Source organism: Vipera berus, assembly GCF_964194415.1.
Source record: "Vipera berus genome assembly, chromosome: 3".
Taxonomy (NCBI): Eukaryota; Metazoa; Chordata; class Lepidosauria; order Squamata; family Viperidae; genus Vipera; species Vipera berus.
Window position 1 is genome coordinate 114,887,041 of NC_138204.1, and position 250,500 is coordinate 115,137,540.

General features: G+C 41.3%; 4 protein-coding genes across 13 annotated transcripts; 3 read left to right on the forward strand and 1 right to left on the reverse strand.

Annotated features, from left to right (window-relative positions):
• The first annotated feature begins 15,256 nt into the window (after positions 1–15,256).
• Positions 15,257–56,448, forward strand: LOC308665057 (P-selectin-like). 5 transcript variants are annotated; one of them, XM_081322675.1, is made up of 19 exons: positions 15,258–15,348; positions 15,985–16,054; positions 18,407–18,790; positions 22,153–22,260; positions 23,383–23,571; positions 24,513–24,698; positions 25,648–25,833; positions 27,310–27,495; positions 32,426–32,611; positions 36,483–36,668; positions 36,912–37,097; positions 37,580–37,765; positions 40,581–40,766; positions 43,524–43,709; positions 44,643–44,828; positions 45,664–45,786; positions 46,722–46,752; positions 49,431–49,486; positions 55,984–56,448. In XM_081322675.1, exons 1-18 carry the CDS (start codon positions 15,340–15,342, stop codon positions 49,483–49,485), a joined length of 2,829 nt encoding a protein of 942 aa, XP_081178801.1. In that variant the 5' UTR covers positions 15,258–15,339; the 3' UTR covers position 49,486; positions 55,984–56,448. The 5 variants fall into 5 exon arrangements, with proteins under 5 accessions (XP_081178803.1, XP_081178801.1, XP_081178802.1 ...); XM_081322677.1 differs by lacking the exon at positions 37,580–37,765 and having other exon boundaries at positions 15,257–15,348; XM_081322676.1 differs by lacking the exon at positions 36,483–36,668 and having other exon boundaries at positions 15,259–15,348.
• A 13,075-nt stretch (positions 56,449–69,523) lies between these two features.
• ATF6 (activating transcription factor 6) lies at positions 69,524–162,797 on the forward strand. Of its 5 annotated transcripts, none has more exons than XM_081322683.1 (16): positions 69,524–69,650; positions 73,664–73,740; positions 74,557–74,644; positions 80,203–80,291; positions 81,280–81,406; positions 82,461–82,661; positions 84,390–84,610; positions 88,169–88,354; positions 90,195–90,286; positions 95,872–95,988; positions 106,721–106,834; positions 108,481–108,583; positions 109,289–109,347; positions 110,131–110,245; positions 128,675–128,759; positions 159,305–162,797. In XM_081322683.1, the coding sequence occupies exons 1-16, from the start codon at positions 69,587–69,589 to the stop codon at positions 159,511–159,513; spliced, it is 1,947 nt and encodes a 648-aa protein (XP_081178809.1). In that variant the 5' UTR covers positions 69,524–69,586; the 3' UTR covers positions 159,514–162,797. The 5 variants fall into 5 exon arrangements, with proteins under 5 accessions (XP_081178809.1, XP_081178808.1, XP_081178810.1 ...); XM_081322682.1 differs by having other exon boundaries at positions 80,197–80,291; positions 159,305–162,796; XM_081322684.1 differs by lacking the exon at positions 159,305–162,797 and adding an exon at positions 131,638–131,834 and having other exon boundaries at positions 80,197–80,291.
• A 5,289-nt stretch (positions 162,798–168,086) lies between these two features.
• OLFML2B (olfactomedin like 2B) lies at positions 168,087–205,170 on the reverse strand. Of its 2 annotated transcripts, none has more exons than XM_081322681.1 (8): positions 204,932–205,170; positions 202,004–202,267; positions 192,816–192,923; positions 184,645–184,809; positions 180,175–180,400; positions 177,207–177,812; positions 172,696–172,872; positions 168,087–169,036 (listed from the first exon to the last, which is right to left on the reverse strand). In XM_081322681.1, the coding sequence occupies exons 1-8, from the start codon at positions 205,076–205,078 to the stop codon at positions 168,435–168,437; spliced, it is 2,295 nt and encodes a 764-aa protein (XP_081178807.1). In that variant the 5' UTR covers positions 205,079–205,170; the 3' UTR covers positions 168,087–168,434. The 2 variants fall into 2 exon arrangements, with proteins under 2 accessions (XP_081178807.1, XP_081178806.1); XM_081322680.1 differs by having other exon boundaries at positions 177,207–177,815.
• A 32,306-nt stretch (positions 205,171–237,476) lies between these two features.
• On the forward strand, positions 237,477–243,074 carry CCDC190 (coiled-coil domain containing 190). Its single transcript, XM_081322810.1, has 3 exons — positions 237,477–238,019; positions 240,225–240,342; positions 241,161–243,074. Exons 1-3 carry the CDS (start codon positions 237,845–237,847, stop codon positions 241,753–241,755), a joined length of 888 nt encoding a protein of 295 aa, XP_081178936.1. The 5' UTR covers positions 237,477–237,844; the 3' UTR covers positions 241,756–243,074.
• Positions 243,075–250,500: the final 7,426 nt, after the last annotated feature.

Consider the following 250,500-nt stretch of genomic DNA (forward strand, 5'->3'; position numbering starts at 1 on the left):
AGCATAAGCAAATAAAAGCATACTAATAAATTGCATAGAAGCACTATGTGGGTGGGAGAAGCAAGCAGTGGTGTGCAGTTGCTGGACTTTTCTTCACCACTAGATGGCAAAGAAGAGACAACATCACTCATGCTTCATTTAGAGAACTTGTGCTAAAGATAGAGACAAAAACAGGATCCTCATCTACAATGTGAAATGAACTTCCTTCCAGCTTGTAAAGAGAATGGTGCAAACTGTATTAATAAAAGAAATGCTAGATCTGCCCTTAGCTACATCTCTCTCCCCATGGCTTAGTTGCCACTTTTCCTCTAACAAACCAAAGGTACCACATATACGGTACATTGAGTGTTCATGCATTGCTTACTGAAAGCTTTTTGGATGGCTTCTATAAAATCCACTAACTGCTCCAGAGATTTCAGCCCAGGTTAAAGGGACCACAAGATTGAGTTGCTACCATGTATGTAATCTTCTTTCACAATTTAACTTGCACAACACTTTCCCATTTTCAGTCCCCCAAGAGTACATTTAGATGTTCTTCCAAATCGTGCCATTCTTGTGAAAGTGTTACACCCGCCTTTTCGCTTACAGTATTCTAATTCTGTTCTGCGATTCTGCAGTACACAGTGATCACTGTGCTATCTAAGTATATTATACCCATAGAATTTCCTTAGTCCACTATTTTTCTAAGGAGACAAAGTCCATTTCACTAATGTTTATGGTGAACTCTTCACTCTTTCAGAATTCTCCCAGTAGTCTACAATATGCAGTTCCCAGGCTGCTAGCTTGATCCAATGAGACAAAGTCTAACTACATCTGATGGGATGAAGTCTTCTTTTTTGTTTGCAGTGAGCATCTCTTCACATGCCAAGAATAAACATACCCTCTGGTAATAACCAGATGCTTGCAGTGAGGCCTTGCAGCTGGAATATCAGTACTGGTCCCTTCAAAAACAAAAACAACAACAAAAAAAAAAGACAGGGGCTCTCAAGGTGCACAACACCGTACTGGAAGCTAATCCTTAGATTCCCTGACATTGTTCTTGCCTGTTTCTGGCCAACAGATCTCTCTAACCAAATGAAACAAATCAAATGGTTCAAAGGAATGGGAAAGAAATAGGCAACACTGGCCCATAGTAGAGCCAGGGAAGTGCTAGAAAATGTGATAAGAAATGATCATAGAAGCTTTAGTCCATTTTGAGCTAAACACACAATTATGCTAAGAATTTATGCCGGAAAATAGAAAAGAAAAATTGTATCCAGAGAATTTATAGGCTTTGAAAGATGGAATGAAAAGGATTGGCCAGGCAAGAGCAACCCCCTTATTCTGTTTGGAGAACTGAAAGGAAAATCTTAGTTTATTCGATAAGCTGGAAGTGGACTTATTTCAGAACTGGTTTGTTTTTCTGGATGTGGCCTTGGATGGACCGGAAAAGTTGCAGTCCTTTAAGGGTAGCCATCCAGGTGGTGAAAGTCTGGCATTCCAGTAATTGTCAAGGGTGGGGTGGTGGGGTATGCAGTTGGCTTTTTTTTTACTTTTTAAAACCAGTTTGATGTAGCGGCTAAGGTGCTAAACTAGAAACTGCGAGATCTTGAGTTCTAGTCCTCCCTTAGGTAAGAAAGCCAGCTGAGTGACTTTGGGCCATTTCCTCTCTCTCAGAAAGGTCCATCTCATCTGGTGGTGGTGGTGGTGGTGGGAAAAATAGGAGCTGGGAGCATTATGCATTGAGTTGGCCAAAAACAATGCTGGGGTAAAAATCAAACAGATAGCTGTAGTGAATGGAGGGCACACAGAACCTAAAATGAGGAACCGTGTAAGTCGATGGATACAATGGCTGGAACTCTGGTAGTCCAAGCACTTCTGGTAGATTTCAAGTTGAGGGAGGCTGGCATAAATAATGAGGCCCTGGCTCCTACATTCCTGCCCAGTGTAATGAATGCATCTAGGAGATGACCAAGCCTCTGGTTCTGCAAATATTTCCAGAATAAAACAATGTCTTACAGCAAGGTGTCATAGTGGGAAATGCAAGGCTTAATTGTAGACAAAAAGAGTTAACACCTCAGTGCACAGAGATACTGCTTCCTTGACAAAGCTGTTCATTGCAATAATAAAGCCAAGGATCTTGCTGCTAAGGCAGAGTTGTGCAAATATGCATTGGGTTCTAATATAGAAAAAAAAGTGCAGTAGTGATGCAATTATAGTAATGCAGCAAAGACTTTAGCAGAAAAGAAATATAGGTATTGGGTTATGAGAAAATAACTTTATGAACTCTTGTTTTCAGTTTCCCACAAGCCTTGCACAATTACTAAGCCAGGGTGACTGGATTCCTGTGTGGTTTGCTACACCCCGTTATGCCTTGCTTTGCTGTATGGCATATGTTTCGTTTCCTCCTTTTTGCAGGATCCTTCCATTTCTATTAGCCCAGGACCGCTATTTCACCATGCTTAAGTTCTCCTAGAATAATCAAGGAGAGAAGCAACCTGGAATTTAGGAGAAACTTCCTAACAGTGAGGACAATTAACCAGTGGAACAGCTTGCCTTCAGAAGGTGCTTCATCACTGGAGGTTTTTAAGAAAAGTCTGGACAGTCACTTGTCTGAAATGGTCTCCTGCTTGATCAGGGGGTTGGACTAGAAACATTACAGAAACATGGTGGGACGAAACCCACAAATGGAACACACAGCTAGAGGGATTTAAATTATTTAAAAGAAATAGACTAAACAAAAGAGGAGGTGGAGTTGCTCTATATAAAAGAAATAACTTTATCTCTACAGAAATAGAGCACTACAATGATGAAAACTGTAAACTTGAATGTATTTGGGTCAATATAAAAGGGGAAAAAATGACATTGCCATAGGTGTATACTATAGGCCGCCCAACCAAACAGAGGAAATAGATGAACTTTTTGCTAGTCAGTTAACTAAGGAAGTGTTTTTCAAGCTTGGCAGGTTGAAGATGTGTGGACTTTAACTCCCAGAATTCTCCAACCAGCATGGCTAGCGCGGGGAATTCTGGGAATTGAAGTCTATACATCTTCAAGTTGTCAAGGTTGGGAAACACTGAACTAAGGTATGTAGGAAGCGCATCACAATAGTAATGGGGGACTTTAATTACCCTGATATCCACTGGGAGACAAATTCTGCACCAAGTGGAAGATCTAACAGATTCCTGACAAACCTAGCAGACAACTTTCTCTCCCAAAAAGTAGAGAAGGGAACTAGGGGATTAGCCATATTGGATTTAATTCTCACTAACAGAAATGAAATGATAGAAAGTGTCAAAGCCACAGGGACCTTGGGGGGAAGTGATCATGCAATATTGGAATTCAACATTATGGAAGCACAAGCAATAGAATACAGCCAAACTAGAATCTTGGACTTTAAAAGAGCTAATTTCAATAAACTTAGAGATAACTTGGGAAGAATTCCATGGATGAGAATCCTAAAGGGGAAAACAACTCAAGAAGCTTGGGAAATTTTGAAAAGTGAGATAATAAAGGCCCAGTCTAGCACAATACCAACAAAGAAGAAAAATAACAGCTTTCAAAAGAAACCAGCATGGCTGCATAAAGAACTCTCTGATAAACTGAAAGATAAAAAGGACAAGTATAAGAAGTGGAAAGAGGGGCACATAACTAAGGCAGAATATCAGCAAACAGCCCGTGCCTGCAAAGATGAAGTGAGGGAAGCTAAGGCTCAAAATGAACTAAGGCTTGCGACCAAAGTCAAAAATAACAAAAAAAGCTTCTTTCAACATATAAGAAACAAGAAAAACGTTAAGGAAATGATTGGTCCATTAGTGGGGGAAAGTGGCAAGAAGGTGACAAGCAACAGGGAGAAAGCAGAACTTTTTAACTCGTTTTTTGCATCTGTCTTTACACAAAGGGGAAAAACAGTCCAACCTACCAAAACCAGTGCCATAAAAAACAGAATAGAAACGCAAGTTAAGATAGGCAAGAAAATGGTAAGTGAGCACCTGTCCAGCCTAGACGAGTTCAAATCACCAGGACCAGATGGATTACACCCCAAGGTTCTCAAGGAACTGGCAGACGTGATCTCAGAACCACTGAACTATATTTTTCAAAGATCCTGGAGCACTGGGGAACTACCAGAGGACTGGAAGAGAGCTGATGTAGTTCCCATCTTCAAAAAAGGGAAAAAAATAGATCCAGGAAACTACAGACCTATCAGCCTGACCTCAATACCTGGGAAGATTCTGGAAAAGATAATCAAACAACAAATCATCGAACACCTTGATGCGAACAAAGTTATCACTAAAAGCCAACATGGGTTTGTCAAAAACAGCTGTGCCAGACAAACCTTATTGCATTCTTTGACCAAGTGACAAAACTAGTGGACCAGAGGAATGCTGTAGATATAATTTACTTGGATTTCAGTCGGGCATTTGATAAAGTAGATCACAACCTACTACTTGATAAGATAGAAAAATGTGGGTTAGATAGCATCACCACCAGATGGATTCGTAGCTGGCTGACAGGCCGTACTCAGTGTGTGGTCCTCAATGGAACTGCATCTACATGGAAGGAAGTGTGTAGTGGGGTGACCCAGGGCTCTGTTCTGGGCCCAGTGCTCTTCAACATCTTCATCAACGATTTGGATGAGGGGATAGATGGGGAACTCATCAAATTTGCAGATGACACCAAGCTGGCAGGAATAGCCAATACTCCAGAAGATAGGCTTAAGATACAGGAGGATCTGGACAGACTCGAACACTGGGCACCATCTAACAAAATGAAATTCAATTGTGAAAAAAGTAAGGTTCTGCATTTAGGCAGGAAAAATCAAATGCACAGGTATAGTATAGGTGGTACCTTGCTCGATAGTAGTAACTGTGAGAGGGATCTCGGAGTCCTAGTGGACAATCACTTAAATATGAGCCAGCAGTGTGCTGCAGCTGCCAAAAAAGCCAACACAGTGCTAGGCTGCATTAACAGAGGGATAGAATCAAGATCACGTGAAGTACTAATACCACTTTACAATGCCTTGGTAAGGCCACACCTGGAATACTGCATCCAGTTTTGGTCACCACGATGTAAAAAAGATGTTGAGACTCTAGAAAGGGTACAGAGAAGAGCAACAAAGATGATTGGGGGACTGGAGGCTAAAACATATAGGGAACGGTTGCTGGAATTGGGTATGTGTAGTTTAACGAAGAGAAGGGTGAGGGGTGACATGATAGCAGTGTTCCAATATCTCAGGGGCTGCCACAAAGAAGAGGGAGTCAAGCTATTCTCCAAAGCACCTGAAAGCAGGACAAGAAGCAACGGATGGAAATTAGTCAAGGAGAGAAGCAACCTAGAACTAAGGAGAAATTTCCTGACAGTTAGAACAATTAATCAGTGGAACAACCTGCCTCCAGAAGTGGTGAATGCTCCAACACTGGAAGTTTTTAAGAAGAGACTGGCCAGCCATTTGTCTGAAATGGTATAGGGTTTCCTGCCTTAGCAGGGGGTTGGACTAGATGACCTCCAAGGTTCCTTCCAAATTATTATTATTATTATTATTATTATTATTATTATTATTATTATTATTATTATTATTATTATTATTATTATTATTATTATTATTATTATTATTATTATTATTATTATTATTATTATTATTATTATTATAGAAGACCTTCAAGGTCCCTTCCAGCTCTATTCTGATTGAAGGAGGAGGAGGAGGAGGAGGAGGAGGAAGAAGAAGAAAAAGAAGAAGAAGAAGAAGAAGAAGAAGAAGAAGAAGAAGAAGAAGAAGAAGAAGAAGAAGAAGAAGAAGAAGAAGAAGAAGAAGAAGAAGAGCTTTCAAGATCTAAAACTACAAGACCAAATAGATCACATTATACCAAACAAATTTTCAGCACTATTCAAAAAAGTGCTCCTTTCTTCTCCTGCTCTTTTCTGCAGGACCATGTGAGAAGTTTTTGCCCTGAATTTCTCTTGATAATGCAGATATGTAGACAATGTTTTCCGAGATGGAGCCACATGTAGATAGACATGTTTTTCTCTTGCTTTGGCTACCAGTCTCTTTTGCCAAAGCCCCTCTCTTAGGTAATTCTTAATTCTTCCACTCTTGCAGCTGGAATTTGAAACTGAAAGAACATCTTTTGGGTAAAAAACAGATATATTTACATTTTTTTCCTGAGCTGGCTTGAATTTTCTGAGTTTTCTTCAAACCTAAAGCAGGCTTCAATTCAACCCTTTAAAACAGTTTACATACTTTTCAATGTCAAAACTTACAAAACAAAAAGCAAAACATAAAGCAGAGAATGGAGCAAATATATTCATAATCATTTGACATTTCAGGTGACTCTATTTATGGGGTTGCTAATAGTGAAAAATGGTTTGATGACAATCAATCAATCAATCAATCAATCAATCAATCAATCAATCAATCAATCAATCAATCAATCCATGGGACATAGCTGGGACCTGTAACTCTTTTGCATCTTGTGAAAAAGTGCAGCCTGAGTTTTGAGACCTTCATTCCCAATACATTACATTTTTATCACAAAAATGTCTTGACCCTTGGAGGAATACAGAGTCTCATACCTGCCATATAGTTGTGTTATTGTACTTAGTTCTACTGTAGATGGGCCTTTATTAGGGCTCTTTTCAGCCACCTTGGAGAGCAGATTTCCCCCCCCCCAAAAAAAAATCTAGTATTACGGAGGCAATGCCCATGTGGAACATATCATGTATGACTGAACCCTTGGAATGTGATCTTTAAAATGTGTCCTTTACTCTTATTTGAGCCAATGGCTACGGCAGCCTTTATTAGAGAATTTTGGCATTATACTTTTACACGAGTGACCTTATATCTGATAGAAATCTGAATGTTACTTAGTTTGTGGCAATATTTGTTGGGAAATTGCTGTGTGTGATTTCAAGTTGCATAACCTGTAGTTGAGTGAGCACATGCCCAATCACTCCTTATATCCAGATCAGAGCAAGCGCACATGCTTCTCATTTCAGCCAGCAAAAATGTAGCTTAATGCCTATTTATTACAGATCAGCAAACATCCAACAGTTAACTGGCAAAATGGGACAAAAGGCAAACAAAACCAGTGAGGGAAAGAGAAATTAATGCCAAGCAACAATTTACATTTGTATGCAATTTACTATATCAAAAGGCTTACTGGGACCACTGCAAACAATAATTGGCATGGAGAATCGTAAAGTGGTAAAATTACACGATGCCTTAAGGGTTTGAAGAAAGACATAGATAAAATGAGGGGTGATGGGGACTTTTATAATATCTAAGAGGGAGGTGGGACTATTACATTGTAACTGTTGAAAAGAAGGTCAGAAGTCATATTTCTTAACTTTAATTTATTTTCTTTTGATTTGTCTGTAGGCTTTTTAAATAGGGACGCGGTGGCTCAGTGGGTTAGGACGCTGAGTTTGTCGATCAGAAGGTCGGCAGTTTGGCGGGTCGAATCCCGAGTGCTGCATAACAGAGTTGAGCGCCTGTTACTCGTCCCAGCTTCTGCCAACCTAGCAGTTCGAAAGCAAGTAGAAAAATAGGGACCACTACGGTGGGAAGGTAACAGCGTTCCATGCGCCTTTGGCGTCCAGTCATGCCGGCCACATGACCACGGAGATGTCCTCGGACAAGTGCTGGCTCTTCGGCTTTGAAACGGAGATGAGCACTGGCCCCTAGAGTCAGAAACGACTAGCACGTATGTGGAGGGAACCTTTACCTTTACCTTTAGGCTTTTTAAAAAATAAAATATATTTTTTTAAAAAAATGAGTGAGTCCCAAAGTGGGCCTTAATGCTTCTATGCACGAAACAGCAGCAATAGACACAGCAGACGATGGAGGAAACAGTTTTGTGTATGGACAGGTAGTCCTTATCTTATGACCAAAATTGGGACCAGAGCTTCCATCACTAAATCATTGAGTTGTTGCCAATTTTATGACCTTTTTTGCTGCAGCTATTAAGTGAATCATTGCGGTCATTAAGCGAATCTGGCTTCCCTGATTGTCTTTTCTTGTTTGCTACACAAAGGAAGAGTGTATGAGCAGACAAGAGAAATAGTCGGCTTTCATTTAAAAGCCAAATTTACAGAAAAGAGCAAAGGTTCATTTCCTCAGATTGTGAGATAGCACTGGCAGTTCTAAGATAGCTGGGTACCACCTTCTTTTGTCCTGTGCAATAGTTTTTATGCAATTTTTAAAACTTCCTGTCTGCCAGTTCCAGATTTCATTTTTTTTCTTGGCAACTCTTGTTAATTCCCCCCCCCCTTGTGTGTATGTGTTTACACTCTATAGTGTATAGCTGTCTATACAAATTTTTGAGCTGATACCAATCAATTAGCATTACATATTAGAAGCAAAGCAACGGCTTGGACCTGCCTCTCTGCATTAAACATCCTTTCTTCTTTCATTGCTTACAAATAAAAAGATATCACAAAAAAGTCATAGAAGAGATTGCAAACAGTTTCCTCAAACCATCAAGCAATTGGGCAAGAGGAAAAAAAAACCAAAAACAAAATGCAGTTTAGCAGAGGAATTTTTTTTTATTTGACTTTGTTGCTGTCCAGCTCCAAACTGACTCTGGGCAGGAAACAAAATTAAAATAAACATGTCAGAAGCCCAACAATAAAAATAAAAATGTATTTTCCTATAAAGAAAATAAATAAATTGGAAAATCTGGACAGCTAAGCCCACAATATGTACAACAGATGTCAAACATATCTAACAAGGGTTCCGCTGACTCTACCGCAAGGCTATCAGGGTCAGGGTCTTGGAGGGGGACCTCATTCTGGAAGGCACAGACTGCACAAGAGAAGGAGGGCTTCCCAGGTTGCAAAAGATGAAGCTGTTCAGTTCATGGGCCTTGCAGCATACCGACTCTATTAGCTTGTACCAGATGAGCAGAAATCATGGGAGATAAAATGGCCCCTTAAACAACTAGGCCCTATGCTTTGTAGGTCATAACTAGCAACTTGAATCACTCTCAGAATTACACTGGCAACTAGTGCAGCTTGAATTCCTCCTTCTCAAGCATATATATATATATATATATAAAAAGTCAAAACACAGAAATATGTTTGCAAATGTTCACTTCAGTTAGAAAGTTTAGCCCTATTCCATGAGACTTGCTCTGAAGAAAGATTACATAGAAATTTGAAGCTTTTTTTCTTTTTGCATGTCTCTACACACTAGGTCTCCTCAGGTAAGTCAGCCTTTGAGTAAGGCTGACTTCAACTCCTATCGTTTCCAGCAGATCTATGTGTTCTGTGCTTGTTGAAATGCAATTGCACTAACTGTATTGTATATTAAAGGAAGGTAAGGATACGTAGTTTGAATGCCACCCAGAGCTGTATATTTTTGTGGCTATTACTTCTGATCAAGTACAGTTTGAGGTTTTATAACAATAAAGATCTACATATCTGATTCAATAAACTACAATGGAAGACTAAAGAAATATATTAACTTACGTACCTTATTTGTTGACTACCAACTTAAATTCATGGCAGTTTCAAGCATTAGAATATCACCAAATAGTAATAAAGTAATAAAGCCACATCCTGGTGTCCAAAATATGGACATCAAAGGCACTACAAAATGTTTGGGTTTTCTTTACTGCTTTCTAGAATGAAATTTGGGATCTACAGGAGCATCTTGCTTCATACATATGGACATAACACAAAATCCACTCATTCCTCCTCCAGTCTTAGCATCTCCTTGTAGCTGATCACACCAGACAGGATGGTCCTCCCTGAAGAGGCAGTAGTCAAGCAGATACCTAAGCCATAACTTTAAAGACAGTCTCTACTTTCATCTACATCCCTGCCTTCCTCTCTGTCATGCCAGCCTGCTCAGATACAGAAAATGAACCAGTGGGGGGAAAGTGCCTGAACTGATAGAGGCAGGAGATGAGAAGAATTCAATAGCCTTCGTCTATTTTATACCCATCCTGACTATTATAAATTATTTCACATTTGTTGCATCCCATTTTGTTTTCCCATCACATATAAAATGACACTGGAAACAACTGAGCGTATATTTCCCAAGTCCATTTGAATGCCCCCCCCATCACTGCTAACTGACTTTTCATTCTCTGTCTTTCATCAGCTTTTTTCTGTTCTTCTTCTGGATCCAAATAAACAATCTTTGTGGAGAATTTCTGTCTTCTTTGCATGTCCTTTGTGTCTGGTCAACTAAAGAATCCACTAAAGACATTTCTAGAAAGTGCATTGAAAAGTCACTTCCTCCCTTTGTCTACTCAGAGCCGATTGAGAATATCGGAAACATGGTTGTTTTGTTTTAATTCAAGTGGGCTTTGCGTCTGGAAAAAATCAGATGAATCAAAGAGCTTCCTATAGAGATAAGGCATTTCGAGTGAAGAAAAAATAAATTGGGAAGAATCAGAAGTAGCTCTCCAGTTGTTTGCACCAGATTTTGGGTGTGTTCCAGCATTATACTGTAAATCATGTATCCCCATTCCAGAAGGAATAATAATTTTTGGGACTTACTCCAGATACATTTTCCAGGAAAGGAGCAACTGGAAATGCATGGCATGGTGGTGTTCTAAGATGTACCAGCTGAACGTAAGAAAAAGATTCATAGCATCATTAAGACTCCAACAAACCAGGGCTTTTTTTCTCATAGAACGCTCAGAACGGAGTTCCGGCACCTTTTTGGATGGAACCTTGTATGACGGGTTGTATGACACGTGTGAGTTCCGGCACCTTTTTCTTTTTCAAAAAAAGCACTGCAACAAACTATCTGATTTCTAAAGAAATCTCTTGTTCCAAAAAATTTGTTGCAGAGGGCAAAATGACCCCATTCTAGTACAAATTCATATACGACATATACCTATGTAACTATCATGTTTTCTTAATCAATGTTGTAACCAGTCCTTTGCCGATTCCAATCCTCTTGATGTTTCTTCTACTACTTCTCCTGTAATTCGTTGAAAATGAATTTGGTTTAGAATTCTTTTCTGGGAAAAAAGGGAATTTCAGCATGTACTTATAGGATATATATATATACACTTAATGACTGTTGCACTGACCACTTACGACTATTGAAGTCACCCCTTCCAACATTTCCATCTGTCTTCTGACAAGCGAAGTCAATAGGGAAGGAGGCACAAGTCACAGTCATGGTTGTCTTGCTTAACAACTGCATGTGATTTGCTTAATGGCCTCACCCAGTGGTCACTATGTAGGATGGTCACTAAGTGGGGTGGTTATGTGATCTTTTGCTTAATGCCTGCTTCACATAATGCTTGTCCTAATTAGGGTCTTTAATGAGGACTACCTGTATTAATATTTTGCTCTTTGCCTTAAAAATAGCAGTCCTTATTTGGTGTACCCTTGTAGTAAATCCTTCATCAAATCATGAATTCAGGCTAAGCTTCATCTACCTAAGCAGATTTACTCTGCAGACAGTATCCAAAGATATAACTAAAAAAAAAAATCCAAGTAAATTTCCAGGAGATGTCTGCAGCTGGGAGATTTGAGACACACAGCCCTTCACGGGGCATCTCTATTCCAGGAAAGCTAAACAAATCCAGGTTGCTCCTTAAATATCAGCAGCCTCTGACTACCACTCAGGCCTGGTTTCCTTCAGCAAGTTACCTGTGAGGAGTCCTACAAAGTCTAGTGGTATCTTAGTGTAGCCCAGCACTCTTCTTTCTTTTGTCTTTGGCTCATTAGGTCTTCTTAGGTCTTCTTCCTGAAGGTTGCGGGGAAAGACTCCTGGTGTAGATCAGAATCAGCTGGATCCAAGCATGTATGCTTACAGTTACAGCTTGCTTCCTGGTTTATATAATGTGGTAGTACAGGGTCCAAATTCTTGCAGTGTATCTTCTTGGTTCTCTTCTTCATCTGAGGAGATCCCTTGAAATCAGACTACAATGTTGCGTGGTCGCACAGAGAGATGGACACTTGAGCTGGGTAGTACTTCTTTATTTGATCAGGAATGAAGCTGAAGCAAAGGAGTTACATGGCGTCTCTTTATACCTGCCCAGGTGAATCTCAGCCAATAGATTCAAACCTGGGCTTCCCGCCAGTGCAGGTGGCCAATGGATTTAAACCCTGGCTTCCCGCCAGAGCTGACCATGCCCTGGGGCTGTCAACGACTAGCTCTATTCAGGCTTTCCCGCCAAAAGCGGTTATAGCCTGGAGCTGTCCAGCCCCCTGCTGTGCTGACATTCCGTGTATGCTTTAAGAGCATACACTACACCCCTTCCCCCATAGTGAGGAATTACCCTCTGTCATTCCGTCTCCCATAACTATATACACTTATTTACACTATACACAAAATTTACAATTGTTATTCCTTGGTTGCTTCTCCACCCCCCTAAGAGCGCACATAGTCCGCGAGGTAGCTTGGAGCCTTGTGCGGCCTGCTTGATCTTCTTGGGACTGGTTAACCTGGTGGTGTGGTGCTGTGTCTAGACTCTCTTCCTTGTTGTGATTGTTGTGGTGGATTGTGGTGTGTGTGTGTGTGTGTGTGTTGCGGTGCCCGGGTTTTGTGTTCTGCTGGGTTCTGGGGCTGTCAACGACTAGCTCTATTCAGGCTTTCCCGCCAAAAGCAGTTATAGCCTGGAGCTGTCCAGCCCCCTGCTGTGCTGACATTCCATGTATGCTTTAAGAGCATACACTACACAGACCATGATAGAATCATAGACATTAATAGAGATTGCCACCATATTAGAAAGAAAGGAAAATAAGAAGAGGTTGACTGTCTAAGTCATCTATTAGGTCTTGCCAGAATCACAAACAGAGGCTGTAAAACCATTTGCCAAAGCTGTACCAATATGACTCAGAGGAATTTTTTGGCAATGTCTTTGGCTTATGTTGTATTGGATTTTGTTTCTATTTTAATCCTGGGTTTTTTGGTGTGTGGTTTGTATACATGTATAATATACACTGATGTTTCCTATGGGTTGCAATAGCACAACAGTTTGCAAAGAAGTACAAGTGATCGGATGTAATTCGCAAAAATCTCAGTCACAACTAGATGATGCTGAAGAGTTTGTTTCCTCTATTTTTTATTTTAATTCCATTTATATCCCGCCCTTCTCCGAAGACTCAGGGCGGCTTACAAGCTTAGCAGTAGCCTTCATTCTATGTATATGCCTGCTTATTAGGGCTTTCATACACACCCCAAGCGGCATTATTACAAAGTCAGCTTAATTGCCCCCAGCAATCTGGGTCCTCATTTTACCTACCTCGGAAGGATGGAAGGCTGAGTCAACCTTGAGCCTGGTGGGATGCGAACCTGCACTAATTGCAGGCAGCTGGTGTTACTTAAGGAGGCATTAGCCCACTGCTCCACCAAGGCTCTATGCCTTTATTGTCCTCTAAAGGGTCATTCAGATGTATGCAATCCAAATATTTTATTTATTTATTTATTTTATTGCATTTATATACCGCCCTTTCCCTGAGGACTCAGGGCGGTTTACAGGGAGTTAAAAATCAACCATACAAAAGTTAAAACCCAATTTAAAAAAATATTAAATCAACCCTGTACTATTAAAAACCCCAATTAAAATAAATGTCTCCTCAGCCTGGGCCCGAGAGCTCAAAGAGCCAGGTCTTCAGGCCCCGGCGGAATGATCGGAGGTCGGGGGCAGTCCTCAGCTCCACCGGCAGCTGGTTCCAGAGGGCAGGCGCCCCCACTGAGAAGGCCCTATCCCTGGGTGTCACCCGCCGGCAATCTCTTACCGGCGGGACCCTGAGCAGACCCTCCCTGTGGGAGCGCACTGGGCGAAGGGCGTTTGATGCCGGCAGCAGGTGTTCCCTCAAATACCCTGGACCCAGGCCATGTAGGGCTTTATAGGTGATAACCAGCACCTTGAATTTCACCCGGAGGGCAACCGGAAGCCAATGCAGCTCGCGGAGTAGAGGTGTTACATGGGAGTATCGGGAAACCCCCATTACAACTCACGCGGCCGCATTCTGCACCAGTTGAAGCCTCCGAGTGGTCTTCAAGGGCAGCCCCATGTAGAGAGCGTTACAGTAGTCCAAACGGGAGGTCACAAGCGCATGAGTAACTGTGCGTAGGGCGTCTCGGTCCAGATAGGGACGCAACTGGCGCACCAGGCGAACCTGTGCAAAAGCCCCTCTGGTCACGGCTCCTATGTGATCTTCAAAATTGAGCCGTGAATCCAGGAGGACGCCCAAGTTGCGAGCCCTATCAACGGGGGGTAACACCTCACCCCCCATCGTTAGAGGTGGAATAACTTGGTTAACCCGAGATGCCGATATGCACAGCCACTCAGTCTTGGCGGGATTGAGACGAAGCCTGTTTCTCCCCATCCAGACCTGAAATATGTAAGCTGTAGCAAATGTAGGAATCAAACACAATACAGAATCAAAGATTTGTAAAATAATATTGAATTAGATAAAGATCTTAGTATGAGAACATTAAGCAAACATTAAGTTTGAAAGTGACAAATGCAAGCCAAAATAAAGTGACTTTGTTGCACACTTAATGTCAGGTGTGGGCCTGACATTAGGACTGACTGCACAACTTGATACAGCTGACACTTAAGCATAGAATAATGAACAAGGGTCCTAACTGAGAAAAACAAAATTTATTTACAAACATGCAAACATAGTAACTCGGAACTTAGTTCTAGGAATGTATGAAACAGCAGAGAAAAGAGCCCTAATAAAAATATTACTTTGAAAAAAAAAAATATGCGTAGTCCTCCAGCCCCGCCTGCCCACTCCCCATTTCCAAATCCCTTATGGCTGCTGGATTTTAATTGCTGTTGTTCTCTTTAGTTTTTAATGTTTTTGCACAGGATGTTGTAGTTTTTCATGAAACTAATTAATTGGCAAAACACGTAGCACTGGGCTATTGTAAACTTAGACTACCTTTGTACTTAGTATTAAGGTGCCCGAAAACACATAAAATAGTGCCTCTTAGAATTTATTCCTGATTATACCAAAATGTTTCTATGAATCTACCACAACATCTGACTATTCCTGGATTTTAGTGTGTGTGTGTGTGTGTGTGTGTGTGTGTGTATGTACACACACACACACACACACACACACACACACACACACAAACACACATACACTTACTGCTTTCAGGTTTATACTATGGATACTATTCATTATAACAGTCTTAAAAATTAAAGTATATCACCATGTAGCTAGATTTATGCCCAAATCTGAGAAAAGCAAGGCTTAAATATTCAGGCCAATAGCTGGCAAGGAGTTAACTGCATGTGGCTGGGGCAGGGCGGTCCAGTGAAGAAGGCAATAGGAAAAGGATGCAATCAGCTTCTAGGCACTTTTAGAGGAAGTGCTGATACAAGAAGCCGCATAAGGAAAGGTGTGTAAGAGGAAATAAAAAGAATCTCTATGAAAATGGTAGGTACTCTTTTTTCCTAGGTATGTGACATAGCCCAGATTATAGTTAAATAGTCAGGGGATGGCATATGCCCCTCTCTGCAATAGCACTGCAATTAAGAAAATTCAGTGTATCCTATGGAAAAGTACTAATTGTTCTCATTAGAAGAATGCAATACAGCATTTTGTCTAGATACCTGCAGTCAGGGCTTTTTTTTCCCTCATAGAACTCTCAGAACGGAGTTCCGGCACCTTTTTTGGATGGAACCTTGTAGGGTAGGCAAGGCGGGTTGTATGACATGTGTGAGTTCCGGCACCTTTTTCTTTTACAAAAAAGATATTCTGGCTAATTTATTGCAGAACCTGTCATGAGGGATGGAGTGAAAGACCACCTTTAAGTCAATGAAGGCAACAAAGGCCACTTTAGAAGTGGTAAAGTAGTTTTCGCTAAATGGTATAGATTTGGACATCACTCCTCCATAAAGCATCCTGATCTAAACCTCGTTTGTTCAGTAGCCAAGATAGTCTCTGAGTGCATCCAATCAATGGGTTAGAAATCTATAGTTTACTAACAAATATAGAGGCTATTGGACTTCCATTAATTTATTGGAGCTTAAGGTCATGGCTGGATAGTACATGCTTATTTTTCATCCACAGGCTTTGATCAATGGGCAGTTCTGGTACAGATGGGCAGATGACTGCTTTTGGATAACTATTATTAGTTGGGGTAAGTAATCTTTAAACTTAGCGAAAATAACATTTTGATTTTATGCAATGAAATGCACAAATTATGGAGTAAAAAAAGAAGAAACTCTAGGTTAGAAGTTGTATAACCAAAATGTATTTGTGGCTGGCTTGATTCTGATATGGGCACCATTCCAGGAAAAAAAGTATATTGCACTGGAAATCATGTTAAACCAGATGTTTTACTTCTTATTATCAGGGACAATTTCGTGAAATGGTCACAATTGTGACATTTTGCTTGTAGCATGTAATTTTTTAGAAAGCAAAGTCTTCTTTCCTGTAGTTATCAGGAAAAAAAATCATTAATGCAAAATCTTATACGCTATTTTCTAAGCTCAAAGTAGTTTTGATAAGAATAAAATGATATTTAAATATCAAAAATTAAAAAATTACAAAGAAATAGCTGTTACTGCTTTTTTTTTTAAAAAAAATCAAACATAAGGGTCTTTGGTGCTCTCTGAGCTTGGTTGTTTTCTTGCAGACATTTCATTACCCAAACTAGGTGACATCATCGGTGCAAAATAAAATATTTTTTTAAAAAATGCTAATGCCTAACAGTGGTTTCATAGGAGTGTTAAAAATGTATATACTGGTTATTTTAAAATTTGGAAGTATACATATTAAAAGTCAAATTTGAATATTGATTTGTTTATAAAGATTGAATGTAAAATTAATTAAGATCTATATAAGCTAAACATATATTGATAAATGTAATAAACATGTTTTTACTTAGCTGATATAATAAAAACTGTAATAGATTAAATATGAGATAATAAACATTAAGAGAAAAAGAGAGGAAGTACTTGATGTTGAAACAAGAGAAAATTTGGTTACTAAATTTAAGATGTTTGGAAATTAATAGAAAATAAGAATGTTAATACTGCATTATCAATTATTTGATGTAAGATGGTGAGAAATAGAATATATCCAAATAGATAAGATGTATATTCTGAATATTAGACTTTGTGATAAATTGAGATAAAGGGAACTTTGGTTACTTAAAACTTGGAAATTATAAATATTAAATGTTAAAGTTGAAATTAAAAATTGGGAAAAACTAATTAGGACATTGTCTATAAAGACTGAATGTTAAAGTAATAAGGATATGTACAAGACAAAAATTATTGAAAAAATGTAAGAATGTCATTTTTATTTAATTGATTTAATAAGAATTGTATTAGTTTAAACAGGAGACAGTAAATACTAAGGGGAAAAGAGAGGAAAAATTTAATGTAGTAGCTTGAGACTTGTACTAAAGATACTTGTATGTCATTGTATTATCGATTAACCCAGCTGCCACATTGCTTTTTAAATACTTAAATGTAAAACTAGAAAATCAATAAAACATTTTTAAAAATAAAAATGAATATACTAGTAAAACCCTCTTTCCTATAATTTTTAACTGGGAAAAGAGATGTACTACAGGGCAAAACGTTTTGAACCGAGGTATGTCAAATGGGCTAACTTACAGAATGCATTGAAAATCTGAGGCCCAAGAGTCCCGAGGCAAATTTTAGGAAACCTTTTATGACATAAAAATGATTGTAAAACAGCTTTTGATATAATACAAGATATCATAAAAGATTTTCCTATTCTGATGCTTTACTGTGCTATATAATTCAACATGGGCTATTTTTAACACAGATACATCTCTAAATGTATCCTAGCTTTTCCAGTGAAGGAAGTACATTAGAAGCGCTGTTATGGCTAAAGGCATTGAGGAGAGAGGAAATCTCTCTGAAAAGATGACCCAAAGGATCATGGTTGTCTAGTTGAATAATAAAAATTAGAATGCTTATTTATTTTATTTGGAGATAATAATCTAAAGATAGTCATTTTACTTTATTAAAATAACATTTAAAATCATATACAACAATTGATTGTAGATTTCATAGATTTTGATTTGCCCAGCTACATAAAACTGGATTTTTTTTGTCTAAGGAAGGTTATGAAGAATAGATATAAGGCATGAAACTCAGACATCAGACAAACCTTATCTATTTATATTTGAGTAAAGAATGGTTAATCAGAGATAATTCCTTTGTAAGTGGTACGTTGCTCTCTCAAGAAGTTTTAATTTCAAGAAACTGTTAATAGCAATTATTCTATATTATTTCAGAAAAGTTGCATTTGTTGAACTCCTGTCATGTAGCAATTATTAGCATCAGAGAACCTCACTCTTATTATTAAACTGGTGGCACAAATCACTCTTCCTTTTTCAGGGTAAAGATAGTCTTGCAGTCTTTAAATGGCCTGGTACATTATTGTTTCCAATAATATTAGTATAGTATAGATGAAACCTCTTCTTTCCTGATGCTATTTGTTCCTCTGGCAGGACTCCTCTTTCATGTAGATGCCTGGACTTACCACTATGGGGCCAAATCAGACCTAACCTGGGAAGATGCACGGAAATTTTGCCAGACCTGGTATACTGACCTGGTAGCAATCCAGAACAAAGAAGAAATTGCCTATCTCAATGAAGTCTTACCAAAACATTCAAAATACTATTGGATTGGGATCCGGAAAATAAACAACACCTGGACATGGGTAGGAACCAGAAAGGCCCTGACCAAAGAGGCAGAGAACTGGGCTTATCGGGAACCTAACAACAGGCACTCCAGCCAAGATTGTGTTGAGATTTATATTAAGAGGGACTTTGAAGTTGGAAAATGGAATGATGAGCCTTGTTGGAAGAAGAAGCGGGCACTGTGCTATAAAGGTAGTGAAATATTACATACTGAGTGGCTTATAAGAGTTTCTGTATACTACTAGGCACTGTTTGCCTAATGTACCAGCTTGGGATTAGTTTGGGTATGATTAACCCAACTCAGTTTTCTGGAATTGTTTGATGTGTTGAACTATAAATTGACAGCACAAGTTGGGTTCCCCAAAAATGCTAGGTCAACATTTGCTTGGCTAAATCTGTGGTACAGTGTGTTACATGAATATAATCTTAACTAATGTTAGGCACAGGGACACTCTTAGCCACTATGTTATTTTAATACTAATTGTGAAGGCGAGAATACTCTTAGATTAGAGCAACTCTTGCCTCAATTGAAGGAGCACTTCTTCCTCTGGGAGTGAAGTAGCCAATGGACAACTTGTTGAAGTTAACCTGTAAGGAAGTAAAAGGGTCCACTAAAGAGAACAAAAGCAATCAAGAGGATCTATGAGGAAAAGACTGCTTTTCAGAGGAAAAGACTACATCAGGAAAATAAACTTGATATAAAATTTACAGTGGGAGATAGGTAAAGCCTGGCACTGTCCATTTCTGGCAATGGGACAACTAACAGGTTAGCAGAGTTGGGAGGGATTTTGGAGGTCTTCTGGTCCTACCCTCTGCTCAGGTAGGAAACTCTAGACCATTTCAGACAAATGGCTGCCCAATCTCTTCTTAAAAATCTCCAGTGATACCGCAGCACAACTTCTGGAGACAACTTTTGTTCCACTGGTTAATTGAACTCACTGTCAGGAAATTTCTCCTTAGTTCTAGGTTGCTTCTCTCCTTGGTTAGTTTCCATCTGTTGATTTTTGTTCTGCTCTCAGGTCTTTGGAGAATAGGTTGACCCCCCCCCCTCTTTTTTGTGGCAGCCCCTCAGATATTGGAACACTGCTATCATGTGACCTCTGGTCCTTTTCATTAGACTAGACATACACAATTCCTGCAACCATTCTTTTTTAGCCTCCAGCCTACTAATCATCTTTGTTGCTCTTCTCTTCACTCTTTCCAGAGTCTCAACATCTTTTTTACATTGTGGTGACCAAAACGTGATGGAATATTCCAAGTGTGGTCTTACCAAGGAGTTATAAAGTGGTACTAATGCTTCATGTGATTTTGATTCTATCTCTCTGATAATGCAACCTAGGATTGTGTCGGCTTTTTTGGAGTCTACCGCACACTACTGACTCATACTTAAGTGATTGTCCACTATGACTCCAAGTCCCTCTCACAGTTACTACTATTGAGCGAGGTACCACCTATTCTGCACCTGTGCATTTGGTTTTTCTTGCCTAAATAGAATAGAATAGAACTGGAAGGGGCCTTGGAGGTCTTCTATTCCAACCCCCAGCTTTACCAGGAGAACCTATACCATCTCAGACAAGTGACTGTCTAGTCTCTTCTTAAAAATCTCCAGTGATGGAGCACCCACAATTTCTGGGGGCAAGTTAGATATGCCCATAATTTCATTGGAAGTATTCTGGAATAGTAAGTCTGCCCCTTAACAATTACACCAAACAGTTCATGATAGACATAAGAAAATCAATATAATGCACATCCAAACTAAGTTGACCTTTTTTTTTGACCTTCAAGAGAAATCTTACAATCTCTGCAGAAAATGCTAGCAATACTATCACATCACTAGCCATTCCATTTTCAATTAATTCCTGAATATATTTTGTTCAGTAGTCTTCAAAGCACTCTTTTTGATGTGCTTATATGGAATAGTTGCAAGGGAAGACTGATTTTTGAAATTGTTAGTAATTGGTAACAAACACATTGACAAGTCAACTTCACTCTATGAGGCAAGATTGAGATTGTAGGCAGGTTGCATCACTCAAATCTGTAAGCCCACTGAAGACTTTGCACTGGAAATTTATTTGAGGGTTTCTTCTGCGATAGGCAGTAGAAATGGATCTTGAGGTGATGAGAAATGGATCTGGAGATGACACTCTTCTAAAGAGAAAACAAATGCTCATGAGCATAGGTTAGGCTACTGGAATCCAATATTCATGTGCAACTGAAATGAGGGAGGAAAAGAAAGAGAAAGATTTATGAACTTTGAAGTGGATTTACTTGGGCTGAGTGTTATAATGCAATCAACAGAAAAAAGAGGAAATGTCCTATCATATCATAAGTCTCTAATATTGTTTGCCATTTGTTTTGCTGATCTCGGTCCCTGTTTTTAACAGCAGCTTGTCTCTCCTAGGAATTGAGCAAATATGTTGTATCCATTAATGAGCATTGTGTTGGAAATTATTTCTTAAAAGTAAACAATAAAATTGAAGGCATTTTTGAGTCAAAGAAGAAATTAACACTGAGGATTACCTGGAATGCATAATAAAAGATATATTGCATTTATTGAATGTATGATAAATTTGACATTTAAAGAAATTGAAGTACATAGCAAAAAAAATTCTAGATCCTACAAAGGTACTATAAAATACTGGTAGTACAAAGATGAAATTGATTTTTAATGTTAAGGTTTAAATAAGTGTATTCTTAGTATGAAAATTATAGACTTAATTTGTCTATAATTTGGAGGTGCTTCTGACACAAATAAAGAAGCATGAAAATGGCTAGCAAGAGTTCAGTTGCAATGGAATTTTCTAAAGAATGTTCTTCAACAAAAACATACTGTTCTGAGAACAGAGAAATTATTGAGGGTTAAAAATAGTAACATACTTTATTTTTTGTGACAGCCAAGTCAAATATTGTTTTTCATACAGCACATTAATCTTTGATAGGTGCAAGACTAGCAGTTCCACAATCTGATGGGAATGAATGGAAATGAAACAAAAAATTGTCACATTTTGATTTTCAGATATTGCTAATTGGGAATGATTATTTTTATGGGTAAAGTACTGGTAATACATGCCAAAGTCCCATTTTTCCTAGTTTACCATCACTTTTGATATGTCAGCATTACAATGGATCCCATTTGTGAATGATCATATGTTGGATTGAATGCAAGAGAAATTGGTCATAAGATTATTTTCCAGTTTTATTGACATGGCTTTCTGTCCCAAAAGAATTTTTGTAATTGAAAGAAGCCAAAGTTTTAAATATCTAGTATGTTCATGACAAGAGACGTTTTGGTGTAGTGGCTAAGGCATCAAATTAGAGAGTGGGAGACTATGAATTGTAGTCCCTTCTTAGGCACAAAGCCAGTCACTTTACCTCAGCCAGTGACCTTGAGTCAGTTGCTTTACCTCAGCCCTGGGAAGGAGGCCATGGGAAGCCATTTCTGAAAAACCTTGCTAAGAAAGCTCCAGGAACATGTCCAGGAATTGGGCATGGTTTAATGGAAGGAAAAAAAGAGTTCATTACATAATTCTAATCCAATTTTATTTTTTATGCAGCTTCTTGTCAACCTTCCTCCTGCAATGAACGTAGTGAATGTGTGGAGACCATCGGGAACTACACCTGTCAATGCTACCCTGGTTTTTATGGCCCTTGGTGTGAAAATGGTGAGTCAGTTGGAACCAATGAAATTTTCCTCCTATTGTGATTAGATGTTGTAGAGGCAGCGACCATAAGGGGAGGAGGCATGTTCTCAGCAAGAATAACAAAATTAAGTATTCCGGTTTCCATGACACGGTACTGATACAATCAATGTGATTCCCTAATGCAAGAGCAAACTACATGAAAAATGGCACGTCCGCTTTGGTCCTCGGTCTTTGAAGCATTACAAGCATTCTATTTCAGCTCTATTATTTTCTCTGGGGGAATAGGCTGAACAGTCTCCCAGTTATTTTTCCAAGAAGACCTTGGTCACAAAGGAAGAAAATGTTTTCTCTTTTGTGAGTGGGAACTCCTATGTTGTGATTTTTGTTTATTGTTGATGAAACCTAATTGATTTTATCTGAAACAATATTTAAAGGAATTCACTGTGCTAACATTCTGTAAAACACTGCAAGGAAAACATCAGTAAAGCTGCATCGGTTACATCACAGGGATGGAGCATGGATTCCTATGGTTATTACTGAATAAGCAGTTGAATTTCTCTGTAGAGATCTTTAAATATGATAATACATCAGAACTTTAAATTATTCAATGTAACAACATCTGTTTTTCTGTTATTTGCAAGCATAATGAAAAATATCAGCGACTTAAAGAAATAGTCTAGCAACACACTGAAAACAACAGGACAAGGTAGAGTTTATAACATGGGTAGGCAACCATGGCTCTTTTATGACTCGTTGACTTCAATTCAGGAATTCTGGTAGTTGAAGTCCACGAGTCATAAAAGAGCCAAGGTTGCCTACCCCTGGCTTAGAGTAAAGGTTTGTCAAGAAGTGTCCTAAGATATTTTAAATCATAAGTGGTCTTTCTTTCAGCAATTTTATTTAACAGAGAAAGTGATGAACCCACCTTTTCAAGAAAATTAAATCTCTTGCTATTAAAATAATTGTCATATTCTTTTGGGAGCTTTTAAAAGACTTGAGGTTTTGTCTTAATGGACAGTTTAGATGCCACGCCCTTGAATTCAGCAGAATTCAAGAACTTCCCTCCCTCTGTTGCAATACAGGAAAAACAGTTTTGTCAGTGATGATGATGGCTTAATGTTATCTTTTCATGTCTTTGTTTAGTTGTAAAATGCAACCTGTTTGGCCCTCTCCATCAGGCCCTGCTCATGAATTGCACTCATCCGTTGGAGCAGTTCAGTTACAGATCTCATTGCAGCTTCAGGTGTGACAAAGGTTTTACAATAACTGGCCCAGTCAACTTGCAATGTTTGTCATCTGGGCAATGGACAGCAGAAGTACCTCAGTGTGCAGGTATGACCCAACATGATTGGTGCCAAGCGTTGGCATAATGGATCCTTGCCAAGGCCATACATTGGTAATAGGTTAGCTGAGTAAAAATGGAAGGAGGCTTTTACAACCCTGCTGTGTTTGGGATTCAAGTACAATTCTAATCTAACAATTATCCTTGGTATTTTATTATTTAGAAAAGAAGTAGGGATGAACACAAAGTTTATCCAGATTGTATTTTAATGTGAAAATTTAAAAATCCGTATTTCTCAAACTACTATGTAAACTAAATTGCTGCTGTCTGTACTCCTCTGAATTTGGTATTAAGCTTTAAATAGAAACAGCAGTGTGAATATAATGCATTAGATAGGGCCATTTACTTATCATAACTGATTTAAAAGGAAAAGCTGTATATAAAGACACATGTAATAGAAGAAATATATTGACCATGTAACTTGATTTTGATGTAGGCCTTAAAAATTACAGATAATGCATATATGAAATAAAACTTTCTTAAAATAATTACTATTTATTTCACATTTTCATTTTCCACCAATTTTGCATTCATCTTTAGTTCCTGTTTTTCTGGCCCAGAATGCCAGTTTTTTTTTTTTACCATGGGCTATAGATGTGTGAGAAATCCAGTGTTAACTGTTTATTACTGGATTCTGTAAAATTCAACAGCTTGCAGCTTCATTTGTGACAACAATAAGAAATAATTATAATTATACAACTATACTTTTGTGTGTAATATACTAAATATACTTCTACAGAATAATATTTTATAAAGTAACAACATATGTGTAAAATGTGCTAAAAATAAGTGCTCTGTATATTTCAGTTTTGTCTCAAATTTTCTGTGTTTTCTAAAAATGATATTTCATCACTTCAGATTTTCCAGAACGTTTTCATCTCTTGTGGTGTTATAAAGCATTGTACCTGATTTCTTTCTTTCCTGCCCTTAGCTGTCCAGTGCCAGCCATTAAATACCCCTGTACATGGAAACTTCAGCTGCATTCATATCCATGGGGAATTTCGTTACCAGTCTAGGTGCAACTTTAAATGCCAGGAAGGCTTTCAGATCAATGGAGCAAGGACCACTATATGCGAAGCATCTGGAACATGGAGCGCGTCAGAGCCAATCTGCCAAGGTTTGGGGCTTTCTGTTTCTCCTTAATCTCCATTTCAGGATTCTGGTGTTAGGGATGAGAACTGAGTAATATTTAGCAGGCATAGCAAGATGATGAAGAGACCTTCTGACTGATTTAGTGTTCCCATTGTTACAAAATGCACAAGTTTTTCTGATGTCAGGCTCCAAAAGACAAGAAAGACATGTTGCGATTGTTTTAGAACCTGGAGGCTAGAAATACACGGCATTATGCTGTGGTGTTATAGACAAATAGTGGGTATATTAAGTTTGGAAAAGATTCTTTCAATAGGGCAGGCCTATGCTTTGAGAGCTTGTCGATCAGATGGTCGGCAGTTTGGCGGGTCAAATCCCGAGTGCTGCATAACAGAGTGAGCACCTGTTACTCGTCCCAGCTTCTGCCAACCTAGCAGTTCGAAAGCACATAAAAAATGCAAGTAGAAAAATAGGGACCACTACGGTGGGAAGGTAACAGCGTTCTGTGCGCCTTTGGCGTCTAGTCATGCCGGCCACATGACCACGGAAGACGTCCTCGGACAAGCGCTGTCTCTTCAGCTTTGAAACAGAGATGAGCACCAGCCCCTAGAGCTGGAAACGACTAGCACGCATGTGCGGGGGAACCTTTACCTTTACCTTTATGCTTTGAGAAGTCAAGGTGCAATAATTTTTACTTTCAGGAAAATGGTTGGCTAGCATAGAATTAAGTTAGATTTAAAATATGCTAATTTGTGTCATGAAGACCTTTTACAAATTCTGGGTTCATTGAGAAATTGTCATGCTGGTATGAGGGAAGGCTAGGAACTTTGGGAAATGTAGTAATAATTAACTGTTCCCATTTACTACATAATCAGATGAAAGTATTATCTTTTGCACAGTCTTTTTATGCATGTTTTGCTGGTATGTATTCTGCGTATTCTAATTGCATTTACATTCTTTCTTATTATTATTTTTAGTTAAGCAATGTCAGTCAATTCAGCCACCTGCAAGAGGAACGATGGATTGTGTAAACCCAATTGGTTATTATAGTTACAACTCCACTTGCAGCTTTGCTTGTGAAGTGGGCTTTGAACTTAGTGATTCCCAGCCTTTGATTTGCCGTGCATCTGGTCAGTGGACTTCTCCTGTACCAACATGTCAAGGTATGGTATCTAATGGAATTATATGGGTCTTTTCTGAAATCTGATGTCTAAATTTCTGTTTAGTCTATTTATTCATAACTTGGATTATGTCTGAAGATTTTTATAAGGTGCATGCAAAAATCAATGAGATTTAGATTAGTCATGAATAATTGCTCTCAGTGATTTCAATAGATTTCAGTAGATATAATTGAAGTACAACAGAGATTCAGTTAACCCATTCTTGTTTAGAATTAAACAAACCTTAGCTCCTATTACACTTTAAAATTAAGAATTCACAGATTACAATTCACTTAAAGTTTATTAGCCTTCTGCAGCTATTTACATCAGGCATGTGAAACTGCCGGCCTGTGGGCTGGATGCGTCATGCCGAAACTGTGCCCACCCCATTGCCAGCAATGGGGCAAAAGTCACAATACATAGCGCGATGTCATGTGACATTGTGAGTTTGACATGCCTGATTTACATTATAGTTAAAAGGTGGAACTGATGTTGTGAACTAATTGGTGAGAAGGAGAAGACCAACAACAACTGACTTATTACTAAACCTAAAAAAAAATCATGTTTGTTTTTAAGAAAATCCAGGACTCATTAGCACAAGTATTTAAAATGTACAGAGGTTGGTTATTTGAATAAAATGACATCAGTTTTAAATCAAGTCCTTCCAATTACATATAGAATATGAGTATCTTCCTGTGATAGGATTGATTTAAAGTGCAAATGACTTGGCTGAAAGGCAAAGAATCAGAAAGCACCTGGTGGCACCCTTTCTGACTAACCAATTCTAGTAAAATGAATACATTTTTATGAGCTACACTCACTTCAAATACATAAAGTGCCTAAAATAATGTAGAATTTAAACTGGGGTGAACAGGGATGGGGTGGGGAGAAGTGAATACAGGTTGGATGTGCAGGTGCAAGTTAGAACTTGCTCGTGAAAGCTTATAGCTTTGTTCTGTCCTTACTACACATTACTCTGTGTGCAGTTTGACATGCAGCTAAGCCCACCTATCCTCCAATAAAACAGACCATGTACATAGATCTGAATGCTTTATTAAAGGAACACAATGGTGAAACTGGGAAAAATAGAAATACATACAGTAAGAACCCAAATACAAAATAAGCAGTACTGAGTTGCTGGTGAGAGCTGCTGGTGAACATAACAATTAACAAATAAAGATAAATCTAAATCTCACCAGCGATGCTGTGTGTACGGGATGTGGGTTTGTCCTCAGGTGACCATGTGCTGTGTGTGTGTGTGTGTGTGTGTGTGTGTGTGTGTGTAATTCTTTGGTTAATGGAGGATCCATTTTGCTATCATGTGACTCATCTTAACCTCTAGATGAAACAATGTAACTAGGGACAGTATATGAGTGTATAAATAAACAAATAAGCAGTAACTTTTCCAGGCCATCTTCAATGCTCTTTAAACCTGTTATCTATATTCATCCTGACTGACTTTTCTGCTCCCCTCCTTAGCTATTCAGTGCCAGTCACTAGAGGCATCTGCTCATGGAAATACCACCTGTGTTCATCTCCACGGGGAATTTCGGTACCAATCCAGCTGCACTTTTCTTTGCACCAAGGGTTTTCGGTTACTTGGAGAAGAAGTCACTGAGTGTACAGCTTCTGGAAAATGGACAGCCCCAGCCCCAGTTTGCCAAGGTTGGGAGTTTCCTCTTAAGGCTCTTCTTGCCCATGTAGAAATTATTTTGAAAAAGAGAAACAACTCATCTTTCAACATTTAGGAAAAGGAATGGATTCTCGTTTAACCCTTAGCAATTGCACTGAAGGAAAGAAAAAAAAAAGTAGGAAACCAAGAAAGAGGTAGGAAGGGGATTCTTGTGAACAGAATTTTTATTACAGGAAGGATACTGATAGGAATTACAGATAGGAGTCTTGTGTGTGCTGCATAGTGTAACACTCCCCATGTGTCCAAATAGTGACATGTCCAAAATATGCTACACTATCTATATCATACTTTGACCTTTCACACCATGCAAGTTTACTACCTCAGTAAATAACAGCTAGCTGTTTAAAGACAGATTTGAAAAATAAGTTAGAATTGTTATAGGTTGATTCTCAGCATTCCCCCCTTCTTCCAGTAATTTATTAGAATAAGCAAGGCTCTCTTTGCTTAAGGTATTGGAAATAATAGTCCTTGCAACCTGATACCAGGAGCTAATATATTTTCAGGGAGAGTGGAGGCAGTGGTGGGATTCAGCCGGTTCATACTGTTCGGCAGAACCGATACCTAACTTTTTGTTGAATTCGGCGAACCAGTTAGGATAAATCTGTGAGGTGTGTCTCACCAATGATGATGTCAATGCGACATGCATCGTGCCGGTGACGACAACAATGTGGTGATGACAAATATGCGAGGTGCATCGCACCAGTGATGATGATGAATAGAACTAGTTGTTTAATTATTTGAATCCCACCACTGATCAGAGGTGACCCAGCTGACTCCCCCACAATTTTTGGGGTGGTGAAAGCATTTCTACCTTAGCTAATGATCATCAACTGGTAGTCAATACATATCCTTGAGTTCATTTTTATGCATAACAGGAGAGGGCAAATGACTAGTCTAGTAGTTGAAAAGTTTTTGATTTTAGGTAATTAAAAAAAAACTCTTCTTGAATGATTATCAGATCAAAATGGTATTGTCAGGCCCCAAAGAAATGTATCCTCAGTTATTTCAGCTTTGTAGCTTTCTTTGTTGCCTGCCATTCTGTTGGGAGGAGGGAGCCTTTGGGGATACTTTGCACTGTCTGCTTTGTTGCCTTGTTGCCCTTTCCCCAGGGGGATGGAATGTCTCACCCTTATCTGAGAGACAGTTTATGCTTAGAGCCAGAAGAAATCAAAAGTGAGAGAGGCCTTGAAAAGTCCACCAAAAAAATCAGTTACCAAAACACGATGCCACCTGTGGATTGGCTGGGATTCAAATGAATACTAGGAGGAGTATTAAATGCTACTTCTTTTTTATAAATATTGTATTAATTTTCTATTTTTATAAACAAGTGCTTAATAGACAACGTGTTGACTGGGTCCATTAATAATTCTGTGGTACATATAAGCTTCTTCAAACTAAATCCAATATTACACCATCCAATACCTCCTCTCTTTTTTCAGTAATACATTAAGCAAATACAAATCCCCTCTAATAGATCAAAGCTTCTGTTTTCTTCAGTCTTACTCCAGCTTTCTTCCTTTGCCAACTAACTTTCCAAGTCAGTGCATTTTGATCATCAAATAATTATTCCTCTATTTTGGTGCATATTATTTGGAGCAAAAGAAACAATTTAGTTACAGTATTTTTGGAAGACCCAGTCCATTGATATTCATTAAACAGCCTCCCTCCTTTTCCAGTTCCCCACAGTTCTGGTAACAGCTGTATCTTCCATTCCATCGGCTTTCCTTCCTTATCCTCCAGTATCCTCTGAAATCTTGGTTGATAAAATGTCTTTTCCATTTCCAGTATTATTGTTACATCGTCTAATTCTTCATTTGTCTGAGTCTGGCCATTAGTTTTTCCTTTTTTCCCTTTTCCTTTTTTTCCCCTTATTTGGGTCAGCTTTCTCTAATTTTCCTTCTACTTTCTGGGTTGCTAGTTCCTTCTCTGTGGTTATTTTCTGAGTTTGTAGATTTAAATTAGAAAATTTAAATTATCTCCTTTGTGTTAGTTTTAATCTCATCATGAGCTAAGGCAATTGTTTCTTGTATTAATTTCAACATGGAGAGAATTTTTTTCTGTGATTCATCAGTATTTTCTTGGTGGTATGTCAAACTGAGGCTTCTGGAGGCAAAGGTTAAGGACGGATTTTTTACCATTTAGAGCCAAATATGGAACATTCATTTTATGTTTTGTAAATGGCCTTTATAGAAATCTGTTTGAAAACTTAGGAAGTTTCAGTTAATTATTATTGGAGCTCCAGATTGTCCAACCAACTTATCAATCCTTTCTTAAACCTTCCCTAAGCAAATATAAGTAAAATTCATTTTTTCTGTCCAATGAGAAATATATCCTTTCTACCCAGGCAGAAGAAAGAACCTTTAAAAATTGTTTATTAGTCAAGATTTATAATCCAAAATGTTCTATCATATCAGGCAATAGTGTATATTTCTTCACCAGGAAAGTAGTTCCACAATACAGTTCTGAAAGTCAGTATTTGCATTTGTAGTTCAGACAGGCCAATTTTAGAATAGTTTAATGTCTCTGCCACACAGATAAGCAGCCCCCAAGCCTGGTCCACTGCCAGCATCATCAGAGTAAATGCTAGGGGGTGGGGAGTTTGTTTATAAACCTTGTTGACTCAATACCCTGCCCATTGATCGTAAGATCAGGAATGACCCCTCAAACATTCCAGTTGACCGAATACGGACGAGACAGGGAGGGAAGATGCCGCAATGCACGTGCATTCCTACGCGTGAGGAGCAACCTGCTGAAAGTGGATGGCACAACAAGACAGAGAATGATCCAGCAGCCACTCTGACCCACTGCATGTGGACGAGGCAGGGGGAATGGCACCACAGCATCTGCACACACCCACGTGCGATGAACGATCGGAGAAGACAAGATCGGCAGGATTGAATGGCAGAAGGCGTAAACAATAGACAGATGCACTAGGGAAGGAAAGGGGGAATGGTAATGGAGGGGCGTATACAATGCCAGCTCAGGACACACAGCCTATGATGACTGCAGAAGGGGGGCATTTTGAAGATGGATTAATAATAGCATCACATGGCTGGATGCAAGGAGGACGGGTTGAGAAGATAGAAAAGGCAGGAGAGGAGGCACAACAACGAAGGGTAGGACTGAGGGCAAAGAAGGTAGGAGGGGCAAAGAAAGGAAAAACAGAAAGAAAGAAAGTAATAGGACTGGAACACGCGCAAGGAGAAGTGGGACAGCTAGGACAATTATGGTTAATTAGGACATGCAGCTCTATTACACAATCAATGGGCAGGGCACTGAGTTAACAAGGTTTATTAACAAACTCCCCACCCCCTAGCATTTACTCTAATGACGCTGGCAGTGGACCAGCGAAAGCTAAGGTTGTTTTAGGTTTATAAATAGTTGTTTTTATTGTTTTTCTATTTTAGCAATAAACAGCTGTTTGATATTCTTCCCAGAGTTCGAGAATTTCATACTGCTATACAGATATGTCCGGGATTTGTATTTTTATAATTATTAGGGATATATATCTATATCTATATCTATATCTATATCTATATCTATATCTATATCTATATCTATATCTATATCTATATCTATCTATCTATCTATCTATCTATCTATCTATCTATCTATCTATCTATCTATCTATCTATCTATCTATCTATCTATGCCTTGAAGACACGAGTCTTGGGTATATTCATATTTAAAAACTAAAACCCAGATCACCAAGACTGAAAATTTTTATTTAAAACTTAGCTTCCGTCAGCCAGGATTGAGAATCAGGTTCTTATAATCTCTCTAATGCCAATCATTTAGCCAATGAGCGTGTTATGGGTCTGACCACAAGGGGGCAGGAGCCAGGTTTTAGTTTTTAAGCATGAATATACCTGAGACTCGTATCTTCAAGACTATTCTTTTCTTTTCCTGAGGGAGTGGGGCAGAAATTCCCCTTCCCTTTCTCATCAGGGGGAGTGCTTTGGGCAGTTTTTCAGGAAGAGGTCTTAAAATCATAAAGAGAGGATCAGGTCTCACCCAGCTTCATCCACGTTGCTGTAATGTTGCTTGTTGGTGCTTATTGTCTTCCGCTGTCAGCAGTTTAGGATTGGCTACACCGCAGGTTTGGAAGGCTTCCTCAGATCACACAGGAGGGCTGCTGCCCCCCCCCATGATCAGTGAGGGTCCCCTCCTTACTTGTCGCCTCTACGGGGTGACTTTCGACCCTTTCCAGGGTCCCCCAGCAGGATGAAATCAGACACGAAAGATGGAGCCCCATCTTCCTGCATCCGTTTCTCTGTGATGTCAAAACTGGAAGCCTGAATGCTACTTTTAATATATCGCTTTGTGGGTTTTTCTCTCAGATCTCGCCTTGATTCCCTACTGTCACTAGCCCCTAATAAAAGTTTCCTTTTGAGATAATGATTGTTTCAAGAGTTTTGCTTTCTTGGGTGGCTTAGCTGAGGTAGGTCCTTACAGGTATCTGAATTTTATGATAGAATAGTATGTTTTTATACATATGCTTACATGTCTTACAGCCCCTCTTATTTCCTTCTCTATGTACCATGACTGTGTCCCAGGCTTCACCGTGTGTTTGTATCTTTCCCAACATGGCTGAAGTGATGCTGTATTGTGTAAAATTCAGCAGCTTGCAGTTCCATTTGTGACAAACATAAAATATATATTTTAATAATAAAGTTATACTTTTCTATGTTATAGGCTAAATATACTTCTGTGAAATAATATTTTATAGAGTAAGGCCATAATATATGTGCTAAATGTGCTAAAAATAAGTTCTTTGTATAATTCTGTTTTGTCTCCAGTTTTCTAAAAAATAATTGTTCATCATTCAAATTTTCCAGAACATTTACATCTCTTGTGGTGTTATAAAGCATTGTACCTGATTTCTTTCTTTCCTGCCCTTAGCTGTCCAGTGCCAGCCATTAAATATCCCTGTACATGGAAACTTCAGCTGCATTCATATCCATGGGGAATTTCGTTACCAGTCTAGGTGCAACTTTAAATGCCAGGAAGGCTTTCAGATCAATGGAGCAGGGACCACTATATGCGAAGCATCTGGAACATGGAGCGCGTCAGAGCCAATCTGCCAAGGTTTGGGGCTTTCTGTTTCTCCTTAATCTCCATTTCAGGATTCTGGTGTTAGGGATGAGAACTGAATAATATTTAGCAGGCATAGCAAGATGAGGACTGATTTACTATGTTCCCATTGTTACAAAATGCACAAGTTGTCATAACAATGCCAATACTGTACACTATATTTGTAATAGCATACTTCTCCCATGCATTGGAGTGTGATGCAGATAATCTCTTTTGAAAGAAAAAGCTCGACTCCGAAACAGCAATTTTCAGAGTTCCAGGCTATTCCATAATGCTTCTCCCTTCCAAAAAAGATGCTCCTCCTGTAACATCATTTCAAAGGTGTTCACTTCCTCACCCTCTCATTCGATTTTACTTCTTCTCTCTGGTCAGAACATACTGGCCACTTAACCACTCTTGCATTTTGCACACCAGTTAGGGATACTGCTAAGTCATTTTGTTCTCTTTGTATGAGGAAATGTTTTTTGTTTGTTTATGTCCATGACATCTGTTAAGGAGGGGAAAGCTGTGGTTAGGCAGCAGTTATAGACTGGTCTGCTCAGAAAGAGTTATGGCAATCATGAATTTATTGGCCTCATCAACAAACCTCCCAGCATTTCCCAACCACTAGACAGGACACAATGTTATAAAAGTAACCAAAAGTTAAAAACATCCAAAAATTAATAATCCAAGCACAGGCAAGGACATACACAGATATTCAGTTTGTGAGGCTTGACGTGGTTATCTAAATAGCTATTGTTTGCTCTTAAGACTAACATCAAAAATATACATGGTCTGGAAAGCTATTGCTAATCTATACAGTTAACCCATTTTCATACTATGTTCATGCATTTAGAAGATTTAATTGCAGACTTCCTATGTCTTTAGCAGCAGTCTGATAAATAAAAATTCATTACCTGATATTTTTTAACCTATAACCATTTGAACTTGTGACAATGCTGAAAGAAGTGATTACATTTATTTTATTTATTTATTTTATTTTTTATTTTTTTATTACATTTATATCCCGCCCTTCTCCGAAGACTCAGGGCGGCTTACAAGCTTAGCAGTAGCCTTCATTCTATGTATATGCCTGCTTGTTAGGGCTTTCACACACACCCCAAGCGGCATTATTACAAAGTCAGCTTAATTGCCCCCAACAATCTGGGTCCTCATTTTACCTACCTCGGAAGGATGGAAGGCTGAGTCAACCTTGAGCCTGGTGGGACTCGAACCTGCACTAATTGCAGGCAGCTGGTGTTACTTAAGGAGGCATTAGCCCTCTGCTCCACCAAGGCTCCTTAGGTCTTACATTTGCAACCATTGCAGCATCCCCATGTTCACATGATCAAAATTCAAGGGCTTGGCAATGGCATGTATGTATGAAGATTGCAGCGTCCCATGGTTCCATGATCACTGTTAATGACCTTACCAGGGGGCTTCAAACAAATCACGTCAATGGGAAAAGCCAGATTTGCTTAATGACCATGTGGGTTTTTTTAATAACCACAGCAAAAAGGTTGTAAGATTGGGTGTAACTCACCAACTGCATCACAAAAATGGAGCTTTTCCACCTAGTTGTTAAAAGCTAGATTTGGAAAACAAGTTAAATTATTATAGGTTGATTCTCAGTATCCTCCTTTCTTCCAGTTGCTCATTAGAATAAACAGGGCTCTGTTTGCTAGTTTTAGAAATAATAGTCCTGGTAACCTCATCCTAGAATCTGATATTTATTAGTTTGTTTGTTTGTTAAATTTATAGGCTACTCATCTCAGTGCCAAGCAACTCTGGGCAGCTTATAAACATCAAAAAAACAAAGCTAGAAAACCTTAAAATCTTAAATAGAGATTAAATAAATTACTAAAATAGAATACTATGGGGTGGAAGTGGGATCTTCTCCTTAGTCCAGTAACCACCTCCAGCATGGAATGCCCCTATGAGAACTGCAAGCTAGTTAGATTTTTAAGGTTCTTAATGAAGACTAAGAGAGTGGGGCAGTTCTCACCCCAAGGGGCACAATGTTCCAGAGGACAGGGGCCATAGCAAAAAAGGTCCTTCTCTTAAATCCCGCCAGCTGGAATCTCTTGACCAATGGGGTCGGCAGCATGCCCCTTTTGACAGAACAAGTGGGGTGGGCCAATCCCATTGGGTGAGACAGTTCCTCAAGTAGCCTGGACCCATGCCATAAAGGGCTATAGTCTTCAGGGAAGACCAGAGGTGACCCAGTTGACTTCCATTTGTGTGTGGGGTGTGTGTGTGTGTGGAGTTGGTGAAAGTATTTCTGTCTTAGCTAATGATCATTAACTGGTAGCCAACACATACCCTTGGGCTCATTTCTATGCATATCAGGAGAAGGCAACTAACTAGCCTAGTAATTGAAAACTTTTGGGTAATTAGAAAAATATCTTCTTGAAGAACATCAGATCAAAATGATAGATTGAAGGCCTACAATAGAATACTATGTTTTTATACATGTATTTACATGTCTTACAGCCCCTCTTGCTCCCTTCTCTGCATACTATGACTAAGTTCTCAGGCTTCTCTATATGTCTGTATCTTTCCCTTCACAAAGGTAGAAGAATGAGTGGTGGATACAATAATGCTTTCCTTCTTTTGCCATCACATTAGGGCTGCCATTAAGCTGCACCGCAACCTACTTGCCGCTGGCAGCCTGCCATAGAAAAGAGGGGAAGGGAACTGTGGGTGATATTAAGCTGGATCTGCAGTAGCAATCTACCCAGAGAAAGCCATCTACGTAGATTGTGCAAACATGTCCCTCCCTGGGAAGAACCTGGGGGAGAAGAAGGGGATCAGGCCAAAAGGAGAGCCCGAGGCCTCGGGAACCCAGCAGGGGGCCCAGGCCAACCAGATGGAGCTCAGTGCCTGCCCGAAGGGAGTGCCTCCCTCCACAGCACCAGAGGAGCGGAGGAAGGATTCCCCCTGAGGAGAAAGGGCCCCCTCCAAGTTTTAATGTCACCCAAGGGAGACAGAGGTGAGCTCAACAAGCCGTGAAGTGGGACAACCCCTCAGTCCAAGGTCATCCGGCTGCAGTGCCTGACCCAGCACTTGACCACTTGAGAGGAAGTTTCCAGGACTTGGGAATGCATAACTGGTCAGCCCAGGGGGAACAATCCCTTGCTTCAGGGATATCTGCAGTGATGGCTGCAGCATCCATTGCAACTGCACCAGTGCCTTTTAGAGAAAAGAAAGATGGCTTTCTGAGATTGTGTGTTGATCCCTGGGGGCTAAATGCTATTTGCATAGAGAATGCATACCCCCTGCTGCTAATGAGAATGGCCAAGGGGAGAAAATTCAAGAAATTGGACCTGAGGGAAGCTTATTACCAGGTGTGGATTAAGAAGGGGGATGAGTGGAAGACTCTTTTAATTGTCTCCTGGGCTGTTTCCAGTTCTGGGTCCTCCCTTTTGGACCCAGGGAGCCCTGGCAGTGTTCATGCAGCTGATAAATGAGGTTTTGCATGAACATTTATATAAAGGAATTTTGGTCTTCCATTTTGATTTACACGGAGACCACGGAGGAGCACTTCAATTTAGTGAGAGCAGTGCTCAAGAAGCTCTGTGAAGCGTAACTGTGTGTGAAACTCTGCATGCCTGGCTGAGGAATTCTGGGAGTTGAAGTCCACAAGTCATAAAAGGGCCAGGTTTGAAGCCCCCTGGACTACAACATCACCCTGCTGTGAAAGTGGATGCTCAGACATCAGGAAAGATTAGGAATGGACCTTGTTCAGCAAGGGTAATTGCAGCATGTATAGCAATAACTGAATGAGTATCTAAGCATGATTTCTTTTAAGAAAAATCCACCATAAAACTGAGCCGTGCTTGAAAGTCAGTGTCCTTATAAAACCTATGGGTGTTTTTAATTTCAGTTATGCAATGCCACCATTTGCAGAATCCTAAAAATGGGGAGATGGCCTGCTCACACCCGTTTGCAGAGTTTGCTTACCGATCCACCTGTCAGTTTGTATGTGAACCTGGCTTTCTCTTGGCTGGAGCAAACACAACCTTCTGCTTGGCAACCAGGCACTGGAGTTCTCCATTACCAGCATGCCAGGGTAATGTTCCTTCTCCCCACCTTGATCTTTGTTGCTGTTTTCTGCAATGAAATTTAATGACTTTCTGTAATTGGTCATCTCTTTCAACTTTGGACAATTTCAACTTAACCACCATACTGTCATCTGGAATAGTTGCCTCCCCTTTTTTCTGAAGAGCATTGCTTTCATTCTTGGACTTTCTTTTGGAATGATTGGGTTGGCTGTCATAATTCTTTCTTTCACCAACAATCTCTCTTATTCTAGTTATTGAATGCCCAAACCTGGATGCTCCTCAGAATGGAGAACTAAACTGTTTCCATCCACATGGAAGTTTTGCTTATAATTCCAGCTGTGCTTTCTCCTGTGATGTGGGTTTTGTACGGATTGGAACAAGTCAACTTCAGTGCACAGATTTGGGAAAGTGGACTGCAGCCACACCCAGTTGTGAAGGTAAATAGAGAATACAACCCTGGCAGTTAGACAGAGAAGGCAGTGCTGTGTAGATGGTAAGGCAGAATAAGAAGCAGACTCTTATCTACTAAACTAGAAACAAACAATTATTTTATTTAGTACAGATTTTTATTAGTGGAGAAAGGAGATGGAAAAAAGGAGTTACGAATGATGTCTGCCCTTCCAGGTAAACCAGACAGGAAACACAACCAGATAAACAAATTCTATTTTATTGTAAGGCTACATTAACAGAATTTTGAAAGTCTGAAGGTACAAACGTCCCTCCTCTACTTTTAACTATTTGATTCATTGGGGGGTGGGGGTCCTCCCTTCATTTCTTTCTTTGACCATTAAGCCACTAGGGGCTCCTGCCTCTCCTGTTTGATTGCTTCCTAGAGTCCTATATCACCTTTGTTAAGCACGCACATATAAAGTAAATGTACAGCTTATTATAGCCACAGCTTGTTCTTTGTCCATTTCAGCTGCCAAGTGCCCATTTCTACACAGGCCAGCAAATGGCCATTTAAAGTGTCTTCATCCTCATAGTCATTTTGCATATGGCTCCACTTGCAACTTTTCCTGCAATGTCGGTTTTCAGCTGGTTGGGCTGGCAACACTTGATTGCACAGCATCAGGAAACTGGACTCAAGAAATGCCTTTCTGTAAAGGTCAGTATTAAGTACACTTTCCTATTAGGGATACAGAAACTTTCTGACACCATCTGAGAAATGAAGTGCCAGATGCAATGCTTGGCACATCTGTAGAGAAAAACTAAAGTGAATCCGATCCTGCAGCCTACACTGTGAAGATAAGGGAGGCAAAGTGGGCTCGCTTCTCCTTATTGCATTGTCAGGTTATCATCCAGCAACCTTGTTTAGGGTAACCAACTCCTGCCTGAGCATTTTGACCAGTTGGCATAGTTGCTCAACAGTTGCTCATATTCATCAAAATCTTTTCTCATGGGCAGAGCTTTTTTGCCATATTGCCATATTATCTGGGATTCCTTTTGATTCTTTACCTTTAAAGAAGTGGATAGGGTATTTTCTAGATCAGACATGTCAAACACAAGGCCCGGGGGCCGGATCTGGCCCGTGAAGTGGTTTCATGTGGCCCGCGAAGCCATCCTGAAAACAGTGAGGGAACGGCCCCCACTGCCTTGGCCCTGGCCCAGAGACCCTCCTTCTGCCAGAGACCCTCAGATCTGTCCCACTCCTGCCCAGGCTCCCATAAGCACCCTTGATGCGAATGATGTAGAGTTGGCCATGCCCACCCAGTAGGCTTTACGCACTCTAGCCACGCCCACCCAGTAGGCCACGCCCACCCTGGCCATACCCACCCGGCCCCCTGAGGGCAACCGCAATGCTGATGCGGCCCTCAATGAAATTGAGTTTGACACCCCTGTTCTAGATTGTCCTTCAAACATATAATATGAACCTCTGTTCATCCTGACTGTGGCAAGGAATAAGTAGAAAGGTGATCACTTGAATATGTTACTTTGCTAATTCCTCCCCAAGTGAGTGGGAGCTTCCTGCAGCCCTGAGGGAGGCTATGAAGTGCTGTCTTTTGAAAAGGCCACATCTATTTCCTGTGATCCTAGAAAGCTCTCCTTTTTGGAAAAGACTGTTGAATCAGTGGTGATGGATCAAGTACATAGCACCCTAGAAGAAGCAAATTATCTGTATTCTTTTCAATCAGGGTTCAGACCCATGTAGAAGACAAAGATGACTTTTGTGACTCTTCTAGATGATGTCATTGGAGGTAGTCTTCCTCGCCCGGTCCTTCTAGGACTCTTTACGGCTTTTTATTTGATCTGTCATGATATTTTGCTTGCAGTGGTTGGGGACAGGAATGCTATTTTTCAATAATTCCTCTTCTTCCTCAATGGAGATTCTGTTACTTTGGGAAATGAAGGGATGGCCCTGGATTTATGGGGTGCCAGAAATGTCAGATTCATTCCCATTTCTTAATATCTGCATGAAACTACTGGAGGAGTCATCTAATGGTTGGGTGCAGTATCATTACTATCAGCTGATGATATACATTGCTACCCCACACTATAGGAGAGATGCTGTTGATGTTTTATCCTGGTGTCTAGACACTGCAAAGGTCTGGATGGGAGTAAATGGGCTAAAGTTGAACAGAAGCAAGACGGAGTTGTTATTTGTACATTGGTTCACCACCAATCCCAACGGTGCCTCTGGATGAGCAGGTGCCACCTGTGAAAGAATAGATTCTCCATTTCAGAATTCTTCTGGACTTATGGGCAGGTGCATCAAGAGGAGATGGAAACTATGTCTAGAAGGATTTTGCTTAGCTGAACTGGAGCATCAACCTTACATGGTATAGGAGGATTTAGCTGCAGTAACTTATGTCCTCATCACCACCCATATAGACTACTTGGGGCTGTCTTTAAAGACCACTTATAAATTATATCTGATCCTGAATGCAGCAGCCCATTTGTTAATAGTCTCCAAATGCTGGGAGCATTTAACATTGATACTACAGGCCTTGATGTTATTACTGATTCAGTTTGAAGTATAACTGAATTATTGGTTTTAATCAATTAAAACCTTTAAAGACTTGGTACCAGTCCCTTTCAATAAATAATACACTTCAATGTTTATTTCAACCAGAGTAGTCAGCCTAGCCTGTCTTCATTATGTCTACTAAATCATATTTGCTCTTCTATTCTTGTTCTATTTCCATGCTAGAAGCATTAATGTGTAGACCAGGGGTAGGCAACCTTGGCTCTTTTATGACTTGTGGACTTCAACTCCCAGAATTCCTGAGCCAGCATGGCTCAGCTTGGAAACCTCTCTCTTTCCTCTCAGCATGGCTGGCTCAGGAATTCTGGGAGTTGAAGTCAATGAGTCATAAAAGAGCCAAGGTTGCCTACCCTGGTGTAGACAATGAAGTCCATGGAGTTTATCTGCCAATATTCTTTCTCATTTTCAATAAATGCTTTGGGTGGAAAGGAGATCCCATTTCAACAACATTCCACTTCTTATAGTCTGTCTTAGTAGCTTTAACAATTAGTGTTGGCTAGTGACTGAATACATTGCTATTTATCCAGGTGAGAGATGAAACAATTCATTTAATGAACGACAAAAAAGATGATAGTTTACCACCAGACTGGGAAGCATTACGTAGCTTTGTAAGCCTTCAAGCACTGCAAGGGGCTTACTTTCAGAAGAGGTGATAAAACTTTAATAATTAGTCTAAATTTGCCTGCTTCCTTCTAATCAACTTACAAATTAATAGAAATAGTTAAAATACAGTAAGTCTGCAATGCTGTATCTTCAAAAGAACACTGACTCTATAAAAGTGTAATTCTGAAATCCCTTATTGTTGATGAAAGACAGGAGCAGAAAGTAGCATAACTGCCTTTTTACAGTATGGAACTAGTTGATTACCTGTGGGAACATATTTGATTCATCCAAGATGATGACATACTTTTAAAATTTGTGCTTGTACCTGTTTTAGCTATCCAATGCCCGCCACTGAAAAACCCAGAGAATGGCAAAGAAAATTGCTCTAATCCTTATGGACATTTTGCATATTACTCCAGCTGCATCTTCTCCTGCAACTCTGGGTTTGAATTAGTTGGATCCGAGAAGTTGAACTGCACAGATCAGGGAAATTGGACTGGAGATACACCCATCTGTGAAGGTAGGTTTTAGGAAATAATGTGGGTTGAGGGCTAGAAATTCTCCATCTCTATAATGGTGGTTCATCTCCAAATTGAATGTAGCCTTATTTTTAGAGGTGGTAAAGTCATAGGAGCTTCAGAAGATGAAAAAATATAATTTGTTGAAATTTGCAAAAAAATGAAAGAAGTGTTTAATTTTCAGTAAGTCAATTTTCCCGATTTCTATGTATCCTATAATGCCTTTGGTCTTATTTTTGTAGTCTTTGACAGATATAAAGCTACATAACATAATTTACTCTTACAGCGCACTGCCTGTTTGAACAGCCTTCTTGGTTTATAATTACAAACAAGCAGCAGAGACAACAAATTTGATACCTTTCCACACCTTAGCAACAGAAACGCTTTCTGTATGTTTAGTTTATTAAAAGAACACACAACATTTTTAAATTTTTTTATTGGATTTAGAAACCACCCACCTCCCAGTGAATCTGGATGCCTGACATAATAAAAATCAGAATATGGGCTTCCGGTTCGCACGCGCGACACTTCCGGACGTGCAGGGACAGTCTGTCTCCTACCGTCCGTTTCTTTCTTGTTTAGAGGACCCTGAAAAGGGTCAAAAATGGCCCTGGAGGGGCAATTACCAAGAGGAGGACTTCCCTGCGATCGCGGAAGGGCGGAAGCCCTCTGATGGAATCCGGGATCATCTCCTTTGGCCCGAAGAAGAGACCAGCCATAAAGATGGCCTATCACTAAGCCACTCCCTGCCAAAAGCCAAAAATACTACCTAGCACTATGAAGCAATCTGGAGGACCTGGGTGAGCTTTTACCTTTCCTATTCCCTTAATCATCTTCCTGTGGGACTTTCCTGAAAATCTCCTTCCCTATTTTTGAGAAAACGGCGAATACCTACTTTGGGAACAAAGCTTAAAGCCTCAAAGTTACAAAAGAAATCCAATTAATGCAGCAAAGAATTTAAGCAATTTCAGTTGTACTTACTAAAAAGCTTCTAATTGTTGCTGGGGACTCACCATCCTACTCTTTCTTTAAATTGTGAATTTAAAAAAAATTGGACTAATTCTACAAAAGTTCTATATTAATTTGGAAAAAGAAAAAGAAAAAAAACCCCTTACATTGCATGTTATATGTTATTGATGACATCTTGTGGCGAAACCTGGTACAGCAAGTAAATTTCCTTTTTCTGTTGAGAAAGCTCGCTGAGTAACAGAGCTGTCCTTGAAGATAAGTGTGGGAACACCTGGCACTGAATACAACTCTTTAGGAGGTGGAAAATTTTTGACTATTATTAAAACAGCCTCCATGGAAGATTTAACTGTAAACAACAATGAAATGGAGGAATACATCCTGCCACTTGATTATAAACTGATACTGGACATGACAGAGGAAATTAAAGCTAAGCTGCAAGAAAAATCTGACAATTTAAAGCCACCAAATCAAACTCTGACCTTAAATGAGGAAAAGATAACCCAAAACCAAATAGAAGAAGTGGAAACTAACACTAAAACAGGAGATTTCAAAGAACAACAAAAGCAACCTACAGAAAACCTTAAAAGTCCATACTTTAATAGCAACTACAAAACTTACAAGCCAAAAAGTAACAGCACCTGAAGAAAGCAACACCAAGAGTGAAGACACTAAAAGCCTTCAAATACACTCTATTGAGAATTCAATTATGTGAGCGCCTGTTACTCGTCCCAGCTTCTGCCAACCTAGCAGTTCAAAAGCATGTAAAAATGCAAGTAGAAAAATAGGGACCACTACAGTGGGAAGGTAATAGCATTCTGTGTGCCTTTGGCGTCTAGTCATGTCAGCCACATGACCACAGAGACATCCTCGGACAAGCGCTGGCTCTTCGGCTTTGAAACGGAGATGAGCACTGGCCCCTAGAGTCGGAAACGACTAGCACGCATGTGCATTGAAACCTTTACCTTTACCTTTATATATATATATATAATAGGCTATGCTAAAATATTTTATTGCAATTAGATAAAATTTAAAAACAGGATATTGATATGTATTAGTGAAAATATATTTTGAATTCTGTTGATTGACTTGGTTATAACCAGAAATATACTAACTTGCTTATTTTGATTATTTAATCACTAAGGGAATTAGAGAGAATATCTCTGTTGATGTAACCTGAACTATTTACAAATGGTTATTTCTTATTTTAATTACCCAACCACCATATTGTTTCACAAATACATGTATATGTAAATATTAAAATCAATAAAACTTGTATTAAAAAAATCAGAATATAATAATATAAAGTAATACACCAAAGTACATATGCAAATGCTCTATGCAGAACACCACATTTATTTTTCATTGATTGTTCGTTTTTCCCCTGTTTTCCCTGTCTCCCATAAAGAAACAATCCTAGTGAATGAGCTACAGATATAATTGAGGCTTAAGCATTTAGCAACAAAGAAGCAGTGCTCTCCCACAATCAAATTAAATAATAAATGATAGGTAGAATGTGAACTTTCTGCAGAAATGATGCAAATAATTTAAAAATCTTAAAATAAATAAGCAAGTTTCACAAGCAAGCTTAGTGTTATTTTTTTGGCCTAGCATCTAATATTCCCAGATGTTTCTAGTCTGTGAATTTAATGTGCATTAGCCCATCAGTCACTAAAGGCCTTCTCCTTCATTTGCTCTTTCTGTTATTAATTGCTTAATATTTTCTTCCTCTTGCCTCTTTCCGCAACATTTGTAGATCTTTCCCCTAAAGGTTTCAATTTGTTTTTCGCCAGCTCTCAAGTGCCCTGAATTGCAGGCTCCAAAGAATGGACAGCTCAAATGTTCTCAGTCTTATGGAAACTTCACATATAACTCCAGCTGCGTCTTCTCCTGTGACATGGGTTTTAAAAAAATTGGATCCAAAGGGCTTAACTGTACGGCCACAGGAGAGTGGACTGGATTTGCACCGTTTTGTGAAGGTCAGAGAACTTACCAGACAGAGTGCTATATACTGCTTGAAATGCAGGAGGGAAATATCTGCAAGCAAACAGCTAAGCTCAGAGAGAACAAACAATTCCACAGTTCAACGCTTAGCTTCTCTTCTATTGGAGAAACTGTTTAATAAATGAACGTACATGAACAAAATATATTAAGATGGTTTCCTATTCCATTTCCTGTGACTTAAGGGAGACTTTTCCGCTCCTTCTTGGTTTCATGCCACATGGTTATTTATAATGTGTGTAACTGAAGGCAAAAAACAGGAGTCTGGTAGCACCTTTTCCAATGAACAAATATTATTAACAGCCATATGATTTTGTGAGCTCAGACTTACTTCAGCGGAAGCACAAAATGATCAGACAGATGCAGGATTTAAACTGGGCTAAGTTTGGGGTGGGTGAAAGGAAGACAGATAATGCGTAAAACAGATTACAAGCAATATATCATAGTTGTACTGTATTACAAACCTAATATGTTAACAACCCATTCTGAAAATGTCTAAGACTTTTTGATGTCTGTGAACACAGCGCTTTCTGACTCAATGGTTCCATAAAGTAGCAGACTTCAAAATGACTATTTTAGAAAAGCTTCGCTCAGTTTAAATCCTGCATCAGTCTAAGCCACTCTGTGCATCTGATAAAATGAGCTGCATGAGAAAGGTGTTATCAGACTTCTGATTTTTTTTTTGCCACCACAGACCAACATGGTTCTCCTCCTATATTAATTGTGAAGGAGCATCTAACCTTTTTCATCTTCACCTTGCAGTAAGACCATCTGCAAAAGCCCTCCTTCAGTAAGCTCACAACCAACACTGTGACCTTTCTTCACACTGTGATCATTTGATCAGCCTTTCTCCAGCTCTAAAAGATCCTGTGATGTACTCTTCTTAATTTTAATTCCTGCCTGCCCCACAGCCATAAAGTGTCCCCCCCTTAAAGAGACGGAGAATATGAAAAAGAACTGCTCCCATCCCTGGGGCCACTTCAGCTACAGCTCCGCATGTCGCTTCTACTGCACGGAGGGCTTCATTCTCAATGGAACGAGTAGGACGCAGTGCCAGGCTGATGGCCGATGGTCTGCTGAGATGCCCGTTTGTCAAGGTACCAGGATCTCTTTCTATGCAAACTGCAATTTGCATGAGAATCATCTGCTCTATTAAGCCAACATTGGGTCGGTGGTTGCTGACATTTCCTCAGTTATTCTGTTTTGGTGCCCACTTATTATTTTTTTTAAGGATCACAGTACAGTAGTCCAATATACATTTTTCTTTTAATCTTACTAAAATAATTTCAAAAAATAGTTGCAAAACAATTCTGTAGTGTAGTGGGTGGGGTAGGACTTTTGCCAAAAGAAGTGTGTATTAGTGCTGCCCTCTGCTGGTTTACTCTAATTATTTTCAGAGAAAAAGTAATTTATATTTACTTTCACAACAGTCTCTATGTTTTACAGCTGCTGTTATTATCTCCTTTCTTAGAAATATAATAAAGCACGTAGCCAACATTTCAAAACTGAAGTTTTTAATTTATAAGAACTTAACATGTTTCTTTTGACATAGTGATCACTAGGAATAACTTAGAAAGCACTGGCTAATTAATATATTTAAAACCATAGCATTATTTTGCTGTAATATTTATTTCTCTAAAATGACTCATAAAGATAAGGTGAAGTTTTTTTAAAAAAAATATCTTCCCCACTCATCCACCCTCAATTTCTTTCATTTTCTCAGAAAGTTTAGCTTGGAGCATTTTCTCATAATGCTACTTCCAAGTATACAAAGTACGTGAAGCATTGTTCAGATTCTCAGGGGATTTAGATCTGAGGTAAACAGATGGCGATCCGTAGAGCTATAGAGCCAATATTAGAATATTGGAGTCTTACAAGAGAAGAATGTACTTTTTAGTTGACTTATTTCATTTCTAATATATTAAATTTCAGAAAATGCTGCCATTTACCTAAAGCAACTTTTGCTTTATACTGGTGGAATCACAGCATCCCTTATTGTTGTTATGATCTCTGGGGGTCTGATAGCTCTAGCAATTAAGCGTCTTGGCAAAAGAGGTAAGAAGATTTACATTATCCAATTGGGGGTTATACAATAGTGCAAAACTCACTTAACTACTGTCTTGCTTAGCAACAGAAAGTTTGGGCTCAATTGTAGTCTGTAGTTCAAAACCACATAATTGTAAGTTCATTTGTATTGACCTAAAAAAAAATCCAACACTGACATTAGAATAACACTTTTAGTGAGCCAAAACAATGTATTCATATGGCATGGTCAGCCAGAATTCTTCAGAATTTGTGTTTCCTGTAAACAAGCAGCATAATGTTGCTTAGAGAGTCATGGTGGCCCATGGTGGATAGAATGGAGTATGACAGACTAACTGTCCATTGCCAGGAGTTTGATCCTGAATGGCTCAAGGTTGACTCAGCCTTCCATCCTTCCAAGGTCGGTAAAATGAGGACCCAAATTGTTGGGGGCAATATGCTGACTCTGTAAACCACTTAGAGAGGGCTGTAAACCATAATGGAGTGGTATAGGAATCTAAGTGCTATTGCTATTAACTGACCCTCCAATCAGTGGGAATGGCTAAGTTTAAATTAACCACGATGACTCTACCATGTTCAGTTTATTAATATGGGTCAATCCAAAAGTCTGTCTTTTTCCTCCCTAACAGAGTTTGGCTAGTTAGCAGAGGAGTAACTGACACGATTAACCAAATGTTCTGTAAAATTTCCTTTCTGGAAAATTATTGTGTTACCTAGCAGAGAATAATAAGACTTATTACAGAAATAACAAAGAAAGGTTCCCTGAACTTGAAGAAGAGAATATGTGATATAAATATTTACATCCTTGCATCAGAATGGCTGCTATTTTTAACTAATGCTTATATTAATAATGGTAATTGTAATATTGTAATACTGTAATATTGTAATTGGATTAATCTATCTTTTTGTCTTTTTACATCATCTAATGGGAACTATGACTCCATTAGAGGAGAGAAAGAAGCTGTTAAGTCATACCAGGTACTGACTGCAATATGAAATTACCTTAAATTTCTTACATTAAGGTACAAAACAATGCAAATTTCCACAAAGATTCAAAACTAATTCATTTATCATTGCATAAGATTTTATAGATTTTATTATACTTTGTTAAATTAGTAGACTAGCAAAATTCTGTGGACATAGTATACTTAGACTTCAACAAGGCATTCAACAAAGTAGACCACGGCCTACATCTTGGTAAACTAGAAAAATATGGGATAGACGGCATCACCACCAGATGAATTTGTAACTGGCTAGCAAACCGTACTCAAAGAGTAGTCCTTAATGGTACTGCATCTATATGGTGGGAAGTAAGAAATGGGGTATCAGGAGGTTCCGTCTTAGGCCCAGTACTCTTCAGTATCTTCATAAATGACTTAGATGAGGCAATAGAAAGGGAACCCATCAAATATGCAAATGACACTAAGCTGACAGGAATAGCCAACACCCCAAAAGACAAAAAAATCTTGACAGACTTGAACAATGGGCCCTATCCAACAACATGAAATTTAATGTGGCGAAAAGCAAGGTTTTACACTTAGGCAGGAAAAACCAAAGTTACAAGTACAGACTAGGTGAAACCTGACTCAAAAACAGTGTGAGAGGGACCGTGGAGTCCTAGTTAAATATGAGCCAGCAGTGTGTGGCAATAGCCAAAAAGGCTAATACAATATTTGGTTGAATAAACAGAGGCATAGAATCAAAATCATGTGAAGTATTAGTTTAGCTTTATAAATGCTTAGAGGGACGCGGTGGCTCAGTGGGTTAGGACACTGAGCTTGTCGATCAGATGGTTGGCAGTTTGGCGGGTCGAATCCCGAGTGCCGCGTAACAGAGTGAGCGCCTGTTACTCGTCCCAGCTTCTGCCAACCTAGCAGTTCGAAAGCACATAAAAAATGCAAGTAGAAAAATAGGGACCACTACAGTGGGAAGGTAACAGCGTTTCGTGCGCCTTTGGCGTCTAGTCATGCCGGCCACATGACCACGGAGACATCCTCGGACAAGCGCTGGCTCTTCGGCTTTGAAATGGAGATGAGCACCAGCCCCTAGAGTTGGAAATGACTAGCACGCATGTGCGGGGGAACCTTTACGTTATAAATCCTTAGTAAGACGGCACCTGGAATATGCATCCAGTTTTGGTCACTACATTACAAAAAAGATGTTGAGACTTTGGAAAAAGTGCAAAGAAGAGCAATCAACATGATTAAGGGCCCGGAGACAAAAGCATATGAACAGCCATTACAGGAATTGGATATGGCCAGTCTAGAGAAAAGAAGGTCTAGGAGTGACACAATAGCAGTATTCCAGTATTTGAGGGGCTGCCACAAAGAAGAGGGGATCAACTTATTTTCCAAAGCACCAAAAGGCAAAACAAGAAACAACGGATGGAAACTAATCAAGGGGAGAAGCAACCTAGAATTAAGGAGAAACTTCCTAACAGTCAGGACAATTAATTGGTGGAATGGCTTGCCTTCAGAACTTGTGGGTGCTTCATCACTAGAGGTTTTTGAGAAAAGACTGGATAGCCACCTGTCTTAAACAGTATAGTGTCTCCTGCTTGAGCAGCGAGTTGGAGTAGAAGACCTCCAAGGTCCCGTCCAGCTCTGTGCTGATTGATGGTTAAGTATATGAAATACTAAGTAAAATACGATGTCCATAAAATGAAAGATAGGGGATAGAGTGGGACTTTTCCCCCCAAAAACATGTAAAGATGAACAAATACCGGTATATACAAAAAGTATACATTTCATTTGTGAATTGAACAATTTAAGGTAGCCAGACTCATAGCATGAATCTAAATAGGAATACGTACCTTAGGACAAATAGAACTTGCTGTTTATTGTATTTGCTTAGGACTGAAAGGCTTCTCCCAACGCTTTGCAAATTGGCTTTTAATTTATGTACCATCATAGTAAAGAAACAGGGGATTTGGAAACATCCTGGAGCAACTGGGGGTACCTGTGGGAATAAATGGGTGAGAGATGGATAAGTTGTCTTGCTGTGTGAGTGGGTGTCTCATGTGTAACAGGTGTCCCCAACCTTTTTGGTTCTGTGGACTGGCGGCAGCAGTGACGGCTTCAGTGGTAGGGGGAATGGTTTTGTGCACACAACCTAAATCCTATGCATGCACAAACGAAGCTTTGCAAATTTACCCACTGCTCCGATAGCCCAGTAGTGGGCCACAACCCAGGGTTGGGGACCCCTGCTTTAGCTGATCAGGTTATTGTGCAAATTAAAGCAAACAGCATAACATCTACTCACAAGCTAGGCCAACAGCCAATGCTATGTATGACCTGATTTGTAAGAACTGCACTTGAACTGTTTTGTGTCAAACTACTAACTTTTTGGTGGATTTTGATTACACAAATGTTAAATGATATGAATGTGTTAGTTTTTAAGGTGTCAGAAGACTCATTCTTATTTTGGTCTAAATTGTTGTTACTGGAAGCTCAGTACAAAAGATGTTGCACTACTGAGAATAGAAGCAAATTACAGGATGAGGTTTTGAGCAATTTCAAGCACTAGGAATATTAAATATTAAATTAATTCTGAGATTTTCAAAACACTAATTGTAAAGTGTGCCTTGAGGCATTTGGCTCTATTTTCCTAAGAGATGTGAATTATACAATGATAGCTATTTATCTGTTGCTTTTTAGTGATTTGGGGGTACCTGGTACATATTCCAATTCAGCATTTGACTCTGTCTCCTAAGGTAAGATCAAAGATGCTTCATTTTGTCATGTCAATTTCTAAGGCCTTTATTGTCCTCTTGGATGGGAAGCAGCAGGAGTGGGTTCAAGGCTGACTTCTGTCCCAACCTTCCTCTGGCAACCAGATGCATTATTTGACCATGAGCCTGATTCTGGTCAAGATAGTCCATAGCTGTGAGCTTGTAAACAATGCAGTGAGGAAGTTGAGCCACAGGCAAAATGTCTAAGTTAGGTAATAGATGAGACACAATGAGGTAAACTGATCTGAATCACCTAGAAGAGTTCATAAGCATGAGAGAAGTTGATGCAAATACAAGATATGTTGGTCTGAGATCAAAGCAGTCAGAAATTCAAGAATTCAGAAATCCAAGAATAGCAAGTTGCTAGTCAAGGGAAATGAGTTTGTTACTGTTAGGTCACGGAGCAATGAGACCCGTAGGCGATGGCTGCAACAGAATCTTTATTGGATGGCAGGTTGGAATAACAACGACTGGGGAACTGGGGTTACCTGGGTCCTCTTATACCTGTCCAGGTGGGCGCTAACCAATAGATTCAAACCTTGGTTTCCCGCCTGGCTGTCAGCCAATAGGTTTACTTGGTTTTCCCGCCAATGCTACTCCTTACCGGAGCTGTCCAGCAACAGCACCTCCTGTAGTTCTTGTACTGTAGTCAGCCCCATACATTACACCCCTTCCCCCATAAGAACAGACAATGCCAATCCACTTGAACCTTTCCCCCCCAACATAACTATTTACACCTTGTTTGTTGACCCCTTGCTTCCCTCACATCCGCACATAGTCCGTGAGGTAGGTCGGGGGCCTGTGCTCCTGGCCTGAACGCCTCAGTGTTCCCCCCGAGTCCTGTGTGGTGTTGTCCACATTGCTGGTTTGACCAGGAGTCTGGGGAAGACCCGGGACAATGGTTGTTTCTGGCGCCCGGTCCCCCTGGCCCTGTTGTTGCCATGTCTGTGTAGGTCTTATTGTCCACAGGTCAGTGTCCCCACTGGTCTCTTCTGTGTCGGGTTGGTCAGGGTGGTTGGAGTGCATTGCTGGGCCTGCCCGATGTGTGCTGCCTGGTACATTCTCAGGACCTCTCCTCCTGACCTGGTCTACATGTCTTCTCCACTGACAGCCCCCCTCCACCCTTACAATGAACGACAATGGCCCCGTTCTTTCAACCACCTCTCCCAGCACCCATGCATGCCCAGGGCCGTAGTTCCTTGTCCAGACCAGTTCTCTGTTGTTGAGGTGTCTCGGGGGTTTGGGTTGGTCTGTGTCAGCTGCCACTCTGTCAGGGTGGAGTCTGTCTAGCTTTGTTATGAGTCTTCTGCCCCAACGCAGTTCCACTGGGCTCTTTCCTGTGGATGTACAGGGTGTGGTGTGTTGATGGAGTAAGAATTGTTCTAACCTTTGCTTCCAGTCCCCTTGGATGATGTGTTTCAGAGTGTCTTTGGTTGTGCGCACCATGCGCTCTGCCATTCCGTTAGACAGGTGGAATGGGGCAGCCGTGACGTGTCTAATTCCGTTGGTCTTCGTAAACACCTGGAATTCCGTGGAAGTAAATTGTGGACCGTTATCAGAGACTAACACGTCAGGGAGGCCATGTGTGGCAAAGAGTTCCTTGAGCACTTGGATCGTCCTCCCCGTGGTCATGCTACTTACTGGCACCACCTCCAACCACTTCGAGTGGCTGTCCACTACCACTAAGAATGTTTGTTGCTGAAATGGTCCCACATAGTCAATAAGGACTTGGGACCAGGGAGTGTGTGTGGCCTCCCACTTGTGGACTGGTGCATGGGGTTGTTCTGGCCGGGACCTCTGACAGGTGTAACACCCAGCTACCTGTTCCTCTATAGCCTTGTCTAAACCTGGCCACCACAGGTAGCTTCTACCTTCATTCTCACAATCCCGGGGTGCCCTTTGTGAAGTGATTGTATGACCCTGTTCCTCATCTCCGGAATGATGACCCGGCACCCCCATAACAAACAACCCTTGTGGGCAGACAATTCGTGTCGCCTGATGAAGTATGCCTGGAACTCCAGGCCTGGGGACTTGTCCTGCCACCCTGTGCTCACCCACGTCTGTACCCTACTCAGTATTTTGTCGGCTGGCGTTGCTGCTGCAATGTCCTTTGCACTGAGAGGACACTCAGGGAGATCTTGCAATGCCAATATTTGAGATGCGGGAGCTGGATCGGGTTCAGTGCTGGCTAAGGGTAACCTGCTTAACCCGTCAGCGTGGCCCATTTCCTTGCCTGGTTTATGGACCAGCTTGCAAGAGTATGCCGACAGGAAAATGGACCACCTGAGCATTCTGGGTGACAGAATCTGGGGGGTCTGTTTATCTGTGGTAAAGAGGCCTAGTAGGGGCTTATGGTCAGTGAATATGGTGAATTCTCTGCCATACAAGTAATCATGGAACTTCTTCACTCCAGCAACCATCGCCAGGGCTTCTTTGTCTATCTGGGCATAATTCCGCTCTACCGCTGACAATGTTCTGGAGTAGTAGGCAATGGGAACTTGTTTCCCATTGTCTTCTAAATGGCTTAGGACAGCGCCCACTCCATAAGGGGATGCATCACAAGCAATGCAGATGGGCTTGGATTCTATGAAATGAGTGATTGTGGCATCACTCGCTAAGAGGTCCAGTGTTCTTATCCAGGAGTCTGTGTAAGGGTTCTGCTATAGATGCCTTGTGGGGTAAGAATACATGGTAGAAATTGAGTAGACCTAAGAAGGCTTGTAGCTCTGCCTTATTTTTTGGGGTGGGAGCTCCTTTAATTGCCCCCACCTTAGATGCTGCAGGGTGGATGCCCTGAGCATCTATCCTGAACCCCAGGAACTCAGTTTTTGTTACCCCAATGCTGCGTTTGTCTCTTTTAAGTTTGAGACCTGCAGCCCTGAATCTTCCCAAAACAGCCTTTAAACGCTCAGCCAATACCTCCTCATTGTCCCCTGCAATTAGGATGTCATCGAAGTAAGGGCATACTCCTGGGATGCCCTTGAGTGTTTGCTCCATGATCTCCTGAAAGATGCCTGGAGCTACGCCAACTCCAAACTGCAACCGGTCTACCCGGAACGGCCCCTTGTGGGTGACTATGGTCTGTGCATCGGCTGTTTCCCTGTCAACTGGGAGCTGCTGATATGCTTGCGCGAGATCAAGTTTGGCAAAGATGGCGCCGCCCTGCAGAGACACGAGTATGCTGCTGACTGTCGGGTAAGCATGCTGATTTAATGCTTGATTTATTGTACATTTATAATCAGCGCAGATCCGCACCTCTCCGTTTGCCTTGAGTGGGGTGACTATAGGAGTCTCCCACTTGGCTCCCTCAACCGGTTTTAGGACTCCCTGCGTGACCAGTTTATCTAACTCTCGCTCTATCTTTTGCTTCAGGGCAAACGGTACCCTCCGGGGCTTGATTTTAATGGTGGAAACGTTGGGGTTTAATTTGAAGGCGATGGGTGGCCCTGTGTATTTCCCTAGAATCTCATCAAATACGTCTGCAAATGCATTGCAGACGGATTCGATGTTGTGGGCTTGGGTCTTATTGATTCCGGTAATGCCGATGCCTAGGGCCTTGAACCAGTTTAATCCTACGAGGCTAGTCCTCTGGCCCTCAACCACCAGGACATCCAATTGCCCCTGGAACCCCCCCCCCCGTACTGCACTGTAAGAGTAGCCTCCCCCCTGATTTTGATCGGTGTTTGTTGGAAGTCGGTTAGCGTGAGACTGGGTGGCCTCAAGGTGGCCCTCTGCTTGCTCCAGCTGCATATTTGAGTAAAAGTCTCGTGTGAGATCACTGAGACCTCTGAGCCGGAGTCAAGCTCCATTTTACAGGGGACGCCTTGTAGCCATATGACCAGCCTGATTTTTTGGGTTAATGGTCAGCGGGTCCCCGTGTTACAGACGGCCTGCCAGCCTTCAGAGCAGTCAATTGCTGTGATTTGTTGTTGGGCCCCGGTACCTGTCGGTTGATGGTCTTCTGTGTCCACGTCATGCAAGCTGTTATGGTTACGGTTCTGGCAGACAGCTGCAATGTGGCCGGTCTTGCCACAAGCCCTGCACTTGGCTGTCCGGAACTTGCAGGTAGCCCGGGGGTGGTTGCCACCACACCCGGTGCATTTCTGCTTGGAGACGCAGCAGCTGCATCCGGAGCACTTCCGCTCCTGGTTGGTTGCCGTTGACCGTTGGCCCCTCTGGTTGTCGCGCTGCGCCGGTGGCTGGCCCTGCTTCGGCTGAATCATGTCCACTTCAGCCTGGTCATTGGTGTCGCCGCTTTCCCCGAACACATTTGCCTGGTGAACGTCTCCACTGGGGCTGCTGGTGTGGGCTCCGGTCTGTTCTGGTCCTTCAGCCATGTTGCGGGCCAGAATTTCATCTTGGAACTCCTGTAGCATCAGCTTCGGTCGTGCAAACAGTTTCTGCCGCAGTTTTCAGTCCCGGAGACCGAAGATGATCCTGTCCCGTAACCTCTCATCCAGGTTACCAAATTTGCACAACCGGGCCTCTTGCCGGACCCCTGCAATGAAGTTAGTGGCTGATTCGCCTGGCCACTGGTCTTGCTTCATGAACTGGAACCTCCATGCCAGTTCCGACATGCACGGGCTGAAATGCTGGTCCAACTTCACTAGGAGATCGCTGTAGGCGACTTCGTCGGGAGCTGTCGGTGCACACAACCCCACTGCTACGTCGTAAACAGCCAAACCACTAGTGCAGAGTAGGGCTGCCACCTTTAAGTCATCGTCCTTGATGCGATTGATCTTCATGAATAGTTCGACTTGACCCATGTGCGACTCCCATCGCTCCAGGTCTGTGATATCGAATGCCAGTATCTGCCCGATTTGTGCCATAGCGTCTGATCTGTCCGCGATCCTGCTCCTGGGTCCCGATCCTGCTTCTAGCCTTCGCTGGGGTGACCGGTGAGCACGGCTGCCGCTGCGGCTGTCTCAGCGTTGATTGAAGCAGGATCCCACCTTCATCACCACTGTTAGGTCACGGAGCAATGAGACGCATACGCGATGGCTGCAACAGAATCTTTATTGGATGGCAGGTTGGAATAACAATGACTGGGGAACTGGGGTTACCTGGGTCCTCTTATACCGGTCCAGGTGGGCGCTAACCAATAGATTCAAACCTTGGTTTCCCGCCTGGCTGTCAGCCAATAGGTTTACTTGGTTTTCCCGCCAATACTGCTCCTTACCGGAGCTGTCCAGCAACAGCGCCTCCTGTAGTTCTTGTACTGTAGTCAGCCTGATACATTACAGTTACTGCAAAGCTTGAATTTGTTCTTTAATTGAGTGTCAACTCCCTCTGCCCTTCCTTTAGCTAAAGGCTTCAGGGTTGTTGGATTATTCTAGGATCTGAGACTTGGTCAGGGTCTGTGAATGACTCTTGGCTATCAAAACTCTTAGTTCTGCAGGTTTCTATTCAACAGCATCAACCTCTATTAACCAAGAGCTTTTCCACAATAAAGAAGCAATCCACTGGCTTTACAGTATGTTTTTCCCCACTGCATCTGAAAAATCCATAACTTACCTGCAACCAACATGACACTCTCCATGGATCAGCTGTTTCAAAGATTAATATTAGCTTTTAAAATGGGATCTGTCTGTCTGTCTGTCTGTCTGTCTGTCTGTCTGTCTGTCTGTCTGTCTCTCTCTCTCTCTCTCTCTCTCTCTCTCTCTATCTATCTATCTATCTATCTATCTATCTAATTTCTATAGCTACCTATCTCTGCAAATGATATTTTACATTGTTTCCATTGCTAATTGTCTTGAGTGCCCAATATATGGAAATATATTACATGAACTGAAATAATAATATAAATTATCCCATAGGAAAACAAATTACTGATTTATCACAAACTAGACAAGATATATTTTTTATAAAAAGAAAATGCACCTATATCCATAAACAAACTTATCTCAACACCCTGACAATTTCTGTCTATGGAGATTCTCAGTCATCCAGGTCATGATTGTCCTAAAGGTGCTTAAGGGCACTGATAAGCCACCAAATGGCCTCAGTGACTCTCAGAGAGAGTGCTAATGACCAGATGACTGCAGAGAATATAAATCTGTCTCTTCTCCACCATTCGGTCAGAACTGAAGAAGTTTCTTGGATGAGAAGCGAAACATCTTCAAGGAAAAACAAAGAAAATCCAGTTGCCTTTTGAAAAAGCACCTTTGGGCCTGACAACTTCTGTGTTCCCAATGATTTTTTTCTTAAACAATTATTTCAACATTAAATCCATCGATTTAATTATTTCTTCTAGCACTACACAAATTTGTTTTAATTATAGCATTTTCTCTTATGGCTTTACTCAAACCGGTGCTGCCAAATGAGTTGGATTTCATCTTCCATAAATCTCAGCCACCATAACCCAAACCTATAATTCCAGAAAGCATGAGTGTAAGCTGAAATTCAATCTACCTAGAATGTGCCATATAAGCATCATTTTCATATGAATAAATAGATTATTTTTTTCTTTATATCCACAGAACTCATCTGGAGCATGCTATGAAGAAAAATGCAGATGCAAATGGGATATTCATGCACCTCAGTTCAGTTCTACTAATATTATTGATTAGGATTTGGGCTCACAGAAAGTCAGACAATAAATTAATGTTTGAAACATGTAGTTTTAAAAGATACTTTGCATGGAGCTTCCATTCACCATCCAGCTACAGCAATTAAAACTTCCCAAAACTCATTGTCATTTATCTACTGACCAAGATGTTCTCAAATGACCTATTTTCTTCTCGTGTTGTTGAACTTCTGACTACTTATAACATTGCAAACCATTATTGCTAAAAAGATGCTGTACATATGCGAAAAAGTCTTTTTTGGAAATTGTGACTGATTTTCCAAGATACAATAATTTCAACACTGACTTTAAAAATTGTTTCTATTTTCTTGTATCAAGATACAGATGTAAAGACTTAATAAATCTTGGTTCTTTCACAGCTTGCTTTTCATAATGCAAAAAATACAATAAAATACAAAAAATACACAGAAAACATCTGTGTTCTATATTTTTGAAAGAGAACATCCAGCTTTTCAAAATGTTTCTGTGGCCACCCTTGTGGCTTTTGAGACTTTACCAAAAATTGTTCACATACTGGAATTTCTTTTTAAATAATGGCTAGAATCTTGTTTTCAAAAACAAAATGAAAGAAGGCAACTTTAGGAAATCGTATGCTGCAATCAATGACACATTCTGCACATGTAGCAAATACATGAAAACTCAAAAGTGCTGATCATATACTGTTCATTTTCAGGAGTCAAACATGCTTTATATTTTAAATGAGCATTCCCTTTATTATAATTAACATGGCTAGTTATCAAAATGCTCTAAAAATCAATATTATCTCAAAAGTACAGTTTGGTCAGGGCCCCAGGGCACTGTTCTGGGCCCAGTGCTCTTCAACAACTTCATTGATCATTTGAATGAGGGGATAGACGGAGAATTCATCAAATTTGCAGATGACACCGAGATGGCAGGAATAGCCAACAGTCCAGAAGATAGACTTAAGATACAGAAGGATCTTGACAGACCTGAACATTGGGCATTATCTAACAAAATGAAATATAATGGTGAAAAAAGTAAGGTTCTACATTTAGGCAAGAAAAACCAAATGCACAGGTACAGTATAGGTGGTAACTCGCTCAGTAGTAGTAACTGTGAGAGGGATCTAGGAGTCCTAGTAGGCAATCACTTAAATATGAGCCAGCAATGTGCTATATCTGCCAAAAAAGCCAACACAGTGCTAGGCTGCATTAACAGAGGAATAGAATCAAAATTATGTTAAGTGTTAATACCAGTTTACAGTGCCTTGTTAAGGCCACACTTGGAATACTGCACCCAGTTTTGGTCACCACGATGTAAAAAAGATGTTGAGACTCTAGAAAGCGTATAGAGAAGAGCAACAAAGATGATTAGGGGACTGGAAGCTAAACATATAAAGAACGTTTGCTGGAATTGGGTATGTCTAGTTTAATAAACAGAAGGATTAGGGGTGACATGATAGCAGTGTTCCAATAGCTCAGGGGTTGCCACAAAGAAGAGGGAGTCAAGCTATTTTCCAAAGCACCTGAAGGCAGGACAAGAAGCAATGGATGGAAACTAATCAAAGAGAGAAGCAAATTAGAACTAAGGAGAAATTTCCTGATAGTTAGAACAATTAACCAGTGGAATTACCTGCCTCCAGAAGTTGTGAATGCTCCAACACTGGACATCTTTAAGAAGAGATTGGACAACGATTTGTCTGAAATGATATAGGGTTTCCTGCCTGAGCAGGTGGTTGGACTAGAAGACCTCAAAGATCCTTCCAACTCTATTATTGTTACTGTTATGGTCAACTATCTGGTTAGCTATTGTTAGTTGACGTATTGCTCCAACACACTCAAATATTTCAGACTTGAACAAATCTTGCTACATTTCATTGCTTTTTTCATTGTCTACTAGTATTTACAACTAGAAAAGGCAACTTTCCTAGCATGCTAAAGTAGTAACATTGAAATCCTCACAAAATTCATTTGATATTGTCAAATTTCAGCCTAATCTATCTCATAGTGATGGAAGGTATATTATCATGATAATGGGAGGATTGTAAATGTAATAAAATTCATTATTTTCAAATTAATGTTATTGTTTCATAACAGCTATATTTTTTGTAACTAGGAAGAAAATAGGGTGGTTTGGGGGGCAATATTATAAATTATATGATTGTGATATAAAGACAGTGATTTACTTATTTTTGTTTAAAACAACTAAAACGGCTGCAGTAGGAAATTGTAATGTTTTAGGTGATTAAAATATTACCAATATTTGTATTGTGCTATTTTGCCTACTGAGTAGCAACTGTGTTTTTAACAAAACCCCACAAAAGTGGAGATGCCCCCACAGAAGAGGCTCCAGTATAGATCCTGCTCCGATCATCAAAGCTTTCCACAATGTTGCAAAAGATCTCTGGACAATTATTTAGTTCTTGTCACTTTTTAGAGAGATAGGTAAAGTAAAGGTTCCCCCGCACATGTGTGCTAGTCATTTCCAACTCTAGAGGCCGGTGCTCATCTCCGTTTCAAAGCCAAAGAGCCAGCGTTTGTCCGAGGATGTCTCCGTGGTCATGTGGCTGGCATGACTAGACGCCAAAGGCGCACGGAACGCTGTTACCTTCCCACCGTAGTGTTCCCTATTTTTCTACTTGCATTTTTATGTGCTTTCGAACTGCTAGGTTGGCAGAAGCTGGGACGAGTAACAGGCGCTCACTCTGTAATGCGGCACTCGGGATTTGACCCACCAAACTGCCGACCATCTGATCGACAAGCTCAGCGTCCTAACCCATTGAGCCACCGTGTCCCTTTTTAGAGAGATAGTTAAGACTATAAAATTGTTTGGATGGAATCTGTATTCATATTTCAGAACTGTCTTTTATTCTTAATCTTAACCAATTTAGATCCTCTAAGGGACATCTAGCCTTCTGAAGAATTTCTCTCAAATGGTAAAACTGATTTTATCATTCATATGTGTTTCTTTTGGCTTGAACGACATCTCTGTGCATTTTATTTCCAGCAAATCCTTGCCTAGACTTTCCTTGATTTTCATTATTTTTCTCAGCCTTTCTTATATGTCTAATATTGTCAAGCCAATTCATGCTCCAGCAGCTGAGAACAGGACACTCACAATTAAAAGGACAATGAGTCTTTTTGCATATATTTATATTCATCACACTATACTCTTTGAATTGAGCAATGTTACACAAAGTGCATAAAAAAGGGGGAAAAAGAATTTGGAGGCAACACAGAAAAAGAACTCTAGATACAGTTTATACTAACATCATATCACTGTTTTTATATCTTTGCAAACCATATTTTCTTTCCATACTGTATCAATACATTGTCTTTTGTTTTTTTAAAGGTTGCATATCTAAAGTAAGCAAATCCATAACACAGAGCAAATAATTAATATAGAGAGTTTAACTAAGACTACCTCAAAGCAGTGATTTCCCCTTAGGCCAGCAGGTTCTTCAAATCATGTACTCTGGCCCCAGGCCAGTTATCATTGTTCCTCACCTTTAGGGACTCTTTTCCCTACAGATTTTACACCTGAGTGTGCTTTTTCTCCATAACTTTCTCTTTTTTCTCTGTGGACTGAATTACGAAATAATAATAATGTTTTCCAGCAGGAACTGACCTTGACTTCATTCACACAGTACCCAACACATTTTCCCTTAGCACTATTTTCCCTGTATTGATTTTGCATCAGTTTTCTTCATCGTTGACCCTGTTGAAAAAAAAATCAGGTCCAGTTCCAAACTGGGAATAAAATGGAGGCTGCTTCTGAAAGAAGGTTCCCATTTATCGATGATGAGAACCAGCAACAGCATGCAATTCTGGGACAGCTGACAAATTGATTTCATGAATACAAGGATTTTTATAGTTTTATAACATTTCGTAATTTGGAGGCTTGCTTTGTGTGCTTTTATTAGATTTGTTTAGCCTGTTTTGCAAAGGCTATCAATGGGTCTAAAATACTGACTTCCTTGGGTTTTAATCCTGTCAAATAAATGTAATTAATTTTACCCCCTTATCTTTTAGTCTATTACCTCCATTGAGCTCTCTTGGTGAATCAACAGGTCTGATTCAATGTTTCTGCTTTTTGCAATAGCCAGGGGCTTCATGAGTGAAACATCGTTTCTGTATTTCTTTTCCTGAGCTGTCAGGGCTCACTTCAAAACCTCATCCCAAGAAAGCAGGACTCTTGGAACAGTTTCATTCCAAAAGGAACTTTTATTAAGAGAAGCTGATAGCAGGCATAGAAGGCAGGATCTGAGGGTTTCCCGCTCAGATCAATAGGTTAAAAGAGTCCTAAGCAAACCCCACCCCAATAGTTTATCCGGTTGGTTTAAATGAGCCAATCCCTAGGGGTTAAGTCTGCTGTGGGAACAGAGCTGATAACGGGGTCTGCTCCCATGATTGTGAAGATGTTGGGTCTTCGCACTTTCCCTTCTGCAGCAAGATATAAGCCAGATGGCCGGAGGGACATTACTTTCTCACCCCTGGTTGACAACAAGGGATAGTTCAAAGAGTAAGTATGAACAAATAGCGGAAAGTATACATTGTAGCAAAGCAGAAAACATACCACAGAGCCTTCCCCCCTCCCTCTCAGGGGAATGGTACAACCCGCAGAAAGAAATGGAGAGAATTGAAATAGATCCTCCCCCAGGAAAAGAATGGGTTCTGACATCTTATTCTTGTAATTTGGTGGGGGGGCTAGTAAAAACTATTTGGGGGTGCGTTACCACAACCCATTATATGTTAGAAGTGTGAAAGATCAGGCTACTTCACCTGCATAATTTCTGATCCAGTTAAATCTAATGCCAAGATGACTTCCGGCTTGGCATCATGGCGCCGTGGACACAGGAAGATGGGCACCGTCTTTTGTGTCTGAATTTGTTCCACTGGGGGATGCTGGGAAGGGTTGAAAGTTGCCCCGTAGAGGTGATGAGCAAGGACGGGACCCCTGTTTGATTGTGGGAGGGTGGCAGCCCTTCCATTTGATCTAGGGAAGCCCTCCAAACCAGCAGGGGAATGACCGGCCATACCAATATGGTACCAGCAAGCAACTTTCAAGCAATGCGGGTGAAACTGGGTGAAACCTGACTCTCTCTTCAAGATTCTGAGTTTTCTTTCCTGTAAAAGCTGCCCAAAGCATTTTTTCCCCTGTGGGGAGAGAGAAGGGATTTTTTTACCCCACCCTCTAAGAAAAGCGGCGACTAACTACCGAGGAAACAGAGCAACTTTATCAATAATTTTAATCTAATTGGATGTATATTCTTTTGAAACTTGGAGACTAAAGTGTTCCTTTTTCTTATTGGAGACTTTTTATTTTTAAAAAAAATAAGATTTGAAAAACCACCATATAAGTTTTGGATTTAAAAAGCTTAAAACAGTGTTGGTGACATCTTGTGGCGAATTATGGTATTACAATTTGTTATTGCCTAAAAGAGACTTGGCTTGAAGCCCAGACTTCAGATAAAATCTGTTTGACCTTGACAGTTACCACTTTCGAAAAACCCAGCTGCAAAGAAGGGATTTCTGGGTGGCTTATCTGGCCTGCTTGAACTATGAATGTAAACTTTTACTGACTTTCAGAGCTATACTTGGGGAATTGCTTTCCTTTTTCCCTACATGAGAAGCATATGGCATTACACGAGATGATGAAACACCCTGGATTATAAACTCTTACTTGACAAACAATTTCTACTATAAAGACCACCTATAAAATGTGAAATAGATGTCCCATACCCAGCTACAAAAGACAAAAATTATTTTTAATGTTTGATTCTAAAGTCTTCAACATAACATACTAGCAAGAGAATATGGATGAAGATCAGGAAAAAATCCTTTCCATGTTGAAATCAATACACAAAAGCATCCTTTCAGTTTGTGACAAAATAAGAAGCAACACAAAGGAACAAGGTGCTGGCTTAATTATACAAACTCAGATTTTTTTTTATTGAAAAGTTTTAAAATACAATTTACCTTTAAGAATCCCCCCTTCCCCCTCCCTCCTCCCCCCTCCCTACCTCCCCCCGTCCCCCCCTCCCCCCCGACTTCCCAGAGCTAAATACAAGGTATATATATAAAAAGCAATCATAAACAATCATATACTAACAATTATAAACTCTAAAATCCATCACTCTCTAGCTTATATAGGATAAGACAAACCTTAATAATATTAAATATATATAAAAAGAAACTAAGATAAGAAAAGAGAAAAAAAAAACGAAAGAAGACTTATTCAAATGCTACATAAAACTTCTTAACCCTATACTTGTTCTGGATAAAATCAATCCATTTTCTCCATTCCATAATATAGCGTTCTTGCGAATGATCTTTCAAATAGGCCGAAATCTTCGCCATCTCTGCCAGGTCGGAAACCTTTAAAGTCCACTCCTCTATAGTCGGCAGTTCCTCTTTCTTCCAATATTGGCCTATCAAAAGTCTTGCCGCCGTAATTAAGTTCAGCATCAACTTAATGTCCACAACTGTAGCGTCTGCAATTATTCCCAACAAAAAAAGTTGCGGACAAAACTTTATCCTCTGTTTAAAAATCTTCTGCATATTCCACCAGACTTTTATCCAAAAAGCCTTAACCTTCTTACATGTCCACCATATATGAAAATATGTTGCATCTTCATCACCACACCTCCAACATTTAGGCTGATAATTCGGATACATACTTGCAAGCTTTTTAGGATCTAAATGCCATCTATAAAACATTTTATAAAAGTTCTCTCTTAGATTTTGAGCTTGAGTAAATTTTACGTTCCTCACCCAAATCTTTTCCCACGTATCCATTGTGATAACTTCCTGGATATTTTGGACCCATTTTATCATACAATCCTTAACAAGCTCTGTTTCTGAGTCAATCTCTATCAATGCAAGATATATCCGTTTGATATGTGCTGGTCCCTGATTCCTAATTTGCTTTATCAAATTCTCATCAGTCATTGTAAATCCATTTTTCTGGTCTTCTTTCCACCTGGCCCGTAACTGAGTATATTGAAACCAATTTTGAACAACCTTCTCTTCTCGCAAGAGGCTATATGATTTCAAACACCAAACGTTTCTTTCCAAACTGAGAATCTCCTTGTACGTAGTCAGGTCATGTTTGAAGCCAGCATGTATATTTTCTATTGCGTGTTTTGGAATTGCCCACAATGGTATCTTGCAACTTAACTTATGTCTATACTTCTTCCAAACTCTCAGCAATGCCTGTCTTAAAATATGCACCCTAAACACGTTGTCTACCTTCTTATCATACAACAAATATGCATGCCAGCCAAACAACAAATCGTGGCCCTCAAGATTTAATAACCTCCCTTGCGTCAAATTAATCCAGTCACTTATTCCTACTAATGCAGCAGCTTCATAATATAATTTAAAATTAGGCAATTTAAGGCCACCTCTCTCACGAGTATCCTGCATAATCTTAAGTTTAACTCGTGGTTTTTTCCCTGCCCACACAAATTTATTGATACCTCGCTGCCATTCCTCCAGATTAGAATCTTTCTTAAGAATCGGTATCATTTGAAATAAAAATAAAAATTTAGGCAGGACATTCATTTTTACTGCTGCAATCCGTCCCAACAAGGACAATTTCAATTTTTCCCAACTCTCCAATTCTTTTTGAATTTTCCCCCATAGTTTTTCATAATTATTTTTATATAGCTTTGTATTAGAGGGCGACAAAATCACCCCCAAATATTTAACCCTTTTAACAATCTCAAATCCAGTTAATCCTTCTAAAAGGGCCTTTTGCGGTGTTGTCATATTTTTGGCCAAAATTTTTGTTTTTTGTACATTAACCTTAAATCCAGAAACCTTCCCATATTGTGTTATTATCTCCATCAGGTCCACAACAGAGTTCTCTGGCTGGGTCACTGTAACAACCAGATCGTCTGCGAATGCTCTCAATCTGTAGTCCTGATCTCCAATTTGAATCCCCTTAATTTTTTCCGAATTCCAAATTTTAACCAATAATATCTCTAATGTTAACACAAATAACAAGGGCGATAACGGACACCCTTGCCTTGTGCCCTTCTCAATATTACATACTTCTGTCAAGCTATTATTAACTATAATTCGGGCAGTTTGTTTTTGATATAATGCCCTAATCGGTTGTAAAAAATTTTCCCCAAAATCCATTTTATCTAAAACTTTCAGCAAAAATTTCCAATTCAATTGATCAAAAGCTTTTTCAGCATCTAAAAAAATTAGCACCGCAGCAATCTGGTTGTTCCTTTCCAAAAACTCTAACACATCAACTATATGCCTCACATTATTTTTCATTTGCCTACCACTAATAAACCCTGTTTGATCCCCATGAATCACCTGTTGCAGAACCCTCATCAGTCTATTAGCCAAAACCTTAGCAAATATCTTGTAATCTGTGTTTAAAAGCGATATCGATCTATAATTTTTAACTTGAGTAATCAAAGAGATAAAAGCTGTTCTCCAAGACGGTGGCACCTTTCCCCCCCTCTGGATTGTCTGGAACAGTTCCTTTAACGGTTTTATCATTTCTAATTGTAAATTTTTGTAATAGGCCGCAGTCAAGCCATCCGTACCTGGTGCTTTATCCACCTTCAATTCCTTAATTGCTGTAAAAATTTCTTCTTCTGTGATCAGTTGATTAATCCCTTCTTTTTGTACTTGCGTAAGAACCGGGATGCTAGCATTTTCCAAATATATATCAATGTCTTTTTCATTAATTTTCTCCTTAGCATATAATTTAGAATAAAAATCCACAAAAGCGTCCTTGATAAGGTCCTGTTGAAACACAACCCTTCCTTTATGCTCAATCTTGTCTATATTAGAAGCCCTTTGTTTTTTCCTCAATCTATAAGCTAACCATCTACCTGGTTTATTAGCGTTGCAAAAAGTATTATGCCTGGCAAACCGCAGATTGGTTGCCACTTGGTCGGCCATTAATTTATCAAATTGTCCTCTTAACAATTTAATAGCCTCCTTAGTCTTCACATCCTCTGAATTCAAAATCAAAGCCTTTTCTTTTTCCTTTATTTCATTCTCCAGTTCTTTCCTCCTAGCTTCCACAGCACGTCTATGTTTGTTGTTCATATATATCAACACCCCTCTCATGTATGCCTTGCTAGCATCCCACACCATATCCATAGAAGTACCTTTATTCATATTAATTTCAAAAAAATCCTTCATCCGCTGTTTGCATTCTTCCACATTTCTCTGATTTCTAAACAAATTCTCATTTACGCGCCACGAGCGCCTGTCTCTTTTCTCCTTATCAATCTCTAACCAAACTGGACTATGATCAGAGATAGTTCTTGCACAAATCTTGACCTTTTTAGTCCTCAAAAAAAATCATTAGTCACCAAAATAAAATCAATCCTCGAAAAAGATTGATGTCTGTCAGAATAAAAAGTATAATCCTTTTTCTGCAAGTGTCTCTCACGCCAAATATCTCGCAATTCCAAGTCATCCTTCATTTCAAAAAAAGAGTTAGGCAGTCTAGCATGACTTGGAATGCGCTTAAAAGCTCCAGCCTTATCCATCTGTACATCCAAAACACCATTCCAGTCCCCCATAAAAATAAAAGATTTATAATCCAACTGGGTAAGCTTTGTATGAAGTAAACTAAAAAAGTCAGCCTGTTGTTGTTGTTGATTAGGGGCATACAGTCCAACTAGAAGCGTCTTTTTGCCTTCTAGCAACAAGTCTATCAGTACGTATCTTCCATGTTTGTCTGCTTCAATTAAGTCCGCTGTTATGGCACTTTTAATATAAACAACCACTCCATTTTTCTTATTCATTGCAGAGGCAACAAAGTGCGTACCCAGTCTTGAGTTCAATAAAAACTTTTGGTCCATAGCCCTAATATGCGTTTCTTGCAAACATATAACATCTATCTTGAATTGTTTTAAATATTGAAAAACTTTCTTTCTCTTCTGTGGTGAATTTAGTCCATTAACGTTCCAAGTCAAAAATTTAGTTGCCATGCATATCCTCCCAAAGCTCTTGAAGCACTGCTTTGATAGGACTATCTTCTTTAGGCCGTGCTCCTCCCACTGCTTGGCTATGAGTACGTTGTGAAGATTCTGAAGACTTTTGCTGGTCTTGTTCTTTTATTTTCTTTGCTCTTTTTAAAGCAGCACGCGTTACCCTTTGCTCTCTAGGATCATCCAAAGAAGTTATAGCTTGATCTCCTCCAGCACCATTTTCCTCTGTTTCATCCTCTTGATGTTCTCCTTCTCCTTCTCCAGATCCCTTTGCAGCTTCCAGAAGTGTTAATGGGGTTGCTTTTAAAACAGTATTGTAGAAATCACGCGCTTGCTTCACAGTAATCAACCGATACCTTTTGCCTTCATACATCACCATCAGCCCGTCTGGAATCTCCCATCTGAACCTTATGTCTCGTTGCTTGAGCTCTTGCACAAGAAATGTAAAGTCCTTCCTTCTCCTTAAAATCTTTGGAGGGATTTCTTTTAAAACCAAGACTTCTTGATCAGCAATCACAACTTTAGCATCATAGGCAACTTGTATAACTTCATCTCTGATTTCTCTTTTTGCAAAGTAAACCACCACATCTCTAGGCAACTTTCTCTGTCTAGCAATCCATGAGTTTACACGGAACACTTTATCCATAGCTGCTCTTATTTCAGATGCTGGCTGGTTCAATACCACTTCAAAAGCCTCAGAAACCAGCTGCTTTAAATCTTCCTTAATGTTCTCTTTTAAACCTCTGATTCTAACAGCAAACTGCATCTGGTAATATTGGGCAAGGCTTAACTCCCTTTCCATTTTGTCTCTTAAATTTTCATTCTCCCGTACTTTAACTTCTAATATTGCATTCTTTTGAGTCAAATCATCCACTTTTTCATCTAAATCTTCCACACATTCCGCCACTTTATGCACTGAAGACAAAATGTCTACCTTCATCATGCTGAGCTTCTGTTCCATCCTCTCTTCCATTCTCTCCTCCAGTTTCTCCAATTTCTCCTCCATCTGTGCAAATTTATCACCCATTGATTGATTAATTGATTCCAAAAATACCTGGGCCTGTTTATCCAAAGCATCTCGTAAGTCCTTCGGTGTCAGTACATCAGGAGGGTGCAACGCCTGTAATGATGATTGTTGCACCGGAGAAGATCCACCACTCCGAAGAGTTTTAGGGGGAGGTTTAGCCGCCATCTTTTACTTTTCAATTGTGACGCACTTTCACTTAAAGTTTAAAAAGTCCATCAAGCTCGAGAGTATAATAAAATAATCCTCTTCACCTTTTCCTCTTGTACCGCTCTGCCTGCTCCTTTAATCCATAGTCCTTTCTTCAGGCAGGGGTGGTCGCAGACGCCTGGCTCTGCTCCAAAAAATCCGGAGCAGAGACGCTGGCCAGCTGGGAGCAACCCAGGCTTCGGGGGAGTTCAATCCTTCAGCCGCCCAAGCTCCAAGCTCAGGCGGCCCCGGAGAACTCTACCCCTACCTGGGGCCTCACCCCCTCCTCTTCTCCCGAGGAGGGGGCTTCAAATTCGCCCGAACAGCTGATCGGCGCTGTTTCGGGCGAAAAAACAACAGCTGAGCCGCGGGCAGCCCGGGAAGGCTGTCTCTGTCGCCGCGGAGCCACCGGAAGTCCAAAACTCAGATCTTGACTACAAGCAAAGAACTAACAGTGCAGAAAACAAAAGGAAAATTGGAACAACTAAACACTAAGACAGAGGACCCAATTGACCAACAGACCCAGCCAACTGAAAAATCAGAAAAGGGAATGTCAACATTGAAAATGGAAAAGGAAGAAGAACCGACTGAATGGAAGATAAACCTATCAGGACAATTATGGGAAATTGGAGTAAAGGTGAGGTGATTTAATGAATACCAATGGGCTCGTTCTTCTAAAAAAAACTTCAACCAAATGGTCTTTCTTATTCCAGATAATACATATAAAAATAGAGGGAGAACTATTTGATGATTCAAAGGCATTGACACGGACGGTTAGCTGGCAAAGGAAGAAAGCCAGAGTAAGGCTGAAGAAAATAATGGCTTTGATTTATTAGAGAGGATATTATATTACTAATTAGATGGTTGAATATGGTGGAAAATAGATAACTTTTAGAAAATAAAGTAACATTATAATGGAATAGGTAAGATGTGTAACTAGACTATTAGACTTCAGTATGAAAAGGGAAAAAGGGAGAAGTTGAGATAAGGGAAACTTTTGGTCATCTAAACATAAAGCATTTGGAAATCATAAATAATAGTATTTCCTTGAATATTGATGGGAAATTAAAGTTTGAGGGGGGAAAAAGCAATAATAGGACATTGTTTATATAAGGATATTAAGTGCAAACACAATTAAGATGAACTTAACACATATAATGGTTTTGACTTATAGAGGGGATACTGTATTATTAATTAGATGGTTTAACATGGTGGAAAAGTGATAACGTTTAGAAAACAGAGCAAGAATATAATCAAATAGATAAGTTGTGTAACTAGAATATTAGACTTTGTTATGAAAAGGGAAAAAGGGAGAAGTTGAGATAAGGGAAACTTTGGTCACCTAAATATAAAATACTTGGAAATCATAATGTTAATTTAAATATTAATAGAATTAAAGCCTGAAAAAAGCAATAACAGGACATTGATTGTATACAAGGATTAAGCGTAAATGCAATTAAGGTATAAGCTAAAAATTATTGATAACTGTAACAGTTGTTTTTACTTAGTTAATAATAATAAGAACTGTACTAGCCCAATATGAGATAGCAGATATTAAAGGAAAAAAGAGAGGAAATATTTGATGTTGTAACATGAGATTTATACTAAAGACTTATGTATGCTATTGAACTATTGATCAACCCAGTCATCACATTGCTTTTTAAATATTCAATTGTAAAATGAGACCACCAATAAAATATTATTTAAAAAATGTAATGCCAAGACCACATTTCTGCTTCCAGAATTTTTGATTTGGGGCTAAGAACACAGCACTCAGGCACCACAACCAACTGTAGCAGCCCCTAAGTAAGATTGTACAAAGGTGTCTAAAGCGATGGCAAACCACCTCTGAAATCTTGCCAAGAAAACTGCAGGGGATCATTACGCGCTGACGATGTTAACTAGTTGGACAACGCAACGTCTTCAAGCAAACAACCAAACTCGGAGAGCACCAAGGACTCCACAATCAAGACTGACTCAAGCACAAAACAAAACCAAAACTTTAAAGCAGGGAGCCCAGTCGGGCTTGGAAATCTGCAAGGCTGTGCATTGAAGTTCTTTGAAAAAGTTCCTAGCCTGTCTTTTTCAAAAGCGTGTGTGTGTGTGTGTGTGTGTAAAGCTTGCATAGACAACATTATTGACAGAAACGTCTTCCAGCTTCACCGCTGTCGCTAACCTCCGCAGAGGGATTGCGAGAGCGCGAGAGCAAAATAGGGAGACGCTTAACGTTGTTTCAACGATTTTGGCCCTTCGCGGCCTTTGTAGTCGAGGGGCGGGGTTTGCGAGTAGGATGAATGTACCTTGTTTGCGTAGTTTACGAGCTTGGTGTGCAATCCCGGAAGACAAGAGATGGCGGCAGCGATGGCGGCGTCGATCGCCGGCTGGCCCTCCGGAGACCATAGTCTCGAATGGGGTAAGGCCCGGCCGTGGGAGGGAAGAGCCGTTCTTGGTCACCGCCGGCAGTAATTGGGTGGTGGTGGGGGAATTGCTTCGGGTAGAAGAGATTTAGTGAGAGTTGCCATGTCGGGCTGGTTTGATCCCTTCTTAAATCATTACGATTCGTTTAAGGCAGGGGTAGGCAACCTCGGCTCTTTTATGACTCATGGACTTCAACTCCCAGAATTCCTGAGCCAGCTTGGCTGGCTCAGGAATTCTGGGAGTTGAAGTCCATGAGTCATAAAAGAGCCGAGGTTGCCTACCCCTGGTTTAAGGGAAGCACTTGGCCAAGTTGATCTAGGGATCTTCCCACCACGGGCCCAGCCGCCAGCTTTCCCTTATGAGTCTCCCCTTCGTATTTCCTATGACCTATGTTGCTGTAATCTTATAGGACAGGAATTATTTGTATTCCTATGTTGAGGGGTTGGCGTTTATTCCTGGAGAGGAAGAACCTTGTTAAAAGCCATCAAGGAAATTTGTGGCAGAGGCTCATGGATTTCCTTTTTTTTTTTACAAAAGGTTCTGTATAAGCACTTTGTGAAACTTCAATTAAATAAGGTTGGAACCTGATTGAGCAAGAGCAAGGACTTCTAAAAAAATACATATATTTATTAACTAGATCGATAGTTTTGTAACTCTGTTTTCCAACTTGAAAAATTTCTGGAGCAGTTTGTAGAATCATTAAAAGCCTTGACAATTACTGCCCTCAGATTTATTTTCTTTAAAAATGCAGTTACGGGGAGAAAGAGAAATTTGGGGGTGGGGGGAGGAAATATACAATACCTACATCACCAAATGCTAATTTTATGGTTATTATAATGGCCAACTCTAATGGAAATGGGCTGCTCAGGAATGCCCAAATGACATTCTTGCCTCTAAAGCTGATGGCCTTGTTACCCTTTTTTGGGGGTGGGTGGGAAGAAGGTGCTTAAGATGGGGAAATGGCATGAGAGAAAAATGTTGACTGTCCTCCAGTATTGCACTCCTGTTATAATTGTCCACAGGTAGCTTATGACTCCATTTATAGGTTGTGCAAAAATCTAATAATTTTGTTAAATTACAAATAATTTTGTTTAATTTCTGTGATGGTGCACACCAAGTATCTTCTGTGTGACTCCTGTCAGTGGTGGAAGTGATAAAACATTCCGTGATATTTGAAGCAGATCCTTCTCTAGCTTTTATTTCGTGAGGATGCTAAGGATTAGCTATCATCAATATATTATGGTTTTTGACTTTGATGTGTTAGCAGAGAAACAGAGAAACAAAAAAAAAGAATTCCTAGACTTTGAGCTTCTGTTGTTTATTTACTTAGGCCTGTGGGTGTATCCAAATGAAAATTATCATGCAAGTTGCAGTAACATGTTGGAATTTTAATATAATATTACATACAAATATGCCAGTGTCATCTCATGGGCTGATGTAAGACCAGTACTTGAAAAGTAATCTAGCTCACAGTGCAACATTGTTGCATACATCAGCAGTGGTGCTTAAAGGTTTGTGAATTTTCAATATTTCTCAATTTTATATCAGATAGTTCAGAAGTAGGCAACCTCGGCTCTTTTATGACTCATGGACTTCAACTCCCAGAATTCCTGAGCCAGCTATGCTATGCTGGCTCAGGAATTCTGGGAGTTGAAGTCCATGAGTCATAAAAGAGCCGAGGTTGCCTACCCCTGAGATAGTTGTTCAGGTTTTAAATTGGTTAAAGTTAAGAAACTGAACTTAATCCATATGGATCAAGTTTTAATCATTCAAAAGAAAGATCAGAGAAGAGTAATTCCATTTGTGCTGAGTGAACTCTGACTCCTACTCCTTTCCCCTGGTAGGTAGTTTTGTCCTACCTCCTAGACCAGACATGTCAAACTTACGATGTCACATGACGTCACGCAACGTAACGGGAGAGTTTTGCCATTGCCAGCAATGGGATGTGCGCGGCTTCCAGATGACGCGTCCGGCCCATGGGCTGGCAGTTTGACACCCCTGTCCTAGACCATCTTGCCTAGTGGACAGAGCAGCTGGGCCCAGTTGGAGCTCCTAAAAGCCTATACTTAGCAAAATGAAAAACCTCATTCTGTTTTCCATTACTTCAAAAACACAGCTACTTCCTGGAAGATACAAAACCATTGGAGAGGCACTCTGCTTCAGATCATAAACATAGCAAGACTCTTTTGCAGCACTGGCTCTGTGCAGGAAGCATGGCTGAACAGTCTGCTGGTTCCTCTAGTGCAGGGGTAGGCAACCTCGGTTCTTTTATGACTCATGGACTTCAACTTCCAGAATTCCTGAGTCAGCTATGCTGACTCAGGAATTCTGGGAGTTGGAGTCCATGAGTCATAAAAGAGCCGAGGTTGCCTACCCCTGCTCTAGTGCCAAGTGAGAGTAGTGCTCAAAAAATAGGTCAAGTCAATGTCCAGACCCTAATCCTATAAAAATGTTATAGAAAGACTTGAAACAGCGGTCCATGCAAAGAAGCCCACCAACATCCCTGAGTTGAAACTCTTCTATAAGGAGGAATGGACTAAAATTCCCCCAAGCTGATGTGTGGAACTAGTCAACTTTATTGAAAATGTTTAGTTGCATTTATGGCCCAAAGAGAGCACATCAATTCCTAAAGGAAAAGTTCACGTACTTTTGCCATGCACAAATATAGAGCTTTGGATCATTTCCCTCAATAAATGAACTATGTTTTTTTTAACTAATTGGTTTAACTGGGTTCTGTTTATTTAGTTTTAGGACTTGTGAAAAACAGATCATGTTTTAGGTCATATTTATGCAGAAATACTGAACGTTCTAAAAGGGTTCAGAAACTTTTAACCACTACTGAATATGAAACAACCAGAAGAGGCCATCCATTGGGATGCTGATGATATGCCTTCTAATCTGCAAACTCAGCCCAGTGAGAGATGCAGTAGATGTCCTGTCCCAGGGCCTGCCCACTTTCAGGAACTGAATGGGGAAAGGCAGGCTGGGACTTGACTCAAGACAGAGTGACTCTTAATTGAAGAACATTCTGATTCCAGAATTATGCCATCTTTGACTCTCGAAAGGGTTGTTCTCCTCTTGAGTTCATAGTTTCATTCATAGCTCTGGGAGACCATGTAAGCAGGAGGGCCATTACCCAGCTGGGGCTGGTATGCCACTTGTGACCTTATCTGAAACAGGATGTTCCTAATTAGATTTCTGTAATTTGATCTCCTTAATGCTGTCCTTAAAGACCACCTGGAAAGTTCAGCTGGTCCAGAATGCAAGAGCCAGGCATGCTTGTTGACCAGTCTTGGTACTGTAATGACACACTATTGTTGTAACTGGTTGCCAGTGTGTTTGTGAGTGCAGCTCAGTATAATGGTTGTTGCTACCTTGAAAGCCCTCAGTGCTTGGTATCTAAGAGATCATCTTTCTCAGATAGCCTCTAGCTATCTACTCCAGATGGCTAGAGAGTATCTATTAAGAGTTCGCGTCTATCAAGAGGGAACCAAATATTGGATGTTTTGCTGACAACTCCCTCTTATAGAACAGTTTGCTTCCTGAGGTGAGGATGGCCTGCAAGCTGGTAAATTTGCTTTTTCCAGAAGCCTTTGGAGGGCTGGGCTACGGGTAGGGTGTAGAAATGTGTGTATATTTATCTCTATATATTTTGTTATTAATTGGCATTAACTGTTGCAACTTTGTTATTGAAGCTTTACAATGTAGGTGTATTATTTTAGCAAACCACCTAAAGTCCAATGATGACTGAAGAAGTATATATATAATATGTAAATAAACTTGGTAAAGAGTCCATTTCCTGAAAAGTGTGCATTTCTATATTTTAAACACTGAATCGTGGAATGAAAATTTGAAATGACATACAATAAAATTATGTCCTGCTGCTTTGTTTTGTTACCATTGCAGAATTTGCCCAGTGGAATGGTCTGTTTCTTGTTTTTGGGAAATGAGGAAGGCCTGAATTATTTTGTGTGACTTATATACCCTATGTGCTTATTTAAATCTTAGAGTCTCTTCTCTTCAGTGAAATTGGTGATCTCTTAGGAGAAGATGAACTTCAGCTAGATGTAGAGAATGAAACCTATGTGAGTAAGAGGAAAGCATTCTTAACCTTAATTTTTCTTTATACTGGTTTTCATTCTTTTCAATCCAATAAAATGCTGCAAAGAACTTTATGTCATGGGATTTAGGATTTTGTTCAACTACAGAAAAAGCAGAACAGAAAATGGCCATATTTAATAGGTGGAGAGAAGTACGTGATAGAAAGATCAGCTAATGGAAGTTTATCAGCCTTGGTGCTTTTATGATCTTCCTAATCACAAGAATAGTATGAAAAGCATTGATATGTGAATTATACTTGTACTAACAGATATGTAATGGACAATGAGTAAAATGATAAAACATTTCTGTAGTTTAAGCAATTTGTATTCAATAATTACTGAGTCTGTTTAAATATTTATATACCCATGACATAATTAATACCAGTGCTGTGGATTATTAAAGCAGTGTTTTATGGGGGATTGTGCAATATTGCTGGTCCAAATTTCCCCATTTGTAATACCTTATGCTGGTGAAAAATAAAAGAGAACATACGTACTACCATGAAAGAGTACAGTGTCAAATATTATCTTGGTAAACAGCTATTAGGCTGTGTCCTGGAAGGCATGGCAAGTTTGTGTTTGATATATAAAGCAAATAGTTTCAGAATTATAATGCCAAGAAACAAAGGTGAGAAGGTAGTAAAATTGATCTTCTGATAGCAGCCTAGCATTTTTATCCTTTATTTTCAACCTATCAAGGAACTTATTTGATAAAGCAAAGCAATGCTGTAATTCTTTTGCAGCTAGCCACTATTCTTTTGTTGCCTGTCCTCCCGTAACCTTGCTTATTATCATTTATAGGAAAGCAGTCTTGGTGACCTTGACTTTGATTTAGACTTGATGTCTTGGGATTCAGATGCATGGGAGGTTATGAAGCAGACACCATCAGGTAATTTCTGATTGAGTTGTTTATGACAGTAAGCAGTTGTAAAATTGTATAACTCTTTAAAAGATATCCCTTTCCTCAGAGAACTTAAGCCAGGAGAGAGAAATCACTTGTTTGAGATGGTATAGGTCACAGGTCGGCAACCTGCGGCTCCGGAGCCGCATGCGGCTCTTTGAGCCGTCTCTTGCGGCTCCCAGCCGCCCGGTGCGCGCGCACCTCTTCCAACGGGCAGTGGTGCGCGCGCACCTCTCCAAATGGAGAGTGGCACCGCCCGTTTGGAGAGGTGCACGCGCACCTCCCCGAATGGGCGGAGGTGCGCGCGCACCTCCCCAAACCTTTGGAGAGGTGCGCGCGTACCTCCGCGCGAATGGGCAGCGGTGCCGCTCTTTCAGGAAGCCCGCCGCGGCCCGTCTGTGAAGCTGCCGAAAGCGGCAGCTTAGCAGACGGGCCGCGGCAGCTTCCGCAAAGAGCGGCGCCCCTGCCCATTCCGAGAGGTGCGCGCGCACCTCTCCGAACGACCGGAGGTGCGCGCGCACCTCCCCAAACCTTTGGGGAGGTGCGCGCGTACCTCCGCGCGAATGGGCAGCGTTTCCGCTCTTTCAGGAAGCCCGCCGCGGCCCGTCTGTGAAGCTGCCGAAAGCGGCAGCTTAGCAGACGGGCCGCGGCAGCTTCCGCAAAGAGCGGCGCCCCTGCCCATTCCGAGAGGTGCGCGCGCACCTCTCCGAACGACCGGAGGTGCGCGCGCACCTCCCCAAACCTTTGGGGAGGTGCGCGCGTACCTCCGCGCGAACGGGCAGCGGTGCCGCTCTTTCAGGAAGCTGCCGCTTTCGGCAGCTTCCTGAAAGAGCGGCGCCGCTGCCCCTTCGCACGGAGGTACGCGCGCACCTCCCCAAAGGTTTGGGGAGGTGCGCGCGCACCTCCGGTCGTTCGGAGAGGTGCGCGCGCACCTCTCGGAATGGGCAGGGGCGCCGCTCTTTGCGGAAGCTGCCGCGGCCCGTCTGCTAAGCTGCCGCTTTCGGCAGCTTCACAGACGGGCCGCGGCGGGCTTCCTGAAAGAGCGGCACCGCTGCCCATTCGCGCGGAGGTACGCGCGCACCTCCGGTCGTTCGGAGAGGTGCGCGCGCACCTCTCGGAATGGGCAGGGGCGCCGCTCTTTGAGGAAGCTGCCACGGCCCGTCTGCAAAGCTGCCGAAAGCGGCAGCTTTGCAGACGGGCCGTCGCCATCGGGCAACCGGGAACCGGTTCCATCTCATTTTTTAAAAAATGGCAGCCGCGTGCGTCCGCGCATGCGCAAAAAACCTTTTTGCGCATGCGCGTGCATGGACACACGCACGCGGCTCCCTCTTTTTTTAATTTGTGATGGAACCGGTTCCCAGTGGCTCTTTTTCTTTTTTAGGTTGCCGACCCCTGGTATAGGTTCTCCTGCTTGAGCAGGGGGCTGGACTAGAAGACCTCCAAGGTTCCTTCCAGATTCTATTCTATTCTATTCTATTCTATTCTATTCTATTCTATTCTATTCTATTCTATTCTACTCTACTCTACTCTACTCTACTCTACTCTACTCTACTCTACTCTACTCTATTCACTACTTATCAAGAGCATCTAACCTAGGAAATAAGTGCAAGCCAGACACAGCAACGGTTGCATGTGCAATCTGCTTCCCAAGTGCCCAGGTTGAGATCATGTGACTGCATGGATGCTGCAATGGTTGTAAGTGTGAGGACAGGTCATAAGTAACTTTTTTTCAGCACTATCATAACTTCGAACAGTTGCTAAACAAATCATCATTTAGCAAGACCTACTGTGTTGTTTGTGAAGTTGCAGAGTTCTCTCCTAGACATTGTACTATTCATTATTTTTGTTAACACAGAATTGAGGAAATAACTAATCAAAATAATATGAACAGACTAGGAAAATGAACTTAACAGCATAGAATTTAATTGCAAAAAAAATCCTTTAGAAAAAAATTAAATGCTAGTTTATAATAGGAGAAAACTACCTTGAAATTATATTTTATGATACTAAGTAAAAGCAGTATAGTATGTCTGCAATATTCCCGATTATCTGTGAAAGTATAACTGTTTAATCAACTTCAGATTTAAAAGAGCTAGAAAAAATTGAAGCCCTCCAAGCTAAGGGAAAATGTCAGCTATTCAAAAAAGCTAGTAACATAGCAAAGATGAAGTCAGGAAAGCAAAGGCTCAGAATGAACGAAGACTTGTAACAGAAATCAAGGATAATAAAAAAGTTTTGACATATTAATAACAAGGAAAAAGTCAAACTTATTTTGTAATCTTAAAGTGTAGTTTGTCTTTTCCATATCTATAGTTTCTTGTAAAAAATTTTCCATCTGGTTTAAGTCATATTTTCTTGTATTGTTAAATTCCATCTTGAAATCTCTCTCCTTTGTCTCGGAGTCAGTTAAGTGTTTTTTCTGCTTTTTATTTTTATTTTCTGAGAATTTTTATGTTGCAAAGTTAAATTGGAGATGTGTTCATTTATGTTTTCAAGGTTATGCTTAATTTTCTCGTGGTTTGAGATTATTGTTGTTTGATTTAATTGCAACATAACATAGATCTCCTTCTGGAAAGTATTTGTTTTTTCTTGGTATATTCTTTCTGCAGATCTCTGGTTTTCCATGATAGCCAAAAATCAAAGTTTTTCTTTCTCTGCAGACAGCTTTAGAGTCACAGTTGAGTTATTATTTGTAATCCAGAAAGGTCATTTTTTTAAGAGTTTATAATTCTCACTTTGTAGACAGCCCAAGATGTTTTCTTTTCTTTTCTTTTGTCACAACTGTTCTTTGTTATTAAAACTTTGAAAGTCACCAAAATCAAATTTATCTTTTCCTGGGCCTTGCCAGTCTCTATAGTAAAGCAGCTGTTGTATATTTTCATCCTTCACTAGATGTCAGCACCAGTTCTTTCAGTAATAGACAATTATTTACTTCTATTTTCATGATATAAAAGGAAAATCTTAACAGATTCCACCGATTTCAAACTTATACAAATTAAGTCTTATAGCCTTTTAATTTCAATATATTTTTATTCCCCCTGGAAGGTTTAATTCACCACTTTCGTCTGCAGGAGGGTTGAGCAAAAGTCCCCTCCTCCTCACTTTCAGAGGCTTTTTGCTTCTTGGGGTTTTTCTTCCCCCCCCCCCCAGGAAATCAATTTCCAAATAGGAGATAGAAAATCATTGTTCTTACCCAGTTCCAAACACATTGTTTACAGTCAGCTTGAAGTAGTACTTTTTGATTTCGGTTGCTTGTACCTTGGGCTAGACTCGGAAGGTGAGCTAGCCTCTTCTCCTGCTGGTTTCTGGAGGGGCTTTTCCCAAATCAATCAGATTGACCGTCATCTCTCCGCAATCAGTGGGACTTCCCCCCTTCTGTGTGGTCCCTACGGGGCAACTTCAGGCCCATTTAGGGTCTGCTGGCAGGCAGAAATCAGCCGTAGGGAGCAGAGCCCTGCAATCCCTCAGCTGCTGCGCTACTGTGCAAAACTGGAACTCTTCTCTTCTACTCTACTCTACTCTAAATAACAACAACAACAACAACAATAAAAAAGTTGGAAGGGACCTTGGAGGTCATCTAGTCCAACCCCCTGCTCAGGCAGGAAACACTATACCATTTCAGACAAATGGCTGTCCAGTCTCTTCTTAAAAACTTCCAGTGTTGGAGTATTCACAGCTTCTGGAGGCAGGTTGTTCCACTGAATAATTGTTCTCACTGTCAGAAAATTTCTCCTTAGTTCTATCTAGGTTGCTTCTCTCTTCAGTTAGTTTCCATCTGTTGCTTCTTGTCCTGCCTTCAGGTGCTTTGGAGAATAGCTTGACTCTCTCTTCTTTGTGGCAGCCTCTGAGATATTGGAACACTGCTATCATGTCACCCCTTGTCCTTCTCTTCATTAGACTAGACATATCCAATTCCAGCAACTGTTCCTCGTTTTAGCCTCCAATCCCCTGATCATCTTTGCTGCTCTTCTCTGTATTCTTTCTAGAGTCTCAACATCTTTTTTACATCGTGGTGACCAAAACTGGATGCAGTATTCCAAGTGTGGCCTTACCAAGGCATTGTAAAGTGGTATTAATACTTCACGTGATCTTGATTCTATCCCTCTGTTAATGCAGCCTAACACTGTGTTGGCTTTTTTGGCAGCTGCAGCACACTGCTGGCTCATATCTAAGTGATTGTCCACTAGGACTCCGAGTTCCCTCCCACAGTTGCTACTATTGAGCAAGGTACCACCTATACTACTGTATACCTGTGCATTTGGTTTTTCTTGCCTAAATGTAGAACCTTACTTTTTTCACAATTGAATTTCATTTTGTTAGATAGTGCCCAGTGTTCGAGTCTGTCCAGATCCTTCTGTATCTTAAGCCTATCTTCTGGAGTGTTGGCTATTCCTGCCAGCTTGGTGTCGTCTGCAACTTTGATGAGTTTCCCCATCTATCCCCTCATCCAAATCATTGATGAAGATGTTGAAGAGCACTGGGCCCAGAACAGAGCCCTGGGGCACCCCAGTACACACTTCCCTCCATGTAGATCAGTTCCATTGAGGACCACATGTTGAGTACGGCTGGTCAGCCAGCTATGAATCCATCTGGTGGTGATGCTGTCTAACCCACATTTTTCTGTCTTATCAAGTAGTAGGTTGTGGACTACTTTATCAAATTCCTTGCTGAAGTCCAAGTAAATTATATCCACACATTCCTCTGGTCCACTAATTTTGTCACCTGGTCAAAAAATGCAATAAGATTTGTCTGGCATGATCTGTTTTTGACAAACCCATGTTGGCTTTTGGTAATGACTTTATTTGCCTCTAGGTGTTCACTGATTCATTGCTTGATTATCTTTTCCAAGATCTTCCCAGGTATTGAGGTCAGACTGATAGGTCTGTAGTTTCCTGGATCCATTTTTCCCCTTTTTGAAGATAGGAACTACTTCAGCTCTTTTCCAGTCCTCTGGTAGTTAGTTCCCCAGTGCTCCAGGATCTTTAAAAGATATAGTTCAGTGGCTCTGAGATCACATCTGCCAGTTCCTTCAGAACCTTGGGGTGTAATCCATCTGGTCCTGGTGATTTGAACTCATCTAGGCTGGACAGGTGCTCACTTACCATTTTCTTGCCCATCTTAACTTGCGTTTCTATTCTGTTTTTTATGGCACTGGTTTTGATAGATTGGGCTGTTTTTTCCCTTTGTAAATACAGATGCAAATTCTATTTGTAAATATGGATTCTACTCTACTCTACTCTCTCAAGAAAGATCAGCCCAAATGCCCATATAAAATAAAAGAACTCATTACTTTCATTTTATTGTTAATTCAGCATTTTGTACATCAAGTGCATTCACAGTGAAATTTGCAATTAGAGTAAAAAGGTTCTGTAGGAGAAATAAATTCCGTATCCCCAGTGCCCTCTTTATGAGGGGAAGGTAGAGCCAAACCATTCAAACCCTATGTTTCAGTCCCCAATGTACTGAATGTGGAATGTACCTTTGGATGCAATTCTTCCTGAGAGGAATCTCTTAATTTTCTTTAATTCTTTCTATTGAAGATATAGAGTGCAAAGCAGAACCCCTCTCACCAACTGCTTCAACAGATTCTGTTCCTTCTCCTTTACCTGTGGACTCTCCAGTACAACATGTACCTGTAAGTAATTTCTTTTGGCTAGTTAGATGCCATGTGGTAATCTTTAACCAGATTGATATTCAAAATAATCTATCATCAGCTAATACAGATGCAAAGAAACAATTGCATTGCTGGTTAACCTTTCCTTTATTGCTGGCACTGGGTTCTTTCCAAGTATCTGGGAACCAATCAGCATTCAGAAGGAATGATGCAAAGAGTTCTGAAATCCAAGGTTAGGAGACTTGCCAGAGTCAGTGGGTGAGACCTTGCTGTCTGAAGATAAATTTGCCAAATCTGGAAACTGAGACGATCTGTTAGATCTGCACGTTTGTGGCCTCAACAACATTCCACATCTACTTAATTCTGTGTTCCCACCCTATTCTTTTATCTACCTCATCAACTTCTGTGGTAGTTGGAGGACTTGCAGAGTTTTGGACTGAAATGCAAATGATTTCTTGGCCTAGTTCAGAATTTTTGAGGTCTCCTGTGTTATGCAAAAGTGTTTTAAATGCATTGTAACTAAAGTATATAGTATATAGTATAAAGTATATAGAGATGTGGTGGCTCAGTGGGTTAGGACGCTGAGCTTGTCGATCAGAAGGTCGGCAGTTTGGCAGGTCGAATCCCGAGTGCCGCGTAACAAGAGTGAGCGCCTGTTACTTGTCCCAGCTTCTGCCAACCTAGCAGTTCGAAAGCACATAAAAATGCAAGTAGAAAAATAGGGACCACTACGGTGGGAAGGTAACAGCGTTCCGTGCGCCTTTGGCGTCTAGTCATGCCGGCCACATGACCACGGAGACGTCCTTGGACAAGCGCTGGCTCTTCGGCTTTGAAACGGAGATGAGCACTGGCCCCTAGAGAAGACTAGCACGCATGTGCGGGGGAACCTTTACATTTTTAACTAAAGTATAATTGGGAAAAATAGTTCTGCCAATGTATTTGTCTTTTGCTTGTTTGTTGTTAACAAGAAGAATTACAATGTTTGTAATTTTTTTTAAAACATTCCCAGGAAGGTGTGGAGTTTGGCACTAATTCTCACTTATCCATTGCATCTTTATATGACAAACGCAGCTCCAGATCATCATTACCTATAGAGCAAACTGAGAAGTCCCCGCCTAAAACTATGCGTTATTCAGGTATGATTTTTATTTGCCCATTTTCCAATATGGAAACAATAACAGTGGTCTAAATTAGTAAGAATAACTAAGAATTTTGTCTTTCACTCAGTTAAATATCATGTAGACATTTTCTTTGGTTTGCTTAGATCGAAGTACATTTGCACATGCACAAAATAGTTCCTGAGAATCATTCTTTGTTTTTTGATTAAGTATGCTCATATAATAGGTGGCATTATTATAGAAAAGGTACTTCATCGTAAAGACATAATCCCTATTGCTCACATTTTTTACAAATAATTGTTTTAAAATAGATTTAGAAACTTGCAGCCGTATAAATTGGCACTTTAAAAAACTTTTAATTAGCTGAATTAAACAGTGCTGCCGTACTGTTTTGTGAATTAAAATATAATATAGAAGTAGTGTTAGTTGAGAATAATTAGGTGTTCGCCACTTTTCTTTCTATAATGTCTTCCTTACTTGTTTGTGATTTTTAAACAGAGGTGTGCAGTAATATATCGGCATTTCTACAGCTAAAACATAATAAAACAGTTGCTGTAGCTAAGGCTGTTCATTTATTTTCAAGTGTGTAGAACCACTAGGCTGATTACACTATAATGTTATGCTAAGTACACAAGCAATTGAACTTAATTCGCTATTCCTTTCTGGTTAGGCTTATCTGTGTAATAAATGGTGTACCACTTATTTGAAGTTAGCCAGATCACCTTTTCTAATTTATATTAAGAATAAGCCAGGATTTGAGCAACTTAAAAGCCAATACAGTTATTGCATTGAAGGAAGAGAAGGGAGTGTACAAATGCCAGGCTTTACTTGGTCTGATTCCAGCTGATATGTTTGAACGAGTCCATATATTATGAATAAGTAAAGTGTGCATTCTTTAAAGGCAGGTTTGATCCTAGGTTGTGTTGTACAGTTCCTTTCATTTAATGAAGTTCCTCTTCCTGCCCTCCTTGTTGTCAGCACTGCTATTTCTGTTGAACTTCAGACAGTTGCATGAGGAGGAATGTAGCCTTTTAAAAAAAAGAAATCTTCAAATGCACATTCTCTTCTACAGCAAATGGATCATCGGTGACCCTTAATCAAAGTAATCCAGCAGCCTCAAAACCGTTAATTCAGCCCAAGCCTCTGTTGCGTGCCTTTTATGAGACTCAGCCCAATCTCCAGGCAAAAGCCATTGTCATTCCAGCTCTTCCCACTCTCCTGACGCTGCCCAAGCAACAGCCAGTTGTAACTATCCAGCCAGCGCCTCCAAAAGGTATATGAGTTAAGATTGCAGTGGGATGCATGCCAGGTCTGTTGTCAGGATTCAGCAAATGATGTGGAATGTTTGATATGCAGACACTGCAGTTTCCTAAGAGAGGATTGCTAAGTATTTTGAAGGTAGAATTGCTTTAAATGGGTGCAGTTTTAATAGGTCCAACTTTTAAACTTATGTTAGTTTTCTGTCAGCATCTAGTGGCAAACATATCAAGTTCTTTGTCTAAAAGGGCTTTTTGGAGATGAAAAAAGTAATTTAATTTCCAAGTGGCAGGGTTCCTGACCTCTATTTACAGGTAGTCATTGCTTACCAACTGCTCATTCAGTGACTGTTCAAAGTGATAAGGGCACTGAATAATGAGACTTACAACTAGTCCTTGAAGTTGCAGGTGTCACAGTGTCCAATGGTTACGTGATTGTGATTTGGGCGCTTGGCAACTGGCAGGTATTTATATTGATAGCAGCATCCCATGGCCACATAATCACCATTTGCGACCCTTATAGCCAGCCTGCTATAAGCAAAGTGGGAGAAGCTGGCAGGAACTTGCAAGTTACAGTTAGGTGATGCTGTGCTTTAATGACCCGTATGGTGATTCACTTAACAACCACAGCTGGAACTGTCAAACTGCTGTCATAAAGTGAGCATGGTCATGTGATTTTTCACTTTACGATGGCGGATCCGAGCTGTGTTGAGTAAGCGAGGACTGCCTGTATGACCAAGAAATTGAGGATTTTATTTAAAACATTGGGAAATGATATTTTTTATTTTACTGAAACCTAGGAAGATGTGAGTACAATTCTTTAAAGCTTCTTTTACTTTCATAGCGAATCTTTCTCCGGTGCGTAAACTGTCAACATGCAAACAACAAAGCAACATAATCATAAGATAGCAATAATAGAAGATGAGAGGAAAGATGAGAGGATTCATTATATCTTTCTGTTGTAAATATATCAGAATTAACATTAGTACATTAAAAGTGGAATGGCTGGCCATTAACCAGTCCTGGGTGATCTGCATGATTTTGTCTCCTTTGGAAATGAGGAGAAACTCACCTACATAATATAAATAAGCTATGTTCAAAAGCAGTATATCTATAATTTTCAACTTTTGTTTATAGTATGCTGGTTGATAAGCACCTCTGTCTAGATATGCTGCTTATGAACAATTTGTGGATAATTTATGTAGGCCTTGTGTGAGTTGTTGGTAGCAGGTGATTTGGATTGACACTGTAGAAGTGGCCCTAATCTGCTCTTTTAACCACAATTCATGTGCCACATATAGCAACCATTTTAAAATTTAATCACAACCTCAAAAGTAACAAGTGATACATGATATGCTTTAGGGCAGGGGTGTCAAACTGCCAGCCCACGGGCCGGACACGTCATCCGGAAGCCGTGCCTACCCCATTGCCGGCAATGGCAAAACTCCCGATACGTTGCGGGATATCACATGATGTCGCGAGTTTGACATGTCTGCTTTAGGGTGTGGTACTTAAATGAAGGAATCTTCAGTATAGGACTAAAAGCAACACCTCCGAATTCTTCAAAAATTACTAGATGCCTAGGATAGAAATGTTCTAGGCCTGTGCATGTTTAGCTTTATAAAGTAAAGCAGTATTTTCTCATCTTTGTACAGCTGTCATGAGGCAAAATATAGCGTGTATAGAACTTAACATTTTTGGTAAGTGCTAAATCAGCATACCAAAACTTTTTGTTTCTCTCTTAGGTCAGCCACTGATGATTTCTCAGCCTGCTGTGGTTCATCTTCAGACCTCTGGAATCCTTACTGCCTCAAATCCAGCCATTGCTGTTAATGGTGGAGTAAAACCATTAACAGGTCACACCATTAGGGTATTACCACAAACTGCAGGAAAGGGTTTGACCAGTGGGAACCTAGCAGAAGTTAAGCCTGTCCTTCACACCACTTCCTCAAATACAAACATGGATGTAAGTTCTTCCCAGCTTCTGTTTGTAAGTAGCCCTTCCACCTGGAAAGCTTGGGGGATCCCCAAAATGTTTTAGCCACACGCCACTAGTGACATAATTGACAACATGCAATGTCCACAGTGGAATTTCAGCTCCCAACAATTCAAACTTTTCTATAAACTAGCAATCTTCTAGATTTTCTTACTAAAGAGAATATTGGAAAATACTGTAAGTAGTACCTGCTAAAGGCTTGGAAATTCAAGTGGTGACATTTCAATTTGGGGCTTCTTTGCCCTTTGTATTTCTGGCGGTGGAGATAGTTCCAGGGTTGGACTCTGAGAGTGTGTGTGTGCACCCACATACTTACATGTGGCTGACTATTCAGACAGGAGAAACAGTTTTTGAAATTATGGTATGGCTTTTTGGGTAACAGCCTTTGGAACCCAGAGCCTACACTCGAATTGACTGGAAAGGGATAGTTGTTGTGTGTCCCTTTACCACACCTTTGATATTACACTACTGAGGCCTTTAGAATTAAAGCATGTCACTCATTTTATATATATATACCATCCTAAGAAACCCCAAGGACACAATTGGGTTAGAAAACCAAGGAGTATACGAAATCCCATGCACCACCTGCCCCACCACATACATCGGACAGACCAACAGAAGAATAAGTGCACGCATTGAAGAGCACAAAAACTCACTCAGAAAGGGAGAACAAACTTCATCCCTGGTCCAACACTTTGAAGCCACGGGACATGAAATTGATTTTAAAAAAACCAAAACTATCGCCAAAATTGAACATTTTAACAACAGAATAATCAGAGAAGCCATTGAGATAGAAAAACGCCCCCACAGCATGAACAAACGAGATGATACCTCTCGCCTACCAGCCATTTGGAAACCCGCCTTGATTGACAGACGAGTCCCAACCACTAAGAATGACGCGAGACCCAAACTCATGATAACATCACATGACATCACCACCACACAACCATTCAAAAAGCAAATCCGAACTCACAATGATAACGAGGCACAACCACAAAACAGAAACCTAACTACAGCTGCAACATCAGCCACTTTAAACCCCTCCAAACCACACAATAAGCAAACTGACACCCACTATAAAAACATGGCACCACCACAAACACGAAGCCAAACAAAAGCAGCACAACTCACCAGCTCAGGTCTAAGGCTGGCAGCTGAGACCAGCCCATCCACTCAAAACACACCCCCACCCAATCAGAACACACCCACCATTCAAAACACACTCCCACCCAATCAGAACACACTTAATCCCCCACCCAATCAGAGCACACCTCCACCCACAGAACACACCCCCTCTGGCAGTTGTTTCTGGGCTGCGGTGAAGTTACGGTATTGTGGGACAGAGAAATTATTTTATTTTTTCTTGAGTCTTGCTGGCTGCTCATCTTCATCATGGGAAACAGCTCCAGAGCTCACAGCCTTGGGTCTCTTTCCTGCTGTCTAAGGGCAGGAGTAGTTGGCAGTGTATCTCTATTAATTTTTGTGAACTATCAATTGAGTAGAAGGTAAAGGAGTCCTTGTAGATTTTACTCTGCTAATCATTGCTGACTGCAGGGGATGGTCCTCATCTTCATTTCAAGGCCATTGAGTCAGTGCTGTCCGAAGACATTTGCATGGTCATGTGGCCAAGCATGATACAGTGTTCACCTACTTGCATTTGCATGTTTTGGGAACTGCTAGATTGGCAGGAGTTAGGGCGAGGACGGGAGCTCACCCCATTGCATGGTGTTTGGTTCTCCAACCTGGGCTGCTGGCTTTCCAGCTGACAAGCCCACCATCTTAACCGCTGAGCCATCGCACCACCCTCAATAACAGTTGACTAATGCAGTGTAAAGTCATAAAGTTAATTGGACATCTGCCCTCCCATTTAATACTGGCAAGAGTGTTTGGCAAAAATTTGAAAAATGATGATGTGATAGAATTGTGTTCACGTTTGTTCACACCACTGTTAATTCACTTGCATTTCCAATCCAAGTCCAACAACTGTTGCACCGCCCTGACTCCCTTAGGGGAGGAAACTACATATGAAAGCTGCCAAACAAGACTGCAGTGGGCTAGAATTCTTGTTACATTAGTTTTGTGTCTTGGAAGGCTTTTTATTTTTGTTATTGTATGGGGGATGTTAAATCATATAGTCTGAAGGAATCAGATACCAGTTTGCCACTTTAACAGAAATTAAAGTACTGATCAGCTCTGCCTTTGCAGCTTGGCATTTTTTTCACTGTCAAATGGAGTGCTAACGAAATGCCTTGTCAAACCATCTGGTGAGCATTGGGTCAGTGAGGCTGAAACGAGTGTAATCTCTGCTTTATTATTTTCCCCCCAACAGCTAAGTCAACACTCTGCCTAACACATTATAAATACAAGCAAAATGAATGCAAATTACTCCTGTTAAGCTGGGTTAAAAACTCACTTCAATACATCATCAGTATAGAGACCAAAAAGCTTTCTCAACTAATCCATGCATGAAGCAACCAAATTCCATTTGATCTACCGTGTGGCTGGAAGGGGAGCTTTTAGCAGCTGTGTAGAAGAGGAAGCGATGGTAGAATAAATAGGTTTATTAAGGGAACTCAGTGAGGCAGTGAGCTACTCACCAGGCCTTATCCTTTAATCTCTGTCCATTCCCTGGGAGATGCAGGGATTATTCTGGCGTCACTACCACCATTTCATTACTCAGAATGGGGAAATACTGAAATAACTGGAGCTGAATTTTATTCGTGTGACGTGTTGGCTCCTTTTAGGTATTTATTAATAGTGGTCCAATAAGAATAATCTGATTTCTCCTGGTGCTCTTGTGCAGTGTCACATGGATACGAGAAATAGTTTGAAAATAATTTTAAAGATATTTAATTGCTTGATGAGACAAGATTGTAAGTTAGTAATGTAATCTTAAATCTGTCAAGTGTCTGGAAAGAGTACTGTCAAATACTCAGCTTATGACCATTCATTTACTATTTGAAGTTACGACAGCACTTTAAAAAGTGATTTAGAACTGGTCTTTGCACTTATGACCAGCATCTCTATGGTCATGTGGTGAAAATTCAGGAGCTTGGCAACCAGCATGGATTTAAAATAGTTTTAGCATCCTGGTGTCACATGATTGCCATTTGCTATCTTCCCAGCTGGCTTCTGACAAGCAAAGTCAATGGGAGAAGTCACTTTTTCACTTAACAGCTTGTGATTCGCTTAATGATCATGGTGATTAGCTTAGCGAAAAAGGTCTTAATGCTTTACTTCTCAATGGACATTCTGGTTGCAATTGTGGTCATAAATCGAGGACAATCTGACTATAGAATATCAGATTTATAAAAAAAATTATATAAATTCAAGTAACAGGAAAAATGGGATCTTCTAGAATTCTTAGGAATGCTTATTTTTGTGCAATATAATTGCATCCTTCCCCTTTCCCCCCCTCCCTTTTAAAGAAAAGCTTGTAGTGTTGTCAGTCGCCCCGTGTTGGCTCTGTTCCTTTGCAAATTTTCTGAGCTTCGAGCAGTTTTTTTTCATCATATGTATTATTCCCAGATGAATGTTCTAAAACGGCAGCAACGCATGATAAAAAACCGGGAATCAGCTTGTCAGTCGCGGAGGAAGAAAAAGGAATATATGCAGAGTTTAGAAGCTAGACTGAAGGCTGCTCTGATAGAAAACGATCATCTTAAAAGAGAGAATGGTTCACTGAAGAGACAGCTGGATGAACTGGGAGTGGAGGTAAGCACAGTAATTAGGGAAAATTGCTTTCCGTGGAACTAAGCGTTGCCAAACATTGAAAATGTGATATCGTAGATTGAAAAGACCATACAGAATCAGATAGAACAAATTCCACAGACAGTATATCAAACAATATATGGCCAGGTCAACCAGACATATACAACCCGTCTCCCAGAAGATGGATTGTCTATTGACCTGGCCCAATTCTTGCAGAAAAAGTAGGACTTTGAAGCTTTTTAGAAGACTAATGGGATTGTGGCCATCCAAATCTGGCTAGAGAAGATCATTACAAAGGGGGACACTGCCAAGGAAAGGTATACTTCCCATCAGGTGATATTTCCTCAGGAGAGGGATCTAGAACACGCCCATCCAACTATGGCAAAAATAGAGACAAATGACCCCCCAGATAATCTGAGCCTGAGCCGTGCATGGCTTTATAGATGATAACGAGTACCTTGCATTGCATTTGGAAGTCTGTTGGGAGCTACTGCAGGTTGTGCCATAATGTTATGTGGATTACCAATGTCACTGCATCCTGGACTAATTTCAGTTCCTGGGTGGCCTTTAAAGGAAGCCCCATGTTGTCCTCATTGCATTTGTCCAACCAGGATGGAACTAAGGTATGAGTGAGCATAAATGAGACCTCCCAATCCAGTAAGAGATGCAGTTGGCACAAAAGACGGAATCGTGCAAAGGCCTCCTGGCCGCGACTGCTACCTGTTCTTCAGACAGGAGCCATGAGTCCAGGAAATGCCCAAATTGCAGACTGATCCTGTGAGTACCGTCTCTTCCAGAAACAACAGTGGGAAATTTCTGGATTCAGGTTCTGAAGAGATCCCAAACAAATAGACTATGGTTAGAATAGACCCATGAGATACCCTGCAGAGCAAGCGTCTAGAACTAGACCTTTCTCCCTTGGAGGAAGGAGGAATACCATCACAACACCGTCTTAACCCTTACCTATCCAACAGGGTACCATTGACTGATGCTATGAAAGATTGGTAAGCGTTAAAGAAAGGTCAGGATGGATGCACTTCCCTTATTCCAAGTCTGTGGTCATCAACAAATGAGACTAACGGCATCTTAGTATTATATGTCAGACTGAAAATGGCCAGATAATCTTGTTTCCTCCAGAGCTGCAAGCCAGTCACCTTCCTCAAGAAAGTTGCTCATCGTGGTAAATGCTGCCAAGGCTTAGGCACACACACTCAGTGAGAAGTGGGAACAATCAGCAGCATCTCTTTGCATCTTTTCAGAGTTTTTCTCTAGCATAATTCATGCTAACTGAATTAAAAGTGGGCAAGCTAAGTTAATTAGCTCATTTAGCAACCCCTTGGTACCAGCAACTTGGTCACTAAGTGAAGCCATCACTAAGTGAAACATCGCAATTTCATCATTGTATTTCGACTTCCCTTTGCTTTACAGACTTGCAAAGATTGTAAATGCGAGGACTGGTATCGCCTGCGTAACTGCAAGCAGTCACTAAATGAATCAGATACTAAACAGGAATTACCTATAGATCTTAATATTCATGAATAAAGTAATTTGAGCAATTCTGGCTACCCTTGTCATCCAATATATATACCTGATTCAGCAATCCTTAGAACATTGATCAGGACATGTACATTTTCTATCATACTGTCCCTAGAAGATCATATAGGCATATAATTTCTCCTGTTCAGTGAGATCACAAATGACACTTGCAATATTGGCAAAATCATGAGAAAAATGAGCAATAATAGCTAGTATTAGGCTGCTGCCCCTTTATGGCCCTTTCAATGTTGAAAGTGAAGCAAGTTGATTATAATTTTTTTTCTTTACTTTTTCCTTTCCTGTCTAGAATCAGAATCTCAAAGGGTCCTCTCCAAAAAGAAGAGCATTCTGCGTGATGGTGTTGTTTGCTTTTGTAATGCTAAATTATGATCGGCTAAGGTAAGGTTCATAGGGAAGAATATACTTGGGGGCAGTTGCAAAATAAGCACAAAATATGAGCTTATAATTTGTCATTTCAGAAGTAATTTTCTTGGGGTTAGCTGGTAAAATTCTATTGATTTCATTGACTGACTTACTGATCATCCACTGGAAATTGCATCTGTAGGAAAGTGGAATGGCACCAATCTCAAGAGAGCCTTCTCGATAACACAACAGAATCTTCTACTGCATACTGATTATATGATAAGCAGAGAATATTTGTTTCATTTTTCAAATGTGTTGTGTTCCTGATCGTTACAATTGAAAATCACTGGTTTAGTTTATGACAACACTGGGAAGTGCAAGGTCTGAATCCAGCAAGGTTGGAAATAAAGTCTGAGACAAGAAAAAATTGTTTTTGAAACACTGTACGGATAGACACTCAGCATCCAGGACTGAGAAATGGGCAGCAAAATATCTATTACTGTATAAGGATATGAGAAAGTAACACAGGGTTTAAACACTGGAGACAGTGTTTTAAGTATGGCTCTATTTCTGGATTCTGCAATAGCTGCTCTTCATCATTAATAACAGCTTATTTTACTTACACCTGCAGTAAAAATAACTTATCTAAGTCTCATCCTTGAATCTTCTGTTATATGTTTTTCTACTTCCACAGAGAGATTTATTGCTGAGTCCAGGCTGAGCTGTGACAGGAACAAACTTTTCTTATAACATAGAACTTAACTATTTGTGAAAGACATAGCAGTAGAATTGAGCATTGCATTGCAGAAGAAACATAACATATTCAAAGAACAGGGAGAACATTTTTTTGGGCAGTCAAGAAATCCATATTCCCAGTGTCACCCCAAAAGCTGACTAGAGTTTCCTCAGCGCTTTTGTTGGCCATTCTCAGAGAGTTAAGATTATATGAGCAACATCACCAACATTTATTATGCAGAGGGTTTTTTTGTACTACCCCCTCTGTCTTTAGCATTCTTTCATTGTTCTTGTCATTCTTTATATATGTATATACTTTACTGAAAATCTTACAACTTCAAAGGCAACTGTAGGTAATTGTAGCTAAAATTGCACAAGAAATTTGAAAACATCCAACCTTTAGAGTAATAGTGAAAAAATATGATTGATTTTTATAAGCAATTCAGTTGTATCCGGTATTGTCCATTTCAAGGGTTTTGTGGAAGTTTTGTCTGGAAAGGGAAAGATCTTTCTCCTGACCTTTGCCTCAACAGTTTTTCATTTATGCTGCTTAAACTTCCCAGCCCCGATTTCAGGATTGTTTTGTCCTTAGAAAACTTTTTATAACTAGCATGCATTTGGGATGATATCACTGTTGGCAGGAGCAAAGCAGTTACTGTACAATTTTAAATGAAAAATATCTGATTTTTTTTTTACTTGAACAGACCTTGTTTTTAGCCAGATGTAGAAATCATATCTAGTTCAGCTTGCTGGAAAGATAGCCTTCCAATTTGTCAAAATAATATGTGGCCCAGAGAAGGAAGAGCAAGAACTAAGTACCGAAGGATGTTGGGCAAACTTGCAGGTTGCTGATTAGGTTCCTTGCTGTGTGTTCTTTTGCTCTATCAGTCCACTTTCATTCCATTGTGTTGCTAAGCACGACTCAGAGAACCATATAGCTCAAAAAGAGCCTTGAAGTTGGTCCTTGATTTACTCTAATTTGGCTTTCAGAAAGTCATTGTTACCTCTACTATATACCAATGTCAGTAGCAGTACAGTTGAACCTACTTTTTTATGTGCAGTATCTGGGGGGAAAATTGTCTCTGCTGCTTCTTAACGTTTGGCTCACAGTTAACCTCCACGTTCAGTACAATAGAAAATTTCTTGCTGAAGAAACTACAACTCTCCTCAGGAACTCTCTCATGTGGTGAATGAAGTCATTGGCTAGGACTCTGGAGGCCTTCTGAGGAAAAGATTTAATTCCATTTCACGAGGGACAACTAGGTTCTTGGCCATATAAGAAATTATTTGTGAATAGTTCCAAGTGCGTTTTCTTTAAAGAACAAGAATATATATTTTTTAATCAATCTACTATTACAATTAAGTGCAGCGGCTAATTAAAATTGAGGATAATGCATTGCACAATAATTAAGGACATGAATATTACCCTCATAGAATACAAGAACAATCGCTTGCTCTGTTAATACTTCACATTGGATATGAATTCTTGCCATACCGTACCTTATCACATGTAGAAAATCAGTTTTGACACCTCCTAATTGTTAAAAAAAAAAAGCAACACAATGCAGTGTCCAGGGCCAGAAGTGTGTTCAAGCCACGAACTGCATATTCAGTGCATTGACAAAGTATTCAGACACCCTTCACCTTTTCTCCATTTTGTTATGCTGCAGCCTGATTCTACAGTTGTTGAAATTAATTTTTTCCCATTAATCTACATCATAATGACAAAGTGAATTTTAGAATTTTAAAATATTAGAATTTAAATTTAAATTAAAATTCTAAAATTTTAGAAATGTCTGTAAATTTATTAAAAGGAGAAAAATGAAATGTCACATTGGCATAAATATTCAGTCCCTTCACTCAGTACTTTGTTGAAGCACCTTTGGCAGCAATTACAGCCTCAACTCTTTTTGGGTATGACCTGACAAGCTTTGCACACCTGGACTGGGGGATTTTGTGCCATTCTTCCTTGCAAATCCTCTCAAGCTCAGTCAGGTTGGATTGCAACCGTCGATGGACAGCCATGTTCAGGTCTCTCCATAGATGTTCATAGGGTTCAAGCCAAGGCTCTGGTTGGACCACTTTAGGACATTCACAGAGTTGTTTCTAAGGCACTCCTGTGTTGTCTGGGCTGTGTACTTATGATCGTTGTCTTGTTGGAAAGTGAACCTTCAGCCCAGTCTGAGGTCCTGAGCGCTGTGGAACAGGTTTTCATTGAGGATATCCCTGTACTTTCCTCCATCAGCTTTCCTTCAACCCTGACCAGTCTCCCCGTCCCTGCTGCTGAAAAACACCCACCATGCTTCACAGTTGGGATGATATTGGGCAGGTGATGAGCGTTGCCTGGTTTCCTCCAGACATAACATTTAGAACTGAGGCCAAACAGTTCAATCTTGGTTTCATCAGACCAGCGAATCTTGCTCCTCACAGTCTGAGAGTCCTTCAGGTGCTTTTTTGCAAACTCCCAAGTGGGCTTTCATGCGTTTTGCACTGAGGAGAGGCTTCTGTCTAGCCACTCCGCCATAAAACCCAGATCGGTGGAGGGGTGCAGTGATGGTTATCCTTCTGGAATGCCGTCCCATCTTCACACAGGATCTCTGGAGCTCAGTCAGAGTGACCATCAGGTTCTTGGTCACCTCTCTTACTAAGGCTCTTCTCCCCCGATTGCTCAGTTTGACCAGGCGACCAGCTCTTGGAAGAGTCCTGGTTGTGCCAGACTTCTTCCATTTGAGAATTATGGAGGCACTGTGCTCTTAGGAACCTTCAGCCGCAGAAATTTTATTGTAGCCTTCCCCAGATCTGTGCCTTGGAATAAACTTGTCTCTGAGCTCTTCAGGCAGTTCCTGTGACCTCAGGGCTTTTACTGTGTTACAATATGCATTGTCAGCTGTGAGGCCTTCTATAGAAAGGTGTGTGCCTTTCCAAATCATGTCCAATCAATTTAATTTAAATAACAGGTTGACTCCAGTCAGTGTATAGAAATATGTCAGCAATGATCAAGAGAAATGGGAGGCACCTGAGCTAAATTTCAAGTGTTGTTGCAAAGAGTCCGAATACTTCTGCCAACGTGATATTTCAGTGTGGTTTTTTTTTAATAAATTTACAGACATTTCTAAACTTCTGTTTTCACTTTGTCATTATGGGGAACTGAGTGTAGATTAATGAAGTTCAACAACAGTAGAATTAGGCTGCAGCATTGACAAAAGGGAAAGGGATCTGAATACTTAATGAATGCACTGTAATTCCTATGTACTTTGTTCCTTTCCTGGTTTTTTGTTGTTGTTTTTTTTTGGCTGCAGTAGCCTTGCTATCCTGGCAGCAGAGCCAGCTCCCTATTGACTTGCAGATAGGTGATATGTTTGCACTGCCATAAGTAGCAGTTAACAGAGCAGGAAGGGACCTTGGAGGTCTTCTAGTCCAATGCCCTGCTCAAGCAGGAGACCCTACACCATTTCAGACAAGTCGCTGTATAGGCTCTACTTAAAAAGTGAAGGAGCCTGCAACTTCTGAAAGCAAGCCATTCCATTGGCTAATTGTTCTCACTGTCAGTGAAACTTCTCCTTAGTTCTAGGTTGCTTGTCTCCTTGCTTAGTTTCCATCCGGTGTTTCTTATCTCGCCTTCTGGTGCTTCTGGAGAGTAGATTGAGCCCCTCTTCTACGTGGCAGACCCTGAGATATTGAAAGACTTCTATAATGTCACCCCGGTCCTTTTTTTCACTAGACTGGCTAAACTCAATTCCTGCAACCATTCTTCATTTGTTTTAGCAGCCTCCAGCTCCCTACTGTAGTATTGGATTCTTATTCCTAGAAGATATCCAGCTCCGCGATTGTACTCATGGCTACAGATGTAAAGTCATTTGCTTTTAAATTGGTTTTCCTATGTTTATAAGAGGAAACGAAGGATATGCTTGGTTTTGTATATGACAGATTATTTAAAGTAAGGTGTTTTGCTGTTGTGAAATATCCTAGAAAGTTTATGGTCAAATACCAGCTTTTGTCTTCCAAAAATTTTAAAAAAAGGCTTCTCTTTGTCTTAAGTTGTATGAGTCTCCTAAAGCTTTTATCTAGCTGTATGCCTTATTACCCTCAACTGTCTTTTTTTTTAAATAAAAATCACAAAATGTTACCTATTTCTGAGTTACAAGACAGCTAATTGCACTTGGGGAGATTAGCTTGGGTTCCAAACATTGACCTAGGTCAGGGGTAGGCAACCTCAGCTCTTTTATGACTCATGGACTTCAACTCCCAGAATTCCTGAGCCAGCATGGAGTTGAAGTCCATGAGTCATAAAAGAGCCAAGGTTGCCTACCCCTGACCTAGGTTCAACAAAAGGAGGGGAGGAGAGCTCTCCTTGGGTCTCTAGAAACTTTGGAAATAGTCTTCTCTCTGAAGGGCCAGATTCACAGCATGGGGATACTTCTCAACTCACTGCAACTCTTTGAATAGGCAGATGGAGGCTATGGTGTATCACTTGCATCCTTCCTGGAGAATTGGGCCCTGGCAACAGTGATGTATGTGCTTGTTTACCCCAGGTTATATTATTGCAACATATACTACATAGGTCTGCCTATGATAAGACACATAGGTTGGTCCAAAAATGCAACAGCCCACTTGTTAACAGACAGGTGCCACTGTTCACACGTAAGTCCCGGGCTTTGAGTGGCTATCAAAAGGCTTCTGAGTGGAATCAAGAGTCTAGGCTTTTGAGTTTTAAAACCTTATATGATTGGTACCCAGGTACCTTAAGGACTGCCCACTTGAAGTGGATCTCACCTGACCAGTACATAAATCTCACAGTTTGGTTTTTTATGTGCACCACCATGAATTTATGCAAGATGCAGCATGAAAATGTACTGAATTTAAACTACTTTGTCTCTTTCTTTCAGCGGGTTTGAATGGGGACCTGATTCTGCTGAAAATCGTGCCAGCACTAGCTACCAAAGTCGACAGCTTCTTGAATTTTCTGGAAGCAGGCCTCAGGAAACAGATGGCAAAAATGAGGAGTAAGCACAAACCTTTATACTTTAGTGTCTTCCAGTTTGCAATATTCTACATATGCAAATGTAACAAATGGCTAACGTATTGCATATTTCTACTTAAGGGTCCATAATTGTTTTTTTTTATTTTTATTAAAAAGTTTTACAATACATTTTATCTTTAACAAACCAAAAAAGAAGAAAAAAAAACCCTCCCAGCCACCTACCCCCCACCCTCTTCCCCCTCCCCAACCCTCCCCAACCCCTCCCTCCCTTCCCCCCCCCCCCCGGCTTCCCAGAGCAAAACACAGGGTATAAAAATACAAGCAATCATGATCTAACTTACGCAAACAATCCTAAACTATTCAAACTATCAAACTTTAACTCATATAGGTAAATTCCAAACATACATATATATATCATATCAATGATTATTCAAATACAAAATAATACCTTCCAATCTGATACCCAATAAAAACAATCTCAAATAAGCCAATTTATATCAATTGTCTAAAACTATTCCTCATTCCAGCTAAGCTTTAAATTCACATTATCCTAATACGTTATACAACTTAAAATACCATAGATTACTTTCCAAACTTAAAATTTTTTTATATAATCACATCATTCTTATATTCTTATATTCTATTACCTATTGCAATATTACCCATAAAAATATTACAAATTAACTTCAATCACAAAGAAAACAATTTATATCAATTTTATAAAACTATTCTTCTGTCCAACTAAAAGCTTAAAATTTTTCATCCAAATAACAAATCATAACCTACAGAATATCAATAAACACTACTACAAATCTTCCCAATTAACTTTTCTTAGAACTAAAGCAACACAAAATAATACATAATTATTTTATAAGGGTAAAAAATATATCCCCAAATAAGTCCTTCTAGCAATTCCAATTCCCGTAATCCTTATTGCATTATTGTCTCTTACAGTTATGTGACTAAATCTTCAAGCTTGATTCATTCGTCCAGAAGTAGCACGCCTCTTCCAATTTCTAGCCTTCTCCCGTGATAATGAAATTTGACCCACTCCTGTATCTTTCACATCTGCCTGCGTTAACCCTTCAGCAACTTGCGGGTTCTCTCTGGAACGTTGAGACTCTCTCTCACCTTTTTTCTTGGTAGATTCCAAAAATGGTATGGGGACTGCTTTTAAAACATTACTGTAGAAATCACGTGCCTGAATCTCCGTGGTAAAACAGTACCTTGTACCTTCATAGGTCACTACCATCCCCACTGGTATTTGCCATCTAAACTTAATATCATGTCGTCTCAATTCTTGTGTCAAAAAAGCAAATTCCTTCCTTTTTCTTAAAATCTTTGCAGGGATCTCTTTTAAAATCAGAACTTTTTGCTCAGCAATTACAAAATCAATATTGTAGGAGGCCTGGATAACTTCATTTCTAATCATTCTCTTTGTAAAATAAACCACCACATCTCTGGGTAGTTTCCTTTGTCTTGCGATCCACGAATTAACACGGAAGATTTTATCTATATCTTGCATTATTTCATCTGCTGGTCGCTTCAACACCCCTTCCAAAGCCTCAGAAACCATTTTCTCCAAATTTTCCTTAGGATTTTCTATTAGGCCTCTGATTCTTAAAGCAAACTCCATCTGAGAATACTGTGTCGAAATCAAGTCATAGTCCATTTTCTCTATTACATTTTCAGTTTCTGTCATTTTGGCTTCCAGTCTAATATCATTTTGAGCAAGATCTTCCACTCTTTCATCCAAAATCTCAATACTTTTAACCATACTTTCTCTTGCAGATGTGATGTCTGCTCTCATTTCTTTTAATTTCTCTGTAAACTTCTCCAACTTTTTCTCCATTATCTCAACAAATTGCTCCATTTGCTTTTCCATAGTCTCTTGCAACAGATTCTGCAAATCTTTTGCTGTAAAAGCTGATACAGATTCAGATGCAGAGGACAATGAAGTTTTCACCGAAGACTGCTGCCTCAGGGCAGGAACTTTAGAAGATATAGCCGCCATTTTCACCCTCTATTGTTAACTACGCACTTTCACATGCAGATTCAGCAAAGTCCATTGAGTTAAAGATCAAAACATCATCTTCACCAAAATCTCCTGCATCGCTCTGCCTGCGTCCTCGTTCTCAAAAGCTCTTCCTTGCTAGCAGGGATGGTTGTGAACCAAAAAACCCGGAGCAGAGGCGCCTCGCAGTCCGGAGCATGCCCAGGCTTCGGGGGGGGCTCAATCCTTCTGCCACCAAAACTCTAAGTTCTGGCGGCCCTGGAGAGCTCTACCCCTACCTGGACGCTCACCCCCTCCTCTTCTCCCGAGGTGGGGGCTTCCGAGCCGCCGAACAGCCGATTGGCGCTGTTTTCGGCAGCTCTACGGAGCCGCGAGGCTGACAGCCAAGAAATGGCTGCCTCCAGCGTCGCCTTGCCATCCGGAAGCCTCAGGGTCCATAATTGTTTTTTTGAAAGATACTTAACTATTTTGATCTGTTAACATTCCTCTCTGTCTCTGGTGCATATATTCTGTCTCAGAAATGTTGAAAAAGTAGCAAGACACGATTTCCCAAGTATTCCTGAGGCTATCAGTACTATGTGTCTTATCCGAAAATCTGACCTTACAAGTTGGGGAGTGTTTGGGCTGCTGTGAAATTCCTGTTCTCACCAATTAACAGAAAAGTGCTGTCTTTTCCAAGCAAAATTGATATCCTGCATGAAACTGATCTTGCCATAATTCTGTATGTATTTGTCAGATCTAAATTATGTGTTAAGAAGCTTCAGCTGCTACAGAATACAGCAGCAAGTTTTAACAGGAACTGATCACATATTTTTAAAATAAAATAAAGTTGCATATTATTCGTTATTTTGTTGCTGATGTTTATTTTGAATGGTTTCACTGAGCATCTGACCTTGCTGCTGTCTAGAGGAAAATATAAAAGGGGAGAGTGTAGTCCTTGACTTATGACCACAATTGAGCTCAAAATTTCTGTAAACTGAGACATTTATTAAGTGAGTTTTGTCCCCATTCTACGATCTTTCTTGCCACAATTGTTAAGTGAATCACTGCAGTTGATAAGTTAGTAACTTGGTTGTTAAGTGAATCTGGCTTTCCCATTGACTTTGCTTGTCAGAAGGTCGCAAAAGGTGATCACATGACCTTTAGACACAGCAACGGTCATAAATGAGCTAAGCATCTGTTTTTTTATCACAGGATCATGGGGATGCTGCAAAAGTTGTAACCATGAAAAACGGTCCTAAGTCACATTTTTCAGTGCGGTTACTAAATGAACTGTTGTAAGTTGTGTTTTGTCTGGGGGATGAAAACTAGTCTATAGGTACGAAAACTAACACTCATTTAGTGTAAAGTAGGGGTTTGGAGTCTGTGCTTTTCCAGTTGTTGTTGGGCTTACAATCATAGAAATGGTCAGCGTAAAATAACTTGGAATCCAGCAGTACCAGGAAGGCCTCCTGTTCCTCCTCCTAATGCAGGGGTGTCAAACTCACGACCCGTGGGCCGGACGTGTCATCCGGAAGCCACGCCCACCCCATTGCCAGCAATGGCAAAAGTGTCCCGATACGTTGCGCGATGTCACATGACACCGCGAGTTTGACATGTCTGCTCTAATGCTTTGCTCTGCAAAAGGACAAATATATTTCAGCAAAAATCGCTTCTAGGTTTAGTTTATGTATGTTTCTTACAAATGTTTGAATTCCTGCATCTTGCTGTCTCCCTTAATTTTTATTCAACAACTTTGTTTTTCCCAGTTGGATCAGTCTAGCATTATTGGAAACTTTTGAAATCTTCTGAGTTGTAGGCTTTTTCCATTCCAAATAGGCCTGTTCTGAAGCATTTTGTTCAGATAACCAAATCCCCCAAAAAGGGGCATTCAAACTGCTGGAACCTTTGTCTGGAAAATAAACTTATTATTTTCTTTGGATATAGCAATCATTCTATGTAGGGAACTTGGAAAAAACATTGGGAGTTTTCTTTCTGCTCTGAGACAGATTTTGTACCAATTTATAGCCTGGAAAAGAGCTCATCCTTAGAGCCGTGATCTAAGAAGACCTCAGGACAAGTCTGGGTTTACTGGCATATAATTTTGGAATGGGAATTTATTTTACTTTTATCTTAATATGATTTTTTTCTGTTAGTAGGACTAGCACAGAGTTTAAGCTGGATATGGACCAAAAGGCCAGTGGAAAATCCTGCTCTTACTTGCCAAGGGAATAAGGCATGGTGAATGTAGAGTGATTTTATTGTTTGTTTCCCCTAGAGCTTTCCCTTTCTCTGTCTGAGCACATTGTTCTAAGCAGTTCAGAAGACTAGGCCCCAGTCTGGGAGGACAATGAATTTTCTGTAACGTACTGCGGTAGAGAGAAACCATATAGTTTAGTTGTTTTAATTAAGTGAAGAAAGAAATTCTCCTCTTGGAAAGTGAATCTGTGCTGAATTGCGAAGGAATGTTCATGGTTTCTCTTCCTATCATATTACTTCACAAGAGAGTAATAATCCAGTAGCATCAACGCTACAGGGGGTCAACACTGTGCATAACAGTGGAGAAAACAAGACACGGTCTGTTCATTAGAATTTACGTTGTATATGAGTATGTGAAATGTTGGCTTCATATTTACAAAAATAAAGGCACCCAGCAAACCTCTTGCAGGAGGAGCGCTCAGCTCTTTGTAAGGTGGAAAGCTATCTTTGAACTTTTAGTGACAATTTGGAAGTATACCTCAAAACATAGTTGATGAAAACTAAATCTTGTTTAATTTTAAGCAACATTTCAATGAAATTAATTAGCATACGTATTAAATCATCTTAATTTTATTATGTTGAAACATTTGAAAGTACCGTATATACTTGAGTATAAGCCGACTCGAGTATAAGCCGAGACCCCCAATTTCACCCCCAAAAACTGGAAAAAGTTATTGACTCGAGTATAAGCCGATCCGCCGTTCTGCAAGCCTCTGCCGCCAGCAGAGGCTCAATCCGCCATTTTGCAAGCCTGAATACACAGGAATACCCTGTGTGGCCAAGGCTCGTCGGCAGGTCTCCGTTCCTCCTGCCGACCTTTGGGGAGGTTTGGGCGCCTCCCCAAACCTCCCCAAACCTCGGCAGGTCTCCGTTCCTGTTTGGGGAGGTTTGGGCGCCTCCCCAAACCTCCCCAAACCTCGGCAGGTCTCCGTTCCTCCGCGCAGACCTGCCGACCTTTGGGGAGGTTTGGGCGCCTCCCCAAACGTCCCCAAACCTCGGCAGGTCTCCGTTCCTGTTTGGGGAGGTTTGGGCGCCTCCCCAAACCTCCCCAAACCTCGGCAGGTCTCCGTTCCTCCGCGCAGACCTGCCGACGTTTGGGGAGGTTTGGGCGCCTCCCCAAACCTCCCCAAACCTCGGCAGGTCTCCGTTCCTGTTTGTGGAGGTTTGGGCGCCTCCCCAAACCTCCCCAAACCTCGGCAGGTCTCCGTTCCTCCGCGCAGACCTGCCGACCTTTGGGGAGGTTTGGGCGCCTCCCCAAACGTCCCCAAACCTCGGCAGGTCTCCGTTCCTGTTTGGGGAGGTTTGGGCGCCTCCCCAAACCTCCCCAAACCTCGGCAGGTCTCCGTTCCTCCGCGCAGACCTGCCGACCTTTGGGGAGGTTTGGGCGCCTCCCCAAACGTCCCCAAACCTCGGCAGGTCTCCGTTCCTGTTTGGGGAGGTTTGGGCGCCTCCCCAAACCTCGGCAGGTCTCCGTTCCTCCGCGCAGACCTGCCGACCTTTGGGGAGGTTTGGGCGCCTCCCCAAACGTCCCCAAACCTCGGCAGGTCTCCGTTCCTGTTTGGGGAGGTTTGGGCGCCTCCCCAAACCTCCCCAAACCTCGGCAGGTCTCCGTTCCTCCGCGCAGACCTGCCGACCTTTGGGGAGGTTTGGGCGCCTCCCCAAACCTCCCCAAACCTCGGCAGGTCTCCGTTCCTGTTTGGGGAGGTTTGGGCGCCTCCCCAAACCTCCCCAAACCTCGGCAGGTCTCCGTTCCTCCGCGCAGACCTGCCGACGTTTGGGGAGGTTTGGGCGCCTCCCCAAACCTCCCCAAACCTCGGCAGGTCTCCGTTCCTGTTTGGGGAGGTTTGGGCGCCTCCCCAAACCTCCCCAAACCTCGGCAGGTCTCCGTTCCTCCGCGCAGACCTGCCGACCTTTGGGGAGGTTTGGGCGCCTCCCCAAACCTCCCCAGGTCTCCGTTCCTGTTTGGGGAGGTTTGGGCGCCTCCCCAAACCTCCCCAAACCTCGGCAGGTCTCCGTTCCTCCTGCCGACCTTTGGGGAGGTTTGGGCGCCTCCCCAAACCTCCCCAAACCTCGGCAGGTCTCCGTTCCTCCTGCCGACCTTTGGGGAGGTTTGGGCGCCTCCCCAAACCTCCCCAAACCTCGGCAGGTCTCCGTTCCTGTTTGGGGAGGTTTGGGCGCCTCCCCAAACCTCCCCAAACCTCGGCAGGTCTCCGTTCCTCCGCGCAGACCTGCCGACGTTTGGGGAGGTTTGGGGAGGCGCCCAAACCTCCCCAAAGGTCGGCAGGAAGAACGGAGACCTGCCGAGGTTTGGGGAGGTTTGGGGAGGCGCCCAAACCTCCCCAAAGGTCGGCAGGTCTGCGCGGAGGAACGGAGACCTGCCGAGGTTTGGGGAGGTTTGGGGAGGCGCCCAAACCTCCCCAAACAGGAACGGAGACCTGCCGAGGTTTGGGGACGTTTGGGGAGGCGCCCAAACCTCCCCAAAGTTCGGCAGGTCTGCGCGGAGGAACGGAGACCTGCCGAGGTTTGGGGAGGTTTGGGGAGGCGCCCAAACCTCCCCAAACAGGAACGGAGACCTGCCGAGGTTTGGGGACGTTTGGGGAGGCGCCCAAACCTCCCCAAAGGTCGGCAGGTCTGCGCGGAGGAACGGAGACCTGCCGAGGTTTGGGGAGGTTTGGGGAGGCGCCCAAACCTCCCCAAACAGGAACGGAGACCTGCCGAGGTTTGGGGACGTTTGGGGAGGCGCCCAAACCTCCCCAAAGGTCGGCAGGTCTGCGCGGAGGAACGGAGACCTGCCGAGGTTTGGGGAGGTTTGGGGAGGCGCCCAAACCTCCCCAAAGGTCGGCAGGTCTGCGCGGAGGAACGGAGAGCTGCCGAGGTTTGGGGAGGTTTGGGGAGGCGCCCAAACCTCCCCAAAGGTCGGCAGGAAGAACGGAGACCTGCCGAGGTTTGGGGAGGTTTGGGGAGGCGCCCAAACCTCCCCAAACGTCGGCAGGTCTGCGCGGAGGAACGGAGACCTGCCGAGGTTTGGGGAGGTTTGGGGAGGCGCCCAAACCTCCCCAAACAGGAACGGAGACCTGCCGAGGTTTGGGGACGTTTGGGGAGGCGCCCAAACCTCCCCAAAGGTCGGCAGGTCTGCGCGGAGGAACGGAGACCTGCCGAGGTTTGGGGAGGTTTGGGGAGGCGCCCAAACCTCCCCAAACAGGAACGGAGACCTGCCGAGGTTTGGGGACGTTTGGGGAGGCGCCCAAACCTCCCCAAAGGTCGGCAGGAGGAACGGAGACCTGCCGAGGTTTGGGGAGGTTTGGGGAGGCGCCCAAACCTCCCCAAAGGTCGGCAGGAGGAACGGAGACCTGCCGAGGTTTGGGGAGGTTTGGGGAGGCGCCCAAACCTCCCCAAAGGTCGGCAGGAGGAACGGAGACCTGCCGAGGTTTGGGGAGGCGCCCAAACCTCCCCAAACGTCGGCAGGTCTGCGCGGAGGAACGGAGACCTGCCGAGGTTTGGGGAGGCGCCCAAACCTCCCCAAACGTCGGCAAGTCTCCGTTCCTCCGCGCCCTGCCTGCCTGCTTCTTTCCGCTGCGGAAAGAAGCAGGCAGGCAAGGCGCGGAGTTTGGGGAGGTGCGCGCGCACCTCCCCAAACCTCCCCAAACTTCGGCAGGTCTCGGACGGCGGTGGCTTGGGAGAGGTGCGGGCGATCCCGGAAGCACCAAAGCCTCGGCCGCGCACAAGTCCTCGGTAAGTTTTTTTGTTGACTGGAGTATAAGCCGAAGTGGAATTTTTCAGCCCAAAAAGTGGGCTGAAAAATTCGGCTTATACTCAAGTATATACGGTACTTTTCGGAAGGAAGTTGGTAGATTGGAAATTGTGTACTATTCTATTATAGTATGGATAAAACAAATACAAAGGAAATGTGTCACAGTAGCCATACAAGGAATATTTACCAGAGAAGGAATATATAAGGAAGTAGTAACATCACCTCGTACTCTTTTGGAAAATGAAGAAGTGATTGAGGGGAAAGGAAAAACAACAAAAAAGCATGCAAAAAATCTGTTTGAATGTTCCAAAAGGCTAGCATCAAATATTTAATGTCGGTTAAGATCTAAATCCAAAACTTTTCAAACTGTACATTTCCCTTCTGATGCCTCTCAGTGTTATGGAGAGAACGCATATAGCTCAGGTTCTTGGCATTCTTTTCAGCTGAATTGTTTTTCAGATGTTTCATTATCTGTCAGCTCTTGTGATGATGATGTTACCTAGCCTGGTTATGGAATGACTGCAAGAAAGCAACCAAGCTCAGAGAGCATCAGGAACACAACAGCTTTGTTTGCTTCAGGCAATTCAGGTAGTCCTTAACCTACAGCCATTCAGTTAGTGACCATCTGAAGTTACAACAGCACTGAAAAAGGTGACATCATTTTTCACACTTATGACTGTTGCAGTATCCCTGTGGTTACGTGATCGAAATTTGGATTCTTGGCAACTGGGTCATTAATGACTGTTGCAGTGTCCTGTGTGTCATGTGATCACCTTTTGTGACCTTCTGATAAGCAAACTCAATGGGGAAGCCAGATTCACTCAACAATCATGTTACTACCTTAACAACTGTGGCAAGAAAGGTCATAAAATAGGGCAAAACTCACTTAATAACTGTCTTGCTTAACAACAGGCATTTTGGGATCAATGGATGTAAGTCAATGACTCCTGTATTACACCCCAGACATGTCAGTGTGACATAAGAGTGCAAACTCCACTTGTGACTCAGAAAATCCCTTCGTACGGGTAGCTATGTGAACATTTCTACTGTAGAAGAATAACTCTTCTGATCCTGACAATTTTTAGTGTGCCTATGGTTGCTGTCTGGTCCCTCAATTGCCTACAGTGATTTCCATGGATTGTTTGCAAATGTTCTTGTTGGCTTCTTGCAGAAGTTTACTTTAGGTATTAAGTAAATGTGTACTTAATCATCTTCTGATTGAAATTTGGCTTTTTCAGCTGATAGGTGATTTAGACCTAGCAGAGTTATTCATTTCCAAGATAGCCACAGATGTGCCAAAAGCATAAATAGCTGAAAATGTTTTGAAAGCAGGCAGTAAGATGAGACTATTTGTAATGTCTTTACAATTAAAATTCTGTATCATAAACTGTGCACAGGCATGTGTGTTGAAAGAAAGCCAATACTGTTTATGTTTGAACTTGCTAAAACAGAGGCTTTTTGGGGTAGGAGGGCTTGGGAAATTTCTCATTCTGTTTTCCTCACACATGTAATATTAGCACACTTCATCGCTGAGTTTGTAATATTTTGGTTGAGTTGATTTGACTATCTATTCCTTGGCCTACATTTTAGGTTCCAGGTGCTGGTGGAGATAAGTTAGCACTTCACCGACAGTTTCTCTTCTGCTTAGCATAGCCAGCACATTTCTGCTAGCTAGTGCATATGTTTTGCATCTTTTTCTTCTCTCTGTGCTTGATTCTGAGAGTTCATATTGCCATGCTCTGATGTATTTCTTTTACACCCGCTGTCTCATTTTTTTCTTGACTATGTTCCACCTAATCCCAGCTCTGACTCCCCCATGTTATATTTGACTGAGCCTGCCCTTCCTAAGGTTCCAAGAATTCTTGTGTGGCCATACATGTGGCTGCTTCTTAGTCCAAATTTGTAGCCAGACATTGTCCATTTCTCTTCTTGCTCTCCCTTTTGAGTGTTTGCATCCCTCCAACTGCTTCTTGTTAATTCTTGGTTATTCCAGACTGACTTCTCGTAAACTGTTTACTGCACAAAACCTTGCAGCTGAAAACCCTACAGGAGAGTTATTACTCTCCTTTCCAACTATTTCTACTTCAAGAATCCGGCACTCAAAACTGGCAAGCCCGCCCACCAAAAAATAGATTTGGAAATGTTTTTCACTGTTACCTGAAAAGCGAGAAGTTTGGAAGAAAGAAGTGTGAGTTACAGCAAGGCAAGGCTGTACGTACTGTTGCCAAGATAGGCTTTCTCCATCCTTTACTATCTAGATGCAGAAGTATATCCTCCTCCTTGTTGAAATCCATCCTATTTTTTTCAGGCTAATTATTTTATTTTTCTAAACTTTTGTCTTACATCAACAGTCTTAGTCTCATCCCAGTTTGTGTCATTTCCAAACTTGATACAAAATCTCTTAAATCATTGATAAAAATCCTAAGCTCACTCAGTATTTCCAGCCATGAACATTCTTTTCATGTGGTAATTCAGTCAGCTGTGAATCTATTTAACAGTGATATCAACTGGTTCATATCATTTTATGAAGGAAAATATTATGAGGCACTCAGTCATATGTTTTTACTGAATAAACAAAATACTGTATTTTGTATCTTACTTGATTTAATCTATTTTACCTTTATCTTTTATCTCATTTGTCGAATCCTTTTATTAGTTTCATAGATACAATTCTTTTTTTAATTTAGTGTTTGTATAATACATTTTAACATAAATGTACAGTGTTAAATATTTTTTAAAATTATTTCCTAGATATAAGCCCTCGGTTTCGGATAACAAAGCACTCATGGTAGTTACTGAGGAACCAATAATATATGTTCCTCCTCCACCTTGCCAACCATTTATCAACCGGACAGAATCACTCAGGTAAGATGCTTGCTTATAAATAGTAGAGATGTTTATTTTTATTTTATTTTTTATTTTAATCCCATTTATATCCCGCCCTTCTCCGAAGACTCAGGGCGGTTTACAATTTAAGCACAAACCAATGTGCTTAGCAATAGCCTTCATTCTATGTATATGCCTGCTTATTAGGGCTTTCGCCCCCCCCCAAGCGGCATTATTACAAAGTCAGCTTATTGCCCCCAACAATCTGGGTCCTCATTTTACCTACCTCGGAAGGATGGAAGGCTGAGTCAACCTTGAGCCTGGTGGGATGCGAACCTGCACTAATTGCAGGCAGCTGGTGTTACTTAAGGAGGCGTTAGCCCACTGCTCCACCAAGGCTCTTAGTGCCAGATCTGGCTGTTAGTGCCAGATAGGCATTAGAACCTAATGTTTGACTTCCTCAGTATTCAGTTCCCCATACCTGTCTGTCAACAGATGTTACACTGGATGTACAAATGAAACTGATTGGTATCTTAATGATTAAAAGGGATATATAATTAACAAGCCAAAAGTGCAACCTGGATAATTTTCCTATATTGGATTTATTAAAACAGACTTGTTAAAGTTTTGAACAATTTTGTGCCAAGAGACAAAGAAAAAAAATGAAAAGAAATCAAGTTCTAGGGCATTAGTTAAAATATCAAGATAGTTAAAAGTAAAAGGAAGGAATATCAAGTTGGTTTATCAATCAAGGATAAAGCAGACATGTTATCTCTGATAACTTTTAATGGACTTTTGCTAATGAGGACTGAACAAGATCTTAAGGATTAAAAATAAAAGGGATGAGATATGGAAGGAAGAGATCAGTGTTGTATTTTAAGAGAAGGAGATAACTTTCTAAAATTGTTTATACTGTACTGTGATGAACGGGGAAGTCATTTATTTCTTTTTCTTTAGTATATTATTGTTTCTTGTCTATTTCTATTTTTTATTTTCTTTAGCATATTCTTGTTTTTTTTCTATTTTTACTTCTATTTTCTGAACTTTCTATTTTTTCTCTATTGTATCTTGCTTAAGTTTTCATTTTTATCTTTTTAATTTTAATTTGAATGGTAGAGGACAGGAAGGCCTGGAGGAACGCTGTCCATAGGGTCGCGATGGGTCGGACACGACTTCGCAACTAACAACAACAACTATATAAAAAGTGTCCTCTCATGCACATTATGCATTTCAAATAAATTATGTAATATTGAAAGAATATTAGTCAATACAATGAGTTAGAATAGCTATTTAATGGATTATTTCTTGATGAATTTGCAACTCCCTGTCCATTTCAGTGCCATAGCTCAAAACAAAAGTGTTTTATAGGCATCTGTACCGGAGTTATGTAGTACATTCCTAATATCATTTAGGAATAAGCAAATCTACTTTTTTATATCTTACGAATCTTCACTTACTCTAAGCAGGCACAAACTGTTTGGGAGAACCAAATTCAGATATTGAAATCTGATGTAGATAAACTGAGACATTATTTCCGAGATTCTTATTTAAGGGTATAAACAAGAGACCAAGCTGAATATGAGTTCAAAATCAGTGCTTTTAAGTTCTTATGGAAAAGGTTGTCCTTGAATATATTTTTTTCATTCCTCTCATCATTCTGTTTAATTTCCATGTTATATGTACAGGTTAAGTCATGAACTAAGAGGTTGGGTACATAGACATGAAGCAGAAAGAACAAGATCAAGAAGGATGTCAAATAATCAGCAGCAAAAAGAGCAAACTGTCCAGGTACATTTGTGGAAGCATTTATATTTTGTGGCAGAAGGGGGGGGGGAAATAAGGTCCTCAGGCCCAGAAGATCAAAAGAGAAAATGCGTATACTGGGGAATGGACAAAATTCTGATACCGTATTACAGGGTCCCCTATCTCTGTTCCTTTGTTATTTAAGTGATTCTGGAATATGAAAGTACTCTTTCTAAAAAAATTCTGCATTTGTGGATATGTGTGTGTGTGTGTGTGTGTGTATGTATATATATGTATATGTGTGTGCATATATATGAATTCTATAATGTATTCTAAAAATACTATATATGTATGTTTGTGTGTATGTATGTGTATATATACATACACACACACACACACACACACACACAAACACACACACACACACTCTGTGTGTGTGTGTGTGTGTGTGTCTCTGTGAATTTTAGAATACTTTTCTGTCCCCCATGAATGGTTCCCCACATCTCGGTGTTAATGTTTGAACTTAAGTATCATGTGAGATACTTGGGTAGTTTCAATTGTTTTATGGAATATCTGAAAATTCCTTGCATTTTAAAAATATATACTCTTAATTATAGTTTTTCCTGCATATTTGTATATCTTCTATAGAATTTCAGTAATGCTAAATCACAGTTGCCTATAAGTGAGAGTTAGTTTTTATATTTAATTTGGTGATAAGTTATTTCCTTGTTCATTTTTTCCTATCCCCAGAGTGCTTCTGGAAAAAATTCTGAACTCATGACTCTTCCCTATACAGACAACAGTGTTGGGTAAGTCAAAATAGAATCTTCTCATCAGTATAATATTATATAGTTAAAAATGTTGCCTTTGTAGGAAATATTTAATTGTTTTACTGAAAAGAGCTAGATATATTTATTGGCAAACTCATTAACCCAGTTTTCATTCAAGATCTTAAGGATTCATCTGGTCAAGCATTCCATTTCCTACAATGGCCAGATACATTTTTTTCTAGAAAATTCACAAATGTACACAAGAACATCAATATTTCCCTTTCATTAGTTCTGGTACACAGGATACAGAAAATATTGAATATGTCTTAATACATGGGGCCTCTCATGTCATGCATGAGCATTTTTTTCCTACTTTTTCTACTCTGAAACACTTATAAATACCATGTGGCAAACAATTATCTTGCTGCCACCCCCATATAAATTCCTTGCTGCTTATCAGAACTAAAACCTCATTCATGTTGTCTGCGATTCCACAGTTTGCAATCAGCAGAAAATAGCTTCTCCCACACCTCAAAGTAATTTCTTTCTGCATTTTCTCCTTATCTGTGCACTAATTATATTTTTAGATTCTTTTCTATAAAACTGGTAGCTTGTACGTACTTTCATTAAAAGAAAATGGTAAATATTATGATACTGTGTACTGATTTCTGGTTTTGTACAGTGATATCACAAATGCAGTAAAGCATGCTGTTCCTGATAATTTGGAGGGCAAATGATGCTATTGGATGCTTGGTTTATTTTACAATATATTCAGATATTTTATGTGCGCTAGTTCCAATAGTATCTTCTCATGTATTTCAGTAGGAATTCAGGAAGTGAGCTACAGGTTTATTATGCTTCGCCACGAAATTATCAAGATTTTTTTGATGCAATTCACAGAAGGGGAGATACATTCTATGTGGTGTCATTCCGTAGGGTGAGTATATTGCAATGTTCAGCAGTTACAAACATGGAAAGATTGTCCATTTTTATAACATTCTGTCCAAGAATTTTTGAGAATTGTTATTTTTTTGATGAGGCTAGTATATCTTTTAAGTATTTTCAACATACAGTTTTTGAACTTTCTTGAGAAAGAAATTATAAAATGTTGATTGTGAAATTATATTATAACCTGTTATAAAATTGTTTCAGTTTCCCTATGAGGAAGCAAAAACAAAAATCCCCATGAATTTGATCGGAATTTATTGTTCTCCTAAGGAAAATGAGAACCATTATTTATTTATTTATTATTTATTTATTTGTTTTTATAAACCGCCCTTCTCCCGAGGGACTCGGGGCGGTGTACAGAGGAAGGAAGGTATACAGATTGAACAATAAAAAACAATAAAAAACAATAGTAAAAACAAAACTGTGACCCCAATTAAAGCTATCATGCCAGGCCGGACTGCTGGAACAGGAAAGTTTTTACGTCGCGTCGGAAGGTGCGGAGGTCGGGGGCCATCCGGATTTCGGTTGGTAAGCTGTTCCAGAGGGCTGGCGCACCCACTGAGAATGCCCTCCCCCTGGGGGCCACCAGCCGACATTCCTTGAGCGGTGGCACCCTGAGGAGGCCCTCTCTGTGGGAGCGCACAGGACGGTGGGGTGCTGACATTGGCAGAAGGTGCTCCCGTAGGTAGTCCGGACCCATGCCATGTAGGGCTTTGTATGTCATTGTTAGCACCTTGAACTTCACACGGAAGGCAACCGGAAGCCAGTGCAGCGCACGGAGGAGAGGTGTGATATGGGAGTATCGGGAGGCTCCCAAGAGTGTCCGTGCCGCTGCACTTTGCACCAGTTGAAGCTTCCGAGTGGATCTCAAGGGCAGCCCCATGTAGAGAGCGTTACAGTAGTCTAGGCGAGAGGTCACAAGGGCATGGGTGACTGTACGTAAGGAATCCAGGTCCAGATAAGGCCGTAGTTGGCGAACTAGTCGAACCCGGGAGAAGGCCCCCTTGGTCACAGCTCCTATGTGATCTTCCAGGGAGAGCTGCGAGTCTAGGAGGACACCCAGGTTGCGGGCCCTATCAACAGGGGGTAGTAACTTGTCCCCGATGTTAAGCAATGGGACGTTCTGAATATCCTGGCTTGCCGGTACGTACAGCCATTCAGTCTTGTCCGGGTTCAGTTGAAGCCTGTTCCTCCCCATCCATTCCCGGACCGTTTTCAGGCAGCGGGACATCACGTCGAGGGCATCACTGATATTGTTTGGAGTTGAGATAAAAAGCTGGGTGTCATCAGCATACTGATGGTACCCTACTCCAAAGCTGCGAATGATCTCACCCAGCGGTTTCATGTAGATGTTGAACAGGAGAGGCGAGAGGACCGACCCCTGAGGGACTCCGCAAGCGAGAGGCCTCGGGGTCGACCTCTGTCCCCCTGTCAGCACCGACTGCGAGCGACCCTGGAGAAAGGAGGAGAACCAACGCAGAACCGTGCCTCCCACTCCCAGTCCCCTGAGGCGTCGCAGCAAGATACCATGGTCGATCGTATCGAAAGCCGCCGAGAGGTCTAATAAGACTAGGACAGAGGAATGGCCCCTGTCCCGGGCTCTCCAGAGATCATTCATCAGAGCGACCAATGCCGTCTCCGTGCTGTAGCCCGGCCTGAAACCCGATTGGTACGGGTCTAGATAAACCGCTTCATCCAGGATCTGAGGAAGTTGGTGCGCCACCACGCTCTCAACAACCTTCGCAAGGAAGCGAAGATTGGAGACAGGACGAAAGTTATTCAAAGAGGATGGGTCCAAGGTGGGCTTCTTGAGGAGAGGTCTCACCACCGCCTCCTTCAAGGCGGTGGGGAAGTGACCTTCACTCAGAGAAGCAGAGATGACCGCTAGGAACCAGCCTCGTGTCCCCTCTCGAGCTGCATAGGCCAGCCAGGAAGGGCACGGGTCCAGTAAGCATGTGGAGGCGCTCAGCCTTCTCATAATCCTGTCCACTTCCTTAGGAGTTACAGGATCAAATTCCTCCCAGATGACGTCGACAAGACTGTCCATGTCTTGTTCTTCCATCTCAGCCCAGTTGGAGTCCAGGCCAGTTCGAATCCGAGCAATTTTATCCAGCAGATATTGACCGAATTCCTCGGCTCGACCCTGCAAGGGTTCCTCCCTCACCTCTTGGTTTAATAGGGAGCGAGTTACCCTGAACAAGGCAGCCGGGCGATTATCTGCGGACGCGATGAGGGTGGAAAAGTAGTTGGATTTTGCCACCCTTATCGCAGCGAGATAAGACCTGGTGAGGATTCTTAGTCGCAATCGGTCGGATTCGGATCGACTGGATCTCCAACGGCTCTCTAGGCCCCGTCTCCGACGCTTCATCTCCCGGAGCTCCTCGGTGAACCATGGGGCTCGCTGGGATCTGCGCCGGGTCAGAGGCCGCAAGGGTACAACTCGGTCCAGAGCCTCCGTGGCTGCCTTTTCCCAGGCTTCCACTAAGGCATCTGCCGAGCTGTGAGCAGGGAGTGCATGTGTGTCCCTAAGCGCTGCCTGGAACTTATCAGGGTCCATTAGGCGCCTAGGGCGGTACCATCTGACTGGCACCATGCACCCACGGTGGGGGGTGGCAAGGGGGAAGTCTAGCCGCAAGAGGTGGTGATCGGTCCATGACAGGGGCGTAACAGTTGTGGCACCCCCACCGATATCATCACGCCACCGTCCAGACAAGAACACCAAGTCTGGGGTGTGGCCTCTCTCATGAGTCGGTCCAGAAATTATTTGCGACAGGTCCATGGCCGCCATGGAAGCCATGAACTCCCGAGCCAGTTCGGACGATCCTCCCAGGGACGGTAGATTAAAGTCGCCCAAGACCATGAGTCTTGGGAATTCAACCACCAACCCTGAGAGGGCATCGAGTAGCTCGGGCAGGGCCGCCGCTGCACGATTAGGTGGTAGGTACGCCAGCAGCAGGCCCAACTGCGCCCCTGGGCCGTATCTCAGTAGGAGAGACTCACACCCGACCATCTGAGGGACGGTGGTCTCTCGCGGGCTAAGGGATTCCCTGATGATAACTGCCACTCCCCCGCCCCTCCCATGGGCCCGAGGCTGGTGCAGCACCTGGAAACCTGGCGGGCAGAGGTCAACCAGAGGGACACCACCCTCTGGGCCCAGCCAGGTTTCCGTGATGCAAGCCAGGTCCGCATGCTCGCTCTCCACTAGGTCACGAATGAGGTGAGCTTTGTTAGCTACGGACCTTGCATTCAGGTAGACCAGCCTTAGCATGGGAGGGTGCACACCTTCGCTCCCGGGTCCTCCGGGGGAGTACAGAGGGTCGGAGCGTCTCACCGCTTGTACAGAGCGGAGATGACACTCCCGGTGACGATACGGCCCTCTGTCTGTGCACCTTCTGCCATTCCCCACCATCCTGGGAATGGGATGTTTGTCAGTACGCCACTGGGTATTATCGGCGACTGGTCCTCGTTGTACACCGTCGCGAATGGTCGTGGGCCTGGCATGTGTTGTGGTGGGTGGAAGGCGTGCCTTTCCCGCGCAACCATAGTCTTCTCCCTCCCCCCTCCCTAACCCCACAAAAAACTTAACTAAGAACTTAATCAGGGGCCTCTTGTTGGGCTTATGCTGGAGGCCCCTGACCCTGCCCGGCCATCTCTCAGAGGCCCAGTGGTTGGGCCCGTCATCGAGATTGGATGTGGTGCAGGCGGGTCGCACCCAGGAGAGTGGGGAACCCCTGAGGGCGTGTAGTACTGTGCTGGAGTATTGAACGAGCATAGTCACAAGGGGTTCCGGGAAGGCAGTCCCCTGGATGGTGAGTTTGCAGGAGGGTCGAGTCGGGTAGGTGCGTTTCTGGATCGTCGCCCTGCCACTGCCACTTGGCCGGGCGAACCCCCAGAAGCAGGCCACTCCTCATCCTCTCACGATGGGTTGTGTCTCTGCTTCCGGGGGTGGTCCAGAACGTACTCTGGGTGAAGCATACCCCATAGAGCTCTCACCTCTATGGGGTTGCAGGTGTAAGGCCAAGCCACTCTGCCACCGTGGCTTGCACCCAGGCCCGTTATGTCCTGTGGGGAGAGAATGGGCAAGGGTGGTTGAGAGTGGGCAGAAGGCAAGGTGGAGGGATTCCTTAATTGGCGTCAGCTCTGGTGGTTCAGCCGCCCAAACAGTTCCCTCCCTGATCCTCTGGGCGTTGTTCCCGGCCGCAACTCCATAGGCCCCTATTGGTTGGGGACCGTCCGGAGCGTGGCCTCCCAGAGGTATGGGAGTCCCTGGTGTCATGTCGCTGCTGTTGCCGTCTCCGTTCAAGGTGCCTCGAAGAGGTGGCTCAGGGTGTGAGCCGTAGATGCCTCGCCTCCGCCGCTACCGCCGCTGTCAGAGGGCCCTGGGCAAAAACGGTCGACCGGGGCCCGGAGAGGCTGTCACCGCCGTCCTCGCCTTCGTTGCCGCCGCTTCCGCCGTATAGGGCATAGAGGAGTCGTTGGCACCCATTCGTGGCGGTTGCAAACGGCTAAGAGTGCAGGCCGGAGAATGAAATTTATACCTGAAAAAATCAGTACATATCCAGAAAATGAAATCATACAGTTTTCTCTTGTGCAAATGGATCTGTTTTGGTCAGGTGTTTTTCTTCATTGATGCTAAATAAATAAATTTATTGGCATCACATCTTCCAGATATTTGCAGTGGTTTTGCTTCAGGAATCGGGGATAGCAGTTCCTTTTCCAGCAAAATATCATAATAGAATAGGGAGTGAAAATATAATCGAGATCTTGACACCTTATAGAACCCAATTTGTATGTGAGAGGACAGCCATGGGAAACAGCTATTTTTATATCGTATCTCCCATCCCAGTAATACTTCCCAGAATGGAAGGTGAGTTTTAGTAAACAATTTTGTAAAATTTATCCTATTTTGTGTCTTGGAAATTATCCATCAGAAATGAAGTGCATGTTTAATTATCAAAAGAATAAAATTGAATCTATTTACATTGTGCAGTTATCCCTATATCTATCAGCAGATGGAGGCAATGTTTAACTTTATTTTAAGAAAGTTGTTTTACAAACACTTTACTCCAAGAGTTGATATTTTTCCCCTCATTTATCTGCTGAGGAACCTTTGTATATTATTATGGAATCTGAAAAATATTCTAATATGCTCGTTGTTGTCCGATGTGTGTAATTTCTGTTGGTTCTCTTTTCGTTCAATAATTGCATGTTGCAGTGAAAAAATGGTAGAAATGAGAGAGCTTTTAGGAAAACATATTTCTACATTACTATCTTCTGTAGCAGCTTTTGTACTTTTTGGCAATGATTGATTAGCCCTTTAATTTCCCTCTTCTGAAAAAATATTCTTGAATGAATGGTGGCATCATGGATAAGCCATACAGATGATTCCTTTGGATATTGTGGATGATCAGCACCATTATCACTGGCACTGTATTAAATTTATTTTTCACTTTTCTTCTGAGAGACCCAGAGGTGGGATTCTATGTCACAGTACTTCTACTTGGCCGAGCAACTTGGTCTTAGGGAATTGTAACTTAGCCTTCAGCAATGGGGGTTTTCAGACCTCAGTTCCCCATGTTTTTAAGTTGAAGGCAGACCATAGATTTGAAGGAAAGCTGCCATTTGCTGTAGGTAATACTAAGCTAGAGGCAGTTTGGTAAAGTGTTAAGACATCAGCCTAGAAACAGGAAGATCATGAGTTCTAGACACACCTTAGACACAAACCCTATTGAATGACCTTGGGCCAACGACTCTCTCAGCCTTAGGAAGGAGGCAATGAAAAAACACTTACAAAATCTTTCCAAGAAAACTGCAGGGACTTATCTAGGCAGTTTTGCTGGAATCAAAAACTGATTTGAAGGTTAGGGTTTAAAGTAAAATACTAAGCTAGGTGGACATAGTCTCTGTGATCGGTGGTCTGGTGTTTGGGACTGGGTCTCTTCTGTATGCAAATTTCCATCTCCCCCACCCCTCTAATCTCTGTGGCCTTAAGCCAAAGAAGCTATGTGAGACCTCTGCCGCTATTGAATAAAGGACTAGATATGATAAATCAACTGAGACTCCAGAAAAAAACCAAAATTCTTCTGTTCAGTAGATGAGACAACAAAGGACTGGGTTACAGTTCTAGTCCAACTAAAGCAGAGGTCCTCAACCTTTTGTGCACCAGGACTGGTTCTGTGGAGAGAGGTTTTTCCATGGACTGGAGAGTGTGTGGTTTTGTGTGCTGCCTGCATCCCGTGGATGGGGCTTTGCTTGTTTGTGTGGACTGGGTGATGGCATACCGCGGCCCGGTACCGGTCCACAGACAGGGTGGAAGACCCCTGAACTAAAGGATTAAGTATGCCCTTTAGAGAGACTTTGTCTTGAATTTTTCAAGAACAGAGAAAACAAGTATTTGGTTTAACTAAGAGCATCTGTTTCTTTACAAAAATAACCAATAAATGGAACTTTGAAATAGAATGTTTTAGCAATAGTCTTTTTTTTTGTTTTGTTTTATGCAGTATATAAATTACACATTTTAATAGGATGTATGAAGTTGCATATTGTGGAATATTTCATCAATGTCTTGAAAAAGGTAAAAATAGTATTCAGCCTATTTCAACATTTGATATTTAGTAAATGATAAAAATCCTTTTTTATAGAGTTGTAGAAGTGGAAGGCGACCATTTAGCCTTTTAAGTCAAAAACCCTTGCTCAGTCTAGGAATCCAATGGAAAATGTGCATTTAGTAAAAGGAAATTATCTCTGATTCAGCTGTCAAATTGTTGTTCTTAGAATGTTTATAATATAATATCAACTGCTTTTCCCCGGTTTTAAAGTATCTGCAGAATTACATTGACTTTCCACACTTGCAGATATATGTAATCAGACAATCAAATCTTTACTATGCTCATAGACCAGGTCCAGTTGGTTCTGTTGCATTTGCTATGCGCTGTTGAATGAGTTTTTTTGGCCTGATCATATTCCATGCTGAGTAAAAGGCCTGGAGAGAAGCCCAAGGGTGAGATTTTACTTGACACTGCCTTTTCCCATGTGAACTGAAAAACATCCTTCATAGTTATATTGTATTTATGCCATTTTATTGAAAACCCTTAAGTGATTTACTATGGCCAGAGAAAGAGAGAGGGGAGGAGAGAAACTTTCCAATCTCCAGTCCTTTTGAGGATAAAAGGAGAACTTACATATGTTGCCTTGGATTCCCTGAAAGAATGGAATAATATTTCCTTATTGATCACATTTTATTGTGATCATTATATTTCAGTTTTGTTGTAAAAATACATATCAGTTGTGTGTGTTTTTTTGGGGGGGGGAGAAATTTATTTTTTCATTTATACTCTGCCTTTATTTTATTTTTTATAAATAACTTAAGGCAGCAAGCTTACGTAATACTCCTTTCTCCTTCTATTTTCCCAACAATAACAATAACCCCTTGAGGTGGTTTGGGCTGAGAGAGAGCGTCTGGCCCAAAGTCACCCAGTTGATTTTCATGCCTCAGGTAGGACTAGAACTCACAGTCTCCTGTTGTCTAGGCCAACACCTTCATCACTGCAACTAAGGAAATATTAGTATATGTACTGCAAGGTTCATTTTTGCAATTCTGAATGGCTACCTGGAATCTACTTGGAATCAAAGAGCCCAAATATGTTACCTCAAAGAGTCCATCTTCTCTCTCTATCCAGTCAGAGGGAAAAGACTTGCTTCCACTGTCTCTCATTGAGCCTTAATTTTGGTTGAAATAGAGTTGGTAAAACTGGAATATGTGTTGATAAATCCCTTTTCTAGATTTTAGTTCCAAAACTATGCCCTCATTATAAAATGGAAGTTGTTTAGTAGTTGCAGAACAGGAAGTTTATGCAGAAGGACAGAACATTTATGAAGAGTTACACTGTTTTTCCAACAATGTAAGATTATTCTTTTCCTCCCAATCAGAACCAAATCAGTCTCTTGAACTGACTTTCTGCTTTGAATTTATAAATCCACAATTGTACTTTGGGCCATTTCCAGCTGCATTTTATTTCAGTCCAAAGTGCGCAATTGCAATTACTGATTTTATTGTATTGGTGTTAAATGCCCTTAACGCCAGGCAAGTTCCATTGATGCACTAGACTTCTCTTTCAAAAAAATGTTTTTTTTCCAGAGGTAATTCCATACAGATGAAGCCTTTTTTCTCCCTTGGCTCTGTGTGTTTAGCCAAGTTTGCAATTATACAACATACAGTGTCTAGTGTGTTCTAAAGTCCAGGTGCAATAACAGTGAAATATCAGATGCCAATAGATCACAACACCACCTGTTAAGAATCATAATAGCTCTGCTAATATTTAGCTTTCCTGTATCATAATTAGTTAGAAGGTTTTTCTTCTATTATTTATGCAGAGGCCATAAAGCATATTCAGATTTATAAGAATATTTCTAGACTGAAAAGAAGATTTGACCGCATGAGGAATAAAGTACCTTTGTACTTTGTGTCTTTGTAGTGAATTGTACCTAATTCTAAACATGTAAAGTAATAACGATGGCATAAAATTCTTATAAGGATAAACAAAAGAATATACTCTTAGAATGTAAAATAGCAGTAGTAATTGTTCCCCTTGCTTTGCATCTGACAGATAGTAACTGCAAATGATAAAATGTTACCTTTTTAGATTAAGTATTCTGTGCCATTTTAAATGAATGTGAGCAGAAATCTCTTTTCTACCCAGAGGATTACTTTCTGGATAGTAATCCTCTGGCTTTCATATCCATGTTAGGGATTCTCTTTGATGGAAACACTATTATTCTTGATGGATTACTGAGCAGCATAGTCATTGGCAATTTATTACTAGGTGCTTTAAAATTCCATGGCTACATATTTAAACATTTGCATACAGTGATCCCACATATTTATTTTCTGCCCCTCTTTCTCTGGATGTTGTTGTTAGTTGCAAAGTCATGTCCGACCAATCATGACCCCATGGACAACGTTCCTCCAGGCCTTCCTGTCCTCTACCATCTTCTGGAGTCCACTTCTTCTCTTGCCCTCAACCTTTCCCAGCATTAGGCTCTTCTCCAGTGAGTCCTTCCTTCTCATTAGGTGGCCAAAGTATTTGAGTTTCAACTTCAGGATCTGAAGAGCTTCTAAAGAACAGTCAGGGTTGATGATCTCTAGGACTGACCGGTTTGATCGCCTTGCAGTCCAGGGGATTCGCAGGAGTCTTCTCCAGCACCATAGTTCAAAGTCCCTGGATGTAGATTCATGCAAATTTTCCCTATCAGTGATTGCGAACATTTTGGGTTCAACATATCAGAAATCCAGAAGATGTTTTCCTTGATTATGCTGTCACACCCCACCCCAGGCAAAAAGAGACTTCTACAGACTCTCCTTCCCTCCCAACTCTCTTCTCCAAACCCTCCAGAAGTTGCATGAGAGGGCCTTGTTCTTGCATTTTCTGACGCCTCAGAAAATTGCATGGGAATGCTCACGTGATTTGGGGGGGCAGGGAAGCAGAGACTATACAAGAGCAAGACCTTCTTGTGCAACTTCCAAAGTTTCTGGAAGGCTTGGCATGACACCAAAAATGACATGGTATGTGCCTGTGACACACATGTCATAGGTTCACCATCACTGCTTTAGACATTTGGATATTTTCTTACCATATTCCCAGCAGAAAGTTGGTTTCAGGATTGTACATGAACTTCAGGACTGTTGTTTTCTTTATATTTTCCTTTTCCTTTACTTTTGGAGAAAAATTAAAATGCGTGAGATGCCAGAATTAAAAATGAAGTGGTACTCCGATGTAACTTTTTCCTCTTTTGCTACTTCCTGATCTATCCAAATTCCTGTTTCTGACTCTCAATTTGAAGGAAAAGTCACTTGCCAAACGCTATGCTGCGCCCCTTCGGGCTTCAGTTTAAACTTGGGGTCTGAATTCTGTATTGTAAATTCTTATCATAAGCCATAGTCAAAGTGAGCACTCAAGAAATATACAAAACAAATAGGAAAAGGCTCACATAGTTTTGTCTAGGATGGTCAGAAAGAAGCAATCTAAAATATTACAGTGTAATTATGGACCGCGGCAATGTCTGCTACAATGCTTAAATAAGAAGGCTGTGTTTCTGTTTCTTCATTGTTATAGAAACAAAGAATAGAAAAACAGTGTAGGTAGTTTAGCTATGGAACTGGAACATCAGTAATGTAGAAATTAATACTTTAAAAAAATTAAATGAACTTTCACCTGGGAAAATGTGAAACTTTTAATAGAAACTACACATAGTGTTCCAAATTCTGTAAGCTGTAAACTACCACATTGAGAACTTATTTAAGAGGGTTTTTTTTTAAAAAAAAAAAAGCATGAAAATGCTGAAAGATTGACTGTTTTGACTGATTACGTTATCAGAAAAATACAAACTAGATGCTTTAGACCAGGGGTGTCAAACTCAATTTCATTGAGGGCCGCATCAGCATTGCGGTTGCCTTCAGGGGGCCGGGTGGGTGTGGCCTGGGTGGGTGTGGCCTACTGGGTGGGCATGGCTAAAGTACGTATGGCCTACTGGGTGGGCGTGGCCAGCTCTACCTCGTTCGCATCAAGGGTGCCTATGGGGGCCTGGGCAGGAGTGGGACAGATCTGAGGGTCTCTGGCAGAAGGAGGGTCTCTGGGCCAGGGCCAAGGCAGTGGGGGCCGTTCTCTCACTGTTTCCAGGATGGCTTCGTGGGCCGCATGAAACCACTTCGCGGGCCGGATCCGGCCCCCGGGCCTTGTGTTTGACATGTCTGCTTTAGACTGAGTAGAAGGGATATGAGATTTCCCATAGCCATGATTGTTGCTCTCTATTGACTTTTTACTTGCCAAAAAAAAACCGTAAAAAAATTTGGAGCCTATGACTATGAATGGATGTCACAGGAAACTGCATGGATTGTCTATTCTGAAATTCTTTAGTTTAGGTTAATTTAGGTTCTATGTCAGAAGGTAGGTCATCAAAATCTCCTCTTTGGCATAAGTATTACCTAAGAGGTGAGCAGTTGCAGCTTCTTTGTGTGTTGGTGAAAGTGCTATACTTAGGCTGCGATTGAAATTCCCTACTCTACTGCTGTGGCAGATATGAATATGTTGATGATACTGCATAACAAGGAAAATATTTTTATTTTTTTTCTATTATTTTGTGTTGGTTGTTTAGCATAACTAATAAGAGTGAATATTGCTAGCATTAAAAAATAAAAACTTTGTTTCCTGGGTTTCTAAGGACCAGTGCTTAGAAACCGTAATACAAATTCAAACTTGTAAATTTGATTTTATGAAAACCTACCATTTTTGGATCCAAAAAAAATTATATGATATTGTGAGTGTGAAGTCCCTAATCCAGTTGTTCCCAAATAGACATGTAGACTCCAAGAATTCTCAACAATGGTCATGCTTGCTAAGTAATCCTGAAAATTCAAATCTATAAATCTGTAGGGCACCCATAATCTCTGTTGAAGAAAAAAATAGAATAAACAGGAAACCTGGCAGAGTTGATACACTTTCATAAATCAAATAATTGCCTACCTCAACAGATACTTCATTTATTTGCCACTGCCATATGTGTACATGAATAATAAAACTATACATCATTTCTAAAACAAAATTAGGGACATAGGGTAGGGCTTTTCAATCGGTGGTACGTGTACCACTGGTGGTATGTCAGCACCTGGCAGGTGGTATGTTTACGATGGGTTGAAAGGCACTGTAAAAAAAAGTCTAAAAAAAGTGTAAAAGTGTAGCGTGGGGGTGAACTGAAGGGGCGGCAATGCAGCACAGGCTTGTGGGAGAATCAGCTAGAGCCGCGGTGTTGCCAGAGTTCTGCTGAGTGCCCAAGATCCGCGCCAGGCTCCAGCTGACTGGCGCTTCCAGCCTGGGGAAAGGAATCAGTTGCAGCTATGCCAAAGACAAGAGGGGGAGAGGAGAGGATATTAAATAGACATGCCCATGGGGTGTTTACATTTGGCCCGGGGCCGCCCTGGAGACAGTGAGGGGCTGGTCCACCCCAGTTCACAATCAAAGCAAAAACCCGAATCCAGAGGGCCAGAAGGCTGCCCCACCACCGCGCCCCTCCAGTTCCTTCTCCTCGCCTCCTGGGCACAGTTGCTGCTTCTCGCCATAGCTGGGGCGGGACCTCCAAGTACCTCAGTCTGCTTCGTCTTTTGCAGGACGAAGCGGACAGAAACACTTGCAAGTCCCGCCCCAGCTATATGGTGAGGAGCAGCAACTATGTCTGTGCTAGGGACAAGGAAAGCTTGGAGAGGTAGAAGTGGCCAATATGGAGGCTGCCCCAACAAGTTAGCATCCTTACCATGCACGATTGGAGCTGGCAATCCCCTTTCAAGAAGGGCCATCCTCCCTTGCGCAGGACCCGGGAGCACTGCTCCCCTGCTGCCTCCTCTTGCTTTCCAGAGGTCTGTCAAGACAGAAGTTGGACTTGGAGGAAACTGCTTCCTGAAAACAATGTCTACCTCCTGCTTTTCCAGGAGGGGGCATCGGACAGGGAAACACCAGCAATGTCTGGGATTGGGAAAAGAACATCTCTTTAGCGTGCTACACACACACACACACACACACACACACACACACACACACACACACACACACCATTCCAAACTTGGAGACTTGTATCCACATCTGAGCTGGCAAATTGCCAGTCATGCCTGGGCTTGGGGAGAAGTCCCTCTCCTTCCTCAGTGGATATAAGTCCCCAAACCTGGAATGTGGTGTTTGTGTGCATGCGTGTGCACGTGCTTGGCTGCCAGCAGTTTGGGGAGGCGAGTTTGTGGGGAACTGAGTTGTCCCCACATCGAATTAGCTGGTGTGACTCGTTCCGTTCTGACCCAGCTGTCGTGAGTGGCATCAAGGCCACGCCCACTTGCTAGGCGACTGGTTGCACTCGAATATTGCCATATCTTAAAATGGTACAATCTCTGAAAAGGTCGAAAAGCCCTGACATAGGGGATACATGGTATCTTTATTCCACTTAATGTGTCTCTCTACTGGCACATTAAAAAAAATAGTCACCATGGCCTGAAGAGCTTGAGTAGATCTTAGCTCAAATGAAAATAAAATAGTTCTCCTGTTTTGTTGCAAGAAATTCTTGACTGTTTTCTGATTTGTTGTCACATAAGGGAAGATGCAGTTATAAAATTATGTAGATTAATTATGTATTTAGCTAGCCCCTTGGAAGCCACTGGAATCATTCTGGAAATCTAAACAGCCCTAGAATATATCATCATGAAAGACTGGTCTCCTAGCTAGCCATAGATGGCATTTTCAGAACATATAAAGGTAAAGGTAAAGGTTCCCCCGAACATGCGTGCTAGTCGTTTCCAACTCTAGGGGCTGGTGCTCAACTCTGTTTCAAAGCCGAAGAGCCAGCGCTTGTCCGAGGACATCTCCGTGGTCATGTGGCCGGCATGACTAGATGCCAAAGGCGCACGGAACGCTGTTACCTTCCCACCGTAGTGGTCCCTATTTTTCTACTTGCATTTTTACGTGCTTTCGAACTGCTACGTTGGCAGAAGCTGGGATGAGTAACAGGTGCTCACTCTGTTAGGCGGCAATTGGGATTCAACCTGCCAAACTGCCGACCTTCTGATCGACAAGCTCAGCATCCTAACCCACTGAGCCACCGTGTCCCAGAACATATGGAGCCCTCCAATTCTGACCTTGGGGTTGGGAGACGATATTGTATATTTATTTGATTTATATCTCCCATTTCTACAAAGCTACTAGGAAAGCAAAATAAAAAAATAGGATATAAAAGGTGAAAAACAAATTGAAATTAATAGCGATATTGTACACTAAAGTCACCTAACAGTTAAAAGTTTGCTAAAAGAGATTATTTTATAAATTCTTTATAGATTCTCTATATGCCAATTGAGTGAAGGATGTTCTGTAGTGTGGGAGAAGGTGGTTACGTAAGCTTCTCCTGCATTTTGAATTGTAATCCAGGGCTGGGAAGAGAATTTCTGTCAAAATGATAATTGACCAGTGAGATAATCGTAAGGAATGGCTTTTCTCATTGTTTGACACGTGGAAGCTGAATTTGTTTTGCTTTTGACTGGGTTAGTAAAATGATTGGTATCATTTGAAAAAAAACAGGAAACAAGAAGTATCCTGGTTTAAGAAATAGAAACCATGTGTTGATGCAAGCAGAAATGCTTAAAATGACTAACATTTTATGAATCCCTCGATATACATGCTGTGTTTATCCTTGATTGATGATTGATTATGTGCCATCAGGTCAATGTTGACTCTTAGTGACCGCATAGTTTTTCTCCATGACAATCTGTCCCTAACCTGGTCTTTCAGATCTTCCAATGGTGCCCCTCTTGACACTGTAACTGAGTACATTCCCTTTGTTGCTGATCATCCTCTGCACTTTCCTTCCGCCTTTGCCATCATTAAAGCCTTCTCCAGGGAGATAGATCTTCACGTAATGTGTCTGAAGTAGGATAATTTGAGTGCCGGTTTGGTGCAGTGATGAAGGTGCTGGCCTAGAAGTCAGAAGACTGTCAGTCCTAGGCTTTCCTTCAGTACAAAAGCCAACTGGGGGACTTTGGGCCAGTCAGTCTCTTCAGCCCTCCTCACAGGGTTGTTGTTGTAAAGGAAAATAAGAGGCAGGAATAGTACGTTCCCTGCCTTGAGTGGTCATTTTGTGCCTCAGTTGAGAACTCTGGATTAATTTGTTTGATGATTAATTTTGGTGATTAATTTGTTTGGTTTCTTTGCTGTCCAATGGTATTATAGCCATTCTAAATCTGGCATCCACCAGAAGACAGGTTAAGAATATATTTCTCATAAATCGTACGAAACATTCAGTCATGCTGATTGAGATTACGGAGGGGAGTTGCTAGCTTCCATATATTTTAAAAAACTAAATTAGGGGATTAAAGTATTCCTACCCAAAGTACAGAGCCTGGGAGGATTGTTTTTTTAGTGAGGTGAAAACATTTGGGATTAGAAGTACTTACCTCCAAAATTTTCAGATTCATTTATAAAGTGAATAGGCTTATATGGATTTTATTTTTTATTTTTTTACAAAAAATGGAAAGGTATTTGTGAATCTGCATTTAAATGATAACTGAGGAACAGAATAGTTAGCACGATAGGACTGTGCTAGGAATAATGGAGAGGCACAATACATGGAAAGTGAATAATATGAAATATTGTTGAGCAATCTATGTAACGCAAAGAAAGTTGATTTCATAAGTACTGGCGCAGAAAGCTTTCACATGGCTTCCTCACAATCTGCAAGAGAAAACATCTAACCTCTAGAGTGGGTAAATTCCTTGCTAATGAAGTCAAACTTCCCGACTAGCTCACTTTGTGCCCTCTTTTCATGCACACTTCTTCAAAACATATTTTTCTCAAGACCTCATAGACAAGATGTAGATAACTTTGAAACTAAGCTGGAAATCTGAAATTCTGGGATTTTGTTTTGTTTTGTTTTGTCTTCTCTGTCCATCTACACAAATGTGAAATGTGTTAATGCGACACAGTATTCATTTCCAACTTCAGTAAATAATAGGAAGTGACCAGTGGAAGATTTGGAAAAGCTGCACTTCAACAACTTCGGCATTTTTCTCATACATGCAGTCTTTACTGTGCCACTTCCTAATGCTAAAGGGAAATTATCGATGGAAGCATCTGTCTGCCTAAATATTAAAGAGATGATTATGTGCCATCAAGTCATTTTCAACTTGACCCATATAGATAGATTTTTCCCCGTGATGATTTACTTAGGAGGAAGTCGCTAAATACTTTGTGTCTCTTTATGGTTTTTTTTACTAAGTGATTTTGAAAAAGTTGTATCAAGCCATTTGGTGTTAAAGTAGAGCAGGGATGTCAAACTCGCAACGTCGCGTGATGTATCACGACATATCATGACTTTTTCCCCATTGCCGGCAATGGGGTGGGCGCGGTTTTGCTATGACACATCCGGCCCATGGGCCAGCAGTTTGACACCCCTGGAGTAGAGAAAGAAAAGATGTCATATCGCAGCTGTATTTATTTATACATAACAGAGTCTTTATCTGTCAAGTTAAAGCAACAGACTCATTTAAGTAACTGAATTTGTCAAAATAAAATACATTACTGTCCCAATAATTTTGTCCATTTTGATGTGGCACATTTGATAGTTAATGTGGCCTAATACATATGGGTGAATTTAACTATCTGTAAAGGGACGCGGTGGCTTAGTGGGTTAGGACGCTGAGCTTGTCAATCAGATGGTCGGCAGTTTGGCGGGTTAAATCCCGAGTGCTGCGTAACCAAGTGAGCACCTGTAACTCGTCCCAGCCTCTGCCAACCTAGCAGTTCGAAAGCACATAAAAATGCAAGTAGAAAAATAGGGACCACTACAGTGGGAAAGTAACAGCGTTCCATGCGCCTTTGGCGTCTAGTCATGCCGGTCACATGACCATGGAGACGTCCTCAGACAAACGCTGGTTCTTCGGCTTTGAAACGGAGATGAGCACTGGCCCCTAGAGTTGGAAATGACTAGCACGCCTGTGCAGGGGAACCTTTACCTTTACCTTTAACTATCTGTAAAAAAAGGTTTTGAATCCTTTCTTCATCCATGGTTTTGAATTATAAGAAAAAAGGCTCATATTTCATTGAGCTTCTCAGTTACTGCCAAAGTAGTCTGAGAAAGAAAGTAAATCATTATTAATTGGCAGTTTAGTATTTGAGATGCAAAATACCTAAATTTATTGTTAATAATAGTAATATATATATATATATATGGTAAAAACTGAAATATGTTCCTTAAAAACCTACCATTTGCTCTTTTCATGTGAAGTGTCATCTAAAGACAAAATAAATCAAAGTAAGTTAGATTCCAGAGCAGATGACTTTGTAGCTCTGAGCCAACGCTTTTACTGTGATGGAATGACAATCCAAGAGAAATCCTAAAATGCAGTGCCTGGCATAATGGCTGGAAAACTATCTGACTGGAAATATGATGTTGCCAATTAGACTGTGCTCCAGTTTTTGTCATGGCTATCCTCTGGTTCAGTAATCTTCTGAGCCCGATGAGTCTATACATTCTAAACTCAGTCCAAGGCAGTATGTTTCTTTAATCAAGCTGCAGTATAGATTTTGTTAGCTGCTGAAGGACACTAGCAAAGGCTTTATATTGTAGACCTATTTCCACAGCAGCTTCTAAACAGGGAAGAGCAACAGACAGTTCCTATTAAGCGAGGCTCCGTTAAACTTCATGCCACATTTGTTTTCAAGATTGGGACTCCTTCCTTTGATCATTTAGTTTCAAAGATACTTGAGGCTAAATAATCACTATTTTGTAGTGTGATTTCTTTGATTAGCCACATTTTTAGTTAAAATAACTCTTATATGCCACCTGGAAAGCTTAAGATGGCTGCTAATATAAATTAAATTAAATTACATTTATACAATTTATAGATTGATATAAGTTGTAAGTTAAAATTAATGATTTAGAACATTATAATGTAACAGGGTGGCACGGTGGCTCAGCTGTTAAGATGCTGGGCTTGTTGGCTGGAAAGCCAGCAGCCCGGGTTTAAGACTCAACCGCCACGTGATGGGATAAGCGCCCATCCTGCCCAGCTTCTGCCAACCTAATAGTTCGAAAGCATGCAAATGCAAGTAGATAAATAGGTATCACTTGGTTGGGAAGGTAACAGCACTCCATGATGTCATACTGGCCACATGACTGCGGAAATATCTTTGGACAGCACTGGCTCAATGGCCTTGAAATGGAGATGAGCACCGCCCTCTATCATCAGCAACAACTAGCGGAGTAAAATCCACAGGGGCTCGTTTTTATAATGTAAAAGTAAAAGAAGCAGGGAATAAAGAATATTGAATAAACTGCAATTAATTCAAAGGTGAGAGGTAGTTAAAAATTAAATGCTAAATTCTCACATCAACATGGAAGCCAGAAACAATAATTGGGCTATTGTTTTAATTAAAAACAAATAGAATCATGAATTAATAGTAATGAGGGGTGAAGATCTGGTGCATAAAAAGTAGACATTCAGATTGTGAACTATTTGTGGCAAGAGTTTTGTTTTGTGATCCAAATGGGAATATGACACTCTTAATATTAGGGTTGGTTTAAAAAATACAAGAACACTCCATTAATACTATAATTCAAAAATATAATCCAAAGGCGGCAGAAATAAGCTAGTTCAGTCTTTCCTGATGGCTATATTCAGCTATGATATTTTTATGGAAGCAGCTACACAAGTTTGAATTCTAATTTCAAATGCAATTTACATGATGAATTGGTGTGGGATGTATTCTTAATGTTAGATCTTGGAATCTATAAGGAGATACAGTAGTGTGTCAAAGGATGAATAATAATAATAATAATAATAATAATAATAATAATAATAATAATAATAATAATAATAATAATAATAATATATTTTTAGGATCACCTGTTGTTACCTGCCACCACGCATAATAAGACCAGGCGACCAAAGATGTCAATAGTGTTACCAGCAATAAACATCAGCGGTGAGTATGAAAGTTAACATATTGTCAAAAAAGCTGCAGTTTCATTACAGTCAAATTGTATGAATATTTCATGGACATTTTTTAAATTGTATCTGTACAAGTTCAGATTCTTCTTTATTTTGTTTATACATCACCGAAATCATATGATTTGTGCCAGTTTACATTCATAGGGGATATTAAAACAAAAACAGTAAAAGCCAGTGCTGCTGATTATAGCAGAAATAAAAGGAAAGAAACAATCATCATAACACATACCAGTAGCATCAATCTAGCAATGGGCAGTGTGAGTTTTCAGACTCTGCAGAATGACTCCATTCTGGCAGCTTTCCAAAAAGAAATCAGGGTTTCTGCTAATTTATTTATTTATTTATTTATTTTTAATTAAATTTTTATACCGCCCTATTCCCGAAGGACTCAGGGCGGTTTACAGGGCAACATAAAATATGATATAAAAATAGTATAAATTAAAATAGATTAAATTACATAAGCCCAACAATTAAAACAATATTAAAAGCTAAAACCCCTTCAGTCCAGGCCTGATAGATCAAAAAACCAAGTTTTCAGATCCCGGCGAAATGTACGCAAAATTTGACTTCTGATGGAAGACTGCTATACAGAGGAGAGGCCACCACAGGAAAGCACCATTTTGGAGCCTTCACGAGGTCTGTAAGAACCTAGGAACCAACACATTTTTGGCTATAAAAATAAAAAAAAACATGCACTTTAAATTTTGTACAGAAACGTATTGGAAGCTAGTGCAGTGCCCCCCACTATACTATAGGCCCCATAGCAGTAGTTGCTCCCACTCACCACTGAGCAGGCAGCTGTGTTTGGCAACAATTGCAGATTCTGGGTAATCTTGAGTCCCATATAGAATACGTTGCATCAATCTAATCATGATCTTTCTATGAGTCACTCTTGTAGGACCTTCCACTTCAGGCACTTTGTTGCACCAGCCAAAGCTAGGCGAAGTCTTCTTAACCACTCATGCAGCAGTAGCATGAGTCAATAAGGTCACTCTAGTCATAGACCAGATATTTCTGGGAGAATGGTATCCCACGTAGAGTAACATCTGGACAAACACAGCTTCATTTGGTTTGAGTTCAAGTTTAGTTTCCCTGTCCAGACCCTCAAACCCATGACAAATCTGGTTCAGCCCAAGGGTGACAATGGGCATATTAATGGTGCCTCACCCCAAACTGATTGATGCCTTTTTCAGTGGTCTCATATAGATACAGGGGAGAAGAGGATTTAACCCTTTAGGACCCCCAAAAGGGGGCCTCCTGGCATCTGACGTCTTCCCCACTTACACGTATAGGAATGAACTGAGCAAATAATCTAATTTTGCTCTTTCGTTTTGCTCTAAATCAAACACAGAACGATACTGTGGTTGATAGTATCAAGAGCAACCAAGAGGTCTGGGAGGACCGCGATATGTGCTCTTCCGCCATCCAGATCCTGGCAGAGATGATCTACCACAGTGAGTGATCATTCCTGTTTTAGGTGTCATACTCTGACCTGAAACCTAACTGAAAAAAACTCAGATCATTTTTTTTTTGCTAAAGCAACACCAACTTCTCAGCAGTAGCTAGGAACTATGCAATAGCTTGCCAGGTATAGCTGAGCCCTGGTGGCAGAGTGGTTTAAATACAGTATTACAGGCAAACTCTGCCCACAGCTTGGAGTTTGATCCTGACGGAGCTTGAGGTTGACAGCCTTACATCCTTCCAGGATTGGTAAAATGGGGACCCAGATGGTTGGGGCCAATAGGCTGATGTTGTAAGCTGCCCAGAGAATGCTGTAAAGTGGCGGACTCCAACTTTTCCAGCTCTGTGGACCAGCACCAGTGGGAGCAGAGGGGAGAAGGGATGGGTTTGCGCGCATGCGCACCACTTGCACAAATGCAACTTTGCGTATTCGCCCATTCCCAATGGGTCACAGCCCGGCACCAGTCTGGTGGTTGGGGACCCCTGCTGTAAAGCACCATGGGGCGATATATAAGTCTAAATGCTATTGCTATTGCTATAGCTGGGTCCAGGGAATGTCTCTTCAAGAATGAAAATCACTTTATGCATTTATTTAAATGAATTCTTTTTCTAGACTTCAAGATACTAATATGGGGAATCACATTATGGAATGCTTATAAAAACAAGCAAAGGAGGAGAAAATTTGGGAAAACCAATACTTTCTGTTTCATTGAGAGGCTCATATATGCAGGCATACACACACACAACAGTAGGGAAAATTTGGGTGCATTGAAAGTATTTTTAAATATCGGTATAACTTCTTTGATTTCTTAGAAGTTTTACCAATATTGCTCTTGGTTTCTATTTTAATATAATTTAATTTGTTCTTGTATACCGGGTTAATTTTTTTATTCAGTAAAGCAGATGAAAAGTATTTTCTGATTAAGGATCTTGTGCAAAGAAAAAGACTAAAACTACAGTTTAACCCAGGGGTAGGCAACCTCGGCTCTTTTATGACTCATGGATTCTGGGAGTTGAAGTCCATGAGTCATAAAAGAGCCGAGGTTGCCTACCCCTGGTTTAACCAGTTTAACTATTGTATTTTTGTCAACAGCATGGAAAAATGGGAAATGCCTAAGTAAACCTTTATACTGATATTTAACAACATCCTGTACCTTTGCCTTTTATTATTCAAGGGTTTACTCTGTTAAATAAATTGTAATTTGATTTTGGCATTTGTTTGCAAAATATGTGCAGTAGAAGCAATTTCTAAGCAGACATGGGCTTTCACACCTGCAGGCAAGTAACTTATCACTTGCTGTCTGTACATCTGGTCCTGAGACATGTAATGCTATGGAAGCTCTTACGTTTCCATTGGAAATGTGTTTGCTCTCCCTTTCATTCAAAAACAGTTTACCAGAAAGAACCAAATGATGCTTTTGTTCCATATAAAAGGCCTAAGAAGAAAGGAAACTGGTTGAGCGTCCCCACAGGGCCTTACGATGGTTCAAGAAGGGGTGTAAATTTCTGATGCACTGATTGCTAAAGTAAACAAGTATATTTATTGAAAAATAAAAAAAATAAAATATGTTTTGCAAACTAAAGAGAAACCTTGCAAAAGACATGGGTGATTGTGGTTTTATTTGCTGAAATTTGACGGCTCACTAGTTCTCTACTTATTTTCATTTTTTAAATCCGGAGGCAGATTATATATCTTATGGTGTCGCATATACGGCTTCATGTTCTTTCATTCTTTATAAGTATCCAGGCCTGTACCGTAATTCTTTGCTCTAGTCAGTAGTTTGCAGTCTGGGGAATTTTCTGTTCATAGATAGCCTACCCAGCATAAATCTAAAGTATTTGGAATGTTCCTGCACATGGAAACATTTATCTGATAAGGAAAAAAACTATTTAATCTGCAAGAGAAGTTTAATGGATCTCTACACTAACTTGAGATTGGACATGAAAAGATACATGTGGTCCAACATAGGTCAGCTAGCATAAGCAATATCTGTAAATCTTTCTTTAATGTTGTTTAGGGTGTGGTGTTATTATAGTTCTAAGTAAGATTGTTTAAATCAGGAATGAGTGAACATCTCCTGAATCACCACTTCTGAATGCTATTTGACCAGAAAAATCTTTTCAAAAGCAAGTCTGGAAGCCTTTTCAGTATTATACTGTATCTACGTACCTGAAGTTGTTTCTATAATTGTCATATGATTTAACTATTGTTTTCTCTATTCTTTTTGATAGTCTCTGTAGAATGGCATTGAAAACTTTCAAATATTTTTTTCTGTTGAATGTTGAAGTAGTTACTGAAGAACAGGTTTATTTTTGCTACAAATTTATCTTGCTTTATGCTATTACCAAGATATGGTTGCAGAAAGACTAATACTGATGCCATAAAAATACAGTATATGTTTCAGTAGTGTGCTATTAATGTGATCTTGATAATTGAAAGAAGCATTGTTCTAAGATATCAATAAATTGAATCACTGTCATTTTTAGTGGGAAACCTGACGTCCTGAGCTGTCTTGAGTTAATTCAGATCATTAATACAGTCCCGGAGTTAAGAATGAGTTCTGCTCCTCTGTCTGTCTAACTCACATTTGTATGTAAGAATCAGAAGTCATACTTACCAATAGACTCTTTCTTCTGCATCAGTAGTTCATGAAACTATCAGTAGTTCACTGTGCACTGTGCGGCTTCCACAGTTCGTTGGCTCAAGGAAATCTGCCATGTTTAGTAACAGGCAACCCATTTGTAAGTAGGAGTTGTCTAAAAGTCAGATGTTCTTGATCCAGGGACTGCCTCTACTTAAGATTTGTGTGAGTCATTAATAATGATTTAGAGGTAATAGTAAAGTACATTAATGAGATCATGTTATTTGTTTGCTACATATATTTCTGTTCAGAGTGATGCGTTTGCAATCATACTGTATATGGCAGAGGCAGTGAAATGTTCCTAAGTTTCTCAGAAATCCTGCTAATTGGTAAATGTAACTTCTTGGTTCCTATTGTTGGATATCTTTGTATTAAAAATATAAAATAAAGATAGTCCTCAACTTTTTGGGTCCAGAATTTCCATTGCTAAGCAAGGTGGTTGTTAAGTGAATGAAATTCGATTTTATTACCTTTTTTTTTTGCAAAGGTTGCTAAATGAATCGCTGTGGTTGTTAAGTGAATCTGGCTTCCCACGTTGACTTTGCTTGTTAGAAGTCACCAGGGAAGGTCCCAGAATACTGCAGCCGTCATAAATAAATAATCTCTGCCTGAATTGGATCATGTGACCAATAAGACTACCGATAAGTAAGTAACTCATGTTACTTATATTGTGGAATGTCATATTGAACCTGACCTCCAAAATCTAATGCCAAACGTAAATGATTTCAATCATAAAGATATTCTTTAAAATGTCTGCTGAAATGTCCCCATCGGTCAAAAGGCATCAGTTACATACATCAGTCTGGTTTGTTATTCATTTTTCATGGTTCCTAGACACAAACTTTACCTTTTCTTTCATTGCCCATAGCTTCTTGTTACACATAAGGATTCTTGCCTCCAAATCTCAATATCTGGAAAAGTATTCACAGAGAGCATCATGTTTGATTTGGAATGTATTCATATTTTAACCTATATTTGGAGCAGTTGCACTAATTCAGATAACATATTTGAAAAGCAAGAATAAAAGAAAATGAAATTTAACTTCTAAATAAATCATTTTATAAATATCAGGTTTATATTACTTTTATCATAAATACATATTTACTCTCTTTAAAACTGTCATAAAATGAATTAATTGTTCTGTTCCAACATGTTTACAAATTAAGTTGCCATTAATTTGATATGAGTTTCCCATGTGCAATTAATCTTTCTGTCTGCCACATTTCCCACATTAATTTAAACATCTGCTGTCATCATTTCTTGGTCTGTAAAAGGTTTTATGATTTTAAAACCTTGCTTGTGGTGTAGTGACTGACATCTGCAGCTTAACATTTTTTGCAAACCAAATCAAACTGAAACCTGCGGCTCTTAAACTATTCAAGACGAAATACAGGTAGCCTTCAATTCACAAACCACAATTGGGACTGGAAACCTCCATTGGTTAACAAAGCAGTCATGAACTGAGTTGTGCCCAATTTTACAACCTTTTCTGGTGGGGGATATTAAGCAAATCACCCTGGTCACCCTGAAGCAAATGAGGCAGTCATTAAGGGGATTGGCTCTTCCCATAGGCCATTTGCTTGTCAGAAGTTCGCAAATGGCTATCATGTGATCCCAGGACCTGCAACCATTGTAAATGCCTGCTGATTGCCAAGCACCTGATTTGCAGTCATATGATTGTGGGGACAGTAGGATGATCATAAGTAAGGACTGGGCATAAGTACTTTTTTTCAGTGCTGTTGTAACTTGTGAGTGGTTGCTAAATGAATGCTTGTAAATTGAGGACTACTTGTAGTAGCCCTTCTAAGCTCTTAGAAATTTGTGAACGTGTAGAAATGGCCTTTCTTTTATCAAACTGCACAACTCCAATAACTAACTTTGATATATTTACAGGCAAATTCTTATACAAAAATAAATAGCTTTGAAAAGTTATTTCTGTTGCTCATATAAAATGTATTTAATATGCACTTTAGTGACAAAATATTTTCAACGACAGCACTGCTTAGTGATTTTATTAATTTATTTATTAATTTAATTTGTATACCGCCCTTCTCCCGAAGGACTCAGGGCGGTGATGCCATTATACAGGTGAAATTACCAAGGCACCTTACTTCCAATGAACAAATCATGACTAAATAAGAATGACAGACAGAGGGTGGGGGAGAGGGAGAGAGTTGTTCTAGATAAGGAATTAACAAAATGCCTAGAGGAATAAATGCAGATACCCAGTACAACCCCCCTCCCTTTTTAAGTATTTTCTTAATGGTTGTATTTAATCAACTGTGGATCCATCTTAGAGGAATAGTCATGCCCACAAGTTATTACGTATATGTCAACAAAGATATTGCAGAAATTTGTGGCAGAGTTCATCCTCATGGATTCTATTTTTGGCTCTTGCTAAAACATTGAGGTCTACCAACTAGCGCCAGACAGAAAATGGTTGAGTCTAAAGGCATAATCTGTGATATTCCATGAGCCATATCCTCAAGCAATTATATGTATGAATTATCAGGAAATAAGAATTCTTAGCAGATTAAACAAAGACGTGTTTTGTAGAGGAAAAACAGTTGGAATGAGAAACAATAAAAATTACGATATTCTCATTAAAAAAACTACAAGACATATTCTAGACATATAGAGCAAACCATTTAGAGACCTGTCAATTGATTCCAGTCTACTTTCAGTTCACCGTATCCTAGGAAACTTGGTACATGATGAAATCAAAGTATACTATATTTAGTATACTTGAGCAGTTTTTTATTTGAAATAGGGTTGGCTCAAAATGATTGATTCATGAAAGCATTGGTAATTCTTAATAGTAATTTTTTGTAAATATTCAAAAATAGTTTAATCATCAATACTAGTTGTTTTTACAAAAATCTAGGATAATGCTTGCCAACATTCAGTTTCCTAGAATCTCCCTTGTCAGACTCTTGAGCACTTTACTCAAATTAAAAGTAATACTTTTTGCCAGGCACAAATGTCAAAGAGTTGTCTTTATAGGATTTATTAAAGCAAAAGGAATAGATTTTTAAGAATGTCAGCAGTTGAATTATTCTCTATAAGAACCTATTTATTTTCAAAGGCATTAGGCAAAGCCTTTTTTCATTTCTTTCCAACAGCTTTAGTGAGAATTGGTGAGGAAGTGGGATTTTTTAATTGTAAGGGGATAAGCTTGCAGTTGTCTGTTTACCCAATGATCTCCTGAATCCTTATCAATCTGATAATGGACCCTTACACTTGATTTCCAAGAAGTCTCAAAATAGGTCTTTTATTTTTTTTCATGCTTTTCTAAATCTTAAATTCTATCCATTTTATTCCAGGAATTTTAGAAGCTCATTTGTAACATTTTTATGTTAACCAGCAGCAGTCCTCTTACTACTGTAGTAAACTGTCTGGCCAGAATTGGCTCACTTTGTCCCTGTATCTAACAAACATAGCCTTGCAATGGTGTTGAATATCTGTAACTCGGATGTAGAATGAGAGTGGAGGTCTGTTCCCCGAGCTTGTGAATTGATTTTCAAACATTTCGTTACCAGGCTATGTAACATCTTCAGAGGAGTTTAGGAGATGTCCTTGTCAATGTTCTTCTGTTTATAAGGGCTTTGTGTGGCCCATAGGTCTTGTGATGGGAAGGTCACGTCCGGTGAGGGTCTTGTGATGGGTCAGGTATGGGTTGCATCAAGTGACAGTCTTGTGATGGGTCAAGTGTGGGTCATGTCAGGTGAGGGTCTGGTGTTAGGTCTTGTGATGGGAAGGTCATGTCTGGTGAGGGTCATTGGGAAGTGAAATGCTGGTTGGGGGGGGAATTGCATGAGTTGATTGAGGATCGGTACTAGAAAGAAATGATGGAAAGCTTCTAGGTGACAAAGCTGGCCTGTTTTTAATAGTTACAACCATGCAAACATTCCCCCACTCCAAAAAACAAGCTCGGAATAAAAAAGGAAAGCAAGGCTCTTGCAGTCTTCAAAAGACTCAGAAGAAATAGGATGCCTTCCCCCCCACTACACACACACACCACATCCCTTAAACACAACAAGCAGTCTAAAACTAGGAAGGAAATAATACTAGTTGATTATATAAAGCAATAAAAAATTACAGCATATTCATAACGTGGAGCCTGCCTAATCTCTAGCTTTCTGGATTTTTCTTTAGAAGGTATACATATTTAAATAAGCATTTGGTTGTTGTTACGTTAGATATATACTTGTTTACATTTTCAGCAACCCTATGCCATATGTTCATCCTGCATTCATGAGGATCAAAGTTAGGCAGGGGTAAAGACCCCGTCTTCTTGGGCATGTTGGCATCCATTTTCTTTTTTAACAGTAATCTCCTGAGGGAGTTAGAAACCTGTTTCTTCCAAACCTCTCTTTGATTGGAAACCCCCTCTTTTGAGGCTCTTGATGATGAGAAAGTTTTGGGGGCGTATTTAGTAGAACACTCTTAACAAAACTTCTATAGACTTGCATATTCACTTGGCACTTTTAATGACTTTTTTACAGGTAGCCCGCAACGTACGACCCCAATTCAGCCCCAACCTTCTGTTGCTAAGCAAGGCAGTTGTTAATTGAATTTTGCCCCATTTTACAACCTTTTATGCCACAGTTAAGCGAATCGCTGCAGTTGTTCAATGAATCGTGCAGTTATCCAGTGAATCTGGCTTCCCCCATTGATTTTGCTTTTTGGAAGCTGCCTGGAAAAGTTACAGGTGGTGATCACATGAACCCAGGACAGCACAACTGTCATAAATGCATGCCAATTGCCAAGTGTCCGAATTTTGATCACGTGACCAAAGGGGATGCTGCAATATTCCTAAGTGTGAAAACCAGTCATAAGTCATTTTTCCCCCCAGTTCTGTGGTAACTTCGAACAGTCACTAAACAAATGATTATAAGGTCGAGGACTATCTGCAGTGCTAACCCTCTAGAAACCGGTACTGGGATAAAGTACAGCAGTGTATCCATGCATTCCTTCCCTTGCTGGAGCATTTGTAACATTTTGCTGGTGATTGTTCAATCAAGCCTTTGTTCCCAGCATGTTGTGAATACGAATTGAGTGTTATTTCACTTGGTATACTCATCTTCAACTTCCAAGACCTTTTTCAGACTGTTGAAAGCTCTGGTGTCTTGCCATCCACTGTTGGCTGTTGGTCAGCTGGGTTTGGAGACTGAAAGACAGATTTGAGAATGTTTCCTGGAAAGCTGGGCTTGGGCAGATTGGACGACGCTGTGGAGAAAAGTACAGCTGGGCTTTTGGACTTGGAAGAAAGCTCTGGGAAGAGAGGGTTGGAAAATCAGGAAATGAAGGAGATGGTGCCCTTGGATGAAGAGCGCTGGATTTCAGCAATAACTATCCCCTTTTTTTAAAAAAAAAAAGTGCCTAAATTTCAGTGTATTACATATGTGAACCAAGCAGCATTTCACCTCTATGAGTAAGAGGGCAACTTGTAAAACAGACCAAAGAATGATTAAGAGTATTTTTGTGCACAGAGATTATTAAATCTGTGTAACTTGAAAATTCATAAGTGTTTAGTCACTTGGACAGGAAACGGCAGAGAAATGAAATAATAAAGCCAACTCTGCTGGGAATTTTCATCTTGTCTTGTTTTTCTAACTTGCCGCCTTATGTATTAAAGCAGCAGAAAAGCAGTTTGAGAGGTAACAGAAGCAGCCTGACATGTCTCTTAACATATATTCAAAGAACTGGTAACGAGTCTCTCTTTTGGAATTGGGCAGGGTCTCTTTTTTTCCTTTCCCCCATGCAAAACATTGTAATGGCGTTAATCCAAACACATTCGGTATCTTAAGATGGAAAGGCTGAACCATAAATTAATCATCTTGTCCAGTTAGGTTTGCAGATTCATGCAGTTGGCCCACCTAAGAACTTCACATAAACATTGGTTGCAGGCTCTGTATAAAGCTATACGTGCCATTTTCTTGCCAAAAAAGGGGATGAAAACTAGCTTGAAAACAGAACTAAAATTTTCTTGATAGGGTATGATCTTTGAATTTTTTTTATTGTGATGTCATTCAGATCAGCTGTCTACCCTTCTGACAAAGATGTTGATAAAAATTTAGTTTGAAGCTCATAGCACAGCGGTGAGAATTCCTGGTAGCCACATATTAGGCTTTTTGTTAGCATAACCAAATAATGTGTATGTGCATCCGTTTCTAGGGAGCATCATCTGTATTTTAATTCGGGCTTGCATCTATTCTTTTTTTGTTGTTTGATTGTTTTGCAGTAGGCGCAACACACACTGTATTTGAATCAATCGTAATCTATTTCAAACAACGATCAGAATCAAGAAGGGAAGGGAAGGAAAGAAAAAGGAAGGAGGAATTACAATACAGATAAAAACGATAGTGAAACACACCCTAAGACAATACTATTTTTAAGAATATCATTTTACTATTACAACATAGCACTTTGTTGCCAAAAAATAAAATAAAAATAAATCCCCTCCTTGTGATCTGACATCAGAGCAATATAATCCTTCCTGGCATTTTACAAGAGGAGTGACTGTACCTGGCTCTGCCAAGATTGGGTAGAAGGGATACCATAGTTGGTTGTACGTCTTTACTGATGTCTCAGTTTCTCCAGCATCTTCAGGTTTGGGGGATATTACTGTTCAAAAACACAAGGTAAGGTATTGCATTGAGCTAGTCAGCTGGGCAATTAATATATTTATGTTCTAGTAAGGTAAAGGTAAAGGATCCCCTGCACATGCGTGCTAGTCGTTTCCGACTCTAGGGGCCGGTGCTCATCTCCGTTTCAAAGCCGAAGAGCCAGCGCTTGTCCGAGGACGTCTCCGTGGTCATGTGGCCGTCATGACTAGACGCCAAAGGCGCACGGAACGCTGTTACCTTCCCACCGTAGTGGTCCCTATTTTTCTACTTGCATTTTTACGTGCTTTCGAACTGCTAGGTTGGCAGAAGTATGTTCTAGTAGTGGATTTTTTTTTTGTAAAGCAAGATAACGTGCGTTCAGGCAGGTTTGTTTATAACTGGGAAAACATTTAAGAACTGGAAGGGTTGTTACATGTCTCGATTTGCTTTGCTTTGGAATTCTGCGCATAGATTGTTCAGTTTTCCACTCTTGCTGCATTAAATTGGAAGAACTCTGCTCCAAATGACATCTCTTGGGTTTTAGTCTGTCTTTACAATGGAAGCGAAAATATATTTCATCACCCAATCCATTGTATAGTAAAGGGATGTCAAACTGCCGGCCTACAGGCCGGATGCCGAAACCGCGCCCACCCCATTGCCGGCAGTGGGAAAAAAGTTGTGATACGTCACGACACGTCACATGACGTTGCGAGTTTGACACCCCTGGTATAGTTTATCTTTTCTCCCTCTTGTGCTGCTGCAAAACAAAAGTACCATTTTAAGGAGATCTGGAAGCGGGGACATTTAGGGTATCTAGTTCACATACTGTGGACGGCTGTTTTTCCTGTCCATTTATTTTCAACACAGTTGTAGCATGTAAATAAATTACATAATTTTAAAATCAAAATTAAACAGGTTAGAATTATGTGGTGCCGGTCTATGCATTAACTTTTTTCTCAAAAGAGTCAGTTTCTGCCCCTTCTTCGCCTCTGCAGGCACCGCTGAAGGTCCGCAGGCGAAGGAGCATGGCAGACATTGCATGGCAGTGACCTGCCAGTAAGGGTGCTTCCATTACCACTCAGTACACTGAGCCACATCCCTTACTCAGCTGGGGCTTGGGCACAACAGTCTGTTACCTGTACATTCTTAGCTCATGGGCTGTACAAAACCAGGCAGTGGGCCAGATTTAGCCCATGGGCTATCTGCTGCGAAGTGGTTCAGTGACTCTTCAATGATAAAGAGCACATAGTGGGGCTGACAGTAGGAATTGATTGTTTTGTTGTGGTTTTTAATGTTACTTTATTTGGTGGAACTTTTCTTTCAAGATCCATCTGTGATAATTATACTGCTGACAAGACTGGTCTCTCTGGCTTATTTTTTAAAAACATCGACATAAGAAAAGATAAGGATGCGTGATATGACTGAATATTATTTCATCTCTGAATTTAATTATTGGCATTATTTTTGCATCCCTATGATGGAATCAAAATTTAAACGTTCATTTCGATTTACAGCGGAAAAAGTAATATGAAATTTTAATGTAGCATGAGTTATTATCAGCTGTTGGAAACAGTACATGAGTGACTCCAGCAAATATATACCCAAGTGCTTATTATAGTCATAGTATATATCAATGTACATGTACACACCTGTATTTTGAAATTTATTTATTTAAAAGTTTTAGGTGTGAGTCATGTATGTGTTTCACTTTGAGAGCGGGCAACTAAATTTCATTTTTGATGTGTGCCATTGTGCCCACAGTAAAAAATGACACTAAAGATTATCTTATCTTATCATATCTTATCTTATCTTATCTTATCGTCCATTTCCCAGGCAGCTCATAAGTTTGTCCCATGCCAATCTCACTCTATCCCAGCATTTGTTAGAAACGCCAAGCCTTAAGCATTTTTTTAAGGTCAAATGGTAGAAATCTGTAGGACCTCAGAGGCATGGCTGTAACAGAGAAGGCATGCTTCCCAGCTCCTTTTAAGCTCCCTTAAATGACAGCATACCTACCTGTTCCTGCGCCATGTCGGACTTGAATTGTAACCAGCAACTTGAATTGCCCATGGAAGGAAATTGGGAGTTAGTCCAACTCACACATCAGGGATCTAATGTGTGCATCCAGCACTAGACGTGCCACCACTTTCTGGACCAGCTGTACATTCTGGGTGGTCTTCAACGGCAGCCCCATGTAGACATTGTTGCAGTAATCCAAGGGAAAGGAGCAAGGCCTCCTGGTCTAGGAATGGTGCACAAGATGAATCTTTTCAAAGACACCCCTCTCCCTACCACAGCTACCACATGCTCTTTGAGCAGGAGCTATGAGTTAAGGAGGATCCCCAAAATTATACTGATAATAATTCAGCAAACTGCTGTTTCATCTCTTTCCCCATTTGTGACTACTCATGGGTGCAAGGATGTAATAAATAACCTTGACCACCTCGATGGCTTTGTCCAAGGAGTTGTCCTGGTAAGGCTTAAAAGAGAAAATAAATGCAAAGTCACACCTGTCCACGAGTTCCCTGAAAAGCACAAGTAAAAAGGGCCCAACTTTTAAGTCATTGATTGCTAATGTATCAGCATTATTTCAAACGTTTGCAAGCAGGAGGGCATGTTGTAAAAAGATCTACTGAAAGTAATACCCTATTTAGACCTTTTTCTTAAATGCCGGTCCCAAAACAACCAGATTCTAGGTTTGTACAGTAAAAGGAGTTCCTACACTGTGTAACTGTTTCATCTTTGCTAAGTTATTGAATAAGATAGCAAAGGCAGTTAAGGCTTGATATAGCTTGAGAATGCCTAGATTAGCTTCAAGGTCTCACACTCTTCTCCACAAATATACTTCTAATTTGGCATATTGGTAAAATTGCACTCTTATTTACACATTACTACACATACTACAAAGTTTAGAATTTACATGACCTTTATGTCCATATTTCTTAACGCTCGTGACTCTATAAAACCTTTTTGCTTGGATTATTTATTTATTTTTGATTAAATAAAGATAAACACAAAGATACTTTGGGCAGCCTGTAATAGGTACAAAAATAAACACGTAGCAGCAATGTTACCTATTACGTGTTTTGTTAATCGTATTGAGCAGAGATCATAACAAAGAACTGAACTATGAAACACTGACTTTCAGCTGGTTACCTAGAATAGAATAGAGCTGGAAGGGACCTTGGAGGTCTTCTAGTCTAGCCCCCTGCTAAAGCAGGAGAACCTATACCATTTCAGACAAGTGACTGTCTCTGGTCTCTTCTTAAAAACATCCAATGTTGGAGCACCCACAATTTCTGAAGGCAAGCTGTTCCACTGGTTAATTGTCCTCACTGTTGGGAAGTTTCTTCTTAATTCCAGGTTGCTTCTCTCTTTGGTCAGTTTCCAACCATTGTTTCTTGTCTTGCCCTCTGGTGCTTTGACCCCCTTTTCTTTGTAGCAGCCCCTCAAATACTGGAACACTGCTATCATGTCGCCCCTATTTCTTCTTTTCTCTAGAAGTCACTAGCCAAAACCAAGTCCTGCAGCCATTCTTTGTATGTTTTAGTCTCCAGCCTTTGATCATTTTTGATTTTTTTGTAGTATGGTGACCAAAATTGGCTGCAGCATTCCAGGTGTGATCTGACTAGGGTTTTATAAAGTGGTACTAATACTTCTCATGATCTTGATTCTGTGCCTCTGTTTATATACAACCCAGGATTGTATTAGCTTTTTTGGCTGCTGCCGCACACTGCTAGCTCATAGTCAAGTGATGGTCCACTATGACTCTTAGGTCCCTCTCACAGTTACAGTTTTTGAGCCAGGACTTGCCTAATCTGTACTTGTACCTTTGATTTTTCCTGCCTAAATGTAAAACATTGTTTTTCTCCACATTAAAATTCATGTTGTTGGATAGGGCCCATTCTTCAAGTTTGTCAAGATCTGTTTGGATCCTGAGCTTGTCTTCTGGGGTGTTGGCTATTTCTGCCAGCTTACTGTCATCTGCAAATTTGAGGAGTTCCCCCGGTGTGCTGAAATATTACTAAATAAGTGATAGAAATTTGAAAAGTGAGTCACCAAGTACATCATGTATTAATACCACTTTACAATGCCTTGGTAAGGCCACACTTGGAATACTGCATCCAGTTTTGGTCACCACAATGTAAAAAAGATGTTGAGACTCTGGAAAGAGTACAGAGAAGAGCAACAAAGATGATTAGAGGTCTGGAGGCTAAAACATATAAGGAACGGCTGCTGGAATTGGGTATGTCTAGTTTAATGAAGAGAAGGGCGAGGAGTGACATAATAGCAGTGTTCCAAAATCTCAGAGGCTGCCACAAAGAAGAGGGAGCCAGGCTGTTCTCCAGAGCACCTGAAGGCAGGACAAGAAGCAATGGATGGAAATTAATCAAAGAGAGAAGCAACCTAGAACTAAGGAGAAATTTCCTGAAAATTAGAACAATTAATCAGTGGAACAACCTGCCTCCAGAAGCTGTGAATGCTCCAACCCTGGAGGTTTTTAAGAAGAGACTGGACAACCGTTTTCTGAAATGGCATAGGGTTTCCTGCCTGAGCAGGGGGTTGGACTAGATGACCTCCAAGGTCCCTTCCAACTTTACTATTATGATTATGATCCTTGAACCAAAAGTACATTGCTGTTCTGAAAATACTGGAGACCGCTGGTTAAAAACATTTTGAAAGCAGACAAAAGCCATTATAGTTTCACTTACTGAGATCATCTCTGTTTTCTCTTGATGGTATTTCTTGTGGTTGCTGCTGTTGTTTTTTAATCCCATGAGTAGCAGTTTGTTTAATTTGCTGGGATATTGAGATTTTTGGTCAAGATTTTATTCCCTTAATATCCCTTTTGTTTTCTTGACTTGAGCCTCATGTCTAGCATTGTCTGGGAACTGAGCTTTCTCCTCTTGTCCCATCACATTCCATTTTCTGGAGCGTGGGAATCTAACTGGGCACTACAAAAGAAACAGGATTGTCTTAGTTTTAAAAATAAGTTCCATCCCTTTGGAGCTCCCCAGTCTCTATTATAACTGTTACATATTTTAAATTTCTTTCTCCATTATACATTGATTTCTTTTCACAACAAGGAGGTCATAACTGTTGTAACATCTGTTCTGAAAGATCTCTGTTTATTTTTATTTATTTTAATTCCATTTATATCCCGCCCTTCTCCGAAGACTCAGGGCGGCTTACAAGCTTAGCAGTAGCCTTCATTCTATGTATATGCCTGCTTATTAGGGCTTTCACACACACACCCAAGCGGCATTATTACAAAGTCAGCTTATTGCCCCCAACAATCTGGGTCCTCATTTTACCTACCTCGGAAGGATGGAAGGCTGAGTCAACCTTGAGCCTGGTGGGACTCGAACCTGCACTAATTGCAGGCAGCTGGTGTTACTTAAGGAGGCATTAGCCCACTGCTCCACCAAGGCTCAAGATGTCTTGACCAAAGTTGTTTCTCCTTTTATATCTCCAGCATCTTTGATATACTCAGCTGGTGCCTAGGCCCCGGTATTATGAGCTATTAAAAGAAATCTGCAGGAAGAAGTTAAACTCCATCATCTATGTAACCTAATTGTATTTTCTACTTACTTGGTCCACAAAACAGTATGAAATAAATGTGTGATGAAAATTTACAATAAAATCAAACAACATGTGAAAAAAAAGTTCTGCAATGAAGTTGAGAGCAATTTACACAGAATAAAACCATTTGTAACCCACTAAAACAACATTAAGTATGGACCATTCTAATTTCCATGGCTAAATCAAGCTGCTGAAAATGACCTGTTTTATGAACTCACCAGCCAGATCTCTCTACCTTGCAAAATATAACGCTTGTTTCTCCAATGTTGATGATAAACTTTAAATATATAGAAGTTGCCTTTACGTATCTTGGGCTTGTAGAGTAAAATGAATGGTTGGAATTTATATGCTATGATATGTGGTTACAGTAAATTTATTTACTTACTTAAGTGGTTTAAATTGAACCTGGAAACAAAATGGAAATAATTGAAGTGGAAATCCAAATTTATTTTACTCGTAGTTCTCAAATAGCTTCAAAGAAATCCTCACAATGATCAAGATTCTTTATTTTGCACCTGATATCGGTAGATTTTGGGTGAAGTAAGGTTTTATTGCAGAGTTATACTTGGAGTACTCTATAAACGTTATGAGAATTTTACCTAATTAAAATGAGCAATGTGTTGTAGAATGAGTTATGGTTAAAGTGTTGATCCAAAATGGCTTTAAGCAGGTTCTTGCATTGAAATAAAACCCCTGCATTCATAAAAGATTATTTTTTCTTTATATCAATAAATATAGTACCAAAAGAAGATCTCTCGAAATCTGATGGTATGTGCTTGGAGTGGAGTGTATTTTTAGCAGCTTTTTGCTGTAATAGTAATTGATGTTTATAGAATATTTGGTAACGCTTAGCAACTCTTTTGATGGGAATATTGTCCAGACAGAGGTGGAACAGCTCAGTTTAGTCTGAGTCACAGCATTTGCAAGAAGTGAGCTATGGGATAAGTTACAGCTGTGCCACTCATGTGCAAAATAATCTAGCGTAAACCTTCTTGGATTGCTTTGGAGTTCCCCCATTCCTGGGCAGTTTTCGTAGGAAAACTAAAACTGTGTTTTAGATTTTACTACTACAGTGTTGAGTTGAATAAGCATTTCCATTCATCTTCTGGCTTATCTGTCCTTGAGTAAACAAGAAAGACAGAACTTTCTTTTAATTCATGTTTTATTAGTTACTTTTTAAAGGAAGAAAAAAAAGAACAAGGTATATAAAGTATCTGTAAGTAAACAAAAGAAGTTACCAGGGTTCTACAATTAGGGCTCAGATATCATCAATGGAAAATGTACCATAAAAAAGAATGCTTTAAAGTTATTTCATTGTTAGAAAAATAATTGCAGAGAACGTTTTGAATCTTTATGCTGAGTATGTAAGTCTCCAATGTTTTTGTTATTTAATTATAGAAAAAACACACAAAACAGGTAGAAAGAAGAAAAACTTCTAAATACATTATAGATAAATATTTTCTAAATTCTTTGTTATACTGCAGCTAATATACATTATTTATAAACATTTAAAATGCTTATATATTTCTGATTTCATGTCTTTTGTCAAATTAATTTTCACCATAGCCTGGATGCTTAAATTTGTCTGCATAATATTTAAGATATAGAAGCCATTCTCACTTAAGTAAGAAAATAAAAACTTGATAGGAATAAAAACATAAGCTAATGTCTTTTGAGTAGTTTTTAAAATTATATTTTAATTATCAGGATATACCTTTAATATTCTGATTTGGGACCTTCTGAATTGCAGCTTGACATCTTACTTCATTCCTTCAGTTTATCTCTGTTATTTAAGTGTGTTTGTGTGCCCATGATGAAGAGTTGATTATGGTGTTACGCAGAAATGTCACTGAAATATCTTAAGATGATAAGGATGGACATGCCACTTCCATCCAAACTATGCCATAGGATATCCCTTAGAGCTACCAATGTGGTTTCTTTCCCATGACCAAGTTTGAACCCAGACAGCTAAGGATCCAGTAATCTATATCCTTCAGTGTCCTTTGCAACTGCAGCCACATCACCCTCTCAATAATCTTCCCCCCCAAGAGAAGTTTAGTGATAAAACCACAATTAGTTCAGTTTTGTTAGATCTCTGAAAAGGTTTCTTAGTGGGGAGTAGTCACATTAGTTCCTTTTTAAGAACTTCTGGCATCTCCCCTTCTTTTAAGGAGGCATTAAACTCCCCATCTCTTCCCTATCTGCTTGAACTAGCCAAGTGGGGCATGGGTCCAAGCCGCAAGTGGCAGAGCTAAAGTTATAGTGGACTCTGCTGATTTCCCCACAATTAACAGGTCAAAAACCTCCTAGATGACACCATCTTTCCCCACTTCTGTCAATTCAGATTCTGTTTGTCCAGGTCCCAGCTTGGAGCAAATGTGAGTTATTCTATTCACAAAATGCTTGGCCATGGGATCACAACTTATATTGGCTAGTTCTTCTAGTCCAGGGGTGTCAAACTGCCGGCCTGCAGGCCAATTGCGTCATATGGAGGCTGTGCCCATCCCAGCTATGGCAATGCAAAAAAAGTCATGATATGTCATGACATGTCGCATGACGCAGCAAGTTTGACACCCGTGTTCTAGCCTATCCTTCCCCCAAAGGATCATGGACATTTTAAATGTAGCAGCTGGCCAGCATCTCACAGGTGCAATAAGGGCAGAGACATATTATACTTTGCCACCTTTAGCACCAAGTAGGCTTGTGCCTGAACTCTTACTCATATTTGCTTCTTGTTTTCCACCAATATTGGTCCTGGCATCTCTTTATCTGCTTTATTTCTCAGATCTCAGTAAACCAAGGAGATGATAATAATAATAATAATAATAATAATAATAATAATAATAATAATAATAATAATAATAATAATAATAATAATAATAATAATAATAATAATAATAATTTTATTTGTATACCGCCCTTCTCCCGAAGGACAGGGCGGTGAACAGGGCAATACATGTTAAAAGACAAGAATACAAAAATTAAAAGAGATTAAACAAGATGCCCAAGAACTATAACAATAAGTTAAATAGATAAAAAACAATAAAACCCAAAGCCATCGCCCATCAGGCCAGGCCGGATTGTTTGAACAGGTAAGTCTTTAGGTCGCGCCGGAAGGAGCGAGGGTCGGGCGCCATCCAGAGCTCTACCGGAAGATGGTTCCATAAATCCGGTGCGCCCACAGAGAACGCCCTCCCCCTGGGGGCCACCAGTCGACATTCTTTGACCGGTGGCACCCTGAGGAGGCCCTCTCTGTGGGAGCGCACAGGGCGGAGGGAAGTTGATGCTGGCCGCAGGTGCTCCCTGAGGTATTCCGGACCCATGCCATGAAGGGCTTTGTAGGTCATTACCAGCACCTTGAATCTCACACGGAAGACAACTGGGAGCCAATGCAGCTCGCGGAGCAGGGGTGTAACATGGGAGTATCGGGAAACTCCCAACACAACTCTCGCGGCTGCATTCTGTACCAGTTGGAGCCTCTGAGTGGTCCTCAAGGGCAGCCCCATGTAGAGAGCATTGCAGTAGTCCAAACGAGAGGTCACGAGCGCATGGGTGACCGTACGCAAGGCATCCCGGTCTAGATAGGGCCGCAACTGGTGCACCAGGCGAACCTGGGCGAAGGCCCCCCTAGTCACATTTACTATATGATCTTCTAAAGAAAGCTGTGAATCTAGGAGGACTCCCAAGTTGCGAGCCCTATCTACGGGGGGTAATAACTCACCCCCCATAGAAAGAGATGGAATATTCTGAATATCCCGAGATGCCGGTACGCACAGCCACTCAGTCTTGTCAGGGTTGAGTCGAAGCCTGTTCCTCCCCATCCAGACCCGAACCGCCTCCAGGCAACGGGACATCACGTCGAGGGCATCACTGAGGTGGTTTGGGGATAAGCAGACCATTCATAAATGATCCTGTCAAGCACTTTGATTGCCTCTAGCACAGGGGTGTCAAACTGCCAGCATGTAGGCCAGATGCGTTACGTGGAAGCCGCGCCCACCCCATTGCCAGCAATGGCAAAACCGTCCCGATACGTTGCACAACTCCACGTGACGTCGCGAGTTTGACATGTCTGCTCTAGCAAATCACTTCAAAAAGTGTTGCCAAGACTGCAGGGACTTGATCAAGCAATCACAAAAAGACAAGACTGGTGTGAAGGCCGTTTGTGTCTAAAACAGGGCCTTGGTGGAGCAGTGGGCTAATGCCTCCTTAAGTAACACCAGCTGCCTGCAATTAGTGGAGGTTCGCATCCCACCAGGCTCAAGGTTGACTCAGCCTTCCACCCTTCCGAGGTAGGTAAAATGAGGACCCAGATTGTTGGGGGCAATAAGCTGACTTTGTAATAATGCCGCTTGGGGGGGCGAAAGCCCTAATAAGCAGGCATATACATAGAATGAAGGCTATTGCTAAGCACATTGGTTTGTGCTTAAATTGTAAGCCGCCCTGAGTCTTCGGAGAAGGGCGGGATATAAATGGGATTTTTTAAAAAAAAAACTATGAATGAGTGCCTTTCATTTTGTTAATCAATTCATGTTCTTCACATTATATTCCCTTTATATTGGTTGTCACTAGGTGAGTTTATGAATATTGACTTCAGTCAAGAACGATGACTTGGTTAATTGGTTAATCCACATACCACCAATGGGAGGTATCTGCACTGTATTTGTACATTCAGAGTGCATAAACAACTACTGGCATATTTATAAATCAGGACATCTAGATAAAAGAAGGAGAGAAGTAATGTCCTTAATGTACGTATGTGATTCTGCAAAACAATCAACAGCATAAGTAACCCACAGCACTAAAATATTTTTTAAAAAATGTGTGCTCTTGGCCAGCTTTTTACTGAACATTATGTAATTGAACAGCTGTCATGTGCACCCGGGTAATACTACACAAATATCCTGCAGATAGAGTGAAGTTTCACTCCAGCTGGTTTCAAAGTTAACTAAATAATTAAGAGGAAAGAAAGTGCTAATGCTGTTAAATCACCCTTCTCCAATCTGGAACTCTTGGTGATACACAGGATTCTTAACCAGAATGGTCAGTATCCATCCTGGCTGGGAACCCTGAAAGTTGAAGTCCTGATCCATTGGAAGGATTCCAGATCAGGCAATGTCCAGATTGGGTTAAATAAATCATAAATGTATCAGGAATCTTTAACATTTTTTTAAATGCTCTCAACACATTTGAGAGCAATCTGTGGGTACTCAAGAGAATCTTTGCTACGGCAGATGAGGATGTGTGTGCCTATTCACAAAACTCCAGCTTAACAGAAAGGCTCATTACCAATTCTTAATTTGCTTTTTTGTCTTGCCCTGGGCAATTTATTTACAAATAAATCTTGTCCTGAAACTTTCTTTTTTCTTCTTCTTCATTTTAAAAACTCTGTAATAAGCCCTATGAGATTCTTGGAAATGAAACGGATTCTGGAGATTGATATTGTGTGAGCTTCCTTTTAAATTTTTGTTAAAAAGGCACTTTGGTATCCACAGGTATAATCATCAGGATGTCCACAATAGAGATACATGAACTAGATAATCAAGTAAAGTTATAAAAACCCTTTCTAACTCATAACATGCATTTCTAGATATGTGTTGAGGAAAACTGAGTCTCCCACTGCCGTATTTGCCCATTCAGCCAAATATTTTTTCCAGGGTGGTTCTGGAACTGGAAGAAAGCAGGGCTGTGGATAAAAGTGCCAAAAGTAGCTAAACCCTGTGTGACTTGGCAAGAGACCCTTTGGTTGTTTTTTTTCTTAGGAGGGTTAGAAATTACATCTTCTGTGTCTCTTTATTTCTGAATGCAGTGAATTCATTCTGATTTTTTTAAAAAAAATTTGTTCTTGCCCACTCTGTACAGTATAGGACTGTACAAATATGACTGGTCTTTTCTTTTTGTGGGGATGCTTCCTATGGACTGCAACTCTGACCTGGGGGGCTGGGGCGCTGTGTTGCTCCTAGAGCACCCTTAAGTTGGGCTGTAAACATTCAATAGCAAAATCCAGGACATTTTGATGTCACTCATTTAGGGCCAGAAAAGTCCAAGGAATCATTTTTTTTCTTTTCCCAGATCTCTCCCTCCATCTGGCTGAAAAACTACCCAGTCATTAATCCTTCCACTTTTAGCACTAATATATTTCTTAGATTTAAAAAGCAAAGTGAAGCAGTGTCCTTGGAATACATTTTACATTCCAGGAGTCTCAGGACAAGGAAATCACATTATCTGAATTGTGCAGATATGTTTTCTAATCGTTAGCATTAGTTCATTTGTGTTTTGCTCAAAAGATTGACCTATAATTTGATCTCTTGGAATATTTATGGGATTTGATCAATAAGCCACTTTATTTTAAATATTGCAGCAATGTGCCTTTATTAGTTTACTTTAAAAAGGGGAGTCATAATAACCAGCAGACCAAAATATCAAATAAAACATCTAGAATGAAACCAACTGCAGTGTAACCAGTTTATGCATTGCCCTCCCTTTAACATCTCATATAATTAAGCTATGCTCTGATGCTACCAAAAGAGAGAAGGAAAAGTAATCTGTACTGCAAAAAAGATCTTAACCATTATCTCTTCTTATTTATCTTATGGTAGCAGAACTCAAATGGCGCTGTCACTAGAGATCTCAAAAGACAGCAGTTTTGCTTCCGATCCTGTTTGCTTTGTCAAGCATCTTTCAGTCTTTTTGAGGAGACGTATAACAAGTTGCTTTCTACTGTCTTCCATGACCTCTAATGATCTGTACAAGTGGTTTAAGCTATGGCTGGTGAAGAGTCTAACTTGGAATCCAAATCTATCCTGGAACAGAGCAATAAATAAAGTGCCAGTGGAAGAAGAGAATACTGTATGTGTAGCTCAGGGTTGAGTCCTTGGTACTCTCTGAGCTTGGTTATTTGCAAACATTTCATTATCTAGTAAAAAAAATCCCCAAATCAACTACAACTCAAACAAACAAACAATTAGTAAGCAACAGCCTAATCAAGGAACTGCCAGGGAGAAAATAATAACCTCACCAACATTGACAGGTCAAGCTACTATATATATATATATATAAATAGAGAGCAAGTCCCAATGCCTTCTAGCACTGAAGATGTTACCTAGTCAGGTAATAAAAAGTGTGTAAATAAATAATCTTGGAGAACCCCAAGAACTTCACAATGAATTAAGTTATATGTGTATCCCATATTTTATCATTAATGTTTTCATTTGTCATAAAGACTAAGACAACATTTTGCATAGATTATGGCTACTATGTTTCCTGGCTGAAGGAAGATATTTTGATGCTACCAGTGGCACCTAATCTGCTTTGTCTCCATAAGCACCTTGGAAGATCTTAAATGAAGCCCTTACCAAAGCTGTCTTTCACTATCCCCCTCAGGACCTGTTTTGTCTGAAAGCCAGTATTTCAAAGTACTTTCAAATGAGTGGACTTCCTATCCCCACAATTGATGTCATTGGGTTTCTATAAAGAGGCCCGGGGAACGCTCTAGTTCTTGATCAGATCATTCCCTATTTCTGCAATACGTTATTACACATCTGCTTTGGGTTTCATGTTAAATCTTATATTTTAACATCTATTTTGTTACGATTATTAAATCATCATGATTCAATATTTTAATTAGTCATGGAGATGAAACCTAGGGCCAAACTGAACTCATTTTCTGCGTATGTAGGGGAGAAATGACATTTTGTAGCTGTGTTCATTCTTTGAAAGTGGAAAGCAATGTTCGAAAAGGCTCAGGAAAGATTGGATTGAGAAGTAGAGGTCCTATAAAAGAGAATTACTAAATGAAATTGACCAATACCTGGCTCAGTATAGGGCAAAGCCCCCAATTTTTTGGATCAGTGAACAAATGTGGAACAATGACAACATTGAAATGGAATTTTGTCACACCCTGAGGCTCCCTCTTCCATAGGACATTCTCTTCTATCCCTCATATTTTTACTCTTTTTTTAAAAAAAAAAGATGGACACCCTTTCAAAAGCAATGCTGAATTTTAACTGCATATCTGTTTTATTTTCTTTGAAAGCTTTTGGGTCCCAATAGAATACTCGGTAGTAAAGAAGGATGCCAAAGATACATACTTTGCAGTGCAGCATATTAACTTTTCATTTTTTTAAAAATAAAACTTGGGGGCAACACCATTTCTTGTACATCTCTATACCCTTCTATCTTTCATCTTATTCAATAATTTATACTTTTTGCTGTGTGGTCTTCCTACATTTCAAGTTGTGGTCTTCCACATATGCCTTAGGATGCAAATCATTCTTTGGATCTGTGTTTTTCCATCTTAGCAACTTTTAAGATTTGTAGTTTTCAGTTCCCAGAATTCTTTAGACACTTGTTTGCAGCAGGAGTGGGGGTATGGTAAAGTTTCAGACTAGGCATGCTCAGGGTGGCATTTCCTTCTCTTAGGGCAGGGGTCTTCAAACTCGGCCCTTTTGTGACTCATGGACTTCAGCTCCCAGAATTCTGGGAACTGAAGTCCATGAATCATAAAAGGGCCGAGTTTGAAGACCCCTGTCTTAGGAGTATATTTTCTGTTTTACTACATCCTTGCTCATGGTGCTATTAAATTCTCACTAAAGAGAATCAAACTTTTCTAGATACCAGTGAAGAGTACTGCTTCACTACAGACGTTTAACTCATTCAGAAAAAACAAAAATAACAAAAATAACCAGGGGCAGTTTGGTCTGCAAAATTCTTTGGAGTGAACCTCTCACGAACGTAGGAAGCTGGCCACCTACGGAGAGGTACTGGGAGGGTGCAAGTTTGACGGCCAGCTGGCATGTATGCAAAAATGTTAAGGGGGAAGAAGAAAGCTTGATTGCATATCTTAAGGGAATAGCTTCAGACAACCTTCATTAGTCTTAATGAAGAAGAAGATTATTCAGGGGAATCCTACATAATCTTATACCTTAATTAAACGAGGTGGTTTTAATTATAGCTTCCAAACCAAGAAAGGGGGTAGGAGTTGAAATAGTTCCTATTGCAATTTTGCCCATTTTTCTGCCAGACGTGGTGTTCAAAATGACTAACAGCAGTTAAATATGCGTCGTAAAAGATAAATCTAATACACAGCAAACTGTAAATGTGTTAAAGACTAAATAGCACCCAACCAGTAAAAGCTTATTTCATAAATAAACCAACTTAAATGCCAAAGTTAAAAGAAAACTGTCTTTGTCTGCAAAAAAAAAAGTTGCCACAGAGAATACTCATCTGGCCTTCATTAGCACAGAGATAGAGAGATAGTGTATCCAAAAAAACCCTCTTATTTTTTTCCATATTCCCTGTGATTACGCGGGATAAAAAAGGGGGGCCTCGCTCAAGGCCAAGTTCATTTGGGGCCATGTGAGCCTTCTGATTGCAAATTATTTAGGACTTTGTATATAACTTCACTAGCATTGTGCTCAGAAATGCACCAAAAACATCAAAGCTGCTCAGATTAAGAAATCAGCTGTTCCCTGGAAAAGAATCTGTTCGGTTGTCTGGCCTCAACTGAATTATCTTAGGTTTCCAAATGCTTGTGAAGGCAGCCCTACGTAAATGTGTTACATTAGTCAAATGGAATACAGTCAAGGCATACATCATCACGTCCAATATGATATACTTCCCAAAAGGACACACCATTTTTAACTGCTATCAATCTTGGATGGAAACTAACCAAAGAGAGAAGCAACATAGAACGAAGGAGAAACTTCCTGGTAGTTAGAACAATTAATCAGTGGAACAACCTGCGTCCAGAAGCTGTGAATGCTCCAACACTGGACGTTTTTAAGAAGAGACTGGACAGCCATTTGTCTGAAATGGTATAGAGTTTCCTGCCTGAGCAGGGGGTTGGACTAGATGACCTCCAAGGTCCCTTCCAACTTTGTTGTTGTTGTTTCATCAAGTAATTGGCTGAACCTGAACCATAAATACCCACTCAAGATTATGTAAAGTACAAGACAACTGGTTCCTGAAGGTCCTCCCAGCTTAAGGAGAAGCTTTCTGACAGTGTCAACAATTAACCAGTGGAATAGTTTGCCTCCAGAAATCGTGGGTGCTCCATCACTGAAGATTTTTAAGAAGAGGCTGGACAGTCACTTGTCTGGGATGGTATAGGTCCTCCTGCTTGAGCAGGGGGCTGGACTAGGAAGACCTCCAAGATCCCTTCCAGCTTCTATTCTATTCTAAACTTCCTTCATTTGTGCCATACTTTCCCCAAAGGGAAAGAAAAGCAAAAAGAGCAGGTAACATTTTAGCTATTAATGTCCTGTATGAGGTGACAAGGGGACGCGGTGGCTCAGTGGGTTAGGACGCTGAGCTTGTCGATCAGAAGGTCGGCACTTTGGCGGGTCGAATCCCGAGTGCCGCGTAACAGAGTGAGTGCCTGTTACTCATCCCAGCTTCTGCCAACCTAGCAATTCGAAAGCACGTAAAAATGCAAGTAGAAAAATAGGGACCACTACGGTGGGAAGGTAACAGCGTTCCGTGCGCCTTTGGCGTCTAGTCATGCCGGCCACATGACCACGGAGACGTCCTCGGACAAGCGCTGGCTCTTCGGCTTTGAAACGGAGATGAGCACCGGCCCCTAGAGTCGGAAACAACTAGCACGCATGTGCGGGGGAACCTTTACCTTTACCTTTTTATGAGGTGACAAAATGTGGTAAATGTTAAGAAGTTGAATAAAGTTCTGCAGTCTTCATGTTGTCCTAAGAGGTCAGATTACTTTCATTTGACTGGTAATTCATCTCTGGTTTGGCTAAATCAGAGGAGGACAGTGTTTAAGAGGTCTTGAGCTACTGTGACCTTGAAGAGTTGTACTTCTAAATCTATTTCACCCAAATAAATATGCCCCCGAATAAAGACTATCCTATATGATAAAGTTTTTTCCCCTCAAAAGTATATTGTTGCCCTTTTTACTCAAACTCATCTTTTTTGCATATATTAACTGTTGTAATCATCCTGGAACATAGCAGACAAAAGAATGAGGAAATGAGGTCATTTGGGGGGGAATTCCAGATTGCATGGTTTCCATCCTTTTGATATAGAGTGTAGGGAAGACCTTCCAGCTGTTTAATGGTAGTTGGTCACTAAACAGGGATAAAATTGAGAATTACAAAACCAGCCTTAGCTTTCATTTCTAAACCCTTATGGGGAAATCATCAAGCTAGGATACAGTTTAAATGCTTTCTTTAAATGCTTTCTCTTTAATTGAAAATGGATGCCCGTTGAGTTTAGGTAAGCAAGTGTCATCAGAAATAGGACCCTCATTAATGCTGCCCCAAAAGCCAGTGCAGTCCTAGGCTACATCAGCAGAGGGATCAAAGTCCCTCTTTATTAACCTGAAGTATTAGTACCACTTTAACTGCTTTGATAAGACCACACTTGGAATACTGCATCCAGTTCTGGTCACCATAATACAAAAAAAGATGTTGAGACTCTAGAAAGAGTGCAGAAAAGAGCAACAAAGATTAGAAGGGCCCTGGAGGCTAAAATATACAACGAACAGTTGCAGGAATTGGGTATGTCTAGTCTAACAAAGAGAAGGACTAGGGTAGGGGTAGGCAACCTTGGCTCTTTTATAACTTGTGGACTTCAACTCCCAGAATTCCTGAGCCAGCATGGCTCAGCTTGGAAATCTCTCCCTTTTCCCTCAGCATGGCTGGCTCAGGAATTCTGGGAGTTGAAGTCCACGAGTCATAAAAGAGCCAAGGTTGCCTATCCCTGGACTATGGGGTAACATGATAACAGTCTTGCAATATTTGATGGGCTGTGGTAGTAAAGAGGGAGTCATCCTATACTCCAAAGCATTTGAGGGCATGACAAGAAGTAACATGGAAATTTATTGAGATCCAATCTACAGTTAAGGAGAAATTTTCTGACAGAACAGTTATCCCTATTCTGTTATTTTGTTATTCTGTATTATGATGATATTTTTTGTCTCTGTTGCTTTTTATATTGTTCTGCGTCCACTGATGATAATTTTGATTAAAATGCCATCATGCTAGGACTTACCCAGACAAAACGGGGGGGGGGGGGAATCACTTTTGCACCACAGAAATGATTTGGAATAATGAAGGAAAATACAACTTCTTTTAAATATGCATTAGATCTTTAGTGATGACATGGAATTTTGATTGGATAAGTGTATGCCTTTGAACTGTTCTCCCCTTGATGCCAACGTGGGGTGAGAAAGGAATGTGCCTCTGGCCATCTGGCTTATCTCTCGCTGCGGAAGAGAAGGTGCAAAGACCCAACAACGTTTTCACAGCCTTGGGAACGGAGTTTTATCAGCCCCATTCCCACAGCAGACTTAACACCTGGGGGTTGGCCAGTTTGAACTGACCAGATGAACTGTTGGAGTGGGGCTTGCTTTTTGCTCCTTTAACCTATTGATCTGAGTGGGAAACCCTCAGACCCTGCCTTCTATGCCTGCTGTCAATGTCTCCTAATAAAAGTTCCTTTTGGGATGATTGCCGTTCCAAGAGTTCTGCTTTCTTGGGTAGAGGTTTTGAAGCGGGTCCTTACAGGTGCTAATGTATTCAAAGCCAGTAATATATGCTGTTAGTGTAATATGTTGCCCAGCAGCAAGACTGAATACAAGCCAAACTAAATGCTTTGGATCGCAAGATCTGAAAACGTAACAACAGTACAGTATGTGCTACATCCAAAGAGTGTGGCATTTGTACCAAAGAAAATTGGTTTGTTGTGGTGTAGAAACAAGCAACAGAGGATGACATCAAACATTTAAATGATTACCTAAAATCAGGGAAAGAGAAAATGATAATTGATGTGTTCAAGGAAAATTGTTTGATTGTGACAGCATCAAGGGCAGCACGCAAAAATCAAAACAGTTAAAACAGTGAATAAAAAATTGGAAAGATAAAAGCTTTGCACAGTCAAAAGAAATACAAAGCAGTGGCTTCATTTTGCATCCATCAGGAATGGAACAGTAATACTAATAATTTGCAGCTCAAGAATAGACACTAGCAAAAAAATAACATAAAAACAAAAGCTTGAAAAACTGGAAGCAACTTCAAATGTATCTTATGCAAGGAAAAAAATAAAGCTGTTAAACCACTCAATAAGTAGATGTAGCAAAGTTGTCCTGTTGAATTATAAAATAAATGTGTGGCAGAAATAATATACTGGAATGTATCTAAAAGGTATGAATTTGACGATATGTGAAAGTGTAGGTGTGCTGACAACATTGATAAAATGACTCAGAATGATCGTGTAAAAATGTTACGAGACTTCCAAATTCAATTATACTGCAATACATCAAACATTACAGTAGCTGAAAAAAGATGTTGCTTGTAGATTGATAATACCAAGTGGCAGTAGGGTATCTCAAAAAGGAACTGAAAAGATTGAAAAATATTGGGGCTTAACCATGGAATAAGCTGGCAAAAGTTTTTCCATAGTTACTGAAGTATTAGAAGTTACAACCATAAAATTATCAAAACAACTGAAAATTAAAAGTATTCAATCTTGCAAATTCAGCTTTCAAAAATACTTTGCTCGAAACCATATTACAATAATACTTGTGTCATTCTCAGACTTTTAGATACTGCTTAAACCATCAGCATTTGCTGAGCATCCTTCAAAAGAAGATTAATAATAATATAAGTAAATCTGAAAGCGTGAAGCCTTTATTATAAGAAGGATGTTTTAAAGCAGGGGTGTCAAATTCAATTTCATTGAGGGCCGCACATTGCGGTTGCCCTCAGGGGGCCGGGTGGGTATGGCCTGGGTGGGCGTGGCCTACTGGGTGGGCATGGCTAGAGTGCATATGGCCTACTGGGTGGGCATGGCCAGCTCTACATCATTCGCATCAAGGGGGCCTATGGGGGCCTGGGCAGGAGTGGGACAGATCTGAGGGTCTCTGGGCCAGGGCCAAGGCAGTGGGGGCCATTCCCTCACTGTTTCCAGGATGGCTTCGCGGGCCACATAAAACCACTTCGCGGGCCAGATCTGGCCCCCGGGCCTTGTGTTTGACATGTCTGTTTTAAAGTATTTGGACTCTTCTTTTAGAGGTAGGCTTATTGTCCTAAATCAGTTTCGTGCTTTTGTTTCTCTGCCATTTTTCTAAATAAATTACAGGTAGCATTGCTTCTATGAAGTCATTGGTTGATACATATCTCTATCCTATAGTTGACCATGAGTTATTTTTTTCCTCTTACATTCCCAAGACATTTATTTCTGATTAATTCTTCCTTCTTCTTTTCTTTTTCTAGAGAAAATCATTAACGGGCAAGACTATGAAGTTATGATGCAGATAGACACTGAAGTAATGGACACCAGGATCCTGCATATCAAAAGCTCATCCATCCCACCTTACCTTCGGGAACAGCAGAGGAACCACACAACTTCCTTTTATCATTCTCCCCCAACCGTTCCAGAGGCAGCTCCTGCTGTCAGAACAATCACTGAATCATCCCAGTAGGCTCTCAGAATGAGGCTTTCATGTTTGCTCTGAGATAGGGGACCCAAGTGTCTAGATTACCTGCCATCTTTGTAAGACAATATTTATGGGCCTAAGAACTTCACTTTGTTAAAAGAAATGCTAAAATGGCAGTGGGCAAAATAATGTTATTGTTGGAAGTTTGGCTTCTGTGGGGCTAATTAATTCCTGGGATTGGGGATGGGCACTAAATGTCTTTGCTTTCCCTTCCCTTCTTAGAAATAAATATCAATTTCTTGGCAGTTCCTGAAGAAGAAATGTAGGGGCCACATGTGGAATACAGGTTGTCTATCACTGTATTTGTTTTATTTTTAATTTCAGTTTGTCTTTGCATTCTTTACTCAATCTTATTCTGCGTTTTCTTCCCTGCTTCACTTTACCAGGAGGAGGAAAATAAGGAACTACAGGTTCTTGTTCACCAAATTAGAGCTTAAGCCATTCTTTGTTGCACTCTGTATTTTCAGTACTTTTTTATTATTTTATTCAGTCTCTAGAGTACTATATCCCACACTGTCTTTTCCCGGTACATTATTATACAACAAATGCCCAGTCTAGTACAGATGTTTTGTTGATACCACCCTTTACTTCTGTGCAAATTTGTAAAGTATTGTTACTGGGAAAATCTTTCCCAGTAATTTCTATTAGAGAAATTAAAATTCTGTCAGAGTGTATCTGAACCAGTTTCAAGGGCACCTATTGACTGAGACTTGCAAAATTACTAATGAGGAGCTTTGTTTTGACCACTACACTCCTATTACTTTGGGCTAAATATTAAGTGAATGTACTGGAATCAGGGCAAGTGGCGCTTATCTATTTGGCCCAGGTTGTAGAAGGGAGCCAAAGGTCAGATATTCCAGAGAGAAGCTGGGTTCATGTGTGCACATCTTCATGCGCTTCCTGCATGAATTTGCTCATTAGAATAATTTATGTCCACTGGTTTGGCAACAGGGAAAGATCAAAAAAGAGTTCAAGTGGAATTCAAATTGAGAGGGCTAGATCAATGAGAACAGGTTCTCTGCCTTTTCCACTCCACTCCTTCCATTGACATAGTTTATGCCCACATTGGGCATATAGGATACCCACATTGGGATGTACTTTGAGATTTTTTACTTGGAATAAGGGAGAATGTATTGCCTGACGCATAGATATTTGCAGGGGATGCAAGCTAGAGCATAGTACTGCATAAACTAAGGTATTTATTTCTTATCAAATATCTGAGCCTCCTTTAGATGTAAATATCCTCAGGACAGATTTCATAGTAAAGTAAGATTAGTGAGGAGGAAGGAGCACTTGGCTAAGCATCTGTGAAGTAGAAAAATAAGCTCTGAATGTAAAAGGCTTCTTCAAATAAGTGAACGTATGAGTCGCGGGCAAAACGTGGTGTGCCTGTCAGCAAAGAAAACCTCCATTGGCTAACTCCCTTTGTATAGGCATCATCTGCTTTTCTTCCCTTCTGCCTGTGTGTGATTTTGTTTGATCTTCAAAATTCCACTTTCAGATCTTGCAATCTTACTTTATTAAAGACTAGCACAACTTCCACAAAAAGCCACTTCAGGCATTGAACAGGTATTTATGCAACTGTATGAGCAGTGTACACATATGAGCAATATAACGACAGATGAAAGTGCAAGAGATGAACAGCGATAGAGTCTTCCCTGAAAAGGCCTGGGCAAAATTCTGTGTTGTGGGTTCATTCATTGATACGTTAACTCCTCTGGATAACAGATTGGGTAGGAGTTGTAATATTACACGTCTCTGCTGTTATTTACACACATCAACTGCTGGATATAAGTAAGGTAAAGTCAGTGATAGGTAAATTTGAATATATGTTTTTTGAAGTCTTTCTTCAAACGCGTCAAGAGTAACTGGACAAAACCTAACAAAATTAAAGATAACAATCCACTATAAACCAGTAGCAAAATAATTGAACAGCATAAAACTAAAATCCTTACAGAACAAGAAAAGAAACTGGCAGCACAATTAGGTCCAAGTCAACTTCACCTCATATTTTCCACCTGCTGTGATGCATTTCTTGTTTGTGTTGTGTACAGTAGGCTTCTCACATGGCAAGAATCCTTTTTATTAGTTATTCTGTAGAATGCTATGAATATTGATGTACAAAATATCGGAAGCACAATGCATAACCCTGCCTTGAGAGTAGCATGAAATTACTTGTTAAAAATTAATTTCTGTCACAAGAAGTTGCAGTGTACATGGAGCTAAGAATCTCAGAACTGTTTTGTCTTGAGGGACAAAACAATTCTATTTTTTTTAGAGAAAATTTGTCTGGCTCTTACTGGAAATTGAGTAATGTTTTGTAAACATTATTTGATTAAAGAAGGCGTTGTTCACTTGGATGCTGATGTTCCTTTGTGCCACAATCAGGAGAAAGCTTTTCCCTGTTAAATGTTCCCTATAGACATCCATATTATGTGCAATTTGATGCTGTAGAAATAAAAAGATCTTTGCACTTTTTAAAAAACAGTAGGGAACAGATCAGCAAGCAGTTTACTAGAAGTTTTCTTTGGTATCTTGAAGATAAATCTTGGTAGTTATCCTGGTTTTCAGATTAATCTGACCCAAGATCATTAAAAATTTGCCAGATGAGAAGCATTTTTAGTTCAGCTAATTTTTTCCTGCATCTTATATGTTAGTGTTATAATAAAAAGCTTTTGCAGCTTTTGTGTTATAAATCCATGAAGCTAACTGCCAACCAAAATCTAGCAGTGCTCTTGAATATCAAAGTATCCCAGATCTAATTTTGCTAAATATATAATCTTGACTACAGTACTTATAAGTATCTGCTGGTGGAAAAGTGTACCTTACGAAAGGAAGAATCAATGGGGCGGGGAAAAGAGAATTCAAGAATTTGGGTCAATCAGAACTAATCTTTTCTTTTATTTTTTCTTTGCCTTAAGCATCCTTCCTTGTTTGAAAAACTTTCCCTTCTTGAGGGCCCTTGTTCATCTCTAGTCTGGCCAACTGTGGAAATCAGTTTTGAGCTGTTCTACTGCCAGCCTCGGCATTTCTTCAATATTGCCTGTCCAAAATTGGCCGACTGTCTTTGGCTAAGTCAGGGGTCGGCAACCTAAAAAAGAAAAAGAGCCACTGGGAACCGGTTCCATCACAAATTAAAAAAAGAGGGAGCCGCGTGCGTGTGTCCATGCACGCGCATGCGCAAAAAGGTTTTTTGCGCATGCGCGGACGCACGCGGCTGCCATTTTTTTAAAAATGAGATGGAACCGGTTCCCGGTTGCCCGATGGCGACGGCCCGTCTGCAAAGCTGCCGCTTTCGGCAGCTTTGCAGACGGGCCGTGGCAGCTTCCTCAAAGAGCGGCGCCCCTGCCCATTCCGAGAGGTGCGCACGCACCTCTCCGAACGACCGGAGGTGCGCGCGTACCTCCGCGCGAATGGGCAGCGGTGCCGCTCTTTCAGGAAGCCCGCCGCGGCCCGTCTGTGAAGCTGCCGAAAGCGGCAGCTTAGCAGACGGGCCGCGGCAGCTTCCGCAAAGAGCGGCGCCCCTGCCCATTCCGAGAGGTGCGCGCGCACCTCTCCGAACGACCGGAGGTGCGCGCGCACCTCCCCAAACCTTTGGGGAGGTGCGCGCGTACCTCCGTGCGAAGGGGCAGCGGCGCCGCTCTTTCAGGAAGCTGCCGAAAGCGGCAGCTTCCTGAAAGAGCGGCACCGCTGCCCGTTCGCGCGGAGGTACGCGCGCACCTCCCCAAAGGTTTGGGGAGGTGCGCGCGCACCTCCGGTCGTTCGGAGAGGTGCGCGCGCACCTCTCGGAATGGGCAGGGGCGCCGCTCTTTGCGGAAGCTGCCGCGGCCCGTCTGCTAAGCTGCCGCTTTCGGCAGCTTCACAGACGGGCCGCGGCGGGCTTCCTGAAAGAGCGGCACCGCTGCCCATTCGCGCGGAGGTACGCGCGCACCTCTCCAAAGGTTTGGGGAGGTGCGCGCGCACCTCCGCCCATTCGGGGAGGTGCGCGTGCACCTCTCCAAACGGGCGGTGCCACTCTCCATTTGGAGAGGTGCGCGCGCACCACTGCCCGTTGGAAGAGGTGCGCGCGCACCGGGCGGCTGGGAGCCGCAAGAGACGGCTCAAAGAGCCGCATGCGGCTCCGGAGCCGCAGGTTGCCGACCTGTGGGCTAAGTAAATGTCCAGTGTTGCTTTTTCATTGCTGTGCTGGAAATACAATTCTTTGCAGAACACTTTATTAAAAACAAACAGCCTTCCTCTTCTGAGAAAGAATATGGACAACATTTTCACAAAAGCCTAAGATATCTTGAGTGTTTTCTTTAAAGACTGTAACATCTTTAAGCAATGTTAAAATAATATCTTGCACATTAGGTTGGATCTGTGCTTTGAGTAATGATGTAAAGTTGGTTTAGTTAATTTAAGAGACACTGAATTCAGTGGCCTACTCTTAACAATTTTTGAGTTTGTACTTAACGTGCTGTTTTGGTTTGTTTGTTTTGGTAATTAAATTATTTCTTGTTTCAATATTGTGTTTATTTCTTTGAAACATTTGAATAAGAAATCATTTTTGTTCTCTGTAATTACTGTTGGAAGAGCAATTGCATTGTCTTTTGTTTTTGGTCTTTAAACAAGATACCTGGAATCGAAATTATCCTACTACTGGGACATCACAATCAAGAATTACTACTTTATGTTTACATTCTCTTCCAATAAATAAATAAAATATACATGTAGAGCTCTGGTATTTGTTTTTATATCTGCATACCATTGAATTCACCTGTTACGGGACACTGTAATACTGCCTAGACTAGAGCAGTAAGGAAGGCAATTTAATGGAGCATTGTCAGGATTACAAGTAAACAACATAACTAAGAAATAAATGGGAGTTAGTGTGCTCAGATAACTTTGTGAAAGTGTTAAAAATATAAAACTCAGGACCGAGGATCATTCCCTATTACAAACTGGGAAATCATTTCATCTTCACTCTGGCAGGTCCCTTCTTCCCTAATAAGAAATGTGTATTATAGACTGCCCCAGGATCTCAAAGTTCCCCTCATCTCTTGGCTAAAGAGTTCTTAGTCATCTACCAACTACCCTTCCTTGTTCCTCCTTTTTTTCCCTTTCCTGTCCTCCAAGCACTATCCTCAGTTTTGCAGAATATAGAAGATAATGTTTGAAGCCCCCCCCCCTCTTTGAGGAGATTACTGCTTTTCTCAATTGAGCAAAGAGCTCCAACACTGATGCTTTAGGATTACTCAGCAAATCAGAAATTGCCTTCCTAACAATCCTGGGGTAGAATGTTCAAAGCACAAGCATATTTTTCACCTGCAGCAGCAGCCAAAAAAGCTAATACAATCCTGGGTTGTATAAATAGAGGCATAGAATCAAGGTAACAAGAGGTATTAGTACTGCTTTATAAAACCCTAGTAAGACCACCCCTGGAATACTGCAACCAATTTTGGTCACCACATCACAAAAAAGATGTTGAGAATTTGGAAAAAAATTCAGAGAAGAGCAACTAAGATGATCAAAGGCCTGGAGACTTAAAACATACGAAGAACGGCTGCAGGACTTGGGTTTGGCTAGTCTAAAGAAAAGAAATAGGGGAGACATGATAGTAGTGTTCCAATATTTGAGGGGCTGGCACCCAGAAAAGGGTCACATTATTCACCAAACCACCAGAGGGCAAGATAAGAAACAATGGTTGGAAACTGATCAAAGAGAAGCAACCTGGAATTAAGGAGAAACTTCCTGTCAATGAGGACAATTAACCAGTGGAATAGCTTGCCTTCAGAAATCACTGGAGATTTTTAAGAAGAGGCTAGACCAGTGATTGCGAACCTTTTAGAGACCGAGTGCCCAAACTGCAACCCAAAACTCACTTATGTATCGTTGGTTGCTGGGGGGGCGTGGCCCATTGGGTGGGCATGGCGTTGGGTGGGCGTGGCTGCGGTGGTTATGGCAGACTGGGTGGGACTAAAAAGTTCAATCAATTCCAACTTTGCAAGATCTTTTTTTTCCCCGCGAAAAGTTGAAATTGATTGATTGACTGAATCTCTTTTTTTTGCACACGGCGGTGGAGGCCTAAAGCCAAAAAGGTTTTATAAAACCCAGCTGAAGGCCTAGGACTGGGGCAACAGTGCAGGTGCCCACAGAGAGGGCTCTGCGTGCCACTTGTGGCATGCGTGCCATAGGTTCACCACCATGGGGCTAGACAGTCACTTGTCTGAGGTACTGCTTGAGCAGGGGGCTGGACTAGAAGACCTCCAATGTCCCTTCCAGTTCTATTTGATTGCGTGGATGTTGCATTTTGTAGTCTATTATTCATGCCTTTCAATAGAGTGCCATCCCAAAATATGAAATAAAATCACTCTGAAACCCAAATAGAGCATTGGTTATGGGTAGGGTGATTGACCCTGCTTGATCCCATTGCAGCTGAAGACCATAGCTGGGGCTGATACAAATTCAAATCCCACCGTAGAATTTCTCGTCTCAATGGCTTCATCAGCATTGGAGGGAATGTGCTGCCAGCTCAGAGGAAGGTGCAATTCTTTCACTTAGACTAGAGGACAGCCACCCTTCATTGCCAATTGCTAAAACAATAACTAGGCAGAAGAAGGAATCAAAAGAGATGTTGCATCATAGACCAGGAAACTAAGGCAAGACAGAGCTGCTGTGGAGCAGGATAAAATAGCTGAAATTGTTAATTCATCCACCAGATCGTTCGTGAGGGGGTGGGTGGGTGTGGGTGTGTGGGTGTCCAAATTTACAGTCACATTCTCGTATCCCTACTATCTATAGATTTAATATAATAAAAGCACATTTCAGAGGCATGTCATGATTTGCAACTCCCCTTTTGTGTCTGAATTTATTCAGGGAAAGACACTGTTCTTGCCAAATGTAAAGATACCTTTAAATATATGCTTCCCCCAAGCAAATTCCCTGGATACATTTGCTGTTTTCCAGGATGCTTGTGGTAATCTTTCAATAATGTAAAAGTCAAGTATTAGCAAAGGTGAGCAGGAAACAATTTCAACAAATGATGTATTTTTAATGACAAAAGATGTAATCCTAAAAGTACTTACATACACATAAGTTCAGTTGACCAAGAGATGATTGAGGTCATGCTTGCTGAAAGCACCCATCCAAGAATGGATTGTATCTTGAAAATGTCATTTTGGAAGGAATTTTGCAGGAAGACTTCAAAAATCAATTCCCATTTGCCCACTCTTCCATACTCGCTGGGCACAGGTTAAGGTTTTGGGAGAAGATGCTACATGTAGCAGATGAACAATCCTTGGACTGATTGATTTCATACTTGGATAAACAGCATTTGCTTCATTCCCAATCTTTAACACTCCCACCCAAGCCTCTAAAATACTCTTTTGCACATTCCCTCATTTTAGTTTCATCCTATACAATTTCGTCAGTTTTATTTTTAATACCATTCACTCTTTTGGCAATGGTTTAATCCATTTCATCCATTTCTGAACCAATTCCTTTGTTTCCATCAAAATCACTCTATGTTGTTGATTCTTTTAATTTAATCATTTTTAACTTTCATCTGTCTTCTGCACCTTTTTCTTTCTATACATATTTCAAATAGCTTTCTCTCATCCTCATTTTTTGCAGCAGCCATGCTGTGAAATGTGCTTTTCCTCATCCAGAACATTTTTGTCTGCGTTTCTTCTATCCAATGACTCATTGAAAGTAAATTATGCAAAGAGCCTCAGGATTCTGTCCATTTGCCTTATCTGTCAACAGGATAACACTCCAAAAATGGAACTGACCCATACAGAGCTAAATATGACACTTAAGTAAGCACTCGTTCAGTTGTTTATGCTTGCTTTTCTCCCATATGCATTTTCCTGCAAGGTCCATTCTTGATGCTAACAAACGTTGCCTGTTTAACATTAAACAACTCTTATACCATTATGTCCTGGTTTCGTTCAATTAATTTTTCATCACAAACAATTGACTCATCTCTGTGTTAAACAATTAGAAGCAGAAGACTTCATGCTGGTTCAGTTTTTTGCCAACTCCTGGGTGTTGAATCGAGCCACTACACCAGCAGTGAGGCAAGGCAGTGCGGGGGCTGGGCTAAAGGATCTGCATCTATCATCTAGGACAGGCTTCTATGGATTAAACTGCCTGCCATGGCTGATGGGGGTGGGCACTATCCAGCTATGGATAGTTTATCCTGTATTCCAGGTAACAACCTTCAGAAAGGGGGTTAACTTTGCACATTCAAAGTTTTCTCTCCCCACCCCACCCAACTTTTGCAATTATCATCTGCAGATCAGAGCACCCAGAGTAGTGAACCCTTTTGTCCTCAGCCAAAGGAGCAGCACATCTTTCTCGCTGCCTTCAGATGATGAAGGTTACAGTATTACAGCTCCTGGAGCCTCCCAAATACCATAGAATTGCAGTCTGAACTATAAAGTGAATGTAAAAAAAACCACAGCAGTTTAGGCAGGAACCCTATAAAGTCATGTAGGAGCTGATCAGCAGAAAAGAGAAGCATGCAGTAACAGCAGAAATGTAAACAGGACACTGGTTTATTGAGTTTCAACACTGATATTTTATTATAAAATGTTAAAATTTTTGGGTTTTCTCATCCAAACCAAATTTTCTATTACAATAATGAAGGCAAAAGACCCGTGGTTTTCCCCTTTGGAGTGTCTGCGCTTGGCAGAGTTAATGAAGACAGAGGTCCCATTGTTCAGGGTAGGCAATATATTCAATATAAAAAAGTTATGCCCAAAATAAAAGGGTTGATTTGGTATGTGGACTGTTCTACAGTCCAATTTTATTTTTTAAAAAAACTTTTTAAAAACCCACAGATTTACTCTGATTTATAGAATTAAAAACAAACATGTTTATATAAAAAAGGTGCTGTGGCCCATTAAAATCAATCCCTTGTGTCCTTAATAAGCAAAAATGACATTGTAAGTAACCTGGTGGCCATTGTCCCAAGCATAAAGGAGCCGATCCTTGGGATTGTAGTCTATCTGAGTGGTGTAGGAATACTCATTTTCAAAGAGCAGGCGAGGGATGATCTGAGTATTGGTGTGTGTGTCGAATGCATATGAAATATTAGCATTTCTCTTGTTGTAGCTGTCAACAGCATAGAGGACACCACAGATGACAAAGGAGTTGCCATAGAAGTTCTTGCGCAGACCCGTCTGCCAGGTGGTCTCCTTACGGGTGCTCAGATCCAAGGCATTGAGTTTGCTGAGGACAATCACCTCTTGGTTGAAGCTATCATAATTAATGGCAGGATAAATGATCCATAGGCCATTTTCATCCACAGCAAAATCTACATCTGAATGGCCACGCCAACGCCAAGGGGTCTCCTCCTCATAGGCTACATCATGCAACATGGCCCAGGCAGCCACATAGCGCTGCTTTAGGTCATACTTAATGAGGTTGCGGGTGAAGGCTCGGTTGTAGTAGAGAGAACCATTAAAGACAGCATGGCCTGTTCCCATCCAACTGTAGGGCAACTTGTACGAGTTACTCCACCGGCCTAGGAAACAGATGGTATAATAATTTAAAAAGCACACTTGATCCTAATCCTACTTGCACATATGTTTCCTGTGAAGATTTCAACAGACACATTCTACTCTCTGCTTAGTGGCAGCTGTTCAGGATTTCAGGCAGATGTCAAAGATTAAATCTGGAGATTTACTCATGTGTTACTGAACTCCTAATCTGAGACATACTAACTAGATGTGAAATTTATTCTCCCCCATTTTTTCTGTAGATTTTATCATTCAAGTTTCAGTATTTCTTTTTCAATGTTCTGTACATCTGCAATGTATCTGGTATTTGTATGCTTTCCGTTTTTTAAAAATCTGTTAACAGCTATCTGTCTTGTGGCAAACAAGATATTTTAACATATATGTGTGTGTCATGGATAGATTATGGATAGTTTATATGACTCTTGCCAAAAGTAAAGACATCAACATATGCAAGTAAATCTAAAGCACTTAAAATGAAAGATACCACCACAAATTTTGTATTCCAAATTTAACAGATTTCAAACATTAATAGAAAGTCCATTTAGCTCTCCTATGTATGTTATAGGGAGAAACTAGATTGATGAAGAAGTGCTGTATTTGGCACATACCTGCTACACCTTTTTGGGCTTAATTCTCTACAGATAGTTCTTGGTTAATGACTGTAATTGGGACAGGGGTTTCTGTTGCTAAGTACTGTGGTCATAAAGCACATGACCATGTCACTTAGCAATGGCAATCCTGGCAGTCTCCATTGCCATCATTAACTGAATCCCACCAATAGGTAAGGATCCACTTTGAGTCAAGCCACTCTGGGTTTGGTCCCTCCTACTCTGGAGCCTTGGTAAAGTAAGGGACTGCATCCTCTGGAACTCTCCCCACCTGCCTACCTCCCCCCTTCCCCATCTTAGCCCTTTTGGCTGGCTGCCTAGCCAATGCCACTAGCTGCCCCAGCCCTCTTCGTGCACCAACCAGGTCCGCCATCTCTGCATCATCTAGGGTCTTTTTCCCCTTTTTTTGCAAAAGGAGGCTCCAGCTGTGCCAGCACAAAAAAAGCACCAACTGAGAAGGACCCAGCTGTTTGAACAAACTGAGAACTACCTGTAATGTAGTTTTTCTTTCACAGATTTCTAAGACTTTTGATCACAAACTCACTTTAACTGTCCTTTCTCCAACCCCTTCCCCAAAGCCCAAATGCGCGTGCTTGGAAGAATTCAATTTTCCATTTAATTTTTTCCTCAGATGCATCAAATCTCTCCTGACCTCCCAACCCAGAATTCTTTTCTTCTGTCAATTATCTTCTCTAGCAATTCAGCCCATAATATAGAGCAAACATAAAACCTTGTCTGGACTTCCGGTCTTGCGTGCAGTGCAGCAGTTGAGGGGTTTGGGACTCTGCGCCCCTCAGCTGAGTTTCTTCCTGTTAGGGGACCCTAAATGGGCCAGAAGCCACCCGAGAGAGGTGACAATGAAGGAAAGAAGTCCCAAGGACCTCCGAGAGACGGCAGTCGACCTGATCGGTTCAGGAAAAGCCTTCCAGAAACCAACAGGAGAAAGGCTAGCCTAACTCCAGAGTCTAGCCCAAGCTGTGAGCAACCAAAGTCAAAAGCACTATTTTAAGCTGATCGTAAACAGCATGCCTGAATCTGGGTAAGAACATTGATTTTTCTCTATCCTACCTATCAACTTTCCTGAAGGGGAGAAATTCCCAAGAAGCAAAAAAAACCCTCCAAGAGTGAAGGGGGCGGGGTTGCCTCACACTTTTGCTAACGGAAGTGGCAAATTGAACCTTTCATGGAGGAATAAAATCTGAAAAATGAACCAGTGCTGACACCTACTGGTGGATGAGGATTATGACAGTCAGGGTAAAATCTGGGGAAGAAACTAATCTCTACTTGTGACCTTCAAAGTTTTAACAATAGAGAACAGCTGTGTAGATAAAGTGAGACTTGCAAACCTGAAGGGGGGAAAAGAACTTTTTTTGAACTCTCTGGACTACAAGTATTCATTCAACTCTGACTCCAAAGCTATTTCCAGAGGGGGGGGGGAATTTGGACTTTCGGTCATCATGGAAAATCAGAGATTTATAGGAAATACTTATCAAGAAAAATGAATACTTTTCAAGAGCAGATATATGATATGCTGCAAATAATTCAAATAACAATAATCTCAGATCACAAAGAAATTCAGAATAACTTTGAAAATATAAATCAACTTATCTCCAATTCAATTTTATACCAAAAAAACCCTCAGGAAAACACAACAGAGAAGGAACAGACAAAACAGATGACTGAACATAAATTCGAGGATAGAGACTTAAAGATGGAATTCTGCAAAACAAAGGAGTATGATTTAATCCAAGTGGGGAAAAATTACAAGAAATACTAGATTTGGAAAAGACAACTTATATTTCAACACTACAAAACAAACTTGAGGACAAGAAAAAAGACTGGATAAAACGTATTACAGAGACACCAGGGAAAACACTGGAACTGGAGAGACAAAAAGCGACAAGAGAAGCAGAGAGAAAAAGAAGGGAAAAGATTCCCAATAAAATTGAGTGGGTAAATGCCCCTAATAAAGGTACTGATTTACTTTTTATATCCACACTAAAATTTATGAACATACGGAAAAACCTTTTGATTCAGCAAAATACATTGATTAAGAAAGATACTAGGCAAAGGAAAAAGACTGAGGTGGAAACCAAGAAAACAGATGATGGGGCTTATCAGAGAGAATACTTAAAAAAGAAACATTTGCTTGAATATGGTTAAAGAAATAGAAAAAACAATTGGAATATTTATGCTATTCTAAGAGGATGAATTCTCTAAATAATATAATACATTTTTTCTATTTTGTGTTCTTTTTCTTGATATGAGTAATATAAAAAAGTTGAAATGACTTAAAGAAAATGTTTTAGATACTTAAATGTGACTAAATTTAAGAAAATTATAATGGATTAAAAAAAAAGTTAAAAGGACCAGATGACTAGATGTATTGAATGGATGTTTAAAGATTAAAGATTAAATATATTCTTAATTTTGGTTAAAAAGAATAAGAAATTGAGGAAATAAATATATATTAGCCTAGGAGGGATATATATTTTAAGTAGTATGTTATTTCTTATGTTTCTTTACTCTTGCTCTCCTCTCCTCTTTTCTTTTCTTTTTTTCATCGTTTTATCTATTTCTTAAGAAATGTAAAAGTGTGAGATGGCTTATACGGAAAAAATAGTTAAATTTGTAAACATAAATGTAATTAATTTTTGAGAAAATCTTCACCAGTAAGAATATCTAGAATTTGGTGGGAGAAATAAACTAAAGTAAGGATTGTAACAGGATCTATGATAAGGCAACCAGAATGACTGAACAGAAAAGAAATATACTGATATGATTACTATTTTTAGGAATATTGGAAAAAAGATTATACATTCAATTGTTATTCACCAAAACAATAATAATTGTATTAACTCAATGTTTACAAAAGAGGATATTTTGGGGAAAGAGGAAATCAACTAAAATTATTATATGGAATATGGATTATAGAAATTAATTGTTAATGATTGTTTTACAAATGTAACCCAAACAACACACTGTTCACCAATTAGCAAGTGATTTATGTTTTTTTTTTAAAAAATCAATAAAATATATTACAAAAAGAAAAAAACCTTGTCTGAAGCTGTCCAGATTCCGGAATTCCACCAAGGTATTGCCATAATAATAGTTGGTGACATAGATTCGCTCATCTTTGGCAACGGGATCCTTCATCCAAGCACCTTCATTCCGCCCATAGGTATTCTGAATTACTGGCCCAGTAATAGTGGACAAAGTGTCCTTGCATTGACCTGAAACAGCAACAGAATGTTTAGAACTTCCTATGTATGTGTAAAAGCTTAAAGGTGCTTTAGCTTCTCTCTCTCTTTCTACACAAAGGGAGGGAATGGAGGGACTGTAGAGACTGCTCAACTCTACAGTAAACAACTCTGGGTGGCTGACACTTTAAAGGCAACAGTAACAAAGGTAAAGATCATATGTGCCCAGAAATAAACAATTCAAACACAAGCATCCTGGGGCTTAACGACTGCTTTACTCCAAGATCTCTGATGCTATCCTTTCAAAAGGTAGGTGCTACTTCCTAAGACTCAACATGTGACATTATTTAATCAAGGGAACCTGGAGCTATCTCATCTGCCTGATTTTCCTGTGTTTCCTCAAATAACCAGGATATGCCATGTGGAACGTAATAGGTGATAACCGGAACCTTGAATTGCATCCAGAAGCAACTGTGCCACATGAGTACATCCATGGCATGTCCATTACTGTCTGTACTGCTACTAGTATAGCTTCGGAGTGATCTTAATGGCAGCCCCATGTAGGATACATTGGAATAATCCATTCATGAGATTGTTCTGTTCCAGCCTACGACCGGCCCTGTTTGCATGTCAGGGACAACCCCTTTTTCCTTTTTACAGTCAATAGGCTGGAAAAACCCAACCCAAATTTATTTACAGTTTAAACAAAAAAGCAACAGAATATTTCCTTCAATAAATGAATCAAAATATCAAACAAGAGTCAACAAACAAGAGTTAAACAGAAGTAGCAAGAACAGACCAGGATTCTCTTAGAATGTCTCCAAACGGTTGCCTTCAGCAACCAGCCCTGCCCACACCCTCCCCTTTTATTATCAGTCCCAAGGCGTGGCTTCTCACTGCCTTCTCCTTCTCTCACTGAGCTGTCTCATTGATTTTTCTCTGCTCTGCTCCGCTGGATTGCCTTCTGCTTCTAGCGTCTCTGAACAGATTCAGCTGTGACTCTTCTGAGTCCAACACCTCGTACTCACCCAGCTGAGCCTCATGAGGAACATGACTGGAGGGGCCAGGCTGAGAGTCCTGCAGTGCATCAGAGCCTCCCTCTGACACCAAAGGCTCTCCAAACCCCTCCTCCTCCTCCTCAAATTCATCGGATTCAGCTGCTGGGAGCACAGGCTGATACCGAATCACAACAGAGATACCTAGGGTCTCTCCTAATGACTAGTGGCCTGCTAATCCAGGAATGGGTATAAGTAATGCACTAGTTTGCTCTTTGCAGAGGCTCTCTAGGCCACAGCCACCAACTGCTCTTTGAGCAAGGACTTATAAGTCCAAGACCAGTTTGTGCATCAGATTTGGAAATGCTATCCACCCAACTTAAAAAATGGGAAGTCCCCAAGATTAGAGGGCCCAAATATACACAGCTACTCAGTCCAGTCAGGATTGAACCTGTCCTCATGCAAAGTCTGTACGGCCTCTAGATACTGGGACAAGATATATAATTGGGTGTCATCAGCATACTGATGACCCTGTGAATCAACTGATGATCCCACTCAGTGGTTTCATGTAGATGTTTGTTTATTTATTGAACTTTTATGGATTACTATCATGCACAATAAGCCTAGGCATATCATAAAAAACCAATACAAAAGCAATAAAACAACTGTATCACTTACAAAGGAGCACCATACTTCCCACTATGGTGCCATCACATCCCATCAACCCTAAATATGCTGGAACAATCACAGAAAAGTGAGGAGAGCCACTGCAATATGGCATCACTCTATTCTCAATCCCCACAGCCTGTTCAGAAAGATACTCTGATCAATAGCATCAAGGAGGATCAAGGAGCACAAGGAACAACATATCATTCCCATCCCAGCTCTGCCAAAGATCATTAAAAAAGCATGATACCGTCTCTGTTCTGTACCCCAGAAATGAAACCTGACTGAAATGGGTCAGTTAATCTGATTCTTCCAGGATCCTCTGTGGCTGTTGCCTGACCACAACAACCACTTTTTCAAAAGAGGGAAGATTTGAGATTGGACAAAATTGTCCAGGACTATTGGATTCAGCAATAACTTCTTGAGGAGGAACACACAGCCACCTCCTTCATGGTTAAAGGAATAATTCTCTCTCTCAAAGAAACTCACCAGTATATGAACTATATGGACCCAATCTCAGGTCATTTCCCCCTCCAGAGGCAGCCTTAATAATTTAGAGGGGAGCCTGGATGACAGGTAATCAGGTTCACAGTTTGAAAGACTCTATCCATTTCGTCACAAGCTCCAATTCCCTCAACCCAAAACTGTGCCCCAAGCATCTCAGCCACACTTGCCCAAATGATAGCCACCTCTGAGTGGATTTGAGAAATTTTATCTGCCAGAGAACTTAAATGTACCTTACAGTGCTATGCAAAATTTCCAGCAGTTTGTCCTTCCCCAGCAAGGAATTAGTCACTTTAAACAGGCCACCAGACAGCTATCAGTGGATTCAATAAAACAGGAGAAAAAAGACATTTCACTTCTTTCTACCGTTCCGTAATCTGCCCCCAACTAAAAGTTGCTTGGTGACCAACTGAAATCCCTAAGAATTAACCATCTCAGGATCTCTTGCCATGAAGTCAAATAGATTAGGCAAGCATGGTGCTGTGCAGCAGGGAATGCAGTACATCAGCAGCAGTTCCGGCTATTCCTTACAACCCGATTTCAACTCAGGATGTGACATCCAGTTATCTGCAGCACAGACTCTAGCAGATAGTACTAGCATCCCACCCTCCAACCAGCTCTAGGATGATAGCAGTCCTGAAAACTGGGTGCACACACTTCAGAATAACAGAGTTGGAAGGGATCTTGGAGGTCTTCTAGTCCAACCCCCGGCTCAAGAAGGAGACCCTGGATCATTCCAGACAAAGGGCTGTCCTATCTCTTTTTAAAAGCCTCCAGTGATGGAGCACCCACTGATTGAAGACCACTGATTTATTTTTATTTAGTTTATTTGGTTTATTCTATTTATTTTTTTATGCGGTTTATTTACAAAAAAATATTTTCCCTCTATACATTTAACTAGGCCTTGGCTATACGTGCCATTTGGCAACTTCATTATGATTAAATGGTAATTTAGAACAAATACAAACACAAACAAAAGCAGCAGCTGGAACCCAGGATTACCAAAGGTCCAGAAAGTTACCATCTTTCCTTTGCAGCCACACAGTGCATGATAACATTAATAGTATTACTTACCTTGAACAAAACCCTGGTCTTTTAGATACACTAAAAATTGAAGGGTTTTTTTTTTCAACTACAAAGGTAAAGGCGGATTGCATGACGTGTGAGTTCCGGCACCTTTTTTTTTTCTTCTTCAAAAAAAAAGCACTGTCTAGGACTGAGTAATAGATCAACAGGGTAGTAAACAATAGGGGTCTTGAACCAGACATTTTGTCTTTTGGAATTTATATGTTTATTTTGATTCTGGCCAATTCAAAGAAATTTCCTCATATAATATGTGGTTTCGCCACACAGTATGGGAAATTCTTAAAATAAGTAGGGCCGCCCAATTCTCAAAACAAGAACTACAGTACAATGCACAGATAAATCTCTAGCCCTGCTTGCTGAAGACCTGGGGCAGTCAGCCAGGCACACTGATTTGATGAACAGAAATAAAAGGCCAGAAAAAAACAGATAATTCCAGATTACATCAGCCTCTGCCCAATTCATTCATCCATTCTAGAAAACAAATTTTATCTCGCAAAGATAAAACAGAAACAAAAATCCAGTATAAGTCTGCATTTCATAGACTAGAATAAAATAAAGCCCAAAAATGTGATTTAAGACCAGCAGAGACCCAAACATAATAGTGGGCAACAATTTAGATTTCATGGAAATAATACTGTATTAAGGAGAAAAGCCTTTGACTTTCCAGGGCAACACTTGTGTTCTTGTAACATGACAGGACCACTCTTTAACCCTTTCCCTAGGACAGGGGTAGGCAACCTCGGCTCTTTTATGACTCATGGACTTCAACTCCCAAAATTCCTGAGTCAGCATAGCTGACTCAGGAATTCTGGGAGTTGAAGTCCATGAGTCATAAAAGAGCCGAGGTTGCCTACCCCTGCCCTAGGACATCAAATCCTTTTCAGATTCTTCCTCTGATCCATCAGGCTCTGATCTCATATGCTATCTCTACCCATCATGATTTTTAACTTCTCTGCAGTCCTTGACACCATGCATTCTTCTTTTACTTATAATGTATTTAGTCCCCTTCTACTGATATGGTCCAAAGTAAGAGCTTTCTTTATCCCATTCTAATGGTATCTAAGTCACTAGAAATGAAATAAGATAAATGGGGAGGGGAAAAGAAAACAAACTCACCAATGCTGTTTCTGATATCTTCCTCATCGAGGCTATATTTTGGTGTGACAGTGAGACTAGGATTCACAGAAGCTGGAGAGGTCACAGCTTTGATCATGGTACTTGATGTAGGCTCAGGCGTCATCTGTATGCGGAAATCTGTTGTGGACATGCTAATTATGGGTGCCCCCATAGTAGCTGTGTTCTGCTCTGCTGTAGTTGTGGTTGTGGGAGCCTGAGTGGCAATCTCACGCAGTGTTTTCAAGGTCCATGTGGTATTTTTATCTGCTGCCCCAGTTCCTGGAAATTCAGCTGTTGCTGTGGTTTCCAGGACTTGGGTAGTACCGGTAGAGACAACTGATGAGGTAGTGACTGGGGTTGACTCTAGAGGAAGCAACCTGCCTGTGGAAGACAGTGGTGATTCTGTTGTGGTGGTAATGCTCGCAGACGTTTCTTTTCCATTGGGTGCAGTGCTTGTAACGTGCACCTTCAGGAGTTGAATATCATCATGTAAAAGCAGATCTTCCATAGGTGGGGGTTTCCTTGAAGGAACGTTTGACAGGTAGTTGTGTTGCAAAAGCTGGTCCTCAATCAGCAAATCTATAGTATCACCACTAAAAGACTCTTCTTCTGCTAAAACACAGATTTTTTAGTATTACATTTTTATCAATTATACAGTTATGACTGATAATAAAATATGAAGTATAAAATATGTTTAAAATCTGTATTTTACATTAAATTTTAGTCTGGAAAAAACATGACTTTAAAGATTTTTAATAGTAAGTTCTCCCATTGCAATTCTACAAATCAGGGTTGGCTACACAAGAGATTCTGTTCTGAAACTCCACACATTTTCGTGGCATCTGAAGGTAAAACTTCCCAGAGTAACTCACTTCACAAAATATTCCTATAAGAAGATATTTTCTGTAACCCAGGCACAAGCAGGGAATAATCAGAATTTTATATTGTGCACCAAAATAAATTGGCTTTCAGTAAACTTATGATGTTGTCTAAGTCTTTCCAGGCACTAGCCTGGTTGTTACGTTAAGCATTAATTAAGCTTCTGGACTAGATACATAGGTTGTCACACACAGAGCACATTGAAGTACTCAAGTCTGTATGTTTATTGCTATTTTAAATTAATTTTTCCTCAAGATAGAGTGCAACTGGTGTATCAATCAAAATAAAAAGTTCTCCTGATCACCACTTCAATCGGGAAATCAGAGAGAGATCCAGATCCAGATGTAACCTAAGATTTTTTTTATTATAAATTTTATTGGTTTTATTGTAACCTAGATTTTGAATCTCCTCATTTTGGAAGAATATAATTCCATCCAGAAAGAGAAGATATATTTATTGTCTGGAATTAAAACACTATTATGAGATGTCCATCTTACTGAATTTGGTTTGATTTATTACTCCTAATTTACCAGCTACAGTTAGACATTCAGAGTCAGGAACTTTATTATCTGGAAATATTACAGAGAAATAGATCTCTATTTCTGTTACATTAAAATCCAAATCACCTTATAATTTTCCTCAGTAGTTTGATGCAGTTATAAAAAAACTGTCCTCCTCAAATCCATTCATAATTCAAAAGGGCAAGACACCCTTTTTTTAAATTAAACTGAAGATTTAACTGCACTTAAACTCTCCCTGAGGGATAAGAATAGATGTATTGCAAAATCATTGTTCCCAATGTTTTCTGGTGATGCCAGTCTCCAAGCAAAAGTCATCCATCAGTTTGATCTGTAGCTCTCTCTGAAACCAATTTCAAATGGAAAGAGATAACTGTTTTCTCCAGGACTTCTGGAGAAGCCACCAACATCACAATCAAACATGAAAGGTTAAAAATTGGTCTGTAATGGCCCATCTTTGAAACATCCGATGATACAAATATCATAAGACAGGTGTTGTATCTGTCACCTTTAAACAGAGAGGCATTGTACCCGTTCCTTCGGAGAGGCGTTTGTAATACTAATTAAATCAAGTCTGAAGAATGAACGTTCGTAAGCTAGTAAAAGCAAATGTCATCTTTCGGATCATTTGCTTGGCAGAGAAGAGGAAGCAAAGAAGCAGGATCCAACTTTCCTTCTTCAACAGCTGATTGGCAACCTTCCAGCTTTGTTTACTGGACAGCTGAGGAACTATAGCATAGATAATTGATTGCAAAATCTCCTTCAGGATATATTTTAAAACCTGCAACTGAGTTGGGTCATGTATGAGTATGCGCTTAATTCTCTGAATTCTGAATTGTGTTTAAACTATAGAGCGACAAGTAGGATTTGGAATTTGGAATGAAACGTGGAGGCCACATAATCCAACTCCCAGTTATGAAGCAGGAACACCTGCTTGCTCCAAACTGCATGCAGTCTAATCCACAGAGTGACAGTGACAGAAAGCAGATGCTCTGAAAAAAGGACTTTGCAGAGTAGAGAGCACCATATGTTCAACAGCAAATGATTCATGTCAGGGAAGGAAGACAAACACTCATGCACACCATACATTCTCACCCTCTAACCGGGATAATTGACCAAATGGAAAGGTTAATCTCTAAATCCCAGGCTCTAAATTGTCTCATGTGACGGAAGTCCCAGAAGCACAATTCATACCATATAATTATTCAACAGTTGAATAAGTCTGAGAACATAAGCTAGGAAGTGAAGACAGTGAAATTCTTCTTCTTGGTTTCAAAAGCCCACACTGAGACTTATTTACATGCATTCATTTGTTCAGTAAAACTGTTTCTAAGAATATAATTTTCAAGCCATATGGTATTTTCAGGCCCATTCCTTGGCTCACACACAAAAACTTTTCCTATCAAAAAAGTTTTTTTCAAATTATTATGTTTTTTAAAAAAAATATATCAGTGATATCAAGTTAAAATAATTTAAGTATTAGGAGAAAGTGTCTAACAAAATTTTATTAAAAGTACAGTATACAAAATTATAACATTTATGATTTTTTTTAAAAAAAACCATTAACTCACGATCTTCAAGGTCATTTTCTGCTTCAGCATCTTTGGCCTTATAGTAAGTGATTTCTCGGACAACGTTCTGTTGGGTGGGAGGCCTGCTCCTCACGTGAAGTTTTCTTGGTGAAACTGCCTTTGGATTCATTGCCCCTGTAGCTGGGAGCGCATAATGCAACGACTCAGCAGAGCTTATATCCCGAGAAGCCTTTTCATCATGTACGAAAACCTCTTCATATTTTCCCTTTAAGAAACCAAAATAATTAAACTATGACCTTCTTAAACTTAGCTCATGGGACACACCCATGAATTGGAAAACCTCCCAAAGCCATTCCCACATACTGTCCTCTTTCGGTGGCAACCCAAGTTGCCTAAAAGCCATCAGGGATAGGTTTAATTTAACTTCTCTTTGGAAGGAACATAAAGACAGCCTATTTGGCATTTCCATCAAGCAAATTTTCTAATGGTTTGACGTACCGGGATTTCTGAAGCACTTATGACACATTAAGAGGGATGCTTCTATATATCTGTCAATGGCAATTAGTCCTAGAAATACAGTAAGGCAAGTGGTATTACACCAAAGTAAAAAGTCTAGTATTATTCACCAACTGCAGTTTCTCAGAACTTGTAACAACACTGTATTGCAGTAATCCAGTTGAACTATTCCTGAGGCTAGATTCTCTTGTACTTTCCTCTGTATGTATTTGATGGGAAAAGGTACTTTGATAACATTTTAGATCACTGTGTATCACTCATGTCAACTCATGGGTAGCCCAGGGAAATCAGAGCTGTACCAATGGATTAATGTGAATGATATCTCCATCACCAAAAGAGATTCAGAGACTATCAATATTTCCAGATTTATTTCTCTTTTCTCTAGAAATCAGTAACGATTTAGACATTGATTAGATAAAGCTAAATAAAATGAAATCCAGGACTTCCGGTCTTGCGCCGTAGCGCCCGGTTGCAGGATCGCAGACCTCCAGACCCCGCGGCTAGTTTTGCCCTGCCAGGGGATGCTAAATGGGTCTAAGTTATCCCAGAGAGGTGGCGAAGAAAGAAGGGTGCCCCGACGATTCTGGAACAACGGCAGTCATTTCGTTCAGTTCGGGGAAAGCCTTCTAACCTGACAGGAGAAAGGCTGACCACACCTCATTGACCAGCCCAAGCTACTTGCAGCTGAAGTTCAAAGGCACTAACCAGCACAACAATGAACAGTGTGCTTGAAACTAGGTGAGGAATTTTATACCTGTTTATACCTATTAGGTATTTTATACCTAATTTTCTGGAAAAGATCCCCAAGAAGCAAAAAGCCTCCCAAAGTGAGAAGGGGGAGGGGGATTGCCTCACCTTTCTATAGACGTAAGCGGCAAATTAAACCCTTATGGGGAATAAACATTACCACAGTTTGGATAAATTTGAAAGCTAAGAAAATTGTTAAAACTCTATATCTGAAAAAGCATTGATGAAATTATATGTATATAAAAAGAACAATAAATAACTCTTTGTTTTAAAAAGTTGAAAAATGAACAGTGACATCTAGTGGGGGATTAGAGAAAACTATAGGAGCACTGACCTAGAATTTGGCAAGACACCTAGAAACAGCTGGGAACAAAGCATTGAGTTATCTACTACTGAGTGAAACTACATATGTTTAGAAACTGCTGACCTTCTGGGATTATAAACACACTGAACTGCATTCTTAAATCTTAACCTAAGAACTGTTTGCAAAGAAATAAAAATTTTGGCCTTTGGTTAATCTTCTAAAGGAGAAATTACTGGAAAACTTTTAGATGGTCAAATACTTCGAACTGATTCCTGACTGGCTGATAATTATAAGATCCCTGAAAAGAAAACTGCCATAAAATATTCTTTTCAGTGGTGCCCTGACAATTGGAAATGTACTGGATTATAAAACTATTATATAAAGACAAGAACTACGTAAGGTTGACTGTTTGGATTTTAAGATGGACTGGCTTGATAAAACTAATTTAAAAGACTATGACACCGATGGAAAATTACTTAGAAGGGAGAGATAAAATGGATATTATATACCTATCTACAAGTAATATAAAACCATACCTAACACCTCTTCCTGAAGAACCCTGTTTGGAGCTTCAAAGAACTGCAGGAACAATGACTCAAGACAATACAAATACATTCCAGGAGAAAATATACACAATGCTGCAACAGATTCAAATGATAATTGTTTCAAACCATGATGAGATTAGAAATTAGTTTGACAATATAAATAAACATATCTCTAACTTAAACCTACAACCAAATGACACTCAAAAAATGACAACAAAGAATGAACAAACAAATCAGATAACAGAATATAAATTAAATGAAAGTGACTTAAATAGAAAAGCTAGAAATGAAGAAAACTACAATTGAATACAAACAAAAAAAATCTGTAAAACCGTACTATAATAAAGAGGACTTGAAAACTAATTTGAGGATAAAAAAGAAGAATAAAATGGATTAAAAGACTGTCAGATGAATCATCAAAACGTGAGAGACAAAAATCTAATACCTTACTTGTTTTGTCTTTTTTGTCCCCAATAACACTTACAAAAATACAACCTGGCAAGCTAAACTTACTGATCTGGAAAGGGACTTGGCAAAAGAAGATCAAGATCATTTATATATATATAAATTGGATATAAAGAGACGCTAGAGAAAGATTAGTAGATGGTGTATTATAGGATTGAATATTGTTGGAATATAGCCAAAAGAATAGATAAAGCTTGTAAAGGGGCCCTTTAGTAAGAGGAATAAGATATATAAGTAATATAATACTATATGAAATGTTAAAACATTGAGAGGGTTTGGATTTTTAAAGGTAATCAATTTTGAGAAAACTATGACTGATAAGAGTGGTTTGAATACTGAGGGGAAACTAAGCTTCAATAAGAATCTTGAAAACAGGACATATAATGATTTAATAAGATGATTTTTTATAAATACAATGGAAATAAGCTGATTAAAAACATGTTACATATTATATGCATAAATACTAAAAAATATTTATATTCAATTTGGTTTGTACTGAAAATATTAAAAATTATATTTGTTTAATGTAGACAAAAGGAGAATATTACAGGAAGAAGAGAGGATCAAAAAATATATTACTAACATATTAATTATAAAAATTAATTATCATTTATTGTTTTAAATATATGAACCCAGACAACACACTGTTCACGAAGCACTAAAGATTGTTATTGTAAAAAATTAATAAAATATATTTATAAAGTAAAATAAAATGAAATCCAACTAAAGCAAGAGTGGGGTACAATTGGTTGCTGATCCTTCTGACTTGCCAATTGCAAGTTGCTTTAAGAACCACATGGCATCAGTATTAGAAATTATTTTTACCAGTTTAAGATGGTGCACAAATTATATTCTCCTCCTGGGCAAAAGCAGGAGGATCCCTTCCAACTTCATTATTATAATTATTAAGCTATTCTAATCAACAACGCCTTTAATTGGGTATTAATACCATGTTTTGCAGATCCAAGATAAACCTGGCAAAAATTGCAAGGGATAAAATAAATTCCTAATGACGAGAGCAGACTTCTACTTTCCTGAAGTGATTGAAATAATTTTTTGGACTTTTTGTTGGTTTATAAATGGTTATTTTAAAAGTTATGCTTTTCAATGATTTACCAGTTTGATCTGTAACTTTCTCAGAATAAGGAAGAAAGACATTTCCCTTAGATGTATATTCAATTTTATTTTTATTGCTTGAGCACATGGTTTGCCTGATTCCCCTGGAAGAATGTCCATTACTCTGTAAGCATTAGCAAGATGGCTCAACTCATCTAATAATCCGCCAGATGACAGATACGTCTCGCAGAGGCACTAATATTTCTGATTATGCTTGTCTTTTGGCGGGGCTGATGGTTGGAATTTTTAGGTAGCTAGAAATTTGAGTTCATTGGCTTTCAATATAATGTAAGCCCTACTTTTCCTTCACTGGTCAGAACATTCAAAAATGCAAGTTGGCTATGTTGCCCACCTCCATAGTAAACTGAATATTAGAGGGGATATTATTTAGATCAGGGGTGTCAAACTGCCAGCCTAAGGACTGGTTGCATCACGATAAAACCATGCCCACCCCATTGCCGGCGATGGGGAAAAAGTTCCGATACGTCGCGCGACGTCATGTGATGTCACAAATTTAACGTATCTGATTTAGATGGTCTAGAAATTCATTGTGTTATTTCTCACACTGACTCTAAATCACAAAAGTATCGTCTACTTACAGAAACCCAAAGGGGGTGGGTTCAAAAGCAAAGAATCCAGTTACCCATTGCTCAAATTTCACCCTTTAAAAAAATTGCCTTTAATTGGACTTATTGGGCTCCGCACAGAAGTGTAAACTTTAAAATAAGAGCAACAGAATTCTGATTTTATTCGTAAGAGAAATTTCTAATGTTCAGAGTGGGTAGAATAGAAATCTGATTCAGCCGTGTGCCTTACCTCTGTGAGTGTGTAAGCTGCTGCAGCATCCCTCTGCAATGAACTCTGGCTGTCAGCATGTTTGTCAGGAGAAATAATTGTCCTATCAATATCCATCTCCTGAAAACTTTCTTCTGCATTCTGTCTCTTCTGTTTATTGTCTTTGGTAAAGTTTCTAGACATTTTCTGGAATATGTTTCAAAAGTGAGAAAGTAAACATCATTTATACCTGGAATACAGTCAATACTATAATTCATGTTGGGCAGGGAGGCAATGTAATATCAAAGACCCTCTTATTTCTGGGTTTTCCTTCTGCCTTCAATGGTTAGTTGCCTTGAATTTCCAGAAACAAGGGGAGAGAGCCCAATCCAGTCAATAGCCAGAAAAAAGAGGCATATAATCACTTTCCCTTTACTGTTTTAAAAATACACAAATATGCTAAATTTAAGGAAGCCGGTATCACTGAAATGAAGCAGGCAGGACTAGTTCAGTTCCACTCAACATGTGCTAATATATTATCTTCCTTCTGCTCAAATTTGAACAGCAGCAGTCCAATACAATACGTGCTTAGACCTGGCAGTAAATGGGAGATAATCGTCTGTAATTATAATTGCAATACAAACAATAGCAGTTTGAAGTCAATAACTGGCAAAACAGTATAATGTACATCACCCAGAAAGCTAACCTTTATCATGCTTTCTGCATGTTCAAGCTCACATCAGTAACCACAGCCTATTATTTCCAAGAGGACTCAAGCTCTATTTCTAAAAGGACACCAGGTCTATCAACAGTTCCTTTAATTGTTCCCATGGGTCAAACAATGCAACGCCAGAATGTGGCATAGCATTCCTGACAACTGAAGCATCCCTGCATGCTGTTGCTTCCTAAATTCAGTGTGCAGTAACTGCCTAAATCCTTTCAACACTAGTCATGGGGACTAGGAAGCCAAGCGAATTAACTATTGGAACATCTCCTGCTACAAAGGAAATGCAGCACAAACAACTTTGCAGCACTTCCCCTGGGGCTGCAGGGTTGGTGGTAATTTCCTATTGGCAGGATCTCTCATTTAACCCCTTCTGGGATTTCCCATTGCCCATCTCTAGTGGCCAACTGGAGTTCTTACATTTGGGGGGTGGGGATGATTTTCATTTTTGCCCCCTCCCCTTGGCCAGTTGCCTGGCAATGGGGGATGGTGGAATTCAGCCATGAGTACGTTTACCCAACATTAAATACAGTCCTATTAAGTTTGCTATTAAAAGGCGTAAACCCAGTGATTATGTGGAATTACCTGAAGGCTCAAACACACCTCATTATATTATATGTAACTAAACGTTTAGATACTTTTAACTGCAAAAACTTGATTGTGGCCTTAAAACAATCACAGACAATCAAAACAATCATGAAAGACAGGAGTGTGTGGTTTTCTATTTTGTTATGTAGAGATGGATATTTTATGGTTGATGGGATGAAATGGCTTCTCTTATAGGCTGCAGTTTCAATTCTGACGGAAGGCAGCAGCACAATTACTTTGAGATGTGAAAAAATGCATATCAGCCATCCTACAATCAAAAATTAACTCTTAAGAGAAGGGGGGGGGGACAAAAAGAAACACCTGAGAAACAATCAGCGATTCTATCCTTGAAATCTGGCCTGTTCTTTAAACAACAAGCTCTCCAGGGAACACTCTTATCTCTTCAGCTCCAGCTGCAGTGTAAGACAAGAATACTGTACTGGTCCTCCTCATTGTAACAACTGAACTATGAAACAATCTATATTATGTTTTTGCTTTGTTTTTTTAAAAAATAAACATGCTGATATACAAGCCACTTTTCGTTTGAAGAGGAAAAGGTGCCCAAAAAGACTCACCTTAAATTCTGCTCCCAACCCAGACAGTGTTCCAAAAAAATTGTTTTCTATTGGAAGTCACCCTGTCTCTGGTTCCTCTTAGCCCAAAAAGTGCAACTTGCAGTTAGTGTCACTTTCAGGAACAAAAATTCCACGCTTACAATAATATTTAAACTATCTAAAATTTACAATTTATTTTACTATTAACAATTTACAGAATCATAGGGCTGGGAGGTCTTCAAGAATAAACTCCTGCCCAAGGCAAGAGATCATATTGTGTTCTGGACAAAGGGCTGTTCAATCTTTTCTTGATGGCTTGCAGTGATGGACCACCCATTACTCTGGGTACAAAGCTGCAGTTCAGCATACGGCAACTTCCTATGCTAAAGCTCCAGGTTACAATTCAATTTTTTTAGTCTACGAGTTTACAAAAGCTGCCCATAAAAGTTGAAACTGTGTTTTACAGAGTCAGACCATAGGTCTACCTAATTCATCTCCTATCCTTGCCATCATCTTTTCCCAGGAGTCTTGCCTGTAGCTAGCAGCAAGAGTAAATACAAATATGACAGTTAAAACAATAAAATATCAAAGTTCAAATAAAAAAATCAACAAACATCATTGACAGGAAAATTAGCAAAATATTTTTAAGCAGTGAAAGGAAGCATAAAACTGTACAGCTCCAAGGCTGGACTTAAGCAAGATGTTGTTCACATAGGGCTCAAAAGCCATCCACACAGAGACCAGATAAAACATACTTGGGGAGAAAATTCCACAGTGAGAGGTCAGCTATTCTGTGGACTTTATTCAGCACAGAAATTAGCTAAAAAGCCTTCCTAGAAGGTCATAATAACTAGGCAGCAATTTTCCACAGTGGTTTTGGGCTTTAATGGGCATAAATAACACTTTGAATTAAACTGTATGTCAGTGTAGTTATTTTAATAATGGAGTAACATAATCTTCAAAGTCATTTCCAGTTAAAATCTGGCTGCTACATTCTGCACCCATTATACATTTCCAGATACTTTTCAGAGCAAATTGTGCACAGTGCAGTACACATTACAATAACCCAACCCAGGTGTACAATAAGGTGTGATTAGATCAGACATCTGTGGGAAAACACAAGTGCTCCCATTTAATTGGGCACAGGCATTTCCAACTGTAGCCAACATCTCTGAATACTGCAGCAATTGCCAATCTGGTGCCCATCAGATAAATGGACCATAACCTCCAACTGTGAATTGTGAGAATTGGTCCAACATATCTGGTAGATGCCATATTGGGGAAGGCTAGCAAAAAAGTTCAAGGCCAATTTCCACCATAACAGATTGGATTGAGATTCCATTATGCTCTCATCTTAACTTATATCCCCTATACTCTTTACAGCCAACTGCCGCTCAATGTATCCAGAATTCAATTTAACCAGATGATTCAAATCATCAAAAAATGCCAAATATCAAAAGGCTACCTAGTTCTCATAGTAGGTACAAATAAAACTATAATTAAAGACAAAATAAATTAAAAGGCAGGTGTGCACATACCCAGCATGGAAAAAATCATGCATTTTATGATGTCCTGCTATCCTATGATTGCACCACTGAAAAGTAGCAGTCAATCATTTCCCACCAATTTTCATCATGAAGGAAGACTACAGTAAAGCTCACATACGTAACTTATACGAGGGCAATTCGGAAATAAACCTCCGTTCGATTATCAATGATAGACACTCACAGAAACAGAACTTTTATTATACACATTAGAAAACTACATTACATTACTTTTCGACATAATCACCATTCAAATTGAGGCACTTGTCATAATGTCTTACAAGGTTTGAAATTCCTTAGTGGTAGTCGCTCGGTGCCAAATCTGGGCTATAGGGAAGGTGATCAAAACCTTCCCAACAGAATTGCTTCAAAAGTTCTTGGGTGCATCTAGCGGTGTGCGGATGAGCATTATTGGGAACCAACAACACACCAGAAATGCTGCCATAGAAAATCCTGCCAAATGTGAAGATGCCAAAGGAGTACTGCTAGTGAAGTTCGTGAAACATGGTTTGACCATCAATTCAGAAGTCTACTGTGAAACCTTATGAAAACTCAGATGAGCCACCCATAACAAGCGTCAGGGCATGCTGACTTCTGGTGTGTTAGTTTATTTATTTATTTATTTATTTAATTAAATTTTTATACCGCCCTTCTCCCGAAGGACTCAGGGCGGTGAACAGGGCATATCTTAAAACTACAAAAGTACAAAAGTTAAAAAAGAATTAAATTATTGCCCACAATAAAAACAATAATATATATATATAAATATTAAAACCCTAAGTGATTCCCCATCAGGCCAGGCCAGCTTGTTCAAATAAATGGGTCTTTAACCCGCGCCGGAAGGAGCGGAGATCCGGTGCCATCCGGAGCTCAACCGGCAGCTGGTTCCACAAAGCCGGAGCGCCCACAGAGAAGGCCCTCCCCCTGGGGGCCACCAGCCGACATTCTCTGACTGGAGGCACCCTGAGGAGGCCCTCTCTGTGGGAACGCACGGGGCGGAGGGGAGTTGACGCCGGCAGCAGGTGGTCCCCGAGGTATTCCGGACCCATGCCATGTAAGGACTTAAAAACCATCACTAAGACCTTGAACCTCACCCGGAAGACAACTGGTAACCAATGCAGCTCGCGGAGCAAAGGTGTAACATGGGAGTACCGGGAAACTCCCAAGACAACTCTCGCGGCCGCATTCTGTACCAGTTGGAGCCTCCGAGTGGTCTTCAAGGGAAGCCCCATGTAGAGAGCATTGCAATAGTCAAGACGAGAGGTCACGAGCGCATGAGTGACCGTACACAGGGCATCCCGGTCTAGGTAGGGCTGCAACTGCCGCACCAGGCGAACCTGTGCGAAAGCCCCCCTGGTCACGGCTACTACATGATCTTCTAAGGTAAGCCGTGCATCCAGGAGGACTCCCAAGTTGCGAGCCCTATCTACAGGGGGTAAAGACTCACCCCCCATAGAAAGTGAAGGAACGTTTTGAATGTCCCGGGATGCCGGAATGTACAGCCACTCAGTCTTGTCAGGGTTGAGTTGAAGTCTGTTCCTCCCCATCCAGACCCGAACCGCCTCCAGGCAACGGGACATCACAGCGAGGGCATCACTGGGGTGGTTTGGGGTCGAAATGAAAAGTTGGGTATCATCAGCATATTGATGATACCCAACTCCAAAACCACGAATGATCTCACCCAGCGGTTTCATGTAGATGTTGAACAGGAGAGGCGAGAGAACCGAACCCTGAGGAACTCCACAAACGAGAGACCTAGGGGCCGATCTCTGCCCCCCTGCCAACACCGACTGCGAACGTCCCAGGAGATAGGAGGAGAACCACCGAAGAACTGTGCCTCCCACTCCCAATCCCCTGAGACGCCGCAGCAGGATACCATGGTCGATGGTATCGAAAGCCGCCGAGAGGTCTAATAGGACCAGGACAGAGGAATATCCCCTATCCCGGGCCCTCCAGAGATCATTCACCAGAGCGACCAATGCCGTCTCCGTGCTGTACCCGGGCCTGAAACCCGATTGGTACGGGTCCAGATAATCCGCTTCATCCAGGACCAGAGGGAGCTGATGCGCCACCACACTCTCAACAACCTTCGCAAGAAAGCGAAGGTTGGAGACTGGACGAAAGTTGTTCAAGACAGCTGGGTCCAAGGCAGGCTTCTTGAGGAGAGGTCTCACCACCGCCTCCTTCAAGACGGTGGGGAAATTACCCTCACTCAAAGAAGCAGATATCACCGCCTGGAACCAGCCTCGTGTCCTCTCCCTGGCTGCATAAACCAGCCAGGAAGGGCACGGATCCAATAAACATGTGGTGGAGCTCAACCTCCCCATAATCCTGTCCACTTCATCAGGGGTCACAGAATCAAACTCCTCCCAGATAACATTGACAAGACCGCCCGTGTCCTGATCGTCAGACTCTGCCCAGCTGGAGTCCAAACCGGTCCGAATCCGAGCGATTTTATCCGACAGATGTTGACCAAACTCCTCGGCACGACCCTGCAAGGGATCCTCCCTCACCTCCTGATTAAGGAGGGAGCGAGTCACCCTAAACAGGGCGGCCGGGCGATTATCTGCGGACGCGATGAGGGCAGAGAAGTAATTGCACCTCGCTGCCCTCATCGCTGCGAGATAAGACCTAATATAGGTTCTTAACCGCAACCGGTCGGATTCGGATCGGCTGGACCTCCAGCAGCTCTCTAGGCCCCGTTTCCGACGCTTCATCTCCCGGAGCTCCGCGGAGAACCATGGAGCTCGATGGGATCTGCACCGGGTCAGGGGCCGCAGGGGTACAACTCGGTCCAGTGCCTCAGTGGCTGCCCTTTCCCAGGCTTCCACTAAGGCATCTGCCGAGCTGTGAGCGACGGAGGCAGGTGGGGATCCCAGCGCTGCCTGGAACCCGAGAGGGTCCATTAAGCGTCTGGGGCGGTACCATCTAGTTGGTTCCGCATCCCCACGGTGGGGGGTGGCAAGACGGAAGACCAGCCGCAGGAGGTGATGATCGGTCCATGACAGGGGCATAATAAATGGAGAGCCCCCACCAAGATCATCCAACCACCGTCCAGATAGAAAAACCAAGTCAAGGGTGTGGTCTCCCTCATGAGTTGGTTCAGAAATTACCTGCGTCAGGTCCATGGCCGTCATGGAAGCCATGAACTCCCGGGCTAACTCAGATGACCCTCCCAGGGATGGTAGATTGAAGTCACCCAAAACTAGAAGTTTGGGGAACTCAATCACCAAACCGGAGAGGACATCGAGTAGCACGGGCAGGGCTGCCGCTGTGTGACTAGGCGAAACGTACACCAGCAGCAAGCCCAACTGCGCCCCCGAACCAAACCTCAAAAAGAGAGACTCACACCCGACTATCTGAGGAACGGTGGTCTCCCGCGGACATAAGGTCTCCCTAATAACAACCGCCACTCCCCCGCCCCTACCTTGAGCCCGAGGCCGGTGTAACGCTCGGAAACCTGGTGGGCAAAGGTCAACCAAAGGGACCCCACCCTCTGGACCCAACCAGGTCTCGGTGATACAAGCCAGGTCCGCATGCTCACCCTCCACCAGATCCCGCACAAGGGGAGCCTTATTAACCACGGACCTGGCATTCAGGTACACCAGCCGGAGCTCAGGAGGCTGCACATCCTCGCTCCCGGCACCTCGGGGAAGAACCAGAGGGTCGGAGCGCCTCACCGCTTGCAAACAGCGGAGACGGCCCTCCCGGTAACGATACGGCCCTCTGTCCATACGCCTGCTGCCATACCCCAGTGTCGTGGGAATCGGTTCACGATAATGCTTGTCCGCATATCACTAGACGCACCCAAGAACTTTTGAAGCAGTTCCGTTGGGATGTTTTTGATCACCCCCCCACACACACACACATAGCCCAAAATTAGCGCCGACTACTACTAAGGAATTTCAAACCTTGAAAGACATTATGACAAGTGCCTCAATTTGAAAGGCAATTATGTCAAAAAGTAATATAATGTTGTAGTTTTCTAATGTGTATAATAAAAGTTCTATATCTGCAAGTGTCTGTCATTGATAACCAAATGGAGGTTTATTTCCAAATTGCTCTTGTACATGTTTGATCATCTTTTTTATAAAAGGTAAACCCTCTCAAAGAGGAAAAATAACCCCAAAATGCCCTCTTTAAAATGCAGACTAGTCACCATCCAATTGCCCTCCAGACCTCTAGTTCTTTCTTTTTTTAGATTCTCACTCCAAGGTATGAGAAGACGTAAAATTAGAATTTGTTGTCAGATTTGAAGTGCTTTCCCATTATTAAATGCAAGTGATTTAGCAGCCTATAATTAACAGTATGGTTTTTACTCGGTGAAAAAACAGTTGTTTCATATTTATAGAGTTGTCAAATATGCTTTTAATAACCATGTGGTCAGCAAAACTTCACCTACTGAATTATTTCCAGATGCTCTGGTATTTAAAAACCCAAGCCGTAAACAGAGATAGTCACCTGTTTCAATTCTTGCACTGAAGGAGAAGAACTTTTAAGTGGTCAGCATTGACTTGATCACATTCCATATTGTGGCTATGAAATATAGCGACTTTGTTTTGCACACCAGCTTTCAATAGTTTCTATTACTAATAGCTCTGATTCTCAACCTGTTAGCCAACATAATTCTCCAACTCAGCATAACCTTACACACAGTATTATCATTTCTTCAGTCCACAATGTACCGTAGATAATAATTCAGAGGAAGTTTTTTCGGTAATGAGGCTATAAGCTTGTTTGATTTCTGCATCTCAGCCATAAAGAGATGCAGATAATCCCTAAAAGAGAAGGAATTCATCTTACCTCTTCCAGTTTCTCCACACGACCCACAAGCTTCGTTGTAACAGAATGCAGTTTTAGCAAGTCTAAACCATAGAAAGCACTTTCTAGCATCTCAATGACAGCTGCAAGCTGCAAAACAGATAGTAATGCTGTGATTTTGTAATAATTACATACTTTAGATTTGCTTTCCATTAATTAACATTTGCATACAGCTTTAATGAAAGCAATAAATGTAATAGCTCAACTGTGACAGTTTAATAATCCAGGAGTCCCCAACTCCCAGTCCGTGGACCAGTACCGGGCCGTGGCATTCCAGCAACCGGTCCCCTCTGGTCCATGGAAAAACCTCTCTCCACCTAACTGGTCCCTGGTGCCCAAAAGATTGGGGACCTCTGGTCTAACCTATTGCAGTAGATCTGAGGATCTAAGCAACTTGTACACTAAACATCAGTAAAGAAACAATATCATTTATTTCAATGTCTTTAACAGTTATATGATCCATACTATTTAAAAAAATCACATTTTTTGCTTTTCACTAGAATACTTCTATCCATTATCTACTGTAGCACCACTCTGCTGCTACTACTTCAGTGCTACCGCACTGCCAGTATCAGTCACGGTCACATGGTCATCCTTTCCAAAGTTCCCTGTCCGTTTTTCATAAGCAAAGTCTTTGCTTGTGGAAGATGATAGGGAGCATCAGCAATGGGAAAGGGTCACAAGTTCCTTAGGTAAATCTTCTCCACCCATGCAACTTCCCCAGCCTCTCCTCACTTGCACTGTGCAAGCTACTCATGCTTCCCAGAGCGCCCTGCCTGATCTGTGCTGCACCTCTTGCATACTCCTGCATACTTCCTGACCACATTGCGATCCTGAATGCCCTCGCTAACCCACACAGCACCCTTTGCACATCCCCACACACCTTTCCTGACCCACATTTGCAACCCATGACCTGCGTGGGACCCCTCACACATCTCCACATGCCCTCCCTGACCTGCACAGCATCCCTTGCGTATTCCCGCATAATCTTTTCAACCTGCACTGCACCTCTGCAAACCCTTCCTAACCCACATGGCACCTCCACACATATGGTTTTATAAAAATAGTGATTTTGTTTTTTTTAATACATATTTGATCTACTTGATAACCCTATGAGAAAGACCAGATCAAGAAACTGACTCCATAGGAAGACTAGAACTATAAATAATTGACATAGGCTATAGTAGCAGAATCCTGCAAGTCTCACTTTCCTCCCTTTTATAATCTTCTGAGTCAAAGAGGACCTAGTCTGAGCTCCTTCCTGGTATTAATTTCTCTGCCAGGGTTCAACAAATGGTTCTGCCCTTGTTGTTTCTATGATGGTTTCTGAATAACCCCTTCAAGATCTTTCCATAGCTCTCTACTTCCATCTCACATTTCTGATCTGATAGAGCATATCTGCATCTTGTTTTCTAGATATTTAATTAGTTTTGATTAATCCAATTTATTCTAAAATTCTTGGGTTTGTACATAATTCATAATCTTCTAGTCTTATAGCTGGTTGTTCTTTTTTTTAATGCAGATTTGATCCAGCTATGACAATATACATTTTCAAAATTTTGCACAGTAACTTTTCTTGCCTTCCAACAATATTTGGAGTACAACAAGAGGCTCTTTTATGCACATGCAGTTTACACAACAGCTGGAGAACATTATATTAGAAGAAGAAGAAAAAGCTCTAATTTACTACCTCCACCAATTCCTTCTTTAGGCTAGACAGATTAATAATAATAAAGATATTAAATGACAAACGACAAGTGTTGATGATAAATTGCTTTGAATTGGGTTTGGCAGAAGCACATCCTGAGTGGCCTAGTTCTGAGAGTTCCTCAGTTTGAGTTCTAGAGCCAAGGATGTTTGCATAACCCTCTTTAAGGAGTCTTTTGAATTGGCCAATTGAAAATTGAAAGAGGCCATCTGAAAATTACAGCTGAACAAAAACGTCGCCAGCTATTGTGACCTATGTAATATTGCACCTGGAACAGCTGCTTTGTTTGCCTTTATTTTTCTAGCCGTGATTGAATGGGCTGGATTCAAAGCTCTAAACAACTTGGGATCCGAGATTTGAAGGGAGATACCTGCCCACACTGGTAGACTAGAGAAACCCTTGTCATCATTCCACCATCAGAGGAAGTATATGTCGTGAATTATGCTGTGTGAAAAAAAATTACAAACCCGTTCACCTTATTCTTAACAATACACAAAGCTCACCTTTCAATGACTTAGATTGCTCACTACTAGAAAGGCAGGAAGCAGTGGGACCAGCACAGTCAGGAAAGGAACAAGGGCAGGGAAAAGTGAAGTGGTATTTTAAGGAGCACAAAGTAGTTCAGGCAAAGCTCACAGCAACCTGGCAGAGTACTTGCTCTGTACACAGAGGCTCCAGATTCAGTCATTGTTGAATCCTGACCTGTAAAGGCCTCTCCTTGGGGCTTGAAAAAATTGGTTTCAAGCAGAATGGTGGATAAAGTTGGTAGGATCAGGAAAAGGTAGGTGAAAAAAGAGAAATGCAGAGCCTAGGAGAAGGAAAGTTTTGAAGGCAGATAAAAAAAAAATTCTGAAGGAAAAGTCACTGTGAACTTTTTTGGTCTACCTCCTAATTCTGAATACAAAACACATGTTCTGTGCACAGAATGATAATACCACGCACACAAACTATTTTTCATGCTTTATTTTATTACCAGGGAAAAACAGACCACTATTATTAGTGGAAGATTTAAATCAAGAATAACCTTATTCACAGTTCAGGATAATCACATCCCACCAGGCTCAAGGTTGACTCAGCCTTCCATCCTTCCGAGGTAGGTAAAATGAGGACCCAGATTGTTGGGGGCAATTAAGCTGACTTTGTAATAATGCCGCTTGGGGGGGGGTGTGAAAGCCCTAACAAGCAGGCATATACATAGAATGAAGGCTACTGCTAAGCTTGTAAGCCGCCCTGAGTCTTTGGAGAAGGGCGGGATATAAATGGAATTAAAATAAATAAATAATAAAATATATCAGGGGTCCTCAATCCCCAGTCCGTGGACTGGCACCAGGCCGCAGCATGCCAGAAACCTGGCCACGTAAAAAAGCAAAACCCCATCCACCGGATGCAGGCAGCACAGAAAACCACACCCCCTCCGGTCCATAAAAAACCTCTCTCCATGAAATCGGTTCCTGGTGCAAAAAGGTTTGGAGGCCTCTACCATATGTGTTACCATAAAACCAAAGCATCTCCACTGTCACACTGAAATGGTTTTGGACCAAGTGGCAATTTAATTATATAATTTCAAATAACACATGCTGATTTCACAAGTCACTGTAGGGTGTAACAAGCCACTACCCCAGCACAGATTCTCCAGTGTGCTGTTCTTCTGATGTGTAAAGACTATATTCAGTTGTGACTCTTTCAATCATCCATAACATGAAAGTATAATAGTCATTCATTATAAATGTACCGTATTTTCCGGCATATAAGATGACTTTTTAACCCATGAAAATCATCTCAAAAGTTGGGGGGTCGTCTTATACGCCCAGTCGTCTTATACGCCGGAAAATACGGTATTGCTTTGAACACTTGCAAAAACAACCATACTGCTGCTGCTTTTTGTTCAGTCCATACAGCCTAAAGCTCAAATTGCATAATATATTGTCAGACAGGAAAACTACCCTGATCTAAATTCCCCTAATTTACTATGGCAACAACAGCTTAGTGCAATCATTTTGCTTGCACAAAATGCCTTCTGTTTCACATAGTTCTAAGATTAGGAGGAAAAGTGGTCAGCAACACTAGACTAGCGTTTGAAACAACAGGTACACTTATTAATTTGAAATTTCCAGAACAAAAAGCAAGAAACAGGTACTCTTCAACACTCCAAACTCCAAAGTCCTTAAACTCAATTTCTTGTAGTTAAGAACCTTGCATATCAATGCAACCTACTACCAAGTTAAAAAGGGGGGGGGGCTCAATGGTGCATTCCAGTTCTAAACATGTTATGTAAGGAGCCAAAATTTTTGACAGATGCTTTCCATTTAAATGAAAGAGTTTTCCAAGTAACGTATTAAAACTAACTGGACTTCTACAAACACAGGAAAGAAAGAATGTGTTGCTGAGTGAGGCTGATTATAATGCATCTAACAGCAAGCATCCACAACTGGCTTTCTTAAAGAAGAGATTTCCAAATTCTGTTCCAGGTTCCCAAAAGCCAAATTACTGGACTGGCATCCTGAAAGGCAGCTACTATTACCAATCTTCCTTTGAATGGATCTAAACATTCCAGAGTTTTCTTTCTTTTTCATACAAGTAATTATGAGGTCCACCTCTGGTGTGCTATAGAATATGGTGATTCCCATTTTCTTTTGAGAAGTCTCTTCTCTCTGTAGAGTTTATTGTTTTGCCATAACGATATAGGCTCTGAAGCCAGGATAGGGTAGGACCACCAGTTCTGAAATTAGAAATTGCCTTAGAAATGAAGTTTCTATAGCAGATAAGCAAGGGTTTCTGAATTGAATATGGTTAACTTCTCCCAAGCTGAGAGGTCCTACCCACCATCTATAGATGGACAAACCAAAAACCACGTCTGCCATTGCCTCTCCTATCTGGTGTTGGAGGCAATGGCAGACGTGGTCTTGCCCATTAAGAAGGTTCTAAGACACAGAGTATAATTCTGCTTCTTTTGCTGCCAAGAGACATTTATTCCACTGGAAAATGCGGAGAACAACATCTAAGGTCAATGGGAGACTTTTTCCCAAACTCGGGGCTCCAGTAAGTGCCAACCGCTGATGCTGGCCTCAGTCCATATAATACACAGGAGGCAGCTTAGCATTGCTTTAATCAAGAGAAAACCATCCTTCCAAATGTTTATGTTTCTACTTCTAAAGAGGCTCTTTCTGAAGAATATACAACTGATAAATGAGGAAAAAATGTTTTTAAATAGATGGAATAAGTATGAGATAAATTATTTTGCATTAGTACATCATTGTTACAGGGAAAGGCGTGACAGTACATTTGTGCCCTAAAGAAACTAAAAGTAATTAAAGATTCATCAAAAGCTTGGGGAATTTACATCATTTGCCAACAGAATGGTAAAATAAGGAAAGAAAGTTGGAGTATGTTTTCATAATGTTCTCCTAGTGGCTCTTTCAGATATGGAATGTTATCCCATGTCACCTGGCTACTCTGTTGAAACAAATGTTAGCAGGTCACATTGTTAAATGGATTAGAGTTTATTTTTGAGGCTGCTCGGATTTGGAAGGGCTGATGTCTCAGGTTTCGTCATGCCCTTCAAGAACAACGTTGCTCAAGAAACTGTAACAATGATCTCCAGTTACGTTTTTGGACAGCTAAACACTTGTAAGCAGAAAATAAAGCAATACAACCGTTGCCAGAACAAGTACGTGAAGCTGGTTGCTGCCTACATTTTTGGCGTAGCATTGTAGAACAGGCTTTCTTTTTCCTAACAGGATAATCCAAGTAAATTTAAGCAGTCACCTGGAGGATCTGGTCCGAAAGTGATAGCAACCGGACTGCAAACAAAATGAAGCAGAACCCCCTGCTTTCAGTCTGTACTAGATGTGGAGAATAACAGCTCAAGGGACTGCCACCACTCTTATGCTGTGCTTTAAAGGTTCCCCCGCACATGCATGCTAGTTGTTTCCAACTCTAGGGGCCGGTGCTCATCTCCGTTTCAAAGCCGAAGAGCCAGCACTTGTCCGAGGACGTCTCCATGGTCATGTGGCCGGCATGACTAGACGCCTAAGGCACACGGAACGCTGTTACCTTCCCACCGTAGTGGTCCCTATCTTTCTACTTGCATTTTTACGTGCTTTCAAACTGCTGTGCTTTAGTTTTCTCTAAATGTGGCTGTTGCCTCCTAATGGTCATGGAAAGAGGATATATAATCATGACTTATCTTTGGATAGCACTTCAGTTCACGATCTAAGGAGAGCCAATGTATTGGAATCTTTGCAATGTTGAACTGCAAGCGGAGACATCCAGTTTAAATTCTACTGGGTCTTGAAGCTTTTTGGGTGCAAATCAATTAGGGAAAGATAACTATATATTATCATCCTGCTCTCTTTTAGGAAAAAAGCAGCATAAATGTCATTAACCAGGAACACTGGGATTCATATCTCAGTTTAATATACCATCTTCCCTGATCTGCCACGTTCAGGATGTTTTGGACTACAGGTGTCCTCAACCAGCATTTTCTCAGGCCATGTTGGCCAGGAATTCTGCTCCCCAGCATGAATTCAGATTGGGAGAGGGGATAACTTATAGCAGTTCTTAGAATGTAGCCCCTTACTCATTTGTTTGCAGTATATCCATATCTCTCTTGTTCTTCCCTCAGAACTAAGTTGTGCAGTTTGAAAATAATTCTTTTTGTTTACCTTTGGAGGGCCATGTATAACAATGGCAGTACTTAACTGTGACACTGAAGCTGTCACGATCACTCAGACAGATAATCTTTGCAAGCAGAAATTACAGGGAGTAACACTCTCCTAATTCTACTGGATTTCTCAGCAGCTTGTAGTGCTATTGACCATGGTATCCTTCTGGACCATCTGGTCTTGGCTGTGGATTGTGCACTGTGCACAAATTAGCCTGCTAGATGGCTAATTCCAGAAAGAAGTGCTGCTAGACTGACTTTTGAGCTGGAGGGCTTTTCAGGATTTTGAGTTTTCATTTATTTTTTCTCTCTCTGGTAATATGAAATGTGATCAATAAGCTGATGATACTCAGCTCCATTTCTCCTTTTCAACTGATTCAGTCAAGGCTTGGTGTTGGAAGAGATAGCATCGATGTTTGTGAACAATAATAAGGATTAAGAAATGAAGCTCAATCCAAGTAAATGGGCAGACTCTGAGTGTTGGTTCTGATCCATCTGCTCCTTTTATTTAGGGATAGATTTGTATCTTGACTCTCAAACTAATGTTTCACCAAGGCATAAAATAATTGCCTCCAGTTTGAAATGGTACCAACTATCTTTAAAGCTTCTGCTTGCAAAGATCACCTGCTAAAGAACATCTTCTGATGGCCTGGCACCTTGCAGTTTGCATCTCCAGAAATGTTTGAAATTCTGGGATTCCCCCTTTCTAATGCTAATTTGAACTTTTGGTTTTATGTCGTCTGTAATATTTACAGGTACCAACCTGAAGGTTTGTATCTGAAGGAGAGAGTACAAACTCCACATTCCCATCTGGGCTTGTATTTAGATCCCATTTTATACCTCCCAATATCCACTAAATTTATTGAACGGCTTAAGCCAAGGACACTGGTTTAACCAGAGGTTTCTGAATCTGCAGCCTTAGGACTAATATCAAAAAACCCTCTGCAAACCATAATTTAAGCCTTCACTGGCAAGAATGACCTGGAGGAGCAAGGGAAAGAAACAAGCAACAATGGTAGAAAAGGAGAAGGAGAAACAGGTGGCCACATCTATTTCTGGCATCCAGTCAACAGGTACTTTCAGGGAATGACACCCATCCTTCCATCTTCTCTAGTTCAACGTTTAATCTATCCTGTTTCAGTCTACCACATTTCCATTTAAACTAATGGCTAAACGTCCAATGAGGCCCATTTTTGTAACAAATAAGATTGTTCCATAGCGGAAGGTTTCCTTGCATAGTCAGCAAGGGTAAAACATTCACGAACGGAGTGTCTCTTTGTGCCATTATGCAGCATATATTTGTTAGGTCTCCATCCTACTGCATGTGGGAGAATTCGGAGCTACGTATTTATTAAGACTGTTGCTCTTTCCTGTTCCCAGCAGGCAGAGAACTGGGAAGGCCAAGGGTCTGTTCACTTCCTGCTAGGTAAGTACAGAACTTCACCATGCCATCTCCACAGCAATAAATTTTGGTGTGTGTTTAAAAAACCGCGTACAGAAGAATTGGTTAAGTCCATACCCACAGTTTGGTCTCTTGATGCTAAGGCAGGGGTAGGCAACCTCGGCTCTTTTATGACTCATGGACTTCAACTCCCAGAATTCCTGAGTCAGCTATGCTGACTCAGGAATTCTGGGAGTTGAAGTCCATGAGTCATAAAAGAGCCGAGGTTGCCTACCCCTGTGCTAAGGGATGAACTGGCTGTGATTATGAAGCTGCAGTCCAACAGCTCAAAGAACAGGTTGGAGAAAAGCTGCTCCAGGAGCAATGAATTTCTCACCAGCTGGACAACCAAGCCAAGATGAAGTACTGCAGCTGCCATTTTAGCTAACCCGATCTTACTGTTTCTAGCTTCTAACGTCCAGATGTTCCCTGTCCTGCTGAGGTTGCATGAAGAAACAGACTGGGGCTCCCATCCCTCACCAAGCATTTGTGTGATTTGTTTGGTCTTGACATGCACCCTCCAAACTGAACCACCCTTCATTTTTATACCATGGCAATTTAGTTAACAAGCAACATTTTTGATCCACGGCTTAGCATACAAACCAGATCACAACTTAGCATTTGGACCGTGAATAGGGGAAGCACCCCCAGTTTGCAACTTGCTGGGACAAAATTGGGGAGGAGGTTGTTTCATGGCCATGCTGGAAAGTTTGGGGGTGGATTGGTGGATGGCTGCTGCTGCTGCTGCTGTATACAGTACAGGTAGTCCTCAACTTACCACAGTTCATTTAGTGACTATTCAAAGTTACAACAGCACTGGGAAAAATGACTTATGACCTTTTTTCACACTGAGCGTTGCAACATTCCCATGATCACGTGATCAAGATTCAGACGCTTGGCAACTGATTCCTATTTATGATGGTCGCAGTGTCCCAGGGTCATGTGACCACCTTTTGCAACCTTCCAACAAGCAAAGTCCATGGGGAAGCCAGATTCACTTAGCAACTGTGTTATTAACCTAATGACTGCAAGTGATTCAGTTAACAACTATGGCAAGAAAGGCTGTAAAATGGGGCAATTCACTTAACTGTCTCACTTAACAACAGAAAGTTTGGGCTTAATTGTGGTCGTAAGTTGAGGATACCTGTCCCCTGATATCTCAGCCTTGTACATCTGCAAGTAGTGCAAAGGGACACCAAATCTCCAGATGAATCTCCTGTTAAAACCTGCCTCAAATTTTCCCATTACTTGGGAGAGGAAAAACCTCACTGACTGCCCTTTGGGTAGAAAGGTATGGCATCAACCGAAATAATAAAAATACGTTTTAACTACAGTAAAAACTCAGGAAAGGCAAATACCTTGAAGTCCTTGTTGTCTGCTTCCTGCAATTTCTTCAGCCTGAAGTCACCTTCACAGGGATTGAGCGCAGATGGTGGAGCCACACAGGAGCACTTGCACTCTGGTCCAGAAGTGATTGTTTCCACCGTGTAAAAATCCTCGGCTTTGTAAGAGCCCTCGTTGATCCTCTGACATGCTCCTCTGCCAAGGGGTCTCACCACACACTTGCACTGGCAGTTTGAGCCTTGGGACACCGCCTTCACCTTGTCATAGTCACCTAGCAACTAATCAAGGAGGGGAAGGGGGAGGGGGAGGGGGAGGGGGAAGAGGAAGGGGAGGGAAAGGAAGTCAATCAATTTGTCCTGGAAATCTTGGTGGGCTTTTTTTGGAGGAATGAATGTCTGGGAGAAACTCTGACATCCTGAAACCTTGAAGAAATGGCTGTCTGGCTTAAAATGTTGCTGACACTTCATGTTCGCTGCTCCTTGGTTATATGAGAAAGTAATTTTCGCCTACCACCTAAAATAATCCAAAAACCAAACCCCAAACTAGTCAACTTGCCCCTAAACAACTTTGGTTTCTCTGGGGTCTGGGGAAATTAAAAGGCTGCGGTGCTCAACTCAGACATTCTCCAGAATGATCTCATTTAAATATAATGGGAACAATCTGTGGGGAAATTCTCCTGTACAAATTTCACTGACGTGAACAGAAGAGCTCCACATGAGGTCTTTGCATCTCTCCTTTATTTCCATGCATCCTGTAGAATATCAGGGGTGTCAAACTACTGGCCCAAGGGCCAGTTGCATCATACGGAGGCCACACCCACCCCAGCTCCAGCAATGGAAAAAAAGTCCATGATACGTCGTGACACATCACGTAACATGGCGAGTTTGACACATATGCTGTAGATGAAACCATGCTGGGAAGATAGGCTGCCCTAACTTGGGTATAGTATTTAATAAGAGTTGCCCTCAGAAAAAGTAGATAATGTATTTTTTAAAAAACCCAAAGGTACCAGGATATATTTGATAGGAAGCCAGAGTCTCCAATGTGCAATGTTAGTCCTACATAAATAGGACATTTTTCTGGTTGGACTCAAGAACAAGACAAAAGTTGTAAACAGACTGGCACATCCTGCCTAGCCAACACAAAGTTTCAACAAACATTAAATGCAATTGAAAGAATGTCCTTTAAGGGAATATGCCTGGATCAGACACAACTTTGGAAAATAAAAAGTAGTCAAACACATGCTTTTCTGATTGCACAGTTCATGCAATAATTCAGGGGATATTGGCCTCCATCATCCAGAGATATATTTTGCCAAAGCTGTTTTAAGCCTTTTTGCTCAGCATCAAACCCAACACAATTTCAATTTATATTGCACAATTACTTCAATATAAATGCATGCAAATGATTTTGCTCATGACAAATAGGAGGCCCAGCCACCACAGACTATACAGATGTTGCCATTTGCAGCACAATTCTCTTTTAGCTGGCTTTAGCTACAAAGGAAAGCCAAGAGGAGCCCAGTGAAAACTCCTGCAGGCTCTAAGCACCAGAGGAATTGACAGACAGCATTGCTCTCCCAGCACAATTCTATACATATATACTCAGAAGAGAGCTCTATAGTATTCAGTTAGCTGACTAGGAAATAAGTAATAGGCTGCAGGCAGAGGGGGAAAAGAGAGCTTATTGCTTTTAGAAAGCAGCAACAAAGCAGTAATGCTAAACCTGGTCTACTAAATGGAGAGACCGGAGATCTAATTCATAAGGCCTTTTGTCCCAGATATCTGGAGAAGACAAATGCATAAGGATGCTGCTTCTGCATAATTTCACGGTTCACAAAGGACGGAGAGATTTTAGCAGATGCACCTTTTCCATTTGCTTGCTTCTCCAGGCATTAAAAACTACCGCTGCGCGTCCTTTTACTGCACTGATCACCACCACCTGGGTCTCTAACAGGTAAATACGTGAGGACAAAACAAATTCTGCACAGGTGGGAGTATAACACTGTAATGCAAAGCTTGTCGATTCTACACAACAGAAACTCTTGTACTTTGTTACTGAGTGCAAGGATCCAGCTTTCCCGAAAGGAACTTAAGGAGGGTTGATTTAATGCAACATATCCAAGAAAAAAAATCTGCCTACAATTTTAGGCCCAGCCGTTTAGGTGTAAACCTGCAGCGAGTCCCACTAAGTTGAGATAAAGCTGACTTTATTGGGAAACCCATCTGTAGATTCCTCGCTGTTCTTTGCCGCTTCTAAAATCACCCCATTAAAATCAAACTTACGTCGAAGATTGAAACTGGGATCCCTAGCTGTACCAGACTCTGGGGCTGTGTCAAGTCTACAGCATAAAAACCTTCCCTGACATCATCATCATCATCATCATCATCATCATATCATCATCATCATCATCATCATCATCATCATCATCATTATTATTATTATTATTATTATTATTATTATTATTATTATTATTATTATTATTATTATTATTATTATTATTATTATTATTATTAATTTTTACTCCACGCAACCCAAGCTTGGCTGCTATTCTTTTTCCGAGATAAGACCGTTCCAGACCAGATTTCCTTCCTTCCCTCCCTCCCTTGCAGATGTACACAAAGTTCATTTGTTGTGAAGGGGCTTTTTGCACATGTTCAGAGGCCTTTCTCGTGGGGTTATTATTATTATTATTATTATTATTATTATTATTATTATTATTATTATTATTATTATTATTATTATTATTATTATTATTATTATTATTATTATTATTATTTATTTTGTGGTGGTGCCAGGGTGAGGGATGCATCTGTGCACTTCCCAGAGTGGACTCCTGCAATCCACTACTCCCCGTCGTTCCCGATGCGCGGCTGGGACATCACCTCGAGGATCCGACTCCCTCTTCCAAGGCTGGCTTGCTCGGGCCGCCGACGCCTTACCTGCGAGAGAATGTTCTCCTGGTTCTCCGCCTCGTCCTCCAGCGGGGCGCCGGTGGGAGGCGAGCTCAGACCGGCGTTAGCGCTGCCCCACCACGCCGCCAGCAGCGCCGCGGCGCAGCAGCAGAGCAGCACCCCGGGCCGCGCCATGGACGGCTAGCGGGCGCCGCCGGAGGGTGAGCCGGGCATGGGGCGGGCGCGGCGGCGGCGGCGGCGCACCGAGCGGTCTAAGCTTCTCCGCTGCCCGGTTGGCAAGCCTAACTGCAGGAGGCGCGCCGGGAGAGGCCGGGGAGGGAAGAAGGTGGGCTGAATCGTGCAGCCTCGTTAGCCGGCTGAGGCGAAGCGAGGCGGGCCCGAAGGAGGAGTCTCCCTCTTGCCCCCGCTTTTCCTTCTCTGCGGCTAGTGTGGCCTCCCGTCTGTCCGCCGCCGGAGGAGCTGCTCTGGGGGGGGGAAGGGGGGCGAAACAGCCGGCTCCTCGTCCCAGCGCCCCAACCCCAAGGCGGTTCTCGAAAGAGTTGAGATCTGCAGCGAAACCGCGAAAGAAGCGGATGGTTGGGTCGCAAGCCAGGTTGCAAGCCAGGTTGCAAGGGGCTGCTAGAAAGAGAAAACGTTCTCCATCAGGAGTCTTCAAACTTGGCCCTTTTATGACTCGTGGACTTCAACTCCCAGAATTCCTCAGCCAGCTATGCTGGCTGAGGAATTCTGGGAGTTGAAGTCCATGAGTCATAACAGAGCTGAGTTTGAAGACCCCTTGTTCTACATGATCCATACGCGGGGAATATCTGGATATGTGCGCAGACAATTCATTTCATTTCATTTATTATATTTGTATACCGCCCTTCTCCCGAAGCACTCAGGGCGGTGAACAATCCTCTAGGGGGCTCTCTAAGAGTCAAAAGTAAGGCTTCCGGTCCTTAGAATTGGCGCCTTTCTGCATCATCAATGGCAATCATCGTTGGATCCAAGTGGAGGAACCAGCCACTCGTCTTTTGAGTTCACAAAAAATCCCCTGGTTGAAACTTTGTTTTCACGTCTGCCCAAAATAAAGGAAATCACCACCTGCTTTCAAGGGCTGGGGGAAAGGGGGAGGCTGGGAGGTGGAAATTGTTTTGTGAAACAGGCTTGGAGGCAACAATGGTTTGGATAAGGCCAATTAGTTTATTAGACTTATAGTTTATTAGACTTATATACCGCCCCTTCTCCCGTAGGACTCAGGGCGGTTCACAAGGTCTTTTAAAAGAAACAATGCTACAATTACAAAAGTTAAAACAATTAAAATGATTATATTAAACCTTGAATATAAAAAACCTAGTTAAAACCAGTTAAAACCCCAATTAATACCCTCAGTCCTGGCCAGAAAGCTCAAAGAGCCAGGTCTTCAGGTCCCGGCGGAATGAACGGAGGTCAGGGGCAGTCCTAAGCACTACAGGCAGCTGGTTCCAAAGGGCCGGCGCACCCACAGAGAAGGCCCTCCCCCTGGGTATTGTCCGCCAGCAATCTCTTACCGGCGGTACCCTGAGAAGACCCTCCCTGTGGGAGCGCACAGGACGAAGGGAGCTTGATGCCGGCAGCAGGTGCTCCCTCAAATATCCCGGACCCAAGCCATTTAGGGCTTTATAGGTCATCACCAGCACCTTGAATCTCACCCGGAGGGCAACTGGGAGCCAATGCAGCTCGCGGAGCCGAGGTGTTATGTGGGAGTATCGGGAAACCCCCATCACAACCCGCGCGGCCGCATTCTGCACCAGCTGAAGCCTCCGGGTGGTCCTCAAGGGCAGCCCCATGTAGAGAGCGTTGCAGTAGTCCAATCGGGAGGTCACGAGCGCATGAGTGACTGTGAGTAGGGCATCCCCTACTATTGAATCTCCTATCCAGAGGAAATGCTGGGAATACAGGCCTATCTGGAAACTGAGTAAAATGCCTTGTTCTGGATTAGTTGCACCCCAATGTTGTTTGGGGGTCTTCCTTGATTCATAATTTTCCTTGGAGGCACAAGTGGCTTCAAGGATGAGAAAAAGCACACAACCAGTTCACTGGTCCCTGTGGGAACAATCCAGAGAAAATAAATATTTTTGGGAATATTAAAAAGGCTGAATATATTTCCCCAGAGGAATAATGGAGAAGATCTTTAAAAAGGCAGAAACCTCTACACACACACACACACACACACACACACACACACACACACACACACACACCAGCCGGACAATTCAGCAGAAACCGGCTTTTAAAAATGCAGATGTAGTAATCCATTCAAGAAGGTTGGAGCCCTCCAACTAGAAGCTGAAGACATCAGGAAGACAAAGACCCTTAAAATCTACATACCCCACCCAAACTCTAAGACAGGACATAATAGGATTAACCCACCACCATCAGAATACCAGAAAGGCACACTCTGACCCAGGTCAAAGTTCATGACAGAGGAACAACTCCAAACAAAAGCCCAAGAAGGTATAAAAACCCACTCTTTACTACATGTGCTCTCTCTTTTCTTCCAGAGCCATTTTTCTGTCTGCCTCTCTTCTTCAATAAACTACAACCTTCTTTCTAAAGCAGTCGCCGTGTTGTTCATTCCCGGCTTGGCCTGGACCCTGATGAAGACTTTTCCTTCAACACCCCGATTATTCCTGGAAGTTTAGCTTGTATTACACATGCCTCAATAACCTAATCAAACATGGACTGGGATTCCCTCCTTGGAGAAGCACACTTATTTTTTTCTGTTTTTAATATGTAATCTGGCCCTTTAATTTGAGAAGATGAATCTTATCAAACCAATACACACGGATACATACACACTTTTTTTTATACCTTCAAGTCAGTACACATCGACTCCTAGCAACTGCTTGGACAAATCCCTGCAATTTTCTTGGCAAGGTTTTTCCAAAAGTAATTTGCCTTTGTCCTAGGGCTGAGAAAGAAAGATTGCCCCAAGGTCATCCAGCTGACTTTGTGCATAAGGAGGACTTAAATTCACTGTCTCCCACTTTCTAGCCTGATATCTTAATCACTGCAGCAAACTGGTTTATGACCCATCCATTTAGTCAGGAGAAATTTTAAATGATATAATTTTTAAGTACCCAGATTGCCAATCCCTGCCTTGGCTACATTGCATTTCTTCTAACTCACATGCAAATGATGGTGATCTGATTATACATCCATCAGCTGTGTGAAGGAAAATGTCTGATTGACTGCTTCAGCTTTGGAATCTTAGCTAAATGTCACCAATTGGCAGGAATATATCCAACTATCATGGCAGTAATCTTGGAATGGGGCAGGATCTGATTGTGAATATTTGCATCCTTTCTCTTGATAAATCAAAACTAAGCACTGGGAAGTAAATGGAATCGTGAAGAGATTTGAGTCACACGCAGACAATATTGTGCCCAAACAAACACATGAGATCATGATAAAATAAAAGGAAAAAGCAGGTCAAGTACTGTACTCATGTGCACTTTTACAATTAGGCAAATCCATGTTTCCTCTTCCCAGTGTGTCAGAGCCTCAGAAGTCTCTATAGAAGTGCAATGATCTGCTCTGGTCCTTTCAATACCTACTGTGTGCAAGAACAAACAGAGAGAAGTCCATTCCACTTTGCACTCACACACCACTGTGTCTGGAATATAATATACCAGGCTGAGCTCTATTCTTTCAGAGAGACATAGAGAATGTGGTGAAGAAGCAAGTGATCTGGGAATCAGAAAGGCAGAAACATGCCTGTATTGGCCTGAAGTGACCAAGTAGCTGATCTCCCTCCAGGTCATCTAATCTCGCTACTGATGGAAAGGGAAGGGACAGGCGTCGGATTTTACAAGCCTTGTGTCATGGTTCATGGGATCAAGTTATTTGAAGGACTACCTCTTCCCAGTTACATTTACCCTTCCCATCAGATCTGGCCAGAGGGGCATGTTATGGGTCCCATCTGCTAAAGAACTTCATCAGGTGGGATACAGGAGGTGGGCCTTTTCTGCATGGCACCCACCCTTTGGAACATGATCCCCCAATGTGAGATTAGAACTGATCTCGCTGGCATTTATGAGATCCCTGAATATTTTTTTTCAGTAGGTTTGGGGATCCCAGAGCAATGGGGAGCCTGCAAGATGATTATTTTGGATGTTGGTTGATCTGTTCTCCTGTGCTTTTATTTTTATTCTATATTTATTTGTGGTTGTGTTTAATAGTTTTTAATCATTGTTTTAAACTGTGTTTTAACTGACTGTTATTGTAAGTTGCCCAGAGTCACATTTGTGAGATGGGCAGCTTTATAAATCTGGTAAATAAACAAACAGACAAGGATGTGGGCAACACTATGATGATTTTAATTGGTTAAAATCTTTGAATTCAGGCAAAATTCAACCTGAACTGACTCTTCCTAGGACATTATTATGACTTAGTTTCTCTATTTCTGCCAAATATACAAACAGCAAAGAATGGGATGAAGCATAGGCTGTAAAATATGGGGAAATAAGGAAAAAGTCAGCCCTGTATTACTTATTTCTCTTTCTAGCAATAGGCCATTCCTTCTTTTACAGCCAAGAAACTAATAAAAGCAGTCCCTGGATTAAGAATGAGTTCCATTTGTCTAACTTAACTTTGTATACATCTGCCATTTTTAGTAATAGGCAACCCATTTGTAAGTATGAGTTCTACGTAAATCAGATGTCCTTCACTTGGCAGCTGCCTGTATCCAAGGCATAAGCGAAATGAACTGTTTTGGCATTAGATTTCTATCCTAATTAAAAACAAATATCTCAAAGGTAGCTTGGAAACTGGAAAAAAGGAAACATTAGGAGACTACATGTAAATGTGCCCAGCTAAAAACTATGCATCAAATAATATGAGAAAATATTAGACATTAAAGAAATCACAGTTTTTGGAGAATTATTAGAAAACATTACCACACAGCATCAAGAATCTATTTCAAATATTTGTCAGCTTCTGCTTAAAAAATCTGAAAATTCCTTAGAAAGATTTAAAATTACATGGGAAAAAGATTTAAATGTAAAACTTAAAAGAGACCATTAAGTGCCAGGACAGTGAAATGACATTTTGCAATCTAGTTCAGTTTTAGATACTAACACTGTTTCAGAATAATCCATACTAAAGTTTAAGATTATAAATATACGGTATGCCACTATAATTATGTATCACAAGTAACCTTTAATCACTAGGACTACTGGTGGCTAAGTGCTAAGGCAGGTCTTCCATCAGACCCTCCCTCCCTCTCATTCCAATCTCCCTCCCTCCTCTCTTCCTTCCTGTTTCCCTGCCTCCTTCCTTCTCATTCCCATCTCCTTCCTTCTGAAGGAAGAATTTGGAACACACACACCCATATTTTCCCTCTTCCATATATTTATCAAACAAGGAAAAGCCTCCAGAGACATAAAAGACAAGCCGCTGAGGGAACTAGCTGAAAAAGGCGCATTCCCCTTTAAGAATTAGCTACTGGCTAGAAAGGAAAGTTAAGGAGCTGGCAGCCAGCACTTAAGGAAGGAAAAACAAATGTAGTAAGTAGTGGCTGCCAGCTAAGGCAGCCTCCCCAAATGGCTCCATTCATAAGTAAACGCTACAGGCAAAATCTATTCAGGACAAAAATACTTCAAAATCCCTTGTTGCAAAACTTAGTTGCTAACAATAGCAGAGCAATAGAATTAGAACCAGTAACCCCTCACCCCAAAATCCAACACAGGACATAAGCCATCAGCCATAATAGATATTGCCAAACACAGTGCACAAATCCCAGAACTTCAAAGTCACAGAATCACATAAGAATCCTTCCACTGTCCCAGTTTATTGTTCAGCTGACCTAGAACCGAACTGCTGAAATAGTACTTCACTTCTGCCAATAAACATCTCCTCTCAAGCAGCCGGCTTGGCTTCCTCTCATCGATTTCAAATGGCAGTGCTTCGTTTTTTCTTTTTTCTTAAAGGTACAGCCTCCCAACTGGAAAGCAAGCCCCCGGCTTTTCCTTCCAGCACTTCCTTCCTTTCTGTTTCCCTCCCTCCCTCCTGCTCTCTACCTCCCTCTTTTTCATTGCCATCTCCTTCCTTCCTTCCTTCCTCCCTCCATGCCTCACCTCCAGCTGATGGTGCATTCTTCATTCCTCATGGAGGGCGACCCTTCCCCAGCTGCATTTCTTGTCTGTTTTTCCTGCCACCTGTGTGCATGCCTGGCATGGATGGCTGCCAAGTTGTAGATCGGCTCCTGGCCAGCCTGTTTTATCTCCTCTCCTCTCTCCCCCCCTCCTTCTTTTCGGTGCAGCTCCAGTTGACTCCTCCTCCTCCCAAGGCTGCATCTTTTTTTCCCCTCTGCCTTTCCCACCCAAACTGCCTCCTTTTATATCCCTTCCTGTCTCCGCCCCCCTCCTCCTCCTCCTTTCTCTTCCAGGTGAGCTGGAAGTGCTTATCTTGGGGCCTTTGTCTCGGCCCAGTAGCCCTGCAGCTCCCGAGGACTCTCTCACGGCAAGTCCTGCACTGCACTGCTTTGGCTCATTCCCTCCCCCTGCTACCCTTGGCTAGGCTGGGCAGGGTCACATAACACTTGCCAGGTGCCCATGTACCACCGGTGGTACGCGTACCACTGGTTGAAAAGCCCTGTTATACAGCAACTTATATTAAAAGATCTTAGGATGGCATTTCTTCATGATTTTGATGGTGGTAAAATAAAGGACCACAAAGTTATTATACTGTTGATTGTGATGATGAACAATGTTCTAGTGCGGGAGCAGAAAGACAAAATATCTTTATCTTAATAGGGAGAAAATGGGAAAATATTCAACATTTTACAAATTAAACAATCACCATTACCAGAATAGTTTACATATGTGTGGAAAAGCACATTAAAATAAACAGATCTGCAAATGGACAAATAGAAAATTAACATTATTTCTGGGGTAATTCTCATAACTGTGAATTCTCTGTATAGGGAGAAAAAAGGAATGTATTTATAACATTATTTGAAAGTTAACTTTTCTCTCTCTGTCTTGAACAAACATACTGAAACCTGCAGAGCAGATGTTATAAACAAAGAAAAACACAGTTAAAATAGCCAAGGATCAGAATCTAGCCCCTTAGTCTACTACTACTACTGTAATTTGCTCAACGTGGGGCCAGCCAAGAGCATTCGGAAGCTACAGCTGGTGCAGAGTGCAGCAGTGTGAGTAGTTTTGGGGCTGCCAGGAATGGCCCCTGTAACACCACTACTCCCTCGAGCTAAATTGATTACCAGTCTGCTTCAGGTGCAATTCATGTTGTTGGTGATCATCTTTAAAGCCCTTCATGGCAAAAGTCCAGTTTTCCTGAGGGACTGTCTCACCCCACTGGGATTGGCTGTACCACTTGTAGGCCTGCTGAGGTTCCTGTCAGCCCGATTATTCCACTGGTGGGGTCGAGGAAGAGAGCCTTCTCTGCTGTTGCTCCTACCCTCTGGAACATCTTGCTCCCCCCCCCCGCCCCCATGTGAGGTTGGCCTCAACGCTCCTATCCTTTTGTAAGGGATTAAAGACCTGGCTCTGCCAATTGGCCTGGGGCCCCAATGGGGGATCAGCGCAATGGAGGTGGTTGTTAGACTAATCAACTGATCCTATCCTCCCCAAATTCTGCCCCGCACCCTCCCCGTGTGTCTTTGGTTTTAATGTTGGTTTTAATCTTTTTATGTTTTAGCTTACATACAACTGTAAGCCACCCAGAGTTGCCCTATGGTAAGGTGGGCGGCCAATAAATTTTATAAATTAAATAAATAAATTCAAGGAATGAGATAAGCATTTGAGCCTTTTCGGTATAAAGTTAGAACTTGGTGATTGCTGTATCCCATTAGTTTGTTGACTTTGCTTGTGGAACATAGGAGGTATCAACATTCTTTTACTTTAAATCATTTTTTTCCTGAAGAGGCTGTTCAACCAAAAATGCACCGTGTGCTTCAGGGTATAGTAATATCAGTTGAATGTATGGCTTCTGTCTATTGGAAAGTTCAGGCAACTTAGCAAAAAAAAAAAAGAGAAAATCACACCAGGAAATTTTCCATTTTTATTGATAAAATTGTTAATTTATCCTTATTAAAAATGATTATATTGGGTTCCCAGTGTATGAAATTGACTAGCAACTGGGCAAAAGGCAAAGGGGATTATTAAAGGAGTGGCTTTTATTTCTCTCATTCCCAAATGGATTGCTAGCAATATGAATCCATCCCTCTCCCTTCCTTTCACCATCTATAGGCAAAATGTAACTAACTATATAAACAGACAATCTTAACAGCAACTTATGCCTTCAGGTGCAACGGTGTAAATCACACAAAACATGGCACCTTTTCTTTCACTCAACCATAATTACCCAGTGTGTATCTAGTGCTCATATTCTCAGCACAGCAAATATCCACTATTAATTTATCATATGCTTACAAAGCAGAAACTATTTTGGAAAACCACACCATTGCTGTGTTTCACACCTAAAAGAGGCTCCAGTTTAGATCATGCTGAGATATCGCTGACACATTATCACATTCACAACTGCAAAGGACATCAGGCCTGGAAAAGGAAAAAAAAACATTTTTTTCATACGATCAATATCATATTTTGAGTGCTGGGGAAACCTGATGTCCCCTCTAAAAATGTCTCTTCAACTTAAAAATTTCTAGATGTCTTCTGCAAACAATTAATAATTGCTCTTTTCCTGGGAAAATATATTGCCTGAAAGTGCCTAACTAATTCCAGCATGGGATTTTACAACGATAACCGATACATATTGAGAAAACAGCATACATATCTGCATCGGATGCATTAAAGCTGTGTGAAAACTGAAATAAACACCACCATCCACCATTAAATCTAAGGCGAGTACTTTCTATATTAAGAAACCCCAAACAGCCTTTTACGCCTCACTTCAGAATTCATTCAAATCCTATTGAACTGAATGGGTAGATAACTTTTGACGGAAATAGAAAAGGGCTCCTCCACATCTGGAACAACTGATAGTTACATTTGATTAATAGCCTGCTTACAACTTCAATGGAGTGAAGATCAAAGCATTTGAAATCCTCATCATATGTTAGATTAAAATGAACAAGGTGAACGGTGGTGATAACCTTGGTCAGATCACCATCAATTTAGATGATTTTGAGAGAAAGAAGGTCACACTCAGGGATCACGAGATCTGTGACTACTAATCTTGATTTGCTATTTCTGCCACCATGAGGGGCATGTCTGAAATACAAGCTGTCAAGAAGCAGCAGTGAAAGAAAACTGTTGCTCTGACCACATGCAGCTTCTCCTGTACTGCTGTGTGAGAACCCTCGTTGTCATACAGAGCAGATGGAGCGGTTGGACCAGGGCCTTTGAGACTGCAGGTGGTGCTTCCCATGAAATGAAATTTCACATACCCTAATCATACCCTGGTTTTCCCAGTTGCAATGTATGGCTGTGAAAGTTGGACCATAAGAAAGGCTGAGCGCCAAAGAATTGAGGCCTTTGAACTATGGTGCTGGAGAAGACTCCTGCGAGTCCCCTGGACTGCAAGGTAATCAAACTAGTAAGTCCCAGAGGAGATCAACCCTGACTGCTCTTTAGAAGGCCAGATCCTGAAATTGAAACTCAAATAGTTTGGCCATCTAATGAGAAGAAAGGATTCACTGGAGAAGAGCCTAATGCTGGGAAAGATTGAGAGCAATAGAAGAAGGGGACGACAGAGAATGAGATGGCTGGACGGAGTCACTGAAGCAGTAGGCGTGAGCTTAAATGGACTCCAGAAAATGGTAGAGGACAGGAAGGCCTGGAGGAATGTTGTCCATGGGGTCACGATGGGTCGGACACAACTTCGCAGCTAACAACAACAAATCTACCCTAATCTCATTTTGTATAGAAATGTAATCTAGTAGTGGGATTCAAATAACTTAACAATGACTGTTTTAAGTATAATAAAACAATATACCAAAAGGTAGTTTATTATTTCATGCATTTAATACTTAAATAAGAACAATAAAAGAGGTACACAAAAGTAGATTATATTACAAGGAAGAGTATCAGTATTTAGAAATAGTGATACTCTTTCTTGCATGCACCAATCCCCCCTTTCCCGTATGCACCAATCGGAAAACTAGAGAGATGAAATGTCTATTCCTGAAAATACTTCTGAGAAACACCACCTAGTTATCACCTGAGTGATGTAATCGAAGGCATTGCGTCTGCCTTTGGTTTCCTTTGCTCCTCTCTTGGACTTTTGGGGAGGATTTATTTTTTCCCCGTCTGGAAGGAAGTTGAACAAAAACCAGAAAGGTTCCGGAAAACACAGGTTTATCATAACCGGTTTGCCAAACTCAACAAAAAAATAGGTATCGGTTCTGCTGAACCAGTGTGAACCGGCTGAATCCCACCCCTGCTTTAATCCCAGGAATCATCTAGCAGATAGCCAGCTTGGTGTAGTGGTAGAAACCAGGAGATTGTAAGTTCTAGTCCTGTCTTAGGTACAATATCAATCACTTTCTCAATCCTAAGAAAGAGGCAAGAGCAAACCACTTCAGAAAATCCTTGCCAAGAGAACTGGAAAGACTTCTCTCTAAAAACGAGACGTGATTGAAAAGAAGAAGGGGGGAAATCGTCTACCTAAGACAATGACTGCTTAGTGACAGAATGGCTCTTGGTTGGCTGTTAGAAGATGTAAAAATAGCAGGCAAATGACTGTGGCTTGATTGATAGCCATTTAAAAACAGGAGGTTAATAGTAATTCTGTTTATAGAATATGACAAATTGAAGGTAAGCAGAAAGAAGCTCAGGTAGGGATAGGATGGGGATATTATATAAATGCGAGGTTTACTACAGCTCTTTCATGTCATGTCATGTCATGTCATGTCATGTCTTTCATGTCACTGAAGTTTAGCAGATATCTGTCGAACAGAATGGTTTCTGCCTAAGATACTGGAGTTTTAGGACCTTTTGTCCCAGAGACTTGCTAAACTGCAAATGATTGTGTTGAATACATGATCACTACCATTTCATTATGTGGCTAGCATATTCCAGATGACATTATTTCCCTGGGACTTTCAAAAGGCGTATAAGAAAATCTGAAAATCTCTCCCCATAGGTTCCTGTGCAAGATTAGCATCATGGCATAATGCCCAGTGGTTGTTGGTTGGGTGGCACATTAAAAATACTTTTTATATAATATGGTAACTGGACAATTTGTTACAGTGACACGGTGTGACTCCTTTTCTTCTGCTGAATATGATACTTCAGGAAAGACATGGTTCTCCTGAATATAATCCTGTGGCCCTGGAGCTATACTGAAGTTTATAGATTAATTTGCCAATAAAATACCATTTATCAGTGATGTTTGTTGGAAGGCTTCTGTGTCTGTTTTATACAGACAGAATTCTAGTGCACGTATCAGGGGCAGCTGGATATTTCATTTCAGCCCTCCTTTGGCTCCATGATTTATCTAAACACCAAACTGGGAATGACACTCCTTTGGTAACTGTATTTATTTTCTCAGAGATTAGCCCATGCATTCATTGGGAGATTTGAGCTAGATGATTTGCTGAGAGAGTGGAAATTCCATCCTGTATTTTGCCCACTGGCTAAATACAGCTTTTTCAGCTGAGTACAGTAGTAAATTACAGGTTTCCTTCCCATCAGCTCTAAAATAGTAAATTCCTTCTCAGCAGCTTCTTAGATATAATTAATTATCCCACTCCTTCACCATAGATGAGGGTCTTAATTTAGATCTCAAATAAAACCTTTTCCTCCCCAAAACTTTATAGTCAATTTAGAGCAATTTTTTACTCCACAGGAATGGGGTTTCCACCGCTCCTGACATCACATTCCCTGGTCTTTTGCAAAATAATAAAAAAAGTATTAGAAAACTAGTACATAAAAATAAACAAAGAAGGATAAAAATCAAGGTGAAGAAAGAAAGGAGGAGGGAGTATTAAAAACTCCCCTGTGTGATGTTCAAGATACTTAAGGGTTGCATTCTCCTGTCATTGAGAGATCATTCATCAGGTTTGTTTCCAGATCCACATCCCAGTGAGGCTTCCTGAATGAACAGAATGAGTCTATTTTCATTTCTGAACAAAAGAAAAATTAACCATGTATAAAGTACTTAAAGAATTTGAAATAAATGTCAAATAGCCAAATAAGATTTTGACCCAAGTAAGTTATAAATAAGGGACGTGGTGGCTCAGTGGGTTAGGACGCTGAGCTTGTCGATCAGAAGGTCGGCAGTTTGGCGGGTCGAATCCCGAGTGCTGCATAACAGAGTGAGCGCCTGTTACTCGTCCCAGCTTCTGCCAACCTAGCAGTTCAAAAGCACGTAAAAATGCAAGTATAAAAATAGGGACCACTACGGTGGGAAGGTAACAGCATTCCGTGCGCCTTTGGCATCTAGTCATGCCGGCCACATGACCACAGAGACGTCCTCGGACAAGCGCTTGCTCTTCGGCTTTGAAACAGAGATGAGCACTGGCCCCTAGAGTTGGAAATGACTAGCATGCATATGCGGGGGAAACTTTACCTTTACCTTTAAGTTATAAATGAATTAAGGGTCCAGGATAGTTTAGGCTATTGAAATTCTACTATAAGATTTTGCAACTAACTATATAAAATAGCCACCTGGAGTAACTTGGTTGAATTGGGTGGCCATAGAAACTGAACAAATAAATAAAATAAATAAAAAATAAGAGGTCTGGTTCATTGTACTGGTTAAGGCATCAAACTAGAAACTGGGAGACTGTGACCTTTTGTTCCACCTTAGGAGAAAAGCCAGCTTGCAGACCTTGGACTAGTCACTTTCTCTTAGCTGTAGGAAAGAAGCAAAGGCAAAGCATTTCTGAATATATATTATCGGGACTCTTTCTGGCACTATAAATGCAAGTTGTAGAAGATCTTCCAAAAAAGCAAACAACTAAACGAGAAGTGAGGTTGTTGATTATAGATCAAACTCCAGATTCCACGCTTCAGTCAGAATAGCCCTCATGTTGAGATAATATCCATCAAGGAGGGAACGATTGATATTGAGAACCTGAATTGCAAGGGAGTAGAAAATGCCTTGGGTTGCTGGCAGAGGGCCAGTAACAATAGCATTCCAAAAATCTCATGAAATTTGAGAACTTTCTATAGGCACTTTGAACCTTACAGGTGCTAAGCCTACTGCCATAACTGTAATGTATTGGCCTTATATGTTTGAATCACTTGCTTTGTGTTTAACTGTTGTTTAAATGGCTGACCTACTTTGCATGTTTTGTAACAGTTGCTGGGCTGAGCTAGACTTGCTGTCTCCAGCCGGTAAAATAGGTTTTGGGCGGGAAACTGCTGCTTTAAATCTATTGGTCACCGCCTAGAAGCCAGCCATATAAATAGCTGTGCAGCAGCTATTAGTTTGCTTCTGTTATGTTCTGACTCTCAATAAACTCCTTGTTGTTTGAGCCCAGATAACAATAACCATTGGATTTTCTTTGGTTGTATGCTTGCAAATGTGGTCTAAGCTCCTGATCTCCAACAGGGCTCTCAGCCACACCAGCATCACTGAATCTGAAACGAAGATGGGGACTGTTTTTTCTGGAAAGTGTATTTCTGATTGATCTGATTGCAGTGCTAATGAGGCAGGAATTTTCAGCCATACCTAGTGCTCCCTTAAGGAAATGCACCACAAACATTCTGCCCCTGTCTCCCTTGACTGGAGGCAAGCCTGCTCACTGCAGAACTGGTACCTGAGCATAGGAACCAACAGAGGTTAAGAGAGGATGGGATCCGAGAGAGGTTAATAGAATGCATTCGAAAGATGCTGGCCACCAAGTAAGAATGAGAAATTTGATCTTTGGGTTACAGTTATGACCAAAATGTGCCCAATATGGTGGCTACCAAGTCCTGATTATTAACAGAAAATGCTAGTATATAGTTGGATGCAGCCGCGGTTCCTTTTTTATGATCTCAAATAGCACAATGGGATGGCCTTTTCCTTTACTTCAGATCTTGCAACTAGCAAGCAAGTTGGATGATAATAAGAAAAGCAGAGCAAAAAAAAAAAAAGGAGCAGCATTCCTGGATGGGCAATAGAATATAGTATACAGTGACATGACAAACAATAGTAGACCATCTTGCTGACTGCGGTACCTGAAGGAAAAAAGAAAAGTCTGCTTTTCTTTGGCAATGTCCCCACTAAATTCGTTAAATTAAATGAAGAAGTTAAAGAAGTTACCCAAGCCTTATTACGCCAAAATAATACTACAGGTAGCCCTTGTATTACAACCGCAGTTGGTATCAGGATTGCCATCAGTAAGCAAGGCATTTGTAAAGCATCACTTACCAGTGACAATCACGGCAGTCCTGGTTGCCCCTGATACCCCAAGACATGCAGGTTATTAAGCGAGAGGAGCCTTCCATGTGCCCGCCACAGCAGAGAGCATACCTAATGCAATAAAAAGATGTCCCAATGAGAGCTACGTGGGTGAAATAAACAGTCCTGGAGTTATTCAGCAAACTCGAAAAGACATCTACCTGCATGTAGATGTAAACTGCGTGTTGCCTGGATATAATTATTCCCTCACTCCCTTTTTCTCCTTTCCTCCCTACTATATATTAAGAAGAAAGGTGTTTTTAATCACCATCGCTATTGAAGCAGAAGTTAATGACTACAAGACAATCTTTGATAATGATGGCATTGGAAAGACTGCATCTTGGAATAAAGAAAGAGTAAACTGTAGAGCTCATGCATTAATTTTATTTATTTGTTATTTATTTATTTATTTATTCATTCATTCATTCATTCATTCATTTATTTATTTATTTATTTTAATCCCATTTATATCCCGCCCTTCTCCGAAGACTCAGGGCGGCTTACAATCTAAGCACAAATCAAATGTGCTTAGCAATAACCTTCATTCTATGTATATGCCGGCTTATTAGGGCTTTCGCCCCCCCCCCAAGCAGCATTATTACAAAGTCAGCTTATTGCCCCCAACAATCTGGGTCCTCATTTTACCTACCTCGGAAGGATGGAAGGCTGAGTCAACCTTGAGCCTGGTGGGATGCGAACCTGCAATAATTGCAGGCAGCTGGTGTTACTTAAGGAGGCATTAGCCCACTGCTCCACCAAGGCTCTTGAATGAAATGAAAGAGAAAAACACAGATCTGTTGTTCGATTGTGAAATGAAAAGAAAGGGAATAAATCTGAATGAAGTTGTGAAATTATTGACACAACTTTGATGAAAGTATGAGAGTTGACAATCTGGCGGGCAGGTAGCACACATTTCTCCCCTTCAACAGGCTCAGTTGCTGGTAGAAGAGTGACGGCTAGCACTGTGGTCTTTTGCCAGGGATAAATCTTTGCAACAGGATATTTAATTGATAATTAATTAGTGTTGACTGAATGTGAATCGAATGCAAAAGCAAGTGGTCAGCATGGAAGAATGTGGTGGAAACCAGGATGGTTTGCACAGGTAGAAAAGTGTGGTGACCTCCAGTGAGTGATATTGCTTTAATTGGATATATCTACAGATAGTCCTGTCGGGCTCGGCATGCCTGACATTCGGGGGGGCCGCGGAGCGACCTGCCGGCCCCCGAGACCCGCCGCCGGCGCCCGCGGTCTCCCGAAGAGCCGGGGAAGGGCGCAGCCGGAAAGACAGCCCAGCAGCCACCCGCCCGTCTCCTGCCGGCCCCCGAGACCCGCCGCCGGCGCCCACGGTCTCCCGAAGAGCCGGGGAAGGGCGCAGCCGGCAAGACAGCCCAGCAGCCGCCCGCCTGCCACCTGCCGGCCCCCGAGACCCGCCGCCGGCGCCCGCGGTCTCCCGAAGAGCCGGGGACGGGCGCAGCCGGCAAGACAGTCCAGCAGCCGCCCACCCGCCGCCTGGTGAGGCCGCAAAACAGCTTACCGGGCCTCGGAAACAGCCGCTGGTGCCCGCATTCGCCCGACAAGCCAGGGGAGAGCCCAGCAGCCCCGGGGCCGTCCGGAGGGCCGGGGAGCAGCCGTGAGGAGGCATGGCCGGCAGTTGCCCAGCGGCCGAGCAACAGACGGAGGAGGGGCGCCGGGGCGGTCCAGGAGGCGGCAAGGCCGCAGACGACGCATTCTGTTCTTTTGCCGGCCTCCTTGCGTGCTAAGGGACTGTGTGAAAGGCTCCAGCGGCGGATGGTCCAAGCGGCGCACCTCACGGCGGTTTGGGGACCTGAGGGGGGAGGCGAGGCCGTGCGAGGCTCAGGGGGAAAGGAGGGCGGTTTGGGCTGGGGGGCGGCTTACCGGCTGCACTGGTGGTGGGACGGGGACGGGGAGGATACGTACCTGGGGCGGGTGCCGGAAGGCAGGAGCCAAGGGGGCGGTAGTTAAGTAGGGTGAGGGCGTGGGTAGGCAATTAAGGGTGTGGTGGTGGGTGTCGGTTCTGTCGGCTACTTAACAGCGTTGATTGTGCTGTGAAATCAACGCTGACTTCGATCGTCTTCGAGTGTCTGTTTATGAAGTTAATAAACGTGGCTCAGGAGAACCAGCTCTCGTTCCGGACTCATTCTTCCTGGTGATTCGTCGGACGGGGGCTGAAAGTAAGTCAGCGTTCGACGAATCACCAGGAAGAATGAGTCCGGAACGAGAGCTGGTTCTCCTGAGCCACGTTTCGTGGGTTCGTGAAGACTTTACATCTGGCACGCCGACAATTCTGGTGGCCCCGCATGAAGAGCGATATCGAGGAGTATGTGCGGCGCTGCCATGTTTGTGCTACTACAAAACCCCAGGTCGGAAAGCCTTTGGGGCTGCTGCAGCAGGTGGCTGACCCGGCCCGGCCATGGCGAGACATCGCCATGGACTTTGTCGTGGACCTCCCGGAGAGCAAGGGTCACACCGTCATTTGGACAGTAGTCGACCTGTTTTCCAAACAGGCACACTTTTCCAAACAGGCACACTTTGTTCCTTGTAAGGGATTACAAGGCTGAGTACGGCCTACCATCCCAGCACCAACGGGGCTGCAGAACGCGCCAACGCCGCCGTGGAACGGTATCTACGGAGCTACGTCTCGTTCCAGCAGACTGACTGGGTGGACTTATTAGTGCTTGCCGAAGTGGCGTACAATAATGCGGTTCATAGCAGTACTGGTTTCTCTCCATACCGGGTGGTCACCGGCCACGAATTTGTCCCCTTCGCTAAATGCGCCCAGGAGGAGGGGCCTACGTGCTCACCACGAGAATGGATGCGACAAATCGAGGCCGCATGGGGGGCGGCGAAGGAAGCATTAGATCGGTCCGCCATTGCGACCAAGGCACAGGCAGACAAGAAACGGAGGCCCTTTGTTACACCACGGGTGGGGGACCTGGTTTACTTGTCCACCAAGTATTTACGGTTACAGGTCCCGTGCCGCAAACTAGGACCCAAGTACCTCGGGCCGTTCCGGGTGGTGCGGGTGGTGAACCCGGTAACGGTGCGATTACGGCTACCAACGTTTCTGGGTAAGGTCCACCCGGTATTTCACAGTAGCCTGCTAAAGCCTGCTCTCGCGGCTACTGCGGCGGCAGGAGAGGGGGGCCCCGGGCCAGTCCATGCCGGTCAGTACGAGGTGCAGGAGGTATTGGACTCCAGGGTGAGGAGGGGCGCCATACAGTACCTTCTTAGGTGGAAGGGATACCCGGTGGAGGAGGCAGCGTGGGTGTCGGGGAAAGATGTCCACGCTCCACGCTTAGTTCGGGCATTCCACCGTGCGCACCCTAACAGGCCGGGAGGTCGGGGAAACAGTGGTGTATACGGGGTGAGTAACTGTGTGCCTTTGCCCTCTACATCTGCAGGAGAACCCTTGGTAGAGGGGGCGGCATGTCGGGCTCGGCATGCCCGACATTCGGGGGGGCCGCGGAGCGACCTGCCGGCCCCCGAGACCCGCCGCCGGCGCCCGCAGTCTCCCGAAGAGCCGGGGAAGGGCGCAGCCGGAAAGACAGCCCAGCAGCCGCCCGCCCGTCTCCTGCCGGCCCCCGAGACCCGCCGCCGGCGCCCGCGATCTCCCGAAGAGCCGGGGAAGGGCGCAGCCGGCAAGACAGCCCAGCAGCTGCCCGCCCGCCGCCTGCCGGCCCCCGAGACCCGCCGCCGGCGCCCGCGGTCTCCCGAAGAGCCGGGGACGGGCGCAGCCGGCAAGACAGTCCAGCAGCCGCCCGCCCGCCGCCTGCCGGCCCCCGAGACCCGCCGCCGGCGCCCGCGGTCTCCCGAAGAGCCAGGGATGGGCGCAGCCGGCAAGACAGTCCAGCAGCCGCCCGCCCGCCGCCCGGTGAGGCCGCAAAACAGCTTACCGGGCCTCGGAAACAGCCGCTGGTGCCCGCATTCGCCCGACGAGCCAGGGGAGAGCCCAGCAGCCCCGGGGCCGTCCGGAGGGCCGGGGAGCAGCCGTGAGGAGGCGTGGCCGGCAGTTGCCCAGCGGCCAAGCAACAGACGGAGGAGGGGCGCCGGGGCGGTCCAGGAGGCGGCAAGGCCGCAGACGACGCGTTCTGTTCTTTTGCCGGCCTCCTTGCGTGCTAAGGGACTGTGTGACAGGCTCCAGCGGCGGATGGTCCAAGCGGCGCACCTCACGGCGGTTTGGGGACCTGAGGGGGAAGGCGAGGCCGTGCGAGGCTCAGGGGGAAAGGAGGGCGGTTTGGGCTGGGGGGTGGCTTACCGGCTGCACTGGTGGTGGGACAGGGACGGGGAGGATACGTACCTGGGGCGGGTGCCGGAAGGCAGGAGCCAAGGGGGCGGTAGTTAAGTAGGGTGAGGGCGTGGGTAGGCAATTAAGGGTGTGGTGGTGGGTGTCAGTTCTGTCGGCTACTTAACAGCGTTGATTGTGCTGTGAAATCAACGCTGACTTCGATCGTCTTCGAGTGTCTGTTTATGAAGTTAATAAACGTGGCTCAGGAGAACCAGCTCTCGTTCCGGACTCATTCTTCCTGGTGATTCGTCGGACGGGGGCTGAAAGTCCTTGTTTGGTGGCTATCTTGTTTGGTGACAGTTCGAAGTTACAATGGTGATGAAAAAATAACTTTGTGACAATCCTTGCATTTACAACCTTTCTAAGTCTGTAAAGCAAGGGAAAACTGAAATAAGATTATAAACACAATTGTGTTTTTTTTATTTACTGACTACTCACCTAAGAACAACCAAGTTGCTGGTCTCAATTGTGGTCACTAAATGAGGATTATCTGGACAGGTTTTGGTTTTCTTCCTCTGATGGAGAATTGTCTACCGTTTCTGAAAGAATAACAAGTTTTTCCACATGGAAAATCCTGCTTGAGCTGGGAAAATGGCATTCACAATTTGGTTAGGATCACAACCTTAATTGCCAGATGTTCTCCGACCCACTTGCCTGTCCCCCGTGGAATTTCAGATGACAAATGCAGCAAAGTATACATGGAAGGCAAGCAATAATTATCAATTCAGATGAAGGTTGTTGTGAAAATCTCCCTTTGCTGTCTTAGCCCATGTCTGACTTTCACCTGTTTCTGTTTTTCCCTTTTAAAAATGCACTAGAATCTTATGTCTTATTTAGTTTATCTTTTGGTTTAAAAATATTTACTCAGTGTTACCTAAACTCATGTATGATTTTTTCCCCCAGAAATTATTTCCAATACGCACTAATTTTTATTTTTCCTTTTAATTGCCAAAATTATAAACAATTTGATTTTGTTTTCATTACCTTTGTGGGTTGGTGTTCTTTTCCATGTCATCCATGGTTTTCTATAACATAATTTAAAAACAAATAATATACAGCAAAAAAGACCAAAAACAAACAAATAGGAAGTCAAAAAGAAAAAGGGGGAGGTAGAAGGAAAAGAAAAAGTAAGGATGTCTAATTTGGGAACTAATGCAAAGGCACAAGTTTCTATTTATTCCTTAATATGATTGTGGATCAACATGACAAATGTCAGAACAGGTTTTATTTTACTCAGTTATTATTATTTTTCAGGCATATTTGTTACCAGTAACACTTGCTGAACATATAAAAGCATATTTTAAAAAATCTGAAACACTGGTGCTATCTTGTAACTAAATACTAAACACAGGGGTCCCCAACCCCCGGACCGTGGACCGGCACTGGTCCACAACATGCCGGAAACAGAGCCGTGCAAACAAGCGAACCCCCTTTCCACAGGATGCAGGCAGCACACAAAACCACGCCCCCTCCGGTCCGTGAAAAAACTTCTCTCCATGGAACCGGTCCCTGGTGTCCAAAAGGTTGGGGACCTCTGGCTTAACAAACATGTAACTTTCCTACACTAACATTTTCTAACATATTTGACACAGTTATTTTGTATGAGAAATGCAGAGAAATCTATGCTCATGGCCACAAAGGAAGATGCTCCAATTCCAGGGCACAAGGTATTCAGATTTCCAATGTGGATTGTCCAGGATAAGTCTGAGGCACCTCTGAGAAGTTCTTTTCCTGACTGGCTCCCTGCCTTAGTTCTTTAAAATTTAGGTGTGGATATAGTGACACCTTGTGGTAGATATACAGCAACATTTTATTCCTATCAGGGTTGCTCTATAGAGCAGGGGTGTCAAACTCAATTTCATTGAGGGCCGCATCAGCATTGCGGTTGCCCTCAAGGGGCCGGGTGCGTGTGGCCTGGGTGGGCGTGGCCTACTGGGTGGGCGTGGCTAGAGTGTGTATGGCCTACTGAGTGGGCATGGCCAGCTCTACATTGTTCGCATCAAGGGGGCCTATGGGGGCCTGGACAGGAGTGGGACAGATCTGAGGGTCTCTGGCAGAAGGAGGGTCTCTGGGCCAGGGCCAAGGCAGTGGGGGCTGTTCCCTCAATGTTTCCAGGATGTCTTCGCGGGCCACATGAAACCAATTCACGGGCCGGATCCGGCCCCCAGGCCTTGTGTTTGACATGTCTGCTATAGAGCAAGAAAAAGATTAAAAAGTCTTTCACTTTCTGCACTGACAGTTGTAATCTTTCATTACTCCTCCTGGAATTGGCCTTGTAGCAGATACATTCCTTTTTATACTGCTTGTCTTACTTAAATATAATGCTGAAAATAGAATAGAATAGAGCTGGAAGGGACCTTGGAAGTCTTCTAGTCCAGCTCCCTGCTCAAGCAGGAGGACCTATACCATCTCAGACAAGTGACTGTCTAGCCTCTTCTTAAAAATCTCCAGTGATGGAGCCCCCATGATTTCTGGAGGCAAGCTGTTCCACTGATTAATTTTCCTCACTGTCAGGAAATTTCTCCTTAATTCTAGGTTGCTTCTCTCTTTGTTCAATTGCCAACCATTGTTTCTTATCCTGCCCTCTGGTGCTTTGGTGAATAATGTGACCCCCTTTTCTGGGTGCCAGCCCCTCAAATACTGGAATACTGCTGTCATACTGCTATTTCTTCTTTTCTTTAGACTGGCCAAACCCAAGTCCTGCAGCCATTCTTCGAATGCTTTAGTCTCCAGGCCTTTAATCATCTTAGTTGCTCTTCTCTGAATTTTTTTCAAACTCTCAACATCTTTTTTGTGATACGGTGACCAAAATTGGCTGCAGTATTCCAAGTGTGGTCTTACTTAGGGCAGTGATGGCAAACCTTTTAGAGACCGAGTGCCCAAACTGCAACCCAAAACTCACTTATGTATCATTGGGTGCTGAGTGGGTGTAGCCCATTGGGTGGGTGTGGCCAATTGGATGGGCATGGCCCATTGGGTGGGTGTGGCTGCAGTGGTAACGGCAGACTGTGTGGGACTAAAAAGTTCAATCAATCAATTCCAACTTTGCGAGATCTTTTTTTTTTCCTGTAAGAAGTTGAAATTGATTGATTGAATGAATCTTTTTTTTTTGCCCATGACAGTGGAGGCCTAAAGTGAAAAGGTTTTATAAAACCCAGCTGAAGGCCTAGGAATGGGGCGACAGCGCACGTGCCCACAGAGAAGGCTCTGCGCGCCACCTGTGGCACGCGAGCCATAGGTTCACCACCACGGTACTAGAGTTTTATAAATATTTTGCGTGATCTTGATTCTATGCTTCTGTTTATACAACCCAGAATTGTATTAGCTTTTCAGGCAGCGGTGGCTGGTTCATAGTCAAGTGATCGTCCACTAGGACTCCAAGGTCCCTCTCTGTTTCTATTTTAAAGCCAGGTCTCGCCCAGTCTGTACTTGTACCTTTGATTTTTCATGCCTAAATGTAAAATTTTGCTTTTCTCCACATTGAAATTTGATGAGTTCCCCTTCAATTCCTTCATCTAAGTCATTGATGAAGATGTTGAAGAGTACTGGGCCTAAGATGGAACTTTGTGGTACCCCACTGCTTACATCTCTCCATGTGGATGTAGTACCATTGAGGAATATTCATTCCGTATGGTTTGCCAGCCAGCTATAGATCCATCTGGTGGTGATGTTGTCTATTCCATCTTTTTCTAGCTTACCAAGGAATAAGTTGTGGTCTACTTTATCAAATGCTTTACTGAAATCTAACTATACTATGTCTACAGCATTTCAGTGATCTACTAGTTTAGTCACTTTATGAAAGAATGAAATGAGATTGGTTTGGCATGATCTATTTTTAACAAACCCGTGCTGGCTACTAGTTATAACTTTGTTTCCTTCTAGTTGTTCACAGATCTGTTTTTTTTATTATTATCTTTTCTAGGATCTTCCTAGGTATTGATGTTAAACTGATTGGTCCGTAGTTTCCTGGGTCTGTTTTTTTCCCTTTCTTGAAGATGGGAACCACATCAGCCCTTTTCCAATCCTCAGGTACTTCCCTGGTGCTCCAGGATTTATGAAAATGTGGTGCAATGGTTCTAAGATAACATCTGCCAGCTCCTTCAGAACTCTGGGATGTAATCTGTAGGGTCCTGGTGATTTATAGTCATCAAGGTTGAATAGGTAATCTCTTACCATTTTCTTGCTTATTTTAATTTTTGTTTCTAGTTTGTCTTTTGCAGTGGTTTTCTTTTTGGCATGTTGAGCTATAATTTTTGTGTGTGTGAAAACTGATGCAAAGTATGAGTTAAGCAGTTCTGCTTTCTCCCTGTTGCCTATTATTTCCTTGCCATCTCGTCTCTTTAGTGGACCTACAGTTTCCTTCACTTTTTTCTTGTTATTAATATGTTGGAAGAAACTTTTTTTATTATCATTTATTTCTGTTGCAAGTATTTTTTCGTTCTGAGCCTTTGCTTTCCTGACTTCAACTTTGCATGCTCTGGCTCTCTGCTGATAATTGGCCTTAGTTATGTGCCCCTCTTTCCATTTTTTGTATTTGTCCTTTTTGTCTTTCACTTTGTCAGACAGATCTTTGTGCAGCCATGTTGGTTTCTTCTTTAATTTCTTGTTTTTCTTTTTCATGGTATTGTGCTGGTATGGGCTTTTATGATCGTATTTTTCAGAGTTTCCCATGCTTCTTGGGTTGTTTTCCCCTTTAGGATTTTCATCCATGAGATCTTTCCTAGGTTCTCTCTGAATTTGGTAAAGTCAGCTCTTTTGAAGTTTAAGACACTGGTTGGGTTGTTTTCTATTTCTAGTGTTTGCATTATATTAAATTCCAGTATGACGTGGTCACTTTCACCCAAGGTTCTGGCAACTTCAACTCCCTCTATCACTTCTTCTCTATTAGTAAGAATTAAGTCCAGTCAGTGCTTTTTTTGTAAAAGAAAAAGGTGCCGGAACTCACACATGTCATACAACCTGCCTTGCCTACCCTACAAGGTTCCATCCAAAAAAGGTGCCGGAACTCCGTTCTGAGAGTTCTATGAGAAAAAAAGCCCTGAGTCCAGTATAGCTTTATCCTCTTTTAATTTTTGTATTTATATCTTTAAACTTTTTATTGTTGTGAGCTGCCCTGAGTCCTCAGGGAGAAGGGCAGCATATAAATTTAATAAATCTTAATCTTAATCTTATGTCTAGTTCCCTCTTCCACCTTTTGGGTGACAAAGTTGTTGGCTACGTTGGTTAGGAATCTGTTTGATCTCCTGCTTGCTGCAGTTTGTCTCCCAACTGGTATCTGGATAGTTGAAGTGTCCCATTACTACTGTGGTATGCTTCCTACATGCATTTGTTAACTCGTTGGGAGTCATCTATTTCTTCTGATTGGTTGGGTGGCCTGTAATATATACCTATGGCAATGTTTCTCTTTTATATTGACCCATATGCATTCTATCTTTTATCTTTGATCATGTGCATTTTGTAGATATGTAGTGTTCTCTTACATATAGTGCAACTCCCCTTCCTCTTTTTGTAGACCTATTTCTTTTGAACAATTTGTATCCATCCATCCATCTAAGAGAACATCATCAGGGCAGAAATGTAAGAACTTCAGCTTTCTTGCTGTTTGGAGAATTCTACATCTGACGATCATGGAAACTCTTTTGAAAATGTACTTGCAGAAGTGTCAGTGTGTCTCTTGCTTCAGTGGGGTCAATGGAAAAGTAATACCCTTAGCTAATGTGTCCTCCCCATAGTGCGAAGGAAGGCAACCTATAGTCCCAAGACAGCTACTGCCTCTCCTTTTTTAGCCTTTGAGAGCCTCTTGTGATTATGACTGCTGAAAACTGTTGGAAGCTGCCTGCTATTTAGAACGTGGAATAATAGGGTTGGAAGGGACCTTGGAGTTCAACTCCCTGCTCAAGCAAGAGAGCTTATACCAGGGGTGTCAAACTCAATTTCATTGAGGGCCGCATCAGCATTGCGGTTGCCCTCAGGGGGCTGGGTGGGCGTGGCCTACTGGGTGGGCGTGGCTAGAGTGTGTATGGCCTACTGGGTGGGCGTGGCCAGCTCTACATCGTTCGCATCAAGGGTGCCTATGGGGGCCTGGGCAGGAGTGGGACAGATCTGAGGGTCTCTGGCAGAAGGAGGGTCTCTGGGCCAGGGCCAAGGCAGTCGGGGCCGTTCCCTCACTGTTTCCAGGATGGCTTCGCGGGCCACATGAAACCACTTCGCGGGCCGGATCCAGCCCCCGGGCCTTGTGTTTGACATGTCTGCCTTATACCATTTCAGAGAAATGGTTGTCCACTCTCCTTTTGAAAGCCTCTAGTGTTGCAGCACTGTTTATTTATTTTAAAATAAATACATGAAAAGTGTGACCTAAAACCTCATAGTAGGCATATAAAGTTCATCTACTGTACCTATTTTTGTTCTCAAGCTTATGCCTTTATAAAACGTTGACTGTGTCTCTTGGCCACAGAAGGGTAGCCCAATACTGCCATGAGAAGAAACACCTTAACCTAATCTATATTCCGACTTATGTAGCCTGGGAATTCAGATTCTGGAACCAGAGCTGGAGAGGAATCAGGACCTAACCTGGAAAGTCAGTGCAAAAGATATATTGGTGCTGGTATTCTTCTTCAGATTCCTAGTTTATAGCAGGAAATAAATATTAATCGTCTAATAGTGCAGAAGAGACCTCTGCCAGTAGACAGCGATGGACACCAGGTGTTCTCTCTTAAACAAAACAACAAGCAGAGAGAATTTATTTATTTATGTAGCAAATTTAGTGAAAGAGAATTTCTACTTTTTCTAATACAACTCAGGGTGTTGTATATGGAAATATTGATTGCCTTGTTTAATTGTTTGTACCTTGTGAAGAAAAAAATTATGAGTTTGTATGAAAAGGGGATGCATTTTTAAATTGTTAAAAGGTATTAAGCCCAATTACTGCATTTAAAAAACAAACAAACAACACGCTTCTGTAATTTGATAGCTAATTCTCAAGCGTTGGTAGTGCAGCGGTGGTGGTGGTGGTAGCTGGGATTGTTTTGGAGTACACAAACTTGTTGCATGTTCATGTGATTATTTCTTCTCAACATTTCCACTATTGCTAGCGCTCCCTGACAGAAGCCAGGAAGGTAAGAATTGAGGCTGTAGAAAGTCAAATCCTTACTATTTCTACAATAACTATCTGTTCCTCTTCAGGATTTCAGCTGAACCTGTAATAGGATTTTCTGCAGGCTGAGGGGGTAAATAAGAGAGCTAGCGTCCTTCCGTACTTCTAAAGTACTCAAAATGTTAACAATATTCATTCAGAAATGTTTAGTCTTCTTCCTAAACATGTTGCTGTCTGAACCCTTGGTGATAGCCAACACTGGGGGGAAAAGCATGCTGCACTATTCAGAGTATCTTGTGTTCTTCCCTGACCAATTATGCCACCCCAAACCCCCCAAATTATGCCTACTAGAGCAAATAAAACTACAATCACAAATCTCCTGGATCACCAAACTAACAAATTTTGTAAGAAGCTGTGGCCTTCCTGTTTCTTGTGTAACAGGAGAACAATCTAAAAAAAGAGTTGCCCAAAGAATTAAGGATATAGAAGCACAAACTGATATAGCTATCCTTAGTAAGGTGGGTAACTTGAAATGGCTGAGTAAATACTGTACAAATGTACTTTTCAAGTGGACAGTTATTTGAAGTTACAACTCCCAAAACATCTTAGGCAGATATTTACGAGAGCGAGATTCGAACAGCTTGACACAATGGTCAGATATGGGAGATTTCATGCTATACCGTACAATGAGCGTCTCTGCATTTGTGGAGCGGCAGAGGACCTGGCTCACATCCTATTTGACTGTTGCCTGTATAAGAGGGTGAGAGACAGGTATCTTGGTCTATATACCAAACGAATGACCCATTGGGATCCCCATATCAAAATAACTTATCTTATGTCCGGTCAGAACTCGAAAATAACATTTAATGTAGCACAGTATTTAAACAAAATGATCCGGTTAAGATCTGCATACGTGGGACTGATTGGAGTAGATTGCAAGGGCGACTCCAAAATATAATGTTATCATATTTTATCTATATCTTAAATTTGTATTTTATTACTATTTCATCTTAAATTGTATTTTATTTTAATTCCATTTTAAATTGTATTTTATCAAATTCCATTTTGGATTGCTTTTATCAAGTTTTGGTGACGGTTTGTTGCTGGAACTTTGCACTTTGATATGGCCCAAGGGCTAATCAATAAAGTTGTTGTTGTTGTTGCCACCCAAAACCCAATATTTCATTCTGTTGTGTGGCTGGGGGTTTTGGGACATTCTTCCAGGAGCTCTCAGAGGTTTATCACATATGCTCAGGGGGAAGCACAGACAAACAGCCTGAGAGCCAACAAATCTCTGGGTTTCTTGTTGCTAGGATTTCGACACAATAGCAGCCTTTGTGGTACTGTTCATATTTGCCTTTTGCTTGCTTATACACACCAGGTTAACTCACAAAGAATGAAAAGAGGTTGTTCAGTGCCTCTTTAAGTTCCCTTCTTGGAGTTTTCGCATGCAGAAATTAGGGAAAGATTACGAAGAAAGATTACCTAATACAAAGCTGCCCCTTGAAAGCCTTGGATGAGCTCTCCAAGGTATTGTTACTACATTACTAGAATATAACATGGTTAAATATAGGATTGCATGGAAAGCAATCACATGAACTCATTTAAATATCAATCAAATGAAATCATATATATGGCCCTCCCCACAAATTTTTGGAATGTGCCTCTGGCCAGACATTAAAACACAAGTGCAGGTCTCAGCCTGAAACAAATTTACCAACCCTGAAACTTAGCTGAGGGACTCTAGGGCACAGAGTCTTAAGGTTTAAGAAAAGGTCTCCACTTTCTTTGCCATTTGTTTTTATGTGTGTTGATTTTTTAGCAGGCTAAAGTTCTGCTACTGTACCATAAGAGAGTTTATTTGGTGTTTGTGAAGTTTTTCCCGAGAAACTGGCACACACAATAAGTCTATTCTCAGCATGACAGCATTTGACAAGCTGCTTTGTGAACGTTATTTAACAGTTTCTGCAAGAAATAAGGATGATTCTAATGGGAAGGGAGGGAGGGAGGGAGGGGAAAGGGAAGGAAATAAACCGACTTTTGATAATCATTTCTCAACAAATGTCTAGATTTCAACTGGATTGCATGGAGAAAATGTTTCGACAGGATTGACTTGTGTGTGAGAGAGTGGGGAGGGGGGGAAGGAGAGAACAGTAGAACTGGCACATTTTCTAATTGTGTTCTGACTCAAGACTTCTTTCTTCTGGGCTGCTCATCTGAGTCAAGCAGTCGCTCAAGTTCCATAGTCTCCGCCTTCCAGGCAACAAGCAACAATAGCTACAAAAGGGGTTTTCATGAAAGGCTGAGAATGCACTTATTTCACTTGCTCTGTGGGCAGCCGGAGCTGCTAAAAGATTTTGCTCTTGCTTTCCCAGCTGCTGGCACTACTACTTCTTCTTTCGAAGGGGACAGGAGACCGGCAAATGGCAGCCTTTCTTGGATCATGCTGGCGTGATAATCTCCTCACCTAGCTTCATATTCATCTTGTGCAAGAGAGCACTCTTCACTTCAGCAAGAACTCCACAACTGTAAGTGCTGCTTGCTGTTTATCAGTATTCTTCTTATGTGCATTGGAAACTGTGATGTACTGGAGTCTGCTGTTCAGTGATATTTACTGATCAAAAATACCTAATGTGACTGGGTGGCAAAGAAACCCAGTGCACCTATATTTTCAATATCCAGAGGTGATTTGGGCCCTGTAAAATGCCTTTATGAGGTTTCCCCAGATGTTTATACCTGGAGAACGAACAAGCTCTGACGGTCTATCTTATTCTTCTTTTCTGTATTTGGAATAATTTTTGCACTCATAGATATTGGCTATTTGGATTGTTGCAGGGGGGGGGGGGGGTTGGTAGGTTTTCTTCTTTCTACACCACCCGGAGTCATTGCCATGAAATAGGCAGCTGTGTAAGTCATTGAAATAAATAAAATATGTAACATATTTGCCAGAATTCTTCTTGATTTCACACAGGGAGGGCTACTGCATCTGGACTGCATATATCTGGATGACCATTTGAGGACAACAAATTGAAACGTTAACTCTTTGCCTCCATCTAGTGGTCATTGGGAGTTCTGCATCCCAGATCTGCACGCAGGCATTAAAGAAATTTTTTTTATCCCATTTATATCCCGCCCTTCTCCAAAGACTCAGGGCGGCTTACAATCTAAGAAGCACAAATCAATGTGCTTAGCAGTAGCCTTCATTCTATGTATATGCCTGCTTATTAGGGCTTTCGCCCCCCCCCAAGCGGCATTTTTACAAAGTCAGCTTATTGCCCCCAACAATCTGGGTCCTCATTTTACCTACCTCAGAAGGATGGAAGGCTGAGTCAACCTTGAGCCTGGTGGGACTCGAACCTGCACTAATAGGTGAAGGTTATAGTCATTTGCACACGCTGATGTAAACGGTTTCATTCAAAGACATGCAGAGTTAATTTATTCTGGAATAATATTTTTATCTCCATTTTCAATACTGCAAACTGAGGTGATCAAAAGAATATTCATTTTTATGCATACTTTGAGAAGTCTGAACCAAGTCATTCCCAAGAAAGGTGAGAGACAACTGTGAACTTCTTACAATTCTGATAATTCTCAGTGAGATCAAAGATAATGGTAGGCCAACTAACCATTACCAATATTTTTTAGCAGTGCATACTACTATGCAGGTAGGGCTCTGTTACACGACCCCAGAAGATGGGATTTTCCTGTAGACTTTACAGAGCTCTGGGTAAACTGAGAACATGACCTTCATCTTGCCATTGTGAGATTCACAGAAGATGGAAGATGTATACATAATCCTTGAGCTAATGAGACTTAATTGAAGTACTCAAATGGTATGTCTGCCCAGCTCAACAGTGTGGTTCTGGATGGTGTCCAACAAAAAAACCCAAGCAATAAACAAACAAAAAAAGCATTTAATGTTAAACCATACATCATAATTCAGTATGAATATGAAATACAGAATATAAAACGGTGACCAAGTATCATAATAAAAACAACCAGAAGGAGACTCCACTCAACCGGCCCTAGATCCCTGAGGAAAAACTACTCTAGAGAAATTTGTTTCTTTTTAAAAAATATTTCTTACTGAAGATTTTCCAGAAATAAAAGGTAAATACGAAATGATACAAAGTAAGATCAAAGAAAAGGAAAAAAAATGTATGAAAAGTAGTACATATAGAAAAGCCAAGATATATAAAGAAGCTTTACAGCAGTTACAAACAAAGCTTATTTGTATCTCTCCTCCATCTTTTAAAGTACATATTTCCTTTCTTCCCATATTCAACCCTATTAATCAGCAAATCTATAAATCACCAGTTCATCTTTTTCTATTTCAACAAAAAGTCCATAAAAAATTCCAGTCTAAATAACTTGTCTTATTCCTGATCAGAAGGTCAATTTTGCTCTATCTGAAAATTCCATCATTTTCACAATCTATTCCTTCACTGTGGATATTTGAATATTTTTCCATTTTTGTGCAATACTCTCACTGCAGTTATCATGTACAAAACCAATATTCCATGGGACATTTCTACTTGGTTAGCCATAAATCTCAGTAAAGTTTTGCATTCATCTGAATAGTAGTCCTTAAAAATTTTTGTATCATTATTATGCATGGATATCACTTTTTTTCTTTTTCTGAAGTCCACCATGCATGGTAAAATGAGTCTTACCCATATTTTCAACACTGTACCTTTCTACATCTTGGATAATTTCTCTGGCATCATACATCATTTTGTAAAAGTTCTTTCTTAAATTGTAATAGTGTGAATTTTAGTTCTTTAACCACATTCTCTCCTATTGGTCCATCTGAACATTATAACCAAATTCTTAGTCTATTTTATCATTCACTCTTTAACTTGTTCTTTTTCCATTTTAAATCTCAGCAAAAGTTTGTACATTTTAGCAATCACAAATTAAACTTCAAATTCTGTTTTATGTTTTTCAATTCCAATTACTTTTTTATTTATCTTTCTCTTAATTGTACATATTTAAGTTCCCCATGTCCTTCTACTACCAAATCTTGAAGTGTTAACCATTTTACTTTGCCTACAGTTTCTTTTCATATTGTAAAATGCTCATGCTGAAATCAATAAAGACATTTTTGGGCATAGCTGGGGTCTGTACCTATTCCATATTCATAGTATGGCACTTCTAACATAATGATTTTTAAGTCTACGTTAACCTTAACTTTGTCATGCCATTAAAAAAACATACCATCAGATTGTGTCCTTCTAATTCTAACATAGACAAGCGAGTTCTGATGTCATTGATATCTTTGCTACTTATTCTAGAATCCCACAGTTCTCTGCATTCCACCCTATCCCTTCTTTGTTTTGCTCTTTTAACAAATATGGTACATCTGAGGGGAAAAATGGCAGGAAAAACCGTAACACTACCAAACTTGCATAGTTTGGAAAGCACCCTCCAACTTCCTTGTTGCTGCTGTCATAAGCTGGAGAGATGACATAGAAATAAATAATTTAAGACAGCACAGGCATAATAAGGTTCATTTGAACTTTAAAGGGGGCAGGTCAACGCAAATGTTTATCTTTGAAGATTACATAACTGAATTAACAAAATGTGTAATATGTTGAGCAACAACTCTTTGCATAGCAACTCAGTTCCATGAACATAACAGAAACCTGTCCTCTATTCTGAGTTCAACCATCCCAAGCCTATTTCCTTATCTTCTCTTCAAATCTTTGGTTAAAGTCAGTTTCGCTACATGCACAAGGGATTGTGCTCAAATGAGGTTCATAGTATCATGGCTAGGACAGTCACCACATAAATTTATTTTGGTTTTAATATATGTATATATGAAGCTGTAGCATGTACTCACACACTTAAGCACATATAAACGAAAAACCTAGAAAAAGGTAGGATGTCATTCCTAAGCATCATATATTTTTATTTTGTTTTTCAGTCTTGAGTTTGCCGACATAGACAAATCTTAGCCTTTCTTTGATGAAGTTGAGTGAGTGCATTCTGGGCCATGAAGTCCTAGACCAGAGGTCTCCAAAGTTGACAACTTTGGACTTGTGGACTTCAACTCCCAGAATTCCCCTGTCCTAGACTCTAAAATTACTTCATTTAAAATGTTTTAATTGTTTTAATTTAAATTAAAAAATGAATATTTAATAAAGTTTTTTTAAAAGGCTCTAGCCCTCAGATTCAAATTTTGCTTATATTGGAGGAAACTATGAAGCTGCAGTTTTTGCATCCTGTATCCCATGACATTTGGAAAGGCATATATCTTGTAGAGTAGCGTTTCTTAATTGTTTTTTTCTCTCAGGACCCCTTAACATTTTAAAAAATATTATAGAGGACCCGAAAAGAGGGGTTTTTTTGTATGAGTTATATTTCTCTGTATTTACCATAATTAAAAAATAAAATTGATGCATTGATTTACCATAACTGGTAAATTATGGTTTACCATCATTGGTAAATTATTATACCAAATTATTTACCATAATTAAAAAAAATAAAATTGATGCATTAACTATTGGCTACCGCTTCTCACAATTTGATGGGATTTTAATATTTTATTTTTCAAGGTAAGTTGGCAAATGATTTTGACTCTGTGGACCCGAGAGGGTCTTGAGGGACACTTTGAGAACTGTCATTCTGGAGAGAAGGCAGAAGGAAGAAAGGGCTACATTTTCTTCCCGCTTTTTTTCTCAGTGAATCTGAATGAGCTATAATAGAAGCTTCCCATTCATGCAGACAAAACTACGAGCAACAGACATGGGGGATGGCAGAGTCTGGCGATGGCTTTCCTGTGGAAAATTAGCCAGCTAGCAATGCCAGCGCACTGATGACACCAACATGGAGTCTTACTTCTGAAAGATTTGAAAGTTGATAGACAGAAATGCTCTAGGCTAGGGCCACAGGTCAGTAAAATGTTTGGGAAAAGGGTTAAATAATACATTTTTCTGGCTCAGGATAACATTATCCCAAGGTAAAGAGGGACTGGAAGTGGACTCCCCAGGATGGCCAAAACCAGGAGTTTCTTCTTTCTTTCTTTCTTTCTTTCTTTCTTTCTTTCTTTCTTTCTTTCTTTCTTTCTTTCTTTCTTTCTTTCTTTCTTTCTTTCTTTCTTTTTCTTTCTTTCTTTCTTTCTTTCTCTTTCTTTCTTTCTTTTTTTCTTTCTTTCTAGGATAACCATCGATCAGCTTTTCTGTAGCCTTTTCAAATAAGCATGGCAGAGGGAGGAACCTCAAGACACTGGGAGGCAAAGAGACGTGATGTCAAGAGGGCAGAGGCCAAGCTCACCCTGGGGTTGCGCAGCTTAGAGGAAGCCCGGCTCTATTATCTGAACACCATGACCAAGGAACAGCAGCGACTCCAGCAGGAACTCCTAAGGTTGCAGAAAAGTGAGGGTGCCTTTGTCTCTCTTTTCATCCAACATTTTGTGCTAGTTGTTTAGAAAGGACAAGAGTAGATTTGATTTACAGGAGTTGAGAAATAGCCCTAATCAAATACAATTAAGGTTTACTACAAAAATAATTTCAGTCTGCTTATTTTTCTAGTAGTCAGTTTGGTGCCATGGTTAAGGCATCAGGTTAAAAACTAGGAGAATGTGAGTTCTAGTCCCACCTTAGTATAAAAGCTCGCTGGGTGACTTTGGAACAATCAGTGTTCTTCAGCATTAGTTAAAAGGCAATGGCAAACCATTTCTGAAAAACCTTGCCAAACTGCAGGGACTAGTACAGGTGATCTCCAGGAATAAAACATTGACTTGAAGGCACAACCTCCCACTGCCCCCAAATCCCTAGAGAGTGTTTTCCTTCAAAGTAATACATTAACATTATCGCAGAAATGAAACTTCATATTTTTAAGTTTTAAAAAGTCTTTTGTCAGGGGCCTTCATAAGAATATCTCTGAAAACTCAAGTCCTATGATAAAAGAAGATACCTTATTATGGAATAGCAATTAGTGAAAAAGCAATTAGATTCCCCAATTAACTACGGGCTTTCTAACGGAAGCTTTAGCCTGCCAAAATGCAATCAGCAATGACCTTGGTTCCCACAGAACAATTCATTGTTTTGACTAAACTAAAAACACTCATCCCCCCTCCCAATTCTGTGGCAACCGAAAATGAAGGGAAAATGGCTTCAGCCAAATTCGCTTGTAGAGTTGACACACTGGTTTTAATTTGAATTATCTGAAAGTACTTGGTAAAATACACAGTAAGATATTCTAAGTCCATAAAAGATATGATTTAAAAATTGTGATAAGTTACAGGAATATTATTCCCAATTGGAGCAAAAAGGATATGAAAATGTCAAATGTAGTTCAGTAAAACAAGTGTTATTTGTGCATTATTAACATATAATGGAAAACTAGAAGGGTAAAAACACAGTGTAAGGTGATTTTTAAAGGTGATCTAAAAGTATATTAGACAAGTCTTCATTGTAATTATGTATTTCTTCCATTATGTTTTTTTCCAACTGATAACTGGTGGCTATGTTTTACTTGTGGGCCTTCCTATATGCACCTGCTTGGACACTGCAAGGGCACAATTATAGATGGAGAGGCTCTGATCCACTATAGTGATTATTTTATTTCTTGTGATAGCACTCATTACTGCATAAAAACAATGAATGAGAACAATAAGATGCTAAGATCAAAAGTAGAAAGATCAATAGTTAAAAGCCTGCTTTAACTTGAGTCTTTTTAGAACCTTTAAAAAGCTGATCAAGCACTCAGCAAATTTACCTGGAGCAGGTAAAGAAAAGTTACAACCTGAAGTTGTTCCAAGACATCCTGCAGGAACTTGGGGGCAAATCTCTTTGGATTATCTTAATAAACAGGGAGGGTCATTTGCATTGTTAGATTCTGATAGTTAAAATCTCAGTATTCTCCAGCCAGTGTGCCCTTTGAGCTGGTCTAGGCTACAATGAGTATGTTTGTAGGCACTTGTGGTTAATGAGTAGATACAGGTGATGACAAGTTTTTATCATGATACAGAAAGCACATGCTACACAACACTCCATCTCTTTCTGCCCTTTTTTGCCACATCCTCTTTAGACTTCAGACACAAAGAGAGAAGGGGTATTTTAGCTATCTAGCGGGCTCCAGAGCCCAGTTCAGCAGCTCACTTCATACCTGATCTCCCTTAACCCATCTGGCTCATGGAAAATCAAGCTTCTCTTCTGAGGATTGTGTTAATTTTCTGCTCATCACACAGTTCAAGGAATATATCAATTTAAAATAATGCTCTTACCTGGAAAAAAAAAGTCTTGTTGCACCTTAAAAGCCATTATATGGTTTCATGGGCTCAAATTCACTTCAACAAATGCACAAAGCACTGTCCCAAGCTGAGGAAAAGATAAAAAAGAAATTCTCCTTTGAGGGTGATAAAAGACTGTTGAACAGTAAACATAAACACGGACAGATTTAAGCAGGCCCTTTCTTTATTCTCAAATTGACACTTCTTGATTGCTTTTCCCTGGAAATAACGGGGTGGGTGGGTGGAGAATCATCATTCTCAGACAGTTCATGTATTCTCTTATTATTGTCTAGTTTGACTTTAGAGATGAAACTGGATAACAATTATTTCTTTTTCCCTTCTTTAGGCTGCTCTAAGCAGAAATTCTCATTGGGCCCTGGACATATTTGCTTTAAAACAGCTTCTCCTCTACCTGCTTCTTTAGTGGTGCAGAATTCTGGTGGCTTCCATTATACAGGATTGCGGTAAAAATTGGCCTCATTTGAGGTTGTTCAGTTATGTCAGAGCCTTGGTTGTCTACATCTGCAGGTTTCACCTTCTTCTTAGTTGGCTACAGTGGGGCTTGTAGCTTTATAATGAAGGGCAAAACATGAGATCCCTGAGGGATGGTATCCTGTCAGTATAATAGTAAGAAACTAAGATGCAAGTGGTCCAGGTTACACCCTCAGAAGGACCAGGCCTTACTGAATTTAGTGAGCCCCTGGCGTTCCTGATCAATAGCTATTGTGTGGCTCTTCAGTTTTTCCCTCTTTAGTGGAATTTTTACTAAGAGAAGAGAAAAGATGGAAGAAGCCATCAGAAAACATGGGGGAGGGGGAGGTTACACAGAGAAAATCCTTTTACAATAGTCATGAGTGAGCTAACCTAATTGTGCAGCTGCATTGCTTTACAATAGAAATTCCACTACCAATCATAATTATGATTGTAAGCCATCTAGAATTACCCTGTGGTAAGACGGGTGGCGAATAAATTTTACAAATGTGGAGAAAGACGTTGGAGGTGAGAAACAGTGGGCCACATTCATTTAGTCTCCAATAATATTAACAGGAATTATTTTAAAGACTTGCAGAGGAGAAAAGGATTTGTTTTCTATCCATTTTCTTTTCTCTCCTGAAGAGAGGTCCTACCAGGCAAGATAATGATCCCCAGTAGGATGGATTAAATATGTGGGTTTTCCATGCCTCTATTAGAGACTACAGTCCAGTCAGCAGTGGTTTCTGATTACTTGTAAAAAGAATTCTAATGAAAGAAAGGTAGCATTTCTCTCCTCCTCCTTTTCTAGATCCCGAAGAAAAACATTGCCTAAGACTGGGGAAGTTGCATGGACAAAGCAGTCTTTCAGCCATCCATGGAAGCTCAGTGGAGATGTCTCTGGTTTTGAAGGAAAGAGAAAAAGGCATTTGCCACCCTTGGAGGGCAAAGACCCAAATATTTTTGATGACAGAGATATGAGCAGCCTTAAAGACTCCATGGCTAAACAGCTAAATATTTCAGCAGAGTCTGTGGGCAGGGAGGACGCTGATATCGTAGAAGAGCAAGGAAAAGACTCAGTGAAAGTAGAGCCAAGGGATCCTCAAGCCAAAGATACCATTATCATCACCAAGCCCATGAATCTCCCTGACAATCGAAGACCTTCTCTTGATCGTGAGAGGCTGATCATGGATCCTGAGGCCTATGCTGCTGATGGACGCCTCAGGACTATGTACAACAGGCCAGATTTCCTCAAGTCTTATGGTGAAGTTAGGAAAGCCCGCTATATCCGGCACAAGGGTATTCCAGCCTGGGAAAAGGAACTCAGCCTTCAAGACATATTTGGGCACAAAAAAACCATGGGGCATTCCTCTTTGGAAATGGTTGCTACCAAAGCCAAGCCCTAAGCAGGCAGAGTAGGCAAATGTACCAAAGTAAAGCACCAAGAGGCGTCTGTGGAAAAGGCTGCAGAGATAAGATCATTTAGCTACTTACACCAGGCAAGCTAAATGCAGCCTGGTCTCAAGCAGGCAGCAAAAACAGGTCTTTTATTGAGCCTCTGGTGGGCTGCTGTGCACAAGGACAAAGAGGGTAAGGAGGTGAGGGAAATGGGAAGAAAAAGGCTCAAAGGTTCATTGGGAACATACAGTTTAAGACCAATGAATATGTACATAATAATTCTACTTGGTGACTTAGTTTGATCAGACGTCGTAATCAACTCACTCATGGTCTAGACCACACTAATATGAAGGACGTTTGGGGAAAGGATAAAAAACGATGAATGGACTACAAAGGTTCCTATTTCAGGTTTTTTTGCTCAGAAGAAACTGATAATTCTAAGTACATTTTGTGCATTAGATTCAATTGTTGCGTTAGATTCCAGTGCTGTACTAAAGATTCAAGATAAATCAAAATAGATAACACAGCAGTATGTTTTTTTTAAAGCCAGGTCTTTCAAGTCTTGGTTAACATCTTTTGACATCCATTATTTCAGCTGATAAGCATTGTAGCATTTCCATATGTCAATCCTCCCCCTGCCCCCAGCTTGCCTTTTAGTTTTTAATGGGGGAGAAAATAGCTATAGTGTGAGTCTTCAGTTTGGCTCCTGGCATCTATCTAGAGGAGTCCCTGCAATTTTCCTAGCAAGTTTTTAAGGAATGATTTGGCATTCCCTTCTTCCATCTACATTTATGCAATACCTTTTTATTAAGGCCAGCCAAAATGGCAGAAAAACATGGGTAAATTTCCTTCAGAGCAATGTATCAGGCTAAAATTGTTTCTAGAAAGTGAAGAATTGAAAAAATAAAATATGAAAGTCCAAACATTAGAGCAGATATGGTGCCTGTGAGTTCTGTACTTTAAATTAAATCTGAATATGTAAAGGAGCAGATTGTGGGTATCAGATTAAAGAACTGACACTAAAATATGCAGGTATCGAATTAATGAATGAATGAACCTTTATTGTCAAAGTACAACCATGTATACATTGAGATTGGCTGAGCCTCCCTTCGTGCCCCCACCCCCAACTTACAGTGACACAAACCCTCCATCTTATTATACCATGTGAGCTAATTGCAAAACGCACCGGCCTCACAAGTCAATCATGTATAAAGTTTATAAAATTATTTCCCGTTCAACAGCCTAACAGCCCATGGATAAAAGCTGTTCTTCAGCCTGTTGGTACGTCTGGCTATACTCCTATATCTCCTACCCGATGGTAGGAGAGTAAAGAGATACCGTCCAGGGTGTGAGTCATCCCTAAGAATTTTCCTCACTCTTCCAAGGCAGCGAGCCCTGGCGATGTCATCCAGTGGTGTCAGGGGACAGCCCACAATGTCTTGTGCTGTGCTCACCACCCTCTGTAATGCTTTCCTATCTGCGGCTGTCAGACCAGCATACCAAACCACAATACCATATGAGAGGACACTCTCTATAGTAGACCGGTAAAAGAGGGTCATAAGCCGTTGTTCTACCTTGTTCTTCTGCAAGACCCTGAGAAAGTGAAGTCTCTGTTGGGTCTTTCTGGCCACCTGGGTTGTATTAACTTTCCAGGTCAGATCTTCGCAGAGGTAGACTCCCAGAAATTTAAAGAAGGAAACTGTCTCCACACAGTCCTCCCCGATGTAAAGTGGGGTAGGTTCCTCCTTTTTCCTCTGGAAGTCTAGCACCATCTCTTTCGTCTTGCCGATGTTCAGGTGCAAGTTGTTGTTACAACACCATATGGATAGTTTTTGTACCTCCGCCCTGTATGCTGTCTCATCCCCACCTGTAATAAGACCCACTACGGTAGTATCATCTGCGAAATTAATTATCGCAGTAGATGGGTCGGATGATACAGTCATATGTGTACAAAGAGTACAGGTAGGGGCTAAGCACGCAGCCCTGTGGCGAGCCAGTGCAAAGCTTCAGGGGGTGGACAAAGCAGACCCGACCCTATTTGTAACCGATCCCTAAGAAAGTCTTGAATCCAATCGCAGATGGAGGGGGAAAATTTCAAGTCAGTCAGCTTCTCGATGAGAGTGCCCGGCAAAATGGTGTTGAAAGCCAAGCTATAATCAACAAAAAGCATCCTCACATAGCTTCCAGGTTTTTCAAGATGACTTGCTACAGAGTGTAAAGCAGTAGGTCTGTAGTCATTCAGGCACTCAACTGCAATTTTCTTGGGGACTGGGACAATGGTAGCTGCTTTCAAGCACGATGGTACACATGCCGTTTGGAAGATGTTAAAAATCCTTGTCAGGACTCCTGCTAATTGGTTGGCACAATTCTTAACCACTATCCCCAGCAGCCCATCTGGGCCTGCGGCTTTGCTCAGATTCACAGCCTTCAATACAGTTCTCACTTGGTCTTCAGATAGGGTGAGTTGCTGAAAATCAGAAGGCCGGCCAGCAGAGGTTACGGGGTCTGGTCTTTTTACCTCGTAGTGAGCAAAGAAGATATTCAGCTCCTCAGCCAATGAGGCATCGGTGTTAACCATGCTCCTCGTACTGCCCTTGTAGTTGGTTAAGTGATGCAGTCCCTGCCACACTTGCCTCGGATTGTTGTCTGCTAGGTGGTTCTCCACCTTGTTTATATTGCTGTTTCGCCATCCTAATGCCTCTCCTGAGATTTGCCCTGGCCTCTCTGTATGTGTCCCTGTCCCCTGCCTTAAAGGCAGAATCCCGGGCTCTCAGGAGTGTTTGTATCTCTGCAGTCATGCACTTTTCTGTTGTTACACTATCAGCGCATGTTCTAATATAAGAGAGTACGGCATCTGTGTATACATTCAGGTCTTGATCTTCGAATACACTCCAGTCAGTGGTTTCAAAGCAGTCCTGCAACTGGCTGAGAGCACCCACTGGCCAAGTTTTGACCCTTTTTGTGACTGCCTGAGTTCTTTTCCTGAGAGGGACATACTTTGGGCACAACAGAAGTGAAAGATGGTCGGATGTACCCAGGTGGGGGAGAGGGAAAGCACTGATCCTGGCGCTTGAGCCCTGGCAGTCCCGAAAAAGCGCCAATCAGCTGCAAAGCGGCACTGATCCTGGCGCTTGAGCCCTGGCAGCCCCGAAAAAGCCCCAATCAGCTGTAAAGTGGTGCTGATCCTGGCACTTGAGCCCTGGAAAAGCTCTGATCAGTTGCAAAGCGGAGCTGATCCTTGCTGAGCCCTGGCAGCCCAGAAAAAGAGCCGAACAGCTGGAAAGTGGCCTGATCCTGGCGCTTGAGCCCTGGCAGCCCCGAAAAAGCCCCGATCAGCTGCAAAGCGGCGCTGATCCAGGCGCATGAGCCCTGATCAGTTGCAAAGCAGTGCTGATCCTTGCTGAGCCCTGACAGCCCCGAAAAAGCCCCGATCAGCTGCAAAGCGGTACTGATCCTGGCAATTGAGCCCTGGAAGCCCCGAAAAAGCCCCGATCAGTTGCAAAGCAGTGCTGATCCTTGCTAACCCCTGGCAGCCCCGAAAAAGCACTGAACAGCTGGAAAGCGGCCTGATCCTGGCACTTGAGCCCCGGCAGTCCCAAAAAAGCACCGATCAGCTGCAAGGCGGCACTGATCCTGGCGCTTGAGCCCTGGCAGTCCCGAAAAAGCGCCGATCAGCTGCAAAGCGGCGCTGATCCTTGCTGAGCCCTCGCAGCCCCAAAAAAGCACCAATCAGTTGCAAAGCGGCGCTGAACCTGGCGCTTGAGCCCTGGCAGTCCCGAAAAAGCCCCAATCAATTGCAAAGCGGGGCTGAACCTGGTGCTTGAGCCCTGGCGGTCCCGAAAAAGCCCTGATCAGCTGCAAAGTGGTGCTGATCCTTGCTGAGCCCTGGCAGCCCCAAAAAAGCCCTGATCAGCTGCAAAGTGGCGCTGATCCTTGCTGAGCCCTCGCAGCCCCAAAAAAGCACCAATCAGTTGCAAAGTGGCGCTGATGCTGGTGCTTGAGCCTTGGCAGCCCCAGTGCCAGGCTGCCACCTTCCTCCCAGCCTCACTGGCTGGGGCTGCCACCGGGAAGCCATCAACCCGCAGGGAGCTCTCTGTAGACTGGAGACCATAGGTGGTCAGGTCTGGCCGTATGGAGTTGCCAGCTGATCGGTGCATATGGCCGGCCCCAACCTCCACCGACAGGCTCCAGTCCACGGAGAGCTCCTGGAGGGTTGACGCAGCAAGGCTGGTGCATGGGCGCGATGCGGGGGGGGAGGAGGAAGGCAAAGCCGCATACCACCAGCCCAGTGCTCGCGTACCACCAGTGGTACGCATACCACCAGTTGAAGAGTCCTGGTCTAAAGTGTTCTTCCCTCTGCTGGGAACTTGCACACACTGTACAAACTTGGGGAGAACTGTCTTCAGACAAGCTTGATTGAAGTCCCCAGCCACGACAAGAGCACCCTCTGGGTGAGTTTGCTGCTGCCTGGTGATGATGTCATACAGCTTGGAAAGTGCCATGCTGACATTGGCATCAGGTGGAACATAAACAGCTGTAATAATTACCACACTAATTTCTCTAGGCAAATAGTCATCTAGTCATCAGTTCCACATCTGGGGAACAATACGTGTAAACTAATCTGCTGTTGGCACACCAGTCACAATGTATATACACACAGAGTCCTCCTCCTTTGCTTTTACTGGAGCCTTTATCTCGGTCAGAGCGGTGAATGACTCGACTTGTCAGCTCCACTGCTGCATTCGGTACCTCTGGATGTAGCCAGGTCTCCGTGACAACCATCACACAACATTCACGGAGAAGCCTACTTGCTATCAACTGCAGCTGTAATTAGTCAATTTTATGGAAGAGGGATCTGGCATTGCTCAAGAGAAGACTCAGCAATGCTGGTCTATGAGGTTTAGGTTTATTATTAAGGCTGCTTTCTAAGCCGAATCAGTATCCCAGCCCTGCAGCCACGTTTTTGCTTTTGCTCCTTTCTCTTTCGCTTACGTCGTCTCCTCCCCGGCCTGAAGACAATCCATTCCAGGATAAAGAAATTATTATTACCATTCTAGGATAAAGAAGATAATCAAGTCCCTGCAGCGCTGATTTTTTTGGATGCTGAAAAAGCGTTTGATCAAGATTGTATGATAAAATGGGCCCAGAATATTCAAGAACCAATAACGATGGATACTTGGGAAATAATATGGGTCAGAAATGTAAAATTTACACAGGCACAAAATTTAAGAGAGAAATTTTATAAGATGTTTTATAGATGGCATTTAGATCCTAAAAAATTGGCATCTATGTATTCAAATTATCAGCCTAAATGCTGGAGGTGTGGCTGTGATGATGCAACGTATTATCATATATGGTGGACTTGTAAAAAAGTAAAAGCTTTTTGGATTAAAATTTGGTGGAATATGCAGAAGATATTTAAGAAAAAGATAAAATTTGTTCCACAATTATTTTTGCTGGGTATTACTATTGACTCTACCGTTATAGAAATTAAATTGATGCTGAATTTAATAACGGCAGCAAGACTTTTGGTTGCGCAATATTGGAAGAAGGAGGAACTGCCTACTATAGAAGAGTGAACTTTAAAAGTTTCGAATCTGGCAGAAATGGCGAAAATCTCAGCATATTTGAAAGACCATTCGCAACAAAGATATATTTTGGAATGGAGAAGATGGATTGATTATATCCAGAATAAATATGGGACCAAAAAGTTTCATTTAGCATTTGAATGAGTATTAGATTTAGAAGATTTGTTATTTAGTTATTTTTAAGGAGAGTTAAAAGTGTGATAGGACTTAAAGTGTTATTATAGTTAGTTTGCATATTATAGTTTGTTAGGGTCAATACCCTGTATCTGCTTTGGGAAGTCGGGGGGGGGGGAGGGAGAGGGAGGGGGAATTGGGTGGGGGAGATGGGTTTTTATGTTTTTTATGTTTAAAATGTATTTGTAAAACTCTTTAATTAAAAAAAACATTCTAGGATAAAGAAATGATGAGTTCCTCCTTTTTTGTAAACAACATGGTGGTCTAAAAATTAAGTCTCTTTCCCTGACAAGTTTGCTTTCTCGTTACAGATGATTGACTGTCCAGTTCTTCATAGCAGCCAGTGTTCTCAGAATTCAAAATACATCTTAAAAATGTGTCTCAAAAACATTAAAGGCACTTATTGCATTGCTTCATTATAAAAAACCCCAAACAATAATACTGATATGCTTTTATCAGCTAAAATGTCATAAATTAGTAAGTAAGCTTTCAAGTTTTGAAGACACCAGAAGATGGTTCACTGTTTTGAGAGGTCTCTTTCAAATGGAGCTTCAAGCCAGGGGACACAGTAAAGCTCTACAGGAAATTTTTCAGAATTGTCCACTGGTGCTAGGGGCTGCTGAGCTGGCAGGATTCTGATGTGCTCTAATTGCACAGTCCTTTCTAGTTTCCTGCATGTCTGAAATAGCAAGTGTGTCATTGCAGGACCACCTAGGTCCTGGGAGGCAAGATACCATTATCACAGCAGCAGGGGAAGTTCCAGTGACTGGAAATACAGAGTCCTGTGGATGATGGTTATAAATATTTGGTATCAGTACCATGACCTTAATCAAGTAGCACAATCTGCACCTTCCCCAAACTTGGTTAGAATTTTTTTGCTAGTTTCTAAAACTATTTTTTTCAGTCTGAATTATAGCTATATATGTATTTGGATTCATATTTTTGATGTGTTGGTATATAATGCTTTAAGAAGGAAAAATAACACTCCTCCACCTGAACCTCCATTGATATTACAATACTGATAAGCCCAGTCAGCATAAACTTATCTCCAAGAAATTAAGACTTCCATTCCCCTTACTTAATGTTTGGTTAGGAAAATCAGCTCATTCAGTGCAAATTCATACTAGGAATGATAAAATTGGAGATAAACAAATCAGGATACTTCAATTAAATTTGGTTACAAATTAACATTTCAATTTTATGTAACACAATTACTTTTCATCAGCATTTGGAAACTCATGTTACTATGTCTGGGCTTTCAAATGTTAAAAGTCTAGGAAATACAAATTTAGCATTCATTATTAAAGAATGTTCTGGAAAATGGATGGTTCTGATTAAGTGATTCATTCAGTATGCTGCACTTTCTTTATTGAATATACCTACGTATGTAATTATGGGTTTCAGCAATGTGATACACATACTCTTCTCTGAAGCTAAGAAGTAGCTGAACCTGGTCAAAGATTGGGTGGGGGAACCATTTGGAAATACTCAAAATACCACTATTTAAATAAATATACCAGAAAGATACTTCCAACTCCCCAGGATCTTTTGTGCTTTCATTTTTCAGTAATCTAAAAACCCTGGCAAGATTATTTATCTCCATTGATGCATTGCAATTAATATACATTTGGTAGATTGTTTTGGCAGGGGGCATTTTTAAAGCAAACTTAACATTAAGAAAACCAAGATCATGGCATCCGGCCCTCTCAATTCCTGGCAAATAGATGGGGAAGAAATGGAGGTAGTGACAGATTTTATTTTCCTGGGCTCCAAGATCACTGCAGATGGGGACTGTAACCAAGAAATTAAAAGACGCTTGCTCCTCGGGAGGAAAGCCATGGCAAATCTAGACAGCACACTAAAAAGCAGAGACGTCACCCTGTCAACAAAAGTGCGTATAGTCAAGGCTATGGTCTTCCCAGTTGCAATGTATGATAGTGAAAGCTGGACCATAAAAAAGGCTGAGCACCAAAGAATCGAGGCCTTTGAACTGTGGTGCTGGAGAAGACTCCTGCGAGTCCCTTGGACTGCAAGGCGATCAAACCGGTCAGTCCTAGAGGAGATCAACCCTGACTGCTCTTTAGAAGGCCAGATCCTGACACTAAAACTCAAATACTTTGGCCACCTAATGAGAAGGAAGGACTCACTGGAGAAGAGCCTAATGCTGGGAAAGATTGAGGGCAATAGAAGAAGGGGACGACAGAGAATGAGGTGGCTAGATGGAGTCACTGAAGCAGTAGGCGTGAGCTTAAATGAACTCCAGAAGATGGTAGAGGACAGGAAGGCCTGGAGGAACGTTCTCCATGGGGTCGCGATGGGTCGGACACGACTTCTCAGCTAACAACATTTTTAAAGCAGGTCCGAATCATCTGGTACTCTACATTAACTTAATTCTCTTGCCACTGGCTTTCTTGACTGGAGTTGATGAGTATTGGTATCTAGGATCCCTAGAAAGTACTAATCTGCCCAGATCTTCCTCAACAAATCCTCAATATTTATCAGAGAATTTCACTCAAGCTACAGTGACTTCTGTATAGACATAAATAAAATTGTCCTGCAACTTGCCTGCAATCATTAGAAGAATTTGTTTCAAATAAAAACAGTGATGGGAAAAATTAGGATGTCAGACTTTAAGAAGACCATCTTGCTGTTGAGGTACAACTCATTCAAAAATTTTATTTACAATGTCAACCACAATGTCAACACCGTTATTCAGAAGTAAATTCCATTTGGAAAATTGGGGCGTAGTTGAAAAAGAGGTTTGTCAACAAAAAGGCAAAGCTTCATTCCAGGAACAGACTCGGTAAACATTCTTAGTTTTTTTCATAGCGGAAATTAAGAAAAAAATAAAAACTGAAGGTGGTGTTCCTTTAGACCAGACATGTCAAACACAAGGCCCGGGGGCCAGATCCGACCCACGAAGTGGTTTCATGTGGCCCGTGAAGCCATCCTGGAAACAGTGAGGAAACGGCCCCCACTGCCTTGGCCCTG

What these genes read in the sequence shown, in the direction of transcription:
- LOC308665057 (XM_081322675.1), top strand. An exon ending in CCCAGCCCCAGTTTGCCAAG is followed by an intron (nt 27,496 to 32,425) that starts GTTGGGAGTTTC and finishes TCCTGCCCTTAG; the next exon opens with CTGTCCAGTGCCAGCCATTA. An exon ending in ATTTGCACCGTTTTGTGAAG is followed by an intron (nt 43,710 to 44,642) that starts GTCAGAGAACTT and finishes CCTGCCCCACAG; the next exon opens with CCATAAAGTGTCCCCCCCTT.
- ATF6 (XM_081322682.1), top strand. Translation starts at nt 69,587, where the DNA reads ATGGCGGCAGCGATGGCGGCGTCGATCGCCGGCTGGCCCTCCGGAGAC. An exon ending in ATGTAGAGAATGAAACCTAT is followed by an intron (nt 73,741 to 74,556) that starts GTGAGTAAGAGG and finishes TATCATTTATAG; the next exon opens with GAAAGCAGTCTTGGTGACCT. An exon ending in CCAGCCAGCGCCTCCAAAAG is followed by an intron (nt 82,662 to 84,389) that starts GTATATGAGTTA and finishes TTTCTCTCTTAG; the next exon opens with GTCAGCCACTGATGATTTCT.
- OLFML2B (XM_081322680.1), bottom strand. Translation starts at nt 205,078, where the DNA reads ATGGCGCGGCCCGGGGTGCTGCTCTGCTGCTGCGCCGCGGCGCTGCTG. An exon ending in GTGTGGAGAAACTGGAAGAG is followed by an intron (nt 184,810 to 192,815) that starts GTAAGATGAATT and finishes AACATATTCCAG; the next exon opens with AAAATGTCTAGAAACTTTAC. An exon ending in CAGCTTACACACTCACAGAG is followed by an intron (nt 180,401 to 184,644) that starts GTAAGGCACACG and finishes GGTTTCTTAAAG; the next exon opens with GGAAAATATGAAGAGGTTTT.
- CCDC190 (XM_081322810.1), top strand. Translation starts at nt 237,845, where the DNA reads ATGGCAGAGGGAGGAACCTCAAGACACTGGGAGGCAAAGAGACGTGAT. An exon ending in ACTCCTAAGGTTGCAGAAAA is followed by an intron (nt 238,020 to 240,224) that starts GTGAGGGTGCCT and finishes TCCCTTCTTTAG; the next exon opens with GCTGCTCTAAGCAGAAATTC. An exon ending in TTCCATTATACAGGATTGCG is followed by an intron (nt 240,343 to 241,160) that starts GTAAAAATTGGC and finishes CTCCTTTTCTAG; the next exon opens with ATCCCGAAGAAAAACATTGC.